The following is a 279,436-nucleotide window of genomic DNA, read 5'->3' on the forward strand; positions in this document are numbered from 1 at the left end:
CCTCGGCGCCGCCTCCGCCATCCACGCAGATTCCTGTCTCCCTGCCTGTCGCCCCCTCCCTCCCTCCTGGGCCCTCCTTCCCGTCCTCTCCCGCGCCTCGTCGTCGTCGTCGTCGTCCTCCTCCTCTCCTCCTCCTCCTCCTCCTCCACCCTCGCAGCCCTCTCCCGTCTCCCGTCTCCGGTCCTCCCTCGGCTCCGGCTCAGCCGCCCACCGCCCCCCCCACCCCGCCCCCGGCGCCGCCGAGCCCCGGGCCGCCCATGATGGGCTCTGTGCTCCCGGCCGAGGCCCTGGTGCTCAAAACCGGGCTGAAGACGCCGGGGCTGGCGCTGGCCGAGGTCATCACCTCCGACATCCTGCACAGCTTCCTGTACGGCCGATGGCGCAACGTGCTGGGCGAGCAGCTGCTGGAGGACAAGAGCCACCACGCCAGCCCCAAGACGGCCTTCACCGCCGAGGTCCTGGCGCAGTCCTTCTCCGGAGGTGAGTGGGGGCGCCGTCGGGGCTCGGTCCCCGGGCTGGCCACGCGACGGGGGCCCGCGGGCCCGGGGCCACCCGCGGTGCCTCGGCGGCCCCCGTGGGTCCGGCCGCGGCGGCCCGGCGGGGCCCGGCGCCGCCCTCCCTCCGCGCCCGGCGCTCGGCCGCCCCTCCCCACCCGCCGTGCGCCCCAGCCCGGGTCCCAGCGTCCAGAGCCTCACGAGGCGTGTAATAGCAGTTGACTCACCGAGAAGGGGTTTTAAATTCATTTAGTTAACTTGGGCTTGACCCGCGAAAGTTCCCACTTAGGCCGAGCCCCGGGCGCAGGCGGCGGGGGGCCGGGGCGGGGGGCGCGGCCGGGCGGGGGCGGGCGCCGGGCCCGAGAAGTTTCTTTTCTTTGGGACGTCTCAAGTTCTTATCCCTCATTCATCACCGCGCACACAATCTCCCTCCCCGGCGCTGGCATCTCAGCGCGTCGCCCTTCTTCCAGCCCTTTGCCATGTCTGTTCCTCTCTTAATTTACCGTGAAGATTAATTCCACTTTCATTCACGCTATGTCAACCATCTAATCCCCCCTTTTTGTAAGGGGGATTCCTCGGCCCCTTTTAAACAAGTCCCGTCCGCATTGAGCGACAATTTACTGCTACAGCATTTTTCCAGGGCTAATGAATTTAGAATTAGCAATTTCATTCGAATGGAGCCCAATGAATGCGATCACGTTAACAGCGTGACAAATCGCCCGCTGGGCCCGCCACGGACACCGTTTAACCCCCCTTTCAGCCGCTCCCCGCGCCCCCCGCCATTTTCCCAGGTAGCTTAGAGGGGAAGCTTGTAAGACGGGGCGGCCGGCCGCGCCTCCCCGCTCCGCCGCGCTCCCGCCCCCGAGGCCCGGGCCCGACGGCGGGGAGGGGGGGGCCGGGCGCCGAGGACGCCGGGTCCCCGCCCACGAGGGACTCCGGAGCCCCCCGGAGCCCGGCCCGGGAGCGGAGCGGGGCCCGCGCGGGGGGCGCGGACTGAGCGGGGCCGGTCGCCCGCCCGCGTCTCTCGGGCCGGCTCGGGGCCCCGCGGGCTCCTGCGCCCGCGCCCCGATGCGCACGGGCGAACGGGAAAGACCCGGCTGGGGCGTTCTCGCCTCGCGCCGCCTCCGTCTCCCGGCCGAGCCCGGAGTTTCCCCGGGTCGGGGGCGGGAGGGCTGGTGGAGGTGCGGAGAAGCCGCGGAACGACGAGGCCAAACGAGACCCCGCTCTCCACACCCGCCCCGAGGGCCGCGCGCCGATCCCGGTGTGAGGGCGCCGGCCGGGCCCCGGGTTCGATTCGCAGCCACCGCGAAACGAGCAAAACGAAAACCAGGGAAGGGGAGCGGGGACGCGCCGCGTTCCTCCGGGGGTGCGGAGAGCCCGAGGGCGCGGGCCGGAGGAGCGGGGTCGGAGGCGAGGCGGCTCCGCCTGGGGCGCGGGGTGAGGGCGCGCCCGGCCGCTGACCCACGGCCCCGTCCCGGCAGAGGTGCAGAAGCTCTCGAGCCTCGTGCTCCCGGTGGAGGTGATCATCGCGCAGAGCTCCATCCCCGGCGAGGGCCTCGGCATCTTCTCCAAGACCTGGATCAAGGCGGGCACGGAGATGGGGCCGTTCACCGGCCGCGTCATCGCCCCGGAGCACGTGGACATCTGCAAGAACAACAACCTCATGTGGGAGGTAGGCCGCCGGGCCCTGGGTGGGGACGCGCGGGGGCATTTGCACACCTTTGTTTTGTTTTTCTAGCCCGGGCACTGTCCCCTTGGCTCAAGGCTAGCACTCGGCCACTGGAGCCACAGCTCACTTCTAGCTTTCTTTGGGGTGCTTAATTCGAGTTAAGAGTGTTGCAGACTTTTCCACCCTGGCTGGCTTTGAATCAAGATCCTCAGATCTTAGCCTTAAGTAGCTAGAATCGCAGCCACGAGCCACCAACACTGGTCTTGCCACTTTTCTTCTTTTCCTGGCCACAGGACCTAGAAGAGAAGTTCCTCAAGGCCAGCCAGGGTCCTGGCCTGGGGTGAGGTGTGGCGGCTGCTATGGTGGACAGAGGATGGAGCAAGTGCTTGTTGGAAATGTTTCCTGTTCTCAGGCAGAAAGTCATCCAAAAGGATGGTTGTCACTGGGCCTTGAGTCGGCTGTCTGGGTTTCCAGCCTGCCAGCCATAGCATTATCTCAGCAGCCCTGTGATTTGTCATCCCCGTTTTAGAGAAGGAAGCCGAGGCGCAGAGAGACTTCCACCTCAGCCTTCTGAGGCAGCCCACACGGCGCTGGAAGATCCAGGAAGGGCTGCTCCTAGGACAAAGCCAGCGCTGGGGGCTGAGGCGGGTCTTCTTTGGAGGCAGATGGCACAGCTCCTTCCTAATCTCCTCCCCCCCACCCCCCAGCCCTGCTCCCCGCAGCCCCCACCTGGATGCCTCTGGAGGAATCCAGTGTGAGGATGCTGGGCAAGGGCAGCTGGGGGAGCATGGAGGAGGGGGGTCTCCTAATCTCAGCTCCTGCCATGTGGATTCTGGGTAGTGATTATCCTTCTACTTGTCCCAGAGTCAGGAAGCTCAGGGTAAAGTTTGACCTCTTGGCGGCTCTTGGCTAGGCCTAGGTGTCTTCATGAGCCAGGCTTTCCTCTCTGGGGTCTTGTGTCCCACAGGGTTTTCTTCAGCCCCAGGAAACGCCTCTACACACACACACACACACACACACACACACACACACGTGTTTGATCAGGGCTCTGGCCCTGGCCATGGAACCAAGCACATGGCATAGCCACATCTCACCTAGTCCCGGCTGCCCCCATGCCAGGTGTTCAATGAGGACGGCACAGTGCGCTACTTTATCGATGCCAGCCAGGAGGACCACCGGAGCTGGATGACCTACATCAAGTGTGCACGGAACGAGCAGGAGCAGAACCTGGAGGTGGTCCAGATTGGCACAAGCATCTTCTACAAGGCCATCGAGGTGGGTGCTGTGTGCAGGGACCAGCGTGGTCCCACAGGGTGGCATGCAGGCCATCTGTCTTGGAACTTTTTTTTGGGGGGGAGGTGTCATAGGGCTTGAACTCTGGGCCTGAGTGCTGTCCCAAGGCTACCACCCTACCCCTCGAGCCTCAGGGCCACTTTAAGCTTTCTGATCTCAGCCTCCCGAGTGGCTGGGGTTATAGTTGCGAGCCACCAGCTTCTTTCTGTGGAGCTCGGAACTTTTGCCGTCGGGAATGCTTGAACTAGATGTGAGATCCTGGAAGCCTTCAGAGGGTGATTGGTTGGGAAGTAATAGAGAAACAAGAACAAAGAATTCGAAAATAGGAATAGAGAAAGGTGTTAGGGATAGTGTTGGGTGAGAGAAGGAACAGCGGTGTGTGTCCCTGGCGGCTTAGCTGCTGTCACCCCTCATTCTCCACGTATGTGATGCTGACAGGATGGTTGCTCGTGACTCTAGTCCCAGCTCATTCATTGCAGGTCAGGCTTTTCCCAGACACCTTTTCTGCATTTCTGTATTTCGTCTTATAGGACCTCCAGGAGGAGGACTCTGAGGACTTGGAAACTGGGGTCTGCTGGGTGGCAGGCAGCTCTGGTGGCCCCGAGGCTGGGTGGTGAGGTCAGTAGTTCTGTGACTCTTCTCAGAGGAGCAAGGGAGGATAGGGGGGTTAAATACTGCCTCCCGGGGTGTTTGAAGGCTTGTGAAGGGGGATGGGCAGAGCCAGGGCCAGGGTGATGGAAGGCTGAGAGGACTGGGAACGGTGAGGGAGGAGATTTTCCAGTAGACAGGGGGAGGCTTGGCTGGGTCTCAGTCTCTCTGGCTGTGTTTAGGATTCCTGAGGTGCCAGGAGGCCTAGTAGCTTTTGGACCTGAGCCTTGTCCCTTGTTAGCCAGATCCCAATGACCAATGATGGTGGGGTGGGGTGGGGACTGGAGCTCAGCGCAGGGCGGGCCTGGAGGACTAGAAGTAGAGGCTCAGAATGGGGGAACTGGCCTCCATTGGAATCCAGAGTGCCGGACAGCTGGGACAGGGCCAGGGCAGGACCAAAGGGGTCTAGGTAGAACTAGGGGTGCCAGGCTGGTGGCTTCTGGAGCCATCCAGTTGGGCCACGCCCTTCTAGAATGGGCTTCAGAAACTGCCGAACCCCATCTTTATGGGGCACATCAGGGGGTGGTCCTCAGCTCCACTCAGGGGCTCATGCACACTCATGTATCGCCTCTTGTCCACGTGCTGTCCTGGCCATGCTGATGGAGGGCAGGCACATACTCTAGTTCCCACATAAACACTCGTATACATACGTGTGTGTATGCACGTGTACACACACACACACACACACATGCATGCACGCACGCACTCACGCACTCACGCACATACTCACATTGATACAGACACTGGCCATGAATGCCTCTGTCGTTCTGTCAAGAGGCTTCCTGGCTGAAGCAGGCTAGGGACCCTGACTGTGCTGTTACTGTCCAGGTCACAAAAGGGGACAGCAACATGGGGACAGGACATTGCAATAGATGTATATAAAGAAATGCAGAAAGCCAGGCCCTGGTGGCTCAGGCCTATAATTGTAGTTATTAAAGGAGGCTGAAATCTGAGGATTGTGGTTGGAAGCCAGCCTGGGCCAGGGAGATCTGTGAGACTCTTTTTTCCAATGAACCACCAAGAAGCCAGAAGTGGAACTGTGGTTCAAGTGGTAGAGCACCAGTCTTGGGTGCCCAGAGCCTGAGTTCAAGCTCCAAGACCAACACAAAGGAACCGCGTGAAAAAGGAAATAGGAATAGAGAAAGGAGTTAGAGAATAGGGTGGAAGAAGAAAATTTCGAGGAAGGGATGAGAACTTGCATGTATCGTGGGGAAGTTAGTGTACAAAGAATGGGATGCATCTGTAGCCTTGACTACCGTGTGTTCCACGCATGTGATTTCAGTAGCTAGCTGTCATGGTTAGCAGGCTTTTACACTCAGCAGAGCCACCTATAAAGGAACTGTTTGAGGGACAAGAAGACACAAAACAGCCTGCATTACCTCTCACACGCGAAGTTGCATGCTTTTTTCCCTCCGTATCAATTTTCTGGAGCCATATTGACACAATGTCAGATTGCACTTATCGGAGGAGGACTGGTGCCTGCGGGTGTGCCTGGCCGCCCGGGGGAGGCGGGCTGCTTCTCACAGAGCCCTTCTGGACTAGACTAGGGCGCATGGCCACTCACCCCGGCTGCTTTCCCATCTTTGCAATAAATCGCCTGTTTGTTCTGTGCCTGTGTGGGGTTAGCCAAGGAGAAGGACCTTTGCCACGATCTGTTTTCTTAATCTTGCTGCCGCTCACAAGTGCTATTTATACTTCATAATAGTAACCCATTGCTTGCCAAAATACGGAAAGTGCAACTTTCCAAAGAAACAGTCCCAGATCTCCAAACACGAATAAAGGTGATGGCACTTCCAGGAGCTGTAGCAAGCTTCATCTCGGGCTGGATCTCCTGAGCCAGGACCCTTCTTCCTGCCTAGTGGGTCTTAATGGCATCTCTAGAAAGTTCCCAGCATATGGTCAGGCAGCACTAATCAATTGTTGAATGGAAACGTTATTTTGACAGGTGAAAGGGGCTAAACCCATAGGGGATCCAGTGACCCAATTCTTCCACAGAAACAAAACCAGTTGGTCCAGGAAGGATGGAAGATCTGACATTTATTCGTTTGTTTATTCTTTATTTTTCTGCCAGTAGTGGAGTTTGAACTTAGGGCCTGAGTGTTCTCTCTGAATTCTTCCTTCCTTCCTTCCTTCCTTTTGTCTTTTTTTTTCCTCTCAAGGCTGGCACTCTACCACTTGAGCCTCATATCTACTTCCAGCTTTTTGGTAGTTTGTTGGAGATGAATCTCATGGAAGCTGGGTGCAGTGGCTCACGCCTGTAATCCTAGCTACTCAGGAGGCTGAGATCTGAGGATCAAGGTTCAAAGCCAGCCCAGGCACTAAAGACCATGAGACTCTTATTTCCAGTTAACCACTAGAAAACCCGAAGTGGTACTGTGGCTCAAGGAGTAGCGTGGTAGCTTTGAGCTGAAGAGTTCAAGGACAGCGTCCAGGCAAGCCCCACGATGACAAAAAAAAAAGTCTCATGGACTTTCCTGCCTGGCCTGGGAACCACAATCCTCAGCTCTCAGCCTCCTGAGTCGCTAGGATGAGAGGCGTCAGCTGCCAAAGTCTGGGTTAGAAGTTCGCACAAAGAAAGGATTTAGAAATGTGGTAATATGACTTTGGGTTATATAATTGGAAGAAAACCTTCAATCTTTCTCTTCCCTATTCTTTGGCAAATTATTATGCCTTGAAATGCAGGCTTTTTCTTCCTGCAATTTTCCCTTTCATTTCAGACAGCTGAGCTTTAAATTTTCCCCAGAGCCACATCTCTGTCTTGGCTCTAAGGGCAAGCACCATTTTTCTCTTGACTCTGTTTATCCCTTTGGCCTTGTTTATCAGTGAGTGCTCTTTAATTTCTATAATTGATAATGATTGGCTTCATTTTAATAATGTCACACAAAACACATCGTTGCTGCCACAGTGCTAGTATCCTCTTTCTTCCCCCCTCACCACTTTTTTTTTTGGTTGGTCATGGGGCTTGAATTTGGGGCCTGGGTGCTGTCCCTGAGCTTTTCAACTCAAGGCTACTGCCCTACCCCTGAACCACAGTGCCACTTCCAGTTTTCTAGAGGTTAATTGGAGATAAAAATCTCATGGACCGTAGTATCTGGGCTGGCTTTGAACCACAATCCACAGATTTCAGCCTCCTGAGTAGGTAGGATTACAGGTGTGAGCTACTGCACCCAGCTTCCTGAGACACTTTTTGCTCAAGGCTTGTGCCCTGCCACTTGAGCTTCAGCACCACTTCCGGTTCTTTCTGAGTATGTGGTACTGAGGAATCTAACCTAGAGCTTTGTGCATGCTAGGCAAGCACTCTGCCACTAGGCTACATCCGTGGCCCCTAATGTCCTTTTTATAACTTTATTTTATTTAATTTTGTTCATGTGGTATCATTGAACCAGGGTCTCATGCATGCTAGGGAAGTATTCTACCACTAAGCCACGTTGCCTGCCTGCTGATATCCTTTCGTTGTTTTTGGTGGGACTGAGAGCTTGACCTCAGGACTTCATGCTTGTTAGGCTGGCCCAAAAACTCTGGACCATGCCACTGGCCCTCTTTTTCACCAGCAATTCTAGCTTCAGCCTCTGTGCTCAGCTTTGTACTGCTGCTGTGACAGAAAGATAGCATAGCATCCAGCTCTCCTCTGTAGAGAATCTCATGCACTTCCTTTGCCTAGGATGGTTTTGAACTTCCCTCTTTCCAATTTAGCCCTCACATGGCTTGGGGTGATGACAGGCGAGTAGCACTGCATCCAGCTCTGTGTTGAGAAGGGTGTCTAAGAACGTTTCTTCTAGCTCTTCCAGAACAGCCAAGCGCCTGATTTTATTTAGCCTTTCAGACAGCTAGGATGCTAGGATCAGCACAAAATAGTGATGGGTAGCTACTGTCTTAACACCCTTTTCAAAAAGTCTTAAACGGTGTGCGTGTGCGTGTGTGTGTCTGTCTACTCGTGTATGTACACATGCATATGCATGCTTGGAATTGAAGCTAAGGCCTGGTGCAAGCTGAGTATGTGCTCTGTCATGGAGCTATCTCCCCAGCCATACAACTTTTTAAACCGTTTGTCCAGGGCAGGGAGCATGGCTTAGTGGTAGTGTACTCACCTAGCATGCATGAAACGCTGGGTTTGCTTCCCCGGAACCACATACAAAGAAAAAGCTGGAAGTGGCACTGTGGCTCAAGTGGCAGAGTGCTAGCCTTGAGCAAAAAAGTGTCCAAGGGCAGTGCCCGGACCCTGAGTTCAAGCCCCAGGACTGGCAAAAAAACAAAACCAAAACCAAACCAAACTGGAAAAAAAAATACGTTTTTCCAGCCATCTAACATGTCAACACCAACCCCACATTTTTCTTTTTTGTCTGTTGTGGGACTTGCACTCTGGGCCTGGGCACTGTCCCTGAGCTTTTCAGCTCAAGGCTACCACCTACCCTTTGAGCTACAGTGCCATTTCAGTTTTCTAGAGGTTAATTGGAGATAAAGAGTCTCAGGTCCTTTTGTGCCCGGGCTGGCTTTGAGCCTTGATCCTCAGATCTCAGCCTCCCGAATAGCTAGGATGACAGGCGTGAGCCACCCTGCCAGTTAACCCCACTTTATTTATTTATTTATTTATTTATTTATTTAATTTATTTATTTTGTGGTGCTGAGAATCAGAGCCAGGGCTTTTCAAATGCTGGCTGAGTGTTTGCTACAGTTTCCCTTTCTAATGCTGATGAAATGAGGGTTGAGGAGAAGCTGGGAGGGGGCTGAGCTGTGACTGTCTGGGAACACTTGACCACTGTGCCATGTGGCCGGTATCTATTTGCCAGAACTCTATTAATTGGTGTGTCAGGACATCTGTGTACAATGGAAATTAATGTTCAGCCAGATGACCCAGCAATCCTTTGCGGCCGGAGCATCTGAGCCGCTCAGAGAAGGGGAGGGAGGGCACCCGCGTCTCCTGGGACCATGTTCAATGACGGTCATGAATTTGTATTAGGAGAACAACCCCCAAAGCTTATTACTGACAATTTACAATAAAAATATAGCCAAGCTGGGTGCCAGTGGTTTGTGCCTGTTATCCTACCTACTCAGAAGGCTGGGGTGTAAGGATCCTGGTTTGAAACCAGCCTAGGGAGCAAAGTCTTTGTGACTCTTGTTTCCAGTTAAACAGCAAAAAAGCTGGAAGCAGAGCTATGGTTCAAGTGGTAGAGTGCCAGCCTTGAGGAAAAAAAAAAAAAAAAAGCTCAGGGTTAGTGCCGAGAGAGAGAGAGAGAGAGAGAGAGAGAGAGAGAGAGAGAGAGAGAGAGAGAGAGAGAGAATAAAGTCAAGTAACTGGTCACCACAATACCTCAAAAGCTGATGTTTTCTCCCAAGTTTTGACATCATGCTATAGAAATTGGTTCTCTCCACCAATTGCTCTATTTGTGGTGTATCCTGAGCAGCTGTGTGAACAGCTGGCTGGTTTAGATACTGAGTCCCCTGTATAGAGCCTGACTGGGGCCAGCGGGAGTATTAGTGGCAGCAGGATCCCCAGGGAGCCTGTGGGGATCCGTGGTTGTCCCTTGCATATGAGCAGTCAGCTGATGGGACCCTGGACAGTTCCCGTATTTTAGAGAGGAAGCGGTAGGTGCCAGGGGTCTCCTGGGCTTCCTCACAGGGGCCTGAGGAGGAGAAGTGAAAGTGTCACCCAGTCCCCTGCGCTGGGCAGGAGCTGTTGCAGCCCCACGGCTCCCAGTCATATTGTACATTTCCAGGACAGGCTTCAATTTTTCTCTTAGTAGCATTGAAAACAATATCACTACATATATGTTTTTATTTTAATTTTATTGTTAGTATAAAGGTGATCGACAGATGGATTACAGTTACAGAAATCAAGAGTCCTTTTTTTTTTTTTTTAAAACAATGTCATGCCTTCTCTTGGTCTCCCTCTATGCATGTTTCCTTTTTCTTTTTGGCCAGTCCTGGGGCTTGAACTCAGGGCCTAGGCACTGTCCTTGAGCCTTCATTAAGCCACAGCACCACTTCTGGATTTTTTGGGGGTATAATACGGAGGAATCAAACTCCAGGCTTCATGCACGCTAGGCAGGCCCACCTCTCCACCACTGGGCCCCGCTTCCAGCCCACGGTTTTTGTTTTTATTTTTTTTTGTTTTTTTGTTTGAGCCACTAGGGCTTGAATTCAAGGTTTCACTTTTTTGTTTTGTTTTTTGTGGATCGTGGGGCTTAAACTCAGCCTGGGCGTTGTCCCTTAGCTCTTCAGCTCAAGGCTACCACCCTACCCTTGAGCCAAGCCCATTTTCTAGAGATTAATTGGAGATAAGAGTCTCAGGTCCTTTTGAGCCTGGGCTGGCTTTGAATCCTGATCCTCAGATTTCAGCCTCCTGAGTAGCTAGGATTATAGGCTGGTTTCACATTCTTGCTTAGCTTTTCTGCTCCAGGCTAGTCTACTGCTAGAGCCATGCCTCCATGTCTGGCTTTTTGCTAATTAATTGAAGATAAGAATCTCACGGACTTTCCTGCCCAGCATGGCTTAGAAGTGTGATCTGCGGGTCTCAACCTCCTGAGTTGTTGGGTTTACAGCTGTGAGCTACTGGCACCTGGCTGGCTACATGGGTGTGTTATAGTTCAGTTTTTACAGTGGTTAAAGCTTTTTTGAGGCATGCCTCATGGTTTTGCACCGTAGTAATTTAACCCTACCCCTAAGTATTCCTTTTCTTCTGCAATCCGTGGAGTCCATGAAAAGTTGTGTTTTGTTGTGTTGGTTTTGCATCTCATGTTTCAGGTTTCAAAGGGAAAGCTTAGGTCCTAGTTTGATGAATGTGGTGGGTTAAGCAGAAGGACTGATTTGTGTGTATCTAAGTCTTACCAGCTTTCTGCTGCACCTTGAATAAAAAATAGTGAAGTAAATAAATGAAAAAGTCAGGAGCTGGTGGCTCATGCCTGTAATCCTAGCTATTCAGGCAGCTGAGATCTGACGATCACAGTTTAGAGCCAGCATGGGCAAGAAAGTTCATGAGCCTCTTATCTCCAATTAACAGGAAGTAGAGCTGTGGCTGAAAGTGGTAGAGCACTAGCCTTGAGCAAAAACAATGCCCAGTCCTGGAGTTCAAGCTCCATGACTGGCAAAAACAACAACGAACAGCTCAGGATACTCTGGCTTAGCTTTCTTGTTCAAAGCTGGTACTCTATCAGTTGAGCCACAACTCCATTTCTGGCTTTTTGCTGATTAATTGAAGATAAGCTCACAGACTTTCCTCCCCAGGCTGGCTTTGAGCCATGATCATCAATTCTCAGTTTCCTGAGTAGCTAGGAGGAAAAAGAGAGTCAGAGGTAGGGCTGGACAAGCTAGAAGCCTTAAGTTCAATCCCCTCTACCACTCAAAAACAAACACAAACAATGAGGGGAAAAAAACAAAACCCTCAGCCCAGCCTATAAAAATAGAAGTCACTCTGTGTACTCCATTTCTCTCTACACCTTCAGTCAGCATTTTTTAGTGGTTTCAAAGTGAGAAATATTTCTGGGGAAAGATGCCCAGAGAGCTGGCAGCACCACTAGCCACTAGAACAGAGAGGAAGTGGCTTCTCTGTCTGGCCCATCGCTTGCTGATGCCATCGTGCTCAGGGATTGTACTTTTTCAATTAATGCATAAAATCAACTTCAGTCCATCATAAAATATGCTGCCATTCACCCTTCCTACAACAGTCTTCTCTTAAACACGTTTTATTTTTCTTCATTATTATTACTATTTCTTTTTAGAGATTTGTATTTCTATTTTCCTTTTTATTTTTGGTAGTGCTGAGGATCAAACTCAGGCCTGGTGCGTAGAAGGTGAGTCAGCTACATCTTCAGTCCTGAAAGTAGTTTTTTTTTTGGGGGGGCAGTCCTGGGGCTTGAACTCAGGGCCTGAGCGCTGTCCTTGGGCTTTCTCAAGGCTAGAGCTCTACCACTTGAGCCAGTGCATCACTTCTCGCTTTTTCTATGTATGTGTACCAAGAAATCGAACCGATGTCTTTGTGCATGCTAGGCAAGCACTCTACCACTAGGCTAAACCCCCGGCCCTGCTAGTACTTATATTTTTATAAACAGTAACCTGGGTAACAATTTAGAATGAGTATTCAGAGCCAGGTGCCAGGGGCTCAGGCCTGTAATCCTAGCTACTCAGGAGGCTGAGATCTGAGGATAGTAGTTTAAAGCCAGCACAGGCAGGAAAGTCTGTGCAACCACCAAAAAGCCACACAAGTGGAGCTGTGGCTCAAGTGGTAGAGTGCCAGTCTACGTGAAAAAGCTTATGGGACAGCTCCCAGGTCCTGAGCTCAAGCTCCAGGACTGGCACACATGCATGTACAATGCACACACGTGTGTATGTGCATACACACACACACACACGGTATTCAGGTCTATATGATCTTCAGCTATCATCTCCATCTTGTTTTTCAGTCCTTAGGCTTGAACTCAGGGCCCGGGCACTGTCCTTGAGCACTCTACCACTTGAACCACAGCACCAGTTCCAACTTTTTCTGGGTGTAATAGCACTGAGGAATCAAACTCAAGGCTTCCTGCATGCCTGGCCTAATGGCTATACTCCCAGCCTCTTTCTTTCTTCTTCTAATACTTTGAACTTAAGGCTTTCTACTCTTGCCTAGCTTTTTGCTTAGGGCTAGTGCCCTTGGGAGTTCTCTTTGCTGGTTAGACGTAAGAGTCTAGGATTTGTCTGTTGCATTGTACTTGGCTGTTATTTTCAATTAAAATGGCATAACTACTACTGCCTTAGGTTTTGGTTCTTGGGTGGAGAGTCTAAAGCTAGGGGTGTCACCTGCTGGGCTGGCTGAGCCTCCCCCCCCACTGCTAGGCTGGAGCTTGTCTTTCCTGGGGGGAGGCCATAGCACTGTTGTGGACCTCTGTCCTTGGGGCATGCCAAGGCCTTGGGGCCCAGGTCATCCTGCAGGCTCTGTGTTACCACTGCAGAGCTCTGCATGCCCGGAGCCCAGCAGCTGCTCTGGGAGCTGGTGAGCCAGTGCTGTGCATGCGGTACGCACATGTGGCCCCGATGATCCAGGAACTACTCAAGGAGACCAGGACAGTGAGGAAACTGAGGCACCATACGATGAGACCACGGGAACAAGGTCACTTAGCTTTTGGGGAAATGAGTCCCCCTTTCTTCTGGGCTCTAGGGCTAGGTTGCAACCTCTGCAAAGCATCTCCCGCAGGGCCTCTTGACCATGGCAGGGGCTGTGCTAGAAGAACCTGCAGTCTCCGTGTGTCTGTGTGTCTTTCAGCAGTTGTGGGGCTGGGGGCCTCTGGGACTGTGCTCCCCAAAGCACTCATTACAAGAGAAACTCACAGAGGCAAAGCAGCTGGTTGAAGGTTAGGCAAGGACTGTGTGGCCTGGGGGTCTACCCGTATCTTTCAGAGGCTGCTGTCTGTGTTTGTGCAATCACTAGAGCTTGAATTGGCACTTAGCTTTTCTTTTTTTCCTGCCTGCCAGTCCTGAGGTTTGAACACTGGGCCTGTGCACTCTCCCTGAGCTACTTTTGCTCAAGGCCAGTGCTCTACCACTTGAGTCACAGCACTACTTCTGGCTTTTTCTTTTTTTTATTTTTGCGGGTCACAGGGCTTAAACTCAGCCTGGGCCCTGAGCTCTTCAGCTCAAGGCTGCCACCCTACTCCTGGGCCTGGGTGTTGTCCCTGAGCTCTTCAGCTCAAGGCTACTACTCCACCCTTGAGCCACAGCCCCATTTCCCATTTTTCTAGAGGTTAATTGGAGGTAAGAGTCTCATGGTCTTTAGTGCTAGGGCTGGCTTTGAACCTTGATCCTCAGATCTCAGCCTCCTGAGTAGCTAGGATTACAGGTGTGAGCCACCTCGCCTGTCTCTGACTTTTTCTGTAATTAATTGGAGATTACAGTCTCACAGGTCCAGGAATATAGCCTGTAGAGGAACGTGGTGGGAGACTGCTCACCTATCATGTATGAAGCCCTGGGTTCAATTCCTAACTACCACATACTCAGAAAAAGCCAGAAGTGGTGTGGCTCAAGTGGCAGAGCACTAGCCTTGAGCAAAAAAGTGTTCAAGGGGGCTGGGAGTTTGGCCTAGTGGTAGAGTGCTTGCCTAGCATGTACGAAGACCCAGGTTCGATTCCTCAGTACCACATACATAGAAAAAAGCCAGAAATGGTGCTGTGGCTCACATGATAGAGCTCTAACCTTGAGAAAGCCCAAGAGCCCAAGATCAGTGCCCAAGCTCTGAGTTCAAGACCCAGTACTGGAAAAAAAGGAAGTGTCCAAGGACAGTACCCAGGCCCTGAGCTCAAGCCCCAGAACTGGCAAAAAAACAAAAAACAACCCCCCCACCACAGTCTCACAGTCTTTCCTCCTTCCTGGGCTGCTTTGAACCATGATCCTCAGATCTCAGCATTTTGAGTAGCTAGCATTAGAGCATGACCTACTGGTGCTCACTTAGCTCTTTTTTTTCTTCTTTACCCAAGTTTGGTGCTCTACCATTTGAACCATACCTTTACGTTCAGCTTTTTTCTTGGTTTATTGGAGATAAGAGACTCACAGACTTTCCCACCCCAGTTGGCTTTGAACTGTCATCCTCATATCTCAGCCTCCTTGAGTAGTTAGAATTACAGGCGTGAGCCACCAGCACTGGCTATGACTGACCTCTTCATCGGCTAATCTGAAATATTTCAGCCCCATCATCTCCTTTCCTCTGGGGGTTCACAAACCTTCTCTGCCCTTTGAAAGAAGGGGCCTCTAGCTCTGCCTGTTGGCTTCCAACAGCAGCTAGGTCCTCAGTGACTTGCTGGAGTCCTAGGTTCTAATCTCTCTGATTTCTTTGAGGCAATTTTTTTTTTGCCAGTCCTGGGGCTTGAACTCAGGGCTTGGGCACTGTCCTTGGACACTTTTTGCTCAAGGCTAGAGCTCTACTACTTGAGCCACAGCATCATTTCTGGCTTTTTCCTGTATATGTGGTACCGAGGAATTGAACCCAGGGCTTTGTGCATGCTAGGCAAGCACTCTACCACTAGGTCCTGTTTTCCTTGGGTTCTGGGGCTCTTCTTGGGCATGGCCCTTGCTGGCATCATGCCATACACTGCCCCTAGGTTTCTGTGGTGCCCGGTGGGTCACAGGAAGGGGCATGGCGACCATAGACTGAGTCTCAGTAGAATGACAGTCACTAAGATCCCACATTGTCCAGCCCTGTACTCCCCTCTTAGCTCCCTCCTGCCAGCGTCAAGCAGAGCTTCTGGGCTCTGCACAGAGTTGTTCGAGGGCTCCCCCGAGTGGCTGGGCTCTGCAGAATGTGGAGATCAAGGGATCTGCTCCGCAGCAGCTGGCTCCCTGGAGAACTGAAATGGATCCTGCAGGAAAACAAAATAGCTGTTGGGAGGGGAGGAAGGGGAAGGAGGGTCCCCTTGGAAGAGGTAACTGGCTTTCACCAAAGGTCTGGGGGTGGCCTGAGGTCGGGCTCGGGAAGCAGATCTTCCAGCATCTCCCACTGCAAAACTCTGACCACCAGCTGTCGCCATTTTCCCTAGGCAGTTACTTTCTCTGAGGAAAAACAGAGCCTTTAGCCTTCCATTGCAAATGCCTTGGTAACGGACCTATGACTTGATGAAACAGACTCTGTTCCTGGCTGCACATCCCCATAGTTCCTGCGTGGAGGTGTTTCTCAGTCCAGACGTTTCTTTTTTAACATCTACCCCTGCATGGAACCCTGCTGAGCCCTGTACCCCGTGGGGAAATGCGTGGTGGATTTTTAACTATTTGGGAAGAGAACTATTTCCAGAACATTATCAGCACTCTAGGATGTCTCACTACCCACGCTCTTTGGGAACATCTGGCTCCACCCTGTGGCTCTGGAGCTGGCTGGCTCTGCTTCCCCCATTCTGTGAGGAAGGAAGTTTTCTAGCCGTCCCTCTGCTGTCATTTCTGCCCATACTGAGCCCCTGTCCTGTGGCCATCAGCCAGGACACTCTTTGGAAGTGGAGCAAGCACAGAGGGACAATAATGTCCTGGCTCTTTGGGTGTCAGTGCAGGTCACGGGGGCATCTCAGAGCAGAAGGACCCAGCTGTGGCCTTCTCAGGGCTGACCCATCTCCTGGCTGTCAGGGGGTGTGCAGAAATTCCTGCATCCCACCACCAGCCACATCCCACCACTGGCCACATATCCCTGACCCTCTGTCGCCTCTCTCCCTGCAGATGATCCCACCGGACCAGGAGCTGCTGGTGTGGTATGGAAACTCACACAATACCTTCCTGGGCATCCCTGGAGTGCCTGGGCTGGAAGAGGAGCAGAAGAAGAACAAGCATGGTAGGTATTCCCCCTGGGGCCACGATAACCAAGAACCAGGGAGCAAGAAAAGGGTGAGGAGGCCGGGAGTTTGGCCTAGTGGTTAAAGTGCTTGCCTAGCATGCATGAAGACCTGGGTTCGATTCCTCCGTACCACATATAGAGAAAAAAGCCAGAAGTGGTGTTGAGCTCAAGTGGTAGAGCTCTAGCCTTGAGAAAGTCCAAGGACAGTGCTCAGGCCCTGAGCTCAAGCCCAGGACTGGCAAAAAAAAAAAAAAGGGGGGGTGAGGAGCAGGGAGCCTTGGCCTCAGGGGACCAGTCGAAGATGGGGTCTTACCGGCCCATGAGACTGATACCCCAGGGCCAGCATGGCATTGAGTGGGGAAGAGAGACAGCCCTGCTTTTGGCCCTGATCAGCTGCTGGAGGGCAAGCGAGGGACATCCAGAGAGGTGTGGCAGGAAATGGCAGCCCTGCATCAAGAGTCTGTATGTGCCATCTTAGGAAGGGTTCTGGACCTCAGTTTCCTCATCTGTAAAGGGAAGGACAAAGTGACCTCTACGTCTCTTAGTAGCTCTGCAGCAGGGCAGAAAAAAAGCCTGGTAGTATGTTCTGGGGCACTGCCCGTCGTAACTGGGGCCACTGGCTCAAGGCCTACGTCGGCCAGATTTTGGACTCTCTGGTTTCTGGTGGGTAAGAGAGGAAAAGCTTTTCTGGGCATCATCCCGCTGCGGCCTCACCTTATGAAGCTCGATTGTCGTTATTTTTAGAGCAGCAGCTACTTACCGTTCAGGAGCGCCTTGCTCTGTGGCAAATGTTTTACATTGATTTATCCGATCCTTACAACAGACATGGAGCAAGGCCATTATTTCATTTCCCCAGTGAGTAAACCGAGGTGCGGTCCCCCCCGCAGAGTGGACACTCTGCCTTTTGTGTGGGAGTGTCCCGGTCCTAGGGCGCAAGCGGGGGGGGGGGGGGGGGGGGGGGGGGGGGGGCCTGGGTGCCCCTTGGTTTCGTTCACTCAAGGCTGATGCTCTGCCAGTTGGAGCCACAGCTCCACTTGTGGCATTCTGGTGGCCGATGGGAGGTAAAGACCCTCACCGACTTTCCCACCGGGGCCGGCTTTGAATTGCAATCCTCAGATTTCAGCCTCCCGAGTACCTGGGATGGCAGGCGTGAGCCACCGCTGCCGGACAGACAGGCAGACAGACAGGCAGGCAGGCAGGCAGACAGGCAGGCAGGCAGACAGGCAGACAGGCAGACAGGCAGGCAGACAGACAGGCAGGCAGGCAGACAGGCAGGCAGGCAGACAGGCAGACAGGCAGGCAGACAGGCAGGCAGACAGAGAGAGAGAGAGAGAGAGAGAGAGACAGACAGACAGACAGACAGACAGGCAGCCAGGCAGGCAGCCAGGCAGACAGAGAGACAGACAGACAGACAGACAGTTTGCAGCTTTCCCATGCGAAAGCTGAGGTTTCCTGGGGTTCACTCCGGTTCCCCCAGGGGCCTGCGCCCCTCCCCTCTGTCGGCGGCACCCAGATCCGACCCGCCCTGGACACCCGCAGGCGCCCGGGGGGGTGGGCGCCGGGAGGGGAGCCGGGGGCCGCGCGGGCGCGCGAGCCCGGCTCTAACGGGCCGCTGTCTCCTCCCTCCGCCCCGCCGCGCCGGCCCCGCGCCTCGCCCGCGCGCCCAGAGGACTTCCACCCGGCGGACTCGGCCGCGGGCACCGCGGGCCGCATGCGCTGCGTGATCTGCCACCGCGGCTTCAACTCCCGCAGCAACCTGCGCTCGCACATGCGCATCCACACGCTGGACAAGCCCTTCGTGTGCCGCTTCTGCAACCGCCGCTTCAGCCAGTCGTCCACGCTGCGCAACCACGTGCGCCTGCACACGGGCGAGCGTCCCTACAAGTGCCAGGTGTGCCAGAGCGCCTACTCGCAGCTGGCCGGCCTGCGCGCCCACCAGAAGAGCGCGCGCCACCGGCCGCCCAGCGCCGCGCTGCAGGCGCACTCGCCCGCGCTGCCCGCGCCGCACGCGCATGCGCCCGCGCTCGCCGCCGCCGCGGCCGCCGCCGCCGCCGCCGCCGCCGCCGCGCACCACCTGCCGGCGGCCATGGTGCTGTGAGCGCCGCGCGCGCGCCCCGCCCCGCCGCGCGCGCGCACGCGCCTCCCCGCGGGGCGCGCCCCCTCCACCTGCGGACTTGACCTCGGGACGGCTGCGCGCGCCCGCCGCCTCGCCTCCCCGCAGGGGCGCCCCCGACGTGACCCCCCCCGCGTGCACTCGTCTTCGCCACGGAAGGGCGGCATCCCTATCCCAGGGAGTGGGTGGGTGCTCATCGTGCCCTCCCGGGGAGGGGCCCCCAAGCCGTGCCTGGTCCTCTCCGAGAAGCCTCCTTCCCCGCCGCCCCGCAGCGCGGGTCCTGTGGCAGCGGGGTGGGCGGGGATCCGAGGGCCGCCGGCGGGGGGGGGGGTGGCAGGGACCCTGTCACCCTGAGTGAAAGGGGAGAGGCCCGGAGTGGGGGCGCCAGGCTGCCTGCTGGGGGCCCTGCCTGGACCGTCGGCCCCCGGCTCCCCAGGGGACGATTGCAGCCTCAGTTTCCCCATCTGGTGGCCTAGTGCCCCCACTCTTTGGCTCTGATGTCATGTCGTCCGGAAAGGAAGAGGTACGCACGCTCCAGCACCAAGAGAGCCGGACGGGGGCTGCCCCGGGGCCGGGGGGCTGCAGGCCCGCGTCTCGGGGATCCCCCCACCCCCTGCGCGCGCCCTCTGACGCCACTCAGTTCCCTGAATCCTCTGAGGGCGCTTTGTAAAATAAACTATAATATTAATTAAAAGAGTATAAAATGTATAGAGTTTTCAAAAGAAAAAAAAAAGTGTGTTCTACTTCCAGAAAATGGTCACTTTAAACTTTGTAAATATTTATCTAAAACGATATTTACAAAACTGTGATATATATTATTTGATTGTATATGTATAACTGTAAATACATTTGTACCTCTCTTGTATTCTAAAATAAAAATTACTTGGAACATTTATCGTTTGGCAGCTCAATGGGTTTACACCACCTTTTGTGTTGATCCTAGAATTTGAACTCAGGGCTTGGGGGTACTGTTACCGAGCTCCTGGGCTAAGGCTAGCACTCTGCCACTCCAGCCACAGTTCCACCTTTTGTGGTTAATTGGAGATAAGACTCTCGTGGACTTTCTTGCCCCCGCTGGCTTCAAACTGTGATCCTTGCATCTCAGGCCTCCTGAACAGCTGAGGCCTGAGACACCTGTGCATGGCTGCGTTTCCACCCTTGTCCACACAAGAAAGAGATAGAGAGTTCCTAGGGGCTGGAAAGGCTTGGGACCATTGTCATGCTGTCCTGGGTTGCAATTCTCACTGTACTGCAACTTTCTAATGAAAAGTCTGTATTATCCTGGCTCAGAGCCCAGGCCACAAAATGTGCAAATGTGTGCAAAGCATAGAAGCAGCTAGGCGGATTTCTCTTGGTTTCAGTGACTTGGAGATAGATGGCTGTCCCTGCTTTAGTAATTCGCAGTTTTTGTTTATGAATTCTTGTTACCAGGCTTAACTTTGAGGGGATCCGAGCAGCGGGTGGGGGTGCGTGAAGAGGACAGTGGAGCCCTCCCCCAGTCTCCAGATGCCCTGGGCATCCATTCTCAGACCCACTTTAATGAACGCCAAGGAGCAGGAAGGTCATCAAGGTAGGGCTAAGGGGTTTCAAGGACTACACAGGGTTAGGCCTGGCTGTCCTCCGCTCAGTAAGAGCAGTATAGAGGGTGTGTGTGTGTGTGTGTGACTGATTCCACTGGCTCATGTCGATAATGTCTATAATCCTGCCTTCTCCGGAGGCTGAGATCCCGAACATCATGTTGGAAGTAGCCCAGACAGGGAAGTCCTTGAGAGTCTTATCTCCAATTAACCACAAAAGGCCAGAACTAGAAGCGCAGATCCCATGGCAGATGCCAGTCTTGCATGAGACACCTAAGGGATTGTCGCTGAGCTTAAGCCCCAGTACTGGCACACGTACATACATACACATCACCACCATCAAAACAACAGTGCCACAGAAATATCGACTCGTTGAGTCTCCCAGTGGGTGATATCCCTTCCTAACGAAAAGCTCACCCAGTCAGACTTCAGAGAAACCAGTAGGGTCTTTGGACAGAAACTGAATTTGCTCTCCATAGCCAATTCTGCTCTGCAAAGTCTTAAGCGAACAGGTCCCAGGGATGACACCTAGGCTCCAGAACCCACCTGGTGGCAATGTGTGGTCACTGCAGCTGGAGGTGCCTCAGGTGTGAGGGCTTGACTTCCTCTTACTCAAGTGCCCTCTTGTGAGTGCCACTTGTGCCAGCAGAGCTTTCCTTTTCTTTTTCTTTTTCTGTGCCAATCCCTGGACTTGAACTCAGGGCCTAGATGTGGTACCTGAGCATTTTTGCCCTAAGGCTGGCACTGTATCACTGGTGCTACAGTTCTACTCCCAACTTTTTGGTAGTTTATTGGAGATAAACTGTCTCATGGATTTGGGCTGGCAATGTGGCCTAGTGGTAGAGTGCTTGCCTAGCATTCATGAAGCCCTGGGTTCAATTCTTCAGTATCACATACACAGAAAAAGCGGGAAGTGGTGCTGTGGTTCAAGTGGTAGAGCGCTAGCCTTGAGAAAGCTCAAGGCCAGTACCCCAGCCCTGAGTTCAAGCTTCAGGACTGGCAAAAAAAAAAAAAGTCTCATGGATTTTCCTGCCTGGGCTGGCTTTGAACCTGAGATCTCAGCCTCCTGAGTAGCTAGGATGACAGTAGTGAGCCACCAACACCTGGCTATGCAGACCTTTTTTTAAAAATATATATATAATTTCTTTTAAGCAATCTGTTCCCGAAAGAGGAGATCGCAAAAAATAGACAAGAAAATTCAAAGACAAGACATTCGACAGTATCCAGTGGCAGAAGAAGGGTTGATGGGAGAATTATTCTTGACAAGGAGGTCAGGAACCCCTTCCCTGAGGAAGACAAAGATAGGAGAGGAGGCGCCAGCTAAACAAAGATCCGGGGGAGGAGGCGCCATGCCAAAAAAGCCCAAAGCTAAGTGATCTGGGGTGGTAGTGAGTGTGGCATGTGTGGAACTGAGGGGAGGCCAGAGTGTCTGGCTGCAGCATGGTGAGGGCTGGGCAGAGTGCTCAGAGGAAAGTGAGGTCACAGACAGCCAGGGACGCCACAATGATGAGTTTGGATTTTACTCTGAGTGTAAAGGGAAGTTTGCCAGAGTGTTTTAAGCAGGAAAGTGATTTAATATGATCTCTGTTTTAAAAGCTCCCTCTGGCTGCTGGATGGAGTTTGGATGGGGTGTGTGGCGGGGGTGGGGAGGTAGGGACACACGTAGAATTAGGGAGGCAAGCTGGGGTCATTGTCATTTCCCTAGTGAGAGATGAGGCAGACAGATCTCAGAGGATGCTGTGGATATTCTCAGAGGAAGGATAGAAGCATGGGGTTGGCGGCCATCTGCTATGTGGTTCAGCCCTTTATGGGCCTCCATTTTCTCCTCCATAAACAGGAATCCACAAAGGCAACCTCGCCACAGGCTCAGTGAACTTTAGTAGTGAGTGGATGAGCTAGGTATAAGTTAGGTCCCGTCCCCAGGTATGAACCTGAGTGGGTCAGGACTGTATCCCCCTTGGTCTAAGACACACCACCCAAATTCTTGTTCCAGAGCTGTCTGGGTTAGGCTGTGGCTCGAAGGACACAGTCGCCCTCTTATGGCCACATCTGGGCTCTAGAGGGATAGTTCCTTGTCTGAGACTAGCAACTTCCTCCTGGCAGGGAGGAGAGCAAAAGTCTAGCTGTCCACTGACTTTGTGGTAGGGTTGGGTAGAGTTGGCTTTTTTTTTTTTTTTTCTTTGTGCTGCTTCTTAGCCTTGAACTCAGCGGTTGGGCACTGTCCTTTAGCTTTTTCATTCAGGGCTGGTGCTTTACCTCTTGAGCCACAGCTCCCCTTCCACTTTTTTTTTTTCTTGTTAATTGGAGCTAAGTCATGAATTTATCTACCTGGGCTATCTTTGAGCCACTATCCTCAGATCTCAGTCAGTTGTTAGCATTAGAGGTGTAATAAGTCTTCTGACCTGGCTTATTATTTTTATTTTTATTTTTATTTTTTTGCTAGTCCTGGGGCTTGAACTTGGGGCCTGGGCACTGTCTTTGGGCTTTCTCAGGGCTAGCGCTCTACCACTTGAGCCACAGCACCACTTCTGGCTTTTTCTGTATTCTGTGGTACCAACAAATTGAACCCAAGGCTTCATGCATGCTAGGGAAGCACTCGATCACTAGGCACAGTCCTGGCCTTAATTGCTTTTGGAATCCCTGTTTGCTGCAAACTTTGTAAGGCAAGAGAAAGTGGTGGGCAGTAGAAAGTTGGGAGAAGGGACCAGGGAAATAGCTTTGCTAAATAGGAGCCACAGGTAAAAGCACACTAGTGACACCTGTCCATACGTTGCCCAATTCTTAGAATGGTGCAGGGCACACAGAATTCAATTTTATGAGTAGATACAAAAGAAGATCTTTATATTACCCATGTACTTGATTTCCCAACCAGAAAAGCCTGCTGTGCAAGGTTTGGATGGCTTTCTTAGGTCATTTTATTTTTTTTGCCAGTTGGGACTTGAACTCAGGGTCTGAGCACTGTCCTTGGACTTTCTCAAGGCTAGAGCTCTACCACTTGAGCCTCAGCACCATTTCCGGCTTTTTTCTATGTATGTGGAACCGAGGAACTGAACCTGGGTCTTCGTGCATGCTAGGCAAGCACTCTACCACTAGGCCAAACTTCCGGCCCTCTTAGGTCATTTTTATTAATTTAATTAATTGATTGATTAATTTTTGCCAGTCCTGGGGCTTGAACTCAGGGCCTGAGCACTGTCTTAGGGCTTTTTCAAGGCTACAGCTCTACCTCTTGAGCCACAGCATCATTTCTGGCCTCTTCTATTTACGTGGTACTGAGGAATTGAACTCAGGTCTTCGTGCATGCTAGGCAAGCACTCTTCCACTAGGCCATGCTCCTGGCCCCATTTTTATTTTTATTTTCAAAGAAATGCTAGCGTAAATCAGCTCAAACGGTGAGGGGTATGAGGAACTTTATTTTGGGGATGCAGGAGATAGTTGGAACAAGCACCAATTAAGGAAGCTGTAATACACACATCTGGGGTTACTGGAAAGGGCTTTTCCACAGTTCAAATAGATCCCACTCCCTTCCAAACTCTCTTATGTGAACTCAGTTTGGAGTTGAACAGAAATTCATAAGTTTATTTCTCAAGCACCTCCAGCCCTGGAAAACAATAAATAGGATGGCGATGAGGATGAAAAGTTAGATTGAAAGGACTTCAGCGGCCGGGAGTTTGGCCTAGTGGTTAAAGTGCTTGCCTAGCATGCATGAGGAGCCGGGTTCGATTCCTCGGTACCACATACATAGAAAAAAGCTGGAAGTGGTGCTGAGGCTCAAGTGGTAGAGCTCTAGCCTTGAGAAAGTCCAAGGACAGTGCTCAGGCCCTGAGCTCAAGCCCAGGACTTAGGGGGAAAGAAAAGACTTGGACCACCCTACGTGAGACTCAAATACTGCACACATGCTGCCTTGCCAACAGTAAATATGGCAACGAAATTCCCTCTGTCTCTGCAGAACAGCTTACACCTGCCAGTAGTCAACATGGCCGCAGGCCCCTGCGTTCCCATTGGCTGCCGCCCGCAGGCCCCGCCTCTCCGGTAGTCCTCGGGTCCGCCGGCTCCCAGGCAAACTGCGCCTGCGCAAGTCATTGGCGCCAAGATGGCGATGGAGATGCGGCTCCCTGTGGCTCGCAGGCCGCTCAGCGAGACCCTGGGCCGCGACCCTAAGAAGCACCTGGTGGTGCCGGGGGACACGATCACTACGGACACGGGCTTCATGCGGTGCGTGGGGGGCTCGGGGGGTCGGGAGCCGCAGGGAGCGGCAGCGGGGCTCGCTGCACGTGGCCGCCGGCCCGGAGCCTGGGCGTCCGGTCCGCTCGGCCCCGGGCCCGGCCGCCGAGCCTCCGGGTCGCCTTGGCCCTGATCCCTGGCGGCGGGGACTGCACGGTCTTTGGGTCTCCCGGCTTTCCCGATGTGCGTTGCGGGTTTGCCTTCCCGCTCCCGTCCCCCGTCCTTCGGAGTCGTCTGAGCCGGGTTCGTGGCGCCTTTTCTTTTCTTCTTTTCCCCCCGGGTGACCAGAGTGTCCTTAGGTGGCATAGGCTGGCCTTGAACTGGCTGACAGCATCGCTTCTGTCTGGCTCAGCCTTGCAGATGCTGAGATCCGGGTGTGGCAAACGGGCATCGTTTTTGAATCAGCTAATATACACTGGGGACGTACGTGCGATCTAAGAGCAGAGCAGGGTGTGGGCGTCAGGACCGGCTCTGCGTTGGAACTGCAGTGCTGACCCTGCTACACTGTTACAAGCTCCTGCCTCTCGAGGCGGGTGGGTTTCCTCATCTGGAGGTAGTGCGAACAGTAGCTGTTTAGTACCAGGGTTAAATGAGATAGGAAGAAAAGCCGCAGAATCCAACGTTGATAATGGTCGATGACATTATTGGATGTAGTTCAGTTCTGCTGGGCTTTTTATTTTTCTTAATACATGAATATAAATAAGGAGAGCTACCACATTTGCAGCTTTGCCCTTTCAGTGTTTAGTTTCAGATTATTGTATAATAGAACGTTAGGATTCATTCTGACATTCTTTGGACCTAAATTTTGTGCAATTGGGGTATAACACTGAAAAAAGAAAAAATCTGTGTCCTGCCGGAATTTGTTTAACAGGGAGAGGGCAGTAAGAAACAATAAACACAAGCTGGGTACTGGTGGTGCATGCCTCTAATCCTAACTACTCAGGAGGCTGGGATTTGAGGGTTGAGGTTCAAGGCCCACCTCAGCAGCAAAAATTGGGAAAACAGCTAACTCCATTTAATCATCAAAAGGCTAAGAAGTGAAGGTGTGGCTCAAGTGGTAGAGTAGCAGCATTGGGCAAAAAAGCTAAGGGACAGCACCCAGGTCCTGAGTTCAAACTCTAGTACAGTAATACAAGTAAGCTAAGCAGAAATAATGGGAACAAGTAAGTTATTCAGAACCTTAGTTGATGATTGTAGTGGGGAAAGAGTGGAGAAAGGTAGGGTAGGCTTGCTGGAGAAAGTGACATTTGAGTAAGATGACGTGTTCAGATAGATGTTCATGTAGCTTTTCCACGAGAACTGAGGAGCAGGACAGGATTGTTTGAACAACAAATTCTTTGCCTTTCTTCCTCCCCCCCCCCCTTTTTTTTTTTTTGCCAGTCCCGGGCACTCAGAGCTTGAGTGCTATCTTTGGGCTTTCTCAACCTAGAGCTCTCCCACTTGAGCCACAGCACTACTTCTGGCTTTTTTTTATGTGTGTGATACCAAAGAATTGAACTCAGGTCTTGGTGCATGGCTAGGCAAGCACTCTACCATTAGGCAAAACTCCCGGCCCCCCCTTCATTTCTTTTTTAAATTTTGTAGTTGTTATGGTGCTGGGGTTGAACTTAGGGCCTTGTGCTTGCTAGGCACTTGAGCCATACCTCCAGCTCTGTTTGCTTTAGTTTTTTTTTTTTTTTTTTTTCCGAGAAGTTCTTGTGATTTTTGCCTTTTCTCCTGGCTCCAACCACCACACCTGACTTATTTGTTAAAATGGAGTCTCACTGACTATTCCCCCCCACCCACTTCCCCCGGCCCCTAGTTGGTCTCAAATCATGATCCTCTCCATCTCTAGAGGTCTGTGAGTAACTGGCCTTAATCAACCCATTGCTGATGGGAGAGGTGACCTTTGGTGTGACGCTGGAGCCCTGTGTTGTCTCACAACAGAGGTCATGGAACGTACATGGGGGAAGAGAAACTCATCGCATCGGTGGCTGGCTCTGTGGAGAGAGTGAACAAGCTGATCTGTGTGAAAGCTTTGAAAACCAGGTGAGAACGGAAGGTGTACATTCTCCTTGTACAGCAGATCCCTGCTACCTCCCCTGAGTTACCACCCCTGGGCTGCCTGCTTTCTGCCCGGTTCAGCTGGAGGTCTGGGACTTGCTCTTAGAGGAAGGCTGGTGGAGGCTCATTTAGTAGTGGTCCCTGCAGCTCCCCATAGGTCACCTGACCTCTGAGAAAACAGCATGACCTATCCAGAGGGCTTTGGTTAGAATTCATGAAATGAAGCATGTAACCTGCTTCCTGCAAGGTCAGTACCTAGAAGCGGTCACTAGTGCTTAGCCTCAGAGGGGAGACCAGGGGAGTTGGTATGGACAGTGAGGGAAGAACAGGGGTGAGCTAGGCTGACTTTTGGTCTGTCTGGTGGCCTTGGTGAGCATTCGGGCTTCCACTTCTGTTTTGTGGGCTTGGACTGGGTCTTGAACTCAGGGCCTTGCGCTCTTGCTCTGTTTTCTTGCTTTTCACAGCTGGCTCACTTAAGCCATGCTGCTAGTACCACATCTTTGCTGGTTTATTGGAGATGGAAGCTTGTATGCTTTCTTGCCCTAGGTGGCTTTGAACCCACAGTCCTCCAGTCTCAGCCGCCTGAGTAGTTAGGATTACAGGCGTGAGCCCCCAGTTCCTGACTGACTGACTGACTGACTTGATTTTTTTTGTTGTTGTTGTTGCCAGTCCTGGGCTTGAGCTCAGGGCCTGAGCACTGTCCTTGGACTTTCTCAAGGCTAGAACTATGCTACTTGAACCTTAGCACCACTTCTGGCTTTCTTCTATGCATGTGGTACTAAGGAATTGAACCCCAGTCTTCATGCATGCTAGGCAAGCACTCTACCACTAGACCAAACTCCTGGCCCTTGACTTGGGTTTTTTTAATTTTTGGGGGGGACATGGGGCTTGAACTCTAGGTCTGGGTGCTGTCCCTGAGCTCTTCAGCTCAAGGCTAGCGCTCTACCATTTGAGCCACAGAGCCACTTCTGGTTTTCTAGTGGTTAATTGGAGATAAGAGTCTAATGGACTTTTGTGCCTGGACTTTGAACCATGATCCTCAGATCACAGCCTCCTGAGTAGCTAAGATTACAGGCGTGAGCTGTTGGCGCCTGGCTTGACAGGAAGGTTGTTGTTGATGCTGTGGGGAGACTGAAGCAGGATGGGGCAGATGTAGGGACATGGAGTGGGGAACTGTGGTGTGAGGCGGTGGCAGCTCAGCCTGGGGGCAGCATGGAGGTGGTGTACTCTGCTTCCCATTGTCCTGAAAATTGAGGGGGGCAGGACAGGGGAGACTGAAGCTAAAGGAGCTGCTTGGCCCTGGGTGACTTGTGTGAGGATCTCTTGCTGTTTCCCTGCATCTGGTGGTGCTTGGTGTTGTGAGAAAGCCTGTTGGCTGACGGGCGCCTTCTCTTTTGTGTTTCAGATACAGCGGTGAAGTAGGAGACATTGTAGTGGGCAGAGTCACGGAGGTAAAGCCCGTGTTGATGGGTTTTATGAAGCGGACGCAAGCTGGTGGCGTAGGAAGGAGCCTTTGGCTGTTGTGTGGCCTCTAGTTTGTTCCATTGAGTTTCTTGGTTGCTTAGGGTGTGAGCTGCCCTGGAGTGTGTGTCTAGGTGTGAATCTCGCTCCTAGGTTCAGCAGAAGAGGTGGAAGGTGGAGACAAACTCTCGACTGGACTCAGTCTTGCTGCTTTCATCCATGAACCTGCCTGGAGGAGAGCTGGTAAGGGCCTCGATGGTACAGGTGGCTGCGGGAGCTGGTCAGGGGCTTTGATTGGTGTGGAGGCAGCTGTTCCTGTTGGCTGTGAGGTGTGTCGCCTGAAGTGTGCAGGCTTTAGACCTGCTCCCGCCTCCCCACATTCGCAGCAACTGGCATGGGGTGTCAGCAGAGGCAGACATGTGGAGAGACTCTTAGATCCTGGCGCTCGTCGTTTTCCCTTCGCTCCATCAGCTTCCCACAGTGAAAGTGTCTCAAGAAGTTACCTTTACATGAAGTTTTGGTGAATTGGATGACAGTTACTGTAGACAGCTGCAGCCTTTTGCACAATACCTGCCTCAGCTCAGCCTGTATTACAGATGGCCGCTCTGTGCTGGCTCCTGAGGGAAAGGCCGGGCGCTTCCAGGCTGGCATTGAGTGGAGATTGCTGAGCCACAGTAAACAAGCGTGTGCTGCACCACTGATTAATTCCAGAGAGAGGAACTCGTAGGAATCCTCTGGTGCTGGAGTTGGTTGTTGAAGGATGGACAGAATTTAATGAGTTTGGGGAAATGTGTAGGGCGAGAGCAGGCCCTGTGGGAGCGGGAGCTGTCATGGAAGGTGAGGTGGGAAGGGCTGGGTGAATCTGAGGGCTTTCAGAGAGCAGGCTAGGCATGTGAACGTTGGAGGGAGGGAGGGAGGGAGGGAGGGCTGAGCTTCCTCACGGGGAGTCCTGATCAGCCTCCTTCCCCAGCCTCCTTCCCCAGTGGCCTACGTTACCCCCCTCTCCCCCACCCCGGGGCCCTTGTGTTTAAATGTCAAGGTTGACTTCAAAGATCTCAGGAAGTAAAAGCCGGAAACGGTGAAGGAGCTCTCGGAGGACTTGGCTCAAGTAACACAGTTGTTGTTTGTGTGTTTCAGAGGAGGAGATCTGCGGAAGATGAGCTTGCCATGAGAGGTTTCTTGCAAGAAGGGGACCTCATCAGTGTATCCTGCACCTTGTGTTCTAGCCTCCTGCTCCTTTATGTCCTTTCTGTCCTCTCTGCTGAATGTCTTCTATGACAGGAGGGACTTGGTGCTTATAGGCACCGGAGTCCTGCACCAAGCATCCAGCGCTCTGCTCTGGCCTTTCTCGCTTTCCTTTTTTTGTATGTGTGCCAGTACTCGGATTCGAATTCAGGGCCTAGACACTGTCTCTGGACTGGTACTCTACTACTTCAGCTCCATTTCTCTGTGTGTGTGTGTGTGTGTGTGTGTGTGCGCGCGTGCGTGCGTGTGTGCGCGCGCACGTGTGTGTGTGTGTGTGTGTGTGTGTGTGCGCGCGCGTGCGCGCATGTGTGCGCGCCAGTCCTGGGACTTGGCCTTGGCACGATTCCTGAGTTTTTGTGCTCAAGGCTAGTGCTCTATCCCTTTGAACCACAGTTCTACTTCTGGCTTTTTTTTTTTTTAACCGGTCCTGGGGACTGAACTGGGCCTGGGCACTGTCCTTGGTCTTTCCTCAAGACCATTGCTCTACTACTCTATCCACAGCACCACCAAGGGATTGAACCCGGGTCTTCGTGCATGCTAGGCAAGGACTCTACCACTAGTCTAAACTCTAGGCCCTACTTTTGGCTTTTTGGTAGTTGGTTGGAGTCCCGTAGACTTTCCTGCTTAGTCTGACTTTGAACCATGATCCTTAGATCTTGGCCTCCTGAGTAGCTAGGATTATAGGTGTGAGCCACTGGCACCAGGCTTCTCTGCCTCCTTCATTCAGGAAGACTTCTCAGCTCTCGTTCAGCCCCATCATGTAACCCTGACCTGTATAGCCTTGCCGTCCAGGCTATAGGCTAGACTTAGGTTTTGTTAATGCTGTTGACTTTTTCTCTTTTAATAAGGGGCTAGGAATGTGGTTTAGTGGTAGAGTGCTCACATAGCATGCATGAGCCCTGGGTTTGATTCCTCAATACCACATATACAGAACAAGTTGGAACTGGTGCTTTGGCTCAAGTGATAGAGCAGAAAAAGCTAAGCGAGTGCCCAAGCCCTGAGTTCACGCCTCAGGGACTGGCAAAAAAAAAAAAAAAAATAATTCTTTTTTTTTCTTTTTCTTTTTTTAAACAATAGTACTAGGGTTTAAACCAGGACCTTGTGCTGGCAGAACTGGTTTAGCCACTCTTTCCCTTTTGCTTTAGGTTACATTTTCGATAGAGTCTTTCATTCTTGTTCAGGACTGGCCTGGACTCCAGTCCTCCTACTTATCCCTCCTGTGTAGCTAAAATGATGGGCATGCACCAACATGTCTCACTGATTGAGATGGAGGTTTAAAATCTTTTTTGCCTTGCCTGCCCTCAAATTGAGACCCTCTTGAGTATCTGAGATTACAAATGCAAGTCATCATGCTCAGCCTAAAGTTAACTTACCCAGGGAGTAGAAAAAGGAGGTGTCAGCTGAGGGAGAGATGAGGCCACACTGATGCCCTCTGGACCCTTCTAAGGCATCAAGGTGACAGGAGGAGACGGAGGTCGGGCTGGAGTGAGCAGGCTGCCGAGGTTACTGTTTTGTTTCTTCACTGCCCTGGCCAGGCTGAAGTCCAGGCTGTGTTCTCAGATGGAGCCGTCTCTTTGCACACGAGGAGTCTGAAATACGGGAAAGTAAGTTGAGTTCTTGTCATTCCGGTTTCCATTTCAGATTCCTGTAGTTCCCTGGCAAGATCTCTGCAATAAAGAAGTAGTTGTCTGGATATGGTGTGGTCTACCTGTAATCCTGGCACTCAAGAGGCTGAAGGAGGATCAAGAGGCCAAGGACAGCCTGGACTATATAACCACCCGGTCTCAAGGAAAGGCGGGGAAAGCTTGTGGTTTTGTGCTACCACGGCATCTTGCAGCCTGCCCCTCCGGAGCCTAGAGCGAGGAGTGGGCATGTCTTGGGTTCACAGTGCTGTATGTTCAGCCTTTTCGTGCTGAGGAGACAGTTCTGGTAGAAGACTCCCCTGTCTGGAGCTGGCCAGCTACGGCAGTCCATGGAACAGGGAGGCTATCCCTGTTTTACAGAGCAGTCCAGCCTCTAGCAGGCTTTAGTCCAGTCCATATGTCATGTAAGCCTCAAGGTGAATTCACCGCTTTTCTCTATGAGGTCACATTACTGAACCAATTCTTTGAAATGCATATACCCTGAAACACGCCATGCCGTGCTGGTGATGTATCTGTGTGTTGGTGCTGAAGGCTGTGCTGTGGGTTGACTCTGTAGACCAGATGCCATGGGGCCTTTCCACATGGGTGTGGAGCTCTTTGCTAAAGCAGTGACACACATCTCCTGGGCAAGATGAGTGTTTGGTGTGGAGGTGAGGAAGTTAGTGGGACAGACCAGCATTCCTCGGCCAGTGGGAAGCTGGAGCCAGCACACTGGGTTCATAAATTTTTTTTTTTTATTTGCCAGTCTTGGGCTTGAGCTCAGGGCCTGAGCACTGTCCTTGGACTTTCTCAAGGCTACAGCTCTACCACTTGAGCCTCAGCACCACTTCTGGCTTTTTTCTATGTACCGAGGAATTGAACCCGGGTCTTTGTGCATGCTACGCAAGCACTCTACCCCTAGGCCAAACTCCTGGCCCCTGGGTTCATAATTTTTAAAAAAGATAAAGGGAAAAGTCTGACAGATTCTCTTGCCTACGTTGGGTTTGAACTCTGATTTTTTTTTTGGGGGGGGGGGGTGTCATAGGGCTTGAATTCTGCCTGGACGCTGTCCCTGAGCTCTTCAGCTCTATCCCTGGGCCTGGGTGTTGTCCCTGAGCTTTTCATCTCAAGGCTACCATCCTACCTTTGAGCCAAGTTCCACTTTCCATTTTCTAGAGGTTAATTGGAGGTAAGAGTCTCATGGTCTTTAGTGCTAGGGCTGGCTTTGAACCTTGATGCTCAGATCTCAGCCTCCTGAGTAGCTAGGATTACAGGCATGAGCCACCATGCCCGGCTGAACTCTGATCTTTTAAGGGTCCTTGGTAACCAGGGTTATAATCATGAAATGACCCTGGGTTCAGAGGTGTTTTCTGCAAACTTGCATGCATCGTAGGGAGCAGGTGGCAGCAGTTAGTGGGCAGTGCTGGTCTGGACATGCTGCTGAGGGCTGTTAACCCCCTCTGCGTTCACTTTGGTGACAGTCCACTGTGACTGAGCCTGGCATCTGTGTGTCTAGCTTGGTCAGGGCGTTTTGGTCCAGGTGTCACCCTCCCTGGTGAAGCGGCAGAAGACGCACTTCCATGACTTGCCCTGTGGTGCCTCTGTGATTCTGGGTAACAACGGCTTCATCTGGATCTATCCCACCCCCGAGCACAAAGACGAGGATGCCGGGGGCTTCATTGCCAACCTGGAGGTGAGGAAGTGCTGTGGGCACGGAGCCGCAGTCTCCACTCTACCCTGTGGAGGGTGTGTGTGTGTGTGTGAGAGATTTTGTCAGACAAGCCTGAGAATACTTAGAGGCTAAGATGTTCATTCTGGTTGTCTAGCTCAGGACACCACCACGTCTGTCTGGCAATGGCTGGAACGCCACATTGCTGGGGTCGGGATGAGTTTGGCTTTCTCTGGGGAAGTGTTCCCGAACACTGCTTGTGGACACGCACAGTTTCAGTGTCACCGCCAAAGTGCTGCGGAAAAGCCTCTGCTGCATCTCCCTTGGGCATAGCTGTTTGCCGCTTGAAGTTCCAGAGGACTGGGGCGTGACCTCTTTTCTCTGACGTCTGGGCTGTTCACTTACTGTGGTCCACTTGCATGTGTGCCCCTCCCTCCTCCCGTGTCCCCTCGCAGCCCGTCTCTCTTGCTGATCGGGAGGTGATCTCCCGCCTTCGGAACTGCATCGTCGTGCTGGTGGCCCAGAGGATGCTGCTGTTTGACACCAGCATCCTGTACTGCTACGAGGCATCCCTCCCTCATCAGGTACCCCGCATCCCTGGCCTCTGCTCTGGAGCCGCTCCTGCGTCTCCTCCGTCAGCAGCCTGCGTCCCCTGTATTTCACCATGTCTGCCCATCAGCGGGAACTGGCGTAGTGACCCTTCCCCAGGGTACTCAGTGTCCAGGGTCAGGCTGGGGATTGGGGATAGGAGTGGCGTTGTCAGGTAGGACTTGTTGGTAACCTGCAACCTGCTTGACTTTATTTTCCCCTATCAAATTTTAGACATCTTTTTGTTAGTACTGGGATTTGAACTCAGGGCTTTCTACTTGGTGTTTTACCATTTGGACCTAAACCCTGTGTGTGTGCGTATTGGAAGTCAGGACCTTATGTTCTTGCTTGGCTTTCTTGCTCATTACTGGTGCTCTTCCACTTGAGCCACACCTCAGTCTAGCATTTTGCTGGCTGATTTCAGATAATCTTGTGTAGTTTTCTGTCCAGTCTGGTTTTGAACTGATACTGTCTAGGTTTCAGCCTACTGAACAGCTAGGATTATAGATAGGAGCCACTAGCATCTAGCTTACTTTATTCATTTTTTCAGATAGGCTATTGTTTTGTTGTCCCAGCTGGCTGGACCATAATCCTACTACCTATGCCTGTTGGGTTGCTGGGATGACCGTTGTGAATTACCACACCTGGCTTATTTTGTTGGGATGGGGAGGGCTCATTAACTTTTTACTAGTGATGGCTTCGAACTATGATCCACCAATCTCTTACCTCCCAAGAAGCTGAGATTACAGGTGTGAGCCTTTGCACCTGCATCGCCCAGCTTTTTAAATGAATGCTAGAATATGTTTGTTCTTGTCAACTATACCCCAGGCAGTGTTGCTGACTTGTTAAGCTGGGTCTGGCAGTACTTAGAGCCTGATAAAGAAATAGAATACACAAGAATACCCTGTGCTTAGTTTCTACATTTGGGCTTATGGTTGGTTTATAGAATCAAAGTGAAGATGACTCTTTTTCAGATCAAAGACATCCTGAAGCCAGATGTAATGGAGGAGATTGTGCTGGAGACACGCCAGCGGCTTTTAGAACAGGAAGGCTGAGGCGGGGCTCCTGAAGACAGGACTGTGAACCTTGCTGGAGATGTGGAAGTGACCAGTCTGTGGCTGAGGGAAGATCTGACATTTGTTACTCACCTTCTTCTCTGCCACATGGCTGCCTTCAGCCCAGGGCCTGCTCACTCCTGCCCTGATGCAGCCTGGGTTGAAGGGAACACTGCCTCTGACCCCTTGGGTCTTGGCTGAGTCCAGTGCAGTGGAGTGGTTTGCAGGTCCTTCAGAATGAGCAGTATCCAGTTAGATGACATCGTCGTCGTGTCGTGTCCCCCCCCCCCCACCGCCTCGATCCTGGAATAATCCAGAACCTTTGTCTTCCATTTCCTGTCACTCAAGGCGCACGCCTGGGGAAAGTACTCAATAGAAAACGTGGTGTTGTCAACCACTTTATTACTTTTTTACTTTTGTGTGTGTGCTGGGACTTGAACTCAGGGCCTGAGTGTTGTTCCTTAATTTTTTCACTCAGAGGCTGGTGCTTTACCACCTGAGCCACACCTCTACTTCTATGTGTCTGTTGTTAATTGGAGAGGGCTCTCATGGCCTTTTCCTGTCCAGGCTGGTATTAAACCTTGATCCTAAGATTTCAGCCTCCTGCGGAGCTAGGGTTACAGGTGTGAGCCAAAGTGCAAATATGTTCAAGACTATCATTGGTACTGGTGGCCTAGCAGTGCAATAAAGCGTGGCCTTTTGCTATACTGGAATCTCATCTCCTGGGTGTCTCTTCCAACAATAGATTTGGGGAAATGCACCAGGCTTCCTTACCCTGTTCTGCTTTTGAGGATGCTCTGAGCACTTTGTGGTACGTTGATGAACATGAAGAAAACATGAAAATGGAGATGGAGAAAGCAAAGCTGTTTTCCTCTTTGTTGTTGTTGGTCGTGGGACTTGAACTCTGGGCCTGAGCACTGTCCTGAGTTCTTCAGCTCAAGGCTACCACCCTACCCCTTGAGCCACAACCCCACTTTCTGTTTTCTAGTGGTTAATTGGAGATAGGAGTCTCGTGGTCTTTAGTGCCTGGGCTAGCTTAGTACAGCAGTCCTCAGATCTCAGCCTCCTGAGTAGCTAGGATTACAGGCATGAGCCACCACGCCCAGTGTGTTTTCTTATAATGAAATGAGTTCACTTCTGAATAATTGAGAGGTAGTCATAAAGCAGATGTTGTAGTTTAGAAGAATGTTGGATTCTAATGACTTAAAAAATGGTGTCTTGGCTGAGTGCCTGTGACCCTCACACCTGTCATCTAAGGACGATCTGAGGATCATGGCTCGAAGTCAGCTTGGGCAGGAAAGTCTGTGAGACTCACCTCGAGCTAATCATCAGTAAGACCAGAAATGGAGCTGTGGCTTGTGGTAGAGTAGTAGCCTTGAGACAAAAAGCCCAGGGCTAGTGCTCATGCTCTGGGTGTAAGTTCCAGGATCAAAAGATGCATGCACACATGCGTGTGCGCGCGCGCGCACACACACACACACACACACACACACTCGCTCAATGGCAGTGGGTGCCCTAAGATAGCTTTTAGGAAAGTGCCAGTTCTAGGGCTTGAAGTCAGAGCCTAGCTAGTGTTTTCTGGGCTTATTCACTCAAGGCTAGAACTACCAATTGTCACTCCCAACCTCCAGCTTTTCTGGTGCTTAACAAGTTTCACGGACTGAACACTGCACTTAAGCTCTCCTTCATCAAATAGCATGTTTCTTTTTTTTTTTAATTTTATTTTTTTATTGTCAGGGTAATGTATAGAGGGGTTAGAGTTACATTTGCATTACTTCTCACACTCACATAGCATTTTTTTTTTTTTTTTGCCAGTCCTGGGCTTGAGCTCAGGGCCTGAGCACTGTCCTTGGACTTTCTCAAGGCTAGAGCTCTACCACTTGAGCCTCAGCACCACTTCTGGCTTTTTTTTTCTATGTATGTGGTACCAAGGAATCGAACCCAGGTCTTCGTGCATGCTAGGCAAGCACTTTAACCACTAGGCCAAACTCCCGGCCCATAGCATTTTTTTTTTTTTATAGCATCCTTCAATAGACAGCTTTTTAGTTCATTTCTGCTTTAGCTACCTACTTTGAGGAGTTTGCAGACACCTGCATACTCTGCTGTAGGGCAATTTTAGGTTGGCTCACTGTCGTATTTCTGTGGACATGCAGGCTCTATTCCTCTTGACGGAGGGGTTCCTCCCGTTTTTTTTTTTCCATGCTGCCAGCAGACTGGTGATTACCCACTCCAGCCGAAATACAAAGATGTGAAAGCACCTCTTGAGGATGGCCTGCTTTCCACAGCCCACTAGGGGGTGCTCCTGTTAGGTGTAACATCACTCAATGAAGATTACAGAATATAAGCCTGAAGATACTTAATATCGGGTAACATTTTGTCAGTCATTTGCTGAGTTTTGGGTTCTAGTTTGAAAGTCTTTAAGTATCATACTGTAGTGTTATACAGGGTTTTTTTTGTTTGTTTTTTGCCAGTCCTGGGCTTGAGCTCAGGGCCTGAGCACTGTCCTTGGACTTTCTCAAGGCTAGAGCTCTACCACTTGAGCCTCAGCACCACTTCCAGCTTTTTTCTATGTATGTGGTACCGAGGAATCGAACCCGGGTCTTCATGCATGCTTGGCAAGCACTTTAACCACTAGGCCAAACTCCTGGCCCGTTATACAGGGTTTTAAACACTATGATGTATTTCTAGAAAAGTATGGTCTGGCTTGAGTCTCCCTTAAAACCAGAAAAACGTTAAGTGTGAGCACTGGACCTCAAGGTCATCCCTGAGGCTCTAGGTCAAGTGCAATTGACTTCCAAAGTGACAGCCAGTGAAGCACTGTGCAGCCTAGCGAGGTTTCATTTATCTCAGAGCAATTGAATCAAGGGACAGTCAACTCAGAATTCAGATGACCTGACTGAGCCCAGGTAGCTAGATTTGGGGCAGGTTCAAGCCCTAGAATCATCAAAGCTGTCCCTTACAAAGGAGGCCAGTTTGAACTGATTATGAGGATTAAAAACATTTAATGTCCAACACAGGCTCTGATCTTGTGTGAGGACTAATAATGGTTTCACTAATTGCTGTATCCCTGTATGCCAAGGTACTCAGTAGGTGATTGGTAAGTGAATTTGGTGGTGTTGATTGCTCATGCCCATAATCCTGGTTACCTGAGCCTGAGAATCTCGGTGTTTTTGTTTGTTTTGGCCAGTCCTGGGGCTTGAACTTGGCCTGGGTACTGTCCTTGAACACTTTTTGCTCAAGGCTAGCACTCTGCCACTTGAGCCACAGTGCTACTTCTGGCTTTTTCTGTGTGTGTGGTTCTGGGGAGTCAAACCTGGGGCTTTGTGCATGCTAGGTCAGCACAGCACAGTACCACTAGGCCATGCTGTGGACCCTCAGGGTGTCCCGTGTCCGCGCCCTCCCCGTCTGTCCGTGTCTCCCCCCCCCCCCCCCCCCCGGTCATGGATTGAACTCAGGGCCTGAACACTGTCTTTGGGCTTTCTCAAGGCTAGATAGAACTTTACCACTTGAGCCACAGCACCACTTCCAGCTTTTTTTCTGTATATGTGGTACCAAGGAATCGAACTGGTGTCTTCGTGCATGCCAGGCAAGCACTCTACCACTAGGCCAAACTCTTGGCTCCAGTTTTTTGCTTTTTTTTTTTCCTGATCCTGGGGCTTGAACTCTGGGCTTGGGCACTCTCCTTGAGCTCCTTTTTGCTCAGTGTAGTGCTCTATCATCACTTCTGGCTTTTCCTGTGCTTAATTAAAGAAAAGAGTCATGGGTTTTCCTGATCCTCAGATCTTAGTATCCTGAGTAGATGGGACTAAGGGTGCGAGCCAACAACAGCACCTGACATTCTTTTTGTTTTTATTTGTTTTTTGTTTTTTGGCCAGTTCTGGGCACTGTCCTTGAGTTTCTTTTGCTCTACCATTTGAGCCACGGCACCACTTCTGGCTTTTTCTGCTTATGTGGTACTGAGGAATGGAACCCAGGGTGTCATGCATACCAGATAAGCGCCACCTTCCCAGCCCTGGCATTCTTTTAACTATTTTTCTGTCATTGTTACTGGGAATTGAAACCCAGTGCTTACTGGCTAAGTAAGCACTTTGCCAGTAAGCTACAACCTAGCTGCTTGGAATTTCAGTTTGAAGTCAGCTGAGGCAGACAAATCAAACTTATTTTCAATTAACCACCAAAAAGCTGAAAGTGGCAGTGTGCCTCAAATGATAGAATGCCAGCCATAACAGAAATGTTTAGAGCCTTTTTGTTCCTGTACTGGCACAAAAGCTAAGAAATGTGATTTACATTTCTGAATTGATAGCCCAAGATTAAAACCAGAGAATGAAAAATGCAAATGTGGAGGGAATAGGATTAAGTGAAGTCTCAAATAAAAACTTAATACTCAGCTAATGAAATGAAAGAACTGAAAGGAAACATTGAGTTTGAAAGACAGTACAGATCAGGACTAAGTTTGCTGGCCAGACTATTAAAATCTGGATATTCTGCCTGCCAGATCATTTTTTGAGAGTAAATAAAACCGAAAGCAACCACAGCTTAATTTGCACATTTCAAGCTCTAAATCTGGAGGGACAGACTTCCGTCTGTTCATATTCAGTGTCTTCAAGTAACTTTGCTCTTTTTTCTTTTTGGTTGTGGGGGCTTGAACTATGAGCCTGGGTGCTGTCGCTGACCTTTTTTGCTCAATACTGGTGTTCTACCATTTGAGCCACAGCTCCACTGTTTGTTTTGTTTTGGTTGTGGGACTTGAACTCTGGGCTTGGGCATTATCCCTGAGTTCTTTCAGCTCAAGGCTAATGCTCTATCCTAAGGGCCACAGCACCACTTCCAATTTTTCAGGTTGTTAACTGGAGATAAGAGTCTTACAGACTTTAGTGACAGGGCTGGCTTTGAGCCACAGCCCTCAGATCTCAGCCTCCTGAGTAGCTAGGATTACAAGTGTGAGCCCCAGCACCCGGCTTTTCACTTCTGTTTTTTCGGTGGTTAACTGGTGCTAAGAGTCTCACAGACTCTGCTCCTCAGACTGGCATCACACCACAATCCAGATCTCAGCCTCCTGAGTAGCCAGGATTACAAGCATGAGTCCCGGAGCCTATGCTCTTTAGTAGGTGAAGTGCCACTAAAAAGAAAAAGTGTCTTAGCTGAGTGTACAACACACTCGGAGCCGCTGCGGTGCTCCCAGTCTGAGCAGCAGCTTTTGAAAGTTTGTCTAACGTTAGTTCCGACTGTTTGTTACTGAATGGCAAAATAAGAGAAGGTGTTTTGGGACGAGGCCAATCTGTGCTGCACCAGTGACTGTCACATAGTAGGTAAGTGACCTTCGGTATGTCACATGGTAGAGATTTTATTACAAGCCTCACTGAGTTTGTAAGGCTGTAAGGATAGGATGAGAAGATGCAGACTGCCTAGAATGGGTGCTCCGAGTGGGCTCTGCGCGCCCCTCTCACCCTACCTGCTCTGGAGGCTAAGGGCCAGACGATCCAGGATTGAAGCCAAGCCTGAGCAGCGGCCGACGAGATTCCACCTCCAAAGCAGCCAGCAAAGAGCCTGATGACAGGTGTGGCTGAGCCAGCGTGAGGCCCCGAGTTCACACCCCAGTGCCGGCGAGGGGTGCGGCGAGGGGTGCGTGAAGGCCGGGGTCAGGGGGCCGCCTCGGTGCTTTCCAGTTGCAGGAGTCGTGACAGGTGCAGGTTTGGCTGAACTGCCAGCCTTGGACCCCGGGTATTTCCTCGCTGCAATGAGGATGCTTTCCCCGAGGAATGCTGAAAGGTGCACACTCGCGAGGGCGATCGAGGATTCTCCTGGCTCACCCACACCTTGCAAGGCGCGTGCCTCCCAGGACGGCGCGGCTCCTGGACGCCCGCCCCCCGGGGTTGCTCCGCTGGGAGGCGGCAAACAGGAAAGGCACCGGAAGCCCCGGCAGCCACGAAGGAGCCAGACTTTCTCACTCGGGTTCCGGGAGACTGAGCCCCAGTTCCTCCTCCGCTCCGGCTCTCCGCCGACAGTGCTGCCCAGTCCGGCGCTGGGCGGACCGCGGTCCTGCGGCTCCCAGGGGGCGGCGCCGGAGCCCTGGCGCCGAGGCCCGGGCGACGGGGAACTGGAGGGCGCTGGGACCACAGCTCCCGGCACGCCCCGCGGCGGTGCCGAAAGCGATTGGCTGGCAGCTCTCGCTACCTTCACCGACCAATGGGATGGCGGGGAGCGGCCTGACTCGGGCGCCTGCGGGCCAATGACGATGCCGAGAAGGTGGGCGCTTCCTCACCGCTCGCCTGGCGCTCGGAAAAGCCAGCCTGGGAAGGTCGCGACGGCCGGGCTGTCGCGGGCGGCACGGCTGGGCGGAAGGCGCGGCGGCGGCGTCGGAGGGAGCGGCGCCCGAGGCCGCGGCGCCGGGGGCCGACACCCGGGCACCCGCGAGCCCGGCGGCGGACGGCGCTGGGGGCGGGCCCGGGGGCGGGGCCGGGCCTCGTTGTGAGGCGGCTCGTAATCCATCATGGCGGCCGCGGGGGTCGGCGCCTGTTCCTGAGCGGAACCGCAGCCGGAGCCGGTTCCCGGGCCCCGTGGCTGGAGAGTCCCCTGTCGTCCTCGGGCCGACCGGCGGAGAAGGCTGCGCCCCGCGCAGGCCCTGGGGATGTGAGCGCGCGCCGGCGGCGACGGCGGCGGCGGCGGCGGCATCCGGGCCGGGGGAGGGGGTGTCTCTCGGCCGGAGACCCTGACGCCGGGAGGCCGAGGCGGCCGGGCCTCCTCCCCCCGTGGCCGCCCCCGCCCTCGGCACTGCGGCCGCTTCCCGGTCCCTGACGGCTTCGCTCCGGTTCTGGGTCGCGGGGGGTGGCCTCAGTTTCCCCCGAGGCGAGGAGGAGCGTCGCCCCCCGAGTACGCCGCCCGCGCCCCGCCCGGGCATGCCTCCCTCTCAGCCCGGAGCCGCCCCTCGCTGTGGATCCTGGGCTCAGGTCAGGCCCGGGAACCCCCCATTCAGATCCACACCCCCTCCCCGCTGTCGGGTGGCCTCCGCTGCCCCCCAGGTTGCGCCCAAGAGCCGCTGATGCCCTGATTTCTTCCAATGTCGCCTATGGCCCCTTTGGTCTCCGCGCAGCCCAAAACTTCAATGCAAAGGAAAAGTCTGGATTGGTTTCACAGGCCTTTTAAAAAGCGGACCTGAAAGTTGCTGGCGGTGCATTCCGGCTGCGGCGAGCGGTCGCTGAAGTCCGAGCGACCCGTGTCCTTTTCCGGAGAGCCGGGTAGGGGAAGGAGAGCAGCAGGAAATTTGCTGGGAAGGTGGAGAAACTGAGATAGGGAGTCGGTGACTTCCCCAGGAAAAGTTCTGGACAAGCATGCAAGACGACCCGCGTTTCCTTTCTGCTTGGAGATCGAAACGACTTTAGTGGGGTTGGCCCTCTTCTTCGTCCCTTCTGAACATTTCTGTGCAAGGGTTTCTTCTTGAAACTTAACCTGTAAAATAAACTTTTAAGAAAAAAAAAGAAAAATCAAGAACCTTTGGGGATAGCCGTGCAACTACATGACTTCAAGACTGAGGAACTGCAAACATAATTGGAACGCCTGTTTACATGTGTCAGCTTAAAATTTGGCTTCTTTTTGTAATACAGAATTGACCTCATTTACTGGTGAATGTGAAAGTCTACATATGTAACTGTCTCTTCCCAAAGCCCACAGACCTTTCTGGAAGATCTTGAACCCTCTTGTGGAAAGGGGTGCCTATCATTGCTTTATGGGGCAGCAGCCTGGAAAAGTTCTTGGGGACCAGAGGAGGCCGAGTTTGCCTGCCCTGCACTTTATCAAGGGCGCAGGGAAGAAGGAATCATCGAGGCATGGCGGTCTACACTGCAATGTTTTTGTGGAACATGGTGAGTGCTTAAGGTTTCAGATCCAGTGTTTCCTTTTGTGCATTTGCCCTTGGCCATCTAGAAAACTTTCTGTAGCCAGCAGCACTTTGTGTTTGGTTCCAGTTCTACATAACATTTCTCTTATTGTAGTTACCTGGTGGTTTCTGGTGGAACTTTGCTTTCTATCAGAAAGTTATGAGTTAAAAACGTTTTGTTGAAGTCGTTTGATTCTTATCGGATCCCACTTACTCATTGTTGACAGTGACCTTGAAACAAATCATTTTACTATTCCAGGGCCTTATTTCCTGGGGGTTTCTCAGTTCTGTCACCTCCTGCTAGAAGCACTGACTGTTCTGATGTACCCAAATCCTTTACTAGGGATTTTTTTTTTCCTGTCCTTGCCCTGTCCCCTCCCCTCCCCCTTATTATCTTCCCCTTCCTCACTCCTCTCTCCCTTCTCCCCTTTCTCCTCTCTGTATATTGGGGCTTGAAATCAGGGCCTCCCGTGTTGCTTAGTTTTTTCACTCAAGGCTAGCACTTTAACCACAGTTCCACTTCCTGTTTTTTTTTTCTGGTAATTGAAGTCTCCAGGTTTTGTCTTTTCAGGCTGGCTGTAAACCTCAGTTCTCAGCCTCCTGAGTAGGTAGGATCACAGATGTGAGCCTCTGGCGCCTGGTTTCCTTTACTATTTTTCTACAGAGTATTTCGATCATAATCTCAAAGACTTACACTCTGTAAAAATGTTCAGAACTAGTGGGGCACTGGTGGCTCATGCCTGTAATCCTAGCAACTCAGGGGGCTGAGTTCTGAGGATCATGGTTCAGAGCCAGCTGGGGCAGAAAAGTTCCCGTGAGACTCTTATCTCCCAATAACCACCTCAAAACTAGAAGTGGTACTGTGGCTCCAAGTAGTAGAGCACTAAGTAGCCTTGAGCACAAAGAGCTCGGGGACAGTTCCAGGCCCTGAGTTTAAGCCCCAGGACCGACCCAAAAAAAGTTCAGAACCATGAAACCCAGCTGACTCTAATATTCTTGACGTTTTCAATCTTAAGACGAACTTGGAAATATACTCACTTTGAAGCCATGTAAGAGAAGCTGGGTGGGGAAACTGTGTTATCTTGTTATACCTTCTTCCCTTCTACTTTAGAATGACATTTAGGGCAATAAATGTTGTCTTTGACAACTTTATATGGATATCATTGACATTTCAGTGCTTGACAGTACATGCTTGTTTGTTAACTTCTAGTAATTTTGTGTGAAGTTAATATTAAGGGTCAAATTAGACTGGTGTTTGTAGCAGAGGCCAGCCAGGAACCAATTAATTAGGGTTCTGCATGTATTGTTAGAGCTTGATATTTTTCATCCTTCGAACCTAATATTAAAATATCAATTGACCCCCCCCTCACCTTGTACTTTGAAATTGTCACAAATGTCTTCTAGCAGTGGGTGACAGAAATAGCTTGTTTCCTTAAGGCTGACACTCTACCACTTGAACTACAGTTCTATTTCCACATTTTTGGTTAATTAGAGACAAGAGTCTCAAGGACTGTCCTGCCTGGACTGGCTTCTAACCTCAATCCTCATATCTCAGCCTACTGAGGATGAACCACCAGTCCTGGCCTAGTAGTTTTGTTTTAGCAAATGTGTCCTTTACTGACACATTTTCTTCCTGAATTAAAAAGTTAGGGAGGGCTGGGAGTTTGGTCTAGTGGTAAGAGTGCTTGCCTAGCATGCACAAAGACCTGGGTTCGATTCCTCAGTACCACATATATAGAAAAAGCCGGAAGTGATGCTGTGGCTCAAGTGGTAGAGCTCTATCCTTGAGAAAGCCTAAGAACAGTGCTCAGGCCCTGAGCTCAAGCCCCAGGAGTGGCAAAAAAGAAAAAATAAAAATTTTTATCTTTGAATGAGTAAGTTAATATACTTTAAATTTCAGTTTAAGATTCTAATTTGGTAAATATTGAGATTAATGTCTATAAACTAAAGGTCTTTGAGGCTATCAGTTTTCAGGTGTACAGAGAGCCAGAAATGAAATAGTTTGAGAACCTCTCCAGAAGTATGTGGGCCAGCAGTAAAAGAGATGTCTGTATTACAAAAATGAAAAAGCTATTTGGCATGACTCCATTTTTGTAAATCAGAAATACCTATTTTTTTGGGCAAGGAGTGTGTCTTAGTGGTAGAGTGCTTGCCTGGTATACGTGAAGCCCTCGCTGGCTTTGATTCCTGAGTACCACATAAACAGAAAAAGTGGAAGTGGCATTGTGGCTCAAGTGGTAGAACTCTAGCTTTGAACAAAAGAAGCTCAGGGACAGTTGTAAGGTCCTCAGTTCAAGCAAGATCTCCTTCCTTTCTTCTTTCCTTCCTTCCTTCTTTCTGACATTGGGATTTGAACTCAGTGCCTCCTACTTGCTCAGCATTCCACCACCTGAGTGAGCCATACCCTCTAGCTTAACTTTTTGGAGAAAAGAGATTCATGGACTTTTCTGTCCAGGCTACCTTTGAAGCACTATCAAGCCCCTGAGTAGCTAGGATTACAGGTGTGAGCCACTGGTGCCCCAGTCCTTATTTAAGTATATATAGTGAGATGCTGGGAGGATTTTAGATCTCTTCAGCAGAAAACTTTGGCTTTTTTTTTTTTTTTTTTTTTAATCAGTTGTGGGGCTTGAACATAGGGCCTAAGCGCTGTCTCTGAGCTTTTTTGCTCAAGGCTAGCACTCTATCATTTTGAGCCATAGTGCCACTTCCAGTTTTCTAGTGGTTAACTGGAGATAAGAACATTATGGACGTTCCTGCCTAGGCTGGCTTTGAACAATGATCCTCAGTTCTCAGCCTCCTGAGTAGCTAAGATTATAGGTGTGAGCCACTGGTGCCTAGGTTAGGCCTCTTTCTCCTCTTTTAAAGGGTAACCTTTTTTCTTCAGCATTAGCAATACTCAGAACCTCAACTAAAATTCAGAGCCTCAGTTTGAGGACTTTTCTGATCTGGTTAGTCTTGAACTGTGACCCTTCAGGTTTCAGCCTCCCAAGTAGTTAACATAATAGGTGCAACCACTGACACCTGGCTAAAACATATTTCTTGAGCACACATTGTGTGCAAGGCAGTTTTTTAATCACCAGCGATTTGTTAGTGAGCAAAAATACTCCACACTCCTAGGACTTACCTTGTTTTAGTGGGAGAAACAGCATCATAGGCTGGATAAGGATATGCAGAACTGTGTGAGGGAGAGCTGAGTGCTGAGGAGGAAATGTTGGGGAGGTGATAATTGTAGGGAGGTTGCTGGCAAAAGTGGCTTTTGAAGGAGGGAAAGGGAGGAGCAAGCCTTGTGGAAGTGTGGGTAAGTAAATGAGGGCCAACAACACTGAAAGCTGGGCCGTCAGGTGGAAACAGCTGATTTAGGGCCAGTGTAGCTGGACAGAGAGAGCAGAGGAAGGCTGTTGAGATAAAATGGGTATACAGGCCAAATGTCTGGAGAAGCATGGGGCCGCTGGCCATTTCACGGTTTTGTGTTTGGGAAGCCTGATCTGTGATCTGACAGAACCTCTCCTGTTTGTGGTCTAGCTGAGGACAGAGGAGGAGAAAGCAGGATTCTGGGTGGGGCTTGATTGCACTCCATTGCGCTGATCTAGATGAGAATGGTGATGTGGGACCAGGGCGGTGGCAGGCAGAGGGTCAGATTCTGTAATTATCTGAAGGCTGAGCCATCTGTACTTTGGATCTGCTTTTGAATTCTATGAGAGAGATCAAGAGTAGCTCTCAGATTTGTGTACTGAGTACCTGGAGGAATGAACTTGCCTTTTGCTGAAAAACTTTTTTTTTTTTTTTTTTAATACAAGAAGATTTTGTTAGGGAGGGAGGAGAGATCGAGAGATCAAGAGATGCTTTGGGGTGTGCTTCATTTCAGACAGGCGTTAGACAGCCAGGAGGTCATGTTAGACAGGCAGGTAGGACTACATGCTGGAATTCAGGGAAGCAATCCAGGCTGGAGAGAGGAACTGGTGTCCTCAGGTTAAAGGTATTTAAGGCATGAGAATGGATATGCTTGCCAGGGACCAAGTCTCCACGTGCACATCTTGCAGTTATGGTTGGAAGAGAACATTTAGTAGTTCATGAATGTGCACATTCCATTTACGTAGATTAGTTTGTGTCTTTTGTGGAGAGGGTAACTGTTCAATTTTTGCAGGGGAATTATTTTAGTTCATCATTAAGCTTTCATTCCTGCTTCTCTATGTGTTTCTTTTCTACTAAGTCCAAAAGTTACAGATAAGAACATTGCACAGCCAGGCGCCAGTAGCTGGTACCTGTAATCCTAGCTACTCAGGAGGCTGAGATCTGAGGATTGATTGGGGTTTGAAGCCAGGTTGGGCAGAAAACTCCCTGAGACTGTTGTCTTCAATAAACTACTCAGAAAAAACTGGAAATGGTGCTGTGGCTCTAGTGGTAGAGCACTGTTCTTGAGCACAAAGAGGCTCAGGGACAGTGCCCAGGCCCTGAGTTCAAGTCCTAGGACTAGCAACAACAACATTATACATACATTTTCCATCTTCCCTCTCCTCTCCCCTCCCTCTCTCCTGGCTTTTTCTGTGTATGTGATACTGGGGGATCGAACCCAGGGCTTCGTACATGCTAGTTAAGCCACATTCCTAGTCCTGACTTTTTTCTAAAGTGCTGATACTGGAGCTTAAACTCAGGGCCTCAAATTCTTACTTGGCTTTTTCACTCACTGCTATGGTTCTACTACTTGAGCCACAACTCCATTTCTGGCTTATTGCTGGTTAAACAGAGATAAGAGTCTCCTGGACTTTTCTTCTTGGCTGGCTTCAAACTGTGATCCTCAGATTTCAGCTTCTTGAATTGCTAGGATTACAGACCTGAACTATCAGCACTTAACTAGGAGGCACCGTCTTAACCTTGAAATAGCCGGGCTGACACAGGTGTAGAACAGTTGTGGGTGGTCCCACCTTTTAGGCAAGCAGACCTGAAAGTCATTTAAGCCATTGTTTACTCTCAGTCCAAAATTACTTTGTAGTTCTCTAATGTAACATTGCTTAAGGTAACAGGTAGAGGAACTTGGTAGGTCAGCACCATCATTCTATCACTGTTAACCTATGCAAATATCCAAGGCTTTGAGTCCTGTGAGCAGCTCCTTAAAAGCCGTTTGGAACATCTACCTACTGATGCAGTACATGAACTACAAAAACACAAATTTGTATGTGTGTGTGTGTGTGTATTTGTGTTTAATATGTACATTGTTATTTCTAGCATTCTAATGTGTTTTGCATGGATTTCTTACTTTTCATGAAAACATTTTTTTTGGCTTCAACTCAGGGCCTGAGCACTGTCCTTGGGCTTTCTCAAGGCTAGAGTTCTACCACTTGAACCACAGCACCACTTCTAGCTTTTTCTATGTCTGTGATACTGAGGAATAGAACCCAGGTCTTGGTGCATGCTAGTCAAGCACTCTACCACTAGGCCAAACTCCTGGCCCTTCATGAAGCCTAGTTGCCCATTAAAAAATGTGCCTATGAGCCAGGTGTGGTGGCTCACACCTGTAATCGTAGCTACTCAGGAGGCTGAGATCTGAGGATCAAAGTTCAAAGCCAGTTGGGGCATTAAAAAACGTGAGACTCTTATCTCCAATTAATCACTAGAAAACTGGAAGTGGGGCTGTGATTCCAGGGGTAGGATGGTCGCCTTGAGCTGAAGAGCACCCCCCCTCCCCCCAAAAAATGTGCTTATGGCTGGGCACTAGTGGTTCATGCTTAAAATAGGAACTATTCAGGAAGATGAGGTCTGAGAGAATCATTGTTTGAAGCCAGATGAGGCATAAAAGTCAATTAACCAGTAAAAAAGCAAGTCTGGAGTTTTGGCTTACGTGGTAGAGCACCAGACATGAGGGAAAAAGCCAAGAGAGACTGTGAGTTAAAGCCCAGGTACCAGTACCAAAACAGACAAAAAAAACATGGTTATAAGCTGTGCATGGTGACATGTGGTGCTTGTGATTCTAACATAGGAGGAAGAGGGAGGTGGATTATGAGTATGAGGTCAGCTTGGGCTGGGATGTAACTCAGTGGCAGAACACTTTCCTAGACACTTGCAAGGAGGATTCCTTACATAGCTTGGCAAAAAACAAAGAGCTGGAAACAAAGCTTGTAATGTAGAAGGAAACAAGTTTTTATTGTGGAATAAGCACTGTAAAGGAAAATGACCAAAGGTGGTTTAACTAAGTGTATTATCTGATTTGATTAACTGATGTGGCCTACCTAAGAAATGAAGAAAATGTGAAGAAAATGTCATTTATGTTGGCTGTGGACTGGAAGTGGATGTGCTAGAAATAGATGTATTTATCTGGGGTGAGGGAGAGGGACACGTGACTGCAGTACACCCGTAGGAGGCTGTCAGTGTTATTATCTGAGTCTCCCTAAGAGATTCAAGTGGCTACTTTGAACTTGGTCTTCCAGAAGAGGAAGCTCTCCCTTGGGCTTCTCCCCAACGCTGCTGTGATTCCCTGACTCCTGCATGGTCAGCCCAGCCTCTTTGATTGTTGTGTCCTGTGTCCTCAAAGCCTTCCTACCTTTCACCACTCTGCTCCTGTCTCCCTCCTTCCATATGTGTTATTGCGGGTCCTTACCATGTTTCTGTGACCTCTGCCCTGTAATGTTTCTGTAGCACAAATGAATGCTTAATCATATACTGTCTTATAATATTTCCTAGTTTCAAGTGTGGCTGGGTTCCTACATAAACTCCAGGCTAAACCACCTCGTTTTCTGTATTCTACCACAATGCCAAATACAAAGGTCCTCCATTGTGTGTGTGTGTGTGTGTGTGTGGTGTAGTTGGGTGTGGTGGCTCACGCCTATAATTCTAGCACTCTGGAGACAGAGGCAGAAGGTTCTTGAGTTTAAGGCCAGACTGTACACGCTGCATAGTTGAGATCATTTAAAAAGAAATTACAAAGTCAAGTTTTAAGAGATATGATTGGAAGGCCAAAACCAAGTAGATGAATTTGTAAACACTTTTGTAGTGCTCATGGTTTATTTTTCTTTTCTTTTCTTTTTGCCAGTCCTGGGGACTAAATTCAGGGACTGAGCATTGTCTTTGGGCTTTCTACCACTTGAGCCACAGCACCACTTTCAGCCTTTTCTATGTATGTGGTACCGAGGAATCGAATGTGGGTCTTTGTGCATGCTAGGAATCACTCTACCTCTAGGCCGAACTCCCAGTCCCATGGTTTGTTTACTTTTACTTTTTTTCCCAATTAACATTTACTTTAAAAATGTATTCAGGATTGATCAGTTGAAAATAAAAACCTTGTGCCTGCACTGGTGGCTCATGCCTGTAACCCTAGCTAATCAGGAGGCTGAGACCTGAGGATCATGATTCAAAGCCAGCCTGGGCACTAGAGTCCGTGAGACTCTTATCCCCAATTAGCCACTAGAAAACCGGAAGTGGCGCTGTGGCTCAAGGGGTGGACAGTAGCCTTGAACTGAAGAGCTCAGGCACAACACCGAGGCCCAGAGTTTAAGTCCCACAATCGACAAAAATAAAACAAAGAAAATAAAAACCTTCCTTCTTACTAAAAAAAGAATTCATGTTTTGTAAGAACTGAAAGCTGGGTACTGGTGGCTCATCCCTGTAATTCTAGCTACTGTTCAAAGCCAGCCCTGGCAGGAAAATCAATGGGACTCTTTTTTTTTTTTTTTTTTTTTTTGTGGGTCCTGGGGCTTGAACTTTGCCTGGGCATTGTCCCTGAGCTCTTCAGCTCAAGGCTACTGCCCTAACCCTGGGACTGGGCTTCGTCCCTGAGCTCTTCAGCTCAAAGCTACCACCCTACCCTTGAGCCAGACCCCACTTCCCATTTTCTAGAGGGAAATTGGATATAAGAGTTTCAGGTCCTTTTGTGCTGGGCTGGCTTTGAACCTTGATCCTCAGATCTCAGCCTTCTGAGTAGCTAGGATTATAGGCGTCAGCCACTGCGCCAGCTTGCTTCAGTGGGACTACTTATCTTCAATTAACCACCAGAAAAACTGGTAGAACACTATCCTTGAGCAAAATTGCGCAGGGACAATGCTTAGGCCTTGAGTTCAAGCTCCACAACTGGGAGGGTAGGGGTGAGGGTGGGGAATAACTATGTGTAAGTCAGGTGCTGGTGGCTCATGCCTGTAATTCTGTCTACTCAATGAGAAACTGAGGGTCCCAGTTCAAAGAAAGCCTGGACAGGAAAGTCTTTGAGCCTCTTACCTCTAGTAAACTACTCAGAAAAAGTTGAAAGTGTTCCCATGGCTCAGGTGGTAGAGTGCTAGCCTTGAGCAGAGCAGCTCAGGACCAGCAGAAAATAAAACCCTAACATTAAGTTGACTAAATTAGAGATTAGACTTTTTATCCATCTACAGAACAGGACAGTTCTCAGATAATTTCTTATTTTTTATGTATCCTAGGGTTAATTTTTATCTAGTAATATTCTGGGGTTTCTTTCCTAGAAAGTATACTTGGATATTTCCCTCCCTCCCTCCCTCCTTTTCTCCCTTCCTCTCCCTCTTCCCTCTCCCTTTGCTCCTTCCCCCTACTCCTTCTTCCTTCTCCCCCACCCCCTTCCTCCTCCCCTTCTTTCTACCCCTCTGTCCTCCTCCTCCACCATCACCACCTCTTCCTCTTCTTCTACCTCCACCTCCACTTCCACCTCTGCCAGTTTTGGAGCTTGAACTCAGAGCCTGGTTTCTGTCCCTGAGTCTCTCTATGTTCAAGGCTAGCGCTGTATCACTTGAGCCATAGCACCACTTCTAGCCTTTTCAGTTTATGTGATACTGAGGAATTAAATCCAGGTCTGCATGCATGCTAGGCAAGCACTCTACCACTAAGCCACACTCCCAGCCCCATTTCCCTCCTTCCTTTTCTCCCTCTCTCTCTCTCCCCCACCCCTTTTTCTTTATCTTGTATTGGGGCTTGAACTCAGACCCTTGTGCTCGTGCTTAGCTTTTTTTGCTCGAAGTTGGAGTTCAACCACTTGAGCCACAACTCCACTTATTGGTTAATTGTAGGTAAAAGTCTATCAGATTTTTCTACGCTGTCTGGCTTCAAATCACAATCCTCAGTTTTGACCTTCTGAGTAGCCAGGACTACTAGTATAAGCCACTGGTCCCCAGCTTTTCTTTCTTTGTATTTATTGTGGCAAAATATACATAAAAATTACCTGATGGGGCCAAACTCCTGGCCCCCTAACATTGTTTTTTTTTTTTTTTTAAATTTCTCCCAGCAGCCAGGAGTTTGCGGTAGAGTGCTTACCTAGCATACATGAAGACCCAAGTTCCATTCCTTGGTGCCACATCCATAGAAGAAGCAAAGAAGTGATGTTAGGCCAGTGCTCTATCATTTGAGTCGTGCAGGCCTCTAGTCAGGTTTTGTTTTGTTTTGTTTTGTTTTATTGCAACTAATTGCTACTTTGTAGCCTGTACTGAATCCTACTTCAACCTCCTAAATGCTACCAGGCCCGACTGGCCTGTTCTTCAGTGCTCCTTCTGCCTCAGTCTCCTAAATGCTAGGGTTATAGTCATGTGCCACCAGGCCCAGCTGGTTTATTCTTCAGTGACAGAGCTGGAAGGGACCTGAGCTTGCTGCTTTTCTGTACCTAAGCACAGGGATTAGCTGCTTTGGTATGTGTGAGTGCTGGTGGTGGGACTACTCAGAACTCATACAACCATGGCAGGCCCCCAGGACAGCAAGGAGAGCTGGAAGACCCACTACCATGTTGGAATATGTGTTTTGACCAAGACCTTTTTTTGGGTTGGACCAGAGGGGATACAACCACACCATCCTGACACATGTACTGTTTAGCAGAGAAAGAGAAGAGCCAGGGAGAACAGAGTAGAAGGGCAGTGGGTGAGGGCTGAGGAAAAGGGGTTGGTGGAGGTTCAGCTCTGCTGCTGAGCAGACCTGGGGCAGGGGGCACATCCAAACAGTTATGAAGAGGGAGGACCTCAAGGGTGAACTCACGGATTGACCTTTGGAGGAATATTGGCACGTTACCACTTCACGTGCTTGCCCCAACTGTGGCTGTGATGGGTGGGCATCATCTCGAGGGGTTTGGCCTGCAGTGAGTCAGATGAGATACACACATAGCTTTGTGGTTATTCATTCAGTACAATGCCTTACTGACTTACACAATGGCTGCTCTTCACACTTTCTCTTCTCCTGTGTACTAGGGAAACCAGAGGATGTGCCCTAATTCACAGGGATGGACTGTGTGTAAACAGCTCTTCTTATCCAGATACCAGGTCTTAGGGCTCTAATTTGAAAATGTGCTTCCTCTGTGAGGCCTGTTGCAGCAGTATTGGTAAGATTTCTGGTAGGGACAGAGCCCTTGCAATGCAAGTCTGCATCTGGAACTCTGCATCTCACACCTTGTTGTGGTCACAACTTGGAGGACTAGCAGTCTCCATTCAAGACGTCATAGACCATTCTTGAGCAAGCAAATCTCAGATATGGCTGCATAAATCCTAGTATTTGCTACTGAAACATTTTTTATAGCATTTATAAACTAAAAAAAGTGAAATACTGGGCTGGGGAGGTAGCTCAGTGGTAGAATGCATGCTTAGTTAGCATGTATAAGGCCTTGATATATCGTTAGTGCAGTCCATGGGAAAGAAGAAAATGATGAAATAAATTATAGTTTAAACATGTATATGGTATAAAATTTTGTTTCTAAAAACTGTTGTTAGAATAAAAACTTGTTGGGGGGGGAGGGAAATGGGTACCAAGACATGTGAAAGGGTATCAATGTATGTGAATTAATGCACCTTCTATCTGGCAAATATCATGTAACCCTTTTACTAATTACAATAAAAAAAAGAATAAAAACTTGTGAGAATAACAAGAATAACGTGAAAATTAACGTTTGCTATACAGCTGTTTTGCCATCTGACATTTTTTTTTTTTTTTTTTTTTGCCAGTCCTGGGCTTGAGCTCAAGGCCTGAGAACTGTCCTTGGATTTTCTCAAGGCTAGAGCTCTACCACTTGAGCCTCAGCACCACTTCCGGCTTTTTTTTTTTTTCTATGTATGTGGTACTGAGGAATCGAACCCTGGTCTTCATGCATGCTAGGCAAGCACTTTAACCACTAGGCCAAACTCCCGGCCCCACCATCTGACATTTTTTTGTTCTTTTCTTTTCTTTTTTTTTTTTTTTTTTTTTGCCAGTCCTTGACTTGAGCTCAGGGCCTGAGCACTGTCCTTGACTTTATTAAAGCTAGAGCTCTACCACTTGAGCCTCAGCACCACTTCCGGCTTTTTTCTATGTATGTGGTACTGAGGAATCGAACCCGGATCTTTGTGCATGCTAGGCAAGCACTCTACCACTAGGCCAAACTCCCGGCTCCTGTTTTTTGTTCTTTTTTTTTTTTAATTCTTTTTTTGTTAAAGAATTTATTAACATTGATTTTTATATCATTTCAAATGACACATTTAACAAACAAGTATTCAAAAAGGGAATCTCTAAATACAATCACTGGCACTTAGACATTTTATTTTTATTATTTTTTATTTTCATTTTTGCCATTCCTGGGCTTGAGCTCAGGGCTTGAGGACTGTCCTTGGGCTTTCCTCAAGGCTAGTGTTCTACCCTGAGCCACTGCACCACTTCTGGCTTTTTCTATGTATGTGATGCCAAGGAATCGAACTCGGGTCTTCGTGCATGCTAGGCAAGCACTCTACCACTAGGCCAAACTCCTGGCCTGACATTTTATTTTTTAAATTAATTTATTTATTTATGTTTTGTCAGTTGTGGGGCTTGAACTCAGGGCCTGGACACTGTCCTTGGGTTTTCCTCAAGGCTAGTGCTCTACCACTTCTAGCTTTTTCTGTGTATGTGGGACCAAGAAATCGAACCTGGGTCTTCATGCATGCTATGCAAGCACCCTATCGTAGGCCACGCTCCCGGCCCCTCCTTTAGTTTTTTTTGTTCAAGGCTAATACTCTTACCATGTGAGCCATAGTTCTATTTCTGGCTTTTTGGTAGTTAGAGATAAGAGCCTCAGATTTTCTTGCTCAGGCTGGCTTCAAACCATGATCCTCAGATCTCAGCCTTCTGAGTAGCTGGAATTACTGGTGTGAACCATGGCGCCTAGCTTAAATCTCTGTTCTTTAATGTGGTCTGGAAGTCTCTGTGGAGCATGTTCAGGTGTATTCTTCAGGGGAAACACAAGAGATCACAGCAGAACATAGGAAGTGCAGACCCTACAGAGAAGAGGGTAGCGTGTACCATAGGGCAAGGGAAAGGGGAGAGCTTCCTATGCTCTAAGGAATATGTAAGCAGGTGCCAGAGAGAGGAGATGGGCCCAAGGCATACAGCAAGCAGGTTTGCAGGGTGTGAGCCAAGTGGGAAGTTACAGAGGGAGGGTTTAAAGCAGGTGGCATAGCCCCTGCAGGGTTTCACTGTGAGAGGTATGGTTGCTGCAGTAATCCCTGTGGTCCCCTTGGGAACTGAGGAGCCAGCCAAGTGGGCCATATCCCTTGAACAGGTGTGGGGTAGGGTGTGTCAGGTAGGAGCCTTGTACCTGTATTGAACACCGAGCGAGCTGGAGGGCTGTTTCTACCTCCCTTGAGAAACACAGATGTGGCTGTTGGAAAGCTCAGTTCCTTTAACTAAAAACTAAAAAAATTTAAAAACTAAAAGACTAAAAAGCTAAAAACAAAACTTTTGCCTTTTGTATATATATCTATCAGTCATGGGGCTTGAACTTGGGGCCTGGGTGCTGTCCCTGAGCTCTTCTAGTGCTTTACCTTAAGCTTGCTTGCTTGCTTCTTTTCTTTTTTCTTTCTTTTTCTGCCAATTCTGGGGCTTGAACTCAGGGCCTAGGCACTGTCCATTCTCAAGGTTAGCCTTCTACCACTTGAGCTACAGCGCCACTTATGTTTTTTTTTTTTTTTTTTTTTTGCCAATCCTGGGCTTGAGCTCAGAGTCTGAGCACTGTTCTTGCATTTTCTCAAGGCCAGAGTTCTACCACTTGAGCGTCAGCATCACTTTGGCTTTTTTTTTTTTTTCTACGTATGTGGTACCGAGGAATCGAACCCGGGTCTTTGTGCATACTAGGCATGTACTCTACCGCTGGGTCAAACTCCCAGCCCCACTTCTGTTTTTTACTGTGTCTGTGGTACCAAGAAATGGAGCCCAGAGCTTTATACATACTAGGCAAGCACTTTACTACTAGGCCACACTCTTGACCCTGCTTCTGGTTTTTTGGTAGTTAATTGCAAATAGTCTCATAGACTTTCCTGCCTGGGCTGGCTTTGAACCACATCCTTCAGCCTTCCTAGTTTCTGTCATGACAGGTATGAGCCACCAGTGCCCAGTCAAACTTTTATCTTAAAGACAAATTTAGCATTTGTGACTTCTGTTGATCTATTTTTCTGGCATTGAGGTTCCTGCCTCGTAGCTGTCTTACCACATGCCAAATGGCTGAGTGATCATTTGCAGAATTCACTGTGGACTTAGAAAGATTGGCCTGTCTTTTCTCGGCATTTCCTTTTCAAGCGAGTCAGCTTGAGGTGGCCTAAAATAATTTCACTGCCAGAGTTTTGGACGAATGGAAGATAGTGCTTTTTGCCTTTTCGCTTTTATCTGAGGCGAAGGGGCTGAGGACTATAGCAGGTGATAAGGTGTGTCACGCTTTCTCCCCAGTCTCTTAGCTGTCTGCTCCTCAGTGCTCCTCAGTTGCCTTCTTGATGGCAAGCCTGATAGTGAGAGCACTGTTTTGATTTTCAGTCTTCTATCAAAGGAGCAGAAAGTCTAACAATGAAATCCTTGATATCTACCATCAAGTCTCCTCTGCCTCCCTTCTGTGTGCTGTGCATGTGCTGGCCCATGTTAGGAAGGGGGACCTCGTAGAATGAGAGGAAAATGATACGTGCTTACCTTTCTCACCCCACACTTCTAAGATTTCAGCCCACATTCTTTCCATAACAGACCTTAACTCTTGTCCTGTGAAAGGCATTTGGGAAAATGTTCTTCAATGTTGGAATTTTATCTTTATTTCTTTTTTTTTTTTTTGCCAGTCCTGGGCTTGAGCTCAGGGCCTGAGCACTGTCCTTGGACTTTCTCAAGGCTAGAGCTCTACCACTTGAGCCTCAGCACCACTTCTGGCTTTTTTCTATGTATGTGGTACCGAGGAATCGAACCCGGGTCTTCATGCATGCTAGGCAAGCACTTTAACCACTAGGCCAAACTCCCAGCCCCTCTTTATTTCTTTTGTTGTTGTTGTTGTTGTCATTGGGCTTGGACTCTGGGCCTGGGTGCTGTCCCTGAGCTCTTCAGCTCAAGGCTACTGCCCTACCCCAAGGGCCTGGGCTCTGTCCCAAGTTCTTCTGCCCTGTCCCTTGAGCCACAACACTACTTCCAGTTTTCTGGTGGTTAATTAGAGATCAGAATCTTATGGGCTTTAGGGGCCGGGAGTTTGGCCTAGTGGTTAAAGTGCTTGCCTAGCATGCATGAAGACCCGGGTTTGATTCCTTGGTACCACATACATAGAAAAAAGCCCGAAGTGGTGCTGACGCTCAAGTGGTAGAGCTCTAGCCTTGAGAAAGTCCAAGGACAGTGCTCAGGCCCTGAGCTCAAGCCCAGGACTGGCAAAAAAAAAAAAAAAGAATCTTATGGGCTTTAGAGCTCAGGATAGCTTTGAACCTCCATCCTCAGATCTTAGCCTCCTGAGTAGCTAGGATTACAGCGTGAGCCACCGTGCCCAGCTAAAATGCTGTTTTTAAGAGTAGTGTGGACTTTTAACAGATTGAAGATATAGATAAATAAATGGCTCTGGACAAGTGAGGCTTAACATTGTGGGCCAAGTGTGTTAAGGTGGACTTTTCCAGCTAGGGACTTTGTCTTTACATAAACCAAAACAGGCTCTAGAGTATATGCAGGAGTTCTGTCTCTCTCTTCTTCCCCTCTTTCTCTCTCTCTTTTTTTTTGGGGGGGGAGGTGAGTCATGGGGCTTGAACTCCTGGGCCTGGGCACTGTCCCTGAGCTCTTCAGCTCAAGGCCACTGCCCTACCCTTGAGCCAAGCCCCACTTCCCATTTTCTAGAGATTAATTGGAGATGAGAATCTCAGGTCCTTTTGTGCCTGGGCTGGCTTTGAACTTTGATCCTCAGATCTCAGCCTCCTGAGTAGCTAGGATTACAGGCGTGAGCCACTGGTGCCCTCACGCGCGTATTTGCGCTCTCTCTCTCTCCCTCTCTCCCTCTCTCTCTCTCTCTCTCTCTCTCTCTCTCTCTCTCTCTCTCTCTCGCTCTCTCTCTCTCGCTCTCTCGCTCTCTCTCTCGCTCTCTCTCTCTCGCTCTCGCTCTCTCGCTCTCTCACTCTCGCTCTCTCTTTTTGCCACTCCTGGGGCTTGAACTCAGGGCCTGAACACTATCCTTGGGCTTTTTTCTCAAGGCTAGTGCTCTACCAGTAGAGCCACAGCACCACTTCCAGCTTTTTTCTATATATGTGATACCCAGGAATCAATTGAACCCGGGTCTTTGTGCATGCTAGGCAAGCACTCTACCACTAGGCCACACTCCCGGCTCTTTTTTTTTTTTTTTTTTTTAAACCAGTTCTGGGGGTTGAACTCGGGGCCTGAGAACTGTCCCTGAGCTTATTTTTTTTTGGGGGGGGGGTCATGGGGCTTGAACTCAGCCTGTTCACTGTCCCTGAGCTCTTCAGCTCAAGGCTACAGCCCTACCCCTGGGCTTGGGTGTTGTCCCTGAACTCTTCTGCTCAAGGTTTCCACCTTACCCTTGAGCCAAGCCCCACTTCCCGTTTTCTTGAGGTTAATTGGAGATAAGAGTCTCAGGTTCTGGGGCTGAGAGTTTGGCCTAGTGGTAGAGTTCTTGGTACCACATACATAGAAAAAAGTCAGAAGTCGTGCTGAGGCTCAAGTGGTAGAGCTCTAGCCTTGAGAAAGTCCAAGGACGGGTCTCAAGTCCTGAACTCAAGCCCAAGACTGGCAGATCTCAGCCTCCTGAGTAGGATTACAGGCGTGAGCCACCGTGCTCAGGCCCTCCCTGAGCTTCTTTTGCTCAAGGGTCTCACTCTACCACTTGGACCATAGTGCCACTTCCAACTTTTTCTGTTTATGTGGTATTTAGGGCTTGAACCCAAGGCTTTAAGCATACAAGGCAAGCACTCTATCACTAAGCCATATTCCCAGTCCCGAGTTCTGTCTCTTGACAATTTCATGTTTCTTCTTCTATCTCCTTGCAAATTTGGCATTAAAATCATGGTTTTATCCATTGACCACATATTGGCAGTATGAGTGCAGAATCCACTGGAGACACCAGTTGAGCACACCTGTGCTGCACGCTTTGCTGGTTATAGGGAAGGAAAGAAGAGAGAAGCAGAGGAGAGAAATACACCATTATTATAGTGAGTAGTTTGCTTGAGAGAGGTTGTAGAGGTTGATAATTCAGAGTAGTCTATAACTTCTACATGAACACATGAATATAACTTTTCAAGAAAGTTCTAGAAACCCCCTTGGAGTGAACTAACTATAAACTTTTTTTTTTTTTTTTTTTTTTGCTGAAATGCTCTGTGGGCCAATTGAAGGAGGCTGCAGAGCTTGCTGTGGCTTGGCTGTGTGAACAGGGCCACCCAAGGAATTCCCTGTTTGGGACTTTGGCCATTCCTGTCTTTAGTGTCCTCTGACTGACCGCATAGCTACTCTTCTTTCCCTCAGGTATAGTTTACTAATTGGAAACAAAGTTATCTAATCTCTAAATCTGCTATTTCTTGTATAGCACATTTCATTTCCTCCCCTTTTCTCAGCCACCAAAGGTTTTATGAATCTTGTGGAAGAGGGATTTATGAAACGGTTTGGGTTTGTAATACATGGTGATTAATGTGCCACAAGGAAGTTCTGAGGTTTGTGAGTGGATGTGGTTGTCCACCCCCATAGATTGCACACTAAATTACACCTCTTGTCTGTCTGTCTTATCACCTAGTACTGGGGCTTGAATTCAAGGCCTCTAGCTCTCACTCAGTTCTGGCATTTTGCTGATTAATTGGAGATGAGTCTTCTGGAGCCGGTGTGGTGGTGCAGTGGTGCAGTGAGGTGGTGCGGTGGTGCAGTGATGCTGTAATCCTACCTCCTCAGGCTGAGATCTGAGGATCACAGTTCAATGCCAGCCTGGCACTAAAGAATGTGGGACTTTTATCTCCAATTAATCATAGAAAAGGGGAAGTAGGGCTGTGGCTCCAGGGGTAGGGCAGTATCCTTGAGCTGAAGAGCTCTAGGACAATGCCTGGGCCCAGAGTTCAAGCCCCATGACTCTCCCCCCCCCCCCCGCCCCCCGCAAAAAAAAAGTTTCCTGGGCTTGTCTGTCTTGGCTGGCTTTGAACCCTGATCCTCAGATCTCAGCCTCTTGAGTGTCTCAGATTATAGATATGAGCCACTGGTTCCCAGCTAAAAGGTTTATTATATGGATAGTTTTACAGATTATTGGTGTTTTTTATGGATAATTTGGCTTATGACTCTGGGACCCTGTCAATTAAATACATGTCAAGCAATTAAAGGAAGTTTGTGCCCAGTGCTTAGTCATTTAGGGACCAGGAGACTTGTTTCCTTTTATATAGTTTCCTCCCTTTGCAGCTATTTAGCCTCATTATGTTTTACATCATCTTTACCAGCCACCAAATGAACGGTTAAATGGGTTTTCCTGTGGTCCTTTTCGTATAGGAAGTGTTTTTTGTTGTTTTGTTTTGTTTTTTGTCAGTCTGGGGGCTTGAACTCAAAGCCTGTGCACTGTCCTTGGGTTTTCTCAAGGTTAGAGTCACAGCACCACTTTCTGCTTTTTGTATGTATGTGGCACCGAAGAATCAAACCCAGGGTTTCGTGCATGCTAGGTAAGCACTCTACCACTAGGCCACACTCTCCTGGCCCTTTTATGGGAGCATTTCTGTACTCCACTTTTTTTTTTTTTTTTTTGCCAGTCCTGTGGCTTGAGCTCAGGGCCTGAGTGTTGTCCTTGGGCTTTCTCAAGGCTAGCACTCTACCACTTGAGCCACAGCACCACTTCTGGCTTTTTCTATGTATGTGGAGTGCTGAGGAATCGAACCCTGGTCTTCGTGCATGCTAGGCAAGCACTCTTACCACTAGGCCAAACTCCCAGCCCCCCCCCCCCTTTTTTTAAGATAACTTTTCTAGAGAAGCCTCTTATTGGGCCTAATGTTGCAACACCAGAGGGCAGCACAAAATGGGCTGAACAATTAGCTTATATTTCTAGGAAGAGGTGATAGCATTGGCTTGGCATGTAAATGAAGGATTGTAGTTTTTGCTAGTTCCACTAGTTGTACATAGAGACTAATCAGAGCCTTCAATAAGGACCAGTCACAGTCCTGCGTTGACCTGTTCACTAGCCTCCTTCTGAGTTTCTTGAGCAGGACTGTGTGAAGTTCACTGGGCTCTGTTGCCTGGGTTACTGTTTTCCAGGGCCCCATGCAGGTTGCCTGGAGCAGTCATGACTGGAGCAAGGCTTCCTGGGGCAGGAGTTGTAGCTCAATTGTAGTGCAGCTAAAGTGTTCTCAGAGTGATCATAAAGCATCCAAACAGCTAGAGTGCCATGAGGGGAGGCCAGCTGGTTGCCGTGGGCTGATAGCTCCCTGTTCAGGGTAGAAGGTAAGAGTCTATCTACTGCCTTTCAAAGGCTTTAAAGGCTACTGCTGCTGCTTTCACTCATTCATTTGTCAGGGAGGAAAACATGATGGGATGTTTAAAATAAAACCTTAAGGAGAGCTCAACAAAGCTAACAGCATTTAACCATGCTTTAACATTAGCTCTACCCTGTAGCCTGAGGAGAGATGGCTCCTTCTATCTGTCTCATTATTGGGAGGCCGGTGAAAAGCATGCAGAATGTTGGTTTATTTGTGTAACTTTCTGTGAATCTTAAACTTTATCAGAATTAAAAGCATAATTAAAAGAAATATGTAAGTATAATTAAATATTATGATCCTTGAGAATTAAATCTCAAGGAAATGGGGAAGGGAGGTCATTTCTTAAGTTTTGTTTCCTGTCCCAAATCATTACTGTTATTGAAAGGCAGAGAAAGAAGGTTTATTCTGTGGCAGCCATGGGAAGACAGCACTTCAGTATACCTGTTTCCACAGGTTCAGACCTTGGCTTCAGTTTAAATAGGGAGAACTGGGGCCAGGTATGAGAAATGTCTGCAGAGTTAAAACAGTCCCAAGTCACAGGGGTGGCCTGCTGGACCATTAGCTCAGTCTTCCTCCCCGGAGGAATTCTGGAACAGGAACCAGGTCTCCTCATTTTGGCTGTTTGCTTTTTTGTTGTTTTGTTTGTTTGTTTTTGTCAGTTGTGAGACTTGAACTCTGGGCTTGGGTGCTGTCCCTGAGTTCTTCAGCTCAAGGCTACCACCCTACCCCTGGAGTCATAGCGGCACTTCTGGTTTTCCGGTGGTTAATTGGAGATAAGAATTTCATGTACTTTAGTGCCCAGGCTGGCTTTGAACCTCAATTCTCAGATTTCAGCCTCCTGAGTAGCTAGAATTGCAGGCATGAGCCACCATGCCTGGCTTGGCTATTTGCTTTTAAGATGATAGGAAAAAAAGATTGGACAGTTTGCTTTGCACACAAGATTGCTTACCTATATAGGGATTACAGATGGTTAGTTAATTCACAGGATACAGCAGGGTTGTTTTTTTTGTTGTTGTTGTTGTTCGTTTTCCATTTTTGCCCTAGTCCTGCCTGGGGCTTGAACTTAGCCCAAGCACTTGCTTATCACTGAGCTTCTTTTGCTCAAGGCTAGTATTCTGCCACTTGAGCTACAGCTCCACTTCCAGCTTCTTGGTAAAGAAGAGATGAGTCTCACAGACTTAAACTCCTATTTTAAAGAGTGTGGATGAAAAAAATCAGATGATAGTGAGCTCTGAGCTTGTGGGAAGGGCTCATTCATGGATCTAAAATCATTTAAAAAATTAATCAGTAAAATTGCGTTTTTGATGTCAGGTTTTTTAAAATTTTAATACATGTGTAGATTTAACTGCTACTGCAGAGCACGAAATATTGCAATAATTTGAATAATCTTCTTCCTGCTGTCCCTTTGCAGTCACACTTTTCCCACCCATACCTTCTGGCAACTGCTGAGCTATTCTTTATATGTGTGTGCATGTGTGCATACATGCATGCCCGTGTGTGTGTGTGTGTGTGTGTGTGTGTGTGTGTGTGTGTGTGTGTGTGTGCGCGCATGCGCGCGCGCGCTTTTGTGTGCATGCTCTCGTATGTGTGCTGGTCTTGGGGCTTAAACTCAGGACTCTGGTGCTGTTCTTGAGATTCTTTCTGCTCCAGGTTAGTGCTCTACTGCTTGAATTACAGCTCTAGTTCTGGCTTTTTGGTGGTTAATTAAAGCTAAGATTCTCAGAATTTCCTGCATGGCTGACTTTGAACTGCCATTCCTCAGATCCTAGCCTCCTAAGTAGGTAGGGTAACAGATGTGAATCCCTGGCACCTGGCCACCATTGAGCTATTCTTACTAGTGTAATTTTGTCTTTTTCAAAATGGCATATAATTGGGACCATACAATGAGTACTTGACTCATTCATTCATTCATTTTGTCAGTCCTGGGGCTTGAACTCAGGGTCTGAGCACTCTCCTTAGACTTGCTCAAGGCTAGTGCTTTCCCACTTGAGCCACAGTGCCATCTCCGGCTTTTTCTGTGTATATGGAACCAGGGAATTGAACCTAGGGCTTTGTGCATTCTAGGCAAGCACTCTACCACTAGGCCACACTCTCAGTCCTACTTTATTTTTTGTGTCAGTCCTGGTGCTGGAACTCTGGATCTGGGTGCTGCCCTTGAGTTCTGCTCAAGGGTAGTGCTCTACCAGTTGAACCACAGCTCCACTTTAGGCTTTTTGTTTTGTTTTTTTGCCTGTCCTAGGGTTTGAACTCAGGATCTGGGCTCTGTCCCTGAGCCTCTCTGTGCTCAAGGCTAGCACTCTATCATTTTAGTCACAGTGCCACTTCCCGGCTTTTTCTGTTTACGTGGTACTGAGGAATCGATCCATGCATCGTTTCATGCATACTAGGCTTTTTTTTTTGCCTGATGATTAATTAAAGATAATAGTATCATGGATTTCCTACCTCGGCTGACTTACAACTTCTGTCCTCAGATCTCAGCCTCTTTAGTAGCTAAGATTGCAGGCATGAGCCATGGGCGTCCAGGTTCACTATGTACCTTTGAGACTGGTGACTTCTACTGCGTGTAATGCTTTATTGAGATCCAGTTTAATATTTCATATAATAATAGGGTATTCTTTTTACTTTATAGCATTCTATTGTACAAATAAAGCCCATTTGTTTATTTATCTGTTGGAGACAATGAGTTCTTAATTGCTGGTGGGACACTCAGTGGTCATTATGAATAGGGTTCTTCTAAGCCTTCCAGTTGATTTTTTTTTGCATGAATATACATTTTCAGTTCACTAATCATGTAAATTTCTTATGCTATTACAAATGTCCACAACCAGGAGGCTTATGTAAGCAGTGTCATTGGGCCAGTGTTGTGGTACTAGGGGACCTCACTTTAGAGAATCTAGGGAGAGTTTCTGATTTCTGGTGGCTTCTGAAGGCCGCTGTATTTTTTGGCTTATGACCCTAATTTATGTCTCTACTCCCCTTTGCTTCCTTTGTCGTAATTACCCTCCTCTGTTTTGTAGTCAGGCTTCTCTGTCTTCTGCTTATAAGACATTCATGATTGTCCTTATGGCTCCTCAGGCAATCTTTCCATCTCAAGATTCTGGAGAAGCTGAGGCTTGAACTCCAGCCTTTGCAGTCTTACTTGGAGTCTTTCTTTTTGCTCATAGTTGGCATTCTGCCACTTTAAGCCATGCCTCCACTTTCAGTTTTTTGACAGTTAATTGGAGGTAAGAATCTCTTTGTCTCCCTAGACCAGCTTCCAACTGAGATTCTCAGAGCTCGGCCTTTTTTTTTTTTTTTGCAGTCCTTAGGCTCAAACTCAGGGCCTGAGAATTGTCCTTGGGCTTTCTCAAGGCTAATGCTATACCACATGGGCCATAGCACCACTTCCAGCTTTTTCTATGTGTGTGGTACCAGGGAATTGAACCTAGGGCTTCATACATGGTAGGCAAGCACTCTACCACTAGCCATGTTCCTGGCCCAATCTTAGCCTTTTTTTTTAGCCAGTTGTAAAGCTTGAACTCAGGGCCTGAGCACTGTCCTTGGACTTTTTTCACACTAGGCAAGCATTCTACCACTAGGCCATGCTCCCACCTCCTACCTTATATACCTTTTGACTAGCTAGAATCGTAAGTGTGAATCATAGGCTTCTAGATTTTTGGTCAAGTCTGCAAAGACCCTTCTCTGCCACAGAAGGTCAGATTCACTGTTTCCAGGAAGGAGTACTTTGGAAGACATGGTGCTTCTGGCTCTATCTATGTTTAATGTTATAAGACACTGCTGAACTGTCCTGCAGAGCAGCAGTCTTCTTACATGCCTGTAAGTATTTGGAATGCCAAGTGTGTGTATGTGTGTGTGTATGCACATGCAAGTGCATGTGTGCACTGCTACTGTGACTTGCACTCAGAGCCTGGACACTAGTCCCTTAGCTCAGCTCTTGGTCAGAGTTCTACCATTTGAGCCACAGTTTCATATCCAGCTTTTTGGTGTTTTGGTGATTAATTAGAGATATGGACTTTCTTATCTGGCTCCAAACAGCAGTCTTCAGATCTCAGCCTCATAGGTAGCTAGGATTACAGGCGTGACCACCCAGTACTCAGTCTGTCGCTACTTTTTATTTTACTCCTTGTAGTGGGTACCTTGTCTTAGCTCTAATTTTTTTCTCTGATAACTAATGTGGTTGAGTATCTTTCTATGTGAAACCCTTATACCTTTTCATTTTTCCTTTTCCACTAACTTCATAAGTCTTAGGAAGAAAGTCATGAATAAATCATAGCCAAAGGAAAGGAGATAGAATCTTGTCATATAATGTGGTCTGCTAACAAGTCCCGCATCTCCTTTGTTCCATTTTACCTCATCTGCTAACCTGCTTTAGAAATGGTGTCTGAATTGATGATATGATTAGATTCTAATTTAAGATGTGGCTGTTACATATTTTTTTAATGAATAATAAGGACTAAATCATGATTGTTCTCTATCAAACTGCCATTTTCCTGCCGTCCCAGGACTGTGCATGGAATGGATGTATCCTCTTACCATTCTAGGCTGCTGCTCAGCCTGGTGTATAGCTTGCTGTAGATCACTTTTGGGGACAGCCTATCACTGTTTATGATTTTTTATGTGCTAAATACCAGCTAAGTATTTTCTCTTGAATTAGTGGTGGATGGGATTAAATTGTGCTCTGTATATTTGGTTGCTTTATTAAGTCTCACACAATAGCTTCCGTTGCTTGAGTTCTTGAAGGGCAATGAGGGGGAATGAAATGAGGTCATTATTGGAGAGAGAAAAACCTCTATTCAGAAAACAAGGAAAGTAGAGTCAAGAATGGATAAAAGAGAAAGAAAATACCTTTCTAACATTATGGTATCTTAATTGGGTTCCTTTTAATGTACTATTTTGGAATGAATGTAAAGGTACACCTTCAGTGTAGGTTTCCATTTCTGTCTGTTGAAAAGCCCCTTCCTCAGTGTAATTATCCTGGTCATGGCTTGGGAATTGTGATTACACAGTGTTTCCCTGCTGACCTCCCTAAGCTCAGTGCTTTGCTCTTCTATTCTCCATAGAGTAAGCTCTTCTTTGTTTGCTGGTCCTGGAGCTTGAACTCAGGGCCTGAGCACTGTCCTTGAACTTTCTCAAGGCTAGAGCTCTATCACTTGAGCCACAGCACCACTTCTGGCTTTTTTTAATGTATGTGGTCCCGAGGAATCGAACCCAGGTCTTTGTGCGTGCTTGGCAAGCACTCTACCACTAGGCCAAATTCCGGCTGTGTGTTAACTTACCAAACATTTGCTGCTTGTGAATTTTTGCTTTTGTTCTTGTCGTGATGGTGAAAGCCACCATGTGGTCCTGGAGAAGTCACTTAGCCAGCCCCCCATCTGTCAGTTGGGATGATGTTACACGTACAGTCTAGTGGAAGTTACAGAGGAGAGATGTAACGATGGTGCCGTGAGCTTGAGTGGGTGATGAGGAGTAGTTCCTGGCATGCTGGCCCAGTGGTGTCGGGTCTCCTTGCCCCAGTGGCCTGGTGCTCAGTACACTCAGCATGCTGCTTCCAGTTCTCACCAGCAGCGCTCAGCCCCACTCTTAAGTTGCATGGATATGGCTGAAGAGGTAAGTAGAGGTTAGGAGAAACCTAAGGAGCTGTGGCCCTGTGGCACAGCTGTGGCCCTATGGCACAACTCTGGGCCTGGCCCTTCTACCCCAGAAACTTGATTTCAGTCCCTTAGTGCTAAAGTTGGCTTGGGGGGTGTTGGTAACGGAGCTCAGTGGTCTCACTTGCATGATTGCAGAGTCAGGCCCTGGGCAGGGTTCTTGGTGTATATCCTTCCAGGTTTGGCAGAGTGGTTAAGAGTAAGTCTAGGATAAGGCAGGCCAGTGACTTACACCTGTCATCCTAGCTACTCAGGAGGCTGAGATCTGAGGATCAAGGTTCAAAGCCAGCCTGGCACAAAAGAACCTGAGACTCTTATCTCCAGTTAACCTCTAGAAAAGGGGAAGTGGGATTTAACTCAAGGGTAGGGCAGTAGCCTTGAGCTGAAGAGCTCCCGGATAGTGCCCAGGCTGAGTTCAGGCCCCATGACCCACAAGAGAGAGGGAGGGGGATGTCTAGGACAGCTCTGACTCCAGCAGTTGGAGGTCAGACTGATATTGCAGGCAGAGTGGTCCCCAACTCACTGAGCAAAGAGGTTGACTCAGAGAGGACATTGTTTTGTCCATCACAGTTCTGGCTACCTTCCTGAGTATCCTCTGTGTGTGTGTGTGTACATATATATATATTAATTATATATATATAATACATTTTTTTGTTTGTTTTTATTTTTTGATATTGGGCCTGGAGCTTGAACTCAAGGCCTGAATACCATCCTTGAGCTTTTTTCCACAAGGCTAACACTCAAGCACCATTTAAGCCACACCTTTATTTCTGGCTCTTTGATGGTTAATTGGAGATGAGTTTCAAGGACTTTCCTGCCTGGGAGCCTTGAACAACAATCCTCAAATTGCAGCCTCCTGAGTAGCTCGGCTTCCAGGCATGAGCCACCAGCCACCAGAAACTGTGGTATCAGTGGTTGGCCATGTTGTGTGCACAAGCCTGCAGGGCTGGCTATTGGGAAATCTAGCCTGGGTCTGGAGAGCCCGTGGTAGAATGGAGGCCATGCTCCTGCCTTAAGACAGGAAGTGCTGGAGGCAAGTGTAGTTTTCAGAGGGGCTGGAATGTGTTTAGTCACCTATGTATGCATCACCAGCCAGCTGGAATTAATGTTGTGGTTGCCTTGCCTGCAAATTGGGTGTTGTTATGGTGTGGTAGTGGTGTTGGTCGCACACTCCTTCCTCTAAGGCAGTCCTAGAGCCCAGGCCATCCCCTATGAAGGAGTGCAGGTCCTAGAAGCTTTGGTCCCCTTTGGTGCTTACTCTTGGGCTTCTGTTGTTCTGGGATCGTCCTCTTCGAGGGGGACCTTAAGGCTCAAATGTACTGGGCTTTCTCTTCAAGAGGCTGCATAACTAACTAGTCTTTGTGAAAAGGCCTGAACATATACATCATGACTGCTTTGCTTGCTTGCTTGCTTTTTCTTTCTTTTTTTTCTTTTCCTCCCTCCCTCCTTCCCTCTCTCCCTCCCTCCTTTCCTTCCTTCTTTTTTTGTTGGTCATGGGACTTGAACTCTGGGCCTGGGCATTGTTTCTGAGCTCTTCAGCTCAAGACTACCACCCTACTCCTTGAACCACAGCCCCACTTCTGGTTTTCTGGTAGTTAATTGGGGATAAGGATCTCAGACTTTTTAGTACCCAGGCTGGCTTTGAACCATGATCCTCAGATTTCAGACTCCTGAGTAGTTAGGATTACAGGTGTGAGCCATCACACCCGGCTTATAACTGCTCTACTTTAACATTAGTGTGTCCTTAGCATGCTGCTGCTTGAGGACTCAGTGTTATTTTCCCCCTTTCTGTGGCTATTCACATTTCACTGAAGTCTGATTTTGACTGAGGGAATTGGTGCCTGTTTTTTCTCATCAACTTCAGGACTGAGTTTGTGAGTCTGTGGATCCTTCCCAACCCTGGTGTCTGCTACATTCCTTTTTCTTTCTGGGAAGGACACATTCTTAGAACTAGGAGGAGAACAAAGTTAAGTACTGCTGAAACATCTGAGCTTTATCACCTCTCTAGTCGTTGGGAGGTGAAGGCTGAAGGATCCCACGTTGGAGGCCAGTGTGAGTAGAGTCTCTGGTCCACATTAGCTCCCTGTGGCCTTTTCCCCTGGTCAGTCATTGAGCACAGCATTTGCTCCTTGCTGCCTTTGGCTTCATGGCTTCAGTGTAGTTGGAGGACTCACTGCTAATATTAATTAACATTTTTCTCTGAGATAATCCAGACCTTCCTTTAGTGGACTGTCTAGTTGTTTCTTCAGATTTTATATTTTGAATATATGGAAACCTGGGCACCAGTAGATCATGCTTATAATCTTAGCTAGTTAATTACTTAAAAGGCTGAGATCTGGAGGATCCAGCTTTGAAGCCAGCTTAGGTATACAAATCCACTGGATGCTGGGTGCTGGTGGCTCATGCCTAGAATCAAGAAGTTCAGAGCTGAGGTTCACTATTGGAAGCCAGCCTAGGTAAAACATCTGAGAGGTTTTTTTTGTTTGTTTGTTTGTTTTTTTTTTTTTTTTTTTTTTTTGCCAGTTTTGGGGCTTGAACTCAGGGCCTGAGCACTGTCCTTGGGCTTTCTCAAGGCTAGAGCTCTACCACTTGAGCCACAGCACTTCTGGCTTTTTCATGTATGTGGTACCAAGGAATCGAACCTGGGTCTTCGTGCATGCTAGGCAAGCATGCTAGTAGGCCAAACTCCTGGCCCCCCCCTTTTTTTTTTTGGCTAATCCTGGGGCTTGTACTCACGATTTGAGCACTGTCCTTGGATTTCTCAAGGCTAGAGCTCTACCACTTGAGCCACAGTACCACTTCTGGCTTTTTTCTATATATGTGGTACCAGGGAATCGAAACCGGGTCTTCAGTCTTCGTGGATGCTAGGCAAGCACTTTACCTCTAGGCCAAACTACTGGCCCTGCCTTTTTTGTTTTGTTTTGTTTTGGTCAGTCCTAGGGCTTGAACTCAGGGCCTGGGTACTGTCTCTTTGCTCAAAGCCAGTGCTCTACCAGTTTGAGCCAAAGTGCCACTTCTTATTTTTCTGGTGATTAATTGGAGATAAGAGTATCACAGACTTTCTTGCCAGGCTAGCATTGAACCGTTATCCTCAAATCTTAGTCCCCTGAGTAGCTAGGATTACAAGCATGAGCCCCAGTGCCTAGCTTCTGTGAGTCTTTTATCTCCCATTAACCATCAAAAATCTGGAAGTGGAGCTGTGGCTCAAGTGGTAGAGTACTCAATAGTCTTGAGCGCAAAACCTTAGGGATAATGCCCAGGACTGAGTTCAAGTCCCAAGACCAGAAAAAAAAAAAGGGAAAAAAATTAATGAATGAGAAAGTCATGTTTTATTCCTCTATCACAAATTAAAATGATTTTTATGTAGATGACATTATCGAGGAAGAAACACTCATTATTTTTAAAGAAAAATTAGATGCATTGATAGAGATAAGGGAGGAAGTAGAAGACCCTCGTCTACCTGAGGGGACAAACTGAAGTCACTGGGTTCACTTGACAACAGGCACCCGACTTTCTCAAGAGTATATAGTGCATGTGCTGCGTTTTGATCATCTGCCTTTTTTTTTTTAATTTTTATTTTTGGTTGGTCCTTGGGCTTGAACTCGGGGCCTGGGCATTGTCCCTGAGCTCTTCAGCTCAAGGCTACTGTTCTACCCCTTGAACCATAACACTGCATCCGGTTTTCTGGTAGTTAATTGGAGATAAGAGTTTCTTTAGTGCCTGGACTGGCTTTGAACCTTGATCCTCAGGTCTCATTCTCCTGAGTAGCGAGGATTACAGATATCAGCCACTGGGCCTGGCTTTTTTTTTTTAAATTTATTTTTGTTTTTGAGCAGAGTTACCTTACATCTGTTAATGAATAAGTACATTTCCTTTCACGTTGTGTCATCTGTTCCCTCATTCTTCCCCATTCCCTCCCTCGCCCTCCACCCTCGAGCTGCATTGTTCATTTTCACCAGTCTCTGGTACAGCCAGTGCGCTCTGCTGCTGCATATTTTTTCATCCTTTCTCCTTGGATTCTGTGCTCTCCTCCTTTACTACCACAGGTGTGACATGAATATGCCATCGCTTATCTCTTTGAAGAAACTTAACAGTGTGTGCACCACGGAATACAGAATGTGGCAGTGTTTTATTTTGTGTTCTATGCATGATGTGAGTTATTTTGTGGTGATTTCAACTAGACATGTAGAAATTAAAATGATTGGGAGCGTACAGTGTACCGGGGATTTGCTTTGTTAAGCAGTTCTAGGCATTGTGTCTTCCAGTCCACTCCTTCTGACCTGTATCATGATCTCTCTGCTGATATTCTTGCTTCCTGTCTTGTTCTGCAACTTTTCATACTTTCAGGAATGCAAGTGTGACGCCGTTGTTCCCGCTAGGCCCTTCTAGGAGCCTCACAGTCTGCATGGCTAATCGAGATCCCGTGTGCATGTTGGGATCACTTCATAGCCACGTTGACCCATCTTTCTGTCCCTAAAATGTGATAAATTTATTTCCACTGTGGGGCCTTGCATAGGGCATTTCCCTGCCCTGGCAGTTTTGGGTGACTTTCTTTTCCTTCTGGTCCCATTTTGAACTGAATTTAAGTGAAATGAGTGCTATAATAAGTGTACATAACAGGGAAAGTTTTCTTAGCAAGGACAGAAAGCTTGTCACTCATAAGGCCACATCCTTTTTTATTTTTTGCTTTTTTTTTTTTTGCCAGTCCTGGGCTTGAGCTCAGGGCCTCAGCACTGTCCTTGGACTTTCTCAAGGTTAGAGCTCTACCACTTGAGCCTCAGCACCACTTCCGGCCTTTTTTTTTTTTCTCTGTGTATGTGGTACTAAGGAATTGAACCCAGGTCTTCGTGCACTCTACCACTAGGCCAAACTCCCGGGCCCCCTTTTTGTGGGCTTTGAATTTGGCCTGAGCGCTGTCCCTGAGCTCTTTAGCTCAAGGCTATCGCCCTACCCTTGAGCCAAGCCCCACTTCCCGTTTTTTTTTTATTTTATCTTATTTTTTTTGCCAGTCCTGGGGCTTGAATTCAGGGCCTGGGCACTGCCTCTGAGCTTCTTTTGCTATACCACATTTTTCTGAGGAGTTTATTAGAGATAAGTCTCACAGACTGTTCTACCTGGGCTGGCTTTGAACTGTGATCCTCAAATTACAGCTTCCTGAGTGGCTAGGATTACAAGTATAAGCCACCAGTGCCTGGCTCCACCATTCATTCATTCATTCATTCATTCATTCATTTATTTTGCCAGCCCTGGGCTTGGGCTCAGGGCATGAGCACTGTCCTTGGGTTTTCTCAAGGCCAGAGCTCTACCACTTGAACCACAGCACCACTTATGGCTTTTTTCTGTGTATGTGGTACCAAGGAATTGAACCCAGTCTTCATGCATACTAGACAAGCACTCTACCACTAGGCCAAACTCCCAGCCCACCACCATCCATTTTTAACATCTTGACTTTTTTTCTTTTTCTTTTTTCCACTCTGTTTATCCTTTTTTTTTTTTTTTTTTGACATAATGCCTGCAGTTTTCTGGGTATATCATACGGCTGTTTGCCCCATCAAGTTGTGTGGCTAAGTTAGTATATTCAGAGCGTATTAGTTATTTATTCTGGATAGCTAAAATACAGGGCTTACTTGCCACAATACATTGATGGCTGTTGTGGGTAAGGAATTCAGAAGTAGCTTGACTGAGTAGTTCCAGCTTTCAGTTCCTAAGCAGTCACAATCCAGCGTCACTTGTAACCACTGTCGTCTGAGGCTCTGCTGGGAGTGGGCAGTAACAGAGTTCTGTGGCTCACCCCAGGGCCAGACTGGCTGCTGCCTGGACTTCCTTATCCTAGAGCTTCCAGAGGCTTCTGAGCGTCCTTGTGATGTGACAGCGGCACTGCTGCTGTGTCTAGGAGACACGGGTCCTGCTTCTGCCCTTGCTCGGAAGTCAGCCCTCTTGCTCTGCGCAGGCAGGGAAGAAGCGAGGACACTGAGCCAGGTGCCATGAGGATGATTTGGAGGCCAGCTGCCAAGCTGTCTCCAGTGGACATTGTAGGGGTCTCTGTCCTTGGTTTCTGATGAAGAATCCAGGCTAAAGTAAATGAGAAAATTTCATTATACACAGTACAAAAAATTCCTGATTGCGACCATGCTTTGCTCTTACCACCCCTCCATACCCCAGCCCCGCCATCAAGAGGGACGGAAGATGGAGGGGGCAGAGGAAAGCTGTGTAGATAGAGGCAGGGCAGAAGGCCTCAAGCATCTAGGTAGGTAGAGTTGGGTAGTACCTGAGAAAGGAACATGGACAGGAAGGCAGAGCCCCTGTGCTCATCCCCATGCCCTTGAGAGATTTGCTCTCTAGGAATGTAGCTAGGACTGGCAGTGCGTAAGAGGCAGTTTCAGGCAGAGTGCAGCCTAGTACTAGAGTGCTAGCCTAGCATGCACCCCTTTGTACCAGGTTCACAGGAAAAGCCAGAAGTGGTACTATGGCTCAAGTGGTAGAGTGCTAGCCTTGAGAAAGCCGAAGGACAGGACCGAGGCCCTGAGTTCAAGCCCCAGGACTAGTTTAAAAAAATCTCAAATCAAAAACAGAAACAACAAAAGAGCCAGTTCCTGGCGTGCTTCCTCTATGAAAGGTGCTTTTCGGCCCTCTGACTCCTCAGTGCCCACTGAGGTCTCGTGGGTGGGCTGCTGGCTGCTGCAGACCTTTTCATGGAGCAGTGTGGTTTGCTTTGCCTGTTGCAACTGTGTGTTTTACTGATGTAGCCGAGTTCCTGTTCTGGTGAGTACAGTCTGTGTACATTCCCTCCTGGAGACATCTAACTTGATCCATGTGTCTAGGTCTATTTATATTGCTTTTTGTGTCCCTGAAGCCTTAAATTTGGAAGATTTTTATTTTAATGGTGTTTTGAGATACAACTGTGCAAAAGTAAGTTCTTCCTCCACACTTCTTTCCTTCTCTCTGCCTCTGTCTGTCTGTCTGTCTGTCTGATTCCAATGCTAGAGTTTGAACTCAGGGCCCTATACTTGGTAGACAGATACTCTACCTCTTGAGCCATATCTCCAGCTCTCTATCCATTTCCATTGGCCCAAGATGTCCATTTTCAGAAATGGTTACCTTATCAAAATGATTTTATGCTAAATACGAGTGAAATTGTTTCCAGTGGACTGTGCAAGCCTTTTGGAAATTAAAGCCAAAAATTGGTGCATTTGTATGTTTTGAGATTGTGATTTTGGAAAGGAGGTCCTTAGCTATAGCAGCATCTCAGTGGGCTTTGTTAGGGCCACAGGGAGGCTGGAAATCTGATCTGTGTGGAGACTGACCCCAGCTCTCCATGGAGGAACACTGCAGTCCAAGATCTATTTCAGTACATTTCTATTATTTATTTAAGATACACTTCCCTCCCTCCTTCCCCCCCCTCTTTCTCTCTCTCTCTCTCTCTCTCTCTCTCTCTCTCTCTCTCTCTCTCTCTCTCTCTCTTCTTTGGCGCTGGTACTAGAGCTTTAAGTCAAGAACCTCGTATTTTTGCTTGGCTTTTTCACTCAAGGTTTGTGCATTTAGGCTCCACTTTTATCGTTTTGCTATTTAATTGGAGATAAGACTCTCATGGACTTTTCTGCCTAGGTTGGCTTCAAACTATGATCCTCAGTTTTTAGCCTCCTTAGCCCCTAGGATTATAGACGTGAGTGCCGGGATAAAATACTTTCCTCTTCCTCCTCCTTCTCCTCCTCCTCTTCCTTCTCCTCCTCTTCTTCCTTCTCTCTCTCTCTCTCTCTCTCTCTCTCTCTCTCTCTCTCTCTCTCTCTCTCTCCTCCCCCCCTCTTTTCTTTTTCTTTTTTTTTTTGCCACCAGTCCTGGGGCTTGAACTCAGGGTCTGGGACACTGTCCCTGAGTTTCTTCTTGCTCAAGGCTAGCCTTCTACCACTTGAGCCATAGCTGTACTTTTGGCTTTTTCTATTTATGTGGTATTGAGAAATTGAGCCCAGGGCTTCATGCATGCAAGGCAAGTACTCTACCACTAAGCCACATTTCCAGCCATAAAATACATTTCTTAAAAAACGAAAAAAAGAAAAGTAGAATTTTCCTGCTGGGGAGTTTGGCCTAGGGGTAGAATGCTTGCCTAGCATGTACAAAGACCTCGGTACCACATACACAGAAAAAGCCAGAAGTGGTGCTGTGCTCAAGTGGTAGTGCACAAGCCTTGAGGAAAGCCCAAGGACAGTGCTCAGGCCCTGAGTTATACCAGGACTGGCAAAAAAAAAAAAAATGGAATTTCAAAAAAGACCACATAAGTCTTTGGATCCATTTGCCTAGCTGCCCCTCTAGAATAGTCTACCAAGGATGTCAGTGTACCTGTGTTTAGTTAAAACAGATCAGAGTTCTTCTCTTCATAGATGATGATATGAAGGTTATTATTTGGGGACCTAGAGGCGCAAAGGGACCTGACAGCTTCTGTGTCTTTACTCTGTCCCTTAGGCCTCTAGGATTCCCTCTGCTCTGTTCTTTATGCGACATGTGTAATAGTTTAACACATTCTGAGAGTTTGGATGTTAGGGTGCGGGAGTGTAGGCAGAGAATCAGACAGGTTTCCTGAATCCTGGCACTAATCAAACAGACTGACCACATATCTGTGTGTCCTGTTGGCAAAACCATGGCTCAGTAGAACTGGGTAAAGAGATATAAAGCCATGGTGTTGGTCTTATTTTGAATTCTTCCAAATTAATCAGATTGCATTTGACAGTAGGGAAGCCAAGTGGGTGCAGTGCAGATCATCGCCCACCACCAGTTTCCCAGGGCTGCTGGAGAAACTTGCTCCTGACGGCGAGGGCCGCGGAGCCCGGCTGTGCGTTGGTGCACTGGGAAGAATGTGGCTGTGGCATTCCCCGACACATACCAAGCACATTTGGCCTCCTCCTGTGTCCCTTGCCAGTGCCAGCACTAGCGCACTGACAGCATGGAAAGCAGGCCCAGCCCGGTGGGACAGATGCCTCACGGTTGTTTTGGAGGGGGGAGGAGGACTGTAGATGCACTTCCGAGTGGGACCCTCAGGAAAGAAGGGCACAGATGACTGGCATGCTCATCAGGACTCCAGGCTCTGCCCTGGGTGGGTGATGCAGAAGGGACTTGTGTAGCTAGTGGCTCTCCATATTCTTTCCTGGTCTCATTTTGATGGCTTTTGCCTCTGAGAGGAGACCACCAGAGCAACGGTGCTCGTTCTTGTCCTTCCCTCCTATATGCAAGCCCTCCAGAACAGACCCCACACCCATCTTCCACCCTGCAGTTTACTGCCCCTACCACCCTGCCTCTCTTTACCTTCCGCTGGTGGAGACCTGCCTCCACTCACATCAGATCTTTTCACTCCCAGACCTCTGTCCTCAGAGGCCAGTCAGTTCAAGGAGAGTCCCCACTCCTTTCCCAGTCCTGGCCCAGGGCCTGCTTCCCCTCTGGGTATCACCAGTCATCCCAGTGCGGGGGTAGATACTGCCTCCTGGGCCCTGCCCTCCACTCTACCCCAGTGCTCACAGAGGACCTGGTCCACAGGGTCTGTGTGGCACAGCTGCTGCCAGCATGGCACTGTATGCCCTTGCCCTTGCCTTTGCTCTTGACAGCACTTCCATATAAATTCATTGTGTAGACTGTGGGGCTGGGATTCATCCTTCTAGAGGCCCTCAGGGCTCACAAAGCCTCAGAGAGTTTGACCTTATCTTCATGATCAAGTTTCAGTTCTGGAAATACTGCAGGTTGAGTGAGGGAAAAAAATTATTTTTTTGACTCCATCTAGCCATAGGCTTGCTTTCCAATAACAGTGTACATGCTTGGGCACTGTTCCTGGGCTCCTTTACTCTCTCAGCTTGAACTCAGGGCCTGAGCACTGTCCTTGGGCTTTCCTGAAGGCTAGAGCTCTACCACTTGAGCCACAGCACCACTTCCAGCTTTTTCTATATATGTGGTACCAAGGAATTGAACCCAGGTCTTCGTGAATGCTAGGCAAATACTTTAGTACTAGGCTAAACTCCCGGCCTCCTTTACTTTTGAGTTAAGCTAGCACTACCAATTTGAGCCACAACACCACTTCCAGTTTTCTGGTGGTGGTTAATGGGAGATAAGAGTCTCATGGATATCCATGTGCAGTGGCTCAGGCCTGTAATCCTAGCTACTCAGGAGGCTGAGATCTGAGGATCAAGGTTCAAAGCCAGCCCTAGCACTAAAGACCATGAGACTCTTACCTCCAACTAACCTCTAGAAAATGGGAAGTGGGACTTGGCTCAAGGGTAGGGCAGTAACCTTGAGCTGAAGAGCTCAGGGACAGCGCCCAGGCCGAGTTCAAGCCCCATGACACCCCTCCCCCCACCAAAAAAAAAAAGAGTCTCATGGACTTCCCTGCCTGGGCTGAGTGTGAACAGCAGTCGTCAGATCGCACACTTCTGAATAGGTAGGATGACTGCCTGAGCCATTGGTACCTGGCTTAGTATTTGAATTTTAAGCTTGTCTTATCTTAGCATAAGGCTCTTCCAGCTCTATTCACTTTATTTCTGAGTAATATTCCATTCTATGTAGGTACCATCCATTCATCAGTTGTTGGCCGCTTGGCTAATTCCACTGTTTGGCTGGTATTAACAATGTTGAAATACAGGTAGGTTTTCAAGTGTATTTTACACACACACACACACATACACACACAGAGGAATATGACAGGGTTATAAAAATAGATTTAATTTTAGGTTTTTTTGTTTTTTTGTTTTTTTTGGCCAGTCCTGGGCTTGAGCTCAGGGCCTAAGCAGTATCTTTGGACTTTCTCAAGGCTAGAACTCTACCACCTGAGCCTCAGCACCATTTCCAGCTTTTTTCTATGTATGTGGTACTGAGGAATCAAACCTGGGTCTTCGTGCATGCTAGGCAAGCACTCTACCACTAGGCCAAACTCCCGGCCCCTTAATTTTAGTTTTTATTTTTATTTGAAGATAAGTTTCTGTTGGATTTGTATGCCCAGGCTGGCTTTGAACTTGAAAGTTCTCAAATCTTACCTTCCTCAGTGGTTAGTACACTATGCAGGATCTAGCAAGTCCAGCTTCCCTATTTCCTTAGATACTTTTAGATCTTTGATGCTTTTGGAGTTGACTTTTATACAGGGTGAGTGATCAAATCTAGTTTCAGTTTCCTGCATATAGATGCTCCGTTTTCTCATCATCATTTGTCCTAGCATCTTTCTCCAGTGTCTGTTTATATTGCTCCTTTGTCAAAAACTTGGTTGGCTGTAGTTATGTGGTTTTATTTCTGAGTCTGCTGTTCTGTTCCATTGATCTTGCCACTGTCATTAAGCAGTAAATCTAAAGAGAGATCAGTGCTTGTTATATAGCTGGATCAGTAGATTGTAAGTATTATACAAGGTAGTCATAATTAGTAAAGGCCAAAGGTCTAACTAGAATAGGTTGGTTACAGACAAAAACAGCCTGATCAGTTGTTATTTAACTTTTATAGAATGCAACTTCCTTAGCTTCTGAAAGCACAAACCAGTATTTAATTTGGAAAGCCCAACAATAGCTCTAGTTTTTTATTGTGTTTTAGTTTGTTAATTTTTTAGCCAGGTTTATTGAGGTCTAACTTATATAAAGTAAAACTCACCCCTTCATAAGGTGTACAATTCCTTGAACTTTGGCCGGTAAATACAGTTGTAAAATCACCACCTGTTGAGGATTCAGGGTCATCTCCCTGACCCTTTATTTGTGCAGAGCCTTCTAGTCATCCTTCCTTCCCGCACTAGTTCCTTGTAGCCATTGCGCTGGTTTCTACTTTCCCATGGCTCTACTATCCCAGAATGACTTAGCAATGAATTGTGCAGCATGTGGCTTTTGAGCCTGGCTTCTTTTACTCAGTGTCATGGGTTGAGAATCATCCATGTTGTGGTAGGTACCAGCTTTATGTATTTATTTTTTTGCCTGTGTGTCTCTGAGCAGTGCCTCTAGGATGGCCAGGGTGCTGTGCTGTGAGTGGTGCCATCCTGGAATGGAGGAGGCACAGTGAGCAGTGAGTGCCTCAGGATAGATGTGGCACAGCATAAGTGGTGTCCTTCCTCCAGCCTAAGATGCACAGGGCACAGCCTTGAGCAGTGTCCTCTTCCAGGTAGACGTGGCATGATGAGCAGTGCCCCCAGAAACAAGGGGCTTAGCTTGTGCTTCAGACAGCACTGCAGGTTATTACATAGGGATGGACTTTGGCCTCTCTCTGGCTGTTTTTATATCAGTTGTGCCTCTGTTTTGTCAAGCCTGAGAAGAGATCATTATGATCATAATGATTTATAATACTCTGTTAGTTCCAAATCTTCATATGGAAAGAGTTACTAAATACAAATTATTTGGAGGGTGTAAATTAAAGAAAATCTATGTGATACATATATAATGCTTTCTGCTTGCCAAGCTTCTTCTGAATATTGCTTTATAAATATTTACAAACTGCTTAGAACAGTTTGTAGGCACATGCTATGTGCTATATGTTTGTTAAATAAATAAGAAGTTTAAACTCCCCCAACCATCTCTATTTCATGTAGAAAGGAAATGAGGGGTAGGACAGTGCAGAGCTGTGGATCTTTCTAATACCACTCTCTCTCTACTGCTTCCCCAGGGGTGGGCGGTGTGTGTGTGTGTGTTTCGTGCGCGCGCGCGCGTGCGCGCGCGCGTGGGTGTGTGTGTGTGTGTGTGCGCGCCCATGCATTCATTCACCCTTAGTGGCTTTTTCTTGCTAGAAAGTGAAGTCCATAATCTGTACCCTCTTAAAGGACCAGAAAATACATCTAATCTGAACTCTTTTTGGGAGGGGAGGGTCATGGGACTTGAATTCTGGGCCTGGGCACTGTCCCTGAGCTCTTTAGCTCAAGGTTATCACCCTACCCCCTAAAGCCACAGTACCACTTCCAGTTTTCTAGTGGTTAATTGGAGATAAGAGTCTCACAGACTTTAGTAGACTTTAGCTGGCTTTGAGCCACAGTCCTCAGATCTCAGCCTCCTGAGTAGCTAGGATTATAGGCATAAGCTACCATGCCGGGCTTACTCTGAACTCTTAAAACAACAACAACTGATATATAGCTAAGTGTTGGTAGCTGGATTCATGTAATCCTAGCTGCTCAAGAGGCAGAGATCTGAGATGTAAGTTTGGAGCTAGTCTGGGCAGGCAAGTCTATGAGATTCTTCTCTTCAGTTTGCCACCAAAAAGCCAGAAATGGAGCTGTAGATTGTCAGCCTTGAACTAAAAAAACCAAGCAAGGGCTGGGAGTTTGGCCTAGTGGTAGAGTGCTTGCCTAACATGCGTGAAGACCCGGGTTCAATTCCTCAGTACCACATAAATAGAAAAAAGCCGGAAATGGTGCTGAGGCTTGAGTGGTCGAGCTCTAGTCTTGAAAAAGTCCAAGGACAGTGCTCAGACCCTGAGCTCAAGCCTAGGACTGGCAAAAAAATAAAAAATAAATAAAAACAAGCAAGAATTTAAGCCCTTGAGTTCAAGCCCTAGTACTGGCACACAAATAATGTTTTATTTTGTAGGACATAATTAAATCTGTCTGTTTCACATCATAGTAGACTTAGATAGTTTGTTCCCTTGTTTTCAAGTGGTAACACTTATTGGCCTCTATATTAAAAGTGAACTAAAAATATTCACCACGTGGTGGCGCTCCTTTCAAAATCAAACTTAAAACATGTTTTCTGGCTAGCATTGAGCATTAGTCATGGAATTGATTAGGAGCAGCTGGGGTGCCAGCTTATGCACTATACATTCATGCTGTAAGATTTTTGGAGGAAATAGGGGAAAAGGGTCTTATTGGCTTAATAAGTTATGCAGATGTCAGAGTGTTGGAACATTTGTTCTTTCTTAGGCAGTATGACATATTCACGTGCGTTAACTGACGCTGTCCTTTTGAGATATTCCAAAGATCTGCACTCAGAAGTCTGTGTGCTTATTACCATGAAAGCAAATACATCTGCCAGAGAATGTCGTAGGCATTTCTTCTTCCAAAGGTGGTGTTTAGAAAGCTAACTACTGCCAGAGAACTGTGGTAACGTTTTCCTGTGGTCTCTTGAAGCAAAGTGTGTTTGCCTTTTTTATTTAGGATGGCTATGTCTAAGCAGCTGTGTGGTTGGCTGAATTTCAGTGGTATGTGTCAGAATGCCAGGCTGGTTCTCACAACACAGGTTGTGGCTGCTTCAGAGGTGTTTTGCTTTTGAGTCAAGTAGAGATGTAAATGAAATACATAAATGTGGCACCTGAACATGAGGCATTATATTGGGTGTATGTGATAAAGGTAGGAAGAATTACAGTGGTTGACCTAGGTGTATGTGTGGCTGTAGTCCTTGCATGGGGTAGGGGAGGCTGAGGCAGGAGAATTGCTGGCTTCTATGAACTCAACATCAGTCTGACAAATGGCAAGATACTGGCTCAAAAGAATAATATAGTAGATGGATGGACAGATGGATGGTTGTTGGGAAGAAAGAAACTGTCCTCACTAGGATGATTGATTAGGGAAGGTGGAAGTATCCTTTGGTGGGTACAGATGAAGGAGAGGATCTGTGGATCAGGGTAATGACGTCTGCTTTTCCCACACCTGAACCCCACTGTTGAAAGGAGCAAGGATATATGAGGAGACACAGGATCTGGCAGCGGGAAATGGGTTGAGCAAGGCTGTGGGGAAAGAAGACGCAGGGTACTGAGATTAGGCACTGACACTGTGTGTTTGCATGGAAGACTTGCAATGGAGCTCCCTAAAAGAAGTCCCTAGGACATCCGCCATCATCTCTGGCATGGCTGTGAGGGAGCCTTTGGCTGGCACCAGGACCAAGTAGCTGCTCTGGAAGTTTACCTCTATCAAGCACTTTAACAAGATCCCTGAAGTATAACGCTTTTCTTTTCTTTTCCTTTCCTCTTTCTTTCTTCCTTCCTTCCTTCCTTTCTTTTTTTCTTTCTTTCATTCATTTTTTGGTGGGTCTTGGGGCTTGAACTCTGGGCCTAGGTGCTGTCCCTGAGATCTTCAGCCTACCCTACCCTTGAGCCACAGCCCCACTTCACGTTTTCTAGTAATTAATTGGAGATAAGAGTCTCATGGCTTTGTAATGCCTGGGCTGGCTTTGAACCCCAATCCTCAGATCGCAGCCTTCTGAGTAGCTAGGATTACAGGCATGAACCACTGTGCCCAGCGAACAAGTATATTTTTGTTGAATGCTTGAACTTGAAAGAAAAGAAAAACTTAAGAACTTAAGGCTTAAAAAAAAAACGTAGAGTTGGGCATTGGTGGTTCACACCTGTAATCTTAGCTACTCAGGAGGCTGAGATCTGAGGAGTGAGGTTCAAAGCCAGCTGAGGCAGAAAAGTTTGTTATTATTCTGATTAATTGCCCTGAAAAAACTGGAAGTAGAGCCGTGGTTCAGGTGGTTAGAGCACTAGCCTTCGGCTAAAAAGCTCAAGGACAGCTTCTAGACTCAGAGTCCAAGCCCCAGGAGCAGTGCATGCACGAGCACACATGCACACACACACACACACACACACACACACACACACACACACACGCACGCACTAGCCTTCGGCTAAAAAGCTCAAAGACAGCTTCTAGACTCAAGAGTCCAAGCCCCAGGAGCAGTGCACACACGAGCACACACACACACACACACACACACACACACAGATAGGGCTCCGGTAAATGATGGAACACACACACACACACACACACACACACACACACACACACACACACACAAAGATAGGGCTCTGGTAAATGATGAAGCACTTACCTAGCATGTAGTGAGTCCTGGGTTCATTCTCCAGTACCATGAAAACAAAGTAAAAACAAGGAATAAGCTCAAAGGACAGCTGAAAGCAAGCAGGACAAGCTAAAAGCACAGCTGCCTTAAGGGTTTATCGGCTAGGGAAGTTGCCCCTCTTAGTTGCCGTAACAACTATAGGCAGGTACTCTTCCCCTTGAGCCACACTCCCAGCTTATAATTACTGTTAATGGTGTGATTGACGTCTAGTGGACATGAAATAAATGGCACACATTGGCACAGTGCAACTTGATAAAATCATGGTGCGTGCATGTGCCTGTGAAGGTCTCATCACAGGGAAGATTGGGAAAACATCTATCAGTGTCAAGTTTCTGTATCATCCTTTGCAGTGCTTCCCTGAACTGCCTCTATGCATTCCTAGCCAATCAGTTGCTTTCTGCCAGTCAGTTTTTATGTACGTACGTACGTATGTATGTATGTATGTATGTATGTATGTATGTATGTATGTATGTGGTACCGAGGAATCAAACCCGGGTCTTTGTGCATGTTTGGCAAGCACTCTACCCCTAGGCCTAACTCCCTGTCTAACTCCCTGTCCCCTGTAGACCAGTTTTCACTTATATACATGTGGGGAATGCTGTCACATACATACGACCTACTCTTTTTTTTTTTTTTTTTTGTGGGTCATGGGGCTTGAACTCAGCCTGGGCACTGACCCTGAGCTCTTCAGCTCAAGGCTATCCTTGAGCCAAGCCCCACTTTTTTTTTTTCCTAGAGGTTAATTGGAGGTCCTTTTGATTGGGCTGACTTTGAACCTTGATCCTCAGATCTCAGCCTCCTGAGTAGCTAGGATTACAGGTGTGAACCACCGTGCCCTGCTCTACCTACTCTGTGTGACATAATTATTTCAAGATTCACCCTTGTTGTCATGTGTATCAGTCGCTTATTTCTTTGTATTGAAAGTACTGTTCAGTTGTTTTATGTGGTGTGTGAGTATGCACACATCCCATGATTTGTTTATTCACTATGGATAGACGCTTGGGAAGGCTACTATAAGTAAAACTGCTAGAACATTTTGGACCGATCTTTGTAAATAGTTGGGAGTGAATGGCTAGGTCATGCACTAGGTATCAACAAGGCTTAATTTTAAATGAAATATTAGGAATAGAAAACAAAATATTGGGTAGACAGAGAGTTGGAACTGAGACCACTAAATAAAGCTGAGATAACAAGAGGGTTCCATGAACCTCTAGCAAAATAGTAGAATAGAAAAATGAGCACATTTACCAATTAAGGGAAGTTTGTCTCAGCCTGTACTCTGAGTGGGAGGAAATGAAAATTCTGGATAATTCTTTTTTAATTCTCAGCCTGCCTTCTTTTGAACTTTATTTCAGTTTACCATTTCTCTGTAGTTTGGGAAGCTACAAGAAGAGATTATTTAAAGGAAATCCAATGTTACTAGAGCTCATCCTTAGGTAGCAGAAGTCACTGTATTGTCTGGCGTGATTGCTTACCATGGCTCCAGTCTGAGCTCACAATCCAAACTTTAACACACGAGGAAATAGCCATTCATAAATGGCAGACCTGGGTACCAGTGGCTCATGCCTATAATTCTAGCTACTCAGGAGGCTGAGATACAAGGATTGCAATTTGAAACCAGTCCAGACAGGAAAGTCTATGAGACTCCACTAAACTACCCAAAAGGCTGAAACTGGAGCTGTGGCTTAAATAGTACAGCACTAGCCTTGAGCACAAAGAGGCTCAGGGATAGTACTCAGGGCCTGCGTTCAAGCTCCAGGACCAGCATACACACACACACACACACACACACACACACACACACACACACACACACACAGCAGAAAAATGGGCAGTATAAGTATAGTTTATACATTAAAATAATCAGATTGAGGGGTAGATTTACAGATAGAGAGGTAGATTTATAATCTTTAAGGAAATAAAGTATAAAACAGAAAATAACTAAGATCCTATGAAGAAAGATCTGAAATTATTGTAAAATAACTAAAAAAGAAAAAGATGCAATTGGTAAAAATCAAAACTCAGGAGATGGGTTAAATAACAGGATAGACATAGCTTAAAAGTATTCAGTAAATTGAAGGATAAAGCTGAGGAAATTGCATAAAACGTAGCAGACAAAAGTGAAGTTTGAAAATTGAATAATCTAAAGAAAAGGAGTAGAGCAGGACACAGTGTCTCATACCTGTAATCCCAGTTACTTGGGAGTAGGAAATAGGAAGATCCTTGGAAGGCTAGCCTGGACAGTAAAAAAACAAGTTATCAGGACCCTATCTCAAGGAAGGAATTGGTATGCATCTAAGATTTATTATAGTGGACGTATATCCCAGCTACTGGGAGGTAGTGTTAAGAAGGTCAAAGACTGAGGCCAGCCCAGAGCCAGCTCCCAGGTGACTGAAAAAGCTGGAGATGTGGTGCAAGTAGAAGAGTCCTGCCTTCAAACTCCAGTACTACCAAAAGAGAGAACTGAGTGAAAATCTAAAGGGACAAAGAATGACAGCAGAAAAGGATAAAAAAACAGTATTTGAGGAGGTAGTGACAAAATTTCCAAGAATATCAAAAAATGAGACTCTTACATTTGAGTCAACAAATCTCAAATAGCATTATGTTTTTTATTTATTTATTTTGCCAGTCCTGGGCTTAAGCTCAGGGCCTGAGGACTGTCCTTGGATTTTTCTCTACCACTTGAGCCTCAGCACCACTTCTGGCTTTTTCTAAGTATATGGTACCAAGGAATTGAACCTGGGTCTTCGTGCATGGTAGGCAAGCACTCTACCACTAGGCCAAACTCCCAACCCTTTATTTTGGTTTTTTAAATTTATTTTTGCCAGTCATGGGGCTTAAACTCGGCCTGAGTACTGTCCTTGACTTTTTTTCTCAAGGCTAGAGCTCTACGCCTTGAGCCACAGCACCACTTCAGCTTTTTTCTATCTATCTGCTACCGAGGAATCGAACCCACATCTTTTTTTTTTTTTTTTTTTTTTGCCAGTCCTGGGCTTGGGCTCAGGGCCTGAGCACTGTCCTTGGACTTTCTCAAGGCTAGAGCTCTACCACTTGAGCCTCAGCACCACTTCCGGCTTTTTTCTATGTATGTGGTACCGAGGAATCGAACCCAGGTCTTCATGCATGCTAGGCAAGCACTTTAACCACTAGGCCAAACTCTCGGCCGAACCCACATCTTTGTACATGGTTGGCAAGCACTCTACCACTAGGCCAAATTCCCAGCCCATCATAATGTTTTTTAAAAGCCTATTATAAACTGACAGGTAACAGACTGCCAAGGACAAGACATTTTAGCTGTCTCGAGGCCACAGATGGCCTTCCCAGGAGCACAGTGGAACTGAGAGAGAACCTGCTCCCAGCTATGAACTTCGATCCTCAGGTCTCAGCCTTGAGTAGCTGGGATTACAGGAGTGAGCCTTCGGTGGCCAGCTCCTGAGTTGTTTTTCTGTGTTTGGATTCTCTCCAGTTCCTCCGGGGTTAGATAGCCTGTTTCCCTTGATGATGTTCTGTGACATTCTGCATTTGGTCTTGAAGTGCTCTTGACCGGCAAAGCCCAGAGCACCACTGAGGGGGGCGCCCCTAAACGAGAGCCAGTGAAAGCAAATACGTGATCTGCTTCACTTTCCCTCACCGTGCCATGACAGACCCCGGGCTGCCTTGGTCTGCTGGTCCTCAAATGCCGCCTCTTGCAGCATTAGCTCTTGGATCACACCGATCCAGTGTTAGTAAGTACACCTGCCATCTCTAGCTGTAGTGTGTCCTGCCCTACTCCCAACACCCCCACTTTCTCTCACCCTCTTCTCTCCCAGGTCAGTGCCAGGCGGGGATTTTATTTTATTTAAATATAAACAATGGGAGAAGGGACTCCAGGTGTATGGGATACTGAGACTAGAGGCCTTTGGACTGAGTCTCTTGCTTCTGTATTTTTCATACCTCATGGCTAAATAAGTCTGCAAAAATGAATGTGGTGGTGGGAACACTAGGTGGGTGAGCAAGTTAAGAATAGGCTTTGAAATAAGGCCAAGCTGTTGTTGTGCTGGAGAAGTGGATCAGGCCCTGGTGGAACAGAAGATGAGGAGACCTCAGTTCTCCCCCTCCCAGCCCCTCAGCTAGAGAACGTGGCTCGATAGATAGGCCTGCTGGCCCTGGAGAGGCCTTGGCCCGCTCGACTTGGGCTGTTTTGAAGCTGTGTAGTGAGCCTCACTTGCGTCATTCTGAAGATGCTGTGAGTCATTGCCATCTCTGGGGAGCAGTGAGAGATAGCCTTGGATTTAAAGACATAGTACTTGCTTCTGGTGACGTCACCTGCTGAGAGGAAGCCCTCCCCCAGTGGCAGAGATTACCATGTGCGGAATGGTTGGATAGTTTGTTTTCCCAGTATGAGGTTTGAACTCATGCTAGATGGGTGATGCTCTGTCTCTTAGCCATGTCTCCAACTATGGACTTATTTAATCTTGACTTTTCCCATTTAAATAGGACATCCAGTTGGATCCTTGGTCTGGGGGAGCACTATTAAAATAGTTTTCTAAGCTGGGCATGGTGGCTCACGCTTGTAATCCTAGCTACTTACTCAGGAGGCTGAGAACTCAGGATCGCAGTTCAAAGCCAACCCCGGCACTAAAGAAGAGAGATTCTTATTTCCAGTTAATCACTAGAAAACGGGAAGTGGGGCTGTGACTCAGGGGTAGGGCGGTAGCCTTGAGCTGAAAAGCTCTGGGATAGCACCCAGGCCCAGAGTTCAAGTCCCATGACCCACCAAAATAAATAAATAACTAATAAATAAATTAAATAAAATAAATTTTCCAGGGCTGGGAATGTGGTTTAGTGGTAAAGTGCTTGCTAAGCATGCATAATCCCTGGGTTCAGTTCCTTGGTACCACATATACAAAAATAGTTTTTTTGTTGTTGTTGAAGAATGAGATTTATAATTGAGTAGTATATTGATAACCAAAATATGACTGCCAGAATTCAAGAGTCGTAGTAAAAAAAATTAGTTTCCATATATTGCCCCACCTATAGCATGGATTCCCACCCCCCTCAAATGCACACACATAGTGCCAGGATGATTTCCTGAGCATTCCGAGCCCACTGCCTATGTAGACATGCACTTGGACTGCCAGAAAAGAATCTGTCCATCTAATTCACCTTTTTATTTCCCCCCATTCACCTTTTGACCATGATTATCTGTACTGTTGTTTCAGCCTACATTTCAGATTGGTATCTTCTAATGGAATTGTGACAGCATCTTGCTGTAACAAACACTAAGAGGATTATCCAAATGCCTACTTGAAAATTTGCCTTTTATATTAGCAAATTTGCCAGCTGCATCATTATCTCTTAGTGTGTTCTAAGATTATGTTATTTTGGCTTAGTTTGAGATGAGAGATTTCCCAGTGGCATTTTCCCTCAGCCATTGAAATCTCTGTTGCCTTTCCCTCTAGTCTCCAGAGCGAGGAAGAGGAGGAGATAGTGTTCACAGGTGACTTTCAGAGGTGACCTGTGTGAGAACGCAAAGGCTAGTGTGAAAAGCTTGGCACACACCACACACACACCACATGCAATGTTGTCACACGCACAGTGTTTCCATGTGTGCACGCCTGTGTAGATGCATATCTGAAGGAATCCTGAGCCATACTGCTTCCTCTCAGCCTCACTACATGCCTTCCATCTTTCTCCTCGGTCTTCAAGTCCATTCTCTTCTGCTGTGCTTTGCAGCACTGCCACCAACATTTCTCTGCAGCTGCCTTCCTTCATGCCAGGGGCTAGGCAGGCAGCCATTGTACGGAGGTGTCCTGCGAGGCCATGATGGGAAGAGGGGTTTCCTTTCCTTTCTCAGTGTTCTCCTTTCCAGTGGGCTGGCATGCTGGATGCCCAGGACCCTTCAGCTGACAACCACCACTCCTCCCACCTGATTCTTCTCTAGGCTGCTGCCTGGACCAGCCCTGTATTGTGCCCTCTGGCAAGCTGAATGTTCCATGGGCTATGCTCACTCTGAAGAGGGCTGGGTCCCCATCTAGGGGGAGGGAGGCTTGCCTAATTTCTTCTTTCTTCCCTCTGTTTGGGCAGCAGATGCCTACCACATTTGCAGCATCTCCACTCCTAGAGTCCCTTTCGATTTTAATTGATGGAAGTGGGCAAATGACAGAGATAAGCTATGTCATGAAAGGTGCTCGTGGCTTCTGTGCCGTGAGGGAGGGAGACCATGCAGCCCCTGAGAGCATGGCTGCTCTTTCTTGTGGGAAAGGCAGGACAAGGTCAGGAAACAGCATAAGACTGGCCTATAGGGATGTGGCTGTCCTTGGCTCCTGGTGGCTTGTAGCAGGACATACTCTGGCTCTGTGTGTGTGTGTGTGCGTGTGTGCGAGAGAGAGAGAGAGAGAGAGAGAGAGAGAGAGAGAGAGAGAGAGAGAGAGAGAGAGAGAGAGAGAGAGAGAGAGAGAGATAAGGAGGTGGTGGAGGCCTGGGCCCAGGTTTGCAGGCTGTCAGCTTGGTCCTGGGACCTCTGCATGTTAAGTAGACAAATGCAGAATCGAAGAAAACGTAACCCAGCAGTTAGTGGAGGCCTCATTTTATTAGTTAAAGGTTCCTTAGACTGTTTTTCTGTGTCATGATGGGTGGTTTTTAATTTTCTGACTGGACCCTGACTGGTGGACATTTCTTCTCTTGCATTTGCGGAGAAGGGAGGTGATGTGACACATGTTTGATTCTCATTTTTTTTTTTTTTCTCTTCAAGCTTCGATGTGAGCAGGGGCTGGACCCTGTACTTCTGTCTGTCTGGCGTCGTCTTGTGTCATTTCCTCCTCTGCCTCAGCGCAGTAAACATCTCTGTCAGCTTGTCCCAGAATGGCACTGAAGTTATTTTGTGAAGCCAAATAGTGCTGCAGGAAGAATGTGTTGTATTAGTCATTAGCTTCTTTTTTGTTTTGTTTTGGCAGTACTAGAGTTGGAACTCGGGGCTTTTGTGTTTGTTAGATAGGTACTCTACTACTTGAACTGTTTCCCCCCTACCCCCCCCCCCCCCCGAGCTCTTTTGTATTTTAGGTAGAGTCTTGAGTTTCACCCTGGTCAGCACGTCCTACTTATACCACCCTTGTAGCTGGGGTACCAGGCCTGTGTGTGTGTGTGTGTGTGTGTGTTATTTTTTTTATCTGTCATGTGGCTTGAACTCTGGGCCTGGGTGTTGTCCCTGAGTTCTTCAGCTCAAGGCGATTTAGTGGTTAACGACCTAGTACAGGGGCTGGCTTTGAACTGTGATCCTCAGCTCTCAGCCTCTTGATTAGCTAGGATTATAGGCATGAGCCACTGCGCCCAACTCAGGCCTGGGTGTGTGTGTGTGTGTGTATGTGTGTGTGTGTGTGTGTGTGTGTGTGTGTGTGTGTGTGTGTGTGTGTGTGCTTTGTGAGTTTGATTTCTGCCTGGCCCCTGTCCCTGTGTGTGTGTGTGTGTGTGTGTGTGTGTGTGTGTGTGTGCTTTGTGAGTTTGATTTCTGCCTGGCCCCTGTCCCTGTGTGTGTGTGTGTGTGTGTGTGTGTGTGTGTGCTTTGTGAGTTTGATTTCTGCCTGGCCCCTGTCCCTGTGTGTGTGTGTGTGTGTGTGTGTGTGTGTGTGTGTGTGTGTGTGTGTGTGTGTTTTGTGAGTTTGATCTCTGCCTGGCCCCTGTCCCTGAGCTCTTCAGCTCAAGGCTACCACCCTCCCCTTGAGCCAAGCCCCACTTCCTGTTTTCTAGAGGTTAATTGGAGGTAAGAGAGTCAGGTCCTTTTGTGCCTGGGCTGGCTTTGTACCTCGTTCCCTTAGATCTCAGCCTCTTGAGTAGCTAGGATTACAAATGTGAGCTACCACGCCCAGCAGGCCTGGTATATTTTTGAGATGGGGCTCACAACTTTGTCTGGACTCTCCTTGAAAAACCATCTTTTCAAACTCCATCTCCTTAGTAGCTGGGATCATATTGTGTGCTATAATTGTTAGCTTTAAAATCTCACTATTGTATAATAATTTAATAAGTTGAAAGCTAACTTGGATCAATATAGATAGAAAAAAAGTCAAGAAATAACTAGTCAGAATGAAAAGACAAAATGACTACTGTGTTTTCTTTCCCCTTTCCTTTCCCTTTTATTCATGTTTGAACTCAAGGCCTCACCTCACAGCCTCATGCTCTTGCTTGGCTTTCTTGCTCATGGTATTCTGCTTAGTTGGAGATGGGGTCTCCTAGACCTTTCTCCCTAGGATGGCTTTGAACTGTGATCCTCCAGGTCTCACCTCCTGAGTAGCTAGAATTACAGACATGAGCCACCAACACCGGCTATATTATTTATGTGTCTTCGGTGCTCTGCTGTTGGGTACATAGCACCCCGTGGTTATTGGGGTTTTTTGTTGCCCTTGCTGGATGAATTAAAGTTATTGCCTAGTGTACGAGGGAATAGCTCAGGAAGTGAGCTGGAAGGTTCCGTTCGAGGGTGGACAGGGCTGTCTTGGTCTCCTGCCCAGCTCCCATTCTTTCTCCTGAGCACTTACTGGTGGCCTAGTGAAAAAGGGCTTCCAGATGAGTTCAGAGTTCAAGGCAGCCTGTGGCTGGACTGCAGGCATTCTGCTCTCCTGGCCTCACCTGCGTTGGGCTTTCTAACACATGCAAGTAGAAACTCTTTCCTCCATGCACTCTCCGGCATCCCTGCTCCCCTGCATTCCCCCAACCCCCAGTCCCCTGCAGTCAGATGAGCTCATACTACTGGCATTCTTGGCTCTCTGTGGAGGAACTTGTCACTCCTAGAAATCAGTCCCCCAGCCTTGTCATCTCAGCTCTGATTAGTTCAAGAACAGTTAAAGTTTTATAGATTATGAAGATGCAGATGGCATTTTCTCAGGGATTTTCTTCCCTTCAGCAGAATTCAACCAGGAAAACAACTTCCTCCCAGGTCAGTGCTGTTTCCTCAAGCAAACGCTAGGCAAGCCTTTGCTGTTTCCTCTGTCTACATTTGTCTGGAGTTTGCCCACCTGCTAATTTCTTTGTATTTTGAAATAATTTTAAACTTAGAGAAAATTTATGAATATGACAGAACTCTCACTTTCCTGTATTTAGATTCAAGAATTCTTAGCATCTTCTCACATTCCATTTGCTTTGTCATCCCTACCCAATGCGTGTGTAGACATAATATGTTTTAACGTTTTTGCTACTTTATGTTCTGGTAGTTCTAAGAACAAGGATGTGTAATAGTTTTTTAGGAAATTTTACTTTGATCCATTGTTTTTCTGTAATCTTGTCCACATTCTAAATTTCTTAATTAACCCAGTAATCCCCTTTTTCGTATTCCCCCTGGAATCTAGTGTAGAGTCCGTCCAGTCCAGGATCATGGACTGTGTTCCCTTCTCATGTGTTTACACAGGGTCTCCCTAGCCACAGAAGAGACACCATGCCAGAGCCCAGGGATGTGACACGCCTGTCACCCTCAGAAACACAGAGAAGCATAAGGAGGAGGATCACAATCCAGGCCAGCCTGGGCACAGATAGAGACCTTGGAATTGGAGGTGTGGTTCAAGAACAAAAACAAAAAGACAGCACAGTAACTGTAACCCTCTGGACATCACCTTTATAATAATAATTTTTGTTGGTGATGGTGGTTGTAGAACTCTGGGCCTGGACCTTGTCCCTGAGCTCTTCAGCTCAAAGCTATTGCTCTACCACTTTGAGCCACAACACCAGTTCCGGTTTTCTGATGGTTAATTGGAAATAAGAGTCTCAGGGACTTTGGTGCCCGGGCTGGCTTTGAACTGTGATCCTCAGATCTCAGCTTCCTGAGTAGTTAGGATTACAGGTGGGAGCCATCGGCACCAGATCTTTAATAACAATTTTTAAAAATTTAAAAAATGAATACAAAATGGGGTGAGACATTGGTCTGAACATCAAATGGTCCTTCTTCAAACTAGAAATCCAATCACAGAGTAGCATCCCATTCTGGAAGTTCACATTGCATACTTGGGAGCTTTTCGCATAAACACTATGTTTTTGCAAGCACACACCATTGCTAAAACTGACTCTTACAGCCCCAGGAATTTGTGCAGAGCTACCCATTACTAATGGATCATGCCCCCTTTTTTTCTGTCACTAAATTCCTTGTTCTAAGCAAGCATTGGACTTGATGCCCTCCATGAGCCTAAGACTACAAGAAACACTAACTGGTCTCTTGGTTGTTGCGTGGGGAAAGATAACGTGTATGTGTGTGTGTGCATGTGCACACAAGTGTGCACCACACACTATATTGGGTATTTTAGAACTTGAGCCATGCCCTTAGTTTTGGCTTTCTGTTAGTTATTTTGAGATAAGAGTCTTGTGGATTTGGTTTCAAACCTCTATCCTCAGATCTCAGCCTTCTGAATAACTAGGATTATATAAGTAAATCACTAGTCCCTGGTTCTGAGGAGTTGTTTCTTTAAAGTCCCCCCACCCCAGCTCCTCTAGTTACTTAGCATGCACCCTTTTTACTTCCCTATAAGTATTGTGACATCTACCCAGACCCATATGGTACAGTGACACCCTACCAGTGAGGGTTCCTGAAATCCTGGTTCCCGTAATTGGGGAACCAAATTGGTATTTGCTGGTATTATTTCCATGTATTTTAGGGGTTTCAGGATATTATGAGAAACAACTGGGGTTTTTGCAGATGTGTTACAAATTGTACATTTGGATTTGAACTTTAGAACTGAGTACTGCCTGCCTTTTAAAGAGACACGTACACCTAGCTAATGAATATAGCTTCAAACATAAGCCACTATTACCCCATACATGACATTTGATTTTGGCATACTGCTGTCTTGATAATTTCAGTGATTTAAACACCAGGTTTTATAACTGTTATATAACTGCTTGGATCCATTAAAAAAAAGCAACTCATAAACTGACATATATGAAGTGAGTAAAATATGTCACAGTCTAGAGATTCTGATGTGTAAGCTGACTGGTATTAGTATTTTATTCATTATTCACAAGTTTTGCTTGCAAGCTTGGGAAGTACCTTTTATTTCAAGGCCCAAGACATGGTAGACCACAGAAATATGGCCTGGTTTATCATTTGAAGATCAGATTTCATCAAAACATATGAATCATTGTATTTTTTTCTCTCAAATTCCCAAATTGCTTTTCAAAATAAAATGATTAATAGCTTTATTTCTCAATTACATTGTTTCGATTATGTCCTACTGGCTGCACTGGGTGATGCATTGAGAAAAAGATTGTGTCTGGTGATCACATGACACATACCATTAGCCAGTCACATGACTTCATTACATGTTCCCTGTAGGCTTGCCACTAGCATGTTTTCAAGTTCTCAAAGCTGTTTATCATGCTTTTATTATAAAGTTAAAGGAAGCTACTTAAGCTACTTAAGATAATCTAGGTTCCACTTTCCTTGAAATTTGTGTAAGTTTTCATATATAAACAAAGAGATGGCTGGGCATGGTGGCTCACGCCTGTCATCCTAGCTACTCAAGAGGCTGAGATCTGAGGATCAAGGTTCAAAGCCAGCCCGGCACAAAAGAACACAAAAGAACCCGAGACCCTTATCTCCAGACCTCTAGAAAAGGGGAAGTAGGGTTTAACTCCAGGGTAGGGCAGTAGCCTTGAACTGAAGAGCTCAGGGATGGCACCCAGGCTGAGTTCAAGCCCCAAGACTCCCCCCAAAAAAGGGGAGGATGCATTTTAAGAGTTCTCCCTGAGCCTAGTTTCAGTGAGTGGACCATTTTGGCCATTAGTTTGTTACAGGAACATCCCTGTAAAACCTGCCAATTATTCCTGACTGTCAAACTCTCTTTCCTGCTCCCCTTGAAAGAGTACTCTCCTCTGCCCTGCCCCCTGCTTTCCTTCTGCACTCTCTGGGAAAGTTTTGGGAGCTTGTAAAGCTAGCTGAATTGGCTGGTGTGACACACAGCTCTCTCCTAGTCCTTCCGTCCTTCCCGAACCCATCCTCCCAGGTCTGTCTTCCAGGGATCCGATGCTCCTAGTCCTGCAGCACTGTCATCGAGTACCCTGTCATCCAGTACCCTGGCGAGGAGGGACTGTTACCTGATAGGAAGTGGGTGTTTTTGGAACTCCATGTCAGATGGCATTCACCCTTAAGACAGCTGCTTTCACTTAATACATTTGTTTAAACAAACCTCGTTCCTGGAAATGGTTTCAGAATAGTCTGTTCCTTGTAGCTGGTCCTTTGCTCTTGTTTTTCAGTGTTTCCTCAGTGATATCATAACTACACGAGCACGACAGACCAGAAGATTCTGCTTAAAGTTACTACACATGTAAATTGAGTTCTCCTGAGTCCAGATATAGCTTGTCCTCTTCAGTAGCTGGTAGATGCAAAACTGGCCAGCCTTCGCTGCCACCTGTACTCTAGATGCTATGGCTTAACTGGTAGAGCACCAGATTTGAGCAAAAATAAATAAATAAATAAATAAATAAATAAACTAAGGAACTCAGCATTCACAAGTTGACCAGACCGGCCTTAAACTTGTGATACTACTGTCTCAGTCTCCAAAGTTGCTGAGATGACATGTGTACACATTTAGGATCTTTGTGTGTGTGTCCGTGTCCTTTGTGGGGCTTGAACTCTGGGCCTGGGTGCTGTCCCTGAGCTCTTCTGCTCAAGGCTAGCACCCTGCCTCTGGGCCTGGGTATTGTCCCTGAGCTCTTCAGCTCAAGGCTACCACCCTATTCCTGAAGCTACAGTACCACTTCCCATTTTCTAGTGATTAATTGGAGATAAGAGTTCCTTGGAGTTTAGTGCCTGGGCTGGCTTTGAACTGCAATCCTTAGATCCCAGCCTCCTGAGTAGCTAGGATTACAGGTATATGCCACCACACCCAGCATTTATGTCTTTTGGATACATTGATTTTTCTGTAGCGCTATAGAAAAATTAATGCTATTTTATTTGTTATTAATATAGGAACTTTAATCCTTTTGCCCATGTTTACATGTCATAGCTCTTTCTTGTTCTTGTTCTTTTTTTTTTTTTTTTTTTGTTGGTTGTGGGGCTTGAACTTTGGGCCTGGGCACTATCCCTGAACTCCAGCTCAAGGCTATGTCCCTACCCCTGGAGCCACAGCACCACTTTGGTTTTCTAGAGGTTAATTGGAGATAAGATTCTCATGAACTTTAGTGCCTGAGCTGGCTTTGAACTGTGATCCTCAGATCTTAGCCTCCTGAGTAGCTAGGATTATTGGTGTGAGCCATTGGTGCCCAGCTGCATTTCTTTCATGGCCAAAGATGGTTGTACATCTCTTCATGTGTCTACTGTTGACCTTCATTCTTGTTTCACTTTGTTTATTGTTTGATGTTGCTGTGGATCAACCCATGATTTTTTACTTCATATGCATGTGTTCTACCACTGAATCCCAGTCCCAGCCTCAGCCTCCAGCCTTCATTCTTAATAATCTTTAGGTGTAGAATTCTGGTTGACAGGTTTATTTTTTTGCTGGTTTTCATTTGTTTTTTACCTTAAAAATGTTGATCCATTCTCTTTTGGCCTTTGTATTTTCTGATAAGAAGTCAGTGTTCCTTTCTGTTAATGTAACATTTCTGTGTGTGCTTCCAAGGTTTATTTTAAGCTAGGACACTGACACTGCAAGATTGCAAGTTGGGAACCAGCCTGGGCAACATGGCAAAACTACCTCCCCCCCCCCCTTTCTCCCTCCCACCCCATACAGTGTTTGATTCATGTGCTGATTACTTCGTTTTCTCTTTGTATTCAGTTAGCAGATTGTAACTTCAAGTTTCTGTAGATCATGTTTGGGTAATTTTTAGCCTGGATTTCTTCAAAATTCTCTGTTCTTTTCCTCCTCTTTTTTCTTTTTCTTTTCTGTATTTGATTAATCACGTTGGACCACTTACATAACAAGTCTTAGGCTTTGTTTATTTATTTATTTATTGCCAGTCCTGGGGCTTGAACTCAGGGCCTGAGCACTATTCTTGGGCTTTCACAAAGCTAGAGCTCTACCACTTGAGCCACAACACCAGTTCAGGCTTTTTCTATGTATGTAGTATCGAGGAATCAAACCTGGGTCTTCTTGTATGCTAGGCAGGCACTCTACCACTAGGCCAAACTCACAGCCTTTTTTTTTTTTTTTTTTTTTTTGCCAGTCCTGGGGCTTGAACTCAGGGCTTGGGCACATTTTGCTCAAGGCTAGCGCTCTGGGTCTTGAGCCACAGTGCCACTTCTGTTTTTTTCTGTGTATGTAGGACTGAGGAATTGAACCCAGGGCTTCATGCATGCAAGGTGAGTCACAGCTCCACTTGCTGTTTTTTGGTGTTCCATTGGAGGTAAGAGTTTTATGGATTTTCAGGGTCTGGAGTTTGGTCTAGTGGTAGAGTGCTTGCCTAGCATGCATGAAGACCCAGGTTCAATTCCTCAGTACCACATACATAGAAAAAAAAAGCCACACGTGGTACTGTGGTTCAATTGGAAGAGTTCTAGCCTTGAGAAAGCCCAAGAACAGTGCTCAGGCCCTGAGCTCAAGGCCCCAAGACTGGCAAAAAAAAAAAGAGTTTTATGGACTTTCCTGCCTGGCTGATCTTCAGATTTCAGCCTCCTAAGTAGAATTACAGGCATGAGCCACCAGCAGCTGGCCTGAAGAATGATTTGAGAGCACAGAATTGTTAAGGACCTAGGATGGTGAAAATGCAGTGGTAGTTACATAATAAGAAACATTAGCTATGAGGAATAGTAACATATAAGCAGTGCAATTCTACAATGATGAAAGTATTAGACGAGAAAGTTGTGCTGTTAGCTAAAGGGATAGGATAGTAGCCTTGAGCTGAAGAGCTCAAGGACAACACCCAGGCCCAGAGTTCAAGTCCCATGACTGACAAAAATAAATAAATGAAGATCACTGGACCGGGAGTTTGGCCTGGTGGTAGAGTGCCTGCCTGGCAAGCACAAAGACCCGGGTTCAATTCCTCGGTACCACATACATAGAAAAAGCCAGAAGTGGTGCAGTGGCTCAGGGTAGAACACTAGCCTTGAGGAAAGCCCAAGGACAGTGCTCAGGCCCTGAGCTCAAGCCCAGGACTGGCAAAAAAATAAAAAAATAAAATAAATAAATGAATAAGTAAATAAAGACCACTGAAAATTATTAGCCAGGCGAGGTGGATCATGCTTGTAATCTTAGCTACTCAGAAGGCTGAGATCTGAGTAATAAAACCCGTCCTCCCACCGAAGTCCATGAGACTCTTACCTCCAATTAACCACCAGAAAACCAGAAGTGGGGCTGTGGCTCAAGGGGTAGGGCAGTAGCATTGAGCTGAAGAGCTTAGGGACAGCGCCCAGGCCCAGAGTTCAAGTCCCATAACTGACCAAAAACAGGCAAAAAGTATTAGATAATAAAAGTATTAAGTAACAGACATTAAAATAGTCATTACAGATGTATGTTCAAAAAGCTAAAGGAAGGATTAAATAAGTGGAGATGTGGAAGATTACTTCTAGAGATGAGAAAACTAAATGTTTACTTATGTATGCCAATTCAAAAACACGAACCATGCACTGAGGGAGATGGATGTTAGAATAAACAGCACAGAAACATTTTGATTTTTCAGACATGAAGTATAACTCTAGTAACACGTGAAATATTTAAAACAGGACCTTCAAAATTAAGACTGTCAACTGCAGAGAGAAATGAGAAGATCTACATTAATAGAATGATTACGATATTCATAGAGTGAACAATTGGAAGTGTCAGCAGGAGTTAATTTATAGTCAGTACAGTCCCCATCAAAATGCCAGCAGATTTTTAGTAGAAATGAAGCAGCTGATGCTAAAATTAATATGAAAGGCCTAAGCTAGCCAAAATAGCTTTTGACAATAATTTGGGAAATTTACATTGTCTGACTACAAGTCTTACTATAAATGAATGAAGACAGTGTGATATTTGCACCGGAATACTGCAGTGCAACAGATGAAAGACCCCCATGTATATGTATGCAAGAGAATTGCATTATCAGGTTACAATTAGTACTGGACAGCTGAATGCAAAATGAAGGCTTGCCAATACCCTGCACCATACACAAAACTGAAACGTGAAAGAATTAATTCAACTTTTAAGCCAGGTGCTGGTGGTGCACACCTCTTATCTGTGTAAACCACTCAAAAAAGCTACAAGTGGTGCTGTTGTTCAAGTGGGTTTGCCTTAAGCAAAAGAAGCTCAGAAACAGCATCCAGGTCCAGAGTTCAAGCCCCAGGACTGCCAACCCCCCCACCCCCCCCCTTGAGAGAGGGAAAGGGGGAGGGAGGGAGGGAGGGGAACAATTCCAGAACCAGATTCTTAGATCCCCACCTCTGCCCCTGCCTCCTAAGTAGTCCTGATTACAGGTGTGAGCCATGGGTGACTGGTCACATTGGCCTCTTTAGTCTTCCTTGAACCTTTCTAAGACCTGTGGGCTTGCCCGGTTGAGTGCAGTGCACCTGTGTTCTGTCACATGAGAGGTCAAGTGACTCAAGATGGCTAGATCCCATGAGTTTGAGGACAACCTGGGCAACACAGTGAGACTCATCTGAAAACAACAAATGACAAAAGACATTCCAGGGCGTTACATTTAACATTTTAATGTCATGCTAATGAATCTGTACTTGCTTTTCCTTAGTAACATACGTAAACACTGCTTCTTTCTCTGTTGGTGCTGATAATATAGAATTACATCTTCACACATTGCTTGTCAAAATCGTAAACTAATCATTAAAAAATACTTTCAGTTGATAGAGAAAAGGCAATCCTAGCTTCTGTAACTGCTCGTGTGTTTACCTTTACTGAGATCTCTGTTTCTTCATGAGTACATTTTCACTTCCTCCTCATTTTTGAGGGGTCTTTGCCAGGCTCAGCACTCCCAGTTGATAGCTTTTCTTTCAGCAGCATGTTAAATATTTCAGCCCCACAAGCTCTGCTTTCCAAAGTGTCCGATGCGAAATGTGCAGACAATCTTATTGAGCTTCTTGTATTGGGGAGTTGCTTCTAATTTTGCTTTCACAATTTTGATTGTCTGTACATTGTGTCTCATTGGGGGTCTCTTTGTCTAGTCTACTTGAAGTTCATTCTCAGATGTTTGTGTTCATATCTGCCATCAAATTTGGGAAGTGTTGGCTGTTATTCCTACAGATATTCCCTTTATCTCTCTTTGTTCCTTCTGGGACTACCACATACATATATTGCTGTAGCTCATGGTATTTTTCAGACAATTGTCTTTCTATTCCTCAGAGGTACGTGTTGTTTTTGATGGTGCTGGGGTTTGAACTGAGGGTTTCACACTTGTTAGGCAGACGTTCTATTACTCAAGTTACTCCACCAGCCCTTTCTGTTCCTCAGACTCAGTAATCTCTCAAGGCTAGTGCTCTACCACTTGAGCCACAGCACCACTTCCAGCTTTTTTCTGTGTATTTGATACCGAGAAATCAAACCTAGGGCTTTATGCATGCTAAGTGAGTACTCTACCAGTAGGCCACATTCCTGGCCCAAGACATCCATTTTTATTTATCCCCTAGTAGAAGGAGTTTTGGATTGTTGCCATTTTGGAGCTTTTATGAATAATTCTGCTGTGACCATTTACCTACAAGCCTTTGCGTAAATGTTGTTTTCATTGTTCTAGGATAGGAGTAGAATTGTTGGGTCTTTGGGTAAAGTCCCCCTTGAGTTCATTTCGATAAGTAATGTTTTATATAATCAGAGGCATAGAGGCATTATGCCTTTGTGTTCCTCCCCAAGAGTATCTTTCTTTGGTGTTATTGTGTGTGATGTCTAGAGTCCTGCATGCGTTAGTGTGTTCTCATGTAATTGAGATCTCACTTCTACATATGAGAGATAACATGTGCTGTTGGTCTCTCTGAGCTTGGCTTACCTCACTTAACATAACTTGTTCTAGGTCTGTTCCTTTCCCTGCAAATTCTCATGGCTGTGTAAAATTCCTCAGGATAAAAAAAAAAAAAAATTCAGCTAGTCCTGGGGCTTGAACTCCGGGCCTGAGCACTGTCCTTGAGCTTTCTCAAGGCTGGTGCTCTACCTTGAGCCACAGCACCACTTCTGGTGGTTTTGCTTTGTTTGTTTGTTTGTTTTGTTGGACATGGAGCTTGAACTCTGGGCCTAGGCACTCTCCCTGGGCTCTTCAGCTCAAGGCTACTGCCCTACCCCTTGAGCCACAACTCCACTTCCAATTTTCGAGTGGTTAATTGGAGATAAGAGTCTCAAGGAGGGCTGGGATGTAGCTCAGTAGCAAAGCACTTGCTTAGCAAGTGCAATGTCCTGGGTTCGATCCCCAGTACCAAAAAAAAAAAAGACAAAAAAAAGAGTCTCAAGGATTTTAGTGCCCAGGCTGGCTTTGAACTGTTATCTTCAGATCTCAGCCTCCTAAGTAGCTAGGATTACAGGCGAGAGCATCTACTTTTGGCGTTTTCTGTGTATGTGGTACCAAGGAATTGAACCCAGGTCTTGGTGCGTGCTAAGCAAGCACTCTACCACTAGGCCAAACTCCAGACCCCTCTCAAGGTAAAATTTGTTTAAGAATTTGCCTAAGTACTTGGCTATAAATAACACCAGCAGTGTGTAGGCGTTCCCCTCTTCTCCTCGCTTTGTCAACACTTACTTTGTTTTGTTTTGTTTTTGTGGCTGTTGGTATACATTGGTATCTCTCAGCAAGTTTAGTTCCCATTTGTTGTTTTTTTTGTTGTTGTTGGTTTTTTTTTTGCCAGTTCTGGGCTTGAGCTCAGGGCCTGAGCACTGTCGTTGGACTTTCTCACAGCTAGAGCTCTACCACTTGAGCCTCAGCACCACGTCTGGCTTTTTTTCTATGTATGTGGTACTGAGAAATTGAACCCGGGTTTTCATGCATGCTAAGCAAGCACTCTGCCACTAGGCCAAACTTCCGGCCCATTTCTTAAGTGAGACCTGAGTATTTCTCATATACATATCTATCTAATCTATCTATGTGAGTATTTCTCATATTTCTTGCATGTCACTTCTGATCTTTTGCTTTTTTTTTCCTTTTGGCCAATCTTCGACTTGAATTTAGGGTCTGGGTGCTTTCCCTGACCTTCTTTTGTGCACAAGGCTAGCACTCTATTACTTGAGCCATAGTTCTACTTCAGGCTTTTTTTGGAGTAGTTCATTGGAGATACTCATGAGATTTCTGCCTGAGCTGACTTCAAACCAGCTCAGATCTCAGCCTCCTCCTCAGCAGCTAGGATTACAGATATGAGCAAGCACTGTACCAGCAGCCCAAACTCCCGGCCTCTTCACCTGTTTTTTAATTGGCTTATTTATTGCCTTATTACTGAGTAGTAAGGAAATCTCTTTATTTTAAATATAAGTTCTTGATAGAACATATGAGTTTTTATTTTTCTCACAGTAATACCAGTTTATGGAAAGCAGAAAGCGCAGCCAATGTAATAATGAATATGTAAAATTTGGACACTGCACTGGTACTTCATGGTGATTATTTAGGTCACATTTTAAAATTTTTCTGGAGTCATGGGCTGTTTTATCTGCACTGAACAGTTTTTACTAGAGGAAAAAAATTCTGTTGAGTTGGGAAGACCCTAGGACTGGCATTCGTGACGTTACCTTTAGGTTTAGTAGCTGTTACATAGACCCCAAACACCAGCAAGAGAAACACACCTCTAGCAGGCTGACACTGGCTGTTCTGGGTGGGAGAGATGGCTCCATAGGCCCACATGTACCCCGTTAACTCTTCAACATATGACTTAGGCCCAGGATCTCCAGGCCAGTATGACGCTTGCTCACATGGGGCGTGAAGAAAACAGGAAACATTCACCCATCCTTCTGCTTGCACGTGGGACTAGGAGCAGAGTCCATAGCAGTACCTCGCTTGGAGAAAGGCTAAGAACTCTAGTCTTAGTTCTAAGGTGATATCCACATGTGAAACTTAAGGTGTCAAGGCCCAAAACTTTAGAGATTGAGGGCAAGAAATGAATGAAGGCCACTGGTAGGTCTAGGGGTTCCTGTGACTAGCTTTTGTGGCATTCCCACAGAGTGTCCTCATGTACACCATGAACCTCATTCACTGCTGGCGCTCTGTGACTTCAGTCATACCTTTAGTCTGTTTTGTTTTGTTTTGTTTTGCTTGCTAGTTGGATCCTGTCTCCTGGGCTGACTTCAAACCACGAACTTCAGATCTCAGCCTCCTGAAGAGCAAGAATTGCAGATATAAACCACGGACACCCAGTTAATAAATTCTTGAGGGTTTAATTTTACTGCTTTAGAATTACACCAGAATATTGTTCATATGAAGTAGCTGTACATATGAATTATAATTTCGTGTATTTAGTTACAGTCTCAAGTGATAAAGAATCAATATGTTTATAGAAACTGTATCGTATCTGGCCTCCAGTCTGTGAGCTTTATTGTGAGATCATGTGTGCCGTCTGTGGAGTTGGTAGTATAGTCATAGGTCAATGGCAAGGGCTCCAGTGTGGTCTGAAGGCCCTTGACCCAGAGGGCTGAGGCTGGGGGGGCGGGTGTTCTGTGTAGACAGCCCACCAATCCAGCTGCTGATGTCTTCTAGAAACATCCTCACAGACCTTACTAAACTTGTGCTGGGCACCTGCAGCCCAGTCAGGGTAGCTAGCGCATGAAGGCAGCCATCACGCCGGGGGAATGTGAGAACATGGATTCAGTCTAGGGCTGGAGTCCGTGTATTGCCAGTATTTAGATGGCTGGGAAGAAGGCAGCTTTGACCAGGTTACCTGGAAGGTGTGTGTGTGTGTGTGTGTGTGTGTGTGTGTGTGTGTGTGTGTGTGTGTGTACGTGTGTGTGTGTGTGTGTGTGTACGTGTGGTGGTCCTCAGGCTTGGACTCAGAGGCCTGGGCTCTATCCCTAGGCTGTTTTGCTCAAGGCTAGCACTCTATCACTTAGGCCACAGCTCCATTTCTGCCTTTCTTATGGGTGGTTAATTGGACTTTCTTGCCCTGGTTGGCTTTAAACCTCAATCCTCAGATCCCAGCCTCTTGAGTAGCTGAGATTATAGGTGTGAGCCACTGGACCTGGTTTAGCAAGATGTTTTATGCTTTGACTTTAAAGGACCAGGTGAGTCCTGACTTGGCTCCCTGTACCCTGTACCCTGCGCCCGGCCCAGTGGCCTTTGGAGAACAGCCTTTCCAAGGGCCCCCTAGAGCCCTTCTTCCTAGTTGATAATGCAGCTCCAGTCCATATGCCCAGTCTGTGGCTTGAAGGGAGAAAGATCCAGGTGCTTTCTGGTGCCATTGCTTCCTTGAGATTGGGGCAGGAAGAAGCTTCCATTTGTACTGTGGGCTTGTCTAAAACTTTAATCAAGCAAACTAAAGAAGCAAGTGCATTCTTCTTTAGTGTTTCATTTCTAGGGTTCCAGGCCATGGGACAACTATCAAGAATTTGAATTTCCTCTCTACAGGGCTGGGCTGCTGAGCTCCCCTAGTTTCTGCTGCCCAGAGATAACTTTCATAAACTGGCTCCTCCAAGGCCTCCTAATCCCACTGCGGTCCACTGGGGGGGAGGGCGGGCTAGACAGCTTGTTTTCTTTCCCTTCTCAAGCCCTGCACTCCTTTCCAGCTGCCTTCCTCCCCACCCCCAAAAGTAATGTGATCTCCCAGGCCTTCTGCTGCTCTGCAGATTCTTTTAGTCTTAGAGAAAGAGAGAGGAAAAAAATTAACCTTTGATTTGCCAACTGAAAGTTAACACATTACAACTAGAAGATTGCGTGTATGTTTTTAACTTTGTGTGTTGTTGATACTCTATTAAAAGTCTTATTACGCAGATAATCCTCTGAGCCTGGACATTATTTCCCAACATTGTTATTTGGTATTGCAACGAATTGATGATATTAATAATTTTAGCTTGTTTGTTTTATAGATAGCTTAATCTCAATTCTATATTCAAGTTAAAAACAAACAATACTTAGTGATTTAAAATAAAAATTCTTTGGTACTCACTGCAAAAGATAATCAAAATTAAAGGACAGAGACATTTCATGGAAACACTCAAAATCCCTTTAAGTTTAAGGGTTTAATAACGATATTCCTGCTCTTTTTATATTTCTGTTTATAATCATACTTTAGAGTATAGAATTGGAGCCAGTTACTATCTGGGGTTTGGTTGTTCATTTCTTCAGCAAAATTAAGAATTAGGACCTGTCATTTGCAACTGAATAATAGTTGGGAAAGTTTTGAGCTTTGTGGCCTCACATTTGTCCATGGATTGTTAATTATGATACCTAGTGGAGGTCATGTCCTGAGAAAAGACATTGAGGGGATTTGGAGACATGGTCTTGTTTCCCAGCTCTTCCACTCACCTGCCATGTGGCTAGTGCCAGTTATTCACCTGTCTGCCATAGTGAAGTGTGTTCATCACTGTGAGATGGACAGTGATTCTGACTCAGATGATTAGAGATAGGAGACCTGTGCTCATCTCTATTCTTCCACCAACAGCAAGAAATGGCAAAAACATTTCAAAGGACAGAGAAAACCCAAGAAGGTTAGATTGGGTTAGAAGGGGGACCCAGGTTGGAAGTGGACTGACTGTGACAGGAAGGGAGCTGATCTGCATGTGGGAGCCAGAGGAAGCCCAGGCATTGGAACCATAGGGAGGCAGCCTGTAGATGAATCAAGAAACAGGGTAGAGCTGGGCACTGGGGCTCATTCCTGAAACCCAAGGTACTCAACGAAGGCAGGAAAGTTAGTGAGACTCTGATCTCCAGTAAACTACTCAGAAAAAGCCAGAAGTGTTGCTGTGGCTCAAGTTCTAGCTTGAACACAGAGAGATTTAGGACAGCATCTAGGCCCTGAGTTCAAGCCCCAGGACTAACAAAAAAGAAAGGAAATATCAAGGGGGGAAAGTTGTGCACTGGTGACTCATGCCTATAAATCCTACTTGGGAAGCTGAGATCTGAGGATTGCAATTCAAAGCCAACCCAGGCAGGAGAATCCTTTGAGATTCTTATCTCCAATTAACACCAAAATATCAAAAAAATGGAGGTATGAGCCAAGCACTGTGGTTTAGGCCTGTAATCCTAGCTACTCAGGAGGTTAAGATCTGAGGATTGTGGTTCAAAGCCAGCCCAGGACTCTTATCTCCAATTAACCACTAGAAAAATAGGAAGTGGGGCTGTGGCTCAAGGGGTAGGGCAGAAGCCTTGAGTTGATGAGCTCAGGGACAACACCCAGGCCCAGAGTTCAAGCTCTATAACTGACCCTCCCCCCCAAAAAAAATGGAGCTATGACTTAAGTAGTAGAGTGCCAGCCTTGAGCACAGAAGCTCAAGTCCAGTACCCAGACCAGCAACACACACACTCTATAAGAATTTTAGTATTGATTTAAGCTATGTGTATATTACTTTGTTTAGAAATGAAAAATAAAAATTAATATGAGCATACTTAATAGTATTAGCATTCCCTATCTGGAAAGAAATTGTTTTAAAAGCTTTGTTTAAACTTGCTAATCATAAAAATATAGTCAAAGCTGGGTACAGTGGCTCACGCCTGTAATCCTAGCTACTCCAGAGGCTGAGATCTGAGGATCACGGTTCAAAGCCAGCCAGCCACTAAAGAAGTGAGACTCTTATCTCCAAGTAAGCACTAGAAAATGGGAAGTGATGCTGTGGCTCAAGGGGTATGGTAGTAAACTTGAGCTGAAGAGTTCAGGGACACTGTGCAGGCCCAGAGTTCAAGTCCCACAACCGACTAAAAATATATGGTCAAGTATTTTAGAATGAGATTTTCTAGAAAGTGGATTTGCTGCAGCTCAGACTCATAGCCTGGGAATCCCAAGGGACCAGAAGAGTGACTGTTGGGAGTAGGGCAGCCACCTGGTGTGCTGCACGGCCAGTCCCTCCCTGGAGGAGAGCCAGGACAGAGGTGGAGCTTGCCCGGAGGCCTTGGTTGCAGACCTGGACTTTGGGATGAAAGGTGAACCTCAGTTGCCACTTCTGATCCCTGTCCAGAGTTTCTTTTCCTTCAGAAAGGAAATTGGTGTCATTGTTCAACCTCAAGGCTCTCTTTTCTCTCATTTTCACTTGTACTTTTTGTTTTGTTTTAAACCCTGTGCACAGTTTTGCACATTACACCTATTCATTTGAGCTTGTGACCTAGTCCCAGGAACAGATGGTACCTATTCTGTAATAGTCCTCTTGGAAATGACAACAGCCACAGCTCACTGTGAAAATGAGATTCAACCTTCCCCTGGCCCCGAACAGTGTGGTTTCTACCACAGGTGCATCTTGTGGCCCTCTGGAAATTTCACACAGCTCAGTCCACACAGCAGGATGCTGTTAGACTACAACAGCGACACTGTTCTTCTAGGCAGAATGTTAGGTAGGTAGATGATCTCCACACAAGTAACATGTCCAGTTCTTTTTGATCTAATTATTTCTCAAATAGTGTCTTGCATTTTTGTCCAAGGATGGCCTCTCCACAGTCCTCTTTATGCCTCTAGAGTAGCTAGGATCACAGGCATACATCACTGTGCTTGGCTTATTGAGATAGAATCTTGCAAACTTTCTGCCCACAAACCACAGTTCTCTCAGTCTCTACTTCCTGAGTATCTGGGATTATAGGCATCAGCTAGTGTATCCGTCTCATAATTCTGAATTTAAATTAGGTACCTAGATTATCCAGATCATGTAGGTTGTCCATGGACTATGATGCATTCCCCTCTCCCTCTCTCTCCCCTCACCTCTTGTTGGTCATGGGGCTCTTTAGCTCAAGGCTAGTGTTCTACCACTTTGAGCCACAGCACCACTTCCGGTTGTCGGGTGGTTCACTGGAGATAGGAGTCTCACGGACTTTACTGCCAGGGCTGGCTTTGAACCCTGATCCTCAGATCTCAGCCTCCTGAGTAGGATTACAGGCATGAGCCACTGGAACCTGGCTATGCTCTTTTTTTAATCATACTTTTGTCATCTTTAACTAGTTATACAGAGGAGTTACCACTCATGTCATCATTCCCCCACCCTCCTGTCCTCCTAATTTCATTGTATATGCATTGAAGATTATAATTGTGTTCTCCCCACACTTCCTATCTTCATGTACCTCTCCCCACCCCTTTCAGGTGCCAGTTTCTTTCCTGGTATTCAGTTTGTTGGACGGTGGGTTTATTTTCCTAGGGAATTACACCACTTGAATACATGCTGTAGTTAATACATTGTGCACACTCTCACACAAGCCTATATGCATTTACTTGCACATTTGTAAATTAGCACTAGCTTCCACATAGGAAAGAAAACACATGTCCTTCATCTCTCTGGGCCTGACTTTTTCCTTCCTTCCTTCCTTCCTTCCTTCCTTCCTTCCTTCCTTCCTTCCTTCCTTCCTTCCTTCCTTCCGTATGTCTGTCTTTGGGCTCTGAACTCTTCAGCTCAAGGCTAGTGTTCTGCCACTTGAGCTACAGCACCACTTCCAGTTTTCTGGTAGTTAATTGGAAATAAGAGTCTCACTGGGGGGAGGGAGGGGAGTTTGGCCTAGTGGTAGAGTGCTTGCCTAGCATGTATGTATGAAGAACCGGGTTCGATTCCTCGGTACCCCACATACATATCAAAAAGCCAGAAGTGGTGCTGAGGCTCACGTGGTAGAGTTCTAGCCTTGAGAAAGTCCAAGGACAGTGCTCAAACCCTGAGCTCAAGCCCAGGACTGGCAAAAAAAAAAAAAAAAAAAGAGTCTCACGGACATTTTGTGCCCGGGCTGGCTTTGAACCATCATCCTCAGATCTCAGTCTCCTGAGTAGCTAGGATTACAGGTGTGAGCCACTGGCATCTGGCTCTTACTTTTCTTAACATATTTTTTTTTTTCAGGTTGTGAACTGTAAGCTTAAAACACTGATTAGATCACTTGCTTTAATTAAGATTTGTCTTTCTTAATAGTCTCAATATATTTAAAAAGATATTCTTAGATAGGTGTAAATCTCTGAATTACTTTAAGACATTTTCCCAAGATATTGATTTTCGTTTTCTTCCTTTGGTGTTTCTCAGGTTGTCTGCCTTCTTCAGCGTAAGATGGGAATGTTGTGCCTTCCCTTCCCTTCCCACCCTGTCCTTCCCTTCTTCCCTTACCTGAGACGTAGAATCGGGCTGCACAACCGGCATGGACAGTTGTGAGATTGTGGGGGTGCCTGGTACATATTGGGTACACATTAACATACATCAAAGCAACGATACCAGCTCGGAGTCTTCTCCATTCTTCTTTCCTTTGTTTTCTGAGGTTGATGGCTTTTAGATTTAGGTTGGTTAGAGATTCCCTTCTGTTCTTTCTTCCTAGAAGGTCAGAGGCTAGAAGATTGGGGTCTACCTTCACGTACAAGTACACAGAGTGGTTTTCATAGCTTCTGAGTTGCGGAAGCTGTATGTGGAAAGAAAGAACAGTTTGGGAGTGAGGTGGTGGGGTACAGTTTGGCAGTGTCTTCAATGCTCATTGCCACTAATTCAGACTGCCTTGCCAGACCTTTTGGTGCATACTTTTATATCTAACCTATAAGAGATTTGGATACAGTATATAATCATTACTCATTTTTTAAGAGGATTTAAGAGGATAAGGTCATTTTAGACTTGAGCGGAATATTAGTAATAGTCATTAGCCTTTAAAAATAAACTTATAACTCAGTATAAAGTACAGGCCATGTGAAATATCTGGGCCTGTATTCACAGACAGTATTCCAGGATACGGTTAGAATTTCAAAAATGCCTGTTACTGTGTAATTCTTGGCATTAGGCTGACAGTCTGAATGTAACCTTTTGATCTGAAATGCCATTTAATGACAGACTTTATTATAGTCTGATCCAAGACCTTTGAACTTTCCAAAATGGCAGCAAAACTGACAGATACTGTATTTCTTAAAGCCTATTTGTATTGGTGGTCCCCTTTTGAAGGTTATTTTTGGCATGACATGTAGAGTTTGAAACACCACCAGATAAATTAGCAGCCATTACAGGCAGCTGGAAAGCGTCCTTAATAATTGCACTTATCACCTGCAGGCCTGTGTCTCTAGGGATGGGAACAGCCTGAGGCTCTGACTGTGCCACCTTCAGTGCTTCTGAAGCCTGATATGGTCCAGAGCACTAAGCAGTAGGTTCCCTCAGTGCAGTTCAAATGCATGCCATATACTCATCAGAATTTGGGACACCAGGGACTTCCTGGCTGAGACCCCTGTGAGGCACACTCCTTATGTGCAGGCTAGTCTTGAATTGGCGATGGTGGTATGAATGGGCGGGTCCTAGGGCTAAGCTTCTTTTACCCAAGGCTAGTGCTCTACCACTTGAGACAGTGCCGCTTATGGCTTTTTTTTTTTGAGAGTATATTGGAGATAGAGTGTTTCACAGACTTTGCTACCTGGGCTGGCTTGGAACTGGGGTCTTCATATCTCAGTCTCCCAAGTATCTAGAATTACAGGTGTGAGCTACTGGTGCCTGGTGCAGAGTTTTCATTTTTGGCTCTCGTTCTTAAGTCATTCCCGGTGCTTTGAAGGTTATTTGGGTCCTAGTCTTGAAGGACAGATTAGCAGGTAGCCAGCCAGGGCTTGTTGCAGTTCTGGTTTTCTCTGAAACATAGGACCACCTGAATTTTTCATCATAGGTGGGGATGCCGATGCCCTTACTTAGTAAATTTTTTGGTGAGATCTAGACTTGCACTCGCCACACCTTCAACCCTATAGGTAGGTTTTTGATGGCATGGTCAGGAGTCAAGTAGCCTGGCTGAACCCATCTCTAGCTGTTTTTGTTGGAGGGCCTGAGGATTTGCTTGGCTTTTTACATGAATTGGGGTAATGGCTGGTCTTCCATCGGCCCCACTGTTAAAAACACCATGCAGTAAGGCAGATGACATGCTCTCTCAAGACGCCGGCACACGATGGCATCTCAGGACCTTGCTGCCCTTATTCATGGGCTGTAAGACCTGAATAAAAATGTTCTCCACATTTCAACTTCGTTATCTGGCATTGTTTATTAAATGAAGAGAATTTGATAGGTTTTATTAAATCATTGGCTGTGATTGGTTGCCTGTTTCCCACTGACCCAGACTTTAAAATTTATGCCAGTAAAACTTCATTGTGCTTGTTACTTTGTGTAGTAAGATTGCTGTCATCAGCCCTGCCTAGTTATAAAAAGCTGGAGCCCAGCACGAGGGCCAGGCAGGCTGAGGTTAAACTGTCTGCCCGGGGCCACCCATCAGGGGAGGTGTTCTGTTGAGGAGGCCAAGAAGGGTGCAGAGCCTGGGGGCCTGTGGCCTGCTCCACGAGGAGAGGCTGTCTGACCAGCGTGGCCCGGGCAGTGCGGTTGTCTGGGCTTTCTGACTGCTCCCTCCAGACACTCACTGCCCAGCCAGCCCAGCCGTAATCACAGGCTGCGCCTCGAAGCCTCGAATGCAAAGGAGCCGGCGTAGCTAACCCGGGAGGGATTTGCATTTTCACCACCACCCCTGGGACCCCAAGCCCTGGCCCCGAGCCCTGTGGATGGTGCAGGTTGGGGAGGCCTCCTGCCACGGTGGGGCTGAAGCTGCCGGCGCCCGGGAGTGGGGGGTCCTCAGGTGTCAGCCGGAGCTCGGAGGCGGCCAGCCGGGGACCTCCGGGCCCTAGGAACGGACGCTGAGGCCGACGCTGGGCCCTGCAGGCCTGGAGGCCCCAGGGCGGCCCGACCTCCGGGCGGTTAGGGAGTTGGGGGCGGGCGGCCCCGAAGGGAGCGGAGGGGGGGCACAGGAGGGGGCTAAACCGGCTGGGGGGACCGGAGTTGGCGGGGCGCGGCCAGGAGGGGGTTAAGCTGGGGGGACCCGGAGGTGGCGGGGCGCGGCCAGGAAGGGGTTAAGGCGCGGAGGCGGCGGGCGGCGGGCGGCGGCGGCGGCAGCGGGCGGGCGGGGGCGGGGCGGGCCTGGCGGCGCCTCCGGGCTCTTTGTTAAGAGGCGCGGGGAGCCGAGGCCGAGGCCGGGCGGGCGGCGGTGAGGGTGCGCGAGGCCGAGGCCGGGGCGCCTGGCGGGGCCTGGGGCCCGGGCGCGGGCGGGCGGGCGGGCGGGCGGGCGCGGGAAGATGTTGGAGATCTGCTTGAAGCTGGTGGGCTGCAAGTCCAAGAAGGGGCTCTCGTCGTCCTCCAGCTGTTACCTGGAAGGTAATCCCTGGCGGCGCTGGCCTGCTCCCCCTTCCCCCTGCCCTCTAGGCCTTTCTGCCTTTCTCCCCCAGTCTCTGTGCCCCCCACACCTCCTTCCCTCTTACTCTCGCCCCCCTCCCTCCCTCCTTCCCTCCCTCCCCTGTCCTCTTCCCTCTCTCTCCTCTCCCGCTCTCCGTGACCAGGGCCCCAGAATGGGCTGCACCCAGAAAGTTTGAGAACCCCACCCCACGGGCTTTGCGGGCCTTCCACCGCCGAGTTGTGTGTCAAAAAGGCCCGCCGAGTGTGCGACAACATGCGATTTCCATTAAGTGCCGCGTTCACAGGGAGCCCAGCTCTACCATTTATGGGTACAGATCTCTCCACCCCCACCCCCTCCGGCCCCAGTCTCTGCAGACCACGGAGAGGTCCAACAACCCCCTCCATATTTGAGGGAAGGCATCCTGACAGGCAGTGCCGGCGTGGTGCTGGGGGGAGGGTGCCTCTTGGTGGGTTCCCTCCCTGAGCCAAGAGCCAGGAGCCCAGCTCCTTTCTGCTCAGTCCTGGTGGTTGTCATCATTACATCCTTGGCTCCTGTGTAGCTTTTGGTGACGAGGCGACTAGGGAGGAATGAGTGGAGGGTGACCAGGGGCTGCCATCCGGCAGCTTCCAGATGGGCTGGCACCCCTGAGCAGAGACCAGCGCCCCCACAGGTGTGATAGTACTTCCATGAAGGACTTACGCAGGAGTGCAAACAGAAAAGGTCATTTTAGAACAAGTAGGACTTACTACAGACCTAAGGTCTTAACACTCTTCAGAAGTGAAAGAGAGGGAATTAGGTACTTCTCCAGCTTATTCTTTTCAATTCTATGACTTGAAGGCCTGCCTAGCTCAAACATGAAAGCGGGCTTCAGGGAAATCTGTGCCTTCTATGGGTCCCTTCCCTTCCTGGGGCTTGCAGGTGGGTCCCTTAGAGAGGAGAAAATACTCACAAAGCCTGGCATTCCGAGGGAGGAGGCAGTTCATGTGTCCCTAAAAATTGGCGTCTCAGCAGTCAGAAATCATCTTCAGTTAGTACATGGCTTATTTTTTCCAAGTTACTCAAAGCTCTGAGCACATTCTCATTTACATCTGCAATGAGTTAGTGTTAGGCACTGTCATCTCCATTTTGCAGATGGACGCCCAAGGCGGGGGTGAATGGACTTTTGTAACTGCAGAGCTGGAGGAAAGTTTAGGTCACAGCTTTGCTGGAGCATCCGAGTGTTTTCCTGACGATAAATTGAGATTGGCTACTGCCTGCCCGTTGTTACTTTTCTAGGGCGGGGGTGGGTTGGGGAGGGAGTCCAGCATGCCTTGAAACAAGTTATAAAAGTTGACAGGTCGCAAAAGAAACACATCTAGTAAAGTCAACTGCTGTGAGATAAGCCTTGGTCCAGCAAGTTGTCACTCTAGAAAGTCTGCCTTACTGAGTTAATTAGAGAAAGTCAAGGGAATTCTTGTTCTGAGGTTGAGTGGATTGAAGGAACCTCAGTGGTCTCTTCTGGAAGGACTGAGCAGGGGCACATGTAGACTATAACCTAGGCTTTCAGTCCCTTTCACTGACACCCACCCAGGGGTCTCAAGCATGCCAGGTCAGGGAGAGAGGAGATCAAGTGGTCAAAGAGGAAGCAGACATAAATGTAGTTCAGAGTGTGTGTCTCCTGCTCCTCGGGTTTGGCTGTCAGGCAGTAGTGATGATGAATACCTACCGTCTCTGTCTCTGTACTTCGTATGAACTAGTATACTTACTTCTCTGGATAGTTCTGTTTCCATTTTACAAATGAGGCACTAAAAAGATAGCCACAGTGGGTAATAGGATTGGAACTTGTGCTACCTGGCTTTAAGGGGCCCACTCTGTGTCCTGCTGACTGGGACCATTTGTTTCCTGTAGAACTCAGCATGAATCTTAAAATGCTTCAGAAAACTCTTCAAGTAATGCCTGAAATAAAGGCACAAGCTGTCTCTTGTGTGCTCAGTCTCTCCTGGAATACCTGTGACCATTACCTTTAGCAGTAGGATTATTATTATTCCCTTTTTTTTTTTTTTTTTTCACTGATCTTGGGGCTTGAACACAGGGCCAAGATGCTTTCCCTGAGTCCCCCGCCAAGTCTACCATTTGAGCCACAGCTCCACTTCCGTTATTTTTTTGTGGTTAATTGGAGAAAAGAATCTCAGGGACTTTCCCTCCTGCCCAGGCTTGTTTTGAATCTGTCCTCAGATCTCAGCCTCCTGTGTAGTGAAGATTGCAGGCATGAGCCACTGGCACCTGGTCTCAGCTGTAGAATTAAATATTTTAAAATAAATATACAGATACTTTAAACCTCATTCCCCTCTCATTTTCCTACTCAAAGGTGATCATTAAAGTGTTTAAGAAAGCTATGTGTTTCTAGAAATACTTTATGCTAATGGAACAATACAGCATGTGAATTTTACTCTGGAACTTGGTGAGGACTACATTGTAGAGTACCCAACCACCATGGCTGCCATTAGCTTTAGTCTCTGGTCCATTGAGCACCAACTTTTCTGATACCTTGGTTCATTTGCATACTTTTGCATGAGCATTGCACATGACCAGAACCAAAGACTCGAGGTGAACTCTTGCTGAACCTTCCATTTATTTAAGGAGCTCACTTGTAAACTCTGTTCTTCACCAGTGCTGTGTGGTGCCAGCTACATGGACACAGAGCCACATGGTCACATGGCCAGGCTTTCAGGGGGAATCTGTGCTCTCTCTAAGAAGATCTGAGGCTCTTTCTGTTACCTAGCTCTTGGGTTTGAGCTTTTGTGCTGTGACAGGTCTTGCACTGAACACTGTGACATCCTCACTTAATTCTCCCAACACTCTGAGGTCCCCAGGGAAGAACAAACAGCCCGGTTCCCTTTGAAATAGAGGCAGCATTCAGGCTTCCTCTCAGTCAAGAAGATCCTCAGTCTAGTCTAGCTCACCTTAGAGGATCCTTAGAGGATCACTTTGAGGGTCCGGGGGGGGGGGGGGCGCTCACTGGCTACCTTGAAAGCAGCAAAGGCAGGTGTGTGTGCTTCTGGCAGCCTGGGCTTCCCCTGCTATGCCCTCAGACCTGCAGTTTAGATCCTCCAGTGCTTGCTTGTAGGCAGGCAGCTCCAGAGCCTTCATCCAGAAACCAGCCACCATATTGGGATCTTGGGCTCTATATTCTTTAAGTTGCTCCGACCTGGAGCAAGAGCCTTCGCCTGTATAAGCTGCTGCTATTTTAAGCAGTTATTTAGCAGTCAAAAAATGGAGGCTTTGCCAATTTCTCTGATAGCTAAAGTGATGATAGAATTGAGTTGAACCTACTCATGGCTTCTCTTGTGGATCTCTTAGTTTTTAAGTTTAAAAAAAATGCACGCATTGGATTTAAGCTGCAAAATCTCACCCCCATTCTCTAGACCCTCTCCCCTGGAGAATATGCTAATTGTACTAATTGAGGAGAATTCCCTTTGGTTTATAGTGGGGATTTTATCCCCTCTCCAGGGACAGCACTCCCACTTCCCCAAGGAAGTGGAAACTGAGATCTTAACACCTTGTAAAATGGAAGGATCTGAAATTGAAACAGGAAAAAATATACAAGTGGAAAGGTTTGAAAAAGGTGCAGTAGTATGGTAGTTCACATCTGTAACTGTCAGCCCTTGAGAGGTAGAGGCAGGAGGATGGTGAGTTACAACCTGGGCTCTATTGCAAGACCCGTCTTTTAAAAACCAATGGCTGGGCCGGGAGTTTGGCCTAGTGGTTGAGTACTTGCCTGGCATGCACGAAGAGCCAGGTTTGATTCCTTGGTAGCATATACATAGAAAAAAGCTGAAATGGTGCTGAGGCTTAAGTGGTAGAGCTCTGGCCTTGAGAAAGTCCAAGGACAGTGCTCAGGCCCTGAGTTTAAGCCCTAGGACTGGGGGAAAAAAAGGCCGGAAATGTAACTCAGTGGTAGAATATTTACCTAGATCACAAGATTCTAGAACACTCACAAGATTCTATGTTTGATCTCCAGTACTGCATATGCATACAAGTACAAATATACATATACACATGTATGTACAAACACGTGTATGTATACATAGAAAGAACTGAAGATCAAAGGAAACTTGAGAAGAATTTAACTTTTCTTCCATGAGAGTTGGTCATAATAACACAGAACAATGTATGTGGAAAAGTTTAAACCCATATAGACAACAATAATGAACTGCCTTGGGCTTATTACATCTTTTATTTGTTTATATTTAACAGTTATCAGCTTGTGTTCCGCCTTGTTTTCTTGCATGCTAATGCTGTGGGTGCCAGGCAGTCCAGAAGAATCTCTTGGTGATTATTTGTCCTCGGTGATGGGATTTGCTACTCTACTGGTTTTTGTTTGTTTGGTTGGTTGGTTTTTGGTTTGTTTGTTTGTTTGACAGTCCTGGGGCTTGAACTCAGGGCCTGGGCACTGTCCTTGGACACTTTTTGCTCAGGGCTAGCACTCTGCCACTTGAGCCACAGCCACTTCCGGCTTTTCCTGTGTATGTAGTTCTGGGGAATTGAACCCAGGGCTTCGTGCATGCCAAGTGAGCACTCTACCACTAGGCCAAACTCCTGGCCCACTCTTAGCTGTGTGTGGGTGTGTGCCTGCCAATATTGAACTCGGGGCCCTACTTTCTTACTTGGCTTTTGTACTCAAGGCTGGCACTGAACCACCTCTGAAACACACTCTACTGCCAGCGGTTTGCTGGTTAATTGGAGATGAAATGTGAGCTACTGGTGTCCAGCTTCAAAATTGTCTTTTGCTTAGGGGACACCATAGCTTGCTTGTCATGCCGCCTGTTGGATGGTACTGAGAGGGGACATAGACAGACCTATAGGGAACAGAGAGGAAGAAAGGAAGATAGGAAAAACTGGGAGACAACAGGGATGGGGGGGGCCTGTGGGAGAGGCAAGATGGGAGATGAGAGGTAAGAGACCTCAGAGCATCCACCGGGGCATCTGCCCGCCAGCCACCTTGGAAGTAGAGAAGTATGTTCTTACGTTATACCTGTTTTAGCTGAGGCCTTTGTGAAGGTTCAACTGGTCAGGCGTTCTTTGTGTTTTGTGTCTACTGTCATTGGTGCTGGGTTTAGTATGGATTAATGCTTTCCCATAACTTAATATTTTGCTTGATGGCTAAAGCCAAGTGCAAGCTGTTCTGCACCTGAACTTCCCAGCAGTGTGCGGGGCCTATGTGCTGCGTTGCACTGTACAGGGGCTACACATGGGGCCCCAACCCCAGTATTGCCATAGCAACTTTAAGAGTCAGGAGTCGCCCTGTGCAACCAGCTCCTTAGCACTAGACACCACACCTACGGCCCTGTAGAAGTGATGCGGGTGCCGTCTGCTAGAAAACGCGCAGTCCCTTACTGTGTGGGGAGAAGTTGTTCATGGGGAGGACAAGAGAGACCCCTGACTGGGGGTGGAGGCCTGGAAGCCGTGCAGGTTCCTGTGGGTGTGGGAGGAGACATGTCTGGGTTGGAGCACAGGGAGAGGAGCAGCTCAGCCGCCGTGATCATCTTTGTATGCCTGCGTCCAGAGGAGCCGAGGTGCCCTATGGTGCCGCAGGAATGGCATCGCCAGCCACCTTCTGAGGCTGTGGGGGCTGAGGAATGGTGTACCAATGCCAACAACCTTGAAAGGCACCTGGTGACCCTGCCAGTAGATGGTGGCCATGCAGTGACAGGCAGGGATACTTCCCAAGTCCGGGCTTCTTGGCCAGCAGCCTTCCCTGTGGTTGGCAGCAGGAGAGCAGCCTGGCCAGGCTGACATTTAGATGGACACCTCTGACAATAGGGAGTGCTCAGGCGGACCACGCACTGAATGACTGATGTTCAGGTGGCTTAGCAAGAAGGCTGTTCTTTATGCTGCTAGGTGCAGTGGCTCACGCTTGTAATCCTAGCTACTCAGGAGGCTGAAATTTGAGGATCAACATTCAAAGCCAGCCGGGCACTAAAGACCCTGAGACTTATATCCAATTAACCACCAGAAAATGGGAAGTGGCCCTGTGGCTTAAGGGGTAAGGTGGTAGTCTTGAGCTGAAGGCCTCAGAGAGGGAGGGGGGAAGGGAAATGGGGACCAAGACATGTGAAAGGATATCAATGTATGGGAATTAATGCACCATTTATCTGGCAAATATCATGTAACCCTTCTATTAATTGCAATAAAAAATATATTAAAAAAAAAGACTGTAGAAACCTATTTAATTTGCTGCCAGTAATGCCCATAATTGGAAGGTAATAAGACTACATTTGTTTTAAATGCCTTTGTGGAATGGGGACTTGACACTTGCTTACCTACACCAGCCCCCTGCTGGGACCTATGTCTTTGGACTGAAAAACAAAACACTTGCTTCATAAACTTCTAGCTGAAACTATTTGTGTGTGTGTGTGTGTGTGTGTGTGTGTGTGTGTGTGTGTGTGTGTGTGTAAGAGCACACGCGTATACACACATGGACCAGTCGTAGAGCTTGAACCCTGAACTTTTTTGCTCAAGGGTTGTGCTCTACTGCTTGAGTCATAGCCCTGCTGGCTTTTTGGTCAAATTAATGGCCAAAAATTTTGATAAGTCTCACAGACTTTCTTGCCCTGGCTGGCTTCGAACCGTGATCTTAGATCTCAGCTTCCTGAGTAGCTAGGATTACAGGCTTGACTGCATTTCATTTTCTTTAAAGAATATAAGTAATAAAGGCCGGGAGTTTGGCCTAGTGGTTAAAGTGCTTGCCTAGCATGCATGAAGACCCGGGTTCGATTCCTCGGTACCACATACATAGAACAAAGCCAGAAGTGGTGCTGAGGCTCAAGTAGTAGAGCTCTAGCCTTGAGAAAGTCCAAGGACAGTGTTCAGGCCCTGAGCTCAAGCCCAGGACTGGCAAAAAAAAAAAAAAAGAATATAAGTAATAAATCATAGAAGTATTAGCTGTACTTGTAGAAATTATATTTTCATGGCACAAAACAGTTGGTTATTGTTATACTTCTTATACTTGGAAGTGACAGGGTCTTGTTATTTGTGCATTAATGAGGAAGAAATAAGGCAGGCATGGTGGCACAGTCCCAGCCACTCAGAAGGTGAAGATGGGAAAATCATGACCTGAGACTGGCCAGGGCCGAGAGGTTTGGAGGTGTGGTCCAAGTGATTATGGCATTTGCCAGGGATCTGAGGTCAATTCCTAATACACCCAAAATAAGTAACTAAAGAAGTATATATTTGGTGCATTAATAAGGAAGTGCTGAGTCTCAGATTCCTAAAAATACTTTGAAGACTCTTTCAGTTTTTTTTTTTTTTTAACATTAGGGTGTATATTTTATTTTGTGCATTTATAAACTTTGTTTTGGGGAGGTCAGCCTAGCACAGCGGAGGAGCCTGCCTTATTGGCCTGGGCATCAGGTATCTCTGGGGCCTTGGCCAGTCCTCTTTCCCTCCATGTGCCTACTTCTGGTCTGACACCACCCCTCCTTACTCCAGGGAGCAGGAAGTGCTTGTCCACTGCTGGCCTGCAGGCTTCCTCTGCATTGCTCCAGAGCTCAGCTTGTGTAGTGGTTCTCACCTTCCTGTCTCCAGCTTCCCAGCGTGTGACTGGTGTTTAGGGTTCTGGGAAAATTTGTTCAGGATGTGACGTTCATACAAAAGCTATATTTAGTTAAACTTAATTTCTATAATGTCTTAATTGCTCTGGATGAAGGTATAAATGACTTACGAAGTAAAATATCCATGTCAAACATAGATAAAGTGACTGGGCAAGTTCTCTAAGCACATATTCTAAAAAGTTGTGTGCGACCATTATAAACTGACTGGAGAATAGTCTCGGCATGACCTCATCATTTGGAATGGAGTGTGAAATAGAACACAAGGCCCCTCCTTCTATAGAAGGATCTGTTTTATAGATTTTTACATTACGGAGGTTTCTTGAGCTGAAGGGAACAGCAAAGGAGCCACCAGGAAATAAGAACAATGCCACAAGCGTTTGACTAACTCAAATGTGAGGGGTCAAGGCTTTGTGACAGTGGATGGGCCCTTCCCCCACACCTATCCACCCGTCCATCCGTCCTCTCCCAGAGCCTGGAATGATTTCCCGATGAGCATGATCTCAGGCAGCACCTTGCCAACAGGAAGGTGAGACCCCTCCCAGGTTGTTTTTTCTGGTGGTGAACCTCCAGCTCCCACCTCCCTCTCCTGCGCCGGCTGACTGTCTAACCCAGATCCACCGGATCAGAGCATCCTTCTGAAACTTTTTTTTTTTAAATCAGTGACTCACAACTTAGAGAAATGAGTATTTTCACATAAAGTGATCTTTAAATTGTTCTTTAAAGACTGATTATTTTCCTAGACTGCTGTTCTTATACAAGTTAATCATGCTCAAATCTAGTGAGTTTTGTGGCATGGTTCTTACTGAATTTTGAAATAATTGGATACAAACAATCTGGAGCCCAGGCTTTTTAGAAATTGGAGGGCACATTTTAGATGGCACCAATTAATTCTTGGTGCTCAGCTAATTGATAGCATTTTCTTCATGTCATTGTTGTGTGTAGAAGCCTTTTTCTTAACTTATAGTAAAATAACAAAATGGTTTTAAATGGTTTTATTAGCATACATTATTTGTGGGGAAAAGGTTCTTCATTGTGACCTTTCCACACATGTACAAATGTATTCCAATCAAGTGAGAAGCACTTCTAAGTATCCAGATTTAAAAATGTTTAAAATATGACTCAGAAAGGATGTAGCAGAAAATGTTCACTTAAAAAAATTAAGAATAATAGCAGATGCTAACGCTTATTTCTCTAGACTTAAAAGTTGCCAATTTCATGTTGAATGGAGCCATGCATAACAGCTGCATACATATATATATATATATATATATATATACATACATACATACACACACACACCCCCTTTGGGTTTTTCTGGAGGTCTGGCTTCCTGAGTTCATGTCTTCAGCAGTCCAGCTTGGAGTGCATTGCATCCTGCACCTGTGGCCCTGTGAGCTGTGCTCCTATGAGGTTGCCGGGCCTAGTACACTGTGAAGCAAAGTGGGAACTTGGCGTTTACAAGTGTGAGTCAGTTTTGACATCAGCCTCAACTGGGAATTGACTGGAAGGTTTTGGTGCCGGACTGTGGTGACACTTTGGGATCTCAATCCAGAGGCATGCATGAGCAATTCTTCCCTTTGGACTTTGGCCATTCATATGTGGAATAGAGCAAGACGTGAGTTGGAGAATTCAGAGATGGCCTGCTGCTTCCTGTTGCATAGAAAGTGGTTGGCAGCAACAACCCCCCAGCACACATAACATTCCCAGAATCTCTCAGCCTGGGACAGCCCCGGACTCACCCGCCCTTGATGGTCACCCTTGGCAGGGCATGTGTGCTCTCTTGCTCCAGGTGTTTTCCAGGCTACTTCCTCTGATTATGTAACTTTGATCAAATCCAGATGCTGCAGAACATTTGATAGAGGAGGTCAAATGGCATTGGAGAAGAAAAGCATTTCTGTATTCACGGCTTGGGTTTAATTTCCTGTGTAGGCCTGGTCTGCCAGAGCTGTTGTGTGTACCTGGCCGGAGGTGGAGGCAGGCACCGGGCGTGTGTGTGCACGTGTGCACACGTGACACACACCCCCACCTCCAAGAAGCAGTCTTTCAGGACAGCTCAAGCAGGCTCTGCCTCCCAGTGAGTTTGCATGTTACTGAACAGTTATGTAAGTTTCTGTTGGCTTCCATTCCCGAGTTATTCTAGTTTTGTAACTGTTCTGATGATAAAAATGAGTTACCTTCATTGTTAAGAAATAAAGCTGTAATACAGAGAAGTATAAAGAAAATGGTTCCTCTTGGGTCCCTACTACCCTGAGTTAACTACTAGTCAGTTTGCTGTCATTTTTGCAACTTTCACCAAATTGGAATCCTGCTGTATATCCTGGGATGTAATAGAAACACAGTATATTATTATGAGCACATTCTCAAGCCATTGCATTTTTTTTCCCCAGACACATTCAGCTGGGATCAAACCCAGGCCTCACTGAGCTATGTCTCAGTCTTCTAAAAAAAATTATTTAGATAGCGTTTTAACTATATTCTGTTCTATAATGGAATGTTTATGAGTTCATAGAGATGAGTATTTTGCACTTTGTACAACTATTGAAACCCAGTGTGCACAAATCATAGTGTGCATCTCAGGATAAGTTTCCACTGTCTTTTCCCCCAGATGGCTTTCTCCCCCCTGCCCTCGCAGTGGCTCAGCCCAGTGGCCTCCCTGGAGGCCTGGGGAGGAGCCCCTCCCCATTGCTACCGCTTGTCCACACCCACTGCCCAGTTGCCTTTGCCCATGACACACTTTCCTTGTTGGATGGTGATTTTCATTCTGTGCATTGCTTATTTGTGGTTTCTGTCCATTCTTTTCTGTAAGTGTTCCTCTCTAGGAAGGATCCTTTGCCTGACAGTTTTTACTAATAGAAGCTGTTTTTAAACAGTTTCTTCTTACCTAACCAGCAGTCTCTCTTCCCTTCTTTTTTCTTACTCAAGGCCTTGTACTTCCTAGGCAGATGCTCTACCACTTGAACCATGCTCTTAGCCCTTTTGCTTTCATTATTTTGCAAATAACAAAAGCATTTTGCACCAGAAGCTGATGGCTCATGTCTGGAATCTTAGCTACTCAGGAGGATGAGATCTGAGGAGTTTGGTTTGAAGCCAGTCCTGGCAGGAAAGTTTGTGAGACTTAATCTCCAGTTAACCACCAGAAGTGGTACAGTGGCTCAAAGTGGCATAGTGCTAGCCTTCCGCAAAAATGCTCAGGGTCAGTGCCCAGGTCCTGAGCTCAAGCACCACACTGACCCCTCCCACTCCCCCCCCCCAAAAAAAAAACATAGCCTAGGCCCAGGGCACAGCAAAAAGCTTTTTTTTTTTTTTAAATCAGTCTTGGGACTTGAACTCAGGACCTGGGAAGGGTTTTCTACCCAGGCTGATTTTGAACTGTGATCCTCAGATCATCAAGGATTACAGGCTTGAGCCTTTGGCACCAGACTTGACAGAGTTCTTTCTGTTTACCGTTTGTGCATGTACCCCCATGGCCAGCTTATTAGTTGAGGTAGGGGTCTCTTGAAGTTTTGTATAGGTTGGCCTCTAACTGTGAGCCTCCTGATCTCAGCTTCCCAGTAGCTAGTATTATAGGTGTAAGTTATTCTCCTTCCCTTTTATATCTCACTCCCCTAGGAGGGGCAGCACCCCCAGGCTTCCCCAAGCCACTTGTGTGCTTTTCAAAAGATTGTGTATAGGGCTGGGAGCATAGCCTAGTGGTAGAGTACTCACCTAGCACGCAGGAAGCCCTGGGTTTGATTCCTTGGTACCCGTATAAACAGAAAAAGCCAGAAGTGATGCTGTGGCTCAAGTGGCAGAGCTCTAGCCTTGAGCAAAAAATGTCCAAGGACAGTGCCCAGGCCCTGAATTCAAGCCCCAAAACAGGCAAATAATTGTGTATCTCAGATACATAGTAGCAGTTATGATTGCTTGATGAATGTAACACCAACCAAGTAGAGATGTGAGGAGAAAATTACTTTTTAAAGTTCCTGTATGCACATTTATTTACTGTTGACAGTTACACTAATGTATCAGAATCTCCATTTATTACCATCCAAAACACTTGAAAAACAGAAAAGAAGTCAGTCATCATTTCTATTATTACCCAACACCTAAACTACCAGAACAGTTTGCATGCCTTCAGTCTCCAGGCCTCTCATCTCTCTTAGACGTCAGCTAACAAATTACTGGCATTGAAATAGGAAGAGATCCATCCACAGAGCCAAACTGAAACCAAAAATTTATGGGTGGGAAAAACTGGGAGAGATTGAAGGAAGGGGTGACCGTAACACACACACACACACACACACACACACACACACACTCTCTCTCTCTCTCTCTCTCTCTCTCTCTCTCTCTCTGTGTGTGTGTGTGTGTGTGTGTGTGTGTGTGTGTGTGTGTGTGTGTGTGTGTGTATAGCTACCATGCCCGGCTAACCATGATTTAATTTTTTTAAAAAAGGAATGCCAGTTGGACATCAGTGGCTCATGCCTGTAATCCTAACTGCATAGGAGACTGAGATCTGAGGAACGAGGTTCAAAGCCAGCCCACGCACAAAAAAACTTAAGACTCTTATCTCCAATTAACCTTTAGAAAACCAGAAATGGCACTGTGGCTCAAGTGGTAGAACGCCAGCCTTGAACTAAAGAGCCTCAGGGACAGCACCCAGGCCCAGAGTTCAAGCTCCATGACCTACTACCAAAAAAAAAAAAAAAAATTCAGTGTCTTGTAGTATCCAAGAGCTTTGAAAACAGGCTGTATTTAATTATTAGCAAGTGATTGACTGGTACTCTTTGCCTTTACCAGCCCCCAGTCTTACATTTTCTGAAGAGTCCCCATCATTAGTTAAGCAGAAAGTGCAGGGACATCAGTATGGCCTTTCTTTAGTGGAGAAGTTCTCCAATTTGCCAACTTTCTGTTCCTCTGCCTTAAGGTTGATCCATCTCTGCCATTCTGGGCCAGAATTTCTGGTCTGCTGGAGGTGCAGTAGTAGGAAGTTTGTTACTAAGAATGAAACTCCAAGAGTGCCACCATGCTTTGTGAGAATTCTGTGAGAGGGTGACGGCAGTGAACCCTGGTCCATAGGTAGACAAGTTGTCTGCCTGGGTCGAGGTTTGTGGAAGCACTTCAGTAGAGTCGAGTCCTCTAGAAAAGGCTGGTATTGGTGAATATCTGTTTCTAATGAAAGCTCTCAAGTGTGGGTTTTTGCTCTCACCACATTGTCAGACCCCAGTCTTAGTACATTCACTGATAGTAAGAGCCTTTCTCTCCTTGTGCTGGGGGTTTGGGTTTGAACTCTGGCCAAGGAGACCAGAGGTTAGTACTTGAGTTGAAGTGAACCTCTAAAAGTCCATTCTGAGGATTCTGGACAAGAAGGAGAAGGTTGTCCTAGGAAAATGGAGAACCATTCATGTGGGTGCATCGTCTCAAGTCTTTAGTCCACACTCATCAGGACTGCCTTCAGCCTGCTGAGCAGTGGCAGATGGAAGGTTTCTTGTGCTGGAGATCACAGGAAATGATGTTTGGTTACTGTCTTCAGTCCTGGGAAATCGAGGCAGAAAATGACTATGACTTTGTAAATGGTAATAATTGCACTCTCGACTTTTCTGTTCACTTATAGAGCTAACCAAGATCTCCATTTTTAATGAAGCTTGTATGTCAGGCTGGATGCTAGTGGCTTACACCTATAATCCTAGCTGCTCAGGAGGCTGAGAGCTGAGGATCTTAGTTCAAATCCCACCTGGGCAGGAAAAAGTCGATGAGACTTTGATCTTGAATAAATCAGCAAAAAAAAAAAAAAAACCTGACTGGATGTGTGTGGCTCAAGTGGTAGAGTGCCTGCCCAGCTATGAGGGAAAAAAGTGAAGCAAGAGGCCCTAAGTTCAAATCCCAGTACTGGCAAAGAAGAAAAAGAACAGAAAAAACAATTAGCATAATTTTCCCTGTCTGTGAATTCAAAGGGGGGGGGGGAAAGGTGGGGATTTAAGCAGTTGATACAAACTCAGTATCGCATATCCGCAGCCCACTTTCCCCAAAACAGTAAGAACAGAAACTAAAAAATCTGGGGATATACCTTGATGCCTAGTGCTTGCTGAGCAGAATTTGAAGACAGATCTGAGGATCACGGTTCAAAATTAGCCCAGGCAGAAAAATTGATAGGACTCATCTCTAATTATTCACCTGGAAAGTGGCACTGTAGTTCAAAATGGCAGAACACTAACCATGAGCAGAAGAACTCTGGAATAGTGCCCTCCCGGGCCAAGTTCAAGTACCACAGCCAATTTTAAAAAATAAATAAAAAATCCTCTTTACCCAACTTTTTTTTTCTCTGATCCTCAGGTTCTAAATGGCGGTACAGGAGTTACAGGAGCAGTTACTCAGGGCCAGGGTGCTAGAGGTGTGTGGAAACAGTTACTCATAGCCAGGGTACTGGGGTACAGGAGCAGTTGCTCATAGCCACACCTGGGATGTGACAAGGCGATAGGGCCTTCTTCCTAGAAATTACCTCAACACTTAGAGTACAGAAGATGAAGTTAAGTGGTAGGGTTAATTCTGTCAGAAAAGCCATTCCTGCAGGTTCCCTTCCGCTGGTATGAAGACTGGTGTGGGAGCCTCATGTGGATGTTGGAGAGACTTGAACGGTCCCGGGGTCCAGCTCCCCAAAGCTTGCCGGCTCCCTCAGGCCTCAGTGCCCTCTGGGGTTGGTTGCTTGCTTTAAAATGAATGCAAGGCCAGGCACATCCCTTAAAATGGGTGATAGGCCTCAAAACAGCATTGTGCTGTCACTCCCTTGTATAGTTTATTTGTAGGTCTTTCGGTTCTTTGTAAATCAGAACACACCGCCACACATACTTTGCCCGCCCGCCCACCTGCCCGCCCTCCCTCCCTCCCTCCCTCCCTCCCTTCCTTCCTTCCTTCCTTCCTTCCTTCCTTCCTTCCTTCCTGTTGTAAGGCTTGAACTCTGGGCCTGGACGCTGCCCTTGAGCCACAGCGCCACTTCCTCAAGCTGATTTTCTTATCGTAGGTTCCTTGCATAGTGTTTGGGTTTACTTCATAATGCACCTCAGTCACCATTCTGCTTAAGGCCAGTTTGCTGGTTTGGAAAAACCCTTCTGATTCCCTTCATTTTTACCAGACCCCTAGCGCAATCCGAGAAAGACAAGAAGAACTTCAGGGACAGAGTAGTGAATTATTTGACTCTGTAGCGAACACTGCTCTATACACCTGATGTGAGAGCTGTTGGGTGGAATCTACCTAGAGGTTCAGCGTGGAAGGCTTTTATTCCAGAATAGAAAAAAACATTAACAGTCTCCACATGGTAAATGGTATAAGGATGACCACAGCTAAAGATGGCCAGTGGAGGCGAAAAGCTGGTGGGGGGAGTGGGCTGTCAGCAAAGGCCCCGGTCAGCTGAAGTCCAGTAGGGATAAGCTGGACAGCAGGGGAGTCCATCTAGGACAGGCCAAGGCCACTGATGAGCTGGTACCTTGAGGGAAGATGATCCCCAGCAAGGAGCTGGTCCTTTGAGAAGGAGAGGCCTGGCGTGCCGGTACCTGACTCCTTACGAGCCCTAAGCTACATGATACATCTAAGTGTTACAAACAAAAAAATTGGGAGGTTTTGTTTTTGCTTTGTTATTGTTTTTTTGGTTCTAGTTGTGGGGCTTGAACTCTGGGCCCGGAAGTGGTGTCCTTGAACTTTGTGCGCACCACTAGCACTCTCTTCCACTTGAGTCACAGCTTCACCTCTGGCCACCTCCCCTCTCCAAGGCTTATTGGAGATAAGAATCTCAGTCTTTCCTGCCTAGGCCGACTTCAGACCATGATCCTTAGATTTCAGCCTCCCGAGTTGATAAGATTACAGCCACTAGCACCAACTTGTGCTCTATTTTAAGCAGTAGCAAAAGACTTTTAAAGACGAGCATTGTCAGTTTCTGATTAAATTAGTGACCTGAAGAAGCTTATGCTATCTGGAAATGGTAGTTACTACCTTAGACTGAAAATGCTGAGTGTATCCCACAATATGTGATGGAGTCCTCCTCAAAAACAAAACTCCTCTGATACACAGATGTCAAGTGAAATAAATGAATATATAGTTAGTCTTCTTTTGCTGCTGCAAGTGCAGCTCAGGTCTCCTCAGTTCTTCCCTTTTCACTGTTGTGTTCTTGTCTTCTAGAAGCCCTTCAGCGGCCAGTGGCCTCTGACTTTGAACCTCAAGGCCTGAGCGAAGCTGCACGCTGGAACTCCAAGGAAAACCTTCTTGCCGGACCCAGCGAAAATGACCCCAACCTTTTCGTTGCACTGTATGACTTCGTGGCCAGTGGCGATAACACTCTAAGCATAACCAAAGGTAAAGGGAGTGTGGGGTAGTCACCAAAAACAGAAGCTGGGGAGTGGCCTCCCCTTTTCCCACTGAGAGAGCAGCTTTACGGTTTGGAACGCGGAAGCACCCAGAAAGCAGCCGAATCTTCCGGGGAGGAGAGCTCCGTGTGGCAGTCCCTTACACAGCTCCACATTCATGCTGCAGAGGAAACCCAGACCTAATGCTGGAGACAGGGTTGTTTTCCTAAGAAAAAACTGCTTCCCCCCGCACCCCCCCACCCCCCCCCCAGAGTCCGTCCCCTAGGAGCAGAGTGCTTGATAGACATAATAGACTTGCAAGGCGGAGGCAGCGCCCTCATCTGGACACTCAGCACAAACAGCAAGTCCCGCATGGAGTGTGAGCTTGCATGCTTGCAACTGTGTGGATTTATGTCCCTTTGTGCAGAGGACGCCAGTGTAGGGGATTTGGAGGTGGTTGGTAATCAGACAGGGACAAGAGATGGCAGAAAGTTGATTTCAATGCTGATGTGTTAATTGGGTTCTTTTCCGCTCAGGTGAAAAGCTCCGGGTCCTAGGCTACAATCACAATGGGGAGTGGTGCGAAGCCCAAACCAAAAATGGCCAAGGATGGGTCCCAAGCAACTACATCACCCCTGTCAACAGCCTGGAGAAGCACTCCTGGTACCACGGGCCTGTGTCCCGCAACGCGGCCGAGTACCTGCTGAGCAGCGGGATCAACGGCAGCTTCCTGGTGCGGGAGAGCGAGAGCAGTCCTGGCCAGCGGTCCATCTCACTGAGATACGAAGGGAGGGTGTACCACTACAGGATCAACACTGCGTCTGATGGCAAGGTGGGGAGGTTGGTTTTGGGTTTGGGGGTTTTTTTTTTGCTAGTCCTGGGCCATGTATTCAGGGCTGAGCACTGTCCTTGGACTTTCTCAAGGCTAGAGCTCTACTACTTGAACTATAGCACCACTTCCAGCTTTTTTTTTTTTTTTAAATATATGTGGTACCTAGGAGTTGAACCCAGGTCTTCCTGCATGGTAGGCAAACACTCTACCACTAGGCCAAACTCCCAGCCCTATAATTCATTTTCGGCATAGTGTCTAGTGAGTATGACTGCTGCATTTGTTCACTCTTTGGAAACTGTTCTTTTTAAAGAAATCTCCCATAGTCATTCATCCCCAATGAGAAAAAAGTCCAAACAACAGGCCATTAGTTAAGTCTGGCCTATAGCCTTCTTCCTGCAGATATAATTACACTCTGTGTGTGTGTGTGTGTGTGTGTGTGTGCGTGTGCGTGTGCGCGTGCATGCACACACAACTTTCAACTAAAGTGATTCCATGTATCACAGGTATACTTACAGTTTCCCACTACGGTTTGGTAAAGGAGTTGGCAAATGTGCTTTTACAGTGTTTATACAGACTGTATGAGTCAGCAAAGGGAGGATTCCCTGTTTCATGAGTGCTGCAAGTTTGTGCCATAGCACCTTGTAAGTCCATCTAAACCGTACCCTGGTCCCATGCAGAGGCACTGATATAATCTGCCTTTTTGCATTTGGAAAGGGAAACTAAGAGTGTGAAGTGTCTTAGAGAAACCTGTGGACACGGCTTGGGATTCCACCCTGCACTCCTCCCACACCAGGCTGCACTAGGCAGTGGTGTAGACACGTGGGTTATCAGGCAGGCCCAGATAGCTTAGGCAGCTTAAGAAATGAGATATTGCCAGATGCCCATAGTTCACGCCTGTAATCCTAGCTACTCAGGAGGCTGAGATCTGAGGATTGAGGTCCAAAGCCAGCCCAGGGAAAGAAAGCCCGTGAGACTCTTATTTCCAATTAACCAGCAGAAAAGCTGTAAGTGGAGCTTGTGGCTCAAGTAGTAGAGCCATTAGCCTTGAGTAAAACAGCTAAAGGACAGTGCCACGCCAGCCCTGAGTTCCAGCCCCAGAACCAGCACCAAAAAATAAAAATAGACAGAAGAAATCATCTGTAGTACCTATATTTGGTTTAAAAACTATCATTGGACAAAATGAATCCCAGTGAAAGACCACCTTGCTGGGTAGCTCTGCCCAGCCGCAGCCGCTGTGAGCAAGGCCTCCTGAACCGGTGCGGTGCGTCTGTCTATTCTCACAGGGGCTGGACCCATGCACTCCCCGCTGGCCTGCCCTCCTTCCCCACCTGATAGAAGGTGTTTGGGGGAGTGTGTCTGCCACATTGACACCTGTCTCCTGTTCATGACTGGCATAGATGGGCCATCTTTTAAAAATTTATTTCTTACTCGAGATGGTTGTATAAAAGGGTTTACAAATGAACAGATCCTTGTGTGTGTGCTGTGCTGTTTGATCAGTCACCCTTCCCAGCACTCCCCCTGCTGGACGGGGCATCTTTCATGTAAACTGTCATGTAACTGCTTCAGCTCCCAGGTTGCTTCTAATCTTTTGTTACTACTTCACCACCTACTACTTACACAAACAAGAATCAGACTTCCGTTGAGTCCTTCCTTACCTTCCTATCCTCATCGTGTCACCATACTTTAGACTCCATCCTATTCTAGTTCAGTTTTTCAAGGTTTTGGCAGACCCTGCACGTAGCTCCTTCCTTGCTGTTTGAGTACGTTTCTACTTCTTTGTAAATGTAAATGCAGTGAAATGTATACAAGATACATTACTAGAGCTGATCTGAGGCTCTATGCACTTGGATTTTGAAGATGTGGCAGCTCCTACCTGTCATTCTAGCAATTCAGGAGGCAGAGATCAAGAGGCATTGTAGTTCAGGGCTGTCTGGGCAAAAAGTTCTTGAGACTCCCTTCTTAACCAATAGAAAGCTGAGTATGTTGCTATATGTGTGCCACCCAGCTCTGCTGGAAGCATGGATGGGAAGATGACAGTCTAGTCAGACCTGGGCATTTAAAAAAAAAAAAAAAAAAAAAAACAGCATAAGCGAAAATGGGCTGGGAGCATGGGAGCATGCGTGGATCAAGGGCCTGAGTTTAGACTTCAGTATAGATGTTGCTAAATCACATTGTAGACACTGCGTTGACTTGTTCTCTCTCCTCCCTGTCCTCTCACCTTCACCAACAGGGCACCACCAGCCTGGCAGCCTCACCATCACAACGTGGGCTCACCCTTAGCCCATGGACTCCTTTTCTCTTTTTTCTTCAGATAGAAATACTCAGTCACAGGGTTCTCACACAGGCGGAGTGGGGTCGTAGCATTGTAAGGACAGACTCTGGAAGAGCAGTGCCATGTTCGTGAGGGAGGACATGGGGCACAGGGCTCCTGGGCAGCCAGCAAGCTGGGTCCATCTGTTCCCTTGATCCGAGGCAGGCTGCCCCAGGAGTCCCTAGGGACGACGAGCACTGAGCAGGATAATGGTGTCGTCTCTGGAGTTGTTCAGTCAGCAGCCTCCAGACGCAGGCTGGCATGATACAGTTCGACAACTCATTAGTTGAGCTTGGTCTCAAGTATACTGTTGAGAGGGGTACAGACCTTCGCATGGGGTGCGTGGATCACACCGCCCATGGTGCAGTCGGCAGCTCTCCCACTGGGCCCATCCAGCTCTTCCAGGTGTCCTGCTCTCCTCCGCCGGCCCTGCCAGAGCTGCTGTCCTGGGGGGCGGGGGGGGGGGAGAGGCCTGGGGCTGTGTTTCCATTGAGAGGCTGATGTCTGGTGGCAAGGGGAGACCACAGCGGGCATGGCGGGGCTTAGCACTGAAGGAAACATTTCCAGAGCCAAGATTGGATCCAAAAGGGTAAAAATGTCAAGACTACAAGGACAGGCCGTGATGATTGAAGCTCGCTTCTTACTGTCTTTAGACCAATGTAGAAGACTGTCACCCGCCTCCATCCTGGCTCTCTTTATCTTTCTCCTTGTGTTCTGGCTTTCTATCTCCACTTATGGTCCATCAAGCAGCCCGAGGGCTGATGGCTCTGGGCTTTGAGTTGGACTCTTCTTTTTTTTTTTTTTTTTTGGTGGGTCATGGGGCTTGAACTCTGGGCCTGGGTGCTGTCCCTGAGATCTTCAGCTCAAGGCTATCACCCTACCTACCGCTGGAACCACAGCTCTGCCACTTCTCATTTTCTAGTAGCTGATTGGAGATAAGAGTCTCACGGACTTTAGTGCCCAAGCTGACTTTGAACCATAATCCTCAGATCTCAGCCTCCTGAGAGCTAGGATTACAGACCTGAGCCACCGCGCCCAGCTGGTGGACTCTTGACAGGGCCAAGCTAGGTAGAGCTCTTGCTGCGTCCGGGAAGCCTTGCAGGACGTGGCCGTTCTGCTGTGCTTTCTCTAGCCGTGTGACCCTCCACTGACTGCTCTTTCTGCGTTCCTGCCTAACTGATCCTCGGTTCTTGGCATCTAACCATCCTGTGAGGAGGCTATGTGCCATGTAGTACCCATTGATTCCACATGCAGTGCAGGGTTCGGGTGGGCGAGACACTGATCTGGGCTCAGGTTTGGTGGGGTGGCCCCGTGGGCCTGCTGCAGAGCATATGAGATCGCTGGGACTCTGCTGCCTGAGAGATGTGGCAGCCCTGGGCTGCCTCCTGCCTGCCCGGGTGTCTGTGAGTGGCTCACAACCAAGGCAGAGGCAGCAGCTCTGCCCGTGAATGTGTCAAGGGGCGGGCCAGTTCTGGGGGTTTCTTTGGCAGGGCTTGTCTTTGGGGTTTGGGCATGGCTGGCTGAGCACCGTAGTGTCTGGAGCTGGGTACATGACACAGTGATGTGCCATTCTCTCCGAACATGCCACACAGTCCTGTTGGTAACTCAGTTCGCCTGCAGGATGCTGCTCCAAGCCCAGCACCCGTCAGAGGGAAGCAGCAGAGTGGACTGCAGGCAGGACAGCAGACGCAGCTGCCCACTCAGGAAGGGCCGAGGAATATTGCCGAGGATGAATGCAGCCAGACGCTCTGTAAACCAAATTACTGACAGAGTTGAAATTTGCCCATGCCATGACCCTTCCTGTGACTGGCTGGCAGCTCATGAGGCTGAGGGAGTCCGAGCAGATTCTGGGTGAACCGGGGTTCAAAGCGCTCCAGCCTGGGTTGGGTAGGGGGAAGTGTCTTCCTCCGAGGATAGTACCAAGAGCCTGCCAGCCACATACTGCCCAGATGTCCAAGATGGGAGAGATGGTTGGGTCCTAAGAAGGGTTTCTGGGCCTGACTTCTGCATGCCCCTTGGTAGAGAGGCACCACCAGTGAGTGGAGCTGGGGAGGAAAACAGTAAGGAAGAAAGCAGTATGTGTCGCACATGGCTGGCACTCTTCTCAGTCTTCTTGGGGGAGAATGCCCTGGCTGAGCTTGTGTGGGACGGAACTCCAGCAGGCCTGGGTGCCTGGCCTTCCCTGCTGTGCATACATCATACAGTGTGGTTGTGGGTAGATCTCGCAGAGGCCTTTGCACTCAAGCCAAGGCCCAAGGCCCCAGTTGCCACATGGGCTCAGGAGTCTTGTTGTTTTAGAATTTTATCTGCTGGGCTTGTCATCAAAAAGCTCGAAACCCAGGCCGGGAGTTTAGCCTAATGGTAGAGTGCTTGCCTAGCATGCGTGAAGACCCGGGTTCAATTCCTTGGTACTACTACATACATAGAAAAAGCCAGAAGTGGTGCTGTGGCTCAAGTGGTAGAATGCTAGCCTTAAGAAACCCAAGGACAGTGCTCAGGCCCTGAGTTCAAGTCAGAACTGGTGAAAAATTGAGGGGCTGGGAGTTTGACCTAATGGTAGAGTGCTTGCCTAGCATGCACAAAGGCCCCGGCTCTATTCCTCAGTACCACATACATAGAAAAAAGCTGGAAGTGGTGCTGAGGCTCAAGTGGTAGAGCTCTAGTCTTGAGAAAGTTCAAGGACAGTGCTCAGGCCCTGAGCTCAAGCCCAGGACTGGCACCAAAACAAAAATAAATAAATAAAAAGCATGACCCCTATTGTGGGTCATAGATGGGTCAACTTGTATCTTTTATTTCCTTCTTTAATTATTTTGTTGTTTATTTGCTTGGTTTATTTTGCATTTTGAGCAGAGTTACACTATGTATCCCATGCTGGCCTCAAACCCTAGATCTTCCTACTTCAGCCCTCCTCTTGCTGGGTTTATGTGTGTACTACTATGGCTCAACTTCCTTCCTTTCTGGGGGGAGGAGGTCATGGGGCTTGAACCCTGGGCCTGGGCACTGTGCCTGAGCTCTTCAGCTCAAGGCTGTAGCCCTACCCCTCAAGCCACAGCCCCATTTTCTATTTTCTAGTGGTTAATTGGAGGTTAGAGTCTCACATTCTTTGGTGACCAGGCTGGCTTTGAACTGTGTTCCTCAGATCTCAGCCTCCTGAGTAGCTAGGATTACATGTGTGCGCCACCAATGCCCTGCTCCACCTCCTTCTTTTACAAGTGCTTTAACTATCTCGGGAACTTACAGCCAGTGATGGCATTAGTTAGTTTTCTGTTACCTTAGTGAAATACTTGGGGTGCTAACTTCATAAAGAAGAAGATTATTCATCTGTTAGGGAGGCCGGAGCTTGGAGCAGCATGGTATGGGCTGCGGCAAAGGCGCCTGACATCATAAGGAGAGCACAGGCAGCAGGGACCAAGCTTGCTGTGTTTACAGTGACAGCTAGAACTCGGGGTACAGGAGACCCCCCTGTAGCTGCTACAAAGGCAGTTCCCAAAAAGCTAGGCGAGTAGTTGGGGGTCAGGGCTGGAACTTCCATCAGACTGCCTCTAAATACTGCCTAGCCACGGAGCACGCTCACCTCAGCAATAACGTGCCTAAGGCCTTGTCGTGGGTCAGCTGTGTGCTGTCCTGGCCCTGTTCCTTCTCCTTGCCCAGGGCCCCATGGGCCTCCCCAGCCTCACATCTGCATCCTTCTCCCAGGACTTTGAGCCTTTCTTGCCATTGGCGAGCCTGGAGGTTGAGTTTGGGGCCTGGAGCCCAGATGTGCTGTGGAGATTTTAGAGGGACACTGTCTTGGGTGAGGAGGCATGTGGGCACTGCACCCCTGCTGCACATGAAAGGAGAGAAGTGGTAGTTGCCACCCATGTTCACAGTGGTCCTTTCTGCCATTCTCCCCCACCTCCCGTGTGTCTGGATGAGAACTCTAAGAGAAGCAGGCTCTGAGAAGCGTGGCCACAGGCCTTCCGTGCTCCATGAGTGGATCTGCATGTCTCACGTGGAGATGCCATGCTCTCCTGTCCTAGAGGCCACCCACTTCCTGTGGCTGGGCACGGCGAACACGCCCGCCCTTTCACTGTCACTTCTCACAGGTGCTAAGTTTGCCCATTGAAAGTCACACACTATTTTCTTGTCTAAGTCAGCAGTACTTACTAAGTTCTCCCACTCATTGAACCTAATTATCAGCTATTGGCAGTGCCAAGCTCTGAATGTGCTAGGTAGGCAGTCTACCGCTGAGTTCCTCCCCCAGCCTCAACATCTGGTTAGTGAATACCTATTATCTGCTCATGGCTTACTTGTAGCATGAGGCTCCAGGATAAGAAGAGATGTCTCAGACCCTGTACGCTCACAGCCAGGGGGGACAGTAGTTAAATCAGTATCGGGGTTTAAACTTAGATCCTAGCATTCTTACTTGGCTTTCTCTGATGCTCTACCACTTGAGCCACACCTTAACTTCAGCTTTTTACTGGTTCGTCTCAAGCAGTTTACTGGAGAGTCTCAAGCAGTTTTCTCTCAGGGCTGTCAAGCTGTGATCCTTAGATCCCATCTTCCTGAGTAGCTAGGATTGCAGGCCTGAGTCCTCACGTGTCCAATGACTGCATAGACATTTACCCTTGTGTGGGAGAACTGGACGTGGGAGTGTTGGGTGTGTATGGGGCATGTAAAGCAGAGAAGAACAGCAGGCACAAATGCCTTGAGGCTTTCATTTCTACAGCAAGAAAATTCAGATGTTGTTAGAGATGGGACGGCTGAGCCGCACAGCGTAGAGCCGCCTATGGGGGTCCTGCCGTGCATTGCACGCGCTTCCTTGGGGTGGCTGGCCGAGCTGTTGGATGGGGTGTGTGTGTGTAACGGCTGGTCTTATTCTCTGCAGCTGTACGTGTCCTCAGAGAGCCGCTTCAACACTCTGGCCGAGCTGGTTCACCACCACTCCACCGTGGCGGATGGGCTCATCACCACGCTCCACTACCCCGCCCCCAAGCGCAACAAGCCCACGGTGTACGGCGTGTCCCCCAACTATGACAAGTGGGAGATGGAGCGCACGGACATCACCATGAAGCACAAACTGGGCGGTGGCCAGTACGGGGAGGTGTACGAGGGCGTGTGGAAGAAATACAGCCTCACTGTGGCCGTGAAGACCCTGAAGGTGGGCTGCGTTCATCCTCACCCATGCTCTGGCATCGGCGTCTCCATGGGCGGGGGCATCTCTGTCCATGTCCACATGTGTGGGAGCTGGCAGGTGCCCAGTGCCCCGGTGGCACAGAGAGTAGGAGAGAGGAGGTGAAGCTGGGAGCTCCCAAAGGAGATTTCCTAGCAGCAGCACTTGGGGGCTTTTGTGGGCAGATTTGAAAGCCTGGGTGGAGGTAACGGGCCCTACATCATGGGCCAGACCTCCGTGGACAGGTGCTGGAGCTGCCTTCCTCGTGGCAGGACAGGGGCAGTGCTTGTGGATCCCAGGATGCCAAGGGAAACTTCCATTCTCAGGCCTCTGCTCTTCAGGCCTGGCATGAGCCTCACTTTCCCTGTGGTGAGAGTGCCCCCTAGTGTTGACCCATCTGCCCTTCTGAATGACTTCCCATGGCAGTGAGAGAGGGGCCCCCTGGGAAAAAAGAAGGGACTGCGTGGCACACACGAGGCCACAGACCAGCGTGTGTGCCTGAATCTCAGGTTTGTGGTGGTGTGGCTGATATGGCCGGCTCACAGTGGCCACTGGCCTGATGCCTTCCCTTGAAGGCACAGTAAACAGGAACTAGAAGTGTGTGCCAACGTAGAGTCCACTGCTTTAGAGCAGATGTGATTTCCTGTTCTTCAAGTCTAGAGACAATAGGTAGCATCCTGATGTGACATTCAGCGCATTGCACCTTTTGGTCCCATCAATGAGTTGGTGTGGTGGCATGGTTGAGGTTTCCTTGAGTACTTCCTGGATATTTGCCAGAGAGGACTTTTTTTTTTGGCTAGTCCGGGGACTGGAACTCTGGGCATTGTCCTTGGGCTTTCTCAAGGCTAGCACTCTACCACTTCAACTGTAGTACCACTTCTGGCCTTTTCTGTGTATTTGGTACCCAGGAATCGAAAGATAAGACTTTTTTAACTTAGTAAGAATTTATGGAGTATTGTCCAGGGCCTACTTAGCCCTGAGATTTAAAAATTTAAACTTAAAAATTATCAGACGATCTTTCAGCGCAGATGCTGGGGGAGTCTGGGTGGCAGGAGACAGAATAGGATGATATGAATACAGTCAGAGCAGCAGCAGAGGCTTCTCAGCTGTGTAAGACCAGCCTGGGGTGTACAGGGCAAGAGCCTAGAGACACAGGAAGTCACAGCAGCTGGGTTGGAGCTCACACAGGTAAGCTCTTGCAGCCTCTTCAGGGAGGCAGCGTCTAGTGGGCTCTCCACTTGAACAGAGGCCAGAAGCTTACCTTTTGCTTCCCTTCCTTCCTTCCTTCCTTCCTTCCTTCCTTCCTTCCTTCCCTCCCTCCCTCCCTCCCTCCCTCCCTCCCTCCCTCTCCCTCCCTCCCTCCCTTCCTTCTCTGTCTCTGTGTGTGTATGTGTGTGTGTGTGTGTGTGTCTCTCTCTCTCTCTTTCTCTCTCCCTCCCTCCCTCCCTCCCTTCCTCCCTCCCTCTCTCTCTCTCTCTGTCTCTCTCTCTCTTTCTGCCAGTCCTGGGGCTTGAACTCAGGGCCTGGGTACTGTCCTGAGCTTCTTTTGCTCAAGCCTAGCATTCTACCGCTTGATAGTGCCACTGTGGCCCTTTCTATTTATGTGGTATTGAAGAATGAAACCCAGTGTTTCATTCATGCTAGGCAAGTACTCTACCACTAAGCTGCTTTCCTAACCCTGGATGAATTTTCTTCAAAAGGATGATGAAAAATTTAAACATAAAAGCAAAGAACCATCATAGGCTAACATAGGTTTATTTCCACATAACCCAGCCCCATACCTGGCTTGCTGTATGTAGTTCAGATGGCAAAGTAAACTGTCTGATTCCAGCAGAGGGAGACAAATTCACACTTTTTTTTTTCTGAAAGAAAAAAACTCAAAAAAGCCCAGCACAGTGGCTCAAGCCTATAATCCTAACTACTTAGGAGGCTGAGATCTGAGGATCACAGTTCAAAGCCAACCTGAGCATTGAAGTCCATGAGACTCTTATGTCCAATTAACCACTAGAAAACCAGAAGTGGTGCTGTGGCTCCAGGGGTAAGGCCATGGCCTTGAGCTGAAGAGCTCAGGGACAGCGCTCAGGCCCAGAGTTCAAGCCCCACAACCGATTTAAAAAACAACAACAAAAAGAAGTACTGCAGCCTCTGTGGATGTGTAAGAGACACAGACAGGCAGACAGACGAACAAGAGAGGGGCTTTGGAGCCAGGCTGTTCCCTCTGGTGTTCACCTTCTCAGGATCTTCCTGACCTGGGTTTTGTGTTGCCCTCAGTGCTCCCAGCAGCTGTGTGTGTGAGCTGCCTCTGTGTGTGGCTTGTCACCCCACACTGTCCAATACCTGTCCCTGTTGTGCTGGCTTCTCTGCAGTCACCTGGGAGCAGCCTGCTGGCCCAGGAGGATGGTGGGGCCTCGGCTCCCAGGGTCCTGGCAGGCGCTGCTCCAGCTTTTGCCATTGGGCTTCCACCACATGCACCAGAGCATGGTGAGGGGCAGAGGGCCCTGGGAAGAGAGCGGTGGGGATGCCGGGCTGGGATGCTGCCCCGTTCTCCCCTTCCTGTGTGTCCTGGCCTACTGCCCACCCAACGATGTTGAGGGGACGTTAAGAACAGCTGGCCTGCAGTTTTAAAGAAAGTAGATTGCTTCTCCATTCCACGCCGGAGTCCTAACAGTAATGAGCCGTTGCTTCTACAGGAGGACACCATGGAGGTGGAAGAGTTCCTGAAGGAGGCCGCAGTGATGAAGGAAATCAAGCACCCCAATCTGGTGCAGCTGCTGGGTGAGGAATGTGGAGCTCTGAGGGTGCCACTTTTTGAAATACTGCTCAAGTAGTTATCCAAAGGCGCTGCCATTTGACAAAGCAGTTTGTGAATACAGTTATCTTGACCAGTGTCTCCTCGTTCAGCATCTTCTCTCCCCTCTCTCCCCTCCCCACCTTTCCTTTCTTCTTAATTTTGTAGGATATACATTCCATTCTTGTCTGCGTTCCTTCCCACTTCTTTTCATCCATCTACTCTCCCCTTCACCCCACCCTACACCACTCCGCTTGCAGGTAGGCGCCTCCTGGTGTTTATTTTGTTGAACTTTGACTTTACCTATTTGAGTTCTCCCTTGAATCTATATTTCTGTGGATACATCTGTAAAAACACTTACATGCCACCCAGTGTATTTACTTAGAAGTTTATAAGCTGAGTCTAGCTTCCATGTGTGGAAAAACACACCTGTGGAACAGCTGCTTTTTTTTTTTTTTTCCCCCAGTCCTGGGCCTGAGCTCAGGGCCTGAGCACTGTCCTTGGACTTTTTCAAGGCTAGAGCTCTACCACTTGAGCCTCAGCACCACTTTTGGCTTTTTCTATATGTGGTACCAAGGAATCGAACCCGGGTCTTCATGCATGCTTGGCAAGCACTCTACCACTAGGCCAAACTCCCGGTCCTGGAACAGCTACTTCTAACCAGGTCCTGTGTGGGCACCAAGAACACTGGGGCTCCTGTGCCTGCAGCTCCGATCTATCACCTTGGCTCCTGATGAAGGAGAGGAAGGAGGCCATGTGGGATGTGGGGTGAGGGAGAGGTGGGAGAAAGAGAGTTCCTACCTTAAATGGATACCCGAGAGCTGCCAGATGAAAACCTCCCAATGGCCTCCGAGGCCATTCTCAGCAGAGTGGCCACCCCATTGATGGGGGCGGCCTGGTGGAGGCTTAGGGCATGTGCCATGGGGCCTGCCTTGCCTTTGAATTCAGCGGCAGTCTGTCATGAACTCAGAGGATGAAAGAGTGTGGGCACCACTGTGGGCAGAACCTCCTCTGTGTGGAAGCCCCTCCTTTGGCACCAGTCCTTCTCTTACTCCCATGTGCTGTTGGCAGGGGTCTGCACCCGGGAGCCCCCGTTCTACATCATCACTGAGTTCATGACCTATGGGAACCTGTTGGACTACCTGCGAGAGTGTAACCGGCAAGAGGTGAGCGCCGTGGTTCTGCTCTACATGGCCACCCAGATATCCTCTGCCATGGAGTACCTGGAGAAGAAGAACTTCATCCACAGGTAGGGCCGCAAAGCCTAGCTTGACCCAGGGCCAACTCTCAGCTCCTGATGTCAGTGCTGCCAGCCCATTGGCTTGCAGGCCAAAGGCATGCGCTGGGGGTCTCAGTGCCTGCTTCAAGCAGCAGCCAGGCCTACGTGCAGCCAGGCCGGGGCCACGGGACAGCCGATCGCTGGGGTAAGAAGTACTTCACTTGTACTTGTTTTGGACTCAAGGAATAAGCAGAGTTCAGAAAAGGTGTGCTTGCAATAACTCCAGCTGCTCAGAAGCCAAGCGCTCTCCTCTGTAAGGACCCTGCCCCGGGGTCCCTCATGTGGCTTTTACATGCCTTTCCCCTGAAAGCCAGGGAATGGATTTTATTCTTGATGCCTTTGTTTTCCCTCCCTTCTCTTTATTATTGTTTCTTTGACAACTTAACTTGCTGTCACCAGGCTCCAGGATGTTTGCACTCATCAGAGCTGTGCGTGTGCTGGCCTAAATGAAGCATCTTTGCTGTTTTGTCAAGGCTAGAGCGTTTTGACCTTCAGGCGTGCCACAATTATCTTGGTCTTTGCATGCTTTGCTGGCAGAAGCAGCTTCCTAGCAGTGTGGGCCTGTGCGGGCAGAGCCTGATGGGCTTTGCTGGACTCTTTTATGCAAGATGTTCTCCACGACACTGCTGTGACCTTTCCTACCCAATTAACTCAAGTGTGAAACCTCTACATGAGATTTCGTGGCCAAGAATGAGAGGAGCATGTGTGGAAGGCAGAGCCCACGCCAGCTGTTCTGTCAGTCAGCACAGTGATGAACCAGCCTTCTGATGCTGCAAATTAAGATTTCCTGACTTCGGCTTTGCCTTGCATGGCTAGCTCCATTTCCTCTCCATTCAGGCAAATGGAGAGTGCTTTACCAAAAATCCTATTAGGCACGACCCTCCTGCGTTTAATTTCTCTCATCACCAGTGACCAAGCTTCCTCGTGCAGCCCTAACTTAAGCTGCCACCTCCTCTCCTTCTTGCATTCCAGTTTGCCTTGTGATTTCATGGTTAACATCCATGAACCAAAGATTAGACACCTGCCTGCCTTCTGGAGAGAAGCAGGCGAGGAAAGGAAGCAGATGGATTATTGGGGTGGGATGAGGGAATCAGGAAGAAAAAGGAAGAAAAGAGCAGAGACTCCTGTCCTGTGAAGTCTGGCAGGATGGGAGAGACTGAGATGAAAGTTTCTTGTGGTTGAAGGCTAGGCCAAGTCTCTGTCCCCACTGCCTGGCCCAGTGTGGCACCAAGCTCATGAATGCCAGGTTGGCATGGTAATCCACTGGCATCCAGCAGCCCTGAGATGAGCCTCTTATTATCATCTTCATTTTATGCAGTAACCGAGTGTCAGTCATTAACTTGATTCAGGTCACAGGGCGAGGAGCCCCTGGTCACCCTCTGCTGCCTGTCCCGGTAGTGGCAACTTGGTGTGTGCTGGAGGGCTGGCACTGCTTTCCTGGAACTAGGCTTGGGGTTTCCCAGTGTCGTCGTCGTCGTACTGGCCCTTCATGCTGGAGAGCCTGTGTAGTCGGGACGTTTGCCAAAGCGAGCTCACCAGCAGTGCTCGCCAGTACTGCTCACCAAGCATGCTCACAGATGAACGGTTTCCTTCCTCAGAGATCTTGCCGCCCGAAACTGCCTGGTAGGGGAAAACCACTTGGTGAAGGTGGCTGACTTCGGCCTGAGCAGGTTAATGACCGGGGACACCTACACCGCCCACGCGGGAGCCAAGTTCCCAATCAAGTGGACTGCACCCGAGAGCCTGGCCTACAACAAGTTCTCCATCAAGTCTGACGTGTGGGGTAAGGGCTGCGGCTGTGCAGGACAGACCCTGCTCTCCCCCTCCTAGCCTTCCTCTGCTCTCTTCTGCTCTTGCATTTTTTCTCCTTCCTGACTTCCTCCTCTTCCCCATTTCTGTTCTCTCTCATTTTAAGGGCCCACTTCCATGTTCTCTCCAAAATGCAATATCCATTGTGTAGGCTTTGAAAGTCCAAGGACGGTGCTCGGGCCCTGAGCTCAAGCCCAGGACTGGCAAAAAAAAAAAAAAAAAAAAAAAAAATGCACGCACCTTTTACACAGGTCCAGCAACTGCAAGTAAGTGCCTCCCTCCCCTCCACTGACTGCTTCACTTAGTGATGAATTGGACTTTTTTTTTTTTTTTTGGCCAGTTCTGGGGCTTAAACTCAGAGCTTGGGCACTGTCCTTGAGCTTTCTTAAGGATAGAGCTCTCTCTTTTGGAGCCACAGCACCACTTTTGGCTTTTTCTGTGTATGTGGTACTGAAGACTTGAACCCAGGGCTTTGTGCATTTTAGGAAAGCACTCTACCACTAGGCCACCTTTCCAGCCCAAGTTGGGCTCTTAATGCTGTTCAGAATGTGATGTAATTAAGAACTTTGGGTTCAAATAGCTCCTACGTTTCAGTTGGCTGCAGTTGTTCATAATTACTGCCTTGTCTCACCTTGGCTTCATGGGAACTCAGCGCCCCTTCCTGTTGGCCCTGCCCTGACAAGTTGCAGGCCCAACCCTGCCCCAGGCCCCAACCAGCTGCTTCTCCCAACAATGCCTGGCTCCATTTGTAAAAAGTGGAATGTCAAAACTTGGAGATACCCTAAGTTATTTATGAAATCGGAATTGTAAGGGACCTTGGAGGTAAGTAGTAGCCTGACACAGGCATATAGCGAGAGGTCCACAGAGCCTGCCTTCCACACTAGTGCCCCCCTCGCAGCCCCCCAAGATGCTCACCTCCCTCCCTCCACTGTGAGGGACCAGTCTTACTCCATCCTGCTCTGTCCTGTAGCCTGGCACAGTGGCCAGTGTGAAAGTCAACCTTGGGTCTTGATCACTCTTTTTTGCCTTTCTTTTAGCATTTGGAGTCTTGCTTTGGGAAATTGCTACCTATGGCATGTCACCCTACCCGGGAATCGACCTGTCCCAGGTGTACGAGCTGCTGGAGAAAGACTACCGCATGGAGCGCCCCGAAGGCTGCCCGGAGAAGGTCTACGAGCTCATGCGCGCATGTGAGCCTGCCAGCCATTGCTAGAAGCCCGGGTGTGCTCTGGGAGGGCTTCTGGTGCCGGGGCCTATACCTAAGAGGACTGCTGAGGGCTCCGGGGCTCTCTGCTCCGGCCTGCGGAGCAGTCAGCGCCAGAGCAGCTAGCCGAGCTCCACTCCTTACACTATTTTCAGTGCTCCTGTGCCTTTGTTTATAGATAGTGTCATATGAATTGGCTTTGTTCTCCTTTCTTCCTTCCTTCCTCCTGAGACTTGAACTCAAGCTTAGCTACTATCTCTTAGCCTTTTCGCTCAAGGCTGCTGCTCTACCATTTGAGTCACAGCTCCACTTATGGATTTTAGTACAAGTAAGAGTCTAATGGACTTTTCTGCCTGGGCTGACTTTGAACTTCGACCCTCAGATGCCAGCCTCCTGAGTAGCTAGGGTGACAGGCACAAGGTACCTGTGCCCAGCTGTTTCGTATTTTGGATCACAGATGGGAAGGATGGATTCTAGGCCTGGACTTGTTACTCTAAACCCCCATCCACCTCCGGGCCTGGCTGCAGGTGCTGCACTAGAAGAGCAGCAACTCCACACCAGCCGTGCTTCTCCACTTCAGTTTATACTATTGACGTGGGTCTTGCACGCATGTGTGTGCCTGTGTGCCTATCTGTGTACCTTCATGGCTTCTGTCATCTGATTGTTCCCCTGACCTTTTTTTTTTTGCCAGTCCTGGGCTTGAGCTCAGGGCTTGAGCACTGTCCTTGGACTTTCTCAAGGCTAGAGCTCTACCACTTGAGCCTCAGCACCACTTCTGGCTTTTTGCTATGTATGTGGGGTACCGAGGAATCGAACCCGGGTCTTCATGCATGCTAGGCAAGCACTTTAACCACTAGGCCAAACTCCCGGCCCTCCCCTGACCTTTTTTACCCAGCATTCCTGTCTGTGTCCTGCCCTCTCCCTCTCCTCAGCCTGGGCCCTCTGGGGACCAGTTCCAGCTCTTTGCCTTTGTTCCGTTTTGCTGGTAGACGTCAGCTGGGAGCTAACATTCTCTTACACGGCCCTCTCCGCACTGGCGCTGCCGTTTCCAAACGCTGACCATTTGCTTCAAAGAACTAGGCGCATTTTAAACCTCAGTAACCCTTACCAAGTGGTCTCCAGAAAAGACAGTGCGAATGTATACTCCCTAAAGAAGATGGGCGGAGGACGAGTGGCTCTACATTCTCACTAACATCGGGAGTTCTCTGTCCTTTCACGTCTCATTTTAAAATGTCCTCCTTTCATTAGTCAGTGTGGATGGGCATGGTAATGCATGCCTGTGGTCCTAGCTCCTGGGAGGCCAAGCCGAGGTCAGCAGTTAAAGACCAGCTGTGAGTCCAGTCCCGAGTGCCCACACATACACAGAAAAAGAGGACTCTCAGCAGACTCTAGCGATTGTGAAGTCAAAACAAAGATAGAAGTAGATGCCATTCCCCTTGCTGCTTCTCATCCTACAGGGGGTTAGAGCAGTGTTTGTAAAGTGCAGTTTTTACTGTCAGTAATCTCAAGACATGTAATCTATATTCCTATTACAATGCACTGTATACAAATTCTTTATTTTTTTCTTTCTTTTTTTGTGTTGGTCCTGGGGCTTGGCCTCAGCACCTTGGTGCTCACTCTTTCTTTTCTTCCTTTCTTCCTTTCTTCCTTTCTTTCTTTCTTCCTTCCTTCCTCCCTCCCTCCCTCCCTCCCTCTTTCTTTCTTTCTTTCTTTCTTTCTTTCTTTCTTTCTTTCTTTCTTTCTTTCGTGGGTCATGGGATTTGAACTCTGGGCCTGGGAGCTGTCCCTGAGCTCTTCAGCTCAAGGCTAGCATTCTACCACTTGAGCCATAGCACCACTTGCAGTTTTTGATAGTTAATTGAAGATAAGAGTCTCATAGACTTCTGTGCCTGGGCTGGCTTTGAACCTTCATCCTCAAATCTCAGCCTCCTGAGTAGCGAGGATTACAGGTGTAAGCCTGCAGCACCGGCTCCTTGGTGCTATTTCTCAGGTTTTGTTCCTTAAGTTTTTTGCTCAAGAGCTCTGCCATTTGAACCACAGTTCCATTTCCAGCTTTTTGGTAGAGATAAGAGTCTGGAGATGAGAGTCTAGAGATAAGGCTGGCTTTGAACCATGATCCTCAGATCACAGCCTCCAGAGTAGCCAGGGTTACCGGCATGATTAATGAGTGCCTGACTACACATTCTTAATATCTATAATAGGCCATAATGGCATCTGTCCTTTTAACATCACAGCATCACAGTGTAAGGCATTAGCAAGCTTGGCATGTCTCTTTCCTGGGGGTTGCTAGCCTCGGCTGTTAGCAAGGCCTCATGCACGGTCTGGTTTGGGTCTCGTCTGTCCAGGTTGGCAGTGGAGCCCCTCTGACCGGCCATCCTTCGCTGAAATCCACCAGGCCTTCGAAACTATGTTTCAGGAATCCAGTATCTCAGATGGTAAAGTCTCATCCCTGGTGCCTGGTGTGGTAGGCAAAAGGTTGGGTTGGGGTAGCTGTGCAGCTTTTGCTTTGCTCCTGGCCAGAATGGTGAGCCCAGCATTTGCCTGTGACTCCCCGCCAGGCAGGGACTGTAGTGGCGTGCTGTCTCTTGCCGTCCTGCAGGGTTCTGAACATGCTAAGGTGTGTCTCCAGTATTCAGTCCCTTTTCTGTAACTGCGTAGGTGCCCTTTGTTAGCTTAAAAAAGGAAGGAGGCTCAGTCAAAGCTGGCATCTGACGGCTGCTGGGATTTGTGCTGTGTGATTCTTAGAAGTAGAAAAGGAGCTGGGGAAGCAAGGTGTGAGGGGAGCCGCCGGCTCCGTGCTGCAGGCCCCGGAGCTGCCCACCAAGACCAGGACCTCCAGGAGAGCCGCCGAGCACAGAGACTCTGCCGACGTCCCCGACACGACCCACTCCAGGGGCCAGGGAGAGACTGGTAGGTGCCCACCCTGCCCCCGCTGTCCAGGACAGGCAAGCCCCGTCCAGCTCAGGATGGAGGACAGCTCTCTGCTGCTCTCTGACCTAGGGCTTCTCATGCAGTTCAGACAGGCAGCAGGGTGGAGGGGGGGGTTGGCAGAGGTGGTTGGCAGGACAGGTGCCCACCTTCTCATCTATCACCCTCAGCATTGCGGGCCTCTTTCAGGCCTCACCCATCATAAAAAACCTTAGCCAAATAGATCTCCGAGCCCTGGCACTGCATGCACGGTGGAGCAGCCAGCGTCCACGTGGTTTCTGGGAAGAGTGTGCTAGTGCTTTTCCCAGGCAACCATGGCACTGGGTTCGGGAGAGCCCCAGAGGCGTCACAGAGGGTAGCATTAGCGTGCATGTAGTCCTTCCCGCATGTACAGACTCTGCACAGCACCACTGTCCAAGGCACTGGGGCTTGCAGAGGCTGCTAGAGGCGCAGACAAAGGAGTAGCACACACTGTTAGAGACGTGGGGGGGGGCCTCCACATACCCCAGTTTGGAGGGTTTGCTTTGTTTTGTGTTGTGCCAGTTGTGGGGCTTGAACTCAAGGCCTGAGCTTTTGTGCAGAAGGCTAGTGCTTTACACTTGAGCCACAGCTCCACCTCCAGCTGGTTTGAAGAATGTCGTAGACTTTTCCTGCCAGGGCTGGCTTCAAACCAAAATCGTCAGATCTCGGCCTCTTGAGTAGCTAGGATTACGGCTGAGCCGTCGGCCTCCAGTCTGTGTTTGTGGCGCACACGTTACATGAAGTTCATCGAGGAGTGTGTGAGGCATGGAGCAGTGTGTCACCTTTCCCAGGCCTTGGAACCAGCTCGCCACCGAGGAGCCAGCCCACCAGAATCTGTGCCCTTCCACCCTTTCTTTGGTTGCCAGGGTCTTGGGCAGAGGGGAGGCGGCACAGAACCTCTGTGTGCACTGAAAGCAGGTGACCGGCCATCATGGTAGTGTGCTGTCGCTGTGCATGTGTGGGGGGCCCAGTGTCCTCAGTGCCACTGCCCCGCGTAGCGCAGTGCAGGTCATCAGGCCTGCGCACCTTGCCACATTCCCCCCTGGACTGAGGTTCTGGCCCCTGTGTTCTGAGTGCAGGTCCTGGAGGATGGCCTCTGCGGGCCAGAGCTGGGCGACAACCGAGGTTCTGCACACACGGTCACTCAGCCCACTAAGTCAGCACACAGGGTCAGACTGCCCACTAAGAAAATGAGGTTGTCCCCTCCCATTCCCCATGCATAAGGGGGGGTGTGACCCCTCCCTCCAGCTTCTGCCTCTAGGGAGCCTCGGAGCCAGCTGTTTGAGAATCACCTCCCTGACCCTTTGCTTGGCCTTGTCGTTTTTACTGACCAGAGTAACACTAAAATGAACCCCCTGTTGGGATGGTGAGATCAGGCCATCGGCCTTCCATCCCGCGCCCTTACCAAGAACCCCCTGCAGCTTCCAATGCCCACAGTGGCTCAGGCTCAGGTCAGGCCGGACCCCTGTAAGTGCCACCTTCCTTATCCCATTGATATCTGCACCACCATGAGGGCCCCGCCCTGTCCCCGTCCCATGTGAGAAGCTGAGGAGCACAGGTGGCAGAGCTAGTTATCAACCGAGGCCCCACTCAGGAGCGTTGGTCTGGAGTTGTTCTTCTCACTGTTTCAGAGCCCCTGGACCATGAGCCTGCAGTGTCTCCTCTGCTCCCTCGCAAAGAGCGTGGGCCCCCCGAGGGCAGCCTCACAGAGGACGAGCGCCTCCTGCCCAAAGACAAAAAGACCAACCTATTCAGCGCCCTGATAAAGAAGAAGAAGAAGATGGCACCGACCCCCCCCAAGCGCAGCAGCTCCTTCCGAGAGATGGACGGGCAGCCGGAGCGCCGGGGCGTCGTGGAGGAGGACAGCCGGGAAATCAGCAATGGGGTGCCCTCGCTTGCCCCCTCCGATGTAGCTGAGGCCACCAAGTCCCCTAAGTCCAGCAACGGAACTAGTGTCCCTAATGGGGCCTTCCGGGAGGCAACGGGCTCGGGCTTCCGGTCCCCACACCTGCGGAAGACCAGTGCACTCACCAGCAGCCGCCTGGCAGCCGGGGAGGAGGAGGGAGGCGGCAGCGCCAGCAAGCGCTTCCTGCGCTCCTGCTCAGCCTCCTGCATGCCCCATGGGGCCAGGGACACAGAGTGGAGGTCAGTCACACTGCCACGTGACCTCCAGTCCACTGGGAGGCAGTTTGACTCATCCACTTTTGGAGGGCACAAGAGTGAGAAGCCAGCTCTGCCTCGGAAACGAGCCAGCGAGCCCAAGTCGGACCAGGTGGCCAGGGGCACGGTGACGCCACCACCCAGGCTGGGGAAGAAGGGCGAGGAGGCCACCGATGAGGTGTTTAAGGACGCGGCAGAGCCCAGCCCCGGCTCCAGTCCCCCAACCCTGACTCCCAAAGCCATGCGTCGCCAGGTCACCACACCACCTTCCAGCCTCCCCCACAAGGACGAGGCTGGAAAGGGCAGTGCTGTGGGGACCCCTGCTGCAGCTGAGCCAGGGCCCCCCAGCAGCAGAGCAGGGGCTTCTGGCGGCCCCAGCAAGGCACCCCCAGAGGAGTCCCGAGTGAGGAGGCACAAGCAGTGCTCCGACTCCCCGGGGAGAGACCGGGGGAGGCCGTCCAGGCTCAAGCCTGCCCCGCCGCCACCGCCACCAGCTGCCTCTGGGAAAGCTGGAAAGGCCACACAGAGCCACGAAGCAGCCACAGAGGCAGCCTCCGCCACCAAAGCCAGAGCCACAAGCCCAGCTGTGGAGGCCGGGAACAGTGAAGCTGCCAAACCCAGCCAGCCTGGAGAGGGCCTCAAAAAGCCTGTGCCCCCATCTGTGCCAAAGCCACCGGCAGCCACCAAGTCACCAGGAACCCCCACCAGCCCAGGCCCAGCCCCAGGCACCCTGCCGGCAGCCGCCTCCCCCGCTGCAGGGGACCAGTCCTCCCCTGCAGCCTTCATCCCCCTCATCTCCACCCGCGTGTCTCTCCGGAAGACCCGTCAGCCCCCAGAGCGCATCGCCAGTGGCGCCATCACCAAAGGCGTGGTTCTGGATGGTACCGAGGCGCTGTGCCTGGCCATCTCCAGGAACTCGGAGCAGATGGCCAGCCACAGCGCGGTCCTGGAGGCCGGCCAGAACCTCTACACGTTCTGTGTGAGCTACGTGGATTCCATCCAGCAGATGAGGAACAAGTTTGCCTTCCGAGAGGCCATCAACAAACTGGAGAACAACCTCCGGGAGCTGCAGATCTGCCCGGCGCCGGCAGGCAGCGGCCCAGCCGCCTCGCAGGACTTCAGCAAGCTCCTCAGCTCCGTGAAGGAGATCAGCGACATCGTGCAGAGGTAGCAGAAGCCAGTGGCCACGCCCGCCAGAGCCACCTGCAGCCCACACGTGACTGACAGGACCGGCCGACCCGCCCAGAGCGAGGGTTCTGCTCCGGGCTGAGCCAGGCCCCGGAGTCTTAGCTACTACCTATGCTGCGCACCAGCCCACCTGCACCTCTCACGGGCCCAGCTCTCTGGGCTGCCTGGGCCTGTGTTGGATCTGTGGAGTTCCTGCCCGTTGAGTGGACTGTGGCTGCCATGCAGGGCTCACCAGGCTCTGCCTGGCACGTCCCACAGGCTGTCAGGCCCGTGGGATGGCAGTCGTGCTTGGTGACTCGGCCCTGTCTCCATGGCTTCACACCCCCCCACCTTGAAGTGCCACCCTGGGGTGTGCACAGCGGTGCCGCTCACCTGTCGCCCACCCTTCCCTGCTGGGCACTGCACCAGGGTCCCCTCCTGTGGTGACAGCTTTAAATTTGAGGGGGCAGGGGGCGGCTAAGGCCACACGGCGCAGGCGGGAGCCGGGGCTAGAGCGGCCGCAGCTGCATCTGTCCTCCCACGGGACCCGCACTGTGAATCCTGGATAGAAAGCTTGAGTCGGGGGTCGGGCCTGACAGGGCACCAGGGACCCAGCCTGGAACACACCTGGGTGCCAGAGAGACCCACCCCATTCCTTCCCCAACTCCAAGGTAAAGCAGGTTCCCGCAGTGCCCTTCCACGGTCTCCCAGCACTCCGTGGCACTTCTGCCCAGGAAGGAGGGGCGCTGGGAACAGCGCACAGGGGTCTGGTGCCCAGCTCTGGGGCCCTGCTGCTGTGGGCAGCCCCGGAGCTGGCCGCGCTTCACTTAGGGTTTCTGTTGGGTCATGGGGTGTGTTGGGAAGACCACAGACTCAGAAAACCCCAGGAAGTATTCGGACAGGCCTGGACTAGCCAGGACCAGAGCGGAGGGCAGACTGGCACGGGGGCCTCCTTGACCGTGTCCTGCGGTGGCCCAGAGCACCCCTCCACGTGGGCCTCGCACTGGCCCGTCCTCACACTCGTACCCTACCGTCATTCCACTCTGCGGAGATGGTTTTCCCCCAGGTGGCTTTACGTGGCCCACACAGCCCGTCCCCTCGCTGCCCCCGAAGGCTGGCAGCCCGAGGCAGGCAGCACCACACCGCCAGCGGCCTTGCAGACAAAGCCAGATGCCCCCCCAGGTACCAGACGTCCCCACAGACGGCCATGTCCTCCAGGTACTGGTCTCTTGTTAACACGATGTGCCACTATATTTTGCATTTATACTTTGGTATTACACTCTTTTATAGTGTTCCACTGTGCTCCCTTCTGGAATGCCACGTTTGTCCCCTTTCTTTTCTTGGTCCAGTACGTTTTGTTCCTATATGTGACTCTGTGTTTTTGAATTCAGATCTCCCTCTGTAGTATTTTTTGAATAAATAAGTGTTTACAGAATTACTGGCAGACTGCTTGTCTGACTGCTTGCTCGTGGAAGGGGTGGAGTGAGTTCTGACTTTCCCTGGGGCCGAGGCCCAGCTCTGGGTTCCACAGAACAGAGCAGTAGGGGGGTACTGCAGGGATGTCCCCTACCCAACTGCCCCCTGCTTGGATGCCCACGTTACCCGATTGTCCATGCCATCCCCCCACCAGCCTACCCCACCCTAATCCACACCTCCCGGCATACATGCCCTTCAGCCAGTTCCCAAGCACTTCGGCTAGCTCTGGTTGGGCCTTTCCTTCCTGGGCCCCTGGCACTTAGCTCACCAGGGTCATGGAGCGTGGCATGGCCATAGGCCATGTCCAGCTGGCTGCTAATGCAGGCAGGGTTAGGTACCCTCAGCATCTTTCTTCCGGAGCGGGCAGGCAGTTCCCATGCTGGTCCCCCTGAGAAGGCTGCGGCGGGGGGAGGTTGGGGAATTCGGCAGCAGCCTAGACTAAGGATGGACCAAGCCAGCTCTCTTGAGAGAGGACACAGGTCCTACCTCTGCCCAAGACCTCAAAGTGCATTGGCTGTGGCCAGCTAAGGGGCAGAAACACCACTGGCCACCCAATGTGGTCAGTGATGCTTATTGCCCACAGGTGCCCCAGCAAGGCGCAGGCTGCCATGTCTGGCATTGGTCACAGACACAGGCCGAAGTGGGGTCCACCTGAGAGGACACTGCCCCAACCACCTCCCCCTCCCCCCCGGCCTTCCCTGTGGCTAATGAACCCAAAGGATCCACAGAAGGTTCTGGTGACAGAGCAAACAGTCCACCTAGTGTGCATGGCATACTGACATTTTCTCCACACAGGTGAAGATCTCAGGCTGCCCACGGGTCTCCCCAGGGTTTCTTTGGTGTTTTGTTTTCGTGCTTGTGTTCCTCCTGAGACTTGAACTCGGGGCCTGGCACTGTTCCTTAGCTTTTATCATTTAAGGCTGGTGCTCTACCACTTGAGCCACAGCTCTACTTCTGGGTTTTTTGGCAGTAAGAGTCCCCTAGACTCCCGCTGGTGTAGCTTTTTTTTTTTTTTTTTGCCAGTCCTGTGGCTTGAGCTCAGGGCCTGAGCACTGTCCTTGGGCTTTCTCAAGGCTAGCACTCTACCACTTGAGCCACAGCACCACTTCTGGCTTTTTCTATGTATGTGGAGTGCTGAGGAATTGAACCCTGGTCTTCGTGCATGCTAGGCAAGCACTCTTACCACTAGGCCAAACTCCCAGCCCCTGGTGTAGCTTTTAACTTAGATCCTCAGATCTTAGCCAATTGAGTAGCTGGGATACAGGCGTGAGCCTTGAGTACAGGGATGTCGTCAGTGCCGGAAAGGAATGTCACTCGAGAACTGCCACGCGTTGTGGGGTGGGGTGAGGGTGGACCCCACACACTGCAGGCAGAGGCAGAGCCATAGTGTAGAGCCTCTACTTGTGCCTGGGTCCTGGGTGGCCATTGTGAAAGGGGCAGAGGAAGAAGGCACTGCCTGGGAACACGGCACGTTTCCCACGCAGGCCGCAGTGCGACAGCAGCTTCTTCACAGGCCCTATGCCACCACCTGGGGCCCCATACTCCCTCCCCAGCAGAGGTCCTGCTGCAGTCTTGTAAGAGGTACAGAAGCTCAAGCTCAAAGACAGGAAGCCACTTGGCCAAGGTCACGGAGCAGTCATCAGCTTGCGCCTGCAGAGCAGACTGGTTCACAGACGATGCCAAGCCACCAGGACTGGCTCCTCCTCCCTGCCCAAGGAGGTGACAGGCAGAGATGCCCACAGGTGCAGCCGGCCAGCCTCGGGTAGAGGCCTCCGGTGCTTCCCAGAGCCACCTCGCCTTGGTTAGCAGAGATCCTAAATGGTACCAGGCCGACTTGTGACACGGTTCTCATCACCTCTGCCCTCTGTGCCTGCTCACTGGACCTCCTAGCCAGGTCTAATCGTTGTCTCAGCTCTGCTCTGGGACCCCCGCCTTCCTGAGAGCGGTCCAGGGCCTCGGGAGACATGGCTTCAGGAGCACCAGCAGTGCTGTAAAGGGTTGGCATCCTTAGAGGGATTCTTGTGTGTGTGTCAGTGTGCCAGTCCCAGGGCTTGAACTCAGGGCTTGGATGCTGTCTCTGAGCTTTTTTGCTCAAGGCTGGTACTGTCTTACTTGAGCCAAAGCTCCACTTCGGGCGTTTTGGTGGTTTATTGGAAGTCAGTCTCAGATTTGTCTGCCTGGGCTGGCTTGGAACTGTGATCCTCAGATTAGTCTCCTGAGTAGCTAGGATTATAGGTGTGAGCCACCGGCACCCAGAAATCTGTCCTGTGGCATCTTTGGCACTGCATCTTTCGCAGTTCGGTGGCAGTGGCTCCCTCCCCCTCCTCACCACAGCGGCTGCCCCAGGGGTTCATCTTGTTTTCCTTAAGTATTTCAATTAATACTCACTTCAAACACATTGTCCATTTTAGCAGCAAGGTGCCTTTAGGCGCACACACGAAGACGAAGCCGCTTTTGTGTTGAAACACAGCAACGGCTCGGCGTGCCAATGCTAGGGCCGGAAACGTGGGTTTCCAGGCTGAGGAGTGGGAGGAGCCTGGATCTCTGAATCTCTACCTGCAGCTTGAAGGCTTTCCAGAGTCTCACCTTTGGCAGCCTGGAGCAAGGTGAGCTTTCTCCGAGAGCAGGGAGCCTGGCCCAGACCTTGTTCATGCCAGGGGCAGGGTTTACAGAAGTTTAGTTCAGCGCAGCAGCAGCTGGCCGTCTGGGTTATGGAGCTCATCGTATTTGCCGTAATAAAAATGTGATGATAATATATTTATCCTGGAAAGCCCCCCTGCCCCTCTCCCATTCGATTCACCCCAGCTCCCCCTTCAAGGTTAATTTCATCTGCTAAATTAAGAAGCAGCCAGGCTAGGGGTGTAGCTTGCTGGTGGAGCATGTCCCAGGCCTGGCTCCACCCCCAGCATGGCAAAATGGACAAGTCAAATAAAACAGAAATAAAACTCAGAGCATGCGCTGAGCAGGAAGCTCTGCCCCGCCAGCCTTCGGGTTTTGGGGACTGATGCCTGTGGACCACACTGGCGGAAGCGTGGCGCCAGTGCTCACATCTGTAATCCCGGAAGGCTGAGGCCTGAGGATCAGGGCTCAAACACAGCCCAGGCAGGAGAGTGTGAGGCGAGACTTACCTCTAAGCAGCCAGCAAATAATACTCTTACTAATAATGCTGAAGTGAAGCTGTGGCTTAAGTGGTAGAATGCTGGCCTTGAGTGAAAAAGCTAGAGAAAGGAGGGAAAGAAGAGAGGGAGGGAAGAAGGAGAGAGGAAAGGAAAGGAAGGGAGGGAGGGAAGGGAAAGAAGGAGAAAAGACAGGAAGGAGTAAAGAGGGAAGAAAGCAGACAGGCAGGCGGTATGTGTTAACGCCCCTGGCCCCTCCCTGCCAGCCTGCTTCCTACTCAGGAGGTTTTCAGGCCCCTATCTGTCACCCTTAATGAAGTGGCTTTCTGGCTGCTGAGGAGTGAGAAGTGCCGGGGAATGGAAGTCACTAATAGAACGGAAAACACTGAAACACTCCGAGGTACCAAGCTGGGCCCTGCCCAGTGTGATTAAAAATCCACCAATTAATTGTGACAGCTCAATGGAAAATTATTCAATTGTGAACAGGGGCAAGCCACCACTGGAAAGGAGGAGGGGAGATGTTGCTATAGTAACATCAATATAAGTTCTCCTCTCAGCGGTGGCAGCCAGCCCGGGAGTGAGTGGCTTCTGACTGGCGTGTCTGACGGGGTCTGGGGGGCGCAGCAGCATTGGAAGGGGTGCTGTGGCTGGCACAGGCCCGCGGCCACCCCAGGCTGAGTGCCAGTCCTCCCAAGGCGAAGCCGTCATGTTCCTGATGCTCCTTCCTCTGAGAAAACCAGGGAAAGGGCAGACGAGATAGAAAACAACACAGCATCTCTGTGCGCCTCTGCCCAGCCACCAATTACGGGCACTGGAGGAAGGCGAGCGGGCACAGGTAGAGTGATTTCCATCTCCCCGAGGCGAAGGCACACTACAGCTCAAGAAAAGGAAGTTTCTAGGGCCCAGAGGACCTGGAGAGAAGAGGCCAGCATTCCATTACAGTTCTGCAGTTGTTACAACTTTTATTTCCAAAGACACACACAACGCATTCATATTTTGAGCATTTGAGATGCAGCCTTGCTGTAGCAAAAACACTTTGTTTCCTAGTTAACATCCCAGGAGGCTCTCTGCCGAGAAGCCTGGAGCAGACAGCGGTCTGAGGGGTGGACAGCCAGCCCAAAGGGCAGTGCCAAGCCAAGGAAAGCTTTTCTTGACCGAGGGATCTTGTGTAAATAGGCCAGACAGGAAGATTGGGGGTTTTGTTTGTTCCGTTTTTGTGTTTTGCCGTGCGTGTGTGTACTGTGGCGCTGGTGGTGGCAGTTTGGTTGGGGTTCTTCGTGTTGAATTTCAGAGCCGTGCTCTGAACCAGGTGGGACTGTCTTGTTTCCAGCAAGCTTTTGAATGTCAGCTCCTGCCGTCCCCATGGAGACTGTTGAAACTTTGATAACTGCACGATAATCATAGACAACCCGCCTTACAGCCGGAGCCGCACAGCCTGCTCTGCCTGTTCACGGCCCGGCTGCAGCTTTGCTTCCTGCTCCTGAGGCTGGGAGGCCAAGCCACGGCCGCTGGGGAAGAGGGAGGCTGAGACAGGCAACAAGCAGCCATTGTTGCTGGGCTGGAGCTGTGTCTTAACCGTGTGTGAGTGTGTGTGTGTGTGAGTGTGTGTGTGTGTGTGTGTGTATGTGTGTGTGCTTTTTTTTTCTTGGACACCAATGAACTTTTGCTTCAGCAAAGTTGGAGATCAAACATAAACACACAACTAGCTGACCCTATGCTACGAATTCAGTAGAATGGTGCCTCCATCCTGGGCACCTTCTCCTCGAGGACGGAGAAGGTGGAATTGGTGCCAGGAGTGGAAATGGCGAGGGCTGGCCCATCCACGAAGCAAGCAGTCCCTCCAGGCCGCCCCGACCCCACTTCACCCCCGGCCAAAGCGGAAGCTGAAGCCACCTTTCTTCCTGCTGTAGCCGCTGAGCTCCTGGGCGAGGTTCCCTAAGCGGCCACCCGCCTGCTCGCCATCCTCCGATGGGAAGCCGTGGGCCTCCACGCCGTCCTGCCGTCCCAGGCGGAAGCCAGTGCGTGCTCTGTGAGATGCCCGGGAAGCCTTGGTCACCACGAGCGAGGCCTGTGGCTGGAGTGATGGTGGCCACGGGGAGGCTGCGTGCACGAAGCCCAGCCTGGGTCCCTCGGCCAGGGAAGCCCAACTCATCCTGGCTCCAGCAGCGCCCGTGGGGTCCATGGGCTCCCTTCCACGCAGCAGAGGGAAGCAGGCGCCCAGCGGCAGGAGGAGGAGGTAGGGCAGGGAGCCAGGACCTCTCATCTGAACAGAGAGAAGAGGGGAGCCAGTTAGACTCTACCTGTCCACAGCTATCCCTGGGCCTGACAGCCACCAAGCCCAGCCCAGCTTCCCAGGTGCCTTGGGGACTGGCCTCCCTGCTCCCTGCAGGCTGGGGCGCTGGCTATACCGATTAAGCTGGCTCTGTCTCCTGCAGTGCCTGGTCCCACAGCTCATGGCTGTGTGACAGGGCCGGTCCTGAATGGCTCCCAGCAATGGCCAGGTGGCCCCCAGGGGACCCGGGAACTCTGAGTTCTTTTTTCTCTTATTATAATTATTGACTCTCCGGTGGCAGAGCCGTGGGCAGAGGGTGAGATGCGTCCATCTGCGTTTTCACGATAATGAATGGGTCCCGCTACGCTGGTGGGCGAGGACATGTCATCACTTTAATCCAGAAACAAGTTACTCCCGAAATTCAGGAAGGGGTTTAGGGGTCCCAGTCCCTGGGGGAGAAGCAGGTGCTGGAACCCCACATAGTGGGTGGGGGCTCCTGTGTGCACTGTCACGGGCAGAGAGCTGAGTTCAAGGTGAAGTCTGGCCGTGTTGGGCCCTCCATAACCTGTGCCCGGCACTGCTTCTGGGGATTAGAGGTTGAACAGGAAGGCAGCCCCCATCCCTCCTGCCTGCCTTTACAAAGCAGCCTGGTTGGTAATACCTCGAGCGAGCAGGCTCGGCTCGGCGCGGCCTCGGAGGGGATCCCACTGAAGCTGGATTAAAGAGCGCCTTCCAGAAATTCCCCAGGGCTCTTTCCAGAAACGTCTCCCTTGAAAACATTTCAAAGAAGCGAACACAGGCACAGAGCTTCAGAAAACAACAAAAGGGACTCTGCTCTCTGTCTAGGCTCTGCAATCCCCGGGGTCTGCTGCCACAGAGCCTCTGTCAGGGCTGAGGAATGGGGGGGGCCTCTCCCGAAGTGGGGCTGGAGGCTATGCCCGCTCCATTGTCCCTCTAGAGAGCATGGACTGGGGGTTCGGTCCTGCCCTCATCTCTGCACCTCTAAACAGACTTTTTCTTAAGGGGGGTGGTGGTACTGGGGCTTAAACTCAGAGCCTGCACACTGCCCCTTAGCTTTTTCACTCAAGGCTGGCGGTCCATCACTTGAATCACAGCTCTACTTCTGGCTTTGTGCTCTGTCATTGAAGATGAGAGTTCTGGACATCTCTGTCTGCTTTGACCTTGAACTGTGAAGCTCGGCTCTCAGGCCCCTGAGTAGTGAAGATTCCACACCTGAGCCACTGGCGCCTGGCTGATATGGAAGTGGCCCCTCTCCCCTTGGGAAAGTTGTAAACCCTTTCAGGCAATTGATAGAAGTTGGGGGTCACTGAGCTCTGAAAATTGGGGCTCAGCCCAGATCAGGACCTAGCACAAATTAGGATCTAGGAGACAGCAGGAAAAGCGCAGGGAGTTGGGCTGGGCCCTGGTGATGGTACAGCTGCCTGAGCTGTGGCACAGCGGCGTCTCTGGGCTCGAGCCCTTCGGCATGCTTTGCCCACCTGTGCCCAGCCTCGAGTTCTGCTGAGGATTGGCTGTACTCACCACGCTGCTGCTGCCGGCTGCTGGCCCGCTCCCCGGAGGGCCGCTGATCCCGGGCCTGGCACCTGGTGGGCAGAGTTTCTCCGTCTTTGTCCTGGAGGTGCGGCTCCTGGCTGCCGTCCGAGTTATATAGGCCACTGGGCCTCCTGGCCCCCGCTGCCTGATTGCTGTGCATTCCTGGCCCTGCGATTCCTTTGGGGAGGCTGCAGTGTGGATGCACACAGGAGACCGGATGTGGGGGACGGGGGTGGATGCCGTCCTTTGCATCATTAGCCAGGAGCTGTGGACGGAGCCCCTCAAGTGCCTGGGCGGAAGCGCCCATGCCCACCCCTGACGGCCCGCAGTGCGGCCTGCGTGGGCTTGGCCTTCCTCTGTGGGGCGGGCGGACACGCCACCATTCACACCCGCTGCCTGCCTCTTCTCACAGGGCCCCCTTTGGTGGGTGCCCTGCCTGCTCTGCAGCTTTAGGGCAGACCAATGTCCCCACTTCTAGGAGGGGCCAGGGGGTGGAGCCACAGGCCTGCGGCCCCAGTGCCACCTTTGCATTGTCCTTTGGTGGCATGCTTTGTGCTTCCCACCATGGCACCCCACTGGCAGCTGCCCAGGCCTACAGGTCCCGCTCTGGTCCCCTGAGGAATGCTCCTCTTATACCCGGCACAGCGTTTCTTCAGGACCAAGGCCCATGACTCAGGCAGTGCCACAGAAATCCCTGGATGTTGAGTGTAAGCCAGTGCCCAGGCCCCATGGTCTGCGCCTTCCTGAGCCTGGCCCCGACCCCCTGTGCCACCCTGCTCCAGGGGGCTTGCAGCTGTGAGGGCGGAGGGGCCCAGTGCAAGCGCCCGCAAGGGGCTTTGTGGCGTGCATCCGGGCTGTCCCCACTGGAGGAGCTGGGTGGTGCCCGGGCCTCTGTCCACACCACGTTTGGCCAAGCTGGGCCATCAGCAGCTCCTGGGCAGGGGCGGCCATGGTGGAGCAAGCCAGGCATTGTGAGATTGTGGCACGGGTGAAGCAGGGACACTGGATGAGGATGTGCCAGGCAGAGCAGGAAGTGGCCTTAGGGAAGGAGCAGTTCCCTAGGAAGCCATCTTGCCTTGTTTCTCTCAATGGTGCCTTGGGAATCCTCTGTTGGGGCTGGATTGTCACCAGTGGTGGCCAGAACACCAGTCTCATCCACTCTCAGCAGGCAGCAAGCCTGTGGCAAGGACTGCAGCCTAGAGATGGGCCTGGATGCAGAGAGGGCATGGCTGGCAGGGAGGGAGGTGCAATTTCTCTGGGCTGGCCCTGAATCCGTCCCCACCCGTCCCCCGTCTGGCTCCTACTTCAGCTCTGTGACCCGGTGTGAGCTGCCCTAGCCTGCAGGTCTCCAGGTCTGTTGGAGGGAGACATTTTTGGAGTAGCAGGGAGGAGCCCATGTGGCCTGGGGGTGTGAGGCGCCCCTCCACCTCCACCAGCCCCCACTCCTCCACAAGGACCCCGAAGTCCTTCACAACCACTGGACTTTGTTAACTAACTCAGAACATGGGGTTTACGACGTCATTAGGGACTACCCCTTATCAAGGGTAAAGAGCCTTAAGGGCATCAGTGCTCACACCTGTAATCCCAGCTACTCAGGAGGCTGAGATCTGAGGACCACAGTTCTGAGCCAGCCCAGGCAGAAAAGTGTGTGGAACTCTTGACTCCAATTAACCCCCCAAAGCCAGAAGAGCCGTGGCTCAAATGGTAGAGCGCTAGCCTAGCACAAAAAAAGCTAAGGGACAGCACCCAGAGCCCGAGTGAAAAATAGATACAAGTACTGGTTTCTCCATAAAAAAGAAAAGAGAAGGAGGAAGAGGAGGAGGAGGAGGAGGAAAGGGAGGAGGAGAGAGAGGAAGAGGAGGGAGAGGAGGGAGAGGAGGGGGAGGAGGGGGAGGAGGAGGGGGAAGAGGAGGAGGAGGGGGAGGAGACAATGATGAAGAGCTTCCACTCTCCAGTCTCAGCCTAAGAGGCCTGTGGCACAGCCAGCTCAGCCCCCTAGGCTGCAGTGGGCACCCAGGAGCTAGACATGGCTGCCCCCCAAGCCATGCCGTTGCCTGCCTCCCCCTAGGCCACACTAGTCACACAGGCCTATCTGCCAGCTGGCCCCCCGGGGAGGCAGTCTTGAAACACCTGTGGCTCCCCTCCCCCCACCCGGCATGCGCACTGGTCAGGGTTCGCGGCAGAGGCCGGGTACCATGAGACTTTATTGGACTTTATTGGGTTTCAGAATGCATACATCACCAAGAGCACATAGCCATCGCGTGTCCTGTCTCCCACAGTGGTGCCACACTGGCCCTCAGAGCTTCTCCCAGCCCCGGGCCCCACGTGGCCAGTTGGCCACAGCAGGTCCAGCCCCCCTCCCCCACCCGGCCCCTCAGTTTCCCAGGGGATGGACCTTGGTTCTCTGGTTTGCAAAGGCCCAGAGCCAGGCCCCAGAGTCTAGGCCTTCTCCACACACAGAGATGAAAAGATGGAGCAAGCAGCCACCCATCACTTGCTCAAAGGGGACCATTCAGGGTTCCACCAGTGCCAGTGCCTGACCCCCAGACCACAGCCACAGGCCTGGTGTGTGTCCACCCCTTCCCCGCCCGGGGCCTGCGTCCCTTCACGTTAGAGGTGGCTGGCAGCTCATGCTGGTGTTGCTTGCTGGCTTGTGAATTGCCAGATCTCTGGCCATACCCAGCGCTGTCCCCACATGACCAGGCCTCCTGACCGTGGTGCCCAGGCTGCCAATGGCCTCTCTCTAACCCCACCAGCTGGAGGCTATGGGGATGAGTGTGGGTGGCAGCGAGTGGTGCGGGGAAGAGGCGGGTACCGACGATTCACTTTCACCCCAGACACCAACTCTGGAAACTATTTTTGCATATCTCCACCGCCGCCGCACAGGTGGGGCGGAAGTCGCTTCCGTCCTTGACTTTGGGGCACCCAGGCTTCCTTCTCAGAGGTGGCCCCAGCCGAGTCCACAGAACCAGCCTGTGTGTGGAAAGAGCCTCAGTGGCAGCTGGGATATGTGGCTTGCAGCCCTCCCTGGCTCCGCTTGCCATAACCAACCAAGCAGGGAATCGGGGCTGGGGGGGGGTGTGTGTGTCAAGTGTGACCAGCCATCAAATCAGACTCAGAGGGGCATCGCTCAGTGGCCGTGGGCCCTGTGCACACCTGGCTGCAGCGGGCTGGTGTGGGTGGGTCTGCCCTGCTCCTGCAGGCACAGCCGGCATCTGCTGCGTCCCATGGTCTTCCCAAATCAGGTGGGGGCCAGCTGCAGAGCTGCCCAGCCAGGCCCGGGACACCTCGCACACATCCAGGGCTGGCGGACACGCTGCTCCAGCCTGCGGCAGGGCACCCGCCTCTTCCTGCCGGGCTCCCTGGACCTTTCGCTTGGCTTTTTCACTCAAGGCTGGTACTCTACCAGTTGAGCCCCACTTCCACGTTTAGCTTCCTGTGGGACAACTAAAGTCTCATGGATCTACGTGCGCAGGCCTCAAACGTCAAGCCTCAGATCTGAGCCTCCTGAGTAGCTGGGGTTACAGATGGGAGCTGCGAGCGCCTGGCTCCTTGCACGGCCTTTTAACTCATCTTACTTCAGAGGAGGCGTCCGGTGCCTGGCTTCACCCTGTGGATGGCGGCTGCGGTGAGGCCTGCCCAGAGCCTGGGCCATCTGGACACACACGGCACCAGAAAGAGCCGCATGGCCGCCTCTTCCCTGCCATTAGGTATCACCCCACCTCCTCCCTCCGGAGTGCTCTCGTGGGCAGCTGTCCCCGCCTCTCAAGGCACCTGCGGGCCCTGGAGGCGCTGGGGCTCACCTGTGGCAGGGGCCACGCTTGCAATGTGTGGGCATGGAGAGGGCTCTGTGTGATGTCCAGAAGGTACTTGCACCTCTGCCTCAGTCTCCCCATGCCCCCAGTCACCAGAAGGGGGCGTGACAGCAGCCTCTAGGCTGGCGGGGCCTCCACCTCTACCCGGCCTCCATAAAGGCAGGCCAGTGCTCCTGGAGTCAGTCCTTGAACATGGGGGGCGGGGGTAGTGGCACAAGCCCTGGCCCAGAAAACCAAGAAATGTCCAAGAAGCTGGGCCCAAGTCTGGGGTTCAGGCTTTATCTTTACCCCAGGGAGGCCAGAGAGGTCAGAGGCCACAGCCCTGGCTGTGCAGACAGGTTAGCTGGGGTCTGTGGGTGCAGGGCAGAGCTGGGCACACGTCCAAGAGGCTGGATGCCAATGGGATCACTGCGCTCAGTCTCAAGGTGCAAGTCAGTGCAGGCAGCTGCATCCTGGGCTTGTGCCATGGGGCACAGGGCCACAGGTGGTGGTTGGCACTGCCAGAGCCTCCAGAAGGAGGAGGGGTTTCCAGGCACCAAGAGGGGGGCATGCACTGGGAGGGTCAGTGGGCCTCAATACACCCAGAAGTCCCTTCTTACGGCTGGGGTTGTCCGCCCACCATGCCACGTGCTGGCTCAGACAAGTGGGTGCCGCCTGGTGGCTCCAGTGAGAGACAGGGCATGAAGCTGACCCTCCGTGGTCCCTGCTAGGAGACAGCAACCATGTAGGGGCCAAAGTCTGTGTGAACAGAGTTAGGGTCAAGCTGGCAGCTGGGCCACCCAGCAGATGCCAGCTGCCAAATGGGGGGGCCTATGGGGGGCAGTAAGGAGGTGGTGGGCACCCCATTTCCCAGGGGAATGAGTGTCAGTGCTGGCCTGGACCTCCCTGAGGGAAGCCAGGTCACAGGTGCATGGGGGCAGGGGAGGTGCGTGAGGGGGCGCAGGGCATGGGGCAGGGTAGGGGCTGGGTGTGGTCCAGGGTGCTGGCTGGGACAGGCCGGGCAGGGCAGGTGCCCATTCAGTGGCCCTCCCGGGCCGGCCGGATCTTCATCTCAGAGAACTTGAGTGAATACTGCCAGCCGGTCCACGAAGACCACTCGACGCCATCAGCATAGGATGTGTGTGCGCCACGCAGGTACTGCCCGTTCAGGTTGGACGTGTGGCAGTTGCGGTACCACCAGGCGCCACGGTAGAAGGCGGCACAGTTGTTCTCTGAGTGGTCACTGTCCCGGTCTTTGGTGGTGAACCTCATGCCACTGTGCTTCAGGAGGGAATCGCCTGCAGGGGACAGAAGGGTGAACGTGGGCACAAGAGTGCCCAGGGGGCCCATGAACAGGAAGGGGTGGGCACTCCCGGGGTCGTGGACAGGAAGGGGTGGGCACTCCCGGGGTCGTGGACAGGAAGGGGTGGGCACTCCCGGGGTCGTGGACAGGAAGGGGTGGGCACTCCCGGGGTCGTGGACAGGCATGGGGGCACAGGTGTGCCTAGGCCCCACACAGACCCCTGGCATCTGTGACTCAGGCTCACTTGGCCACATCTGCAAGGAGGGGCACCTTTGCGGGCTCTGCAGAGCAGGGTGAGGTGGGCCCGGTCAGGCCTCCTCTCCCTCCGCGTGGGGGAGGGTGCCACAGCCCAGCCTTACCCGCAGTGCCTGAGTAGTCGGCCACAGTGAGCGGGTACCCGTCCTCCTCAGCGTCCACGGAGAACAAGCCCACACCAAAACTCCCGTAGTGGGCGTAGGCTGTGCCGTTGTCAAAGTCTTCCAGGTCCACATGCAGCTCGTAGGTAGCCTGTGTGGTCAGGGCGTGGATCCTTTTGAGCCCTAAGACGCCGGTGGGGGGGGCAAAGAGCACCCCCAAAAAACAAGAGAAACAAGAGCTGAGCATGCACGCCTGCGGACAAGTCAGCAACCCCCAAGCGTGTGCCACAGGCGACTTCCTTCTTCCTGCAGGCGGGGTCTGCGAGGCGGAGGAGTTCTTCATGTCTGGTTTTCATTGCTTAGGGGAGGTTGGTAGCTCACACTTGTGATCCTAGCTACTTTTGTTGTTGGCCAGTCCTGGGGCTTGAACTTAGGGTCTGGGCACTGTCCTTGGGCTTTCTCAAGTCCAGCACTCTACCACTTGAGCCACAGCACCACTTTCGGCTTTTTCTATGTAGGTGGTACCAAGGAATCACACCCAGGGTTTTGTGCATGCTAGGTAAACACTCTACCACTAGGCCATGTTCCTGACCCTTCCTCGCTACTCTTATCTCCTGCTAAGCAGAAAAAAAGTGGCAAGTGGAATTGTGGTTTAAGTGGAGGGCACTAGATTCAAATGAATTAAGGGACAATGCCCAGGCCTGAGTCGAAGCCTAACTACTACCCCACCCCCTTCCTACCATCCCCGCGCTGATTTGTGCTTTCCAAACATGGGGGCCTTTGAGCTGATGGCTGGGAGAGCTCTAGGTGTGCAGTACCCCTCTTCCTTTGTCACACCCAAGCAGGATCCGTTCAGCTCTGAGCCTATGCCTGGGGCCCTCGTCTCTGTTCCTCACTGGCTAGCTTCTGTACATCTCCTGGTCTCACTGCCTTGGGAGGCTGCCAGGCTCCTCTCCAGCCCTGTCACCCCCGTCCATGTTCACGGGGATCATCTCCCTGCCCACCCCCCACTCCACAGCCACGGAGTCCCTGCTGACCCCAGCTGCTGAGGTAGGCCCAGTGTAACAGATGCTCAATGAAAACACCCTGGTGGATGGAAGCTGAGAGGCAGTGCTCCAGCCCCCTGCAGCCCCAGGGCTCAGCCATGCTCCACATACACTGCCTCCTCCCTCCTCCTCCCCCTGTCCCTCTCCCCAGCCCGTCCTGCCCATCCTGGGAATCGCATTCTCTAGGTGCTCCCCGCTCCCCGAGGTGTGATTAACTGTAGATTACCAGGGGCTTAATTAAACGCTTCACGAGTCAGCGGCAGCATTCTGTCTGCCTCTCCCCTGGCCTCCCCTCCCCTCCCAGGCCCCAGGCAGGCCACAGCCTGAGCCCCTGTGCCCACCAGCAGGGCCCAGAGACTGCAGTAGGAGCTGGAGAAGTCCTGGTCCTCCTGCATCTCCTGTCTTCCTCTCCCGGGACAGGAGAGGCCTGGATGCTGGGAGGTCTCCTACCTCACCTGCTCTACCCAGGGACGGGGCCCGGGTCAGCTGCCTTCCCTCCCCATGTACCCAGGCAGTGAAGTCAGCCAGGAAGGCCTTGCGAACAGAAGGGAGCAAGGGTGCCTGTCCCAGCTAGAAGTGGCATCCAAGCCCCAGGCAGAGGGACCCAGGCCCTTACCCAGGACAGAGCACTTCACAGCAGACTGGGGCAAGGAGGGGAGAGCCCAGAGGATGCTGGGAAACGCCTCCTCTGCTCCTCCACCAGGCCAAAGGTTAGCTCTCGCTGACCTCCCAGGACCCAATGGTGAGGCAAGAGGCAGCACCCCAAGTTTGAATCCCAGAGAATGAAATGAGAGTGAAGGAGGCAAAGGGGAGACCCTCAGACTCCCAAATCCCCACAGTGGAGACTGAACTTGTAAGTAGATTGAAGAGCTGAACCTAAAATGTAATGTTAGAAAGCACAAGTTACGAAAAAGGACAAAAATTGAAAAAAGAAACCAGAGCTGTCTCTGAAATCAGAGAATCAAATCAGGGCTTAAAATGCAGAAAATGAGGGGCTGGGAGTTTGGCCTAGTGGTAGAATGCTTGCCTAGCATGCACGAAGACCCAGGTTTAATTCAAAAAAAGAAAGAAGGGCCGGGAGTTTGGCCTAGTGGTTAAAGTGCTTGCCTAGCATGCATGAAGACCCGGGTTCGATTCTTTGGTACCACATACATAGAAAAAAGCCGGAAATGGTGCTGAGGCTCAAGTGGTAGAGCTCTAGCCTTGAGAAAGTCCAAGGACAGTGCTCAGGCCCTGAGCTCAAGCCCAGGACTGGCCAAAAAAAAAGAAAAAAGAAAAAAGAAAGAAAGAAAATTGGTGGCTCACACACATAATCCTAGCTACTCAGGAGGCTGAGAGCACAATTCAAAGCCAGCCTGAACAGGAAAGTCTGAGATTCTTATCCCCAATTAATCACCAAAAAGCAGGAAGTAGAGCTGTGGCTCAAAGTGGTAGTGAAGGAGTTAAGGGACAGAGCCCAGGCCCAGAGTTTAAGCCCCAGGGCTTAGACACACACACACACACACACACAGAGCAGAAAATTGATGACATAATTTTTTTGAGTTGGAAGATAAATGACTAGGAGAAGAGTAAATATATATCATTTAAACCAAACATGGGATCTACAGCCTTAATATATAAAAAGCTCCCGTAACTCACTAGGAAAAGACAAAACCCTCAATGAGACGAGGACAGGGCCAGGAGGCTGAGGGGCCAGTGGAGCTGACATTCACTGACCCTCATCTGAAGCTATAGCCACTCCTGCTCTGGATGCAGCCCCTCACTCTGTGGCCCAGGCTGGTCTCAAGCTCTCAACTCGCCCGCCTCTGCCTCCCTGGTGCTGACATCGGCTCCTGTGAGCCACACCAGCCAGCACTTTTCTGGCTCTCTTCCTGTGGCACCTGTGAGCAGCCTCAGGCATGCAGTTAGTACAGGGAAGGATGGGCCAGTGGTCTGGAAGGCCCAGAGGCAGGCGGGGGTTTGGGGGCTGGGGGGCTCACCTAGCCAGTGCTCCCCTGTGAGCTTGCCAAAGCCCTCTCGGTAGGCGTCCCAGCCCCTGAAGAAGTTCACAGAGCCATCTTCCCGCCGCTGGAACACCTGCAGGGGGAAAGGAGGGGGATGTCTGGTGCTGACCAAGGGACACAGGTCCCTGGATGTCACAGCGTGCAGGCCCACTCTGCCTCTGACTGCAGGATGCCAGCTGGGCCTTTCTTGTTCTGGACCTCAGTTTCCCCATTGGTCAAGAAAGGGCAGAAGCCCTGATACCTCTTCCCAGGTCAACACGAAACCCGGGTTTCCTGAGGACCGCAGGTTCTCAGCAAGGCCACCACCACCCAGGTGTACCCAACTTCCACTATCCAGCTTGTTTGTTCTTGTTTTGTTTTCTGCGTGCCAGTAACTGGGGCTTGAACTCAGGGCCAGGGCACTGTCCCAGATTTTGTGCTCAAGGCTAGCTCTCTACCAGCCACTTGAGCCACAGCTTCTCTGCTGGCTTTTTTGGTAAGTAACTGGGTCTCACAGACTTTGCTGTCCAGGCTGGCTGTGAGCTGCTGTGAGATCTGGGGCTCTCAGCCTCCAGCGCAGCTAGGATTCCAGATGTGCGCCATGGCACCAGTACTGAGGCTTGAACTCAAGGGCTTCATTCTCACTTGGCTCTTTACTTAAGGCTAGTGCTTCACCACTTGAGCCACAGCTGCACATCTGGCTTTTTGCTGGTTACTTGGAGATAAGAATCTCATGTACTTTTTTCAAACCACAATCCTCAGATCTCAGACTCCTGAGTAGCTGGGATTACAAGTGTGAGGCCCTGGGGTCTGCTTCCATTCTCATTTTCTACACTGCCCTTTCACATTAGGCTCATCTCTCAAACAGCTCCTTCCCCTCGTAACCAAAGCCTGAACCAGGATCAGCGGTGGGGGAGAAAGGGAATCCAGGAGTCCCCAAATTTACTTCTTGGGGTGTGGGGGAGAAGAGGAGTCACAGCCTGGCTAGGGAGTGACCTGGGCAGCAGCCAGGCTGGCCTGCCTCTGCAGCTTTCATCTCCATAGCATTGTTGATTTGGGAGTCTGGAATCCCTTTGGTTAAATTGCTTTGAAATAAGGACCAGACGAGCCGCTGCCTGAGTATTCACAAGATCGCTGACAGCCCTGTTCCCGCCCCCCTTCCCAATCGCCTTTCTTGTCCAACCAGCCTTTTCCTGCTCATTCCCGAGCCTCCCCTCGCCGCCCACCTGCCTCCATCTGTGTCGACGTCTGATGTACCAGAGATTTGGCTATGGAGCGCAAGTTGCTGCTTCCATTACTAAGCAGCCCGATTTCAGTCTCGTGGAACTGCCCGCTGCCTCCGGCGACCCATAGCATTGTCCTCCCATGTCCCTCGTCCCCAAGGCCATATCAGTTATGGGCATTTGGGCAGCTCCCACGTCATGGAGCAGGCTGTGTGGAGCGGGGGTGGGGAGGGGAATGTATGGGGGGGTGACACCTCCTTTTTTCCTTGCTCAGCTGCCCTGATCCTGAAATTTCAAAGTCCTCAAGAGGGATGGGCCGGGCAGAAGGAAACTCGATAAGCCTTGGAGAGATCTGAGCGGCTGAGCGTGGTATCGACTCTGCATTAGCGCCCCGAGCACGCGTGCTTTGAAAGCCCTGATCCTGGTGGAAGCCAGGCGCCCCCCGGGGGCGGGGGAGGCTGAGCCAGTTTCTGACAGAGGACTGAAGGTGCTTGCTGCAGCTGGGTGCCCTCCGGCACCTGCACCAGGAGGGATCCTGCCCCGAGGCTGGGGTGTCCCCTGGCCCTGGGGACCAGGCCCTCAGCACTGCACACAAGACGTGTCCTGACGGGCCTGGGAGGCCCCGAGGCTACAGATTTGGGTCCTGGAACCCCGGGCTCTGCAAAGATGGCCCCAGGTGACCTATGGAACCTGTTCTAGCCTCAGTCTCTGCAACTGTAGTAGGAAAATCTGAAGGAACGTTCCTTGCAGCCCGTGACGTCCAGTGAGATTCCAGTGTAGCACACAGTAGGTGCTCAGCAAAGCAAGGCTGGCCAGTCCTCCCCTCTTCCTGCCTAGATCTCCCTGACTCTCTCTCCCAGCTTCCTCAGGGGCCTGCCACACCCATGCACTCATGCCAGTGCTCCAAAGTGCCTGTGAGGGAAACTGAGTCAAGGAGCCTGAGGGACCTTGGGGCTTAAGGCCTTGTGTTGAAGCAGGTAGGAAGCAGTTCTGACCTGCGGTGGGGGTCGCAGCTTCAGGGAGGGGGACCTGGAGAAAGGGTGTCGTCCTGCCCCCGCCCCATGTCGGCCTGACTGCCTCATGGTCAGCTCAGTGCCCGCCCCCCCTCAAGACCTCGACAGGAGCTAAACCTGCACCACTGCTGCCCTGCCAGTGCTCTTTCCAGCCAGACCCCTGGGGCACCCTGCTTCTGGGCACATCAGAGCATGAACCCTGGACATGGGGGGGATCCAGGCTTGCCAGGGGGCCCTGGTGAGGGAGGTGCAGGAGCAGGCCTGAGCGGTATCAGTTCTGGTGCCTGGACCAAATACCATGGCTCACACCTGTAACCCTACCTACTCCGGAGGCTGAGATCTGAGGACTGCAGTTCAAAGCCAGCCTGGGCAGGAAAGTCCATGAGACCCCAATTACCCACCAAAGAGCCAGAAGTGGCTCAATTGGTAGAGCACTAGCCTTGAGTGGAAAAGCTCAGGGATAGTGCCTAGGCCCTGGGTTCAAGCCCCAGGACTGACACACTGAAACACAGACAAAAACATATATTCACATTCTCTGTCTCTGTCTCTGTCTCTGTCTCTGTCTCTCTTTCTCTGCTGATGCCTGAAGTCCAGTATCCTATCATTGTGTCTCTGCCTGCACAGAGTGGTACCACTGTTGACTGCCAGGCACATCCCACCTCTTCACCAGGGCCTCTTGTGCCAAGATCTGTGCTCTAGCCCTGTCTCCCTTTCCCCTGGTGCCAGAGGACAAAGGGCTCTGACATGGAGAAGGGCTGTGTAGCCTCAGCTGAGGGCTGCAGGGCTATGGATGGAGTGGGGGTGGGGGGACGTGGTAACTTGATCCCCACCTTCCGCTGGAGGGGCTAAAGCACAGCCAGGAAAAGTGGCTTGGAGAGGTGGGGTCTGTGAAGACGCACAGATGCATGCACGAGCGCACACATCACACCTGCCCATTTCTGAGGGGCAGAAACTTCCTACAATAATCGGCTGTTCTCGACGTGCTTTCTCTGCATGGCAAACCCAGGGTTGATCGCAACCCATTCAATCGGCTTGGCCACCTGTCGCTGGATTGTGAGATACGCACTGCCATCGGGGCTCTGGCTCTGCTGAGGGCCCCTCCTCATTCACAGGCTCAGACACACGTGACGGGTCCTTCAGTGCCTAGATTCACACTCCAGCCTCACAGCCCTGGCCTGGCACACTGTTGTCTGACTCCGAGACTCTGGGGCAAAAACCAGCCATGGCGTCCGGTATTTGAAGACCAGCTAGACCTCAGAGGCCTTGGTGTCTCCGGATGTGGCTGAGCAGAGAAGGCTTCAATGACAGAGCAAGGACTGGCTGGACAGGAGGATACAGCGTCCCTGGGTCCCTTCTGTCCTTAGCATCCTTGCTCAGGCACAAAGGGAGGAAGAACCAAACCGAGTTCAGGCTGACTTTTTGCTGGGATTCCTGCTGGTATGGAGACCCCAGTCATCCCTGCAGCCTCTTGGGCTGGAGCCACGAGTGGGAAGACACACAGGGCGTGTTTTCTTGGTGCAGAGTCCTGAGCGCCAGCTGCCCCCCAGGTGTGGTGGGGGGAGCTCTGGCCCTGTGCCACCCAGGCCACAAATCGCGCACTCGTGACAGCCAAGTGCCTCCGGTGGTCAGCCACTGCCCATCTGGCAGCCTCTGAGGGCAGCTGCCCCCCTCATCCTGGCCTGTCTCAGTGCCAAGAGCATGGGACTGCCATCCTAAAGCCCAGGCCAGTGACTTGGGCTGGCACAGCACTGTGGTGGGGAGGACAGCCCCTGGCTGGCAAATGAGAAATGGATGGGAAAGGTAAGTGAGCTCTGCAGGACATGGGGCAGTGGGCTGGTGGAGAGGTGAGGAGCCCCAAAGCCCCATGCCCCTGAGCCCATCAAGCCCTCCACCCTGGTGCACCCTGAGTCCTGCCCAGATGCCGGCGGCCAGCAGTGTGACTTCCAAAGTCTCAGCTTGTCGCCCACAAAACAAAGATGGCGCTGGGAGCAGGTGGCTCACGCCTGTCATCCTAGCTACTCGGGAGGCTGAGATCGGAGGATCGTGGTTCAAAGCCAGCCCTAGGCAAGAAAGTCCATGACACTTATACCGCCAATTCATCATCAAAAGGTAGGAAGTAGAGCGTGGCTCAAGTGGTAGAGGGTGCACTTGAGGAAAAGATGCCAGGGGCCGTGCCCAGGCCCTGAGTTCAAGCTCCTGTGTGTAGCTCACAGAGATGGCAGAGGCCTTGGGAGGATGGTCAGGGCAGAGCTGCTCCAGTGTTCCTCAGATCCTGTGCCTCTGTTTCCCCATCTGTAGGTGGGGGTCCTGGAAACCCGTGTTTCCATGAGGAGTGGAACTGTGGACACAGGGCGAAGTGTGTGTCCCTCTGCCAGCACAGTGGCTGGGAGGCCACTGGACTACAGGCCAAGCAGAGCCCACCAGCTCCATCATGGGAAACTGAGGCCAGAAGCGGGGACCGGGCAGGTCCACTCTGGAGCCCAGGGCAAGGTAGTTTGTGGGGCCTGACGGTCCCAGCAGGTGGCATCAAGTGCAGGGACGGCTGCAGACACAGACCACGAGCAGGGCCACGGGGTCTCCTCCCCTGTGAGGCAGGTGCTTCTGGGAGGGGAGTCAGAGTCCTCTTGAAGAACAAAAAACTTGGGCCAAGTATGGTGTGTATGCCTGTAACCCCAGCTACTCGAGAGACCCAGGTGGAAGAATCAAGGCCTCAGGCTGGCCCTAGGTAAAAATACTAAAGTCAAAAAAAAAAAAAGGCTGGGATGTAAACAAGTAAAAGACTCAACTCCAGGTCCACAACAGGAAGGAGGAAAAGGAGGAGGAAGAAGAGGAGGAGGAGGAGAAGGAGGAGGAAGAGGAGGAGGAGGAGGAGGAAGAGGAGGAGGAGGAGGGTGGTAGGGAGTGGGGGGCGGGAGCAGCTGCCAGCAGCTCATGTCTATCATCCCAGCTACTTTTCAACCCAGTTATGGCAGGAAGCCTAAAATAGGGGGATCACAGTCCAGGCATGTACCTGGGTAAAAAGTAAGGGCATATCTCAAAAAACAACCAGTGCAGAAGAGGTTGGAGGTGCAGCTCAGCAGTAGAGCACCTGTCTGGACAGCACGAGGCCCTGGATTCAAACTCCAGGAATGCCAAGAAAAGAAGCAGCAATGAGACTTGGATGGGTGGTGAGTGAATCCCTAGGCAGGCCTCAAATAAGTCAAGAACATTTTGGAGGTGCTTCCATCCCTGGAGCAGCCGTCCCTCACCCCTGCAGGTTCTGGCAGGGTCAAAGCAAAGGTGTGAATGGGGCAGAGCCCAGTGGGGTTGCTCACAGCCCCCCCCCCCCCCGGGGGATGGAGGCCCACTGCTTTTTTTTTTTTCTCCCTTGGTCGGTCATGAGCTCTTCAGCTCAAGGCTACTGCCCTACCCCTTGAGCCACAGCACCACTTCCAGTTTTCTAGTGAATAATTGGAGATAAGAATCTCAAGGACTTTTTAGTGCCCGGGCTGGCTTTAAATTACGATCCTCAAGATCTCAGCCTCCCGGGTAGCTAGGATTACAGAGGTGAGTCACTGCACCCTGCTCACTCCTTGTTTTTGACTGGAAGTGGTACCCCCGGGCCTGGCGCCCTGCCATACTTCCAGGCCTGGCAGTGGTGCTTGCCAGCTGCGGGCAGACAGCTTCAGGTTGCCATTTATCAAGTGTGAGCTAGGGCGGCGAGTGCCACCTCACACACCACCAGTTACTTTGGAAGCTTGGGAGATGCCACGTGCTCAGGGCTCCCTGGAGATGGAAGGTGGGGCACCCATGTCTCATGGGTCACAGGAATGTCCCCAGAGCAGCGTGGGAGCTGGGCGGCAGTGTGGGACCACAGGAACCCCAGCCCCTGTGGGGAGCAGCTGGGTCTACAGCAGACTCTGAAGCCTGAGCTGGCTCCCTGCACAGAGTCCTGGCGGGGGGGGGGGGCGCCCCCATCCTGGCAGGAAGCCCCAGGGAGCTTTTATCACTCCCAACGCCCATGCCTGCCAGGCCCCTTTGAAGTTCTGGAGCTAGCTGCAGGTCGGGGGGACAGGGCCCTGGCTCCTCAGCAGCAGAGCCAATTAGAGCCCCATCAGAGCCCGTGACCCCACAGTGTGGGCAGGCAGCAAAGCAGGCAGGTGTCAGAGCAGAAGCAGGGGCGCAGTAAAGGCTGTGTGTGTGTGTGTGTGTGTGTGTGTGTGTGTGTGTGTGTGCATGTGCGCACGGGGTGGGGGCCCAGCTAAGGATCAGAGCAGAGAATGGGGAGCAGAATCGATTCTGCGCGAGTCTCTGCTGTCAGAGACGCTGAACTGGGCCCAGGTGTGTGACCTCGATGGTGATTATGCAGAAACTTGGCAATTAGGGCCTGGTGGCCGCAGGGCCCTGGGCGGATCTGCAGGGACCCCTCCAGGGACAGAGGGACCAGTGAGAGGCTCTCCTCACACTCCTTCCTCCTCTTCCCCTCCCCTGCTTTCTCATCCTCCTCCTTCTGCTCCCCCTACTCCTGCTCCCCCATTCCTCCTTGTCTTCCGTTCCTCCTCCTCCACTGCTCCAGCTCCTCTTCCTCTCTGCTCCTCCTGTCCCTTTTCCTCCTCTCCCCCTGCCTTTCCCTTACCCTCCTCTTCTTCCCTCTGTTCCCCTATTGCTGCTCCTCCTCCTCCTCCCCTCCCCCTGTCTGCTCCCACCTTGCAGGCCGTGTGTGTGGGGGGGAGGAAACTGAGGCTCTGGGGTGATCAGTGCTCCAGAGGTACTGCAGGGGTATAGGCCCGGTGCCCACCCTTAGCTGCAGGGGCCTCAAGAGGGCACATCCCATGCCAGGCACTGGAGGATCACGCCTGTAATCCTAGCTACTCAGGAGGCTGAGATCTGAGGACTGCAGTTCAAAGCCAGCCCTGGAAAAGTCCGTGAGACTCTGATCTCTACTAATCTCCAGAGAACGGGAAGTGGTGCTGTGGCTCAGGGAGAAGGGCGGTAGCTTTGAGCTGAAGAGCTTAGGGACAGCACCCAGGCCCAGAGTTCAAGTCCCACAACCAAAAAAAAAAAAGGGACGCATCCCCCCCCCTCCGGCCTCGTGCCCACAGGCAGGAGGAGGTGGCAGAAGAGTGGGCCGTGCTCCCAGGTGGGGTGGCCTCCCCCTTCCTCCTTTCTACTGAGGGCGGTGGGCACCTATGATGTCCAGGAGTGACTCTGACATGACCTGACCCTCCTGGCTCCGCCTGGCCTGGCCCGTGGTGGCCTTTGGCGAGCCTAGGGCAGAGGGCTAGGCTCATTCATAGCCAGCAGCCACGTGAGCCCCAGGGAACCTGGAGGCATTGGTGGATCTTCTCGTGACCTCCCCAGCCACAAGGAGCCACAAGTAGCCCTACCCCATGGTGTGGCAGCTTCTGCAGCAAGAATTTAGGGGCCACGCCATTAAGCCTTGGACATGCCTGGTTCACACCCACTGCTCCCTCAACCGCTGCAGCCCTGGCCTGCTGGGTCGCTCCAGCCCTGCAGAGCCCAACTCCTGGTGTACCGCCCTCCCCACCCCCCACCTGCCTTTTCTGACCCCAGTGCACAGCACATAGCCATCCAGCCCCCAACACGCCCGCCACCTCCCCCCCTCAGCTCTGCCAGCCCCAGCTTTGGGCCTGGAGTCTGACCGGTGAGCACCCACTCCTGCGCCTTGCTGGCTGCCTGTCCTAGGCGCAGTGCTGGGACACCAGGCTCCCCTCATGCCCCACTTGGGCCATGGGGGGCAGGGGCGTTGCCCTGGCCAGCCTTGCTGCACACACAGGAAAACGCTCCCCATACCAGGCCACGCTACAGGCCCCTGTGGCCTGGGGGACACTGGCATGGTCGTATGAGCAGTGGTAAGCAGAGTGCAAGTGTCTTCCATGCTGGCTCATGCCAGCTTCTCCACGAAGCAGGTTCTTGGGGTGCGGCTCGGCTCTGGCAGCCCAGGGCAGCCGCTTGGATGGGGAACTTAATGAGGATGGATGGCCCAAGGGATGCAGAGGAGGCAGGCGGCACCCCTAACGACAATGGAGCTTCCCAGACCTTCCGAGTGGCAGGGAGGGGATCCCAGCGGGTAGAAGGCCCGGGCGGGGGCATCGCTCCTGACAGCGCCCAAATGGATATTAATGGGCACGGCCCGCGCCAACGTGCGCAGACCATTCGGCCTCCACTGGAGCCCCGACCCAGGTGTGGGAGCGGGGCTGCATTCTCACCCACGCCCCTCTAGCTGCCCCCCAAACCTAGGCTGAAGGAATCCCAAATCCTGACAGCCTTCCAGGGGGAGCGGCTTCAAGTCCGCCTGCCTGGGTGCGAGGCCTCATAGCCTGCGGCCCCCGAGGCCCACAGGCAGAAGCCATAACTCAGACTCTTCTTGCTTAGGAAAACAAAAAAGCTTTTAACCCCCTGACACAGACCCAGTCCGTTTAAAAGCTCTCCTCCCCGGCGGAAAGACAGGCTCAGAGACAGGCTCAGAGTCTCCCGTGCGGGAGACTCCGCGGCTCTCAGCCTGGCTCCTAATGGCAGCCAGGACTCGCCTCTCCTCACCTCTGCTGGAGACGCTGCCCCCCTCAGATGTGCCTGTGCTCCCTCCCTCTCACGGGCGCCCTCATCTCCTGGAAGCACTCCTTCTCCTCCACTTCTGCCTGCTCCTCTGTCTGATGAGAAACTCTCCCCTCAGCACCCACCAGCCTAGACCTCAGTACACAAAAACAGTCAATGCCCCAAGCAAGCCTCGGTGTGCAATGGGGGGAAGGGAGTGAGGGGGGGGGGACTGGAGGGAAACCCAGACCTGAGTGCAAGGTTGCAGCAAGGAGAGTGTCTGTCTTTTCTCTTTCCTTTCTTCACGCTCTTGCTTTGTCACTTACGGCTAATGCTCTCCCATTTAAGCCACACCTTCCTGTCTAGCTTTTGGCTAATTACTTGGAGATAAGAGTCTCATGGACGTTCCCACCCAGGCTGGCTTTGAACTGTGATCTGAGGATCACAGCCTCCTTTCTAAGTAGCTAGGACTACAGATGTGAGCTATCAGCATCTGGCAGAGATAAGCGTCTTAAGGGCTTTCCTGCCTAGGTTGGCTTCAAACTCCATCCTCAGATCTAAGAACCCCAAGTGGCTAGGACTACAGGCATGAGCCACTGGCACCTGCATTTTCTTTTCTTTTTTAGAGGAAAGCCTCCCTTTTTGCCGGGGCCACAAATGTGGGCTGTGTCCACCTGATGAACCCCTCCTGGCATGGCCAAGATGAGCAGGCGCCTTCCCACCCCACTCAGCTCCCTTCCGGGGAGATGATGGAGTCTTCAAGACTTTCCTGCCTGGACTGGCCTATAGCCTCAGTCCTCCCTAGTGGCGCTTCCTGTGCAGCTAAGATGGCAGGCCTGCACCCCCCACCCAGCTATCCACCTGCGCCCCGGCTGGCCTCAAACCACGATCCTCTTATTCACAGCCTCCCAAGTCACTAAGCTGACAAGCTTGCACCACCAGCACCCAGTTGGATTTGTTTTTTTTTTAATATATTTTTATTGTAATTAATAGAAGGGTTACATGATATTTGCCAGATAAATGGTGCATCAGTTGGATTTGTTTTAAGGGTTAAAGAGGAGAGTTTCTTTCTTTCTTTAAAAAAAGAAAGAAAGAAAAAAAAAACAACTGTCTTCTGAATAATATTTAAGGAAGACCACACGAACATTTTTATGAAATTCACATTCCATTGTCTACAAGTGGCATTACTGGAACAAAGCCACACCCCTGCCGACTCCTTTTGTTTCCTCATTTCCCAACCACGCTGGGACCGATGGCTGCTACAGAGCCTGCAGAGAGCACAAGCCCACATTCCCAGCCCCTTCCACCCTTTGCAGACAACATGGCAGAGGCTGGTCCGGAAGGGACTTCCAGCGAGCCCATCTAGGAGACACTGGGGGCCCAAGCCCAGGCTCTGGTCTTCCAGCCCTGGGCCTTTCAGGGCCTGCATGGCCCCTCCCTGCCCCTGACTGGGACAGACCAGGGTGGCCACGCAGCCAGGCAGGCGCCAGGAGGCCCTGGGGTCTGGCGCAGGTCACAGGGTCTCATGCTAGTGTCTCCCCACCCCTATCATATACCAGACACCCCGGGCGCCAGGCACCAGGTGCACCCTTGAACGAGACTCACCGTCCAGCCGCCACCATCAGTGCTCATGTCACAATACACCTGGAAGCCAGCCGGGTAGTGTGTGGGGAAGACTGAGTAGACGCCATCTTTCTGCTGCCCACTCAGGAGGACGTCCAGGCAGTCCCGGGGTGGAGGGCCTGTGGCAGGGAGGGACGGTCAGGGCGGAGGCAGCCCAGAATCTGTGTCCCCACCTCCCTCTCCTTCCAGAACCATCTGTAGCTCTTGTTCTCACTGTCTCAGGAGCGCTGGCCTTGGAGCGAGACCTTAGCTACGCTCCACTCTGGGTAAGCTCCACCTGCCTCCATTTTGCTGTCTGGAAAATGGGTTCTGAATGCTCAAGGCAAGACACAAGCGAGGGGCCCCGGGCTCCAGGCTGTGGGGGAGCGGCCACGAGCCCTCCGACTGGCAGTGGAGGAAGGTCCGCACTTAGGGCCCCTGGAAGCAAGGTGGGGCCCCAGTGTCTTGTGGGGTGACCCTCATCCTGGTTCTCCCCTCTCCTGAGGGGGGTTCAGGGCACTCACCGCTGGCACAGCCCCGGGGCCGGGCTCCGCGGGCCGGGGCCCTCTGGAGGTCCGCCTTGACTCGGGGCCGGCCCAGCCCCCGGTCCCTTTGCAAAGCGTCCAGGAAGTCGCTGATCGAGTTCACCAGGTGGGCCATGTGGCCTTGGCTCTCAGACAGGAGCTGCAGCACACGAAAGGTCACGGTTTGGGGGGTGGGAGAACCGGGGAGCGCTGGCTGTGACTGTCCCCAATGGAAGGGGCTCTAGCCCGTGGCAGCTGTGGCCCTGAGCTGACTCCACCATGACGTGATGAGTCAGCCAGGCTCTGGCAGACAGTGCTCTCCTCCCAGAACACACGGCCAGGAGGGAGGGGATAGGTGGATCCAGCTCCATACTATGGTAGTGACCGTAATGCTAGCTGTTCAGGAGGCTGAGACCTGAGGATCTCAGTTCAAAGCCAGTCTGCGTAGCAAAGCCTTTGAGACATGTATCTCCAGGAAACCTCAAAAAAGACAAAAAGACTGGAAATACAGGCGTGGCCCAAGTAGCAATAGCCTTGAACAAAATGCTCACGAACAGCGCCCAGGCCCTGAGTTCCAGCCCCTGGTGCTGAACTTGGAAGAGGGATGAAGAGGGTGACGTTTGCTCTGTGGCCGCGCTGTCACAGGGACAGGGACCACACACCCAGAACCAGCCTGTGTCTTCCGGCCCCTGTGTCCTCTGAACACCTCTGCTTGGGCTTAGGACTTGGGGCCGTCATCTTTGCTATACACGGAGAAACTGAGGCCCACAAGGAGCTGAATCTGCTAGCAAACAGGCCCAGGGCCCAGGACTCAAATCTCTTCTCTGAGAGGAGGGGAGGAGGAGCCCGGGGCTGGCTTTGGCTGGGAAGGGGCTGAGTTCTGGCACTGCTCCTCCCCATCCTCAGCCAACCTCCCTGGCACTGTGGGGTCACAGCTATCTTTCTCTTCTCCCTCCACCACCGTCCAGGCTTGCCACTTGGGCAGGCAGACTGGCTCCCAGGGACCAGGGGGTCTCCATGAAGGGCTTGGGGTCTCTGCTCCCCCCCCTCAGGCTTCAAGAGACCGGGATCATGTGGAGTGAGAGGTGGGGCCCAGTGTGGACTCAGCACCGAACCTGTCACTCACAGATAACAGCCCGGGGGGGGGGGGGGGAGGGAGAAGAAACCCGAGAGCCAGCAGTTTACACATGTGACTCTCAGCTTCTCCGTCCAAGGCCAGGCCTGCTGGTCCCTGCCTGTTTCCCCTCCACTGGGCATGTGATTCCTCAGGGAGGGCAGAGCAGTCAGGGAGGGCAGGGAGAGCTGTGGTGACCTGAGGCTGGCCTGTCCAGTCCTGTGAGGAGAGCCAGGCCACCCCTGGGAGGGGAGACAGCAAGGGCCACCTGCTGGAGGGCCCTGGATGCTTGTCCTCGGCCACTGTGGCTCTGACACTGCGCCTCCCGTTTCCTCAAGGGCAGGGAAGATCTCGGCTGAGATGGGCAAATGGTGACAGCTGAAGCCAGCATTCATGGAGCAGCAGCTCTGCCGACAGAGCCATTCAGGGAGGGCACCACGCAGAGCCATGGAATCAGAGCGTCTCAGCTGCAGGCCCAAGTTCCCTGGGGCCCCTCGCCACCCAGCCTCAGTTTACCCCCACCAAACAGGGTACCCCATGACATTCCTGAGATGACAGAGCACAGCACACATGGGGAGCCCCGGTTCTTCTGTAAGAAGACTTCCGGAAGCCAACAGCTGGGGGTTGCTCGCCAGAGGCCAGCAGGGCCCCGTGTGGCCATCAACTTTCCAACCACCCTTCGGGCCCAGCCTGTGGCCCCCCTGACTCCCTGCAAGTGAGTGGATGTGGAGCAGGGGCTGAAGCCTCCCACCTGTCACCCTACATACTCAGAAGACTAAGATTTGAGGATGGTGGTTCAAAGCCAGCCCAAGCAGCAAAGTCTGTGAGATTCTTGTCTGCTGTTAACCAGATAAAAGCTGGAAGTAGAGCTCGCGTTCAAGTGGTACAGCACTACCAGCCTGAAGCAAAAACAAAGACAGTGCCAGGCCCTGAGTTCAAGTCCCCACTCTCCCCTGAACACAGTGAGCCGTGGCTTCAGGACCTCAGAGGTGCTATCTACCTTGCAATGCTGGGGCGGAGGTTGGCACCTGCCACTGCCCAGCTTCTAGGGAGCATTTGTGGACCCAGCCGTGCCGCTCAGGGGCTGTGCCGCAGGGGGGGTGGGGTAGAGACGCGGTCTGGAGGATCCCAGTGTCCTGCTGACTGGGCCAGGGGAAACAGCAGGGAGCAAAGCAGCAGGAAGCTGGCTGTGACCCCCCCACCCAGGAGGGGTGGCCAGTCCCCGTCAGTCACCCAGACAGGGTGAAGAGGCTGTAATTTCCCAGCTGCAGCCTTCAGAGCGGGGAGGGACTCTGCTCATGAGCCACTGGGTGACCAAGTGTCTTCCCACGCCGGGTGTCCAGCTGGGGGTGGGCCGGAGGGTTGGGGCTGCTGGTGGGGGCAGGAACTGGCTTCCGTTTCTGAAGTTCTGAGTCACAAGAGGTGCCACGAAACAGCACTGGAAAGCTGAGTGCTGTGGCTTACCCCAGTATCGGCTACTCAAGAAGCCAAGATCTGAGGACCAAAACTTGAAGCAAGAGCATGCAGGAACATCCAGGAGACTTTTATCTCCAATTAACCACCAAAAAACCAGGAGTAGAGCTGTGGCTCAAGTGGTAGAGTGCCAGCCTTGAGCAGAAAAACAAAACAAGTCAAGGACAGTACCCAGGCCCTGAGTTCAAGCCCCAGTATCAGCACAGAAGGAAGGGAGGGGGCTGCAGGTTAGACCACAGGCCTGACCCGGCTGGACCCCTATGGGAACCATGGAGGCCCACGGGAGGACAGCGCGGGAAAGCTCCCCCCGGCCTGGCGAGCCACTGAAGAACAGGGCGACGGGGAAGGGTAAAAGGTGAGGGCCGCTCCAGGCCTGCCTGCTTCCTCCATCACTGGAAGATTGGGCAGCACAGCAGGGGTTCTGGCTGGGACGCTGACTGGCCCCAGGGCCTTGAATGCACCCCATTCTCCAGGGGCTCCTCCAGCCACTGGCTGCCCTGAGGCTCATGGCAGATAGCTGGGAGAGGAGCGGGCGGGGCACTCTGGCTCCCCAGCCGGGTGGTATCAGGGGGGGCTCAGCTCATTCCCAGATGGGGATGGAGACAGTCCCTGGTTGGGGACACTTAGACTGCATCTGTAGCCATCAGGCCCCAAAAGCCCGTCTCCTGTGCCAGCCTGCGTACCTGGATGAGGTGGCCCTGTTCACTCTGCAGGGCGCTGAGCCCCTGGCCCAGAGCACTGTGCACCTTTCGAAGCCCTGTGCACTCCGCCTGCAGCTCCGATGCCTGGGCTAGCAGCCGGGGCAGCTGGTCAGCCAGGGTGTCCAGCAGCTCCTGCCCAGGGGTGCCAGCCCGCCGTGGCAGTGCCTGCCGCTCTGTCAGCGCCCGGAGCACGGAGGCCTGCGCGCCCTCCAGGCGGGCGAAGCCGTCGGCCAGGTCGGGGCAGCGCGGGTCGATGGTGATGCTGAGACGGGAGCTGTCCGCCCTCTCCACCGTGACCAGGGCGCTGTTGGCCCCCGCGGGGCCCGTGCTGACCACGGGCGGGGGGGCTGTGCCTGGAGTCTGACCGTGGTTCAGGAAGAGCAGGGCAGCCGTGACAACCGCAGCCAGCAGGACAGCCAGGGACAGCAGCACAGCACACACCACGCAGCTGCAGCTCGGCCGCTGGAGATGGGACAAACGGACAGGCAGGCGAGAAGAGAGTGGTGTCACACTTCAGCCTGGACAGGAAAGTCTGTGAGACCCTCACCTCCAATAAAGTACCAAAAAGTAGGAAGTGAGCTATGGCTCAAGAGGGTAGAGTGCCAGCCTTGAGTGAAAAAGCAAAAGGGCAGTGCCCAGGCCCTGAGTTCCAGTACACACACACACACACAGCCCAGAGAGAGAAAGATGGAGGAGTGAGCCAAAGACAGAGAGGAGAGACTCAGAAGATGAATCTGGGGTTGGAAAGGTGGAAGGCAGACAGTGGTCCCCACGGGTGGCACGGGCCTTTCCTCTCACACCCCTGCCCTGCTCTGTGTGAGCGTGAGCTCCCCGCCCCCCGGCCTCACTCCTTCCCACAGCCACATGGCACCAGGGGAGCGGTCCTCACCCCTGCCCCTCCACTGCCATTCCAGCCCACAGCCTCTACTCCCCAGGTCTCCTTCCCCAGGCCTCCGTGCCTGCTGGGGGATGTATCCTGCCTGGAGGACTCGGAAAGCAGAGCTAGGACTGTGACTGACGCGCTGACCACCTGCTAAACACAGTCAGGGGCTCACTGGAAACAGTGCCTTCACCGAGGCCTGGTCGCTTCCCTTTATTGCTGGCGCTGGGATTTGAAGGCCGCCTTGGGCTGGCGCTCTACTGTTTGAGCTGCACCTCCAGCCTTGCTCGCTGCTGGTTATCTTAGAGACCTGACTCTCACCGCCTTGTCTCCCTGAACTGGCTTTGAATCTCATCCCAGCCTCCTGAGCAGCTAGGATGATAGGTGTTGCCACCAGCGCCTGCTTGAGGGTCTCATCTGGCCTGCAGCCCCCTGAATCTCTCCAGCCTGGCTGGGCAGTGAGGAACAGCGGGCAGGGCCACTGGGAGGGAGGGGACAAAGGCTTTGTGGGCGCTGTAATTCTCCAGAACAAGCCACACCTCAAAGCAGGGCAAAGCGTCAGGGAAGACGTGCTTAAGAACAGGGTGTGCGAGGGGCTGGGAGTTTGGCCTAGTGGTTAAAGTGCTTGGCTAGCATGCACCAAGCCCCGGGTTCGATTCCTTGGTGCCACATACATAGAAAAGCCAGAAGTGGTGCTGAGGCTTAGAGGCTTAAGTGGTAGAGCTCTAGCCTTGAGAAAGCCCGAGGACAGTGCTCAGGCCCTGAGCAAAAAAAAAAAAAAAAAAAAAAATAGGGTATACCAACTGGGTCATTTCATCATTTCAGGGACGGAACCAGAAACCAGAACCAAGGAGCAGCTTGCAATTCAAAGGGGCGTCATGATTCTTGTGGACCCAGATTCACAGAACCGAATCGCTCCTAGCCACCGAGCACTTCACACTCAGAGAACCTCAAGGCCCAGAGAGGGCAGGGGGTTTCCTCCAAGTCACACTGCAAATTAGAAACACAGCTTCGGTGGGGTCCCAAGCCTTCCCACATGGGCCAGGCACCTCCGGTAATCAAATCTCTTCAACCTTAAGATCCCCATTTGCGACGTCCTTAATTCGAGATGCCTCTTTAAACCAGTTAGCATATTCACGCCCCTGGAGCTGTGCCGGGTGTGCTGGGCTTCTGCAATAAATATTAGCGGCTTTTATTATCTCATGATCGATGTGCACACAGCATCTGGAGGTGGTTTTTCTTTTCCTCCCAGCACATTATTTCTGTGTTCTGGGTGCTGAGCAGAACCTCCTCAAACATAAATGTCAGGAATAGCCCCCCCTCCGATCTCTGATGGGGCTCCTGAGAAGGGCAGGGGAAGAGATGGGCTTCCTCCGGGAAGCCCTCCTTGATTGCTACCCTCTCCCCATCTCATCCCCATGACAGTCATTCTTCCTCATTCACTGAGCTGTCCCAACCACTCTTCCACACCAGCTGGGTGAGCCTGAGAGCCAGGCTCCAGACGGCCACAGGAGGTCTCAGGGGAAGCCAGACCCAGCCCTGCCTTGGGGGGGGGGGGCGGCCAGAGACTCCATCCTCTGACCCCAGATGCCATCTGAGGACAGTGGAGACCCACTTTCTGGTGAACTGCCAGTCATGGCAAGGACCTGCCGGATGGGCACAGGACAATCCTGATGGCTGGCAGCTAGGTAGATGGAGAGAGGGACAGGAAGCAGCACAGTCTCCCAGTCAAGACTCAGCAGGTTGAGGTTCACGACCTCTACGGCCCCCTCCCGAGCTCTGGGCCCCAGGCTGGATGACCTCAGAGGACATGGCACCAAGTGGAGGTGACCTCCAGCCAGCCAAGTGCCCACCGGGCCTGTAGCTCACCGGCAGGCACTGTGCCGTCACCACCATGGAAACCTCCACCCAGGCGGAGCGCTGGAGGCTCACACCTGAAATCCCAGCTGCTCGGACTGTGATCTGGAGCTGAGATCTGAGGATCTCGGTTCAAAGCCAGCCCAGGCAGGAAAGCCTGTGAGACTCCCATCTCCAGTGAGCCACCAGAAAACTGGAAGTGGAGCTGTGGCTCAAAGTGGTAGCCTTGAGCAAAAGAGCTCAGTGACCGTGCCCAGGCCCTGGGTTCCAGCCCCAGGACTGACAAAAAGAGAGAAAAAAGAAACCTCCCAGTAACTCCTGCGGCTGAGCTCATTTTGCAGATGGACAGAGAGGCTCCGTGAGCCCGAGTCCCAGGGGGACAGCCCTGCACCCCAGGCTGGAGGCTAGGGACACGCGGGTCCCTGAGCGGCCTCTGATCTCTGTCCTCTGCCTCAACACAGCCTTGGCTGCAGAGAGGAACTCCACATCAGCCCTGCGCCCGCCCGCCCGCCGCACACCTCCACCGGAGCTAGGCTGCCTCCTTGGCGTTGAGCTCAGGTCGCAGGAAAGACTGCAGGTGGGATTGGCTTGGACACCCTGCCTGGGGGGGAGGTGTGTGTGTAAGGGGGACCCTGGGGGTCCCTCAGAGGCGGGGGGGCATGGAGGCAGAAACAGTCTTCAAGATCATCTTTAAAGACGAAGAGCTGCTAGACACGCCTTGCAAAGAAACTGACACACGGGGTGATGGGGTGAAGGGGCTGGGTGGGGACCGGAGGGAGGGAGGGAGGGAGGGAGGGTGCACCTCAAGACTGCGGCTTGTGAACGAGCCCCGAGCCAGGCAGAGTGGGCACACCCCGGCTCTGCAGGACGCGAGGACACCCATGGGACCCCCGTCCTGGGAACAGCCCTGGGAGGAGCCAGGAGACCCTGGTTCGAAGCTGACAGTGTGAGTGAGCTCCCAGCCAGAGGAGGGGGCTCTGCTCCCGGCGGGACCCCTCCAGTGACAGTCTCATCACAGCAGCTGCCTCCAGAGCCCTAGCCAATGGCCTGACGGGCTGGGCAGTGCCCGAAGGGTGGCAGGAAGCCCCAGAGCTGCCCTGATGCGAAGTGACGTCCCTCCAGGTCACATCCTCGCAGCCACCAGCCCAGAGAAGCAACGGGGCCCCAGGAGGAGGGGGCTCAGTGCCAATCAGTGTCAAGCAGCAGCCACATCCTAGCCCCAGTTGCCCGACGTGGGCAGTGCCCCACCCCGCGGCCCTCTGTCCCCCCACCCCGCACGAGGCTCACCCAGCCCAAGGCATGCTGTGCAGTTGGCACAGCATGGCGTGGATTTTGTGGTGGGGGCCTCAGGGGTAGAGGGGCAGGGAGAGGGGTGGCTCGGCATCCCTGTGATCCTCTGGGCTCTGCCCCCGCTCTGGGGCCCCAAAGACTGAGAAAGAGGGGCCCAGGCCTATGCCAGGGGATGTGACAAGAATCCTGTCCTGCTGGGGAGCGGCCTGGAGGAGCGGCTGAAGGGCAGAGGGTCTGGGGGACACAGGAGCTGCTGGCACTGCCCACCCCGGCATTCAAGTCCCAGACCCTGGCCACCAGGGAGCACTGGCTCCTCCAGGGTGGAGACTCACCCTCCTCTACCCCTGGGGCCCCGCCCCCCAGCACCGGCCCCCCACAACTCTCTCATTTCACCTCCTCTGAGCCCCCCCTCCCCTGAGCTCCTCGCTTCCCTGTCCCCCCTGCCGGAGCCCCTCCCGCTGCAGATCGCTGCCCCTGCCGCGGCCTGGCCCCCACACGGTGCCCACGGGGCCTCAGGAGTGCCACGGGTGCCCCAGCACACCCAGCGGGCTGCCAGCCCCCAAAGCCCATGCCTGGCACCGGCGCCCCTTCATCCGGTCAGGTCACCCCCAGGTCGCGTCTCTGCGCCACCCCAGCCTGGCCCAGAGCCTTGGCTGACCTTGGCCTTGGACGTGCCCTGAGCCTGTGGAGTGGGGCTCAGGACTGCCAAAGCAGGGAGGGGTCTTCCTCTCTCGCTCCCCCGCCTCAACTCTGCCTCGGTGACCTCACTCCAGAGAGTCAGCTATGGAGCACTCGCGCGGCTCACAGTCTTATCTGACACTGGGTGTCTTCTGCCCAGGAGATGCCAAGCACCCGAGGCCCAGGCTGCATCTCCTGACTCCACACAGGATCTCTATACATAGCCACCAAGTGAATTAGATGCAGCAGGGATTAAGGTTAGACGTCAGGAAGAACTTCCCAAGGAGAATTTTTTTTTCCCTCCCTTCCTAGGATGTTTTTTTTTTTTTTTTTTTTTCAGAAGTTCTGACAACATCAAGATCAAGAAACTGTCTGGGGGTGGGTGAGAAGTGAGCAGCCCTGTGGGGTGGTAAGGAGAGGGCAGTGCAGGGCCTTGGGGGGAGATGGTCACGGGGGTGGAGGGGAGGGAGGCTTTCCGCCCACACTCCAGGACGACAAGACTCATGTCTATTTCTAGAGCTTTTCATCCAACCAACTCCAAACTCCTCTCTCTGCCCCAGGGTGCGGGCACCCCTTCCCTGTGCCAGGGAAGACACACTAACAGCATGCCAAGGTCACCCAGCAAACCAGGAGCTGAGCCACACAGGGTGGGGATGGGGCAGGGCCACGGGCTGGGATCCTGCCTGGTCCTCTCTCAAGCAGAGTGCACACCCCTGCTGGGACCCTCAGGGGAAATGGGACTGAGACCTGAGGATCATGGTTCAAAGCCAGCCTAGGCAGGAAAGTTGTGAGACTCTCATCTCCAATTAACCACCAGAAACCAGGAAGTGGTGCCGAGGCTGAAAGTGGTAGAGGGGTAGCCTTGAGCTGAAGAGCTCAGGGACAGAGTGCAGGCCTGGAGTTCAAGTCCCATGACCCAAGAGAAAGAGAGAGAGAGAAAGAAAGAGGGCCGGGAGTTTGGCGCAGTGGTAAAGTACTTGCCTAGCATGCACAAAAACCTGGGTTCGATTCCTCAGTACCACATACATAGAAAACAAAGCCAGAAGTGGTGCTGAGGCTCAAGTGGTAGAGCTCTAGCCTTCGGAAAACCCAAGGACAGTGCTCAGGCTCTGAGCACTGGAGAAAGAGAGGAGGGGGGAGACAGGGGGGGAGCATGGGGCTGAACACACTGCTTTAGTGTGCAAAAGTCACATGCACAAAAGTCCGTGAGACTTATCTGCAATGAACCACCAGAAAACCGGAAGTGGGACTTGGGCTCAAAATGGTACAGCGCTAGCCTTGAGCTGAAGACCTTAGGGACAGTGCCCAGACTGACCAAAAAAACAAGTATGTATAGGTGTACCTGTGAGAGGGCGAGTGTGTGCGTGCACACGTGTGTGAGTGGGTGCTATGCACGTGCATGTGTGCATGCGTGACATGCACCCGTATGGGTATGTCTGCGTGCATAGACAGGAGAATGTTACACACATCCGTGTGTGTATGTGTACAAAATGGGAAAAGCAGCCGTGCCCAGGGCTGGCAAAGGACGAGCAGTCACTCCCGGCAGGGCTGTGGCTGGGGCGGCGGGCAGGCCGGGAAGACACGATGCGGTCCTAGGGGCTCCCGCCTGGCGCCCCAGCTCCTCAGGAAAGCCCAGGAGACTCGTCTCCAGGGAACCAGCAAAAGGCCGCGGTGGGGCTCAACTGGTAGAGCAGCCGTCTTGAGATGGAGGCTGAGGGACAGCGCCCGGGCGCTGAGTTCAAGTCCCAGGATCAGCACGGGTGTGCGCGCACATGGACACGCGAACACACACGAACACGCACGAACACGCACGAACACACACACGAACACACACGAACACGCATGAACACACACGAACACACACGAACACGCACACACGAACACACACACGCGCGCGCGCGCACAGGGCAGGTTCCCCGGGCCGCTTGGAGAGGAGCTGGCTTGGCCGCCCCCCGGGCTGTGCGGCCGCCCGGTCCTCTCCCTCTCTGATCGCGCGTGGAATGGCTCGGGTGCGGGCGGGGAGGAAGGGGGCGAGGGGCCCGGCCCGCCCTGCCGCCGCTCCCCGCGCCCGCGCCTCCCCAGTGACAGCTGTCTGGGAGAAATGTAAAATTTAAAACGGGCCGGCGCCCCCCTGCCGCCCCCCGCCGCCCGCCCGGGCCCCCGCCGGCCTCGGGCGCCCTCCGGGTCCCGGGCAGAGACCCGGGCTCGAGTCCGCCGCCCGCCCGTGACCCGCCTCCGGCGCCCTCGCTGAGCCGGGGCGCTCGCCGGGCAAAGGGAGCGGGCTCCGCGGGCGCCGCGCGGGGATGGACGGGCCCCGCTCCGGCCCCGCTCCGGCCCCGCTCCGGCCCCGGGCGCCGGCTGCAGCCCGCGAGGTCCCGGGGCAGCCGCGGGGGTGCGAGGCGGCCGGGCCGCGCCGCAGCCCCGGGTCCCCGCCCCCGACACACCCGCGTGCCAAGCTCGGCTGCGGGCCGAGCCCGAGCGCTCCGCGAACTCCAGCCCGCGCCCCGCGCCCCGCGCCCCGCGCACCTGCGCCTTGTCGCGCGGCCGCTCCTCAAGTTGGGGCGCGCCGCCCACAGTCTTCCACCGGTCGTTGGCCATCTTCGGGGCGCGGGGGTCACCGGGCGCCCCGGATCCAGGCGCCGCGGGGCTGCGCGGGACGAGGAGAACCGAGCCGGAGCGCGGGAGCCACGGCTGCCGCGTCCCCGCCGCCCGCTGCCCGCGCCACGCGCCCGCGCCGCGCGCTCCGCCCCTGCCTCCTCCCCGCCGCTCCTCCCGCCCCCCGTCCGCTCCCCTCCCGCCCCCGCCACGCCCCCCCACCGCTCGGTCCCGGACTTGGCGCCAACCTCACCGCCCCCCCCCCGCGCGTGCGCGCACGGCGCCGACCGCGAGAGTCGTCGGCTCCAAAAAGACCCCAGAACCCCCCGAGGAGAGCCGGCATCGCCCCTGCCCAGCGGCCTGGGCGGCCCGGCCCCCACGGGGTCCCCAGAAGCCCGCGGACCCCGCGGACCCGCACGCGCCGGGCCCGCAGCTGCCCCGACGGCTCCCGCCGGGCCGGCCGGGTGCGGAGCCCAAGCCGCCCAGGGAGAGGAGGGGTCCCCGCCCGCCCCGTCCAGGGACGCCTCCCGCCTGCACTCTGCCTCCGGATGCCCAGTGCACTCCTGTGCCCCACCCAGAGATGCCAGGCCCTCAAGTCCTTTTCTAGCTCCCGGTCCTTCTGGTCTCCGCCCTTCCGCCCCTCTAGGCCGGGCGGGAGTGGGACAGGCAGACTGAGGTGGGGGAGGCACCCATGCACAGTGTTGCCCAGACCCTGGGAACCTGGGCCAGCCGGGACTGTCACCTCCCAGATGCTGGCCCTTCACCGCCCTCGGCTCCCCAGTTACCAAAGCCTCTGGGGCCTCACCTGCAGCGGGTGCCCAGCCCGGGATACCCAAGTTAGGGGGCATGGAGCCCACAGTTCTGGCTGCCGGTGGGGGCCGCTGTTTCTGCCGCAGTCCAGGCCCTTTCTGGGTGGCAGCCGTCCCCTGGGGTTTCTCGTGTCCCTTAGGGGTTCTGCAAGTGACCTAGACAGCTCCGGGCCTGGGCAGAGGGGTGTGGAGAAGGCCATGGCCCTGGCTCTGTGCCTGGGGCAGAGGACTGTGCTGCTCTGAGTTTTCCCATGATGCCCGTTTGGGGGACATTGCTGCTCTCCTCAGAAGGAGCTGGGCGGTTCTGGGGCAGGGAGGCACCTGGCAGGAAGGGCTGGAACTTTCCTGGTGTGGCTCTGAGCAGACAGCTCCCAGCTCCTTCCTTTGAACAGGAAACGGGGAGCCCAGGTCTGGGACCCCCTGGTACCCAGCTGGCAGGGAAGCCCAGAATGGGAAGTCCGCACAGGCTGAAAAATCACCCTGGTGAGGGCTGAAGTCCTAGCCCGAGGTGGAACTGGGCAGGATGGGGGTGTGTCCTGGGAGGCGCTCTGAGGGGACACTGAGGCACCTTCCCGGGGTGCAGACGCTGGGGATCCGAGGGAGAAGGCCTTTCCGGTGGGTCCTAGTTCTCCCCTGGCCCTGTGGCCTGTGGAGGAGGTGGCAGCAGGCCCAGGCGCTCTCCTGTTCTGCTCCCAGGCCCACAGAAGGGCCTCTGGCAGGCATGCGAGGGCCACCTGGCGGCTACTGGTGGCAGTGCAGCTGGCGGGGCATGCAACTGCTCAGCCATGGTTCAACTCTTCTGTGTGGTGCAAAAGACACCTGTGGAAGGGAGCAGGCTTCACCCCATCACTGCTCTGTGAGGCCTCTGCCCACCACCCCAGAAGACAACTCAGCACTGTCACAGGATGAGCTCACACGTGGGCTGGACAGCCCGGGAGAGGAAGGAGGGTGTGGCCCAGAGGAACCCCTCTCTCCCCCTCCCCGCCCCCAGCTTTGATCCCTGATTATCCCCCACCCAAGGTGGCTGTCCTGGTCAGAGGAGGACAAGACTCCCTCAGCCTGAGGCAGGGGGAGGGGAGGGGCAGGCCAACATTGGAGCCATGGAAACAAAGACACACAAGAAAGAGTGGCTGGACACAGAGGGTGGCCACATTCCGGGGCCTGTGGTCTGTTCTTCAGCCCTGCGCTGGGCACTGGCCCAGCTCCTCACAGATGGGATCTCTTATTAACCCATTTTGGAAGCTGACTCAGAAAGGTTAGCTACATAGTTCCTTAGTGAAATGAGGCAATGAATACCAAAGTGCCACTGGGCAAACGGGCATCCGTCACCACACCCAGCCATTGGTTGAGATGGAGTCTGGAGGCCTTTGCCTGACCTCGCCTTGCGCCACAATCCACTGATGGGTGCTTCCCAAGTGGCTGGGATTACAGGCCTGGAGAGTGTCCAGTACATGTACTGGAGTTCAATCCTCTACCAATCCAACAAATTCTAAGAAGTTCAGAGAGGTTGCCTGACTTATCCAGGTCACACAGCTAATGGAGGACGGGACCTGATGGGCATCGCCAGGGCCCGACCCTCGGATGCCTCGGGGCCTCTTGGGCAGCCAGGGCCGAGCCAACACGCAGTAGTGGTTTGACACGGGCCAGCTACATGTCAAATGTGCCTGTCCTGCAAGGCCTGGGGGCAGGACAGCCAAGAGGCCAGGCCCTCCGGCCTTCCTCCACCACCTCTGCCCCATGCTGCCACAGCACTGGGCTCTGCCTGTACAACAGCTTCAACCCTGACAGTCACATTTGTCATTAAAAATGAATTTATCTCGGCTTCCTGTGGCACAGGAAGGCTCCGTGCAGCGGCGATGCACCCGACTTGTCAGCCCTCGAATTAGGCTCGGCGAGTGGAACGACTGGGCCGTCTCCAGCGCCAGCTCCTCAGCATCTGTGGCTGGAGCCAGGAACGCCAGAAATGTACAGTGGGCTGACATTTAATTTACAATCCAACATACCTTGACATAAACCCATAATACAAAGGCAGAGGCGGGGGTGGGGGCTGCCAAGCCTGGCAGGGGTGGAGAGGCCCGAGTGACAGCACACATTTCTGTCTCTTTTTTTTTTCTGTTTTCTTTTTGTTTTGCTTTGTCAACACTGAGTGGTGATGACAGACCAGAGATGGTGATCAAAGGAGAGAATTAGCAGAGCCTCTGTGTGTGTGTGTGTGTGTGTGTGTGTGTGTGTGTGTGTGTGTGTGTGCGCGCGCGCCACCTGCCTTTGTGCTGGCTTTAGATGCCTGGGTAGCGGGCTTGGGTCCCAAGTATCACCTGATGTCACCAGGGAAGCTCATTATTGAAGCTCACGCCTGCAATCCCAGCTACTCAGGAGGCTGAGATCTGAGGATTCTGGTTCACAGTGAAGCAGGGCACCAAAGTCTGAGAGCCTCTTACCTCCAATTAACCACAAGAAAACTGGCAGTGGTGCTGTGGCTCCACATGGGAAAGTGCTAGCTTTGGGCTGAAGAGCTCGGGGCAGTGCCCAGGCCCAGAGTTCAAGCCCCATGACACACACACACACACACACACACACACACACACACACACACACACACAAGGCTGGAACCCACAAGAGGGGCATCGAGGTGGTGACAGAAGCAGCACCCCCCGCCGGTTCTGTGCTTGTGTTTCTTCCCCACCCCCTACCTCGTGGCTGCCCCAACTCCTTCTTCCTATAGGCTCTGTATTTATTGAGCCAGAAGGAAAAAGGATGGCTTTCGTTTTGAGATAGGACCTTGCTGTGCGTCTCTAGCTAGCCCCACAATCTCAACCCTCCTACTTCAGCCTTCTAAGTGCTGCGGAGCATCCTTGCTGAAAAACGGTATTGTAAATACTCCCTTGGAGTCCTTCTTAAAGAAGAACCCTGGTTTGCCTGGTGCCAGTGGCTCACACCTGGCATCCTAGCTACTCAGGAGGCTAAGATCTGGAGAATCACAGTTCAGAGCCAGCTGGGTCAGGAAAGTCCGTGAGACTCTTATCTCCAATTAACCACTAGAAAACCGGAAGTGGTGCTGTGGCTCAAGGGGTAGAGCGCTAGCCTTGAGCTGCAGAGCTCAGGGACAGCACCCAGGCCCAGAGTTCAAGCCCCTTGACCAATGAAGGAGAAGGAGGAGGAGGAGGAAGAGGAGGAGGAGGAGGAGGAGGAGGAGGAGGAGGATCAGAATAAGAATCCTGGCTTTTAGGGTGATTTGGATGTGGGCCTGTGAGTGTGCCCAGTCCCCAGGGCCGCCAGCCTGGGAAGACTCAGAGACCCCCAGCTGCCCTCCCTCAACTACCCTGCAGGCTTAAAGCCCCAGTGTCCCGTACTACACACTTGCACATAGCATGTCCCATGCCACACGCTGCCATGTGGCTCTCTGTCCTCTCCTGTCCCCCAGCACTCGCTGGGCACCTCTAAATCATCAGGGGAACAGGTAAGTCTGAGTGTGGAGGAGGAAGCTGCCCCAGGGCAGCCAGGAGCTGCGAGCCAGGCTCTGCGCAAGTCTCCCATTCCTTCTGGTAAGTTCTAATTTAACCTGTGTTTACACTCGCCAGACGCCACCTGAGGCTGGTACAGAAATGGGGGCCTAAGCCCGAGTGCCCTTGACCTTGAGGGCAGAGCCTCAGGCCAGAGGGTCCTACTTCACTGCTAGGACACCTTGCTCCAGAATTCCAGATCTCACATTTCAGCATAGGCCCAGCAGGCACCTGACAGCCTAAGCTACTTAGGAGGCAGTACCCTGGAGGGTCTCAGTTCGAGGCCAGCCCAGGCAAAGAAGTCCAAGAGACTCCGTCTCTAAAACAATCAGCAAAAAGGCAGTACTAGAGGCAAGGCTCAAGTAGCAAAGTACCATCTGAACAAGCATGAGGCTCTGGGTTAAAACCCCAGTATCACTGAAAACCAAAGCAACCCCACAAGCCTGTTGACTGGGCTAATTGAGATGCTCACAGAATGTTCCAGCAGCCATGGGCTGAGCAGCGTCTATCTCACCTAAGCCTGATGGGGATCCATAGCTATGCGTCACTCGTCTCCCTGAGGGGGAGCTGAAGAGCAGATCCCCCCTTCAGGACCGCGGTGGGGGGCGGAGCAGGGGCTTCTAGCCCCAGTGGTCTGACACAGGAGCCGGGACAGGAGAAATTCGTGTTTGTTTGTTGCAAATCTCATTTCCTTTTGGACATTCAGCTCCATTTTCCAGCTGTTGCTAACGATGCCCAGCGGACGGCCTTGTTGCCTGCCTTGAGTACTGCTGCTTCCCTAATTATCTCTGTAGGTGGATTCCCAGGAAGAGTTCTCGAGTCAGAGGGCAGGGCGGCTCTAAGACTCTCCACCCCCAGCCCTGCTCCGGCCTTGCTTCTAGCTGGCTCCCGCCTTCTTTCCCACACTGTTGGGTGCCCAGTGCTGTGAGAAGGCTCCGGCCTTGGCCTCCCTGAGCCCCAGGCCCTGCATGTCTTCTCTGCCCCTGCCCAGTACCCCAGGGTCTGTGCTATACCACCCCAGCAGAGAGGGCAAACAGGGGAGGCTGGGTCTTGAGAAAAGGCTTGCATAGTAGCGCCCTGAGAATGAATGAACGAATGAATGAATGATGATACCCTTGGCCTGCCAAACTCCCTATCTAACAGTCCAGGGAGTGCTGTCAGTCTGCTTTGCTCCCCAGGGCCCACTGCCAGGCAGACAGCTTCTCACTGTTGGAGAGCTGAAGGAGAGATGGCAAGGGGACTTTACCCCCTGAGTCTGCCACCAAAAGCCACTTGGCTCCAGCAAACACCTTTCCTGCAGAGACGAATGTTGCAAACATTCCTAGCTGGAATTTCTAGCAAAGTACTTTGTGTCGTGGTTACCGACTGCCGTGTAACAAATTGCCCCCGGCATCTGACAGCTGACGGTGGTACACATGCATGACCTCACCCCGTTTATGGAGGTCAGGAATCAAGGAGCACTGTGGCTGGTGACTCTTCTCTTGTTTGAGGTCCCTTGTTGGGCTCCAATCAAATGTTAACAGAGCTGCATCTGCCAGCTTGCCCGTGGCTGGCCGATCCACTTCCAAGAGGGCGCCCTTCCTTGACCGTTTAGCTGGAGGTTTCTGGACCCATGGAAGTCACTGTAGGGGAGCTTGCATCTCCTCACCCCATGGCCCCAGACGTCCTCAAGAGTGAGCAATCCATCTCAGAATAAAAACAGAGCAGAAGGTACAATCTTTCGCAAGCCACTCTTGGGAGTCACCGTCCAGTATTCCCGTATCATGAGGTCCATTAGGGCCACACTCTGGAGGAGGAGGTGGGCTTGCTTTGGCTAAGGAGTATACAGGCATGTGTATGTGTGTGTGCTCGAATGTGCATGCACGCACACACGCATGTTTCCACCCTGGCTTTTTGCTCCAGGCTGGCAGACTTGAGCCATAGATCCACATCTGGCTTTCTACTGGTGAATTAAAGGTAAGTCTCCTGGACTTCTCTGTCTGGCTGGCTCTGGGCCTTGCTGGGTACCAGTGGGCATCTAGGTGGGAGAGGGGCTGCTTTGATTTATCATGCTTATCATCCTACTCTGCCCCACGGGGCACCATCAGGGGCATTCGCTCACCCATTTCTCCCTCCCGGTTACAGCCCCATTTTCATCCTCAACAGATAAAGCCCAACCCCTCCTGGGCTCAGAGATCAAGGTTGGTGCCCTGCCCCAGCCAAGCCCAGCCACCTCTCCTTCCCTGTCTGCAGCGGCTTCCCCTCCACATCGCCCCCATCTGGGCGTTCCCAGCGTTGCAGCCATTTCTATAACCCACCGCTCACTCACCTGCTCACCGCATCCAGCCCCTGCCTCGGCTTGCGGCCGTCTTGCTCATCCACTGCCATGACAGGGCCAGACCCCTGCCTGACCTCAAGGAGGTGACGTCCAGTCTCTCAAAGACCAGTCCCACTGCTGCTTCTGGAGTCCCGGTGTGGTGTGATCACTCAGTGAGAGTGCAGGATGCCACTGCGGAAGCCATTACCCTGAGGAGACCATCACCCTCGTCATCATCACAGCAGCTGCACCACCGTCCTTCCCACCACTGTCACCACCAGCACCCCGTTAGGACTACACTCACAACCCGCATCACTACCCCACGAACTGCACCCTACCGCAGCCTCCTCTTGTCCCGTGGTGAGAGGTCCATGGTATTAGGCAAGGCCTCGCAGTCCAGGGCCCTACTTCCCTGCTCCACGCAGAGCTCCGGGGTCGCCCGCCCCCCAGCACAGGGCTCAGCTGGCCCCTCCCCGACCCCCTTGCATGGTGGATCACCCCCAGGCCCAGCTCCTGCCTGCTGTCCACTGTGGCATCACCAGGCCTGGCTTTCCTCTTAGAAACTCACTGGAACTCCATGGCCTGAGCCTGGGGGTGTTGGAGGCCCCGTCGGAAGGGGAGCAGGGCTCCTGCAGACCCGCCCTCTCCCAGAGCATGGCAGCAGCTGTTCTGCATGGAGCCACAAGTCAGAGGCCTGCGCTCGGAGCAGACAGCCATGTTTAATCGTGACCCACGCTGGCAGCCGCCCCCGTCAGGGAGCGGGCTGCCCGAAAGCTGGTGCAGCCTCGGTTCCACACGGATGGCATGGCAATGCCACCAGGAGCTTATTCCCACGTGGCTGGCCCCAGTGCCCCAAGAAGGCAGCTGGCTGTTAAGGAGATTCATGAGAAGGGGTGACGGGGAGGGAGGCTCATCAGCCATCCTGATTGTAATTGTCCAGAGGTGCTGGCCTTTGTCATAAACATGCCGCCCCGCCCGGCCTGAGCCTCTGTGGCTCGGCAGGGCCTCTCCCTGCTGGGACCGTGCTGGGCCAGGTTCTTTCAACATAACTCTATTTAAATTCACATTTCCATCTTCCCCCAGAGGAGCCAGGCGGGAGCTGAGCTGCGTGGTATAAGCCGGGGAAAGGATTAGATGGGGTGGGTGTTATTTTTCCTTTTATTTTCCCTCAGCCATGGAGCTGGGGTTGTGGAGTCTGGTCTAGAATCCCTCCCTATCAGAATGGGGAGAGTTACTGCAAGTCATCCAGCTTGACCCTCGTGATGACCAGATGGGAAACTGAGGCACACAGGGGAGGGGGGGCTCCACATGCCTGGCTCAGCTCCCTTCCCCTGTTCCTTCTCCCATACACAGTGGGATGGGTGTCAAGGAGCCTGAGAAGAGGGGGAGGAGGAGGAAGGGCCAAGGGAGAAGGGAGGAAGGGAGGAGATAGGGCAGGAGCCGGTTGTTGAGGCCCAGAGCTAGGGCTTGGCTAGTTGGCACTAAGTTTCCTTGAGTAGGTGAGGTCCCCTGAGGCCCTGTCCCTTTCCTGCGTCTCCACTGAGTCCCGGGGCACGGGGGCGGGGGGCAGCCTTGGGCCCTTGCTGTGAGTCATCGTTTTCAGAGCAGGCAGAGACCTCATTTCCTCCAGAGGACACCCCTGAGACTGGCAGAGGCCACGGCTTCTTGGGGGACCAGGAGCGGCAGGTGTTCAGACATGGCCCAGCAGGGGACCAGGTGGCACTAACCAGAAGGTGGCTTTCGGGGAGGATAAAGCGGGGCTAGCAGGGGGGAGCCCAGGGAGGCCTCTGCAGCCAGGCCTGTGGGTCAAGACCTCAGGGCCCGCCGGCGAACGAGAGAGAAAGCCAGCACGCTGGACCTGAAGCGCCAGCCTTTGCTGCGCCAGGGATGTGCCAAGAGGCATCTGGTTCTGTTTTTAAGTCTCTCCATCAACAGCTTGGCGCCGTGGAGGGGGCTGTGGTCCAGCTGGTCCCCTCAGCAAAGCTCCGCTGCCGCCTGCCAGCCAGGTGAGCATGGCATCCCGCGTCCCCCGTCCCCCGACAACGAGGTGAGCAGGGGGTCCCCTGTCCCTCCCCGCAGCGAGGACCTGGTGTGGGCCTGGTGGACTGGCTGCAGCTGTGTGGAGCTGGGGAGGGCTGGCCCGACTCCTGTGAGGACCAGAGAGGCTCTGCCGTGGAGGCAGGTCATGGCCCTGAGCTGAAATTCTGTGGGCCAAGTTCTCCGTGGAACGCATGTGCCTGGGGTCCTGATGGGCACGGAGGTGGAATGGGCTCGGGTTACACTCCTGGAGGCGGAGTCATTCCTGCCTTGTGCTGCCACAGTGGTACCATAGACTGCTGCCACCACTGCCACCATCACCACATCACACCGGCATCACCACCACCACCACCATCGCCATTACTACCACCAACATAACCATCATCACCATCAGACCATCACCAATACCACGTCACTACCACAGCATCACCATCATCCACACCACCACGCCTGTAATCCCAGCTACTCAGGAGGTTGAGACCTGAGGATCCAGATTCAAAGCCAGCCTGGTCACTAAAAAGTCCGTGAGACTCTTATCTCCAAGTAATCACCAGAAAACCGGAAGTGGCGCTGTGGTTCAAGGGGTAGGGGGGCGGCCTCGAGCTGAAGAGCTCAGGGACAGTGCCCAGGCCCAGAGTTCAGGCCCCACAACTGAAAAAAAAAAAAAGGAAAAAAGAATAGAAATGACCAATGGAAAAGGAATGAACGTGCTTCCTGCACGGGAGGCTGAGCTCTTTGTGCCAGCGTGGAGGGAGATGTGGGCTGTGTGCTGGGGTGGGGGCATGGAGGGGGGCTGAGGAGTCACGGAGGCCTTCCTGAGGCAGCACATGCTACACCCGAGGTGGCCAGGCCCCACCACCATGCCCCTCCCTCTGGGTCCCACCAGCCTGGGCCTGGCGGAGCGGGTTGGACACTTGTGCCCCGGGCTCTGCTGCCCCCATGCAGCAAAGAAAGTGTCTGAATCTGACTTTAATTGCCCCGATGGAGCGTCAGAGATCCTCTGGGTCTGGGGGTACTGCTGGCCTCCCAATCCCTCCCTGAGCCCCTCTGCCCTCAGGCTTCCCCGGGGTCACCCCACAGGTCCTTTAAGCTGCTGAGGAAGGTGCGAGAACTCTGGGCCCCCAGCGCACCAGCGTTGTGACCTCGGGATTCCCAGTGCCCAGGCCCTGCCTGGCTGGCCAGGGATTCTGCCGTTCCTAGCTGTGAGCGCTGAGCCAGAGAGCAGATGTCAGCTGTCCAAAGTGACCAGAGGAAGAGGCGGCCACCTCCTCTCTTGCCTTGGGACACTAGGCATGACGTCGGGGGGCGGGAGGGGAGCAGGGGGAGCAGGGACCTAGACTCAATCAGGGTGATCGTGGGGGGACCTCCAGCCCTCTGGGTTGCGGGTGGGCAGGGGCGGCTTGCGTTGGAGACACACTGCCATGAGGAGGGCGTGTGGGAAGAGGCCAGGTAGGGGTCCTGGGGCACTGCCCATGAGAGGAGGGCACCAGGAAGGTCTGGGTGTCACCACAGGGGATGCTGCTCCAGCAGGGAGGCCTCCTGGCACCCAGTGGGGGACCCCACGTAGGACCTCACGTGGAGGCAGACCTGGAACTTGGAACCGGACACCCAGGGCTGGGGCAGACTTTGGAAATGCCCCGTGGAGGGACACAAAGCCCTGGGCTGCCAGCACCACCTACGGAGACATCCATAGGCAGAGCGCTGTTTGGAGCGGGTGTAATCCAGGACCAAGCCGTGGAATCCGTGGGGAGGACTCAGGGATGGAGCCTTTCCTGAGACACCACAAGATCTGGGGACCTCACTGCAACAAGCCCTTGAGGACCCCCAGAAGAACCTGGGGCGATGGAAAACAGACTGGAGCTAATGTCAGGTAACCAGAAGTTCCAGGCAGCAGAAAACATTCCTCTCACGAATGAGACTTAGACCTTAGGACTTCCAGCCATGGTCACCATGGTATGAGCTGTCCTGGCTTCACAATGACCCCAGATCCAGGAGCCTTCCTTGTCCCTAGAGGAGACAGACCAGACCCCCCCCCACCTCGGTCCTGGCTGTTTCCAGGGGCACCCCAGCCCCAGCGCCTGCCATGGGTGTGGAGAAGACAGAGGGGGCAGTGGGGGCAACCTGTGCTATCCATGGGAGGGGGCAGGGAGCGAGGGGGGAGGGAGAGGAGGAGGGTGCGCTTTTGGAAGGGGTCCTGACTGCCAGAATACACCTGGACAGACATCCTTATACTATTAATAATGAAGCTGTGTCCCCTAGATGCCACCACAGACAGAGGTGGGCAGGTGGTGGGCTGAGCGGGAGGTGGGCAGGTGGCCTCTGCAGCAGTCTGGCCCGCCCCTGGGGGACTGTCTGGGATGTCTTTAAGGATGCTTTGTTAAGCACCATTAAATATGCATTGGACCCATTAAACTTTAATAACCCACTTTGAGGTGTCACATTTTTCACCTCCTTCTGGGCTGGGGGAGGGTAGAGACACCAAGCTCCATGGCTGGCACCAGAAACCCAAGATGAGACTCACGGGGAGGCTGGGTCAGCGTGCCCAGGTCTTGGGTAAGGCCTGGCTTCATCCCTAACACCCAGCCTGAGGCTGGAGGGCTTTGCCCTTGAAGTCACACACACAAGACGGACTACAGACTCTGTGTGTGTGTGTGTGTGTGTGTGTGTGTGTGTGTGTGTGTGTGTGTGTGTGTTACATACAGAAAACATGCAGCCTGCCTGCATCGCAGGTGGTGAACGAGAGCTGGTATAGACAGAGTAACCGGCAACACGGCACGTCCCCTCCCAGGTGCCCACCCAAGAGAATGAAAACCAAAGCACACGCAAAAATGCACACTCAAATATCGCAGCCACAGTCAAACCACATGTCCATCCACGGCCATCAGAGACGCAAAACACAGTGGAATAGTACTCAGCACAGAAGGAAGTGAAGCAGCAGCAGTATTCTGAGGACTGGTGCAAGGTGTGATACCAATTCTAGCAAGTGTCCAGCGCAGGCAGATCCTTAGGGAGAATCGTTCGAGGTCCTCAAAGAGCGATTGAGCAGGGGGAGGAGGCGGGGAACGGGGTGGGGGACAGGGAGACTGGCTGTTTAATTGGTCTCTTTGGGGTGGTGAGAAAGTTCTGGAATTAGGCAAAAGTAATAGTTGCAAAACTGAGTAGACGGAAGGACCATGCATCATAGACCGGAAAATGGCTACATTTATCATGATGACAGCAATAATGAAATACTACAGATAAAATAAACCATTATTTTATACCACAAAACATTATACCCAGGCTTGTGCAATCAGAATCTATTGTGAGAAATATCAAGAGATTCTAGGTGTGCATGTGTGTGTGTGTGTGCTGGTCCTGGGGCTTAAACTCAGGGTCTGGGTGCCGTCCCTTAGCTTTTTTTTTATTTAATTAAAAGATTTTATTAAGCTGGGTGTGGTGGCTCACACCTGTAATCCTAGTTACTCAGGAGGCTGATATCTGAGGATCCTGGTTCAAAGCTAGATTGGCGCTAAAGTTCATGAGACTCTTATCTCTAAATAACCACCAGAAAACCAGAAGTAGGGCTGTGGCTCAAGGGGTAGGGTGGTAGCCTTGAGCTGAAGAGCTCAGGGATGGTGCACTCAGACCCAGAATCCAAACCCAATGACTGACAAAAAAAAAATAAAGAAAAATAAAGAAATAAAAAAGGAAAAAAAAAGATTTTTATTAACACTGATTTTTTTACATCATATTTCAAATGTCAATTTCTTAGCTTTTTTGCTCAAGGCCAGTGGTCTACCACTTGAGCCACAGCTCCATTTCTGGCTTTTGAGTGGGCAATTGGAGGTAGGAGTCTCATAGACTTTTCTGCCCAGGCTGGCTTTGTGAACCTTGATCCTCAGATCTTGGCCTCCTGAGTAGCTTGGATTACAGGTGTGAGCCACCGGTGCCTGGCTATGGAAGCTGGGTTTTTGGGTAACTCTTGTCGATAGCCAGCCATGTACGCTGCCCAGTGGGGTGGCAGCCAGGTGGCCACCTGCAGAGACAAAGCTCAGGAAGCACAGGCTATGGAGAGGCAGGTCAGGTATTGGATGGGATGGTGGAGGTGCCAGGCTGAAACCCTCCTCCTGGTTGGCCTGAAATTGCCTCCCGCAGGGGCAGCTCCTGGCCCCAGGGTGCAGCCAGCCACTGGCTTTGGGTGGGGGTCAAAACAGAAGCAGTGCGAGTGCTGTCCAGGCCTGGGCTACTGTTCAGGGCCAGACAGACCCCAGGGGAGCACCCAGCCCTAACCCGGCTAGAGAAAGAGGGAGGCCCGCAGTTCAGCAATAGCGGGCAGCGGGAACTACAACACACTGGAAGGAGCAGATGACACCTCATTAAAAATGTTTGGTTATTAATAATTGACGATGGCCAGACACTGGACCAGATAATTCCCACATGTGAATTGTGAATTTAAGCCTCCAGAAGGGCAGAGGAAAAAGGAAAGAGGAAGGGAAGGCGGGAGGGGAAAACGGCTTCCTGGCCCTGTGGAGGCCTTTGTCCATTCTTAACAAGGACTTGGTCGCCTGCTCAGCTTGTTTGGTGCCTGAGGGCGCATGCGTGAGTGTTGGAAGTATGGGTTTAAAATCTGAGTAAAAGCTGGGCACAGTGGCTCATGCCTGTAATCCTTGCTACTTGAGCATCATGGTCAAAGCCAGCCAGGCAAAAGACAACTCCAGTTAATTAGCAAAATGCCAGCAATAGAGGCGCGATTCAAATGGTAGAGGGCCAATCTTGAGTAATAAATAAATAAAAGCTAAGGGAAATTGTGAGGCTCTGAGCTCAAGCCCCAGTACCAGAAAAAGCCTAGTAAACAGAAAGGCTGCCCATCCCTGCATGAGGAAAGTTCCACCATCCTGGGTGTTCGTGGGCCTTTTCTGCACAGCGCCCTGAGGATGCGGTGTTGGCTTCAGTGGGAAGAGCAAGGACTACTGAGTTAGGGCAAGAGCTGCCTTGGCCTGGCCTACAAATGTGGAACCCCACATGGAGCAGGCATAGCTTGGCATGAGGAAGGGGGTCCAGCTCCCTCAGCTCTCACCTCAGCTCAGAGAAGCCTGTGGAAGTGGCTTGGCTTGCAGATGCCTCCCAGTCCCTCTGTCCCTCCCAGGGCCCCAGATCTCTCTTTCCCTTCTATGGAATAGCAAGCAGCCTGGCTATTATTTCTCAGAACCGTTGTCTTTGGAATCTCAGCAGATGGACGAAGGCCCTGGCCAGCTCTGCGGGCTGCCCGGGGCGCTGCCCAGTTCCTGCTTTGCAAATGCAGATCTGCCGCCCAAGGCCTCTCTCTGTAGCCCCAGCCGTTGCGTCATGGTCTGCGATGATGGCCAGCTGAGTGGAGCTGTCTCTGCTTTAGCCAGAGGGGTAGGAGGGTCACGGAAGAGGGCTGCAGAGTCCACCGTGAGGACAGGATCTCATGTGCCAGACATCCAAGTCCTCAAGATTGTGCCAAGTGGAGGAGACATTAGCTTGGCTCTGTGGGAACCCAGGGAGTAAACTGAGGCACTAGTGCACCCAGCGAGGCTAACACAACACAGCACGGGGTGGCTTTCCTTCAAGGGGGCAGCTGTGCCCTGCCCCCTGTAGCCTTGCTCAGCTCCAGCTCAGTCTCCTGAGTATCTGAGGCTGAGATCTAAGGAACATGGTTCAAAGCCAGCCCAACAGGAAAGTCTATGAGACTCATCTCCAGCGAACCACCAAAAAGCCAGAACGGGGCTGTAGCACAAGTGGTAGGGTGCCAGCCTAACCCTGTGAGCACAAAAGTTCAGAGAGAGTACCCAGGCCCTGAGTTCAAGCCTAGGACTGGCATAAACCTTTTAACAGCCCAAGCTGGATGAGGACCCTAGAGTCTGATCATCACACATGCTGCCTGTCCCTCTGTCCCTCTGTCCTGATGTGGCTCTGGGAACTAGACTAATAACAGCCCTGTTGCACAGAGCAGAGCAGAGCAGAATCAGAGGCCTCCTCCACACCCCGCATTCCACCCCGCACCTCAGTCTTGCGTCTCACTGACTACCACACGCCACTCACTCTCACCAAGAATGCGGGAGGCCCGAGGTCGATTCAGTGGACTTCACTTGGTCAGGCAGGGCAAGGAGAGTCAGAACAGGCAGAGACCACCACTCTGGGCACTAGGCTGGCATCTTGCCTCTCCTCCCTCCATGGACCCCTGCCCAGCTGCGATGTCAGCCACAGAATCTCCTTAAATCAACTCACTATTTTCTGGAGACGTCTTTGTTACACCCTGGGAGCGGTGCCTTAATTCAGAAACATCTACTCGTCCCTCCCCAGAGCCCGGCCAGCGGGAACTGGCATCACTCATACTCCCTAGCACCCAGTCCCTTCACATGAATAATCCATGAGATTCCAGGGCCATATTTTCTGCAGCGAAACCACATAACAGAGCATGGAGCAAGACGGAGAGCGTCATAAAACATGCAGTACACGCGTGCGTGTGTGCACGTGTGTATGTGTGGGTCTCCTGACTCCCATAGCCCCCAAGGCCCTCCCATGCCCTCTCTTCTCTCTGGGCCTTTCAAGATAGGGTTTGTAAGCCCTATGGGGGTGCAGGCTGGGAAGCTGTCACCCCCACCAGCTAGGCTCCCTCAGCCTCTAAGCCCCACAGTGGGATTCAGCCTCCTGAAAGGAAGAATACTCAAAGCTGCCTTGGGTACCTGGGACCTGGAAGTAGGGGTTGGAGAGCTGCCTTCTGCCTGCCCTGCTCCCCAGATAGCCCCCACTCCCGCCACCACAGATACCTTCTTCTTTTTTTATCAGTCCTGGGGCTTGAACTCAGGGCCTGGGCACACTCCGAATTTTTTCCATCAAGGCTCTAGCACTTGAAGCCACAGCTCCACTTCTGGTTTTCAGGTGTTTCATTGGAGATAAGAGTCTCCTGGACTTTCCTGCCTGGGCTGGGTTTGAACTACACTCCTCAGAGCTCAGTCTCCAGTACAGCTGGGATGACAGGCACGAGCCAAAGGCAGCTTTATCACCAGGGAAAATGCCTGCGGTGCAGACTGCCCATGTCTGAAAGGGTCCTGGGCCCCAGGCCCCAGCCCCTGAGGAGGACAGTGCAGGGGGCCAGGAGCTGGACTTACCCGGATCCATCTCGTCCTGCTGTTTGGGCATTTTCATGACCTCTCCAATCCCTAGGTGGGGCAGAAGCTAGTTCCCGCTGTGGAGGGGTTCTCAGGTGTACGGGTGCACCCCTGGGGTGCTGGGAAGGCAGGCAGGGTCCACTGGACCTTCGTGGTAAAGGGCCGCAGCCCTCCACACCAGCCGCTGTGCACACCTGAGTCCCCGTGGTCCCGCAGCACCCCGTCCTGGCCTCCTCCAGGGCGGTGGCCATGCTGTCTTCCCCACCTCACCATCCGTCCTTGTGGTGACCTCAGAGCTGTCCCAAAGTCCTGGGAGGTGCAGAGAATGCAATCAGCTGTCATTAAATGTTCTGCTTAGCGTCTCTCCTCGTTTCTCCCGGCTGGGAAAGGAATAAGGAGAGAGCAGGGCAGAAGGAAGTGGTAAACGGATTAGCTGAAGCCAATCAAGTGAAGGAGGCCGGGTGGGGGTCTGGGATAGGGATGAGGCAGGGCTCGGGGCCAGGGCCCCTTCCCCACTGCAAACCGGGCTCCAGGCCCACCCTTGAGGCAGTGGCTGCGAATGGTGTGTGGTGTGCAAGCCAGCTAGGGAGGTATATGCACTGCATGGTAAGTAAGCATCTTTCAGCCCCAAGATGGCTTAGGATGAAGCGTACGTGTGTTTGGAGGATGGAGATGGTAACAGGGGAAGGCGCTGGGAGCGGTGTACGGACCAGGGAGCCTTCCTGAGACAGCCTGGAAGTCTCTGCACTGAGCTTACTCGTGATGTGGATGTGGGATGTTGAGCTGTGTTCTTTGAAAATGTGTCAACAGTGCCGGAATCCACACTTGCCAGTGTGGTGAAAGACATAGCTTATGCCAGGGAGGCTGTTTTCCTTCATTGGCCCATCGAAGTTCTTAAAAAGAAAACCAAATGTATTTGTGTTTATTTGTGCAGTTGAAAATGTTTAAAGAAGCCTGATAAACCGATTTAGTAAACAGGACTTAATGATCAATATTCCTTAAAGGGAACTGTTGCAACAGACACTAATGGCTCACGCCTGTGAGCCTAGCTATTCAAGAGATGGAGATGTGAGGTTTGAGGTTCAAAGCCAGACCAAGCAGGAACATCTGCCAGCGAAAAGCCAGAAGCAGAAGTGTGGCTCGAGTGGTAGAGCACCAACCTTGAGTGAAAGAACCACGCAAGAGTGGCAGGCCCGGGGCTGGGAGTTTGGCCTAGTGGTAGAGTGCTTGACTAGCATGCACTAAGACCCAGGTTCAATTCCTCGGTACCACATAGCGAAGCCGGAAGTAGTGCTGTGGCTCCAGTGGCAGAGTGCTAGCCTTGAGGAAAGACGCCCAAGGGCAGTGCTTAAGCTCTGACTTCAAGCCCCAGGCCTGCCACGCACATAAAATTTTATTCAGGTGATGCGGTTGGAGCTTGGCCCATGCTGTCACAAAGATGGAGCAAGTTGGGCATATGGGGTATTGGCCAAGAGGCTATGTATATGAGTTGGATGTTGGTGGCTCACACCTGTAATCTCAGCTATCTAGGATGCTAAGATCGGAGGATCACAGTTCAAAATCAGACCAGACAGGAAAGTTCCAAAGGTTCTTATCTCTAGTTAACCACCAGAAAAGCCAGAAGTGGCACTGTGGCACAAGAGGGGAAGCAGGAAGCCAGCACCGCATGGCTGCATGGTAGGAAGAGGGCCCAGGGCTGGGCAGGACCTGGCCTTGGCAGGCAGACACCCCCAGCACACCACTCCAGCCTGCCTTCCTGCAGCAGGGTGGGTTGTGTGGTTGAAGGGTCCCCCAGTACGAGCTGTGTGAACTGGCTTCCGTAGCCCCCTGGCCTGACCCGGCGTGCCCTGGTAGCGACCTACGCCTTCTAACTGGTCCCGGGAGGAGTGAGGGTAATTCGGTCTGTGCGTTTCCTCCACCGCCTGCGCCTCTGAATCTTTCATCTTGACTGCTGACTGTATCAAAATTCCCGTGGTAATTGGATCAGGTGTAGCGTTTCCCATGAAGATATTAAATCAGGCCTCTGCCTCGTCCACAACGATCCATTTCAGAATCTAAAGACGTGGGAGATGGCATTACCCGAGGTATTTTCCTCCTCTAAACTTTCCTCCCCCCCCCCGCCCCCATCTTAATCACAGCAGCTCTTTATTTGTTCCCAAATAAATTGGGTCGTCCTCCCCTCCCAGCCCAAGGAAAGCGAAGGCTCTTGTGGGTAGAAGGGAGACGGGCCACGCCTGCCCTGTCTTCTCTGCAGATGGAGGGTGGGGTGCCTGGGGGCACCCAGCTTGGATGGAAGTGTTGATCAGCCAACCTCACCCAGGGGCCAGCTTCACGAGCGAAAGCAAGGCCTGTCCTGACACTCCGGGGTGGGAAGGGGTGGACCGCAGATCTCAGGAGCTGGTAGCTCACACCCTAGCCATTGAAGAGTCTGATCTGAGGGTCACAGTTACAGACAAATCCAAGAGATTCTTCTCTTCAACTCATCAGCCAAACGCTGGAAGAGAAACTGTGGCTCAAGGGGCAGAGCACCAGCCTTGAGCTGAAAAAGCCAAGGGAAAGCCTAAGGCCCTGAGTTCACGTTCCAGACCAGCGCACAGAGAAGCCTGGTGGAGAGGCTCTGGAGGGGCGTCCCCGTCACTTGGAGACCTAGGGGTGTTGTTAGCATAGCTAAATGCCACCAGCTGTAAGGGTGGTTCGTTTCACTCCACTGGTAAGTGTAGTGGCTTGCCCGACTTACTTTAGTTGTTCCACCTGGGCTGAGGTCATCACAACCATCCAGGAGTCGACAACAGAGATGAGGATAACAGGAAAAAAGTAGACAGGAGGGAGTGGGCAGGGGGAGGTGAGAGCAGAGAGTCCTGGGTGCAGACGTATCACAGCCACACTGAGGAAGGACAAAATGGTCGTTTCTGATGCAGTTAGGCACACCTGACCCACAATTCCACGCTTGGCCATAGACCTGAAACAAATGAGCTCTGCTGTGTCGTGGCAGTCCTGGGAATTGAACTCAGGATCTCACACTTACTAGACAGGTGCTCTAGCATGTAAGCCATGCCTCCAGCCCCTTTTCTTTTTGTCTTGTGTCAGTACTGGGGACTTGAATCTAGTCCTTGCTTGGCCTCACCTCCAGCCTAAGTGCCTAGGATTATAAGCCTGAGCCACCAGCACTTACCACATTAGTGTGTGTGTGTGTGTGTGTGTACGTGTGCGCCAATCCTTGGGCTTGAACCCAGGGCCTGATCACTGTCCTTGGGCTTTTTCCTCAGGACTGGCACTTTACCACTTGAGCCACAGCATCACTTCTGGCTTTACTATGTATGTGGCACCAAAAAATCAAGCCCAGGTCTGTGTGCGTGCCAGGCAAGCCCTCTCCCACTAGGCCATCTCCCAGCCCCCACATTGGTTATTTTGAGGTAGGGTCTTGTCTACGTCCAAGCCAACCTAGGCTGCAGGCCCCCTCCTCGTGCTCCCTGTGTCCCTAGGGATGCCAGGCATGAGCTGTCTGACCTGGCTCACCTTCAGTTACAGTCTCCAGAATCCCCACTCCTCCTCCTCCTCCTCCTCCTCGTTCTTCTTCCTCTTCCTCCTCCTCTTCTTCCTCCTCCTCCCCCACCTCCCCCTCTTCCTCCCCCTCTTCTTCCTCCTCTTCTTCCTCCTCTTCCTCCTCCTCCCCCTCTTTCTCCTCCTTCTCTTCTTCCTTCTCCTCTTCTCTTTTCTTTTTTCCCACTGAGCCCAGCTTTCAGTTTCTTGGGGAACTTGGCTGATAGACTTGAGCCACTGATGCCCATTTTCTCCTCCCCCTCCTCCTCCTTCTCCTCCTCCTCCTCCTCTTCCTCCTCCTCCTTCTTCTCCTTCTCCTCCATTTTTGTACTAGCCCTGAGCTTCTTTTTGCTCAAACCTAATTCTCTACCAGTTGAGCCACAGTACTACTTCTGCCTTTTTCTGAGTAGTTTATTGGAGATAAAAGTCTAAGGGACTTAGCTGGTCAGGGCTCACGCCTATAATCCTAGCTACTCAGGAGGCTGAGATCTGAGGATGAGGCTCAAAGCCAGCCTGGGCACTGAAGACTGTGAGACTCTTAGCTCCCATTGCCACCAGAAAACTGGAAGTGGCTCTGTGGCTCCAGGAGTAGGGAAGTAGCTTTAAGTTAAAGAGATCCGGGACAACGCCCAGGCCCAGAGTTCAAGTCCCACAATCAACAACAACAACTACAACACCAAAAAGAATCTAAAGGACCTTCCTGCACAGACGCTGAACTGCGATCCTCAGATCTCAGCCTCCTGAGTAGCTAGGATGACAGGCGTGAGCCTCTGGTCTCCAGTCTTTCTTCTTTATAACTGTGTTCTCTCAGGTGTTTTGTTATAGTGTCAGAGAGCTGTCACGGTGGGCGGTGACAAACACCAGCCTTACCACAAACACAAGGCAGCTTAGAGAGAGGGTGGTTCCAGCAGGATTGCGACGTGGCCAGCGGGCAGAGGGCTTTCCTGGACACCCTGTCACACCAGCTACCGCCTGTCCTTTCCCTGGCCCTCACTGAATGGACCAGCCAGGATGCGCTGACACCTGCGTCTGTGGGAACAGGTGGTATGGGGAGGTTGTTAATTCATCTGGGGGGACCCAGCCTGTGTGCCCAGGAGGGGGGGCTGGTGAGGAGTGTCGAGGGATTGGCTTCTGATTATAACTTCATAACGGGCGCTGGCGACTCAGGAGGTGCTGATATTTATGGAATAAATACGGTGCGATTTATGGCCGTATCTCCCTCTGATGTCCCATCTGATATGCAATTCAATTTCTTTTATTGTTTTTGGGCCTTTGCCACAGAGGAGAATGCATAAATAAATAAATATATGGGCGAATGGCAGCCGGCAGGCCAGGTCGGAGCTGCCAGCCTCGCGTCTCTAACACCCTATTAGACCCATCGATCACTCGTTATGAAGCCGGAGCTGGTCCCCCAGCCGGGACAGGCAGCAGGCCTACTGGTCACTCCCTGTTATTTAGGAGCCTCTGTTGGCAGGCTGCCCTGCCTGTCCTCTGCCTGCCACCGTGTGTCTGCTCTGTCACTCCCTCCCTCTGCCCAGGAAGGGGGGTGCCTCGGCTCTCACCCCAAAAACGCAGAGGCTTGGCCTCAGCCGACAGTCCAGCTATCCCCCTTCCTGCTACAACACCAACCCCGAACCAGCCACAGGCTCTGCTTTGGGGATCAACCTCATCTCCAGAATGAATGGCCAAGCCAGACACCCGTACTCCTAGCTACTCGGGAGGCTGAGATCTGGGGATTGTGGTGTGTAGACAACTCAGGCAGGGGAGCCTCTGAGATTCCTGTCTCCAGTTAGCCAGCAAAAAAGCCAGACGTGGAGGTGTGGCTCAACAGGCACAGTACGAGCCTTGAGCAAAAAAGATGAGAGCTCCCCGTCCTGAGTTCAAGCACCAGAACCTCCCTAATGAGATGGCCTGTATGCGTGTGCATGTCTGTCTGTCTGTCTGTGCCAGGTGCATGTGTGCCTTGAGCTCAGATCCTGAGCACTGTTCTGAGCTGTTTTTCTGGGCTTCCCCACTCTCCTTTCATCATGGGGCTTGAACTCTGGGGCTGGGCGCTGTCCCTGAGTTCTTCAGCTCAAGGCTACTGCCCTATTCCTGGAGCCACAGCCCCACTTTGGGTTTTCTAGTGGTTAATTGAAGTTTTTTAGTGCCTGAGATGTCTTTGAACCACAATCCTCAGATCTCAGTCTCTTGAGTAGCTAGGATTACAGATGGGAGCCTCCATGCCCCACTCTTTGAGCTGTTTTTCTTTCTTTCTTTTTTTGCCAGTCCTGGGCTTGAGCTCAGGGCCTGAGCACTGTCCTTGGACTTTCTCAAGGCTAGAGCTCCACCACTTGAGCCTCAGCACCACTTCCGGCTTTTTGCTATGTATGTGGTACCGAGGAATTGAACCTGGGTCTTCGTGCATGCTAGGCAAGCACTCTACCACTAGGCCAAACTCCCGGCCCTGAGCTATTTCTCTTAAGGCTGGTGTGCTGCTAATGGAACCACAGCTCTACTTTGGACTTTTTGCGGTTACCTAGAGTAAGAGTCTCACGAACTATCCTGCCTGGTTTTGAACCCTTATCTCAGATCTCATCCTTCTGAGTAGGTAGGGTTACAAGTTTGAGCCACCAGCATCCTGCCCTCATGCCATGTCTTAAAGATAGAGCTGAGGCCAGGAGTTTGGCCTAGTGGTAGAGTGCTTGCCTAGCATGCGCGAACATTCAGGTTGGATTCTTCAGTACCACATCCATTGAAAAAGCCAGAAGTGGTGCTGAGGCTCAAGGGGTAGAGCTCTAGCCTTGAGAAAACCCAAGGACAGTGTTCAAGCCCCAAGACTGGCAAAAAAAAAAAAAAAGAGCTGATGACTCCATGGATTGGGGTCCAGGTGACTTGTTAACAGGGTGAGGCTGAGGGGTCCCCAGGTCCTTCACCCACTGGCTTCCAGCACACCCATCCCTTTGCTGTCCCATGGCAGGCAGGCACAGGCCAGCACAGATCCCACAGCCCTGTGCTTTCTTCTCGAGGCTCTTCGGGGGGCCCTCCCCAGCCGCCCCGGAAGGCAGGCATCCGTTTCCCTGGCCTACACAGAGGCAGAGCCCATTAGCAAAGCCAGAAAGGCTGATGGCGCTCGGGTCCCAGGCGAGAATCCACCTTTCCTTGACATTTGTAAAGTTCACCTTTTCAAAATAAGGCCGTGTGATGAGAGAGGCACTCGTACATCACTTCCTGTCGTGCCCCCCCCCCCGCCCCCGGCCTTCACTGCCCCTCACCAGACGAAAGAGCCTGGGTGCCTGGCCTGTGGCTTGTCCCGCAGGGAAACTCTGACTCTCTCTTCACTGCACGGGCGGGGGAGGGGGGGAAGATCAGAAGTCCAGTGTTTGTGTAACCCCCACAGGTGGTCCTGCAGCCCAGGAGCCATGGCTGCCCCTGTGCTTGGCACATGGTAGCCAAAGGTGAACTGTGCGGACCACAGCCCTAGAATCTTCCAGGCGAATGGAAGACCTTATAGGAGCTATGCAGGTCACTGAGTGTCAGGGGACATGGCTATGGGAATAAGCAAGGGTGGGGGTAAACTGAGTCCCTGAGGACAGGGCTAGATGGGCCTCAGTGGCTCTCCTCTGCCAGTGTCCAGGTCCCTGGGGGAAGCAGGCTCTTCAGTAGGACAGGTTGCTGTTCCCTGTGGCCCCTGGCCCCTGCCACCTTCCCCACCTCATCACCCCACCCAGTTTCTCTGAAAACTCCTCTTGCCTGCTGAGATTCTTCCACCTCAGGAAGCCCTCCCGGATCTCTCTAGCCCGGGACAGGCACTTCCTTTTTTCTGCCACTTGTCACTTTCTATGCTTCTCTGCTTCCCCAGGTTCGACCGTGCATCACCGTGCTCCAGTGCAGGGGTGATTTTGTCATCATTCATCACTCTGCTCCCTGTGCCAGGAAACGCCGGTCCCGTGGGTAGGTGGAGGGAGGGGGGGAGGGATGGGGGTGTCTCCCCTCGCCAGGGCAGCCCAGCTCTTCACCCCCACAAGGGCCTCCTGGACATCCTTGACTCCAAGTGCTGCAGAGCTGACTTCTCAGGTCCAGTCCTAGCTGGGGCTGGGGCAGCAGAGGGGCCTGGACAGTTGCTGGACAGCGGTGGCTGCCCCAGGCAGCTTTGTCCCTCGACCTGTCTGAATGTGTTACCTCTCTGGAAGAGACGTTCTGAGACGCTTCATCAGCAGTCGCCTTCCATCAGTGTGAGTGCCTCACCCCCTCTCCGGGTCCCCCCTCATCTGGCATGGCTCTACTGGGCTGTCACCTCCTCCGGGAGTTACCCAGTCCCTCATCCCTGCAGAGCCCCTGTCCACTTCCTTGGTGGCTCTCAGAGGGATCTGTCCACACTGCCTGGTCACTGTCACAGGCTCTCCAGAGGCTCAGAACAAATACCCCAAGGGAAAGGATGAGCGAGTGCATGAATAAGTGAATGTGTGAGTGCGTTGAGCAAGTTAGTGAATGAGTGAATGACTGAATTAAGGAATGAGTGAGTGAATGAGAAAATAAATGAATAAATGAGTGAATGAGTGAATGGAGAGTGGAGAAGAACACAGGCTCTGGGCCCAGATATCCCAGGGTCTGAGGCCTGCTTTGTCGCTGACTGGAAGGGTGGCTTGTTTCAGGTCCCCCACATCTGGGATAGAATCCAGTTGACTTCCTGTCCTTGAAGCTACCTTCCTGTCCAGTTGACTTCCTGTCCTTGAAGCTACCTTCCTGTCCAGTTGACTTCCTGTCCTTGAAGCTACCTTCCTGTCCAGTTGACTTCCTGTCCTTGAAGCTACCTTCCTGTCCTCGGCATCCTCCCCTGGTCAGAAGGGCAGACTGAGGCCCGGTCACTTGTATCAGAAGCCATGTTGGCATACAGGGGAGCCGAGTCACAGCCTCACCCGAGAGGCCACATTGATTGGGGGTCTGCCCTAGGCTGCTTTCCCCCTTCACTGTGCCACCCCCAACCCTGGCTCTGAGGCCCCTGGATGAGCTGTCAGAAGGGATCGCAGGCAGGCCCTGGTCCATCTCCCCAGATTTAATTAACAGGCCTTTCATCTCTGTCCTGCAGGAATTAGCTATCTTCTGTCTCCTTAATTAACGTTCATTAAGCAAATCAGAACAACAGGGATTGTCTCTGTCCTCCTTGCCAGGAAGGTTTAACCCTTAATAGGTGGGCTTCTGGGAGGAGAGCCCAAGAGGCCAAGCACAGCCCAGGCAGAGGCTCCAGTATAAGACCTGGGCCCCACCTCTTTCCTGCCCTCCCTCCCACCAGGCAACATACACAGCCATCTTTTTTGAAAAATGCCAGTTCTAGGGCTTAAACTAAGAGCCTGGGGCCTGGGGCCTGTCTGATCTTTTGATGCTCAAGGCAGGTGCTATACCATTTGAGCCAGAACTTCACTTCTGTCTGGCTTTTTGGGTGCTTTCCTGCCTGGACCTCATGACTCTGACAGCCAGGCCTCTTGGAAGTGAGTGAGGAATTTCTCTGCAGTTCTCAGAGGATGGACGGATGGACGCCGTTCCTCCCTTCCGCCTGCCATGCCCCAGTGCCCCTCCTTAGTGCCAATGCTAGGAAGAGGTTGTCCCAGCTCTGCCAGCTTCCCCACAGAGGCCTTTTCTGGCTGAGCCTCCCTGGCCAGGCCTGTGTGGACAAAGTCTGGGTTCTCCAGGACAAGCGGGCATGACGGCGGGACTCATATGGGAGTAGAAGACCTGGCTCTCATCCTGGCTCAGTGCCCCCCACTCTGTGGTCATCACTGCCGACTGCCCCTCCCCCTTAGGGCTCCAACCCACCTGTGGGTAGCCCCTGCCATGACTGGGTCTGGGAAAAGGGCTGGCAGGGCCCAAGTGTGCTTGAGCTCCGTGATCCGCTTTCCAGGCCGGGGCTGGCGGGCCCTGGCTGGAAGGGGAAGCGGTCCAGGTGCCATGGCGGGCTTCTTTATGCTCTAGTCCAGCCTTTCCTGTCAGGACTGCTCTGGGACACATCCCTGTCCACCAGGGGGCACGAGAGTCCAGGCCCTGTACTGCAGCCCATGTCACCACCCTGAGGCTGGTCACTTAGGGGACAGGATCAGCCACGCCTGGAGCCCCCCAGAGAGCAAGGGGGGTGCAGACAGCCAAGGGTCCTGAGGAAGGCCAGGCAATGGGCACTGGGTGACTCGTGCTTGAAATCTGCTACTGTGCCTGCCACACAGAGAAAGAAGCACAGCGGGTCAATGCTTCCTCCTCTGTCATCTCCCATACGGCAAAAGGGCAGAAGCGATCTCTCCTTGCCAGTCCCCCACCTTCTGAACCTCAGGTAAGGCCATCCCACCAGCAGACATATTTTGGGTCCTGGAGCCTGGCTCAAAGGCAGCTGGGAGAAGGGACTCTCTACCACACAGGGCAAAGCCTCGGGGAGGGTGGAACCGAGGCTGTGAGCCCAGGGCTTGTTTGGGACTAATGAGTCCTGTGTCACACAGCGTGAGCTCCTCTCTGGCTCACTCAGGCAAATCAATAGGGGAAAAAAACCAGCCTCAGAGATTGAACCAAGATGACCAACTCATTTCCTCAAGCTGAGTCCTTGATTGAAAATGAGTAAAGGGAAGTGGGATGGGCTTGGGGATGTGCTTTGCCCTGTCCCAGTGAGAATGTGCCCAACAAAGCTAACTCCTCTTTGTGGCTCCATCCACCCAGCCCTGTGCCTGCCTGAACCCTCCCATCAGCCCTGCTCTCACTCTGGCTGCTTAGCACTTACCCCTGGCCCTGTAGTTCTCAATTCAGGGGAAGAGAACCATTTTTTTTTTCTCCCAAGGACCATTTGGATCTTTATAACATCATTCTTGGACCACACGGAATGATCCCTTCAGGCAGATGGCACGGGTAGCCAGTGAGAAGCATGCATCCTGTCTGGTCCTGCAGCAAATGATTTTTCCAGGCTTATATGACCCCACCTCGATATATCTTTTCCAGGCACACAAATGTTGCATGCTGGGTCAGCTACCCCAGAGTTAGGTGGAAGCACCCCAGTTGTCCCTCAATGTTGGAGGAAGGCACAGGTCAGCCTGTTTTTTGTTTTTCCAGTCCTGGGGCTTGAACTCAGGGCCTGAGCACTGTCCTTCGGCCTTCTCAAGGCTAGAGCTCTACCACTCGAGCCACAGCACCACTTCTGGCTCTTACTGTATATGTGGTATGGAGTAATTGAACCCAGGTCTTCGTGCATACTAGGCAAGCACTCTAGCACTCCTGGAGAAGGCCTGCTTTTGTTTTGTTGTTGGGTTTGTTTGTTTTTGTTTTTGTTTTTGAGGCATCAGTCAAGTGTGGTTTATTTACATAATATTGTACAATAAGAATACATCTACCAACAGGGGCAACCCTCAAAAACAGATAAGGCCACTGAAGATCTGCTTTTTTGTTTTTTTTTAACTAGTCCTGGGGCTAGTACTCAGGGCCTGAGCACTGTCCTTGGGTTTTCTCAAGGCTAGAACTCTAGCACTTAAGCCACAGCACCACTTTGGCTTTTTTTCTACATATGTGGTACTGAGGAATCGAACCTGGGTCTTCATGCATGCTAGGCAAGCACTCTACCACTAGGCCAACTCTTGGCCACTGATCTGCTTTGTTTTTGATGGAACTTGGGGTTTGAACTTGGAGCTTTCCACTTGCTTAGCTGGTATGCTGCCACTGGAGCCACACCTCCAGCCCTGGTTTTCGCTAGTTGTTTTGGAGATGGAGTCTCTTGGATTTTTCTGACCTCAAGCCCTTATCCTCTGCATTTCAGTCACCTGAAGATGTGCAGGTACAGGTGTGGGTCACCATCCTCCTCTCAAGGTGTCATCTGTGTGCCATCAGATGTCTTCTTGCGCGAATCCTGAGTTACAATCTTGGCTACCAGGCACGGATGGTTTATCCCTGTCTTCCTAGCTACTCAGGAGGCGGAGATCCCCAAACCTGGAAGTGGAGCCTGGCTCAAGTGGTAGAGCACCAGCCTTCAGCACAAAAGCTCCGGGACAGAAGCCTGGCCCCGAGTTCCGGCACAGGCTCGAGGTCTTGCGGCCGGGAGGGGAACCTCGGTCAGTCCCGGGCTCGTCCACCAGGTGGGGGTGAGCGCGCAGGGCCGGCACTGTCCGGGCTGGGGGTGCTGGCGGCGCGGGTCCCTCCCAGCCCGGCGCGGTCCCGCCCGCCGTGGTGCCGCGCGCCGGGGCCGGGCCGGGCAGAGCGCAGGGCGGCGGGGCGGGGACGGCGCGCGGGTCGGTGCCCCGGGCGGCGAGCGTGGCCCAGCCGGGGACCTCGGCCATGCGGGCGCCCGCGGCGGCCGCGCTGCTGCTGGGGCTCCTGGCCCGGGCGGCCCCGGGCGCGGGCGCGGGCATGGGCGCGTGCTACGACGGCGCGGGGCGGCCGCAGCGCTGCCTGCCCGAGTTCGAGAACGCGGCGTTCGGCCGCCGCGCGCAGGCCTCGCACACGTGCGGCCGCCCGCCCGAGGACTTCTGCCCGCAGCTGGGCGCGCCGGGCGCGGGGGCGCAGTGCCAGCGCTGCGACGCCTCGGACCCCCGGCTGCACCACAACGCCTCCCTGCTCACCGACTTCCACAGCCAGGACGAGAGCACCTGGTGGCAGAGCCCCACCATGGCCTTCGGGGTGCAGTACCCCAACTCCGTCAACCTCACCCTGCGCCTGGGTAAGCGCCGCGCCCGGCCTGGGGCTGGGGAGCCGAGGGGCGGAACAGACCGAGGGGCTCCGGGGCTGCGGGGGCAGCGCACCCCGAGCCCGGATCGGGATGGACGGGTGTCATCTAGAGCCGGGACTGAGGCGGGGAGGCGGCTGGGGTCTTCTGGCTGGCGTCAGCCACTCTGCCCATCCACTGGTGAAGGTGTCTGTGAGGCAGGGCGCGAGACAGGAGCGGGTGACTGCCTTTATCCAACCTCATGGCAAAGTGCAGACGCTGCTGGGTCCAGGGTCTCCAGATGTCCCCCCCCACAACCCACTGCAGGGCTCCCCCACCCCAGTCCTGTCCCCCTGGGCCTCTGCCATGTGCTGGGCACCCTTCTCTTTAAGATCAAAATCTCCTAAAGTTTTGACAAGTCTTGGAAGGGAGGAGGTTCTGGGGCTTGAATTCGGAGCCTTGTAATCTTGCTTGGCTGCTGCTGCTGCTGCTGCTGCTGCTTCTTCTTCTTCTTCTTCTTCTTCTTCTTCTTCTTCTTCTTCTTCTTCTTCTTCTCCTCCTCCTCCTCCTCCTCCTCCTCCTCCTCCTCCTCCTCCTCCTCCTCCTCCTCCTCCTCCTCCTCCTTCTTCTTCTTCTTCTTCTTCTTCTTCTTCTTCTTCTTCTTCTTCTTCTTCTTTTTCTTCTGCTGCTTCTGCTTCTTCTTTTCCTTCTTCTCCTTCTTCTTCTTCTTCTTCTTCTTCTTCTTCTTCTTCTTCTCCTCCTCCTCCTCCTCCTCTTCCTCCTCCTCCTCCTCCTCCTCTTCCTCCTCCTCCTCCTCCTCCTCCTCCTCCTCCTCCTCCTCCTTCTTCTTCTTCCTCCTCCTCCTCCTCCTCCTCCTCCTCCTTTTGCTCAATGCTGGTACTCTACCATTTGAGCCATACCTACACTTACAGTTTTTTGTTGATTGAGCCAAGTAAGAGTTTCTCAGATTCATCCGTCCAGGCTGCCTGGATTACAGGCAGGAGCCACCGGCACCGAGCTAATTCTTCAATATTCTTATAACCCGTTTTGGTTGCTAAACTGTCTGACCTGGGACTATTTTTAGAGCTTGTTTATCCTGTGACTATTCACACATGTTGCTAGGGAAATGTCAGTTGAACATAGCCTACCGCCCCTGAAAGAATGAATGAGGATAACACAACATATAACACAAGGCCTGTCATCTGCCTGAATTCCAGAGTGCACACAGAGCCAGTAAGCTTGAATAAGGGAAGGTGGAATTGCTACATCTGCATTTTTTCACAGAGGAACAATGTGGAGCTCAGAGAGGTTGTGTCCTACTCAAAGCCACACAGCTGTTGAATGACAACCTGGAGCTCCTCAGAGGTCAGAGCACTGGAAAGGCCTGGAAAGGGCTAAGGAAGAGGGGGTATGGATGGAGAGCTCTGAGCCCCCTCAGCAGGGCAGGCAGGTGCTGGCTGTCCCCCCAAAGCTCCAAAAGTTTCCAAGAATCACAGGCTGGGATGAGGTATCTGCTTAAAGCTATCAGACCCCAAGGCCTCAGGGGAAGGGGTGTGGGCAGGGAGAGAGGCTGGGGGGAGAGACGTGGTGTCTGTGGTAAAGGGCGGCACATGTGCCTGTGGAATCAGACACCAAAGAGGAGGCTGGGCCAGGTATAAAGGAGGTACCACCATGTGCCCACTCACTCAGCGCCCTGGGCACCCTACCCCACCAGCCATCCACCCATGCTGGCCACCAGGCATGAGAGAGGAGGCCGGAAGTGACTGTGTGCCCTGAATAGGGAACAAAGGAATGAATGAATGTGAATGAGTGATTGAATGAGTGCCACCTCTCCCACCGTGGCCAGCCCAGGCGACTCCCTGGTCAGCTCTGAAAGGCAGATGGTGTAGAATAGAAATCTCCAAATGACCAATGATGTGTTTGCGTGTGCCTCAGTCTCCTTGCCTGTATAAATGCCCTGGTGACAATAATGCCGATCCAGTTCTGGGGTGGTGGGACACCTTTGCATGTGTGTAGAGTCCCTGGTTGGGTGTGGCTCGGGACAGGGGCTCCCTCTGGGCCAGTTCTGCTGCAGGGAGTTGAACACACCCGCTGTGCTGGCACCATGACTCCGTCTGTAATCCTAGCTCCTCAGAAGGCTGAGATCTGAGGATAGGATTGTGGTTCAAAGTCAGCCCATGCAAGACAATCTGTGAGACTTTTTTTTTAAAAAAATAATAATTTCTTGTATGCATTTATTTGCTACTGAAAGAGCACGCTAACATACCAATAATCTCCATTTATTACAGCTCAAACCCTTGAAAATCAGAAAATAAGTTAGCCGCCTCTCCTAATCATCACCCAGCTAGGGTTGCTATGCCTTCACAGTCTGAGACTCTTATCTCCAATTAACCATCGGGAAAAAAATGGAAGTGGCGCTGTGGCTCAAAGTGGTAAAGGGCTACCTTGAGCACAAAAGCTCAGGGACTGAGTTCAAGCCCCATGGCGAGAGAGAGAGAGAGAGAGAGAGAGAGAGAGAGAGAGAGAGAGAGAGAGAGAGAGAGAGAGAGAGAGAGAGAGAGAGAGAGGAAAATGCCAGCCTTGCTCCCCAAAAAGATATACTGCTAGGTCCTGGTGACACATGATAGGCCCTGGGGGTCACTGCAGCATCAAGTCTGGCTTGTTCCAGGGTCATGCACTTAGACTGGCTGCAGGCTAATGTGTGGGTTGCCTGGCATGGAGGAGTCAGAGAGATCAGGGTGGTTTCGGGTTCCTTAGACATTGGCCTGTGGGCCAGGCGTCCTCCCTCTGCTTAGCCCTCAGGCCACCCCTGCTCGCTCAGCCCCTTTCCCGAGTGTCCTGGGAGGGTCCCCTGAAGGGGGTGGGGTGAAGGGCAGGAGAAGAAGAGGCCTCTGGTGAGCCTGGGGTGGAGGTCGCCGCTTTCCCAGCCTCCTGGAGCTCCTGACATCTGTTCCAGATCCGCGGCTTCAGCTGAGTCTTCCTGTCTGGGATGAAAGGCCACAGCAGGGCTGGCGGCTCCCAGCCCTCCACAGGGGCCCAGAAAAGCCGCCAGGGCCAGGGGCCTGAGGACGGCTGGTGAGTCTGAGGCAGCGGTGGGGGTAGACACTGCCTGATCAGTGACAGATGCTGTCTGCTTGCTAAGATCTCCCTGGGACAGCAGCCAGACCTGTCAGCTTTGGTGCTTATGTAGGTGGGGAAACTGAGGCTCTGGGGAGGAGTGCAGCAGTTCTGGGGTGTAGGGCCCCTGGAGCTCCACTTGGAAGGGTCAGGCTGGCCCCAGCTTTCCTGCTTCCTCCCTTGGGAAGAGCTCTGGTCACTTTGTCTCTTTTACTTATTTTTGTGCTGGTCCCCAGGCTTGAACTCAGGGTCTAAGAGCTGTCTCTAAGCATCTTTTGCTCAAGGCTAGGGTTTTACCACTTGAGCCAGAGCCCCACTTTGGCTTTTTAGGTAGTGTATTGAAGATAAGTGTCTCACAGATTTTCTCCAGATGGCTTTGAACCATGATCCTCAGATCTCAGCCTCCTGAGTAGCTAGGATGACAGGCGTGAGTCACCAGAGCCTGGCTTCCACTGTGGCTCTTGGGTGCAGAATCTCCTCCTTCCTGCCTATAAGTTTCCTTGGGGACCCTGCAGACCTGAGAAAAACACCCATATGAGTTCCGAGCCCCCTGAGCAGGGAGTGAAGTTGGAGGAGAGCCGCCCTGCCCCCAGCCCCTGTCCTAACTCCATCCAGGCTGGGGCTGTGAGCCTGACCAGGGGCTGAGGCCACCCACACGACAGCCTGGATGGCATGGGCTCTGGGCTCTGGGGCACTTGTGGGGATTCCCCAGCCTTGTCCGGGACTCTCGCTGAGCCCTGTGGCTGGGCAGGAACAAGGGACGAGGCCACTCAGCCGCCCAGGGACCTGCAAGGCCCACATGGCCCCCCGTGGAGGGAACCAGCAGGGGATGGCGACCAGCCACAGCGAGGAGCCTGGCCTGGGTGGGCCGGATGTGGGGACCAGCTGGGTCTCCTGAGCTTTGGCTCCATTGCACTTTCCTGTGGGAGGGTGGCCATGTTTGCCTTGGCTGGAGCTGGAACTTAACTGGGGGGGGGGGGGGTGTCGAGTCCAACTTCCTTCTCCCTGGGGACTCTAGCTGGAACACTGGGACCCAGACAGGTCAAGGGTCAAGGCAATAGCCTTGGGCGGCCTCCATCCACCCACAGAGGTGGCCTGTCCAGGGGCCCTGGAGCCAGCTGGCCTTGACTCCCTGGTCCTGAGGCTTCCCAGGACTGGTCTAGCAAGAACTGAGATTCCATGGCGTTGTCTATCCCACCTCAGGATACCCCTGTCCAACTCACCTCTGTTCCATCTGCAGCCCCTGCTCTTAGTAGGGCCACAACTCTACAGACTCTGGCTTTGCCTGGGCCTTTGCACATGCTCTCACTTCTGCTGACGTACCTCCTTCATGCTATAATAAAGCATCTTGTGTATGCCAGCTCATGACCAAACTGTAGGCTGAGGCCATGAACGCACAGCTGACTGCCCCAATACTCCAGGACGCCCCCCAGCCTCTGAGATGGAGCAGAGAGCTGCCCCACAGCCCCCCCCCCCCAACGCCTCCTCTCTGTATGTCAGGGCTCCTAGGGCAATAAGGCTTGAGGCTTGAGGTTTGTGGCGCCATCTCTCAGTTCCCAGCTTGCTGTGCTGTTTACACAGCTGCACCCCAGAAGTCATCCCAGGGCCCCCTGTACAGGTTGCTGGAGCAGCAGAGAAAAAGGAATCACAGCTCCAATTCAGTTCCAAGTCTGGTGCTGCTGAAAGCACTTTGAAAGCATTTGACTATATCTATCTATTAGCAATACTGAGATTTGAACTTAGGGCCTTGTACTTGCTAGGCAGGCACTCTACCACTTGAGCCGTATTTCCCTGCCCCCCTTTTTTTCTGTTTCCTTTTGTCTTTTTTCAAATAAGGTCTCATGTTTTCACCCAGGCCAGCTTGGACTTCAGTTTTCTTATGCATGTATCCTAAGTAGTGAGGGCAACAGGTGTGACCCGCTACTCCCGCATTTTCTTGGTTGGCTGGGGGCTTGCTAATTTTTTGCTTAGGCTGCATGTGTGAGCTTCGAGCTGTCTCACTCCTCCCTCTTCCCTCAACTGAAGCAGGAATTCATGTCAACACCTGCTTCTGCACTGGAACTCTAGACTCCACCAGCTCACTAGCTCAGTCTCTGGAACATTCTTTTCACTCGCCCTTCCCCATGGGTCCCTTGGCCCCTTGTCTATTTATTATTGATATTTACCTCTGATTTATTGGTAATGACCCTGAGTGTCCACTCCTCCCCTGGCAAGCTTGTACTCGGTACACTTCCATAACTGGCTCTGAGCTTAGACTTCTTCGTAACACAAAGCCCCAGGTCGGGGAAACCCGTTTGCTGTCTTTGGGTTAGGCAGGAGACTTGACAGGCCGTGCTCCTCCTCCTCCTCGGGGATCCCGCGTGATCCGGGCATGGAAGAAGCCCCAGGGGCCCAGGCCTGGTTCTGCCAGGCTTTGGGGACCTCTCGCCTCTACTCTTGGGGACACCATAGCTCCTCACCTGTGTCCAAAGCTAGGATGGGGCAGCAAGGCCAGGACTCCGCGTGATCTGCCACGGGCTGGTTCTCACACCCACCACACCCCCTCTTTCCCAGCTCCTCACAGCCCCTCCCGCCCCAACCCCAGTTCTGTTCCCCAGATGGCTCCCATTAAGGGGCTTTTGTTTTCTTTCCATTTTCCCAAAATAAGCCTCCAGTTTGGAGCTCCCTGGGCTTGCTCAGGGCCGGATGTGGGCTTATGACCATGCCTGGGTAGATTCTGACAGGCTCTAGGTCCCAGCTGGTGGGAGGGAGGTGACAGGGCCTTGGCGCTGGAGGGCCCCGTAGGCATGGCTGTCACTGGAACCACAGGCTGTGCCTCCCAGACTCCACGGTGCCCACAGCACCTCTTCCCCAGAGAAGTCCTTGCCCTCTGGGGACCCAGAGAAGGCAGCTGGCTCTGTGCTGCAACTCTGGGGCCCTGAGGTCAAATAGGGACTTGCTATTCTCCTTCTCTCTCTCCTGTGTGTTGAACCCAGGGCCTGCCCTCTGCTAGGCATGGTACTCTACCACTCGAACTATGTCCCCCCCTCAGTCCTTTTAGTTTTGCTGAGATAGGGGCCTCCCTGGCTTTACTTAGGCATGCCTGGAACTAGAACCCTGGTCTCCTGTCTCCACCTCTCCAGTAGCTGGAATTACAGGTGTTTTGTGTCCACACCTGACTGGAGACATGGCTTCTTTCTGCCTGGAGTTTGGGGATCTTTCTCCTTCTTGAGCTTCAGGCTCCTTACTTGTGAATCCCAGCGTGGCCCTGCTTGGGGCTCTAGTGTAGACAGTGAGCACACAGTAGGCCCTCAACTCTGTGGGATGAGCTGGGATGCTGAGAGCCAGGTCAATGCAGGAATGGCAAGCATTTCAGGCAGACGATGGAACAGCACACTGGATGGCCGGGAGAAGAGGCATAAACACCCAAGCGGCAGCGATCGAGAGGGAGGATGGAGGGTGCCTTGCTCCAGACTTACTGGTCCACGCACTTGTCCACATCATCCTGGAATTTGTGGGGGTTGGGGCGATGGCTATGTACGTAGCTCTTCGTGTTTAGTTGAGGTGTCTTACTCGTGGCTCATGCCTGTAATCCTAGCTACTTAGGAGGCTGAGATCTGAGGATCTTGGTTCAAAACCAGCCCAGGCAAGAAAGTCCATGGAACTCTGATCTCCAATGGGCCACCAAAAAACTGGAGGCAGAGCTGTGGTCAAGTGGTAGAGTGCTAGCCTTGAGTGGACAGTGCCTAGGCCTTGAGTTCAAGCTCCAAGATTGGCACAAAAGATGAGAGAGACAGACAGACACAAGGTAGTCAGGCTGTTTCCTCTCCCATCCCCTGGTAGAAACTTCTGCATCACCTGATCTCTGGACGCAATTGCCTTCTTGACCCTTCTAATTAAGTCTCGAAACAAACAATTGCCCCCAGGGCACTGTACTGTCTCAGTGTCTCTCTCACCTCCGGGCTTGGCGAGGAACAAGAAGCCGTGCCGCTTCCTAGCGCGTGATGTGGTTCATTCGCACGAAACCCAGTGACAGCCTTTTTCCGATGGAGCGTCTCGCTGCCAGCTACCTTATAAGCGGCTGCCAGCTCCCGCCCCAGAGGTGTCTGGCTGTTGTGTGTTTACCACACAGTGTGTCCCAGCCAACTTCCTGCAGCCCATGGCTGGCAGCTTCCGAGCGGCACGTCTGAGCTGGAGCCAGCAGCCACCACGGGCACCCCGATCCTACACTGGGGGTGTCACGTGCCTTCTTTTAGAACACTCAGAGTGAAGCTGCCAAAGTAATCCTGCAACAGAACTCCAGAAAACATCTTAAAACGGAACATGGCAAGGCGGTTGCTTTTTAAAAAAAAAAAATCTTTTTTTTGTGTAAACTTGTGTTTTTTTCCAGATTTAAATTAGAACAAGCTTCATGAGAGAAACTTGGGGAAAATACAAAAAAACTGCAAAGGGAGGAGAAGTAGCCCCCAGCCTAGAGGATAAACACACTACCAACTGGAGCTCTCGCATTTTCACTTATGCTTTTTTAAAAAAAAAAAAAAAAACAAATCATAAATTTATTTCTCAGAAATTCAAGATTTTGTTTCTCTCAAGTTTCAATGATTGGTGACACAGAATCAGGACTTTTAAATGCTTTAACATAAAATCCAGTTTAATTAGCTTTGTTTTCCAGCTTACTCTATTTTTTTTTCTTTTTTCTTTCTTTCTTTTTTTTTTTTCTGTCATGGGGCTTGAACTCTGGGCCTCGGCACTGTCCCTGAGCAATTCAGCTCAAGGCTACCACCCTGCTCCTTGAGCCACAGCCCCACTTTCCCTTTTCTAGTGATTAATTGGAGATGAGAGTCTCAAGGACTCTTTACTGCTTGGGCTGGCTTTGAACCTGGATCCTCAGATCTCAGCCTCCTGAGTAGCTAGGATGGCAGGTGTGAGCCACTGCGCCCAGCTGGCCTATTCAATTTTTAAAGTAGTGGAATTCAAACTCAGGGCCTTGCTTGTGCCAGTCATGCGCCCAACTACATGTCTATCATTCGGCTCTAATTATTTTTCAGGTAGGGTCTGCATCTCCCTCCCCTTTGCCCTCGGGAGCCTGGACCAAAATCCTCCTTCCTGCAGCTTCCCTGTTGCTGATGGTGCAGGTGTGAGCCACCACAGCTGGGAGTTTGTTAACTTTTGGCAATCCTCTAGATCTGGGATTATAGGCATGAGCCACTGTGCTCTGCTGACTTCTTAGGGCTCTATAAACATGCGATCAGCATTCTACACGTATAATCTTGTCTTTTATTTTTTTCTCTCAACATTTTGATTGCAGCTTTTCTCGTATAGTGAACTGTCTCTGAGGCTTCAGGCATTGTGGGAATTTATATTGTGCCATTTCTTCAGCTTTTCCTGCACAGTCCTAATGTTTCCGACAGTATAAAGTATCCTGTGTGTTTCTCATGTGAATCTCCCCCAAGCAGGGCTCCTTTGTCAGAGGCTAGGAATACTTTTGTGACTTCTCAGCCCTGACACCAAGCAGCCTTCTCAAGGGACCAATAGATTTATTTGCCTACAATGGTTCATTGAGGTAAAAAAAAAAAAAAGGACCCAACAGTCCTCCCCAAACGCCTTTTAAGTTGGCAGTGTGGTGCCACAAAGCACATTTGTGTTATGCAACTTACACCACCCTCCGGCCACAGGACTTTTCATCCTATGAAATAGAAATCTGCCACCACTGAACACTGACTCCATGGAGGGTCTCCAGGGAGACCCTGTGCCCATGAGCAGTCACACCTACTCCCTAGGCCGAGGCAACCACTAGTCCACAATTGTGGTCCTTTGTGAGGCTGTCCATGTGGTCTCCGGTTGACATCTTTGCCTTGCCAGGACGCTTCCTTCTGAAGAGGCCCAGGATATGAGGCAATGGAGGACTCTGGCTGTGACTCCAAAGGACTGTGGGTAGGGGTCCCTGATTGTGGCCACAGGGGACTGTGGTACTTGCCTGGCATGCACGGAGACCCGGGTTCGATTCCTCGGTACCACATACATAAAAAAAAGAAGCCGAAGTGGTGCCGAGGCTCAAGTGGTGGAGCTCTAGCCTTGAGAAAGCCCAAGGACAGTGCTCAGGCCCTGAGCTCAAGCCCAGGACTGGCAAAAAATAAAAGAAATCCCTTTCCCACAATGGCTGAGATGCTGTGCTTCACGTGCGGAGGGTTGCGGTGAAAGCTGTGACGCCGGGCCAGCGGGCGGAGTCCTGTGCTGGAAATCCGGATCCACACAGAAGTTAGAAGCTGGGGAAAATGAAGTGTGTGGAGACTCTGTGAGGGCTGGGGGAGCATGGTGAATGGTCTGGGGTCCCTGCTAGGGAGTCTGGGCTAACGGCACAGGTGGAAGTGCTCACGTCCCACGGCCAGAGACCCTCGAGTCAGGCACTCCACCCCTGGGGCCACGCCCCCAACGCTTGAGCCCCGCCCCTGGCTCCTACACTGCTCCCGCACCTCCGCTGACAAGCCACGCCCACCAACCTTAAGCCACGCCCATCGACGCGAAGCCACGCCCCTGTGCGGCGGCCCCGCCCCTCGCCCGGCCCCGCCCCCTGGTGCGGGGTTGGGTCCCCGGGCTGTGCCCCCAGCCCTGAGCTCCTGGCAGCCTCCTGGCATCCCGCTTCAGGAGCCCGCTCTGCCCCGTCCGGGGTGACCACCCCCCCTTCCTTCTGTAAAATGGGCCCCCTGGTCGCAGGCAAGGCCTACGAGATCACCTACGTGAGGCTCAAGTTCCACACCAGCCGCCCCGAGAGCTTCGCCATCTACAAGCGCAGCCACGCCCACGGCCCCTGGGAGCCCTACCAGTTCTACAGCGCCTCCTGCCAGCGGACCTACGGCCGGCCCGAGGGCCAGCGCCTGCGGCCCGGCCAGGACGAGCGCCTGGCCTTCTGCACCTCCGAGTTCAGCGACATCTCCCCGCTCAGCGGCGGCAACGTGGCCTTCTCCACCCTGGAGGGCCGGCCCAGCGCCTACAACTTCGAGGAGAGCCCTGGGCTGCAGGTCAGAGGGGGTGGCCTGCGGGGTGGCAGGGAGGGGACAGCAGTCAGCCCTGGCCGGCCACCAGCCCAGATGCCTCAGGCCTCAGGCCCTCCAGCCTTGGCGTCTCTGAATGGCTAACCGTGGGTAGATGAAGAGTAGGTGTGATGGTTGGTGCAGGAGGCCTGCCGTCCCAGCACTCACTGGGGAAGCTGAGACGGAAGGATTTCCCTGTCGGGGCTGGCTTCCGACCTCCATCCTCCCATCTCAGCTTCTTGAGTAGCTAGGATCCGAGGGGTGAGCCACCAGCCCCCGCCTAAATCCAGGAGACTTACCTTCAGTTAATCAGGGGGGAAAAAAAAGCCAAAAATGGAGCTAGGGCTCAATTGATAGGTAGAGGGCTAGCAGTGAATGAAGAAGCCAAAGAACAGTGCTTAGGCCCCAAGTTCAATCACAGCACAGAAAGGAGAGAAAAGAAAGGAGAGAAGAGAGAGAGGGAGACTGCCCAGGCAAGGAGGCGTGGCCACCCATCTCCTTACATTGGGGGAAGAGAGGCCTAGAGGAGCAAAGGAATTTTGCAGGCCCTTCTCCCAGCTGGTCCTGTTTCTGGAACTTTCTGCAGTGGGTCAGGCTCCATCTGCATTCCGGGCTCTTAGGGGATCCACAGGCAAAGGACCACAGCTGTGGAGTCCAGTGATGACAGACTCCATAGCTGTAAATGGGGACTGGCCAGACTGAATTTACCATCTGACATCGCATAGCAGTAGACACACGTGGCCTACACTGGGAGCCGCACAGCTGTGGAGAGTAGAGGGGGCTTGGCTCCACTTTGGGCTTTTGGCAGTACTGAGATTTGAACTCAGAACCCTGTGTTTGGTGGGTAGATGCTCTACCACTGAGCCATGCCCCCCAACCCTCAATTCCACTTTGGAGATAGGCTCTTGTCCTCATGACAATTGTACAGATCCCCCCCACACACACCCCAGCCCACATGGGTCTTCTCACGTAGCTCTGGGTTTGTGGCCTCATTCACACGGTCAGACCCTCCGGCTGGGACATCAAGTGGTTCGAATTCTCTGGGCAATACTGCTGCAGAGAAGCAGTGGGAGGACTCTTGGGGACATAGGAGCTTCTGGGCTGGGTGCTGCTCAGAGGTAAAGCATTTGCACAGCATGCAGGGGACTCTGGGCTGGACCCCAGCTCTGCAGAAAGCCAAACAGAATGTTCCAGGGTCACCTGCAGCCGCTCAGTGAGAGCCTGCATTTACCCATTCTCCAAAGGTGCTGTGACCTTTCCAAAAGGCACCTTGGGTGAGTGGAGGAGTGACAAACCCACACGGCTTCGAGCAGAGGCCTACCCGGCCTGAGTCATGCTGAGATGAGAAGACAGGCTTGGCCGGGAGCTCATTTTCTGTCCTGATGGCCTGATTGCTTAGCCAGGGGCTCCTGGGCTGAATTAAAACGTTGATTAATATTCAGCCGGAGCTGGCTCTGATTGTAACAGCAGGCGGATGGAAATGTCAGTCTGCACGTGGGTACTCCGCTTCCTCCCCACGCTCTTCCACGAGGAAGTTGCTCAGCCAGCCCTCAGCAAGTATTTATCCAGTACCTGGTGCGTGCCAGGCAGAGCTGGGGTGCAGGAGGCGGGGCAGACAGCACCAGGGGCTCCAAGGCCTTTCTGTGCCAGGCTTCCCTGCTGCCAAGACACCCAGGCCGTGCCCCTAGGAGCCGAATGAAGGTGTGGGCACGGGAGGTCTCAGCTCCCCCACTGCTTCCTGCTGGTATTGCCATCCTCCTCGAACCCAGGTAGAGCTGGCATTGTCCCTGTCCCCTCTCACTGCTGGGTCAATGGGGCCACCAAGATAGCGAGCCACATCCACAAAGTGGCAAGTGGGCCCCAGCCAGGCTGGCATGACCCAGAGGCATAGTTCTTGCCCAGGAGCCCACCCTGGGCTGCCAGGCTGGCAGCAGACTGGGGCACCTGCTGAGGGTACCGGGTCTTCTCCCCCTAGGAGTGGGTCACCAGCACAGAGCTGCTCATCTCGCTTGACCGCCTCAACACGTTCGGGGATGACATTTTCAAGGACCCCAGGGTTCTCCAGTCCTACTACTACGCAGTGTCTGACTTCTCTGTGGGCGGCAGGTACTGGACGGGGCGGGGGGGGGTGTGGGGGGGTGGAGGGGGGTTGGGATGAATCGGGCAGGGGGCAGAGCTAGGGTGAGGTGGAGAGGGGATGGAACCTGGGCAGGGCAGAGGGGAGAGCCTGAGCCCCAAGGCCCAGGGCAGAAGGACCTTCCCATGGGAATGGCTGGTGGCTGCTCCAGAGCCCGTTCAGCAGGACCCTGGGCCTCAGCTCCCAGCTTCTTTATGTCTTCCCAGGTCGCCCCCACTGAGTCCACACATCAGTTTGTTCCCACACTGAGCCTCACCCAATGCAGGGGGCCTTTGTGCCTTCTGTCCCCTCAGCCTAGGGGCCTTTCCTCCCTCTGGATCTCCTGGACCCAGAGCTAGCTCTTAGCCACCCTGTCCCCCTCCTGTCTCAGACCATCTCTGCATGGAGTCAGTGTGCCCTGTGATTGACCAGCTCCCCATCTGCTGTGGCCAGGAAGTGGGGAGTTGGGGGGTCCCTTCTGTCTCTGGGCTCCCAGAACCTGGCTGGAGCAGTGGAGGGGAGGCCGGCAGGGAGGAGGCCCAAATTCCTTCACTGAAAGGCCAGGAGATCTGTTTCCACCCTGTTTCTTTGGGGCAGCCCGCAGGAATCCAGTGTCTCTAAATAAACCCACCAGCACCCCCAGAACTAAAGAACAGGGAGAGCGGCACCCGTGACTCACGCCCATTATCCTCACCACTCAGGAGGCTAAGATCTGAGGATCATGAGTTGAAGCCAGCTTGGGTGGGAAACCGGGAGACTCTGGTCTCCGGCAAGAGTCTCCCAGTTAATTAACCAGCAAAAAGCGCAGTATAGCTATGGCTCAAGTGGTAGAGAACACTCCCCTTGAACCAAAGAAGGTCAGAGAGGGCAGCCAAGTCCTGAGTTCAAGCTCCAGGACTGGTATGCGTGTGTGTGTACACACACACACACACATACACACCAGGGAAAGGAAGGTGAGCATTCGGAGGCCAGGGAACAGCTCTGCAGAAGGCCCGGAGCAGGTGGGGGGACTGCAAGGAGTCCAGGCAAGGCCCCAGCTGGTGGAAGACCAGGCTCACGAGGGCCAGGGCCTCAGGTCCATGGGAACCTCTTGGACCAGGCAGGCGTGGACTATGAGGAGTATAGACCTGAGAGTAGTTCAAGACAGAAAAGTAGCCTGCTGTGTGAGTAGGGGCCATGGGCCAGGTGGGCATTGAGATGGTGCCCAATGGACTCATGACTCAGGGACGCTCAGAGGTGGACGGGGGGCTATTGCCCCGCCCCTGTGCGCCCAGCCCCACTGAGCCCGTGGAAGCTCGCTGGGGAGGGCTCTGCAAGGACGGCCGAGGCCTTGATCCCAGCGCCTGAGAACAGCTGGGCCACAGCTGCCGGAACCAGACCACCCTCAGACCACAGCTGGCGGGGAAGTCAGCACCTCGGAGCTGAGGCCATTTGGACGGGGAGGGCAGCCAGGCAGAGCCAGGCAGGGCCAGGCAGGGCCACGCAGGGCCACGCAGGGCCACGCAGGGCCACACCACGGCCACACCACCCCCGCATTCCTTCCCAACACCATCTGTGGCTTGATCCTGCAGGAGACACAGGCCAGGGCTGCCTTCAAAGCACAGGCTCTCTGGGCACCCATGGCTCACACCTGTAATCCTAGATGCTCAAGAGCGTGAGGCAGGAGAGGCTGTGAGAATTGATTTTTTTTTTCTTGGTCGGTCATGGGATTTGAACTCTGGGCTGGGGCGCTGCTCCTGAGCTCTTCAGCTCAAGGCTACAGCCCTACCCCTTGAGCCACAGCTCTCCTTAGGTTATTGGAGATAAGAGTCTGAGGCACCAGTCCAAGGCTGTGAGACTCTTATTTCCAATAAAAGTGGTGCTGTTGCTTAAATAGTAGAGTGTTAATTAGCCTTGAGCAAAAGAAGCTCAGGGACAGTGCCCAGGCCTCGAGTTCAAGCACCAGGATTGAAAAAAAAAAACAACCACAGACCCTTTGGAGATTTGGGACAGGCTGGAAGCTATCCCCTGTACAGGCCACCTCTGTGTGTGTGTGTGTGTGTGTGCGTGTGTATCAATACTGGGGCCTGAACTCAGGCCTGGGTTCTGTCCCTGAGCTACTTTTGCTCAAGCTAGTACTCTGCCACTTGAGCCACAGCTCCTTCTGCCTTTCTGTGATTAATTGAAGGTAAGGACTTATATCTTTTACCTTTCTTTTTTCTTTTTGCCAGCCCCAGTGCTTAAACTCAGGGCCTGAGCACTGTCCTTGGACTTTCTCAAGGCTGGAGCTCTACCATTTGAGCCTCAGCACCACTTCCGGCTTTTTTCTATGTATGTGGTACCGAGGAATCAAACTCGGGTCTTCATGCATGCTAGGCAAGCACTTTAACCACTAGGCCAAACTCCCGGTCCCTCCTTCTGTCTTTTTGTGATTAATTGAAGGTAAGGACTTGTATCTTTTACCTTTCTTTTTTCTTTTTGCCAGCCCCAGTGCTTAAACTCAGGGCCTGAGCACTGTCCTTGGGTTTTCTCAAGGCTAGAGCTCTACTACTTGAGCCACAGCACCATTTCTGGCTTTTTCTATGTATGTGATACGAAGGAATCAAACCTGGGTCTTCGTGCATGCTAGGCAAGCACTCTACCACTAGGCCACACTCCTGGCTCCCGATAATTACTTTTCTTGCCTGGGCTGGCTTTGAACTATGATCCTCCTATCTCAGAACTACAGGCGTGAGTTACTGATACCTGGCAAAGCCATCTCTGGAGAAGAAGGAATTACCTAGAGCCACCTCCCCACCCCACCTCCACTCACTGCCCCTCTCTTCACTGGGGGGGGGGGGTGAAGCCAAGAGTGACCTCCTGAGCTTCAGCCTCCTGAGTACATTCTGCCCAGGCCGATGGCATGGTGGGTGGCAGTCTCCTTGATAAACACGCGAGGAGTGGGACAGAGAGGATGTGGGGTTTCCTGGGTCACATTCTCTGCAGGCACAGTTGGTGAACCCCATCCACCCCCATGTTCCTCCCTCCTGTCTGCATTTGTTGCCAGTCCTGGGGCTTGAACTCCAGGCCTGGGCACTGTCCCTGAGGTTTACATTCAAGGCTAGTGCTCTACCATTTGAGCCACAGCACCACTTTTGGCTTGTTTGGTAGTTTATTGGAGATAAGAGTCTAAAGGACTTTCTACCCCCTCTGGCTTCCAACCGTGATCCTCAGACCTCAGCCTCCTGAGGAGCTGGGATTGCCCGTGTGAGTTTCTGCATTCTTTTTGTTTCCTTTTGTTATGGTGGGTACCTGGATTTGAACTCATGGTCCTATGCCCTGCTCCCTCAGCCTGTTCTCTAACCCCTCTGTCCAGGTGCAAATGCAATGGACATGCCAGCGAGTGTGGCCCCGACGGGGAGGGCCGGCTGGCCTGCCGCTGCCAGCACAACACCACGGGCGTGGACTGCGAGCTCTGCCTGCCCTTCTTCCAGGACCGCCCGTGGGCCCGGGGCACCGCCGAGGCTGCCAACGAGTGTCTGCGTGAGTGTCCCGGGAGATCAGGGACGGAGAAACTCACAGCTCCGGGGTGTGGAGTCCCCAAGCTGCTGCTGAGGCAGGCGAAGCTGGAGGTTGGAGGTTGGGGGGGCTGAGCCTTCAGCCCCTCCCACCTGTATCCCCCCAAGACAGGCTTTGTTGTAGCTGCTTGGTCAGGCCCCCACAGTGGGGGGCGAGCCTGCCCAGGAGAGGGGGGCTCTCCCTCATGGCTGTAGCCTCCAGCCGCCTTTGATGGCCTGGCTGCCCCTCCCCCAGCCTCTGCCATACACCCAGCATTCTGCAGGACCGTGGGAGCTGCCTGCCCCGCAGCGTGGGTGCCAGCTGGGCCAGACTCTCAGCCCTCAGCCCTCCCTCGCGTCTCCCCACGCAATCATCTGCTCTGATTCCGGCGTCCCCCGCCTCAAGTTGCCATGCCTCTGGGTCCCCTTGGGTCTGGGCCCCTGGCTGTCAGAGCAAGGGCAGGGAGGAACAGCTTGTCCCCAGGGCTTGCCAGGACCTAATGGGCTCCTTCTGTGTTTGCCGCTCCGCCCCGTCCCTGGCTCCCAGTCCCTGACACCGGCCACGCTGAGCCTGCCACAGAGTCATGACTCTCCTCACCAGCCTGCAGATTCCACTGTAGCCCCATCAGCTCCCAGGCCCCCGCTTTTCTGCACACCCTGACACCTCAGACACCTGCAGCCTCTTCCCCTCCCCCTCCACTACGGGCTGCTCCTCCCCCGTCCATCCCACCATCTCCCTGTGCACACCTCCATGACTCTTCCTGGCCGCCAACGGCTGCCGTCCGGTCTCTGCAGCATTGCAGGCCCCCACCTGGTGCCATGGCCCGCTTCCCTGCTGCCAGCCCTGTGGCTTCTTGGCCCACATTTTTACAATCCAAGAACACTTTCCTCCATTCCATTGTCCTGCTCAGCCTGTACTTCCCCTAGAAGCTTTCCCTGTCTATCCGTGATGCCCAGGTGGCTCTTGAGAGTAGCCCCTTTGGGAAGATTGGTGGTTGTCCCTGCCCTTGATCAAGCTGGACCTGAACCCCATCCTGGACTCTTGCCCTTCCTTGCCTGCTCCCTCGTTTCAGTACAAGGAGACTGAGTGGCACAGAGTCTGCTCCTGCCTGGGCCTGGCTGCTCACCCCCTCCCCCACTGCTGCCCACAGCGTGTAACTGCAGTGGCCGCTCTGAGGAGTGCACGTTTGACAGAGAGCTCTTCCGGAGCACCGGCCACGGTGGCCGCTGTCACCGCTGCCGTGACCACACGGCAGGGCCACACTGCGAGCACTGCCAGGACAGCTTCTATCGCTGGGACCCTCGGACTCCATGCCAGCCCTGCAACTGCCACCCAGCAGGTGAGCTTCCCTGCCCACACCCCCCACACCCCCATCCCCCCCACTGCCCGAGCCCTCCCTCCCACAGGATCCCTGAGTCTCCAGTGCGACCATGCGGGAATCTGTCCCTGCAAGCCCACGGTGACCGGCTGGAAGTGTGACCGCTGCCGACCTGGGTTCCACGCGCTCAGCGAGGGTGGCTGCAGGTGAGGGGCTGGGCGGGGTCTGTCCCGGTGTGCCACAGAAAGGCCGTGCCTCTGGCCTGAAGGTCGGATGCAGCAAGAACGGTACAAGCTGTCCCCACGTAGCTGGCAGGCCACACAGGGAGGAGGGGCAGGGTTCCAGGTAGGGGTGCAGCACAGGGCTTAGAGACAAGCTCCAGGCGAGGCTCACTGCCTGAGCAGGGATGGAGGGGAAGGAGGGGAGGGCTGGACCTTTGCACACGCCACTCTTCTGCCCTGGAACATTCTCCCCCACAAGCCCTGTGCCCTGGATCAGACTCCTACTCCAGCCCCCTTCTCGGTTCAGGTGGTTTTTCCTCAGGGGTCCCCCTGTCCCTCTAGCCCTTGTCACCATCCCCACCCTCGGCCTGGTGACCCTTGGTGTGTGGCTGCATCCTTGTAATCTGTCCTCACTGGACTGCTAGATGGCTGGATGGCTGGATGGTGGATGCGTAGGGGGATGGTGGGTGGATAGGTGACGGATGGTGAGCGGTGGCACAGGCAGAGGAGTCCAGTTCTGGGGTGAATGGCTCACATGGGCATGGTTAGGGCAGCAACGCCACGCACAGGCCCTCAGCCATCCAGCCCTGGGCTCTCAGAGGTGGGGAAGGGCTGAGGGGGGGTCTCCGAGGGTGGTTCTTCCTCTGGGGCAGCTCACTGGACCCGAGTCCCTGACTCCGGGTCTTGGTCAGGCCCTGCACGTGCAGTGCCGCTGGCAGCCTGGGCACCTGTGACCCCCGCAGTGGACGCTGCCCTTGCAAGGAGAATGTGGAAGGCAACCTGTGCAACAGGTGGGTAAGCCAATCGCCAGTCACCTTGAACTGCCAGGAGAGGCGGGGAGGGGGGTTACTAGGGAGCTCTGTGGTGCAGGGGGAGGCAAGGGGCAACCCGTCACCCCCTCCCTTCCTGGAGCACCCTGGATCAGCTCTGCCAGCAGCCCCCCAAAACTGTAAGGCAATGTTAACTTTGCAGGCTTCGTGAGCTGAGAAAGTCTGGTGCTTGTTTCTCCAATTCAGAATCTACTCCTCCCACCCCACCCCCAAAACTAAAAACCCCAGAAGGACAGGAAAGAAATTGGGTAGCCCAGATGGCAAGGCCAGAAGACACAGCACTTCCCTCCCCACCCACCCCAAGGCAGACATACCTAATGGAGCCCCGTGCTCTTTCCAACTCTCCCATCTCGCCCTATGGCAGACAGAACTAATAGACTTACTCTACTCTGAGCCCACAGTAACCTCAGCATCCAACTGAGTTGAGACTTGAGCCATCCCTGCAGTCATAGGGCAAAGGTCACAAGATTCAGGAGCTGGCCAGACAAACCTGGGTTTGCCTCCCAGGGAGCACAGCCTCCTCCTGGCTCTGGGTCTGACATCAGAAGGGATTTGCCACATGGAAGCAGAGTGTCTAGTCCCCAGCCTTGAGTCTCACTTGACCCCAGCTACCCAGATCTCACAACTTCAGAGCCCCCCAGCCTTCACAGACAGCTCCTGGGAGGATGCAGACCTGCCCTGCCCCCTCCCCCCTTCTGCCCTGAGCAGTGCTGCTCCTTCCAGCCTCAGTTTACCTATCTGAGCCGGCTGGGCATGGTCAAGAGCTGACGTACAAGAGCTGAGAGGCTCCACACACTAACTGCACAGTGGCTCGCAGATATACCAAGGTCCCCTTCCTGGCCCTGCTGCTTCTGCCTGTAACCCCAACTACTCAGGAGGAAAAGGCTGGAGGATCAGGGTGACGGGCAGCAGAGGTGCCACAGACCTGACAGTCGTCTCAGCGGCATGGGAGGCAGTGGGCCAGAGGATGGTTGCCCAAGGCCAGTGCCAGGCAAAAACTTTGGGGAAGGAGGAATTGAAAGCAAAAGTGGCTCAGATGGTGCAGTGCCTGCCTTGCAGGCCTGAAGCCCTGCATTGACCCCCCTTCCGCCTCCCCTAAAAAAGTCCCAGAGGTTACCAGAACCTAGAAATAGGGAGCTCGTGGCCTAAGCTTGGCCTTAGCAGTGGGGACCCTGGGGTGGGTGTCTCCTGCCATTCCCAAAGGAGAGCATTGTTCTTGGCTATTGTTTTTTATTTTTGTCACTCGTGGGACTTGAACTCCGGGCCTGAGCGCTGTCCCTGAGCTCTTCAGCTCAAGGCTACCGCCCTACCCCTTGAGCCACAGCGCCACTTCCAGTTTTCTGGTGGTTAATTGGAAATAAAAGTCTCATGGACTTCAGTGCCCAGCTGGTTTTGAACCACAATCCTCAGGTCTCAGCCTCCTGAGTAGCTAGTACTACAGGTGCGAGCCACTGTGCCCAGCAAAGAAAGCATTCTTTCCAGATGTCCCCATAGCCTAGCCTCGCACTGGCCCCTGTCACCTTGCCCTCATGGGCTTGTCCTGCCTTCCTTACAGATGCCGTCCGGGCACCTTCAACCTGCAGCCCCACAACCCCGCTGGCTGCGCCCCCTGCTTCTGTTTTGGCCACTCTACCGTGTGCACCACGGCCCCCGGCTTCCACACCCAGCCAATCCTTTCCAACTTCCACCAGGGTAAGCGGTCCCCAGGTGCCCCCATCAGCCCCCACAGGGGTCCGGCTTCAGCCCCCCCCCCGGGGGACTACTACTCACCTATGAAGATTAGTCTCCCCAAGCACCTGCACCCTGAAGATTCGGCTCAGCCCCTGGCGACCGTCATTCCCTGGGATGCCTGGGCTCCTGAGTTCCACACACAGACAAAGACTGTGTAGCTCCCAGGGGGCTCCCAAATCAGAGCCAGCAGACCCCCACCTCCCTGCATACCCCGCCAGCACCCACCTTGGCCTCTCCTCCAGGGAGGGGCCATGACTGGAGACTGGACCTCAAGTTTGTCTCCGGGCCCAGCATGGAGGAAGCGCGCCCTCTGCTGGAAGCTGTGCAGAAAGCACGGTGCCAGGGGGTTGCGAGTCTGCGCTGGGAGGGCAGTGTGGAGAATTCTCCCCTGGGGTGAAAGTGTCTGCTGCTCTCACACCACCCCCACTCCCTAAGGACTGTTTTGGTTTGTTTCCTTTGGGTGGTACTGAACTCAGGGACTTTTGCCTGCCACTGAGCCACGTCTCCAGCCAACCCCCTTTTTTTGTACTGGTAACTTTGAGCCTTGCTCCAGGACAGCCTGCAGGAAAAAATAGGAAGTTCCTCATCTCAACTACACCAGGCATAATACTTCACGCCCATAACCCCAGCTACCGGGAGACATAGGAGGACCAAGGGCCAAGGCTGGCTAGGGCAACAGGCTTCCCTATCTGAAAAAATAACTAAAGCAAAAAGGGCTGGGGGCATGGAGCAGGTAGTAGAGCACCTGTCCAGCAAGCACAAGTCCCTGAGTTCAAATCCTAGTACCACCAGGGAGACCCGCAACCCAACAGCATCTCCTGGACGACCCCAAGGCATCTGAGCCCCTTTTAAAGGGCCAGAAACATCCTATTCTGCAGCTCAGGCTCCAGATAAGGCTCAGAGCCATTAAGTAACTTGCCAGAGCCTCACAGGGCACTCAGGGGCTTCCCTTGCTGAGGTCCCCTTCTTCAGCTCTGCCCTCTTTCCTAAGGGGGCCACGCGGCCCAGAACACTGGCTCTGGGCTGACCTGGGTCTGGGGAACTGGGTTTCCATCCTGACGGGGCTCTCTCAGCCAGGCAGCCTCTCTCCAGGCACTGGGAAGGGGAGGGAGCCCTCCAAACGCTGGGTCAGGACCAGTGTTTTCCTTAGAGATGGGTGACCTCAAGTCTCAAGGTCTATGTCTTCAGATTAACTCAGCAGCCTTCTGAGGAAGGGTGCGGTGGCTGACACTGTAATCCCAGCTACTCAGGAGGCATAAATCAAGAAAATCATGGTTATAGGCCAGCATGGGCAGCAAAAAGAACAAAAAGCTATTGGAACCCTAGCTCAATCAATAAACCTGGTGTGGCTTCGTATCCTGTCATCTCAGAGAGTAGAGGCATAAATAGAATGGTGGTCCAGGCCAGCCCAAGTATTGAAGCAAGACACTGTCTGGAAAATAAAGCACAAATAGCAAGCACAAGGCCAGAATTCAAACCTCAGTACCCCAAACCACAAAAAGCCTGAGAGCCAGGTGAGCCAACGTCGGCTGGAGGGATACCTGAGTCTCTCAGGACTGCCTCGCTTCCACAGAGCCTGCCAGACTCCACTCACACGCGTTTCTGTGCTTCTACCTAGGAGATGAGGGCTGGTGGGCCAGAGGCACTGGGGGCTTAGAGCAGCCCCCACGCTGGAGCTCCAGCGGGGTCCTCCTGGGTCCTGAAGACGAGGAGCTCAGGGCTCCAGGTACCTGCGCCTGATGGGGGCTGGGGCGGTGGCCTTGCTTTTTAAGTCTCACTGCACGTGTGATCATCTATCCATCCATTCACTTTTGCACATGTCCTCTGCCTGGTCTGACTCCTGTACACCACTGACCAGGCTTACAGAAGCCCCGTCCAGAGATCCCAGCATCAAGCCCGGTGCAGTGGCTCATGCTGTCATCCTGGTTAGTCAGGAGGCTGAGATCCAAGGATCACAATTGGAAGCCAACCTGGGCAGAAAAGTCTGTGAGACTCACTGCCAATGAACCACACAAAAGCCAGAAGTAGAGCCATGACTTCCATGGAGCATAAAAGCTCAGAGGCAGCATCCAGGGCCAGTATTGTGGACGTGCACACACCATGCAAAGATCTCACCCCTTCCCCTCTGGCCTCCAGAACAGTTCCTGGGGAACCAGCGGCTCAGCTACGGCCAGCCCCTCACGCTGACCTTCTCCATCCCCCCAGGGGGCTCCCTGCCCCCTGTCCGGCTGAGACTGGGAGGAGCCGGCTTGGCCCTGGCTCTGAAGCCTTCGTCTGGGCCCCAGAGTGCTGGTCAGCCAGGGATGGTGCAGCTCCACTTCCTGTAAGTGTGACTTCCCTTCTGCCTGGGGGCTGGGGCGGGCAGGGTGGCCTCCCAGAGCAGACCCTCTTCCCAGCACCCCAGCTTTGATGGCTTCCCCTCCAGCCTGCAGGAGACGTCTGAGGATGCGAGTCCCCCACTGCCTGCCTTCCACTTCCAGCGCCTGCTCACCAATCTGACCTCCCTGGGCATCTGGGCTGGTGGCCAAGGCTCGAGCACTGCCGGTCAGTAAGATGACAGCCAGGCTGGCTCTGGCTGGCCTCCGTTGTGGGGTTATGAACCCCTACTTAAGTGGCATCCAAAGTCATGTAACCTGCCAAGGCTTCGGGAATGGTGTCTGGGGACAGAGCTAGGGCCGGGTCATTGGGGGCAGGTGCGTGGCCAGCCGGTGGCAAGAACTGTCAGAGCAATGTCAGATCATTGTGGGCTCTGGGCCCACACTGTGCCCCAGGAGCTCCCCCTCCCGGTCAGTGGTGGTATTGCACCCTGGCCACCCTGGAGGTGACCTAGTTTGTCAGTTCCAGATCTGCGCAGGTGCTTGACATGGGTGACCTCTGACCTGCCCCTGGGTATAACTTATCTGTGTACACAAGTGCACACCTGTAATCACAACTACATGAGAAGCAGAACTGGAGGATTGTGGTCCAGGCCGGCCTAGGGAGAAACCAAAACCACCAAGCGGAGTGGGTAAAGGCTACTATGCTAGCTACTTGGGAGACAGCCTGGGGGAGTCTTGGTGCAAGGCCAAGTAGTAGAGCACCGGCCTTGAGCATAAAACCTCAGAGGCAGCTGCCAGGCTAAGTTCAAGCGCCAAGGATCAGTGCTTGTGTGTGCATGCGCGCGCGCGCACACACACACACACACACACACACACACACACACACACACACCCCTAAGCATTGGAACTCAGGAAAGCTGGTGAGACTCCATCTCCTCCAATGACAGCATGGTAGTAAATGCCTGTCATTCCAGTGACAAAGAGAAACACAAACAGAGGATCACAGTCCAGGCCACCTAGGCATAAAGCCACACCCCAGGTTGAAAATAACCAATTTCAAAAGGGACTGGTGAGTCATCGGCAGTAGACACCTGTTTAGCCAATGTGAGGCTGAGTTCAAGCCCCAGGATTACCCCCTGCAAAGTCCAGATACTGTTCCAGAGTCTGAGAATGAGCCCACGGATGTGGATTTGAGGTTTGAAGAGGTTTGTTAAGGTACTGCAGGCGCTGATTGGCCAGGGACATAGTGCAGACTGAGGAGCTAACACTGTGACCCCGAACAGGGATGTGGGAGTTGGGCTTACAAAGACAAAAACCCACAAACAGGCGCAAGGTTCCAGTAACAGGATAACATCAATTCTTTTGAAGCAAAGGACGATTACAATGGTAGTTACACATTCCTCAGCAGGATGTCAGAAAACAGGATCTAGGGTAGACTCTGGGAGACACTGCAGTTTTCTGTTATCTCACTCCTTGGTTCCCAAGAAGAGGTCAAATTCCTAAGTCAGTTTCCCAACTCAATCTAGAGACTTTTTATTCTAGGGTGAGGGTCTGGGAGCTCTTTTACTATAGGGAACCATTACAATACTTCATTCCCATGTGCAGGTGAAGTTGAAGACTGTGTGCAGTGATTCATACCTGTAATCCCAGCAATTTAGAAGGCAGATAACTACATGGGAAAAGGGCTGATGGGTGAGACACCGAGGCTCACACCCTCCTAGCTACTGAGATCTAAAGGCCATGCCAGGCAGACAAACGCTGGAGACCCTCAGCTCCAGTGAGCCAGCACAAAGGAAAAACTGGAGGTGTGGTTCAAGTGGTGATGTGTGGAAACTTGAGCAGCAAGCCACAGGTTTTTTTGTGTGTGGGTCATGGGGCTTGAACTCTGGGCCTGGGCACTGTCCCTGAGCTCTTCTTCAGCTCAAGGCTACCACAGCCCGATGTCTTCAGGTGGATTCTTGTCCCAAAGACCTGCAGGCAAAACCCACAGATGTCACATGGTGTGGGAACCAGTACAGTGTGTTTTACTGGAACCAGCTATCTAGAGGAGCAATCAAAGAATATCACCTCTAAATTGCTTAACAACCCACAGCACAGCTGCAGATCCAAGGGAAGTCCTCTATATTTTCTAGAGTTCTCGGAACTGGGGACAATTCCCCAGCATCTACTAAGAAGCCAAAATGGCAATAAGGACCAGACTTAGATACAGTATCCATACTTCAGTAGAACACCCACTGAGGGCATTAAAAGTCAGTAGGAGAGCCTGGACAGAGCAAAGGCAAGACCCTGAGTTCTAATCCGACTATGGCAAGAAAAAAAAAGAAAAAAATAGGGTTGGGGTCCAGTTGTTTACAGAACAGTTTTTCTTTGAGCCTCCCTCAGGGTGTTTGGCAGTGATATGAAGACCATTTTCTGCTAGCGCCTCTACTAGCATTCGTTTCAAGGGGGTGGGGATTAACTCCTGAGAATCCAGGTCTATGTGTGTGTATGTGTCTGTGTGTGTCCCCATGTCCCCTCTATTCTTGGGGCTTGAATTCCAGGCCTGATGTTGTCCCTTAGCTTTTTTGCTCAACGCTGGCACTCTAACCACTTTGAGTCACGCCTCCATCTCCAGCTTTTTGCTGCTTAATTAGACCCTCTACTCCTCTACCATTTTCTGTCAGCAGAAATTCCAAGTCTGTGCTAACAGCGTCCACACTGGTCTTTCCGATGTCAGATTGCCTTCTGTTCAAAGGAGCTTGTTGTTGTTTGCTGGAATGTAAAGCATTTGCAGCCTAAGGGATTTCACACTGGTCTGTGACGCCTCCCCATCCCCTGTGGGGATGATTCACTTGGGTTCACTCAGTTGGTGCTGTTGTTGATTGTGGGGCTTGAACTCAGGGCCTGGGCAATGTCTCTGAGCATTCTTGCTCAAGACTAGTGCTCTACCGTTTGAACCACAGCTCCACTTCCGGTTCTCTGGGGGTTAATTGGAGGTAAGAGTCGCACAGACACTTTTCTGGGCTGGCTTTGAACTGTGACCCTCAGATCTCAGTCTCGTGCGTGTGTATCTAGGTTGACAGACTCCAGTGCCCAGCTCAGATCCTTTTGCTGTTCGTATTATTTGGTCATGGGGCTTAAATTCAGGGCCTGGAGCCATCCCCTGAGCTCTTTTTGCTCCAGGCTTGTGCTCTACCACTTTGAGCCACAGAACCATTTCCAATTTTTTCTGGTGGTTAATTAGAGACAAGAATCTCATGGACTTTCCTGCCTAGGCTGGCTTTGAACCACAATCCTCAGATCTCAGCCTCCTGTGTAGCTAGGGTTACAGGTGTGAGCCACTAGCACGCAGCTTCACCTACAAATCTTTGATAACCCGAGGGGGTGCTGTCCATAAAATTATGTCTATCTCTGTCTCTGTTTCTGTCTGTCTCTCTCTCTTTTGTGCTGGTACAGGGGCTTGAATTCAAACCTGGATGCCATTATTGAGCTTTTCCGCTCAAAGCTAGCATTCTACACTTGTTCCACAGCTCCATTTCCCGTGGACATTTCTCCCTGGGCTGGCAGATCTCAGCCTTCTGAGTAGTTAGAAGGACAAGCATGAGCCACCAGTTTGCCCTCTCCTCCTCTCCCCTCCCCTTTCTTTCCCTTCCCTCCCTCTCTTCCCCTCCTCTTCCAGCAACTTCTGTGGGTGGAAGCCAGGGCCTGGATTGCAAAGTACAGGCTCATCCACTGAGCCTTGCCTACAGCCCTGTGTGTGTACCTTACGCTACCCTTTGCTTTGACGGTTGATTCGATTGATTCTTGGGCTGCCTGTGTGGACCCCAGCCTGTCACCGGTGCCAGCAAGAAGGCTTTGGGGAATGTCTGCCCTCCCCTCCCCTCCCCTCCCCTCCTCCTCTCACCACAGGCCACGTGTTCCTGACGGAAGTCCAGCTCCTGTCCGCACAGCCTGGGCCCAGCCTTGCCCCGCCAGCCCCCTGGGTAGAGGTCTGCTCCTGTCCCCCGGGCTACACAGGCCAGTTCTGCGAGTCCTGTGCTCCAGGATACAAAAGGGAGACACCCCACGGGGGCCCCTACGCCAGCTGTGCCCCCTGCACCTGTAACCAACATGGCACCTGTGACCCCAACACAGGTGAGTCCCCAAAACCTGTCAAGTGGCTCTACTGGCCCTGAGATCCACTGACATGGACACTGTGCCATGGCCTTGGGTGTGTGGACATGCCACCCTTTGTCCCCCTGCCATCTGGGCCCCCAGTGCCATGGCAGCTCCCTGTATCAGGCTCTGTGTGAGGTCCATGGGTGCTTGGCCACGGGCCACCCGTCCCGTGTCCAGCCTTTCCACGAAAGAGCTCCTGGGCCCTGCCACACAGCTGTGCTGGGGCATTCCACGACAGGTGGCCACACAGAAGCTCCTGGGCATCACCCAGGGCCACCAACCTGCCACGCTTACCTCCAAGACCCATGGCTTTCCCTCCCTGAGTCCCAACATAGGAACACAGGTGCTCACACCACCCAGGCCCTGCGTCCTAGAGGGGTGTCTGAGGCACAGGGAAGTCTCATGGCCACTAGGTGGCAGAACTGTACCTCCCACAAGCCCGAGAGTGCTGGTGACCAGGCACGGTCTCCGCCTGCACAGGAGTGGACTGATGGAGAGGCCAGGAGAGGGTGGACACAGGCCTCTCTCCACCCCTCACACCTCTGCCTTTCACACCAAGCCATCTCCTGCTTCCTGAGAGCAGGTGGAGTGTCTGGTACCCCTAGCCCAGAGGAGGTGGCCCTTCCTGTGCCCGTGGCAGGCATCACCAGTGGAGCCCAGAGGAGGTGGCCCTTCCTGTGCCCGTGGCAGGCATCGCCAGTGGAGCCCAGAGGAGGTGGCCCTTCCTGTGCCCGTGGCAGGCATCGCCAGTGGAGCCCAGGGGAGGCCTCGTCATCTTTCCCAGTCAGTGCTCAGGCAACTAGTACTGAGGAATTCACAGCATCCTCTCAAGAAATGGGACTGTTGCTTTTGTTTCTGTCCCCAGAGTCTCTGGCTCTGCCATGGACACCTACTCTGTAGGTGAGCCTTTATGTGTAAAATGAGAGCAGCTAGAAGAGGATCTGCTGACTGCTGACCTCTTGGGTGCCACCCTTGCTTGTCTAAGGCCCTGGCTCTCTGCCCACCTCAGCCCCATGGTGGCCTCCCTGCTGGGCACCCCAGGCTCTAAGCAGGTGCCAGGTGATGCAGAACTGTCTCTCTTCAGATGCCCGGGTCTGAGCTGGGGGAGAAGGGTTCCTTATGTCCCTTTGTTAGGAGGACAGAGAGAACAATGTCACCACGTCACCCATTGGCTCAGAGAAAGGTTTGTCACACAGCCTATTAGTGGCAGTAGCAATATTAATCACATGTGTCGGGAAAACGAGGTACCTTGAATTCAGACCTCAGCAAGTCCCAACAAAAGTTTGGGGTCAATGCCATTGGTATCCCTGTTTTGCAGGGGAGGCGAAGGTGGAGAGGGGGACGGGAGTTTTTGTTACTTGTGCAGAGGTTAGGGGTGGTGTTAGGCCATTTGCCTGGCTCACCTGGGCAGCGCAGGCTGACACACGCCGAGCGTTCCCGCTCCAGGCTTGGACTCTGCCTGCCTGCTGACTGGGCATCTGATGCTGGCCTCGCCCCTCAGGGATCTGCCTGTGCAGCCACCACACCGAGGGCCCCTCCTGTGAGCGCTGCTTGCCAGGTTTCCATGGCAACGCCTTCACCGGCCGAGCCAATGCCTGCCAGCCCTGCCCATGCCCTGGACAGTCAGCCTGCACCATCCTCCCAGACAGTGGGGAGGTGGTGTGTACCCACTGCCCACCAGGACAGAAAGGTGAGTGCTCTGTGCCAGCGCCCTGGCATGGGGGCAGCTACACCCCATGCACCTCTGGACTCTTGGTGTGAGGTCCTACGTTTGGAGTGTGGCCAGTGGGAAAGAGCCTAGTTTAGGGTGGCAGGTGTGACGTCTGGTGGTCCCAAGTCCACCAGGCCTGGCCCCTGGCTTGCACACATAAGGGTGAACTGTAACAATGCCCCACAGAGCCTGGCATGCTGGCATGAGGTGAGGACAAGGCCAGTGCATTCCTCCTGCGTTCCCGGGAGACGCTGACACACAGCCAGTGTGGGAAACCCATAGGTTGAACTTCTGTTACACTTTAAGCTTAAAAAAAAAAAATGCCCTCAATGCCTACTTACTCACGAGGCTGAGATCTGAGGATTGAGGGTCAAAGCTAGCAAAAAGGTCCATGAGACTCTGATTTCCAGTGAACCAGCAAAAAGCCAGAAGTGGAGCCATGTCTCAAGTAGTAGAGTGCTGGCCTTGAAGGAAAAAGCTCAGGGATGGTGCCCAGGCCCTTAGTTCAAGCCCCAGTATCTGCACACAAAAATATATACCTCGGAACCCAACAGCTTAGGCAAGTAAGGCAAGCCCCCTTACCTTTCCTTCTGCCACTCGGGGGGCCCTGACTACTGATGGGCCCTGGAGGCCCCCAAACACTCCCCTTCATGTAGATTTATGCACAGGTGGGAGTGTCTACCAAGACAGGCCCAACCACACGGTACAAGTTCAAGTATGTCTTCTGCCTCCCACTGAGCCCACACTGGCTCTCCCCCACACACCATCTCCTCCAAGTCACACAGTGGCCCGAGGGTTGGAAGAGGTGGCAGTGACCCTGGCCCCACCAAGGAGTCAGGGCAGGTGTCCAGTGGTCCAGAATGACCCACTGCAGGGATGTTCAGAAATCTCAAGATGCAGGAGAGGGCAGGAAGAGGAGGAAGGAGGAAGACAGTGGAAGAGGAGGAAGGAGGAGGTGGCTAGAAAGCCCTGAAGGAGATGGGTTGGTGATGAAGATGGTGATGGTGGCCTGGGTACCGAGGAGAAGTCTCTGGTGACATCTACTGAGCCTTCTCAATGGTCCTGTGATGTCATGGCCTAGTTGTCCCCACGTTACAGAGGAGGACCCTGTGTCCAGAGAGACACTGTATCTTGCCCATGACACACAGCCTGACCCAGACCCTATGTGGAAAACCTGCCGATGGAGGAGCTGCCACCAGAGGGCGCTGGTGGCCGTCTCTCAGCCCAGGCCACCACCTGGGGCTCTGGTGGTCTCTGCTCACCACCACCACCACCACCACCCCCCCCCCCCCGCTCCACAACAGGGCGGCGCTGCGAGCAATGTGAGGATGGCTTTTTTGGGGATCCCCTGGGAATCAGTGGAGCCCCCCAGCCCTGCCGCAAGTGCCAGTGCAGTGGGAATGTGGACCCCAACGCCGTGGGCAACTGTGACCCCCAGTCCGGCCACTGCCTGCGCTGCCTGCACAACACAACAGGCCCCCACTGCGAGCGCTGTCAGGAGGGCTTTTTTGGGAACGCCCTGGCCCTGCGCCCAGCAGACAAATGCACACGTGAGTGCCTGGCATCCCAGCCAAGGACAGGGGCAGGGGGTGGGGGTCCTTAGTCTTGTCCTGCCCCACGAAACAGATCAAGTGTCTGAAGAAGCCACTGGAAGCAGCTGAGCGCGGCTGTGCAGCCTTGGGTGGGTTCCTCACCTTCTCTGTCTCCTAGAAAGAGATCTTGACCTGTTAGCAGCTCTGATGCTGCGTCTTCCACTCTGCGCCTTGGTGACTCATGCTCTTCCCATCCAAGGGTCTTCGGATAGGCTGTGCAGGCGGTGGGCGGCACTCTCCCCTCCACGCCTCCCTTGCTCCCCAACTTTGCTGATCACCCCCCAGGAAACGGCATGCTGGCCTGGCCAATGAGCTGCTACCCTGTGTGGCCCAGGGTGGCAGGGATTTGGGGATGGGACAGGGTGGGGTGGGACTCTGTGACCCTTCCCTGGTCTCCAGCCTCCTCTCCAGCCTGCCAGGACTCAGGGGGGCTCAGGGGGCCCTCATCCACTACAGGTGGTCTGGCTGTCTCTCCAGAGACACTGCTGCTGCTGCTCTATTTTTGTGTGCCAGCACTGGGGCTTGAACTCAGGGCCTGGGTGCTCTCCCTGAGCTTTTTTTTACTGAAGACTGGTGCTCTACTACTTGAGCCATGGCTCCACTTGTAGCTTTTTTGTGGTTCATTGGAGATAAGAGTCTCATGGGCTTTTCTGCCCAGGCTGGCTTTGAACTGTGATCCTCAGCTGTGAGCGTCCTGGGCAGTGGGGTTGCATGGGTGCACTGCTCAGCTATCCCTTTACCTAGATCTTTACCCCTTTTTTTTCAGGGGGCACTCAGGACCCTGGGCACCTCTGAATGAGCCTGGTCTAGGACTCCCCATACCTTCTGAACCCTAAAGTTTAAGCAAATGCTCATCAGATTCTCCTCACACCTTTCCTCTGCCCCCACAGCCTGTAGCTGCCACCCAGGGGGCTCAGCCAGTGAGCAGGGGCCCTGTGACCCCGTGACCGGTCAGTGTGCCTGCCTGCCTCATGTGACTGGAAGGGACTGCAGTCACTGCCACCCTGGTTTTTACGACCTCCAGCCGGGGAGAGGCTGCCAGAGGTGAGTGGCAGGGCAGCAATGCCCAGCGGTGTCCAGGATGGAAGATGGTCCAGGGGGCCCCATCACTGGATGGCCTTTTGGGGGGGCCACAGATGGGCAGCCTTGGAGCACAGTGGAGGACTCCAGGGAAATGACAAAGGGATGTGAACAAGTTTCTCCCTTGCAGGACTTCTCAGAGCCTTCGGCGTGCTCGTGACGCTGTGGGTCCACAGAAGGCTCTGGTGTCCTGTAGGGCTCTGGTGTCCTGTAGGGCTCTCCCCTCCTGGACACGCCTACGTGGGCCCGACTGGGCCCAGAGTGGCTGCAGCAGCTCACACCTGGTCCTTTCCCCAACCACAGCTGCAAGTGCCACCCACTGGGCTCCCAGGAGAATCGGTGTCACCCCAAGACAGGTCAGTGCCCCTGCCACCCCGGGGTCACTGGCCAGGCCTGTGACAGGTGCCAGCTGGGCTTCTTCAGCTTCTCTGCCAAGGGGTGCCGGGGTAAGTGAGTGTGGTTTTCCCAGTGCTGGGGGAGGGGGCAGCTCAGGGTGGGCCCCAAGCATGGCCACGGCTGTGGAGACACAGGATGGGGGTGACTGGAAGAGCCACCACTGGGTTCCCACATGTCCACGGCCATCCTGTCACCTCTGAGACAATCCTGGGTCTCACCGGCTCTTCCCAAGCCTGGGTCTGGGGCTGTTGTCCTTGTTGTTCTGATGTGACGTTCTAGGGAAGGGCGGGGGACCCTGGCCTTGAGGCCACCAGGGGATTCTGGGGGCCCCTAAGTTACACAGGGGGCAGGTCCGGGTGTCAGGACAGGGCACGAGGCACTTAGTGCCCCTGCCACCATGCCCCCAGCTTGCAGGTGCTCTCCACTGGGTTCTGCCTCAGCCCAGTGCCACGAGAATAGCACGTGCGTGTGCAGGCCCGGCTTTGTGGGATACAAGTGTGACCACTGCCGAAGCAACTTCTTCCTCACGGCTGGCGGCAGTCACTGCCAGGAGTGCCCAGCCTGCTACGCCCTGGTGCAGGAGGGGGTAAGCTGCCCAGCTGGTCCCGCCTCCCCCTTCACTCCATGCGGCCTTCTGGGAGAGCCAGCCCCAGCAGGCCCCAGCGGCCAGCTGCTCAGCCACAGCCCCTGGGCCTCGTATACCTACCAGCAACCTTGCCCTCTGCTGCCCCGGCCACCTCTCCCTTCCTCCTCCCCTCCTCCCCTCTGCCTGCATGTGTCTCCCTGGCCCACCCAGCCTTTGGGCTCTTCCCTGTTCTGACCTCCCTGGGCCTTCTCAGGTTCAGTGTGGACGCGGTGACAGGCGCCCTTCACAGGGAGGTGACACCCTTCCGGGTGTAAACAGCGTTTTGAGCAAGAGGGTAGGAGAGTACGTGAGTCAGGAGTTCAAGCCTGGCACCAACTCCTGGAGGTAGACAGCACCGTGGCTGTCCTGTGCATAGCATGGTTCCCTTCCTACACTGTATCGGAGTATTTGGCTCCCACAGCCCCTTCTGGGACTCTGTGGGGCCTCTGGGATGCAGGGTTCTGTAGAAACAAGGGGCCATGTGCAGAGTGCTAGCCCCTACCAAAAGGGGTAAACGCAGCCCTGCAGCAACTTTGGGGCTCTGCAAGGCAGGTGGCCACGCCCTCCTGCCAGCCTGAGCAAGTTCAGGGCAGATTTTACCATGGAGAAGGGAGGGAGGCTTAGGCTTTGTCAGAGCGGCCAGGACTCTGGGACGATGGCCCTTGCTTAGACCCTTGCTTATGGGGTTCTGAAGTGAACTGGATGCTTCTGCCTACGCAGACTGCTGTGCACCCCACCCTTGTGGTGGCTGTGTCTGATTAAAAGCTAGGGTTTGGAGCCAAGCACTAGGGGCTCACACCGGTAACCCTAGCTGCTCAGGAGACTGATAGCTAAAGACCACAGTTCAATTGCAGCCCAGGAAGAAAGGCCAAGTCTCCACTTGGCTCCAGTGGTAGAGCATCAGCCTTGAGTGGAAAAACTAAGCAGGAGTGCAAGGCTAGCCAGGCACTAATGAGTCACACCTGCAATCCTAGCTACTCAAGAGAGTGAGAGCTGAGGTTCAAAGCCAGCCTGAGCAGGAAATCCAGGAGACTCTGATCTTCAACGAACCACCAGAAAACCAGAAGTGGCACTGTGGCTCAAAGTGGTAGAGAGCCAGCCTTGAGGGAAAGAAGCTCGGGGACAGTGCCCGGTTCTTGAGTTCAAGCCACATGACTGACAAAAAAAAAAAAAAGAAAGAAAAAAAAAGAGAAGCTGGGCACAGTGGCTGACGCCTGTAATTCTAGCTACTCGGGAGGCTGAGATCTGAGCATCATGGTTCAAAGCCAGCCTGGGCATGAAAGTCCGTGAGACTCTTATCTCCAATTAACCACCAGAAAACAGGAAGTGGTGCTGTGGCTCAAGGGGTAGAGCGGTAGCCTTGAGCTGAAAAGCTCAGGGACAGTGCCCAGGCCCAGAGCTAGCAAATCCCATGGCTGACAAAAAAAGAAAAATTTGACCTAGTGGTAGAGTGCTTGCCTAGCATGCACAAAGACCCGGGTTCGCTTCCTTGGTCCCACATACATAGAAAAAAGCCTGAAGTGGTGCTGAGGCTCAAGTGGTAGAGCTCTAGCCTTGAGAAAGTCCAAGGACAGTGCTCAGGCCCTGAGCCCAACCCCAGGACCAGCAAAAAAAGAAAAAGAAAAAGTGCAAAGTGCTGAATTCAAGCCCTAGTATCAGTATAAAAAATTGGGAGCTCAGGTAAAGCATGGTGGACTTGAGCCGTAGGTGCCCTTGGCAGAGCTGTGCACCAAGAGTGCTGAGAAACGAAGAAGGGAGGGGAGGGGAGGCCTTGGCCCATGGGGAGGATGGGCTGGGCAGACCCCAAGGGTGGGTTGGGCAGGGCTTCTCGGGCCTCACACATGTCTCCTGTCCTCTGCAGGTGGCCAGGCTGAAGGCCAGGCTGGCGCTGGTGGAGGAGGGGCTGCAGGGCTCTGACTGTGGCATACTTCAGGAGGAGACCCCAAGGGGGGACACCTCCCAGCACCACCTGCTGCCAGGTACGAGGGGAGCAGCATGGAAGGCCGGGGAAGGGGCGCTGGTGGAGCCGGACGCTTGCGTGGCTCTCCTTTTTTATTATTAGTTTATTAACTTATTTAGCCAGTCCTGAGGCTGGAACTCCAGGACTAGGCACTGTGCTTGAGCTTCAGCTTCTTTTGCTCAAGGCTAGCCCTCTACCCACTTGAACCACAGCGCCACTTCTCGCCTTTTCTGTGTATGTGGTACTGAGGAATCAAACCCGGAGCATTATGCATGCTAGGCAAGCGCTCTACCACTAAACCACGTTCCCAGCCTCTTTTTTGTTGTTGTTGTTGGTCAAGGGGCTTGAACTCTAGGCCTAGGCGCTGACCCTGAGCTCTTCATCTAAAGGCTACCACCCTACCCCTTGAGCCACAGCGCCACTTCTGGTTTTCTGGTGGTTAATTGGAGATAAGAGTCTCAAGGCTGACTTTGAACCGTGATCCTCAGATCTCAGCTTCCTGAGTAGCTGGGATGACATAGGATGACAGGCGTGAGCCACCTGGCTCTGCTCCTTAGCTTTTTTTTTTTTTTTTTTTTTTTGCCAGTCCTGGGCTTGAGCTCAGGGCCTGAGCACTGTCCTTGGACTTTCTCAAGGCTAGAGCTCTACCACTTGAGCCTCAGCACCACTTCCGGCTTTTTCTATGTATGTGGTACCAAGGAATCGAACCTGGGTCTTCGTGCATGCAAGGCAAGCACTCTACCACCAGGCCAAACACCCGCCCCCCCTTTTTTTTTTACCCTACTCTACTACCTACTCTACTACTACCTGAGCCACAGCTCCACTTCTGGCTTTGGTAGTGTATTGTAGATAAGAGTATCATGGACTTTCCTGCCCGGGCTCATTTTGAACCTTGATGTCTGAACTCTTGAGCAGCTACGACTGCAGGTGTGAGCCACCAATACTCTGCCCAGACTTACTTATTTACTCACTTACTTGTTTATTTATTTAGGTAGTACTAGTGTTTAAATTCAAGGCCTTGTGATGCTCCAGCGCTGACCCTTACCTCTAGGCCTTTCTGAGGGCTGGTTATTTCGAGATAAGGTCTCCCCTCCTGTGCATGCCTGGACTGCAATCCGCCTACGTTCAGCTTCCTGTCATCCCTGAGATGGCAGGTGTGCACTATCACACCCAGCTTGTTCTATCAAGAGAGGGTTTTGCAGATATTCCTCCTGGCTAGTCTGGAGTGCTTATCAGCTCTCAGCTGTCTGCAAATCTAGGGCGATGTCACCAGCGCTGCACCGAGCTGGGTGTGAAATGGGGTCTCACATAGCTGCATCACTGGCCTCAAACTGCGATCCTCTCATCCTCCTCCTCCCCAGAGCTAGAATGACAGGAAAATCTCTAGATAAACAGTGGGTGAGGGGCTGCGAGGGGCTGCATCAGTTAAAGGGAAATGGAAGCTAGGCATGGTGGCTCACGCCTGTCATCCTAGCTACTCAGGAGCTGAGATCTGAGGATTGCGGTTCAAAGGCAGCCTGGGCACTAAAGCCTGAGAGACTCTTATCTCCAAATAACCACTAGAAAACCAGAAGTGGCACGGTGGCTTAAGGAGTAGAGTGGTAACCTTGAGCTGAAGAGCTCAAGGACAGCGCACAGGCCCAGAGTTCAAGTCCCACAACTGACAAAAAAAGGAGGGGAGCGGGAATAGAAAGATGCCGGAAATGAAATGGATGCCAGAATTTGGGGATCATAAATATGTTCTGAAATTACTTGCAATGGCTGTGGAGGTTCCAGAAACCTACAGAAACCAGGGGGTGGCACAGCTGGTGCTATCACTGCATAGAGCCTGGGACGAGATTGGTGCCCAGGGCAGGGCCTGGGGGCTTGAGTTCAGAATCTGTACTGCTCTGTAACCCCTGGGCTGTGGGCACTTCATGCAGGGACCTGGAAAGCCTTCCTGCACCAGACGACAGGCCTCCAGCGTGCCGTGAAGGCTGTCAGGGAACAACTGCCAGCACTAAACAGGAGAGCCCACTGTGCCCAGGCTGGTGGTGGCACTGGGAAGACCTGCAGCCAGCTAGCCGACCTGGGGACAGCACTGGCATCATCAGAGGAGGAGATACTGCTGGCAGCCTCTACGCTCAAGTCCCTGGTACCCAGGCCCCTCGCCCTCTGCACTGGGGCATGGATCCTGGTCCAGCTGGGCCTTGCCCTTGACCTGACCTTGGCATGCTTGGCCCTTTTTGTGAGACCCAGTGTCCCCTTCAAGTTGGGGGGTGGGTGGGGTCTCATCATGCATCCCTCCCTGGCTGGTGAAGGTGCAGAAACAGAGCTCATGAGCAGAGCCCTGTATGGTTGGTGACTTTCCACGCTCGCAGTTTCCAAGGCACTGTGTGCATCCCAAACCCACTTTATGGCTAGGGTGGCATCTATAAAATTCCTGGCACCTCTCCATGCTTCCCAGGAGTTGTGGCCCTGATCCTCCAGGATGGGCCCTCAGCCCCCTTCCCTCCTTCTCTGTACAGGTGAGGCTCCAGGAAGGGCCCGGACACCCCAGCAGCTGGAGCTACCTGGCCACCGAGGCACGGGCTCTTACCAGGAGGTTAGTGCTGGGCGTGTTGGGGAGACTTTCCCAGAGGGGCTCGCGGTGATGGCCAGCCCACAGGAGCTGCCCAGTGGGGAGCAGATGTCAGCTGCATAGGAAGACAGGGACACGGGAGGAAGTAAGGGCACGGGGGTGGAGGGCAAGTCTCCTGAGCACCCACCAAATGCAGCATGGCTTCTGATTGCCTCTCAGAAATCACAGCTTTAAGTTGGGCCCCTGGGCCTCACGCTCGGAATCCTAGCTACTCAGAAGGCTGAGATCTAGGGATTTGGCTTTAAAGTCCGACCAAAAAGAAAAGTCTAGGAGACCATTATCCTCAGTTAACCACCAAAAAACCAGAAGTGGGGGCCGGGAGTTTGGCCTAGTGGTAGAGTGCTTACCTAGCATGCACAGAAACCAGGGTTCGATTCCTCTATACCACATACATAGGAAAAAAGCCAGAAGTGGTTCTGTGGCTCAAGTGGTAGAGTTCTAGCCTTAAGAATGCTCAAGGATAGTGCTCAGGCCCTGAGTTCAAGGCCCAGGACTGGCAAAAAAAAATGTGTCAGAAGAAAGAAAGAAATAGCTTATGATCCTAAAATCATAAAATCTGTAGCAATTCATCTCTAGGGACTTGACATCTTGGAATCCCTTCCCTTATCTGTAACATGTCACGTGTCTTGCCTGAGGACGCACAGCTTAGGAGTGATAGAGCCGCCCCCCATGCCTCTCTCTTGCCCACTCTCTCCTGCACCGTCTGTGCTAGAGTGATCTGCTGCCTCCACCTAGATGCCTTCGTGTGTGGTGAAAGCCTTGCCCATCCCTGGGCCAGGATAGCAGGTGTAGCTGCTGTGTAACAGAAGCAGGGCTGTGGGTGGCCCCTGGCAGTACCTGCTGAGTAGCAGACAGGAGGGAGGAGGCCCGTGGAGTGGGGTGGCTTGGGCTCGTGTTGAGGCTCCAGGTGATTCTCACAGCCACAGGGACACTGCTGCCAAGATCGAGGCCACCGCGCAGCGCGCCCTGCTCGCCTCCAACACCAGTGCCCTGCTGCTCCAGAGCCTGGTGGACCATCGCATGGCCCTGGAGACCCGGCAGGAGCTGGAGGACAGGTGAGGCCTCCCCAGAAGAGGGTGGAGCCGGGGCGTTGGCCTCCAGAGCCCACAGGGCCCAGCTCCTTGTGAGTTCCAATGATCTGGTGTCTGGTGTCTGCATCACCATTCAAGTGAGAGTCTGGGGTCCCACGGGGCCTGGGATGGAGGGGATGAGCAGAGAACCTCTCCCCCTACAGTGGATCCTTGCCCCCTGCCCTGTCCCTCACACCCCAACATTCCTGGGCCTCCTCCCCAGCTCCTATACCCTCAGTTCAGAGGCAAATGACACCCACGGCTTTGAGAGAACCTGATTGGTCCCACTGTGATTGCATGTCCAGCCCCACCCAGGTGGGACAGGACTGGGCGGGGCCTGCTGTGGCCAGCCAGACAGGAAACACTTCCTGCTTAAACCGAAGGCCATCAGGGCCAAGGGGTCTGGCAGGATCATGACACCGCTGAGGTCACCAGCAAGGGCTTGGCCAAGCCCCGGTCCAGGCCACTGGGCCTCTCGGGTCCACTTTGCAGAAGGTGTGGGGAACCTGCTGCCCTGCCCATCCTGACCTCTGACCTCTGTTTCTTCCCAGGTACCAGGAGGTCCAGGTGGCCCAGAACACACTGGGCACAGCTGTGGCAGAGGTGCTGCCCGAAGCGAAGCAGGCGCTGGCCACCGTGCAGAAGCTCACTGGTGATGCAGCCCCACACCTGGCCCTGCTGGCTGTCCTGGGCGCGCCGGTCAGTTAGAAATCCTCAGAGCTCTGCACGAAGCAGGGTTGGGGGTTCTAGCAGCTGGAGGAAATGGGGGTCCAGGCCAAGGCAGGGACTTGAGTTACTGTTAAACATAGAGTAGTCAGGGCCAGGAGCATAGCCTAGTGGTAGAGTGCATGTCTAGCATGCATGAAGACCTGGATTTGATTCCTTAGTACCACATACATAGAAAAAGCCGGAAGTGGTGCTGTGGCCCAAGTGGCAGAGCAGTAGCCTTGACCAGAAAGTGTCCAAGTACAGTGTCAAGGCCCTGAGTTCAAGCCCAGGACTGGCAAAAAAAAAAAGAGCAATTGATTAAATAAGATTATTTAGCCGTGTAAGATTACTCCTGTAATCTTAGCATTTGGAAGCAGAAGCAGGAGGATCAGGAGAATAAGGCCAACCTGGGGTATGTAGTGAGATACTGGAGAGAGAGAGAGACAGAGAGAGATACAGAGGCAGAGAGAGACAGAGACACAGAGAGAGACAGAGAGACAGAGACAGAGAGAGGGAGAGAGACACAGGGAGAGGGAGAGAGAGACAGAGAGAGACAGAGAGAGGGAGATATTAAAAGATCATCTATTGACAGCCCTGGCCCTGAATTAGAATTGCAGTATTATAATAACGGACTGCTGTGGCCCCTGCTCTGTTCTGGTGATGTTAACAAGGTCACCAGAGGGAGAGATGTTGAAGGCCCAGCTCTGTGACCTTGGCCCAATCCACAGTGACCTTGTGAACATCATGGACCTTACCTACCAATGAGGTCATGTTAGGGCTGGAGGCTGAGCTGGCCAGCCTTCCCTCACCAGCTCAGAAGACATGGGGCTCAGCCTGTCAGTGGTTAAATCCTGAAATCCACACTTAGAAACTCAGCTGTGGGGGAGCACTAAGCTGGCTGGGGGTGCAGCTCCATGGCAGAGCGTATCCTGATGGCAGGAAAATCAAAGCTTAACCAAATGCACTTGGGACACAGCCAGATCCAGACCGCCTGCCCAGGGCTGCTGTGTCTGTGGCTTTGCCTCTCCACACCCACCATTCAGGACTCACTGTGTGGCCCACAGGCCACTGCCACAGATACAGATGGGGCAGCTCACATGCAAATTCTTGCATGGTTCTGTACTTCCAGAGTGTAGAAAATTCTGATTCTGAACAGCAAGCTCCAAAGTTTCATGTGAGGGAGATGGAGGAGATACAGGTTTGGCAGGCTGGCTGAAGTTTTTCCAGGCTGCCTAGAACTGATGGGGCTAAGCCGCCAAACTCAGCCTCCCACTGCATGCAGCCACACCCTACTGTCTGCAGAGGGGCTGACAGGGAGCATAAGGAAGTTCTCTGCATCTTGGGGGCCACAGGTTTGGAGTGTGGCCTGACAGAAGTAGGGATCTAGTCCCTAGGTTCTGTCTGAGCCCATTGCCCTCTCCCTGCCCCCCCCAATAGCCTCAGATGTCACCAGCCAGAGACCTGGGGCTGAAAGTTCGGGCCCTGGAGCAGACCATTGCACTGAGAGAGCAAGCAGCCATGAAGGCCATCAGAGCTTTGCAGGCCTCCGCCCAGGAGGCCCTGCAGAAGACCGAGCCGCTCACACAGGTCAGCTCTTGTCCTTTTCTTCTTTCTTGGTTGTTTAGTTGGATGGTTTGGGGGTTTTGCCAGTATTGGGTTTTGAACTCAAGGCCTCGTGGTCTTGAATGACTTTTTCAGTCAAGGCGAATATTCTACCACAGCGCCACTTCTGGCTTTTTTTTTTTTTTTTGCCAGTCCTGGGCTTGAGCTCAGGGCCTGAGCACTGTCCTTGGACTTTCTCAAGGCTAGAGCTCTACCACTTGAGCCTCAGCACCACTTCTGGCTTTTTTCTATGTATGTGGGACCGAGGAATCGAACCCGGGTCTTCATGCATGCTAGGCAAGCACTTTAACCACTAGGCCAAACTCCCGGCCCACTTCTGGCTTTTTTTGATGGTTAATTGGAAATAGTCTCACAGACTTTCCTGCTCTGGCTGGCTTTGAACTGTGATCCTCAGATCTCAGTCTCATGAGTAGCTAGGATTATAGGCGTGAGCAGCCAGCAGCTGTAGTCTTTGAAGCTGGCACCAGGAGGTAGTAGGGGCTGTCCTAAAGAAGATCTGGGCTCAGAGGTCAGGGCAAAGCCGGGAAGGAGCCCTTTCTATTTCATGCCAAACTCTAGAAAACCTCAAAGGTAATGAAGCCACGAAAATCCTGAGTCCTGAGATGGAAGCTGGCGGGAGAAGAGGCTAGCTGGACGGGTAGATGGGTGGACAGGAAGAGGGCTGCACCATTCCTGGGATCACACAGCTAAGACACAGCCTGGTGTTGAGAGTCCAGGAGAGACCCTAGATGTCAGGGTCAGGGAGAATGGTAAATGGATTGCGTGTGGGCCAGTCTCCCCATCTCCTCTTCCAAAACAGTTTTAGCAGGTTTCATTGTTCTGTGTTCCTAGATGCAGATAAACTATATAGACCCTCATCTTGATTCTCTCTCCCCCTGCTTCCCACCCAACAGTGGCAATCCTCAGATCTCAGCCTCTTGAGCAGCTAGGATTACAGACATGCACTACTGCGCCTGGCTTGACATTCTTTTTTATTATTAGTTTTTAGTATGCATTAATTACACCCACGGGTTTCATTATGATAATTAGATGCACATCTATTGTGCTCAGAATAATTGCCCCTAACATATACACATTCCCTATTGTAAACTACGTTGTTCACTTGAGAGCCATCGTAAACTTGGAAAAGGTTACGGAAAGCCTGGAGTTCCCACACAAGCTGTTCAAGAGCGGCTCCACTTTCTCCAAACACCAGAAACGGCTTCTGTTGAGGAGAGGAAGAGCCAGGCACTGGTGGCTCATGCCTGCAAACCTAGCTACTCACGAGGCTCAGATCCGACGATCCCGGTTCAAAGTCAGTGTAGGCAGGCAAGTCCAACTCACCAGAAGTGGAGCTGTGGCTCAAGTGGCAGAGCACCAGCCTTGAGTGGGAAGAGGGATGAGTGTCTAAGGAGCGGGGCCCGGGGCCTGGCATGTCCCCACGGAATTTTGCTGTGTTGAAGACCCCTACTGAGCTTGTCCACTACCATTGTCCCCGAGGCAGGCAGGAAGTGGGGAGACCCCCAGCCCTGCGGAGAGCAGCAGTCCAGTCAGGGCCAACCACGGTCAGACGTCCTCCCACTGTCCTCACCCCCGCTCCTTCTCCACTCCCACCTACCCAGCTGCATATGTGCAGTGTTATGTCCCATGCTTTTCTGTCACATTCTAGAATGTGGCTCTCATGCCAAGGAAACCCTTCCCTGCCAGCTGTCCCTTGAAGGCCACCCCAGCGCCTGCCGCCCCAGCCCCTGTTGGCAGTCCTCCGCTCCCTGTCTGGGGACTTGCCTGCGCTCTGTCTATCACATGGGTGTTCACACCTGGCCTCCCGAGTCACTCCCTTCACTTACAGCAATGAGGGTTCATCTTGGCATGGATTATCAGGTCGTTCTTCTCTGAGTTTGAGAATGTTCCATTATCTCAGAGCTCTGGCCCAGTCACTGAGCTTTCCCCCAAAGGCTGCTACTCAACCCCGGGAGTCACAGCTCCATCTTCAGCTTTTTGCTGGTTAACTGGGGATAAGAGACTCATGATCTTTACTGCTTGAGCTGGCTCTGAACCGGGATCCTCACTCCTCGCTTGCTGGGATTACAAATGTGAGCCATCAATGCCTGGCTAAATCTCTCTCTCTCTCTCTCTCTCTCTCTCTCTCTCTCTCTCTCTCTCTCTCTCTCTCTCTCTCTCTCCCCATCCATCCCTCCCCCCCTTTCCCTCCCCCCCCCCTTTTTTTGTCTGTCATGGGGCTTGAACTCCGGGCCTTAAGCTCTTCAGCTCAAGGCTAAAGTACTCCATCACTTGAGCCATACCACCACTTTTCATTTTAATTGGAGATAAACATCTCACTGACTTGTGCTCAGGCTGGCTTTGAACTGAGACCTCAGATCTCAACTTCCTAAGTAGCTAGAATTATAGGGGTGGTCAAATTGACACCTGAAATCCTTTTTTTTCCTCCCAGTCCTGGCCAAAAAAAACCCTTAGGGCCTGGACGCTGTCCCCTGAGCTTTTGCTCAAGGCTAGCACTCTACCACTTGATCCACAGTGCCACCTCTGTCCTTTTCTGTGTATGTGGTGCCGAGGAATGGAACTCAGGGCTTCATGCATGCCAGGCAAGCGTTCTACCACTAGGCCATATTCCCAGCCCTGGCTAAACCTTCTTTACCTGTGTGCCTGCCAAGGCCAAGTTCTGGCACCTAGCAGCATAGAGCCACTGTCTCCCTGAGGAGAGGCCAGGCTGGCCTTGGCAGTGCCCCATGGTTCCTTTCGCCTCTGAACTTCTGTGGATGGGTCTTCTTGGGAGAGACTCAGGGATTTGAACCCATATAATGAGGCACTCGGGGTGCTCCTGGTAACCGGCCCCTGCTTTCTTCCCTCCAGCTGCACCAGGAGGCCACAGCTGCCCTGACCCAGGCATCCTCAGCTGTCCAGGCCGCCACAGTGACCGTCATAGGAGCCAAGACCCTACTGGCTGACCTGGAAGGTACGGATGCTCTGCTGGGCTATGGGTTCTGGGCCACCTGGCGTGCCCTGGCTGTACGGCTCAGAGTCACAGGCCGCCCCTGGGGGACTGCCCACCCCAGCACCATCCAATCACGTGCTGAGCCCCTGGGGGACCCCTGGGAAGAGTCCACAGTGTTGCTGCCCACACTCAGACAAGCCCCTGCTGGCTGGGACTCAGTTACCTGGGCACACGTGACCTGCTTACCTGTTCAGAAGGGGACCCGGGCTGGCATCAGGCCAAGTTTCCTTTGCACTTTAGGGAAAGTGCCCCCATTTCACAGATAGGCAGATTGAGAGAAGGAAGTGCAGGGAATTGCTATCTACCCCACCTCCTCCATCAGAGCCAAGGGTTGCAATGCTCCCCAGAAATCTGGATGCCCAGTGGACTCCTACAGCTTTCTTTCTTTGTGGCTATTGACCCTTGGGACTAAATAAGGCAGCAGGACAGTTCCTGAGCCTCTGAGGTCAGGAGTCAAACCTCTGCAGGCCCTCACCTGCCCCCTTCCATGCCCAAAGTAGGGCTGTTCATAGCTTTCCATTCTCCAGATTTCTCCCGGCCCAACAAGCTGGTCACCCGGTCCTATGATAAAGTTGTGCTGTGTGTATTTGCCAATCTATTGTCTCATTTAGGAGAATGTAAATTCTGTGAGACATAAAGTTAGACTGCCATGGTTTTAGAGATTGAAATTATAAGGGGTCTAACAGTCCACTGCTGAGAACCCCACACCAGGCAGGGCTGCACCCTCAGTTTATCTGCCTCTACAATGGGTTGCTCACCACTCACAAAATGTTACCTTCTCCTTTGTGGTTCCAAGACACCCTTGGAACCCTTGTTGTAGATGCAAGTGTGCCGCCTTAGCTCTGCTTCATAATCCATGTCAAGACAAAGCTCCAACTGCAAACCCATGCCCGCCTCCTCCCATTCACCCCACTTCCCAGACACCCTCCCTTCCACCAGCTCTGCAAGATGCTTTGTAAAAATATAGAGCCAAACTGACCGTGATGGTACATACCTTTAATTAATCCCTGAACGCAGATGGCAGAAACAGGAGGATGACAAGCTCTAGGCCAGCCTGGGCCTTCTGTGGAGTTTCCTGGCTTTAACAGATCCCCCAAACACCATTACCTAGGCCCGTGCACTGCATTTCATGCTTTATACCATACATACACCTTTGAATGCATTGGGCAGAGGTGTCACGGCTCTCCTGGTGGCATTGCAGGAATGAAGCTGCAGTTTCCTCAGCCCAAGGACCGGACTGCACTGCAGAGGAAAGCAGGTGTCGTCAGGGGCAGGCTTCTCGCAGACACCAAGAAGAAGACCAAGCAGGCAGAGAGGATGCTGGGAAATGCAGCACCTCTCTCCTCCAGTGCCAGAAAGAAGAGCAGAGAAGCAGAGCTGCTGGCGAAGGACAATGCCAAGGTCAGAGGAAGGGCGACAGCCATGGCCACATCTTCCTTCCTTCCAAGCCCATGGAAGGACTGTTACATAACATCTGCCCTCCTGTTCCTGTCCCCACCCAGTGACCAGGACTAACTGCTAACCCAGCTCTGAGCTAAGTGCTAAGTGCTCAGCTCGTGAACCAGGTGTCATTGCTGTCCCCATGGAACAAGCTGAACCCGATTACCAAAACCAATCTACCTACTGTTTTCTTTCTTTCATCTTCCCTCCCTGGCTCCCTCCTTCCCTCCCTCTTCCTTTCCTTCCTTCCCTTCTTCCCTCCCTCCCATAGTACTGGGCTCTGCACTTGCTAGGTAGGTACTCTACCATTTGAGGTACACCTCCAGCCCTTTTGGCTTTTATGTTATTTTCAGGTAGGACCTTACTTTTTTTGCCTAGGCCAGCCTCAGACTGTACCTATGTATCCCTGGAGGCTGGGGATATAGGCATGAGCTTAGGCTTTTCTTTCATGAGAGCCAAATTCTATCTTCCCAGCCCTGTTGCTGGCTGTGTTACTCTCCCTCCAAGCGAGTTGTCTTTATACTTGCCTAGATTTTGAAAAGAGAGAGATGGGGGGGGTGTCTGTGTGAGTACTGGGGCTTGAACTCAGGGCTAGAGTGTTAGTGCCTTTACTGTTCAAGGGCAGTCCACTTCCAGCTTTTTGCTGATTAATTGGAGATAAGAGCCTGTAATCCTAGCTTCTCAGAAGGCTGAGAGCTGAAGATCATGGTTCAAAGCCTGCCTAGGTGGGAAAAGTCCAATTAAGCACCAGAGAACTGGGAGTGGAGCTGTAGTTCAAAGTGGTAAAGAGCACTATCCTTGAGCAAAAAAAGCTCAGAAATCGCACCCGGGCACCGAGTCTTATGACCCATAAAAAAGCATCTCGTAGGACTTTTCTACTTGAGCTGACTTGAATCCATGATCCTCAGATCTCAGCTTCCCGAGGAAAATGGCAAGATTTGAAGAGGCCCTGGGCTTGATTTCTTATCCTGCTTGATTGCTTGTCTTGCCACTCAAACTTTGTCTCTTCTGTGTCTTTGTGCCTCTGTTTCCCCATGTGAAAGAGAAGTGGAGTTTCTCCTCTAAGAAAAATTAGTCCTTTCCAGATTTATAGTCAGGACATGTTTACTATACATGAGAAAGAGTAAACGAATGAATGAATGACTGCTAGCAGACAACTGCTTGCTGTTGTTGTCTTCAGTGCTTTCCCTCCAGAAGGACTTGCTCTGCTCTCTATCTTCTCAGCTTTCCAAAGCCTTGCTGAGGAAAGGGAAGCAGGGGCATCGTCGTGCCAGCCGCCTGGCCAGCCAGGCACAAACCACACTGCAGCAGGCCTCTCGGCTGGTGAGAATCACTGGAGCTCGTCAACAGGAGCTGGAGGCAGCTGAACAGGTAGGTGTGCAGGGCCTCATGCCACGCCCCCATGCCCAGCAGCCAGGAGGGAGCTGCTCAAGCTGCCCCTTCCCTCCTAGGTGCATGGGGGGCTGAGTGACGTGGAGCGGTACATCCGGGCATCACGCGTCTCCCTGGAGAAGGACATCAAGGCCTTGTCTGTGCTACTGGGCAGGCTGGGTAAGGCTAAGGTCCTGACCCCAAGTCCCTGGGGTCCCTTTCTTTGTCCACATCTCTGGCTCCATACCCATCCTATGGTCAAGCAAGAGCCAGCTCAGAGCCAGACTCTGTGCATAGCAGGCTGTGTCCAGAATAAGTTCCCTTGGAATTACTGTTTGTTTCTTCATTCGTGCTGGTACTGGGGCTTTAACTCATAGTCTGAGCATTTCCCTTGACTCTTTTACTCAAGGTTAGTGCTCGAGTGCTTGAGCCACAGCTCCACTGCTGACTTTTTGATGTTTAGATGAAAGGTAAGTGTTTCTCAGGGGCTGGGAATGTGGCTTAGTGGTAAAGTACTTGCCTAACATGCATGAAGCTCCCTGGCTTTGATTCCTCAGTACCACAGCCAGAAGTGACACTGGGGTGAGCAAAAAGAAGCTCAGGGACAATGAGTTCAAGCCCCAGGACTGGCAAAATAAATAAATAAATAAATAAAAATAAAGTCTCTCAGGCAGGGAGTTTGGCCTAGTGGTAGAGTGCTTGCCTAGCATGCACGAAGACCCAGGTTCGATTCCTTGGCACCACATACATAGAAAAAGCCAGGAGTGATGTTGAGGCTCAAGTGGTAGAGCTCTAGCCTTGAGAAAGTCTAAGGACAGTGCTCAGGCCCTGAGCTCAAGCTCAGGACTGGCAAAATAAATAAATAAAATAAAATAAAAAATAAAGTGTCTCACATCCAGGTGCTGTTATCCTAGGTATTCAGAGGGCTGAGAGCTGAGGCTCATGGTTCCAAGCCAGCCTGGGCAGAAAAGTCCATGAGACTTTTTGAGACTTTTTTTTTGCCAGTCCTGGGGCCTGGGCACTGTCCTTGGACACTTTTTTGCTCAAGGTTAATACTCTGCCTTTTGAGCCACAGCACCACTTCTGGCGTTTTCTGTGTATGTGGTACCGGGGAATCGAACCCAGGGCTTTAGGCATGCTATGCAAGCATGCTATCACTAGGCCACTCGCCTGGCCCCATGATGAGACTCATCTTTGATTAAACAGCCTAAAGCTGGAAGTAAGGCTGTGATTCAAATGGTAGAGCAGCATCGTTGAGGGAAGAAGTTAAGGTACTGCACTCAGTCCCTGAATTCAAGCCCCAGTACTGGTACACACATACAGAAACACAGACGATAGCAGCAACGCCATGCACAGAAGTGACTAGCTTCCCAGATCCCCACAGGGGCAGTGCCAAAATCTTCACATGAGCCCAGAGGGACGATGCCCAGACCTCCTCACCTTCCCACAGCCCACGGCCCCTCATTTCCAGTGGACATGGGCAGACTCCTGGGGTCCTGGGGTCCTGGGGCTGGTGTGTGTGTGTGTGTGTGTGTGTGTGTGTGTGTGTGTGTGTGTGTGTAGCTCAAAGAGTCTCACAGACTTTCCTGCCTGGACTGGCTTTGAACTGCGATTTTCAAATCTGAGCTTCCTGAGTAGCTAGGATAACAGGCGTGAGCCACTGATGCCTGGCTGAACTTGACTTCTACTGAGGCTGTTTGTGCCCCACCACAGGGTCACTGGATGTGGACCAAGCCCCCACCCAGGCCTTGAATGAGACTCAGCGGGCACTTGACAGCCTGAGGCTGCAGCTGGGCTCTGGAGGGGCCCTGCAGAGGAAACTGAAGCAGTTGGAGAAGGAGTATGAGCAGCAAGAGCTACAGATCCAGGGCTTTGAGAGCGACCTTGCCGAGATCCGGGCTGACAAACAGAACTTGGAAGCCATTCTGCACAGCCTGCCCGAGCCCTGCTCCAGCAGGCAGTGAGGGACCCAGGCCCCTTGCACATGCTCCTCCCTCAGGAGTGTGGGAGAACCGGCAGCCATGGTGTCCAGGTGAATGTTCACACTTCCTTCACCAGGGGTGCAGACTGTCCTGGTTGCCCCTGTGTGTGCAGCCCTTGTGGTGTGCCCTCCGCATACCCACATATACGCATGTGGGGATATGTATGGGGAACACACATGTGCATGCTCACATATGATGGGCCCCAGCTGTATGCTGGGCACCCTGTGTCTGCAGGACAGACCCTGTCCTGCTAAATCCCCTCCAGTGCTAATGTTCTGCTCTCAGTACAGAGAGCAGGGGCCCAGGCAGCGTTGGCACCAGGAGGCTGGCCTCAGGGAGAGCAGAAGCCCCTGTCACTGAGTGCTCTACTGATCCAGCCAGCCTACTGCATCACCAGTCCCAGGTCCATGGAAGCCATGCCTGGGGAAGCAGACATACCAACAGACCAGCAATCCAAAGTCCTGGGAGGGTTCTCAGCACTGACATCAGAGGTCCAGGGGCTCCCGTGGCCATGACATGCCTTTTGGGCCAGCAGAGCAAAGCCCACCCCTGGCAGGGTGTCCTTTTTCTAGACATTTTTCCCAGGATGGGAATGTGTAGGAGACTGACCCTGAAGCAACTTTCTGCCATGGCCCCAGGCCCCTTTCATCCGGATCTGCTCAAAGAAACCAGGCCCTCAGGGTCTGAAGGGGTCATAGGGCCTGAGAGAGGCCATCAGAAGCATCCATATGCACCCCTGCTGACCCAGTTAGCCTTTGATGGATACTTCCTGGGCTGGCCCTGCTGCCTCACCTGTCACAAAGGAGGCCCCAGGGCTGTGGGAGCCTGGCTGCCATTCCAGTTAGTCTTGCCTTGCCTGGGGAATGCCCCTGTGGCCAGGCCCCTGGTGGCCTCTGTCCAGGCTTCCCCGGCATTTCCTCCTGGTGCACTTCTCCCCTTTCCTGGGCCTTCTTCCAGCAGGCCAGCACCTTGGCACTGGGTTGGCAGGGCCTCTCTGGACTCAGTGCCTCCCCTGAGTCCAAGGGGGACAGGCAGTGAAGAGGAAATAAAGGCTTCCTTTCTGAGCCAGGCGGTGTGTCTGATCCTTCGCAGCTTTGGGCAGCCAGCTTTGGGCTGTGGGTGCACGTGGGGTACTATGTATGGGTGACCCCGTAAACCAGTGATCGCTCTGGTCCAATGGGGAGGTGTGGGGCGAAGCTGACAGGCTGTACCAGTGTCTGCCCTAGCGCAGCTTTGCTGGGGTCCTGTGGCCACAGATACCCCCTTTCCTATCAAATCTAGACAAAGTCTAGGTGCCAGAGGAACCTCAGAATGGGATATAGAGAGGCCCTCAGCTGTCCTTTGGTTCAGGGTGGAGACACTGAGGCAGGAAACAGTAACCAAAGCCTCAAAGCCAGGCATGGTGGTTTATATCTGTAATCCATGCACTCAGGAGGCTAAAACATGAAGATTGAGGTTTGAGGCCAGCCTGTGTTATGTAGTAAACTTCTGTCTAAAACCAAAATAAAAACAAAGTGCAGTGTCCAGTGATGGGGTATGAAGCAGGGAGGGACCTGTCAGAACAGGAAGGTTCAAGGTGGGCCTTGAGGGGTGGGAATACAGAGGAGGGGACGGTTCAGACTAGAGGGTGGGCAATGGCCCAGAGTTCCCGCCTGGGGGCCTGGTCAGCCCTGGAAATGTGTGAAAGGCAGACTGTGGCTCACCTTCTGTTTGGACTCTGAGCCACAAGTCCAAACATTTCCTGAAGTGGTTCAAGTGGAAAAGGGGTGTTGGTTGGGAGGGTCTCTTGGAAGGCCTGGGAAAGATTGCCAGGCTACAGAGACAGCCTCAGGAATGGGCCTCGACTCCCCTGGGTCCTGGGCTCTGGGCTTGTACTCTTCAGATCAAATGCCAGAGGCCAGCTGGACACCCTGCCTGGTTTCAAGCTCACTGGGGAAGGCTGTGGCCAGCCCAGTTGAGGATGGAGTCCATCTTTGAGTCTCAGATCATATAACGAGTGTGATCTTTGCCTCCCCTGCTAACTGGTAGAGGATAGAGTCTAGAGAGGCAAAGGAGCATGGCGTGGTAGATTTTTTTAAGGGAAGGTAGAAAGGGTGAAGACAGGAGGTAGTTGCTTCATGAGGAGATGGGGTCTTGTTTTGTTTTCTGGTCGTGGGGTTTGAACTCCGGGCCTGGTGCTGTCCCAGAGCTCTTCAGCTCAAGGCTACCACTTTGCCATTTTCAATTTTCAGCTGGGATTACAGAGGTGAGCTACTGGAGGCCCGCAAGACAGGGACCATAGACCATATTCTTCAAAGGCTTCTGGGAGAGGATCTGCTGTCAGACATACACACACAGACACAGACACAGACACACACACACACACACACACACACACACACACACACACACACACACACACATATACACTGCCCCCAGCTCTGACCCATAGTTTCTCTGCTGACCAACATTCTGATGCCTGCTTCTTGCATTTGGTAGGAGTTGTTAGTTCTGTGCAGTCCTGTCCCAGCCCAGTCCCCAAAGGGTGGAGACTCTTCATTCCTCCATGATGAGCCTCGAGCCTGACACATGTCACAGGCAGTTGGTCACACCCACAGTATGCAGAGCCCCACTCTTCAGTGCAAGAGGTGGAATGTGGCAGCTGCTGAACATCTGGCAAGCAATGCATCCTAGCAGCTGAGCAATGGAAGGTGGGGTCCCTTGGCTCATGTGGTGTGATGACTGACCTGGACCAACCAGCCAGGGCAACAGGGAAGGGCCCCAGGCCTCTGTTCTAAGTGCTTCCTTGGCCTCCAGGTGAAAACACTTTGGTCAGCCCTTCTCCCCTCCAAGCATTTAGGATCGGCTTAAACCACCCAGGAAGTAGTTGCTCTGTGTGTGTGTGTGTGTGTGTGTGTGTGTGTGTGTGCACGTGCGTGCTGGTCCTGGGGCTTGAATGCAGGGTCTGGGCTGTCCCTAAGCTTCTATTTAGGGCTAGTGCTTTAACATTTTGGTCACAGCTCTGCTTCCTGCTTTTTTAGTGATTTCTCACAGGCTTTCCTGCCCAGGCTGGCTTGACTGCCATCCTTCGATCTCAGCCTTCTGAGTAGCTGCGATGACAAGCACGGATCACTGGGGCCTGGCAAAAGCAATCCGTTGTAACACCTATTTACTGGGAAGTCTTTTTGCCCATTTCCTACAAGATTTGGAGACTGGGGCGCAAGGCGGCACAGCTTGGCTGGATGCAGCCCTCAGGAGTGAAGAGTGTGAGCTTGTGAGCAGGGGTTGTCCTTGAGTATAGCCCCATCCAGCCGGGCCTCGCTCCTCCCCGTGGAGCCTGGCCACGTCCATCCCCAGCAGCACCCAGGATCCCAGGGAACCAGATGGAGCCAGAGTGCGGGCTGGAGGCAGGATCTTTCCCGACCCCAGCCGCGGGCCTGTCCTAGCGAGGAGGGGACGAATCTCAGAGCCCAGGGCCAAGTGGCAGGTGCGGCGAGACTGGAACCTAGGGAATGGACCTGGGACGCCCCGGGACGCCCCGGAGGCCGGGCGCAGGCCCCGGGGGTGCATTTTCCCCGGTCTCCAGGAGAGGGGCGGGCAGGGGGCGGGCAGGGGGCGGGCCCGAGCGAGGCAGGGGTGTGTCCCGCCGCCGCGCCTTCCCCACCCCGCCGCCCGCCCGCCACACGCCGCGCGCGCGCGGAGCCCGCCGCTCGCTCCAGCCCGTCCCGCGCGGTGGCCGCCAAGCCCCGACGGCGGGAGCCCGGTGCGCGCCATGGCGGTCGCGGTCGGCAACAGGTTCCAAGGTAGGCGGCGCCGGCGCCCCTGCGGGGTCCGCGCCTCCCCGCGCGGTTCCCCCGCTGCCCCCGCGCGGTTCCCCCGCTGCCCCCGCGCGGTTCCCCCGCTGTCCCCGCGCGGTTCCCCCCCGCTGTCCCCGCGCGGTGCCCCCGCTGTCCCCGCGCGGTGCCCCCGCTGCCCCCGCGCGGTGCCCCCGTTGTCCCCGCGCGGTTCCCCCTCTGTCCCCGCGCGGTTCCTCCCCGCTGCCCCCGCGCCGTCCCCCCGATGGGCCCCGGGGCCGCCCCCTGGGGGTCCCGAGCGGATGGCGGGGCGCGCACAGCGCGCGGGAACGGGGCGCGGGGCCCGGGACGCTCCCCGCTGCCCGGCCGCCTTTTGTCCCCGCAGGAGGGAAGGCGTTCGGTCTGCTCAAGGCCCAGCAGGAGCGGAGGCTGGCGGAGATCAACCGGGTAAGCCGGCCTGGCCGCCCCACCGGCCGGGGCCGCCGCGCAGTCAACCCCTCTCGTTCCCGGGCCTCGCGCCCTTCTCCCCTCCGCCCTCCCGCGGCCTCCCCCGGTCGCCTCCGGCCGGTCTCGCATTGCACGCTGTTACCCCGGGGCTGGGGGTGGGGCCGTTCCCGGGCTCCCGGGGACCGAGCCGGGACCCAGAAGGGACCCACAGCACGACAGGGCGACTTTGAGGAAACTTCTCCTAACTTTGAGAAAGGTGGGTTCAGGACTGGATGGGACGTGTGTGTGTGGTGTGTGTGCCTGTGTGTGTCAGAGTGTGTCAGTGTGTCTGTGGTGTATGTGTGCACGTGTGTGTGTGTGTGTCAGTGTGTCTGTGTCTGTGTGTCTGTCTGTGTCTCCAGTGCGTCCAGTATGTGGGACAGCCTGCATGCTGGGCCTGGGCCTGGAACTCAAGGCCTGGCCGCTATCTCTTAGCTTTTGAACTCAAGGCTATTGCTCTACCCTTGAGCTACAGCTCCACCTCCTGCTTCTTAGCAGAGTCTCACAGGCTTTCCAGCTTTGAACTGGCATCCTCAGATCTCAACCTCCGGAGTAGCTAGGGTGACCGGCGTGAGTACTGGGGAATTATAAAGAAATCCTTCCTCTGGGGCCGGGAGTTTGGCCTAGTGGTAGAGTGCTTGCCTAGCATGCACCAAGACCCAGGTTCAATTCCTCGATACCACATACATAGAAAAAAGTTGGAAAGAGTGCTATGCTATGGCTCAAGTGGTAGAGCACTAACCTTGAGAAAGCCCAAGAACAGTGCTCAGGCCTTGAGTTCAAGCTCCAGGACTGGCAGGAAAAAAAATAATAAAAAAAATAATATATATATCTTTTCCTTGGCTGCCAGGCCCACACAGGAGCTCCAGGGATTTGCTTAATGAGCTCCTACATATTATGAGATAAGGAAGGGTGCTGGGGCCTCTGGCTTGGCAGAGCTCAGAAACAGCACAGCTAGGCTGACCCTACAAGGATCCCAAAACCTGGGCTTAGATTTAAGACCTAACCTGCTGTGCAGCAATTCCTCTGTCGCCAGCAAGGGCTGCTCCCTGACAAGGCCACCTCATGGAAGGAACCACAGCTAGTTTCTGAGGAGGTGCCATCCTCTCTGCCCATAGGAACAAGGCAGGGCATTTTCCCTATGGACTCCTTCAGGCCACTGGACACCCGGGGCAGAGCCTGGCTTGGGGTTCTAGGTGGGAAGGGGGGCTGTGGGGAAGTTAGAGTAGGGACTCTTACCACTGGGGTCCTTTGCAGGGCTTGGGGCACCTCGCTGCCACCCTTTCCTTGCCTCTTGGTGCCATCTTGAGTGAGACTGTAAAGTTGCCTAGACCTTTGGCTGGACTCAGGGTCTAGGGCTGCTGTACCCCTTCCTAGTTCCCTCTGCCCCTGCCCCGCCTCAGGCTTGGCTGTGCTGTCTGTCTGGACAGGAGCCTGGGTCCCTGACCTTACACAGCCCCCTGAGCCACTCGGCTGGGCACAGTTCCCAGCGGGCTGAACCTACCCACAGCCAACGGGACCTTGAGCCAGGGACAGCTGGAGATGGGGGGTCGGTGAGAGTTTGTGGGACTTCCATGCTAGCCCCACCCTTGGGAAGGCAGATGGGGTGGAGGAGGTAAAGCTATTTGGGAGAGTTGAACTGACTTGACTTAGAAAAGGGGAGAGTCTATGGCTGTCAAGGGCTGATTTGGAGAGCACTGGAACTGGAGTAAAAAGTACAGGAAAGAGCTATGGTCTGGCCACCTCTGGACCCCCAATACCCAGAGAAGATAGGCAGCGGACCCAGGGCCCCATAGGAAGCCAGGGACAGAAATTGCAGTCTAAGGTCCCTTCCCTGCCTGGTTGTAAGTCCACAACCTCCATGAGTCCAGGCTGCTGGAGTGCTGTGGTCCAGTGTGTGGGTCCTGGAGGAAAGAGCCTGAAAGAGGAAACCTGAAGCTTAGAGCTGCTTCCCCACTTATAGATTGCCAGGAAGCCACTGTGAAACCCAGGACAAGCCCCTTTACCTCCCAGCTGGCCTCCCTGCCAACAAGAGGTCATGAGAGTTGCCATTTACATGGGGCATCTATATAGAACGCCTAGAGAGCTGGCTGCTCTCCTGATCATTACATTACTGATTGGGAGGGGGTGTCTCCAGAGTGCGGGGAGTATGCCTGAGACATATGGGGGCTCATTCTAGACGCTCCCTGCAACAGCTAGAGCAGGGGTAAAGGTGGAGAGCAGCTTTGCTTCAGTGGTTCAGCCATGGCCAGGACTGTAGGAAAGGTGGGCAGGAGGCATATTCTGGAAAAAGCAGCCTCGGAGTAGAGCTTTACTGACCGTCCAGTGGCGTGCAGGCTGGGGGAGGGGTCTGGCCAAGGGGGAGGGGGATCAGATCGAGGCATCAGGACTCCTTGCATCAAGTTGCTTAGCTGCTGTCTGCAGCAGAACTTAATTGGGGTAGCTGCTTTAGGGGCTTCTCTGAGCCAACATTCCTATTCCTTTTTGGGGGGGTCTTTCTCCTCCCCTGATGCCAGCCAACTTTCAGAGGGCAGCGGGGTAGCAATTGTTGTCATAAAGTATTCAAGACTGAAGAGTCAAACTTACATGGGTCTGTGTGGTACCAGGGCAGCTCTACAAAATGAAGCGTGTGTGTGTGTGTGTGTGTGTGTGTGTGTGTGTGTGTGTGTGTGTGTGTGTGTGTGTGTGTGTGTGTGTGTGTGTGTGCGCGCGCGCATGCGTGCTAGTTCTGGGGCTTGAACTCAGGGTCTGGGTGCAAACCTTTAGTTTTTCTGCTCAAGACTAGCACTCGACCCACTTGAGTTGCTCCTCTGTTTCTGGATTTTTGCTGGTCAATTAGACTTTCCTGCCGAGGCTGGCTTCGATCTGCCACTCTCAGCCTCCTGAGTAGCTGGCATTACAGGTGTGAGCCACTGATGGCTGGTGAAATGCAGCTTTCTGAGGGGGTTCTTTTTAGTTTCTGCTGTGGTCTTCTGGATATGTGGAATGTACCGGGATGCCTACTGTGACCCTGTGAAGTGGAGGCGCTGTCACTCCCTTTTCACAGGAACATCACTGAGAGAAGCTAAGTGAATTGCCAGGGTTGAAACAGCCACAGCTTCAAGTTGGACTATTTGCTCCATCTCTATACTTAACTGGCCCCTTTTGTGGGTACCCACCCACACTGTGTGTGTGTGTATGTGTGTGTGTTCTCCTGCATATGCATATCAGTGCCTCCTACTCCCTCCACATAGCTGGCATTCCCCGTGCATGTCCTGATGACATGGTAGGTGACCCCAGGCCAGCTAGGCCTGGCCTTATATGGCAATGGCAGAAACGATCCCCAGCTTTCCACAGGGACAGAAAGAGGCCCAGGCTGGGTGGGCTGCACTTTGGCACTCCTATGCCCTGGGGGGATGGGCAGCAAGCAGAAGCTTGAGCTGCTGACCACCAGGACCTTTTAACACAGTGCTCAGGACTAGGAGTTGCACGTCTGGCTCACCCCTGGAATCCTAGCCACTCAGAAAGCTTCTGTCTGGGGTTCAAGGCCGCTTGGGTCTGTGAAACACATCTCCAGTTAATCAGTAAGGAAGGCAGAAGCAGTGGATGTGGGGCTCAAGCAGTAGAGCACTAGCATTAAATGGAAGGAGCTAAAGGAGCGCACCTAGACCCTGAGTTCAAGCATGCACACCCACACACATGCACACACGTACACGAGTGTGCTGCATCTATGCGTGGAAGGTATCCCTTGACATTCTTATCCCTTGATTATGACGGAAGCCAGGAGATGATCCAGCATTCCTGTGGGGTAGAGATGATGATGCTGACGCCCATTGTGGAGGTGAGGAAACTGGCTGGGTCTGATGAAGTCACTTACCCAAGGTCACCCAGTCTGAAATAGAAGCATACTCCACCCAGAGCCTAACCCGCCCCCTCACCCCCAGGTGGTGAAACCTGGAGCTGAGGCGCTGGCCTCTCCGGCTTGCGTGGATAAGGATCTCTGGCCACCATCCCTGGGTCCCAGCCCTTCTGGGTCGAATGAAGGACACTCATTATTCCTGGTCAGATGTAGGGTGCCTGATGGGTATTTTGGTATCCCAAGTTTCATCTCTGCAGGGAAGGGCAAGCTGGCAGGACAGGCTCAGGATTTCTGCCCAGGGGTGGTGTCTGTCTGTCTGTCTGTCCGTCTGTCCATCTGTCCGTGTGTCCGTCCTCTGCCTATGCTGCAGCCATGAGGAGTCTCTGAGACCCCATCTCTTTTCCAGCGTGCCTGGCAGTGCCACTCAGTCCCTACCCGGGTGAATGTGCCTCCTTGGCATTGTGGGCACCCCATCTCTTTTGCTCTTCCTTAATATATAATAAAGGAGATGTTGATAAGCAGCCACGTGAGCCTCTGGGGATTCAGTGTCCCTTGCAGGTCCAGCCAGTTGTGACTTGCTGTGGCCGTGTCACAGGTGGCTGAAGATGGAATTTCTGCAGGGCTCCTTCGTTTCTGTGGTCCACGGGGTGTTTTTTTCCCTTCAACTGCCCCACCTATTGGCCAGGACGCTTTGTGCAGAGTCCCCAGGGCAGCCCTGGGGAATATGAGCCTGTTGCTCCCTGGGGTGCGTGTTACAGGCTCCAGCTACAAGCCAGGTGCTGGGCCAGACATGCGTGACCTGGCCCTGGCCCTTTAAGAGCCTGGGGGCTGCATCCCAAGCCCGGGATGCAGCTGGAATGGCGTCCTTGGAGTTCTTAAGCCAGCCTGTTGGATGGACTCCAGCATGATCGTGTTTGCCCATCCTCAAATTCTGCTGCGGCTGATAGGTAAGGACAAACCTGGAAGGCCAGGAGCAGGTGCTCGAGGGAGTCGGGACCGGTGGCAGGGCTCCTGAGAACAGGCCTTTAGGACTATCGTGTCCAGTTCCTGAGCTCGCGGTGAGGGTGTGTGTGTACATGTGTGCGTGTGTACACTCCCTTGTGCATTAGCTTTGATGACCATGGGATGTGGCAGGAAGCAGGGGTGAGTGGGGCTGTATTCAGATTGAAGACTGAAGCTGGGTGCTGGTGGCTCACACCTGTAATCCTAGCGACTCAGGAGGCTGAGATCTGAGGATTGAGGTTCAGAGCCAGAAAAGTCTGTGAGACTCTTAATCACCAATCGACCACCTGGATACTGGAAATGGCTCTGTGGCTCAAAGTGGTAGAGCGATAGCCTTGAGCAAAAGAGCTCAGAGGCAGTGCCCAGGTTCCAAATTCAAGCTCCATGATAGACACAGCATTCTGCCCTATATCACTGGCTGGAAAAGAGGAGCTTTCCATTGGAAAAGGGGCCAGAGAGGCCAGGCTCCCCAGAGATTTCATGGCATCTTGTTAGGGCAGAGAATTGCGGAGTGGACCCTCTTTTGCATAGCTTTTCGTTCTATGTGATTTGAGTTTGGACTTCCACACACAATAACAATGACCTCACTGTTTACACAGATACCACACACAAGCCCAGGGTCTTCCTAGATACTGAGCTGCCTTACTTCTTTACAGCACCTCCATGGAGAGGCCCAGGCCTTACAATTCCATTTTACACACGAGGAAACTGAAGCCCAGAGGTACAGCGAGTTCACAGAGCTCCTAAGATCTGAAGTCAGAGCATAGCTGAGCAGAATCCAAACTCCCCACCCCTCTACCCTGCACACAGGCCTGCAGAGGTCCGAGGGGTCTCCTGACCATTTTGATGGTCCAGGCCCCACCCACAGGGGGCCTTCAACCATGAGCAGAAACCATAGGTTCTGCAGCTCTGCCACCATCTCAAGCCTCACCTGCTGGCAACCCTCCCTGCCCCAGACTGACAGGGGCCTCATTGCATCCTGTTGGTCACCTCTGACCTCTCTTTTTGTTTACAACAACAAGGGCAATCCTTTATCTTTCAGGGCAGTTGTTTGGATGGGGAGAGCTGGATAGGGGTCATCTAAACCGTCTCCCCTGCCCCCCAAGAGTCATGGAAGATTTCTTGGCCTCACAGAATCAAAATAACTAATGTGTGCCATGGAAAGGTAAAACCCAGCATTGACTTTCCTTGCCCAGAAACCTGTGGCCAGGCTGCCACCCACATTGCCTGAAAAGAGAAGGGGCTGAGATGCTGCAGGAAAATAGACACTTTTGTTCTCGCTTCTGTATGCAGTGGACCTGTTGGGAAGCCTCTGCTGGCCTTGCAGACCCCATCTGTCAAAAGAGGATATGTAGAAAGGGCAATAAGAAGTGCCACGCTGTAAGCCAGGCAGCTCCCACCTGCTGAACTTGCTGCTGGTTTCAAGCTGTGGCCAGGAGGGCTGGGAATAAGAAGGATTTGTTTACTAAAGACTCAGGCACAGCAGCTAGTGCTTGATATGTGTATACTAAAATTCTGTAGTGCCAAGACCAGCCACCCAAAAAAACAGACCTTTTTCCTTTCCCTCCCTCCCTCCCTCCCTTCCTTCCTTCCTTCCTTCCTTCCTCCCTCCCTCCCTCCCTCCCTTCTCTCTCTCTCTCCCTCTCTCTCTCTCTCTCCCTCCCTCTCCCTCCCTCCCTCCCTCCCTTTCTCTCTCTCTCTCTGGTTTGATTGTTACTAGGGCTTAAACTCAGGGCCTCAAGCTCTCACTTGACTTTTTTCACTCTACCATGTGAGCCACAGCTCCACTTATGGCTTTTTGCTGGCTAACTGGAGATAAGAGACTCATGGACTTTTCTGCTCAGGTTGGCTTCAAACTGTAATCCTCGAATCCAGCCTTTAGAGTACCCAGGCTTAGAAGCATGCGTCACCAACGTCTAGCCAAAATAGACATTGTATTCTCCCTTAAGTGGGGAAATCAAGGCATAGGCAAAAGATAGTGGTCTTCACACAACTAAGAGGAATCAGACGTAGGATTCTGACTCCAACTTGCTGCTGCTTTTTTGTATTATTACCTTGCTTTTTTCCAGGCTTCTGGAGTGTCTGCTGTCTGTCCTCTGCCCAGTGTCAGGACCCCGGGGGGAAGAAGGGATTGGTCTTGGATAGACAGATACCTGCTCCCAACAAAACTGTGCACCCAGGCCAAGCAGGGACATGGAGGCCACGAACCTGGAGAGGATAGCTGGTTTGCGCATGAGTAAGAGCCAAGAATCCCGAGCTTGGTGATGGGCAGAGCCGGCTGCCCGGCTGTGGCACGCCTGTCCGCCTGCCTCCCCCGTTCTCTGCCAAGGGCACAGCTGTCCCCAAGCCTGTGCCTGGGGAGGACTGTGCACTCACACACAGCGCGGGTCAGCTGCTCCCCCTCTTCCTCCTCCTCATCTTTGTTGCTAGCTTTCTATCACTTACAGCTTTTGCTGGCTAGTTGGAGAGAAGAGGCTCACACCTTTCCCGGCCTGAGCTGCCTTTGAACTATGATCCTTGAGTTTCAGTCTCCTGAGTAGTGAGGATTACAGATGTGAGCCACTGGTGCCCAAACTCCAGCATGGCTTCTGCACCAACACTGCGTGCTGGCAGGAGCCCAAGCCATAGCATGACCGAGCTCATTTCCAGTTCAACCACATGTGCAGTGCCCCCACTCTGAGGCACCCAGCTCCTGGCAGAGAGGGGCAATGGACAGCACGTTGTAAGTAGGGCCGCTCTGAGAATCCTGGCTACTCAGAAGGCTGAGCTCTGAGGATCACAGTTTAAAGCCAGCCTGGCCAGGAAAGCTGGGGAGACACTGGATTGGGGTCAAGGACATCTGCAGTGGACAGTGAACAGTGGGGAGGGTCTCCCTGGGCAGTGACACTGATACAAGTCTTGAAGGACAAGAGGGAGAACCATGTAGAGGTGTGTGTGAGACAGCAGGAAGACACAGCTGGAGCAAAGGTCCTGGGGTTGGGTGGAGTTTGGCATAAGGAGTCAGAGAAGCAAGCGCCTGTGTGGGTAGTGAAGGGTTCGAGTGGGGAGCATCATGTACCCTTCAGGCCCCTGTGCCTGCTGAAAGCCTGGAGGGCAGAGAGGAGGAGGTGTCCTGTGGTCCCCTTTCCTGCTGAGGCTGGTAGGGAAGTGCCTCCATCTCTGTGCCTTTCCCCCCTCCCCAAAGACCCAGGACGATGTAGTGAGTCGGCCATTTTAAAATTCAGGGATGTGTTTCCTTCTCAAGCCAGGGCAGCCGTCAATGGTCATTGTTTAAAAAGCCTTTACTTGGCAGAATAAGACTTGGCAGACCTCTGATGTCAGGGCTCACATGCCAGGCAGGCAGTCTGTGACTCGAGCCGCCCCTCCCTTTTTGCATTGATTGTTTTGTTTATTTATGTGGCAATACGGGGCCTGAGCATGGCTGATGCTGTATCCTTTGAGTCACAGTGCCACTGCTGGCTCTGTGTGTGTGTGTGTGTGTGTGTGTGTGTGTGTGTATTGGTGCGAAGAGTCTTACAGGACTTTCCTGCCTGGCTGGCTTTGAACCTTGATCCTCCGATCTCAGCCTTCTGAGTAGCGAGGATTACAGGTGTGAGCCGCTGGTGCCTGGCTCTCTTGTGTTTTAAAAACACTATTTCCAAGACAGTTTTCAATTCCCAGCAACATTAAATGGGGAAGTGCGGCCACCAGTGCTTGGCTTGCATGGATTCTTTTAGAGGTAGGGCCACTCTTTGTGCCTGGATTATGGTGGATTACAATGCTCCTGCCTCCCCACGAGGCTGGAGGACAGCAGACGTTACTCAGCCTGACCACTGGTGGAGATGCAGTCTCCCCAAGTTGTATTCCCCATCTCTGCCTCCCAAGTAGCTAGGATAACAGACTTCAGCTCCCCCTCCCCTTTAACAGCTCTTGTCGGCAAACTCTGGGAACCCCTGGCCTAAAGTGTCTTTTGTTGGACCCATAAGAGATCCAGGAACCCATGGAGGCACCTGGTTTTGCTCAGAGTCACAGACAAGAGCGACTTGTCCAGCCTGAGTAGGATGGGGAATCAGGGGAGAGGAGCTGTGAGAAGGACCCCGAAGGAGCTGGCTGGGAGGGGAGGCAGCCAGCTCTCCCCTCCCCCCTTATAGTACAGGAGGCTTCAGCTGCACAGAGGCTGGGCTGGTCTCGGCAGGGCAGCACCAAGCTGGCCAGACCCAGATCAGTGGTCTGTGGACTTGAGACGTGTTATTTAACCCCCCGGTCTTCATGTTCTAACCTGTGAAGTTGGAGTGAGAGTGGCTGGTGAGATTAGGTGAGATGACAGCACTTTATTACCTGCAGGAGTGGGGTGGTGGGGTCAGTAGGCCTGTACCCCAGGAGGGAGCCCAGAGGGAGCCGGGTGCATTCACAGGGCAGGTGCCGAGTTACGGCATGAGGACGGCTCAGATTCTGTCCCGTGCTCCCAGTCAGACCTCATGTTACTGAATACAACCATGCAGCCCAGGGCGAGAAAGTGCCCTCTCTCCCTGGATTGTCCCTGTAGATGGGTGAATGACCGCCCCAGGAGGGGTGACTGCTGTGCTAGGAAGGAGGGCACTGAGGTCCAGTCACAGACTCCTTTTTGGCCATTTAGAAATATGCTTATCAAGGGCTGGGAATGTAGCTTAGTGGTAGAGCGCTCGGCTAGCAGGCGTGAAGCCCTCCTGAGTTCAATGCCTCAGTACCACATACAAAGAAAAAGCCAGAAGTAAAAGCCAGAAGTGGTGATGTGGCTCAAGTGGCAGAGCGATAGCCTTGAACAGAGAGACTCAGGGATAGTGCCCAGGCCGGCAAAAAGAAAAGAAAAATGTTCTTGTCAGTTTACAACACACTTGTAGGTAGCAAATTTCCTAGCCCAGAAATGACATGGACTAATTGGTGGGACAATATCTAGTGTATAATGTTTAACCCTAGACTTGCTCTAGTATTTGTGTGTTTGTTTTTGGTCAGTCATGGGGCTTTAACTCAGGGCTTGGGCACTGTCCCTGAGCTCTTTTGCTCAAGGACAGTAGTCTGGCACTTTGAGCCACTTCCGGCTTTCTGGTGGCTAATTGGTGATAAAAGTCTCAGGCTTTTCTGCCCAAGCCAAAGTCCTCCGCTCTCAGCTCCTGAGTAGCTAGGATTACATGTGTGAGCCACTGGTGCCTGGTTCGTAGATGGCTTTTAAAACAAGTCTGAACCAGGAGTGTGAGATACTAGGCCAGCCAATAATTGGGCACGTTGGTTCACATCTGTCACCTCAGTTTTGTGGGAGGCTGAGATCAGGAGGCTTTCATTTTCAGGCCAACCCAAGCAGAAAAGGCTGCAAGACTCCATCTCAAGGGAAGATGATATGGGGGCGGGGGGTCGGTGCGAGCATGCGTATGAGCTCCTGTCATTCTCAGCTATAGCAGAAAGCATGAAGACATGAGCTACAATCCAGGTACAAATATAAAAAGGGGCTTCTAGGGGGCTGGGAGTATGTCCTAGTGGTAGAGTGCTTGCCTAGCATGCATGAAGCCCTGGGTTGGATTCCTTGGTTCCACATACACAGAAAAAGCCGGAAGTGGTGCTGTGGCTCAAGTGGTAGAGCATTAGCCTTGAGAAAGCCCAAGAACAGTGCCCGGGCCCTGAGTTCCAGCCCTAGAACTGGCAAAAAAAAAAAAAAAAGTGGGGGAGGGCTTCTGATTTCAGTCTCAGATCCTAGCCTCCTGAGAAGCTGAGATTACAGGCAGGAGCTACCAGCCCTTAGCTCCTTCAAACCACTTCAGTAGTTTTCATTGCTGTATTCTCATGCATGCAGACATGACACAGACCACGCTCCTTCTCATTAGTTATGTCAGACCCCAGCTTCACAGGTCAAAAGGCCAAAGGAAAAGCCAGTGGCCTCCCAGCAGTGTGTCCTCATTAACTTTCTGCCCGAGCAGAGACTAACCCTCAAGCTGTGTTCTGAGGTTTCCACATCCAGTTCTCATTCACCCTCAGACTCAAGAAATAGCTATGAGCCAGGTGAGGATGGCTCCTGCCTGTCATCCTAGCAACTCAGGAAGCTGAGATCTGAGAATCATGATTCAAAACCAGCCTGGGCAGGAAAGTCGGGGATTCTCGTGTCTCCAGTGAATCACCAAGAAAGCCAAAGTGCATCTGTAACTCGAGTGGTAGAGTTGCCAGCCTTGAGTAAAGAAGCTCAGGGACAATGCCTACGTCCTAAGGTCAAGCCCTAGTAGTGACACACATACAGGAAAAACAAAGAAGTAGCTCCCACAATCCTCTTCCTTGGATGTGAGAAAGGCTGCAACCGGACCTAGAGGAGTTGGGCCACACGCATGAGGAAAGCCCAATGGACCAAGTGTCCTGGGGGACAGCCCAGGCCCCCACCATCGGTGTCTGTTTTCTCTAGCGGCCCCCCAAGGGGTCACCTCCAGCCTTAGTCCCTGGGCAGACCATGCAGCTGTGCCTTGCAAAGGGTGGCCGGAAGCCACCAGAAGCCAGCCAGGACAAGCTCTGCCCTGCGCAGGCCTCGCCACCTGGGCTGTGGGGTGGAAGGAAAATTTGGACCCCTGACTCCATCTGTGCTCAGCCCTGTGCTGTCATCTTTGTAGGAGTTTCTCTGTGACCAGAAGTACAGCGATGAAGAGAACCTACCAGAAAAGCTTGCTGCCTTCAAAGGTGAGCCAGGACCAGCCACACAGCCCCTGATACATGAGACTCCACAGGGCCCAGCTGTGGCCATATTTTATCCCGAATGTTCCTTTTCCTGGCAGGCTTTGAGACAGGAGTCCCTGAGGAGGGGACTCTGCCACCAGGGCCCCCCGCGCCTGCAGTCTCTGGCCTGGCCCTGTGCTGCCCCTCTCTCCCCTGTTGCCCAGTGGAGCTCAGGTTGGCTTCTGTCCGCCCCGTGGGGACCCTGCTCGTTCCTAGGGCCCCAGCACACAATCCAGCCTTTGTGAGAAGCCCGGCCTCTCCCGCTTGTGGAGACGCGTCCAGGAGCCCCTGTGGAGAATGGATGCTTGTGTCTCCGCCGCTGAGGGGCAGGGGGGCAGAGTTTCTGCCTATTGAATCCCAGCAGCAGGGATGAAAAGAAAACAGGGCCCAGGAGCCTGCGCGGGGGAGAGGGGCAAAATAAAGGTCCTTCTGTTTGGGACCTGGCGCTTGGTTCCCAGCCAGTGGCTGGAAGGGAGCGGAGCCATGCACACAAGAGCCGGGCACACCCACCTTTCCTGCCGGATGGATGCACTTGGGGCCGGCTCCCAAGCATTGGCCATGTGGGCATCCGCTGGGCCCCAAGGTAAACTCCCTGGCAAGTGCTCCTCCCATCGCCTGCAGCTCGCCAGCCTTGGGCAGGATGTAAGTAAGGTCTTGGCAGTAACTGCTGGCGGCTGGGCGAAGTCCTACTCCAGCGGCAGTCATCATAGCCAGCTCCCCAAATCACCCCTCCATAAGGCCCAGTTATTAATTTATAAAAGAATAAGCTTAGGCCTGGAGAGGTCATTGACAGTGGAGCACAATTCACCTGGGGCAGAGCAGGGACTTGAACTCTTAGTCAGGCTGCAAATCCCTGCTTTCCATCAGGATGCTTTGGTGCATCTTACGTGAAGAGAGAAGCCAGGCACTGGTGGTTCTTGCCTGTAATCCTAGCGATTCAGAAGGCTGAAATCTGAGGAGTGTTTTGAAACCTGCTTGGGCAGGAAAGTGGGAGACTCTTATCCCTAATTCACCGTCAGAACATGGGAAGTAGAGCTATGACTCAAGTGGTAGAGCTCTAGCCTTGAGCCAAAAAGCTGAGAGACAGTGCCCAGGCCCTGAGTTCAAGCCTCAGGTCTGGCATGTTCTCTCTCTCTCTCTCTCTCTCTCTCTCTCTCTCTCTCTCTCTCTCTCTCTCACACACACACACACACACACACACACACAATTTTGTTAAAAGCCAGGCACTGGTGGCTCATGCCTGTAATCCTAGCTACTCAAGA

The 279,436-nt window shown here is 52.3% G+C and overlaps 8 protein-coding genes across 9 annotated transcripts in view; 6 read left to right on the forward strand and 2 right to left on the reverse strand.

The window, feature by feature from the left end:
• The first annotated feature begins 257 nt into the window (after window positions 1–257).
• Window positions 258–18,479, forward strand: Prdm12 (PR/SET domain 12). Its single transcript, XM_090329223.1, has 5 exons — window positions 258–480; window positions 1,976–2,166; window positions 3,283–3,438; window positions 16,267–16,378; window positions 18,049–18,479. The coding sequence occupies exons 1-5, from the start codon at window positions 258–260 to the stop codon at window positions 18,477–18,479; spliced, it is 1,113 nt and encodes a 370-aa protein (XP_090185349.1).
• Window positions 18,480–24,131: 5,652 nt separating this feature from the next.
• On the forward strand, window positions 24,132–34,243 carry Exosc2 (exosome component 2). Its single transcript, XM_090330819.1, has 9 exons — window positions 24,132–24,283; window positions 26,219–26,320; window positions 27,741–27,786; window positions 27,950–28,039; window positions 28,934–28,999; window positions 30,577–30,645; window positions 32,180–32,356; window positions 32,788–32,916; window positions 33,895–34,243. The coding sequence occupies exons 1-9, from the start codon at window positions 24,162–24,164 to the stop codon at window positions 33,973–33,975; spliced, it is 882 nt and encodes a 293-aa protein (XP_090186945.1). The 5' UTR covers window positions 24,132–24,161; the 3' UTR covers window positions 33,976–34,243.
• A 6,237-nt stretch (window positions 34,244–40,480) lies between these two features.
• Window positions 40,481–41,131, forward strand: LOC150066046 (uncharacterized). Its single transcript, XM_090330826.1, has one exon. The coding sequence runs from the start codon at window positions 41,033–41,035 to the stop codon at window positions 41,129–41,131; it is 99 nt and encodes a 32-aa protein (XP_090186952.1). The 5' UTR covers window positions 40,481–41,032.
• Window positions 41,132–41,142: 11 nt separating this feature from the next.
• Abl1 (ABL proto-oncogene 1, non-receptor tyrosine kinase) lies at window positions 41,143–149,846 on the forward strand. Of its 2 annotated transcripts, none has more exons than XM_090330820.1 (11): window positions 41,143–41,834; window positions 126,751–126,924; window positions 127,451–127,746; window positions 134,925–135,197; window positions 137,900–137,984; window positions 139,069–139,246; window positions 140,875–141,059; window positions 142,123–142,275; window positions 144,635–144,724; window positions 145,035–145,199; window positions 146,870–149,846. In XM_090330820.1, exons 1-11 carry the CDS (start codon window positions 41,699–41,701, stop codon window positions 148,567–148,569), a joined length of 3,435 nt encoding a protein of 1,144 aa, XP_090186946.1. In that variant the 5' UTR covers window positions 41,143–41,698; the 3' UTR covers window positions 148,570–149,846. The 2 variants fall into 2 exon arrangements, with proteins under 2 accessions (XP_090186946.1, XP_090186947.1); XM_090330821.1 differs by lacking the exon at window positions 41,143–41,834 and adding an exon at window positions 110,819–110,991.
• A 5,172-nt stretch (window positions 149,847–155,018) lies between these two features.
• Qrfp (pyroglutamylated RFamide peptide) lies at window positions 155,019–155,420 on the reverse strand. The gene has a single exon (XM_090329224.1). It carries the CDS (start codon window positions 155,418–155,420, stop codon window positions 155,019–155,021), a length of 402 nt encoding a protein of 133 aa, XP_090185350.1.
• Window positions 155,421–161,100: 5,680 nt separating this feature from the next.
• Fibcd1 (fibrinogen C domain containing 1) lies at window positions 161,101–186,951 on the reverse strand. The gene is made up of 7 exons (XM_090329225.1): window positions 186,880–186,951; window positions 179,631–180,110; window positions 176,361–176,520; window positions 175,840–175,976; window positions 165,462–165,558; window positions 162,440–162,619; window positions 161,101–162,075 (listed from the first exon to the last, which is right to left on the reverse strand). Exons 1-7 carry the CDS (start codon window positions 186,949–186,951, stop codon window positions 161,816–161,818), a joined length of 1,386 nt encoding a protein of 461 aa, XP_090185351.1. The 3' UTR covers window positions 161,101–161,815.
• Window positions 186,952–214,519: 27,568 nt separating this feature from the next.
• Window positions 214,520–263,434, forward strand: Lamc3 (laminin subunit gamma 3). The gene is made up of 28 exons (XM_090329397.1): window positions 214,520–214,901; window positions 224,697–225,001; window positions 226,989–227,119; window positions 230,464–230,630; window positions 231,796–231,984; window positions 232,052–232,169; window positions 232,877–232,975; window positions 234,570–234,706; window positions 236,364–236,471; window positions 236,882–237,068; window positions 237,171–237,289; window positions 240,952–241,176; window positions 242,702–242,890; window positions 244,216–244,461; window positions 245,394–245,547; window positions 245,887–246,029; window positions 246,387–246,565; window positions 248,466–248,583; window positions 250,487–250,698; window positions 251,072–251,148; window positions 252,105–252,239; window positions 252,806–252,953; window positions 254,400–254,594; window positions 257,436–257,538; window positions 258,779–258,978; window positions 260,242–260,388; window positions 260,469–260,568; window positions 262,102–263,434. The coding sequence occupies exons 1-28, from the start codon at window positions 214,520–214,522 to the stop codon at window positions 262,350–262,352; spliced, it is 4,764 nt and encodes a 1,587-aa protein (XP_090185523.1). The 3' UTR covers window positions 262,353–263,434.
• A 2,599-nt stretch (window positions 263,435–266,033) lies between these two features.
• Window positions 266,034–279,436, forward strand: part of Aif1l (allograft inflammatory factor 1 like) — an 18,490-nt gene continuing 5,087 nt past the window's right edge. The window contains exons 1-3 of the mRNA XM_090329226.1: window positions 266,034–266,152; window positions 266,529–266,590; window positions 278,072–278,138. Coding sequence (XP_090185352.1) covers window positions 266,122–266,152; window positions 266,529–266,590; window positions 278,072–278,138 — 160 coding nt within the window. The 5' untranslated portion in view covers window positions 266,034–266,121. The remainder of the gene's footprint in view (window positions 266,153–266,528; window positions 266,591–278,071; window positions 278,139–279,436) is intronic.

This window comes from Megascapheus bottae, chromosome 3, assembly GCF_031878675.1.
Source record: "Megascapheus bottae isolate mThoBot1 chromosome 3, mThoBot2.hap1, whole genome shotgun sequence".
Taxonomy (NCBI): Eukaryota; Metazoa; Chordata; class Mammalia; order Rodentia; family Geomyidae; genus Megascapheus; species Megascapheus bottae.

Coding starts and splice junctions, on each gene's coding strand:
- Exosc2 (XM_090330819.1), top strand. CDS start 24,162: ATGGCGATGGAGATGCGGCTCCCTGTGGCTCGCAGGCCGCTCAGCGAG. Junction 28,040..28,933: donor ACCTGCCTGGAGGAGAGCTG/GTAAGGGCCTCG, acceptor TGTGTGTTTCAG/AGGAGGAGATCTGCGGAAGA. Junction 32,357..32,787: donor GCTTCATTGCCAACCTGGAG/GTGAGGAAGTGC, acceptor GTCCCCTCGCAG/CCCGTCTCTCTTGCTGATCG.
- LOC150066046 (XM_090330826.1), top strand. CDS start 41,033: ATGTCGCCTATGGCCCCTTTGGTCTCCGCGCAGCCCAAAACTTCAATG.
- Qrfp (XM_090329224.1), bottom strand. CDS start 155,420: ATGAGAGGTCCTGGCTCCCTGCCCTACCTCCTCCTCCTGCCGCTGGGC.
- Lamc3 (XM_090329397.1), top strand. CDS start 214,520: ATGCGGGCGCCCGCGGCGGCCGCGCTGCTGCTGGGGCTCCTGGCCCGG. Junction 251,149..252,104: donor GCACGGGCTCTTACCAGGAG/GTTAGTGCTGGG, acceptor TGATTCTCACAG/CCACAGGGACACTGCTGCCA. Junction 252,240..252,805: donor CGGCAGGAGCTGGAGGACAG/GTGAGGCCTCCC, acceptor GTTTCTTCCCAG/GTACCAGGAGGTCCAGGTGG.
- Fibcd1 (XM_090329225.1), bottom strand. CDS start 186,951: ATGGCCAACGACCGGTGGAAGACTGTGGGCGGCGCGCCCCAACTTGAG. Junction 176,521..179,630: donor AACAGGGCCACCTCATCCAG/GTACGCAGGCTG, acceptor CGTGTGCTGCAG/CTCCTGTCTGAGAGCCAAGG. Junction 165,559..175,839: donor CTGATGGTGGCGGCTGGACG/GTGAGTCTCGTT, acceptor TTCCCCCTGCAG/GTGTTCCAGCGGCGGGAAGA.
- Abl1 (XM_090330820.1), top strand. CDS start 41,699: ATGGGGCAGCAGCCTGGAAAAGTTCTTGGGGACCAGAGGAGGCCGAGT. Junction 137,985..139,068: donor CAATCTGGTGCAGCTGCTGG/GTGAGGAATGTG, acceptor TGCTGTTGGCAG/GGGTCTGCACCCGGGAGCCC. Junction 145,200..146,869: donor CAGGGGCCAGGGAGAGACTG/GTAGGTGCCCAC, acceptor TCACTGTTTCAG/AGCCCCTGGACCATGAGCCT.
- Prdm12 (XM_090329223.1), top strand. CDS start 258: ATGATGGGCTCTGTGCTCCCGGCCGAGGCCCTGGTGCTCAAAACCGGG. Junction 3,439..16,266: donor TCTTCTACAAGGCCATCGAG/GTGGGTGCTGTG, acceptor CTCTCCCTGCAG/ATGATCCCACCGGACCAGGA. Junction 16,379..18,048: donor GCAGAAGAAGAACAAGCATG/GTAGGTATTCCC, acceptor CCGCGCGCCCAG/AGGACTTCCACCCGGCGGAC.